The sequence below is a fragment of the Pelophylax lessonae genome, assembly GCF_965119305.1.
Source record: "Pelophylax lessonae genome assembly, chromosome: 5".
NCBI lineage: Eukaryota > Metazoa > Chordata > Amphibia > Anura > Ranidae > Pelophylax > Pelophylax lessonae.
Genome location: NC_138772.1, coordinates 372,363,417 through 372,617,675, shown reverse-complemented (window position 1 = coordinate 372,617,675; position 254,259 = coordinate 372,363,417). Strand labels below are relative to the sequence as shown.

Genomic DNA, 254,259 nt, shown 5'->3' with positions numbered 1-254,259 from the left:
AGGTCAACATTGGATCATTCAGAGATCCTCACTGAACTTCTGGAGAGAGTTTGCTGCACTGAAGGTAAAGGGGCTGAATAATTTTGCACGCCCAATTTTTAAGTTTTTTATTTGTTAACAAAGTTTTAAATATCCAATATATTTAGTTCTACTTCATGACTGTGTCCCACTTGTTGTTGATTCTTCACAAAAAATTAGTTTTATATCTTTATGTTTGAAGCCTGAAATGCGCCAAAAGGTCGCAAAGTTCAAGGGGGCCAAATACTTTCGCAAGCCACTGTATATACACATAAACACACACACACATATATATATATATATATATATATATATATATATATATACCCCTATACAGAAGTTCAGATGTCATGCCTGCCTCCAAACGCCTTCAAAAAACGCCCAAAAAACACCTGAAACAAAAACGCCCAGGTGTGAAAGGAGGGTAACACCATCCCTGCGCTACTGAAATTCTAAGAAAAATAATCTGTTTTTTTTTCTGGTTCTAGACATGCTACAGAGCTGAAACTTCACAGGTACACTTTTTAGACCCCCCAGACACTAAATCCAAAGAAATTTCATTTTTTTTTCCAATAATTGGCTCTCTATCAAAAACGACAATTTTTTGATTCCCGAAGCTCGGGTCCCATTGATTTCAATGGGGTTCTGGAATCCGAACCGAACTTTCGGGAAATTCGGGTGTTCTGGTCGAGCCAAACTTTTCAAAAGTTCGATCATCCCTACTGAACACACTGAAGTTAGAAGCCGATTGGTTACTATGCAAAGCTGCACCAGATTTTACATAGAAGTGTTTTTTGCAGGCTGAAAAAAAAAAAAAATGATTAAACTGTAACAACATCTTTCAAGCTCTGTGTGCTTAACCACTTGACATCCGGAAGATTTACCCCCCTTCCTGACCAGGCCATTTTTTGCAATACAGCACTGTGTTAAGGTCAATTGCGCAGTCACGCGACACTTTATCCAAATGAAATCTATGTATTTTTTTTCCCCACAGACCAAGCTTTCTTTTAGGCCCCTTTCACACTTGTGCAACTTGTCATGCAACTTTGGTCATCAGAGTTGCATGACATGTCGTTTGCCATGTTTTCCAATGATACCCATTCATATATGCGCAACTTAAAGTTGCAGCAACTTCAAAGTAGTTCCTGCACTACTTTGGCCCGATTTTAATGCGTTTTGAGGTCCAAAGACAAAGACATTGCTTAAAGTCCAGTCAAAATCGCAGTAAAATCACGCGGCTTTCAAGTCGCACAAGTGTGAAAGGGGCCTTAGTGGTATTTGATCACCTCTGTTTTTTATTTTTTGCGCTATAAACAAAAAAACACAGAGAATTTTGAAAAAAAAAAACTATATTTTTTTACTTTTTGCTATAAAACATATCCAATAAAAGAAATTTGAAAAATTGAATTTCTTTTTTAATTTAGACCAATATATATACTGCTACATATTTTTGGTAAACAAAATCCCAATAAGTGTATATTGATTAGTTTGTGCAAAAGTTATAGCGTCTACAAACTATGGGATATATATATTTTTTGTTACTAGTAATGGTGGCGATCAGGGACTTATAGCAGGACTGCGATATTGCGGTGGACAGTTTTGACACTGACACTTTTTGGGGACCAGTGACATTATTACAGTGATCAGTGCTTAAAAAAATAAATAAATAAATAAATGGTATTTTCGACTTCCCATATAATCCATTTCTCTGATGTTCATTGATGGACACAGCTCCTGTTATTCATAACTATTGGGTTATACTGCCCCCTACAGGAGTAGGACACTAGGCAGAAAAGAATTCTGGCAACTCATATGGGCAGTCCCAGGGGTTATACTTCCTCTCTCTGCTATAGCCACTCAGTTTTTTTATAAGCAGTGTCAGGAGAAAAATAACTCAACAGAGGGGTGGGTGCTATGTGCATCAATCAACATAAGAGAAAAAGATTTTACGATAGGTAAAAAAAAAAAACATTTTCTCTTTCGCTCATTGACGGACACAGCTCCTGGTATTCATAACCATTGAGACGTCCCAAAGCAGTGTTAACATGTGGGGTGAGAAAAACAAACAAACAAAAAAATTCCCAAGCTAAACATTAGCCAACCAGGCAACAGGAGCTCAACCAAAAAACTGTAGCCCTCCTGAAAAAAACAATACACCCTCAAAGAGGATCAGGTCCTCTTAAACAGCAGCCTGCAAAACCTTGTGGCCAAACGAAGCATCGCAGATGCCAACACATTCAGTTTATAAAACATTGTAAAAGTGTGCACCGACGACAAGGTGGCCGCATTGCAAACCTGCATCACTGACGCCTGATGACGAAAGGCCCAGGAGCCACTAAGTGCTCTAGTAGAGTGTGGAACCGGGACAATCACCCCTAGTAGGAACAGGTCTTGTACTGCCCCAACCAGGCCCTGTAAGCAGGGTGGGGACAGGCGCAAGTTGGAAGAAAAAAACCTTGCCGGGGGACAAGAGCGAAACTCGATTTTGTAGGCTGGACGGAATGACTTAGTGGACCCACTGGACCCATGGATACCAGGGAAGTCCACGGGTCCAGAAACCAGTGAAGACCACCCCCTACCCCCGATACAGGTGAGGGCATACCTTCATGCTGAAGGAGCCTTATCCAGGGGTCTGGAGAAGCCTGATCTTGGCTTACCAGACCAGGTTTGTTTATATCCTCCTGAAGAGGCCCTGAAAGGCTTCAAGCCCTTTTCGGTTGACCCTGAGGGACTCAAAAACTTATTATGAGCTGAGAAGGAATGCCCACGTCTACGACAAGGTTTCTTGCCCTTAGTAGCCTGTGAGTAGAAGTACTCCTCCCCCCCTGTGAGACATTTAATGATGTCATCCAGAGTAGCTGCAAACAGGCGATCTCCTTGGAAAGGAAGATCAGTCAAGGCCCTTTTTGAAGTCTGATCCGCAGACCAGCACTTGAGCCAAAAGAACACACGAAGGACCACTGCCAAAACAGAGAGGCGATCAATCAGGGGAGCCGCATCCAAAGAGGCATCACAGATAAACTGCAGGCCCTGGACCAGCTGGTTCTCCAGCTCGGCAAAGGCAGGGGGGAGCTGTTGCCCCTCCAGGTCACGGCATAAGAGTTTAGCCCACTCGGGCAGAGTTTGTGACACTAGGGTAATGGTGAATGCCAGCCTCATTCCCGGACGAGCCAGAGCGTACATATTGCGGGCCACAGCCTCCGCCTTCCGGTCAGCCGAGTCCTTAAAGGCCGGGCACTTCTCAACCGGAAGCATGGTTGCCTTGTTTAATCTGGAAACCGGAGGGTGCCCCACCGGTGGCACAGTCCACCTCTTAGAAGGGACTCCTCATAGGGGTAATGCCTAGTAAAGCGCTTAGGAACCCCACGGAACGCTTTGGTCATCCCCACTCTTTAACGACAAATCTGCCAAAATAGGCAGGGAAAGGAAACATCTTTGCCGCTCTGGATGGCTTGTGAGTGCCAAAGAGTACCAGCGCCTCCGTCGCAGCTTCAGCTGCGTCCTCAATTTTTATGGGCTCACGAACATATACAATCAGTGCATCCACAAGCGCCTTTTCGTGCGCGGTCGCAGACGTGGAGGAATCATCTTCACTATCAGAGGATTCCAGGCAGACCCAGCAAGGTGACCAACATCTGTGGCGACCGAATCAGATTCAGGATCTGATGAGACAGGGGAAGGCAGGGGGGGGGCTTTTTGCTAGCTCGTTGCCCACAAGCCACCTCCATCTGGGACACAAGGGACTCCGCCGTCAGTGCATGGATGGATGGTTGTGATCCAGAGGGACCCGCAGTTTTAGAGACGGATCAGGTGGGGAAATGTGCTCCAAAGAATCCATGAGTCACCAGGGGGACCCCACAATAGGTGTAAAGCACTGCTAAGGGACAACCCACACCGCTCCGGCAGCACCACCCAGTTGCTAGGCACAAGCACCAAGTAATCCTCAGCAGAGTGAGAGGACCCCACCAGACTTGCCACCTGCAGAAACAAGCGCCTGCAGCCCCCAGGATAATACGCTACACATGTGGCGATCAGGAAGTAAAATCATCAGCACCAGGGGATGAGGAGGGACTTCCACTGCCAAAATCGCCTACGGTCATGGCATTTTCAATGGCAAACCACAGTAAAATGGCCGCCGGATTACACTCATGGCCACTGTGTAGAGGAATACACAGGCTACAACAAAATGGCGGCACCACGAGGCATACAGGGACCCAGGCCTCAGGGACAGATCCAGGCAAGATGGGGGAGAGCCCCCACCAGGTGCAATCCCCCACACAGTCGATCATCTGGTCGCCGGCGGTGCACCCCCCGGCCCCCATCACTGGTAAGCGCCCTGCCCCCACCCCAGGAACAGTGGCCAGACCACCCAAACAGTCCCAGCATATGGGGAGGGGTGAAGGTAAGGTACTCGGCAAGGGGGAGTGCCTGCGGGAAGGAGAGGAACCCGGGAGTTTGACCGTCCCAAGGAGGGGCCCGCGTCCACCCAAAAACTCTCCAGGGGGAGAGGGGGACAGCTACTCACTATACCAGGAACCAGGCGGGCATCGTTCCAGACAGCACCCCTCTCCATCGAAATGGGGGGGGGCTGTTGGCAGGAGGAACGCTGCAACTCAGGCCAAGACCCGGTCATATGCAACCTCGCTCGCAAGGCGTTTAAACTCGCAGGCCAGCCCCCCGTCCAATGGGGCTTTGTCGCATCTGACCTAGCACTTAGCCAAGGTCTGCGTGCACTCACTGGCCAGACTGGGGTGATCACTGGATCTAGATTATCCAGCCTGTCACCCAGTCTGGCAGTTGATTGTAGATCTCACCGGAAAAATCCAGGAGAAAAAAATTCTATCTAAAAAGAAAAAAATTGCCAGGACCAAAGATCCCAGCAAGGAACTAGGTCCTTACTCCTGACTAGGCAGAAAAAAACTGAGTGGTTATAGCAGAGAAAGGGAGTATACCCCCCTGGGACTGCCCATGGGTGTAGCCAGAATTATTTTCTGCCTAGTGTCCTACTCCTGTAGGGGGCAGTATAACCCAATGGTTATCAATACCAGGAGCTGTGTCCGTCAATGAATGGAAGAGAAATATGCATTGTCCCTGTACTAATGACAAAAAACAAGTTTATACTGGGCGATCAAAGGCTTAAATGTGTGCCTAACTAGTGACTTTGTGTACTGCAGGAGGTGCTTTTACTGAGGTAAGGCATAAATCTGGTTTGTTTAAATAGGCTGACCGCCGTTCTGCCTATGTACTAAACAATTGGCGGGTGCTAGCAGACATCGAGTCCACTGTACCCGCCGCTCGGCCCCTGCTGTGTTTGATCACAGCGGCAGCGAACCACCGCCGACGCGCATGTGCGCGCACTAACCAGAAGAGCCAGATCACATATACAGATGTGATCGGGTGCACAGCTGCCACTCTGTAGCAGTAAAACTGATATAGGGCGGTCAGCAAGTGGTTAAACTGGAGAATCTGAGAAAAAAAGAAATGAGAAGACATCTGATTGCTGTTGGTTAAAGCATTTTCAAAATTCTCTTTACACTGTTTACTTAGACCCTGTGAAAAGCTGGATGTTTTTTGTCATCAATAGAGTCAATACAGTGTAACATTCCTGACCTTTGAAGCTAAGCATACTCTTAACATTTTCTAGACTGTCTAGATTTTCAGCTTTCCTACATTTGATAAAAAAAAAATATATATATATATATATATATATATATATATTTTTAATCAAACCAATCAAAATAAAGCCTTAAAAGTAAGAAACCGTTTAAACTGAAAGCCAATGCATTTATAAATGTACATCTACATCTAGATGAAAAATAACATTACATTTGTTGTGTCTTATTTTAAAACTTTATTATACATTTTTTCACTTTAAAATTGCTTTTACTATGCTGTCATATAGAAATCATTGAATTATAATCTTCTGGTACAAAGTAAAACTGCCGAGATGTGTGGTTAGCAATACCGATCATAAATGAGAAAATGATAAATGAGAAAATCATATTCAAAAAACAAAACACATTATACAAGAAAAAAATAACAAATCACAGCGCATATATACATGTTTGCATATTTGCATTTTGAATCCTATAGGTAAAAGCATTGATTAAAGCAGCTCCTTCACTACAAACTAAAACGGCATATATTTTGTTACTATGGTGATCACCATGGTATCTGTGAAGCTTACTCTGACTTTGCTTTTCCCAGGAGATTCTGCATGCAGACAGGCTCTGCAGTGTCACCATTTTAGATATTGTAGCAGTAACAGACTACTCGCAAGCAAAAAAAAAAAAAAAAAGTGTATTGTTAAACCGACAAAAATCATCAATCTTGGCAAACCGCTCCTTTGTATAAAACTCTACAACAAATAAGAACAGTTTGCATACATACATATATCAAGAGAGTGGTCACCATTTTTTACAGCTTTGTTTAGACCAATTTTACATTAGATTATAATAATAAAAAAAAAGAAAAACAGTGGGGTTGAAAATTTGATAAATATAATAGCACTGTTTATCCATGCTACAGCCTCTATGCATACAGTCTTTTAATAACAACCAAAAAAGTAGACTAGAAGTGTATCAAATCTGAACATAGAACAAAAAGCTGAATATACATTTAAAATGCGTATTAACAGTCTACCTTAAAATGGAGTTTTAATTCCATTCAATCGTTTTTGTGATCTAGACACCCCCTGCCAGGCTGCACATCTAGATACCATATTCCCTGAGACCTCATTGTAGACTACTCAACAGCTGAGCATTACATCCTCATTAAAGACCTGGACCCATTTGTGAGTGGACCACGAAGGAGCACAGAGGTTATCACTCTTTATGACAGATGAGCAAAAATGTGCAAAGTAGCAGAGCTCCGATTGCCTTATCTACTGCCATTCTTTAACCCAGTCTGATTGTTGCTGTGACGGGGGATTATAGGACGCTTGTATCAATTATGATTTAGGAACTTTTACAAGCTATACATACTATTAGGTAATTACATTTTTTAATTAATCTGTAAATGTATTACCTTAACCTTTTTTCAAGATCTTAGGCCAGCCATACATGGAGCAAATATCTTTCCTTCAATTTAATTCCCCCATCAACACAGACGGGGGATCCCTCCTGCTGGGCCGATGTCTTCTCCCGGCGGAGAGGTGGGGGAAGCCAGTAATTATCGCTAGAGGCTATAGGAGGCGCTAGTGATAATCTCAAGAGAATCGGACAGGCTGATTGTACCAAAGTTGAACGATCAATCAACTTGGTACATTCAGCCTGCCCATTTACGGCATAAATCTTGGTCCGTCCCTGCTGAACTGGCTGTGATTCGAAACGTGTACGGCCAGCCTAACCAGAGCCAAGATGCATTATTCTTTTGCCGGGGCCCATTCACACATTCTAGCTTGTAATCAACCAAAATTACCAGCACTGAAGCGGCAGCAGACTTTATAAACATACACTAATAAAGTAATAATGTACGTTCCTAATTAAAGCCTAAAGGGACACTCATTGTCATGAGAAATTGATGGGGCTGCCATTATTGAATGATAGTTCTCTGGCTGCTATTCTAAAATTTTCCAATCAATGTTGTTTGATTTACTGACTCAAAACAAGTATAGAGATGAATAATTCTGACATGCATTACAGCATGCTTGTTCCATGATGGTGACCGAACCATACTGCAGTTGGGACACAGTCAGGCGTCTAGCATTTTCAAATGGAGGCACTTTAAATTGAGCCTGGGCTTTGTCTATGCACAGGTGTGTATAGTCACCTTTCCTTCATTCCCACACCAATCTATTTTTTGCTTGGAATATTCTTCTAGACTTCTAAATACAGTGGGCCATGTGACAGCTTTGGTACTTGGTAATTGGTCACTCAGGCACCAGCACTATTACATGGGGTGGCCAGAGTCCCCGGCCCTTAGTAAGCTTGAAGGGGCTTCTTCTCCTCAACCCTGACAGCAGGAGGAGAAGGATGGTAAATAAAGGATGTTGCCGGAGTTGGTTTTAATGTCAACCTGGTGCTTTGCAAAGCACAAGTTTACTTTCAATTTATTTTTATTTTTTAAGAAATACCACAGTGTAAGACAAGACAGTAAAATACATTCAATAAATAATACATCACCTATCGTGCTCATTTAGCCTGCAGAGGCTTTTAAAGAAAACATTGAGGGGAAAAAGGTATGGTGAAAGCACATGGCCTGCACCACTCTTCGAAACATAAATAAATAGAGCAGATGCTGCTCCTAATTAACAAAGAGAAACAAGCCTCTTTGTTAATAAGGGGTGATCAGTTCTCTGTTCTGGTGCGAAAGATACAGCACAGAGGACAGAGGGCTGGAGCTGCATACTCTATTCTATAGGCAGTCCTAACAAACCACCACCCTAGCCCCCCCCCCCTCCCCTCCACTGCACTGCACTGCCGTTTGGCTCAGAGCAGGAGAGTTGTTAGCCCTGCAGACTCCGTCAGTGTAGTGTGATCACTGCATGGACAGAATCTGCTGACAACTCACATCCTATATTCAAAGGTCACACCAGATGGGAATCTGTGGCAGTTTTTTATATAGGAAATTGCCACATTCCCTCCATTAATTAGGAGCAGACTAGCGCTAATTTCCTTTTCCATTCTGAAATAGAAACTGCCACAGGTGGCACAGACAGACCTGAAACAAGTCTATCTGCTTAGTTAAAGTGGCGCATACAACTTCTGCCAGTTTCCAGCACCAGCTTAGTTAATTCCCTGGATTGTGTTAAATGAAGAACCTTTATATTTTACATTGAATTCCCTCTATGAAAACAGGAGCTGACACGTCCCAAAAACTTCACTGTGCAAGGCTGAGAGAAGAAAGAAATAGGATTTGCAAAGTTAATTCTTTTGCTGTCCTACATTACAATATTACATTGACAATAAAGTCGATTTTACCAGTAAGGTAGAATTTATGACGTAAACATTTACATATGGCAATTATGCCATGCATAAGTGTTGTACAGGTCTTCTATTTTAAAATGTAAGAATACAAATGTTAAAAAACAGAAAGAGCAAGGTAAAAATACAAATTAAAGGCTAACCCAAAGTTTAGGAAAAGTTATTAGGATAAATAATGCCTTAAAAAAAAAAAAAAAAAAAAAAAACCTAGAAAAATAACATTGTACAATTTTTACTGCGAGACTCTAGAAACAGTTCAGTCCTCAATATCAAGGTGAAACATATGCTTTACACCAGAGCGAGAAAATAAGAGTTCACGGTTACATTCTATGCATAGTATACTACTTTTCTTATGAAATAAAATGACATCAAGCCTCATTACCCTGCACCCCCCACAAATCCATCATATACTGTACCATAACTGGAGCTATATTAGATGAACACAAGCAGATTAGGTATCAAAGTAAATCCCAACTTTCTCCACCTAGTCTTCCAACTCACTTGCACAACACATATGATCCTGCAGCCAGCCTATAGCCATAGCTTCTTCACTTTCCAAGACATAATTATCCATCTACTGCACTGGCGGAAAATAAAAGCTTATAACTTGGCAAAAAGCTGGTTTCTAAAAGCAGGAAATCATAAACAGCAGGCTAAAGGCTATGTGGTAATACAGCACAAAGCCTGCTGATGATGTGGTATGAGGGTGCAGTCTGTTAGGTTTACCTTTTCATTTTTTGGGAAACGTTAAACTTACACTTTAGGTCTGTTTGGTAAAATTTTAAAATAATGGATTACAGCAGATTTTACAAGAGGGGCTTTCCACTGAAAAGGCTCATTTAGAGCAGAGTCAGGACCAAGAGGTGAGTGGAGAGGTTTTTCATGTTGTGACAGAGCAAATTAAAAAAAAAAAAAATCCTCTAAGCTCTTTCTAATGCTAAGTATACCCGGAGTGTTGTGTTTGGCTCAAATTGGCAGTCTAACACACGAGGTACACTTGATGGTTATAATAGTAAGTGTTTCTTTTGTACGATCTTAAAAGTAGAACTGTGGGCAAAACTTTTTTTTTTTTTGGATAGCGTAAGAGAGGGTTATGACTCCTGTCAGTATTTTTGTTGCCATTTGTGTCCCATTGGAGAGATTGACCTTCACTTCCTGTCCAATAGCCAAACAGGAAATCCTTGCAAATTAAGGGAATCTCTTGGGGCCCCCCTGGTCACCAAAACTTGAGACCACATTGGAAGATTTCCCTTCTATTACTTTTCTTGGAACAATTCAAAATCTGGGATTTTCTTTTACGTTCAATGATAATGGTAAACAGGACAAATCGAGAAAGGTGAATCTCCCAAACTGGGACACAGCAATAACTACTGACAGGTGTTCTAATCCAGTGAACCAAATACAATCAGCGCAATTAGTAACTACCCAAAACCAAAGAATGCTCAAAGTGATTCTTAAATACCTAAATAAAAAAATAAATAGCATGTGTTGCTTGCTAAGACACTCAATGGTGATTCCACCCCACCAGTACAAATATAGGTATTCTCAACATTATAGGTGTTCTAATACCTCTGCAGTCTATCCAGAAAAAAAAAATTGCCTTCAGTTATACTATAATATAGGTTGTGAATATGGGTCTGAGCAAACCCCTTCATTCGCAACTATAGAGCACTGGCTTAACATTTCCAAAATGGCTGACGTGCTTTTAAAAGGACTGACCAGAGTGGAATGTCTGTTCTAATATAGATGGTTTAGTTGTTGAAAACATAGTATTAATAGCGAGGACCTAAGGAGTACCTTTGCTTAAGTAAGCTGCAACTTTAACATCAGTGAAACAGCGCAAAAGCAAGTTACAAACTACTTTCTTAAAGTGGTTTAGCAATGCACATCAACCTCATTGTTAAAATACATCCATTAGGTACTTTGAATACATTATACACATTTAAAAAAAATATTGCTAAAGCTGAATTCTAAAGCTTGCATACAAAATGGACTCTATTATTAAAAATTCAGTTACGTTCCAGTGGTATGAATAATACACACTTGAGAATTTAGGCCAATTAATAATTACCCCTTGGATGGATACTAGTTAGGACATTACATTAAGAAAAACAGAGGCTCTTTTTTATTTGATTTCTACTTTCAAAAGCTTTTATTAAATTCTAGAATGTCTGATAGATCGTCCCGATGTTCTAAAAATGTAAACTGAATGCATGCCAAGGATCAGTGAAGCAGAGTCCTCTTTTTTTTTTTCCTTAATAAAGCTGTGTCAGTGGTTGAATTTAATAAATAAGTTTGTTTTGGATTCCTAGTTAATCCAATTTTCATAAAAGTTAATCTTTCTTCTTCTCCATAATATCCTTTTCTTCTTGATCTTCATCCGTCACCTCCGAAGAGTGCTCTCTTATTCTGTCCTCGTCTTGTTCCTCATCGCTACCCTCGTCTGTATTACTTGGATCAATCACATCCTTTCTGGTCATTTCCTCAGTACCGTCATCGGTGTCGGCTGTGCAGATTCCATAACACATAATGCTGATGACACCCAGTGGCAGACCAAAGAGGAAGCATCCAAGAAGAGGTGAACTCTTGAACACAGACTGTTTAGAAAAGAATATTCATAGATACATTTAAAATACAATCAAAAACAAGTAAAACTACAGGTACAAGAAATATATTATTAAAATTAACAACATTTATATGGTAATAGACATTACGCAGTGCCTGCAGATCCAACCACTTCACCCAGGAGCCCCAGAACTTTTGTATAGAGTGCATGGGGTCTGCTAAAAGTGAAATACAGGCACTGCATCCCACAATACAATTAGGGCACATTCACAAAAGGCACTGGTACTGAACAATAAGATAAATTCAGGGTATGTTGATGTTTGTTTTCAGAAAAGTTATGCTTTGCACAGGAATACTTGAGTCTCCTGGGGTATACATGACCTACAGGCAGGGGGTGCCTTCTATCACTATACCAGGATAACTGTCTTACCTCTAAGTCTCAGTTCACACTAGCGAGGCTTCAAAGTTGCCTGACTTTGTAGCCAAGCCACACAGCGAATCTTCATCGTGGCTTGCAAATTTCTTCTTTAACAGAAGTTAATGCAAGTCACGCTGAAGTCGCCCCCCCCCCCCCCCCCCCCAAGTAGTGTAGGAACCTTTTTCTAAGTCGGAGCAACTTGAGTTGCTCTGATTAGAAAAATGCCATTGCACTGAATGAGGAGTGACTTGTCAAGGGACTAAGTCATCTGACATGTCGTCCAAGTGTGAACTGAGCTGAGCATAACACAGGTCCAGTTTGCCTACAAGCTGGTGCCTGGTTTATTTGAGCCTTTTCACCCCAAGACTTGAATGGCTATCTCCTTTAAGTGGAACTTTAAGCAAAAAAAAAAAAAAAAAGTTGGGAAAAGGCAGGATTTTTAATGCAGAAATAAGAGACATACTATGTCAGTTCTGCATTACAGTTTCCTACCTGCCTGTCTGCCACTGCATGCACAGCAAAGTGCACAATTTTGGCAATAATGAGCTGATTGAACCCCCACGTATGCATGAGAGTGACATCCCTTTGGCCCAGGCAATTAAAATTACTGGAGTTCGGTCCCCGGAAACGAGCCGGGTGACAGCAGCCAGCAGGGAGCTCCAGCATACGGAGTGCTGGAGTGAAGGCAAGTATAGTTCCACTTGAAATAACCCAACCTAATATACATTTAAAAACAGGTTGATTATTCCTAGCAATCAGGAGCTTAATTTATTTAGTCTGTGTATGCTCCATCTTGGTTACAAATCTAAATCCAATTAATATTATAAATGTAGCAAAATGAGTACAGGAAAATCAGATGGATAAATCTTAAATCCTTTTCTGCCTGCCCTGGCGTCCCTTTAAAAAGGTTCTTAACGCCCAGGGGAGGGAAGGATCAGCAGCCATGTGACCACTGTGATTGGCTCTCACAGAGGGTCATCTGATCAGGAGCCAGTCCTGCCAGGTACCAATGATTAGCGGGGACTGAGAGCTGTCTTTGACAGCTTGGTCTCTGTGCTAGGAGCGCACTCTCAGCACAAAAACAACAGTTGCCCATTGATGAATATGTGCGCCATGTGGCTGTTCAAGCCCACCCTTTAGCAACTGCACATATGTGTGATGTGGGTGGTAACAGGTAAAAGAGGTTGTACACCCGTGCATTTTTTTTTTTTTTTCACCCTGCAAGAGAAAGCCATAACGAGCTAGTATGCATCGCATACTAGCTCATTATGCAATACTTACCTTAGAACGAGCCCCCGCCGTGCCGCTCACTCACCTCTATGACGAGCGACATGTCCAGTCGCCCGTCTTCCAGGATCGCGGCATCCGGCCATCTGATTGGCCGGAGCACCGGTGACGTCACTCCTGCGCACGAGAGCCAACAGTCACGGCACGGGACTCTGAAGGAACGGCACGAGCTGCATGTAAGGTAAATATCTCCTAAACGGTACATGTTTAGGAGATATTTACAGTACCTATAGGTAAGCCTTATCATAGGCTTACCTATAGGTACAAGTTGTAGAGGAGGGTTTACTTCCTCTTTAAGGGCAATTAAATTAGTACAGACTTAATCAAATGTTCCTTTGGACCTTTTGCTGCCAGAAAGAAATTCCTGGTTTGTGAGCTGCCTTGTTAACACCACCATTTATCAGCCATTTCACATTGTCAAAGAACGTTGTTGAGGCTGATAAAATGGGATTTTTGTACTTACCGTAAAATGCATTTCTCTGAGTTCATTGACGGACACAACGCTCCTTAGATCATAACTACTATGCTATATTGCCCCTCCAGAAGTAGGACTAAGCAAAACAAAAAACACCTGGCTATGCCCATGGACCAACCTTTAGCTTGGTATATAACCCCTCTCTGCTCTAGGTAATCAGCGTGGTAGCAAGCAGTATTAGAAGTTTCAGAACTCCATAGAGGAGGGTTGGGTGCTGTGTCCGTCAATGAACACAGAGAAAATGGGATTTTTTACTTACCGTAAAATGTATTTCTCTGATGTTCATTGACAGACACAGCTCCTCATCTTCTTGACAACGTGGGTTATACTGCTCCCTACAGGAGTAGGACATTAGGCAGAAAAAAACTTGACTACGCCTATGGGGCAGTCCCAGGGGGTATACACCCACCCTCTGCTATAGGTACTTAGTTTTGTTACAAGCAGTGTCAGAAGAAAAAACCCAAACTCCATAGAGTGGGTGCTGTGTCCGTCAATGAACATCAGAGAAATGGATTTTAGGGTAAAATGTTGTTTATTGACGGACACAGCTCCTCATCTTCTTGACTACGTGGTACACCCCAAAGCAGTATCAAACATGAGGGGTGGGAACATCAAGAAAAAAATACTTCCTATTAGCTGGATCTGAGAAGGCCAGGGACTCTTTAACCGGAATTACAGTGGCTTTGGAACCCGGGGAGTCCACTACAGGAGAAACTGTCCATTTTTTAAGGAGGGAATCCTCATTAGGGCACCACATTGCAAAACCCTTATGGATCGCAAAAGTGGCACCCCCACAGTTTTGTGACAATATTGTCAAAGAAAGCAGGAGAGGGGAACACATTTGCCGCCTTGGAAGACGTGTGGGTGCCAAAGGTGACCCGCGCCTCCAATGCTGCGTTAGTCGCATCCTTCATCTTTAAGGTTTCCTGCACTGATACAATCAGCGCATCCACTAGCGCCTTTTCATGGCTAGAGGAGCAGAGGAATCATCCTCACTATCTGAGCCAGCAGGATGCATGAATGCAGTCTAGAAGGGTAACTCCCATCCGCAGAGGCTGAATCAGATTCAGGATCTGATTAGACAGAGGAAGCAGGTGAAGCCGTGTGACGCTTTTTGCTAGCCCGTTTTTCAAGGACCAAATCTACCTTTGACACCAAGGACTCCAGGACCGCCATCAGTACAGTCAGTTGTTGGGACCCAGAGGGCCCAGCAGCCTCTGAGAGGGAATCAGGTGGTGAAATATGCTCCAGGGACTCCAGGGAAACCCACACAAAAAAAAAATGAATCACACTGCAAGGTGGTGGCACCACAAGGCCCAGCACAGGGCACTACCGCTGCTACAGCAGAGAAAAGGAGAGAGAACCCCACAAAAAAAAAAAAACTCACCACCACTGATCAGGTACTTGCAGCACCAAACTAACTGCACACCATGCGGCAATCAGGAAGAGAAATATCCAGGGATCAGCACTAGGTGCTGAGGAGGGGCTCCCACCACTGATCACCGCCCATCCGGCTTCAAAAACATGGCCCCTGCTATTTTTAATGAGAAACCGCAAGAAAATGGCAGCCGAGGCTACACAAACATAGCCGCCGAACTGTAGCATAAAAAGCTACAAGAAAATGGTGGCCCTGTGCGGGACCGCACGGCTCCCGGGGGGTGGCGGGGCCCTAGTAGCCCGAAAAATAATCCCAACAGGAAGGGGGACCATGACAGGTGCCCCACCAGGCCCAGCCCCCTCCCAAAGTTTTATCATCTGGTCCCCGGCGGCGCGCTCCCCACCCAACCCCATTGCCAGCTCAACACCCCAGACTGACCTAAAACAGTATGTCAATCCCATGGGGGGAGGGGGGCAGATGGGGGGTTGACCAAGGCCTGCAGAAGACCACCCAGAAGGGGGGACACTGTCTGGGAAGGAGCGGAGCCCGGGGGTCTGACCATCCCAGGGAGGGGCCCACGTCCACCCCAAAACTCCCCCAGGGGTAGAGAGGGGACAGCTACTTACCACACCAGGAAAAGGGTGGGCACCGCTCCGGACAAACCACCACTCCATCGTATTGTGGGTGCTGTCGATCAGGAAGAATACTGCGACTCAGGCCAAAGCCAGGTATACCCCCTGGGACTGCCCTATAGGCGTAGTCAAGTTATTTTCTGCCCAGTGTCCTACTCCTGTAGGGGGCAGTATAACCCACGTAGTCAAGAAGATGAGGAGCTGTGTCCGTCAATGATCGAAAGAGCAATGGATTTTACGGTAAGTACAAAAATCCCATTTTCTCTTTCGTTTATCGGCGGACACAGCGCTCCTTAGATCATAACTACTGGGACATCCAAAAGCAGTGCCAAAAGGAAAATGAGGGGTGGGAAGAATAACCCAAAGCTAAACAGAAGACCCCTAACCAGGACACAGGAGCCATAACTGGGTCACAGAGGGGCTCCATGTGAAAAATAAGAATTTAAAGAAAAACACCCCTCAAAAGAGAACAGCCTCTTTTAAACAGCAGCCTGCACAACTTTACAGCTAAAAGAAGCATCTGCAGATGCCAAAGTATCTACTTTGCAGAATTTTGTAAAGGTATTTACCGACGATCAAGTAGCCACCTTGCGATATTGATGCTTGATGACGGAAGGCCCAAGAAGTACTCAGCGCCAGAGTAGAATGAGTTGTGACAGGGAAAGGTGGAACCTAACCTTTAAAAGAATAGGCCTCCGTTACCGTCTGTCTGATCTATTTGGAGATGGTAGCTGAAGAAGCGGCCAGCCTTTTCCATGGTCCCTCCAAAAGGACAAAGGACAAAAAGTGAGTCTGACCTCCGATAGGACCCCGTAGCTGCCAGATACACCTGAATCGCACAAACCACATCCAAGGTATGAGCCAGCTTGGGACACAAGGAAGGCAACACAATGTCCTCATTCAAATGGAAGTCAAGACAACTTTGGGCAGGAATGATGTATAGGGACGAAGAATCACTTTATCCCTATGGACCACTAAATAGGGACTATGACAGGATAATGCTGCAAACTCCGATACCCTGCAAGCTGAGGTAATAGCCACCAAGAATGCTACCTTCTGGGATAACGTAGGCAAGGGAATCTCCTGAATATTCTCAAATTGAGGTTTCTGGAGAACTGAAAGCACTAAATTTCAATCCCATGGCGGCAAAAGAGATCGTACAGGTGGAGCCACATGTCGAACCCTCTGATTGAAGTTACAAACTAAAGAGTGTGTGGCTAGAGGTCACTGAAAGAAGATTGCCAAGGGGGACACCTGGCCCTTGATGGTACTCAAGCCTAACTTCTGATCAACATTCAGTTGAAGAAAGGTTAAGATCCGAGCCACAGAAAAGGATTGAGGATGAGCGCCAACAGACTCACACCAAGAAATGCTTTCCATGTACGATGGTATATCTTGCTGGAAGATGACTTTTTTTTCTAGACTGTGGCAGGAAGGTACCCCCCCCCCGTTGAGACCCTTAATGATGTCATCCAGGGTAGCAGCAAACAGGCGATCGCCTTGAAAGGGCAGGTCAATGAGGGCTTTCTTAGAGGCTTGGTCTGCGGACTAATTCTTAAGCCACAGTACGTGCCTAATCAGCACCGCTGAAACCGAAAGTTTTGACAGCACAGGAGCTGTATCCAAAGCATTGACCAAATGGTCCGCTAAATCAACATACGCATCGGGGCCATGGAGCAAAAGCTTGGCCCATTCAGTTAGAGTCTGAGACACAAGGGCTGAGGCTAAGACTGGCCACAATGCAGAGCTAGCCATAGTAAACATGCTGCATGCCACAGCCTCCGCTTTCCTGTCAGCAGGGTCTTTAAAGGACGGGGGATTCCTTTACTGGGATCATTGTTGCTTTATTCAACCTAGAAAAATTAGGGTCCACCACTGGTGGACTAGTCCACTTTTTTAAAAGGGACTCCTCAAAAGGGTAAAGTACAGCAAAACGTTTGGGGACCACAAAGGGTAATTTTGGTTGTTCCCATTTCTTACAGGAAAACCTGTCAAAATAAGGTACATAAGGAAACACCCTTGGAGTGCAAGATTACTTAGGCTTACCAAACAACACAGCCACATCACTGGACGGGCCGCGTCCACGGCAGCATCCAGCTCAGAATCAAATGAGACAGACTGAGCAGGGGAGAAGGGGGACGCTTCCCTCCTGGGCCTTTGCCCACACACCACTTCCACTCGGGACCCTAAGGACTGCAGGACCGCCGTCAGTGTAACCATGGGAAGCTGGGGTTCCGAGGGACCTGCTACCTCCATGAGGGGGTCAGTGGGAGAGATGTGACCCTGAGGCTCCATAAGGAAAGGAAGACCTTGCAGTACAAAAACTATTTATTGGTATCACTAAATTCCTCCAAGGCTCAGGGTACCTATTAGCAAAAAGAGGGATAACAGGGACCCCCAAGGACTCTCCCTACTGACCGGAGGAACGCAGAGAATTTGATCCAGCAACATCATGGACGCCATCCCCCTTCATATGTCCCGGGCACAGAAGGAATAAGGGAAAATGGCTGCCGTGACATCATCGGGCTACAAAAACATGGCCGCTGGCCGGAGACCAGCCAAACCAAGGAAAATGGCCGCCATAACATCATCGGACTTCTCCAGCATGCCTGTCCGAAACTACAGATACCATAGCATGCTGAAAGGATCTTCCCTGCACCCTCTGCAATGCTGCGCCTTGTGCAAGGGGACCCCCCCCCCCGAAGGTACTCCACCCCATAGATAGGACAAACGTTAGGGGAGACTCCGCTGCACACTCTGCACGGGTCTCGGCACTGGGACCCCCCTGCACTACACCAACACTGCAACCAGTTAGGGTATGCACCTAGGGGGTCTCCTACACTGGAACCCCTCCAGACTACCAGGGCAGGACACACACCACCCCAGGACCCTTACAGAGCGGGGATAGCAGGGGAGACCCCCAGGGGTCTCCGCAGCATCCTTTGCCCTGGGACCCCCACCAGACTCCAGGTCCAGATAGGGGGGAAAGGGAGTGGGGGAAGCCCAGCTCACTGACAGATTTTAGGATGGGAGGAGGGAATCTGCAGGCATGTCCGACTGTCCCTGCAGGTTACCTGTGTCCACCCCAAAAAAACACCAAAAGGGGAGAATGGGAACTGTACTTACCCTTCCATGGTGTGGGTAACACTCCAGACAGAACTCCTTGCCACTGAAGTAGGGGAGCTGTCGGCTAAGGGACCGCTGTGACTAAGACCCTTGTTCGGTCGTATGCGACCCTGTGAGAGGCCAGCCTCTGTCCGTGAAACTATATCAGGGTCGACCTAACGCTTAGCTGCGATTTGTATGCGCTCGCTGGCTGTGTTGGAGGGACCACTGGATCTAGATTATCCAGCTAGACATCATTCTCACCTGAGACCTGAGGATCCCCAAAAAAAAAAAATCGGCTAATGTGTTAGAGGTGGAGGAGGATGAGTGTTCCTTTTAATTTTAAGTGAAGGTCCACATCAAGCATATAGAAAACAAAAATCATTCTAGTCAGTGGGGGAGAAGGATATAGTCAGTGTATCCAAAAGACTGGTTGCAGAAATTGATAAGCAGATTATCTTACAGACACTAATTTAAGGATCTTTGAAATCAAATGGCTGCTCCCTATACCTTTGGTTATACAGACTGTATTAAGGGGAAAAAAATCGGGAAAAAAAAAAAAAATCAGCCATGCAAAGCCGGACTAAGGAGCTGCATCGGTAGGTTTATGATCAGCACTGTATCCATTAGTGAGAATATTCTAATTCTTTTCCAGTAAGAAAAAGTATAAGTGCCACTAAAACATATGCGTTCAGCTTATTTTAGTCACAAAAAATGACACATAAGGGTTTTCTACACAGACAGGATATGTTGGACAATGCTGATTTAGCTTTATCTGTCATATTTCATTTTGCACTGGAAGGTCTACGAAGGACATTCAATTGCTTCCTACTTTAAAAAGAATCTGCTTCATCAGCATTCACATAAGGTAAGGAAAACATTACATTTTAATACAACCATATAGGTTTTACTTACTACAACAGTAGATCGAGCATCATACGCAACTCTCTTGATGCGTTGCAGTATTCCATCACCCCCTTGAGCCTTAAATATTCACAAAATAAAAGAAAGGGAAAAAAAAGTAAAAAGCTTTGTGTGGGTTTAAGGGAATAAACTTTACTAACTCAAAATGAAGGCTATGCATAACATTATGTTTGCGTACAAATAAAATAAACTTCTTCAGGAATGGGCCTTAAAGCATTGAAAAGGTCTGGAACAGCTGCTAAAACTTTGAAATTGCTATGTGCCAGTGGAATTTTTAGTGCTACCACCTGGATTAGCGATATACTTTACTGTTGGTTATTGCTTAGGGTACAAGCCAGCTCATATGTGGCATATATACAAAGTCTTTCCGAATTCAAAAATGCAAGCAATCCAACCAATGCTGCACCTTTGGTTAATGTCCTGGTGGCACAGCACAGAGAAAGATATTTTTGAGAGCTACAAAAATGTTAAAACCGTAGGGGGGCTACTATATGTGCAAAGGAATCCACAGACTGAAAGAGATGTACTCTCACACCAGAGGGATCTTTGACATCTCTCTGAACAGAGTGTAAATTAAATGGTATTAAATAGGGCTGCGGAATATAATTGAAAGATCAATGCATCGCGATTCGACCCTTCGCGATTCTGCATCGATGCGGGAACCCTGAATAATCGATTCCTGGCTCCTCCCCCCTCCCTCCCTCCACAGAAGTGTCATTGCTGGATTAATATGCAGCGGTGGCCTGGCTGCATCCGGCGCTGTTGCCCTCTCATTGGATGGTGTGTAGCCTCAGCACACCAACGGGCCGCCCCCACCACGCTCTCCCCCTTCCTCGGAATTTGTAGCTCTCACCTCCCCCATGGGCGGGTGTAGTCCTGCTCAAAGCCGACACAGACATGGCTGCAGCTATCATCACATCCCTCGGAAGAAACAGTCTGCTTCAGGAAATGAGCTGCGAGGGGAGGAGGAGGAGGGGTGCACTGCTAGGAGTCCTCGGAAGATGAGAGACCAGCCTGTCATGCTAAATGTAAGTGAGGAGTGAGTGAGTGCAGCATAGAAGTGGCCCATCCCCCACCTCTGCTGTACCTCCAGTCCGTGTACTACTGTGCCTATCACATTGGGGCTTTTTTCTGTCTAGTTCTTCCTAAGATTTCCCTATAAACTTTCCCACCTGGAAACATCCACTTATCTACAAGTAGTATACTTGTAGATAGAATGCCTTCCTTTTTTTTTTTTTTTCTTTCATTGATGTTGTTGACCTGCATTCTATCCAAGTTGCTACCAAAAGACTCAGCAATGATTTGTTAAAGTGATACTAAAGGGTATTAATATTTTTTTTTCTATAAAATAAAAAAGCTATCATACTTACCTGCTGGCCGTCTCTTGTACCATGTCTGCAGTCTCTGCCCCTCTTCTGTAGTGTATCTGTAGTCTGTGACCCTCTCCTGTAGTATGTCTGGAGTCTCTGACCCTCTCCTGTAGTGTATCTGCAGTCTCTGACCCTCTCCTGTAGTATGTCTGCAGTCTGTGACCCTCTCCTGCAGTGTGTCTGCAGTCTGCGACCCTCTCCTGTAGTGTATCTGCAGTCTCTGACCCTCTCCTGTAGTGTGTCTGCAGTCTCTGACCCTCTCCTGTAGTATGTCTGCAGTCTCTGACCCTCTCCCGTAGTGTGTTTGCAGTCTGTGACCCTCTCCTGTAGTGTGTCTGCAGTCTGTGACCCTCTCCTGTAGTGTGTCTGCAGTCTGTGACCCTCTCCTGTAGTGTGTCTGCAGTCTGTGACCCTCTCCTGTAGTGTGTCTGCAGTCTGTGACCCTCTCCTGTAGTGTGTCTGCAGTCTGTGACCCTCTCCTGTAGTGTGACATCTCTGACCCTCTCCTGTAGTGTGACAAGAGTGTCCTTTAAAAGCAAATGAAAATAAAAATGATTATTTAATGCTTGATGTTTTTTTTTTTTTTTTATAAAGTTTTGAAAACCGTTGGGCAGTGGGCTGGGCATGGGCAGTAATCGTGATGCATCGTGGAATCGAATCGTATCGAATCGCGACCCTAATAATCGTAATCGCATCGAATCGTGAGGTAAGTAAAGATGTGCAGCCCTAGTATTAAAATGGGATTAGATTAGATGGACTACACTTCCTTTGAATACAAATATAGGTCCTTGTGCGTTCTGACATCTGCGGACCCATTTTTCAGTCTTTATTAGATAATTTATGTACTGCTGGGCATATTGTTCATAACTTACATCTGCTGTGCCATCCAGAATGCTGTTAATGAACTGAATCATATCTTCCACGCTTTCAATTTTCTTGCTCGCCAGAAAATACTGCTGATTGGATGTGTTGAGTACAACAATAGTTGGGACCTGGACTTCACTAGAAAAGAGTTGGTCACATTTTGGTTAAAATAATTAATACGATTTACTTTCTTCATGAATAACAGAAACATTTGCTTTTTTTCACTGGAAGAACTCTGGTTCCTGTGTTTTTTCCCCAGCAATAAGCTACAAAATGTGCAGTTGCAACATAACATAAGTGTGACTTTGTTAAGACTTTGGCCTTGACCAATGTGATCATTTTGTTTGTGCTCCACAAAGTCATTAGATATGTAGAGAACAGAACATTTGTTTAGTTGAATTTCTTTATTTTCAAACAAATTCCAAATTTTCAGAACAATTCTAATTCTGTGCTGGTTGTTAAGTAGCAGGCCGGTGTTCCGTGAGAATTACCTACCCGTGAGAAAAACCTACCCCCGTCACTTCCGGTTCACGGCAGTCTGTGTAACGTGAGCAGTTACATTAAAACAGCTGTGCTGCACTATGAGTCATCTCCGCTCCTGTCCCGGTCACTTCCCTGCTCTCGGCTACTAAATATAAAAGCGGCAGCGGCTGTATGAAAAGATAAATCACGGAGCCGCCAGCCGCTTTTATATTTACTAGCCAAGATCAGGGAAGTGACCGGGACAGGAGCGGAGATGACTCATAGTGCAGCACAGCTATTTTATGTCACCGCCGCGTCGGTAGGTTTTTTTAACGGACACCGAGATCGTTTCAGACTAGTGCGCATGCGCACTAGTCTGATCCTCAGCTCTTCCATTAGGTATCCGGGGCTGTGAGCATGCGCACTGCTGCGCTGCTCAGCTGTTCCTGGCCGGAAGTGATGAGGGGTAGGTTTTTCTCACGGGGTAGGTAATTCTCACGTTACACCGGGAAGCCGGTCACCATGTCCTAAACAACCAATGACTCGTTAGCTGTCAACAGGGTTTCCCCACTGACAGTTTAATGTAGAAAAAAATTAATAAAAAAAATGGCAGCAATGAAAAATAAATGAAAACAATTGGCCTGGGGTCCCCTCTGCAATGCATGCCAGGTCCTTGCCCTCAACATGGGGGAGAGGGTGGAGGTGATTTGGGGCAGGTGGGGGCTCTGGTTGATGGGGACAAGGGCCTCTTCCCCACAACCATGGTCGGTGGTTGTGGGGGTCTGCGGGCAGGGGGCTTATCTGGATCCCGCCACCCCCGATCCCCATGTGAGTATAGGGTAGTACCCCTACCCACTCACCAAAAAAGTGAGTAAAAGCACAACACGAGTTTTTGACAAATCACTTAATAAAGAGATAAAAAAAAAAAGAAATGTCCCTCGATGTAGATCCATCGTCAATCACAACGTCCGCTAAACCCGAAAAAAGAGAAAAAAAAAAAAACCTCCAGCTCCGACAAAGGCTCCCCTGCTCCACGTTTGACAGCTCTTAAAAAGCCATGGGATGGGGCATCGCTGACCCAGCATGCTTCTTCGTTTCCAGACCTGCCTGGCTGCATGTGCGGATAAGGGTCTACTATGAATTTGGGGGGGGGGGGGGGCTTTACGCCGTGTTTTATTTTAGTATTTTTGGCATGGGGTTCCCCTTGAAATCTATTCAGGACTCCGAAGGGCCTGGTATGCATTGGAAAGGTCTCCACACCATTTTTATCATTGCCAGCATCTACGTCACACCCAAACAAATTGCCTCTGTATTATGCAGCTGATTGGTTATCATTAGGAAACATGGGGTGTGACTTGTCATGCGACTCTGGGGTCTAAAGTCGCATGACAAGTCGCCAAAGTGTCAATTGGGCCTTATTGTGACTATGTACCAGCTTGGTCACATCAGGGATATATGCAACAAGCACATATCCTAAATCAGTAATTAATATCAGGGAAATAGATTGATGACCTGAGCCAGAAAGGTCCATCTGATCAAGGGGTAGATCTAAGAAGATTATTAAACAACTAGGGTTATTTGAAAAGATGGAGCATATTTCATATTTTATTTCAAACAAACTGAAAACAAAAAGGCATAGAACCACATTTTGCACATCACTGGACAGAGAACGGTTCAAACTGTATGACTCCTTAGGTTGTATGCACTCAACATGAGCATAATGTGTTGCAAAACAAACATCAAAATGGTAGACCATTTCTTGCCACACATGAATCAACTGGTTGCTAGTTATAGAATTCACAGCGGGAATTAATCCTGCAGAATGACAGCACAAATTTGAAACTTCTGTTATGGTTGCTAGGATGCAACACCTGCAGTAACTGCTCCTTTAGATTGAGGAACTCCAATTTCAATGATTGCCCGTTTTGAGGATTTCTCAAGGTTTTCATTGGACATACAAGGATGACCAGTGCTTTTTCATTTGCATATGCAACCATATTCAACAAATATTTTATGCCACTGCTTATGGTGAAATTCATATTGCACTTGCACATTTGAATGATGGAGTCACACGACACAAACTGCAGCACACAAAATTACTTTTCCTGTGGCGTTGCTATTTTCCTATAAACAAAAAACAGCGCTGCTCTGTGGCATTAAATGGAACGTCTAGGAAGGCTTTTAAATTTTGAACCTTCCTTTATATCCAGTGTTGTGCGGAATGTGCTTCTGTCCCTTACAGTTTCCTTGAAATAAAAAGTTGAAATCTACTCCAAGTATTTCAAAATTGTATAAAGAAGATCATTATATATGATTACCTTCAGAAGTAAAATTTATAGAATACCCTGTACAAAATTTGTGATGGTGTTAGAACAGTTTAGGTACAGCAGTGCTTGGTTTACACTAGAAATCAACTAGGTAGGAGAGGAAAATAATACATATCAATTTATGTAAATACAACTCTTGTGCTTGCTTGCACTGGCAGCAATACTGAAGATGAGAAAAAATCATACACACTGTACATCTGTTATTTACATGAAAAATAAAGTACGAAGTGACTTACTCCATTAGCAGACCATTTATGTACTCGCTGCCATCCATGTGCCCAAACTGGAAATCTCTGAAAACACACACAAAAGTAAAAGGTATTATTAGTTCAACAAGACCGGTATCAAAATCTAAAAAGTACTAAAGGGAATATATAATATAGATGTACAGAAAAATGGGATTTTTGTCTTACCGTAAAAATCAATTTCTCTGATGTTCAGACTAACACAGCTCCTCATCTTCTGGGTTATACTGCTCCCTACAGGAGTAGGACACTAGGCAGAAAAGAACCCAACTCCATAGAGGGGTAGGTACTGTGTCCGTCAATGAACATCAGAGAAATGGATTTTACGGTAAGTCAAAAATCCCATTTTCTTATTCGTTCATTGACGGACACCGCACCTCGTCATCTTGACTACGTGGGACGTCCCAAAGCAGTGTCAAACATGAAGGGTGGGAACAACAAGAAAAAAATACTTCCCAAGGCTAAACCAGGTAACATGGAGCTCAACCATAAAACAAATGATGCTCACCTGAAAAAAAAAATTAAAACACCCTCAAAGAAGACAAAGTACTCTAAACAGCAGCCTGCAAAACCTTGCAGCCGAAGGAAGCATCCGCAGATGCCAACCCATCCACCTTATAAAACTTTGTGAACATGTGCATAGATGACCAGATAGCTGCCTTGCACACCTGCACCACTGACGCCAGATGACGGAAGGCCCAGGAGGCACTAAGCGCCCAAGTAGAGTGCGCCTTAACAGGGAAAGGAGGAACCTGACCCTTATTGGAATAAGCCAGAACCACAGTCTGTCTGATCCATCTGGAAATGGTCGCAGCAGAAGCAGCCAACGATTTGCGAGGTCCATCCGTGAGGACAAATCGTGATTCTGACTTTCTAAAAGACTTCGTAGCTGCCAGGTACACCCTTATTGCCCAAACCATATCCAGGGAATGCAAGGCAATTTCCTTAGGATGCTTAGGCCTGGGACCCAGGGAGGGCAACACAATGTCTTCATTGAAATGAACATCCGAGATTACCTTTGGAAGGAACGACGGACACCGACGAAGAGCCACCTTACCTATGTGAACCACAAGGTAAGGCGAACGCAACGACAGCGGCGCCAGCTCCGATACCCCAAACGCAGACGTAATAGCCACCTTCTAGGACAATGTAAGCAGGGGACCTCTCAAATGTTTTCAAAGAAAGGCTTCTGGAGAATGCACAACACCAAATTGAGGTCCCACAGCGGCAAAGAAGACCACGCTGGAGGAACCAAGTGTCTCACTCCCTGGAGAAAGGTAGGCACCAAGACGTTGAAAGAAAACTGCCAAAGCCGAAACCTGATGGTACTCAAGGCCAGGCGCTGCTCAACCACTTGTTGGAGGAAAGCCAAGATCCGAGTCACAGAAAAGGAGCAAGGGTGAACCCACTGTGACCCTAGAGGGGCTGGGAAGGAGGGGAACCTGGGGGTCCCACCGTCTCACGGAGGGGCCCACGTCCACCCCAAAACCCACAAGGGGGGAGGGGGGACACTACTTACCATACCATGGAACAGGGTGGGCACCACTCCAGGCAGACCACCGCACCACTGGAATGGGGGTGCTGCAGGCCGTGACCAGGTCATGTGCGTCCTCGTGAGACGTTTAACTCACTGGTCAGCCCCTGTCCAGTGGGGCTATGTCGCGGCTGACTTAGCAGGGAGCGGAGGCCTGCGCGGGCTTGCTGGCCAGACTGGGGAGACCATAAGTATCTAGAATATCCAGTCCATCGCCCAGTCCAGCAGTTGATTGTACTTCTCACAGGTACAGAAAATAATCAAAAGGAGGAAAAAAAATCAGTTTAAAAAGGGAAAAATGCTAGGACCATCAATGAACTACTTACTCCTGACTAGGCAGAAAAAAACTGAGTACCTATGGCAGGAAGTGGGATTATACCCCCTGGGACTGCCCCATGGGCGTGGTAAAACTTTTTTCTGCCTAGTGTCCTACTCCTGTTTGGGGCAGCATAGCCCAATGGTCAAGAAGATTCTGGAGCATGGTGTCCATTAATGAACAAAGAGAATTTATTTATTTTTTTTAATTTTCAGTTTTTTTGTTTATTTAGCAAAAAATAAAAACCCAGTGGTGATTAAATACCACCAAAAGAAGCTCCATTCACGTGAAAACAAATGTCATATGGGTACAGTGTATAGTGACCACGCAATTGTCATTCAAGGTGTCATTCAAAGCGCTGAAAATTGGTCTGGGCAGGAAGGGGGTAAAAGTGCCCAGTAGGCAAGAGGTGATCCAGATTAGGTTCAAATAAATAGAACCCCCTTAGAGAATATGAAGGTGAAGCATGTCTTATTTTACTTCAAAACACAGTATATATTGTCTGGGTTTTCTATGGACATATGTGGCGTCATCATGCCAAGATCGATAGAGCTCTCGAAGGCCCTTAGAGAGAGGTTTGTGGATGCCTATGAGTCTGCCAACGGGTTTAAAAAGATCACCAAACTCAAACTTTCCACTGTAAGGAAAATAATCTACAAGTAGCGTGGCTTTCAAACAATTGCAAATTTGTTCAGGACTGGCTGACACAACAAATTCAGCCCAAGAGCTGACCATCTGATACTTAAAGAGTCTCCAAGAACCCCAAAATCTAATTGCAGGATCTGTAGGTAACACTTGCAACAGTAGGTGTCAAAGTGATCAAACCAATTTAGCCTGCATGGGAATTCTGCCAGGAAACAGCCTTTGCTGTCCAAAAAGAACATAAGAGCAAGACTACAGCTTTCCATTATTTATATTTCATACTTCTAGAACAATTTTGATTTGATCTGATGAACTAAATATAAAATTGTTAGGCTACAGTGACAGCAGATGTGTCTGATGCAAACGGAAGACAGTATTTCAGGGGACAAAACCCATATTAAATGTGAAGCATGATTGTGAAAATATTATGGCTTGGGGCAGCTTTGCTACTACAGGACCTAAGCAGCTTGTAGTCTACAATCTAACTATGAATTCAGCATCATATCAAAGTGTGCTTGATAGAAATGTGAGACACCTGGCCCTTGATGGTACTCAAGGCCAATTTCTGATCAACGCCCTGTCTAAGAAAGGTTATGATCCGAACCACAGAATAGGATTGAGGATGAGCGCCAATCCACTCACACCAAGAAATATACGCTTTCCGCGTATGATGGTAGATCCCTGTTCATATGTCCCGGGCACAGGAAGTGGAAACTAAGGAGGAAGAGCATCCCCACTTCAGTTGTCTCCAGCATCTCCCAGACTAAGGGAAAATGGCCCCCATGACATCATCCAGCTACACAAACATGGCCCCCAACCGGAGACCAGCCAGACTAAGTGAAAATGACCACTATCAGCTACAAACATTGAAGCATGCTGCCAGGATCTTTTCTGCACCCTCTGCAAGGGGATCCCCCCCCTGAAGGTAGGACACAGGTTCAGGGGAGATTCTGCTGTGCACTCTGCACCTGTCTCTGCACTGGGGTCCCCCTGCACTATACCCACACTGCAAACAGCAGGGCATGCACCTAGGGGTCTCCTACACTGGGACCCCTCCAGACTATCAGGGCGGGACACACACTATCCCAGGACCCTTACAGTGTGGGGATAGCGGGGGAGACCCCAGGGGTCTCTGCTGCATTCTCTCCCCTGGAACCCCCATCAGACTCTAGGTCCAGACAGGGGTGAATGGGAAGCCCAGCTCAGTGAGGGATACTCGAGGTTACCCGCGTCCACCCAAAAGAAAACCACCAAAAGGGGAGAGGGGGGACTGTACTTACCCTTCTATGGTGCGCATAATGCTCCAGACAGAACTCCTCCCCACCGAAGTAGGGGAGCCTCTGTGAATCAGACCCAAGCCCGGTCATATGCGACCCTGCGAGACGTTTAACTCGTGGGCCAGCCTCTGTCCGTGAAGCTATGTTGCGGCCTAACTAGCACGTAGCTGCAGTCTGCATGCGCTCGCTGGCTGGGCTGGGGAAACCACTGGATCTAGATTATCCAGACCGTCGCCCAGCCCGGCAGTTGATTGTAGATCTCCCAGGAGAAAAACAAAAAGATGTAAGGAAGGAGAAGATTGCTAGGACCAGAGATCCCGGCTGGGAGCCTAGGTCCTTACTTAGTGCTTTGTCTAGTGCCCTTCCTGCACTTTTACTGTTTAATTCCTTTTATTTTTATTAATATTTTTTATTAATAATTAATTTAATAATTACATTTATTAATAATTTATTGATACTTTTTATTCACTTTTACTGATTTATTACTAAGAATTACAGGCCTACAATATAAAAACTGATTTTCATGCAAAACTATGTACCGCTTTGACATTCAAAAATACTGACATAATCAGACCGCCAGGGAGGTTAAAGTAAAAAAAAAGTTTGGATTTAGATACACTTTAAATTGTATTAAACATATATCTCAACTTACCGATGAAAAAGACCTCTGTAGCTTGTGGCTACCTCTTGAACAATAGACTTTAACCTAAAAGAAAAAAAATAGTTATATAAGTTCATCCAGCTGTTATAAAGTATAAAAGCATTGAGGACCAATTCACACCTCTCCAATGCGGTGCGGGAACGTGCACTTTTGTGAATTGAAGTACCATTCATTTTCAATGGTACTTCAGTACACTAACCTAACACAACTCCGATTCACATTGTCTGTTCTGGTGCGTAGGCAACCTATTCAATTTCAATGGGCTGACTCGCAATGCATGGTAACGTGCACAAAAAGGTGCATTAAAGCAATGCGTAGGGATCGGTTTGTATGACTCCATGACATTAAAATATCAGCTAACAAAAATAAGCAGAGAACAGAGCATTGGCAAAGGTATCTATAAAGATATGAAGGTGACTCTTTAGTCATACCATTAATAGAATGGAATACACTACTGTAAAAAAATTTGCAGAATTTTATCAAACAATTTTCATTTACAAGTCTTTATTTCCTCTTTCTTGGTTAGAAATATTTTAAGAATAACTAGCTATGAGTTGAATTCCTACTGATTGTACAAAAAGACTACTGAAAGCCCAAATATGAACACAAAAATCCTACTAAGTTTAATGCAGTAAAACCTTCCTACAAATCTGTTTAGATGCCAGGATTACCATAGCTACTACCGTACTTCTGGCCCACTAGGATGTAATCGCTGCAGGTCTCAAAGACCTCAGCACTGTGGTCATGTCTGCCCCCTATTCTCCTTGCTATTCACAAAATAAAGCCTGGGGCTGTATGTTTTGAGGATGTCCAGAGGAGCAGGAGATCAAGGCATGAATCCAGTGGCCTGAACGCTTACATTCAAAACAGCTCAGAAGTACAGTATTAACTCCAGTGTCTAAACAAGCAGATCTACAGGATGTAGAACAAAGTCTGCATGGCATGGGGTTGCTTTTGCGGCAAAAAAATGTCTCACTACTTTAAAGTGGATGTTAAAGCTTACATTTTTCTTTATTAAAATAACAAACGTGTTATATAAAAGTCTATATGCAGCGCTAAAAAAGGGTTTATGGCAGTCCATATAAAGAAAATGGAAGAAAAGGGAATGAAGATGAGACCCCCACACCGGCTTGAGTGTGAGTAGGAAACACACCACAGTGACACTCCAATCTCCTCACCAGAAGAAGAAGAAAAGCAGGCAACAACCGGGTTCCAAAAGGCAGGATTGAGATCGGGCTCAGGTAAGTATTTAGGAGGGGCTGCGGGGGGAGTTGCATGCAGGATTTTTACCTTACTACATAGAATGCAGTTAGGTAAAAAAACAAAACATTCTGCCTTTACAACCACAAATAGCCAGTTGTAACTTTCACCTCCTTTCTGAGAAGCTGTGTTCTGCTCACACTATATTGTCAAGTGTATTGGGACGCCTGCCTTTACATGCACATCTCAGTCTTGGTCTGTAGGTTTCAATATTGAGTTGGCCCATCCTTTGCAGCTATAACAGCTTCAAGTCTTTCTGGGAACACTGACCGCAAGGTTTAGAAGTGTGCCTTTGAGAATGTTTGACCATCCTTCCAGAAGCGCATTTGTGAGGTCAGACACTGATGTTGGCCAAGACGGCCTCTCTTGCAGTCTCTGCTCCAATTCATCCCAAAGGTGTTCTATCAGGTTAGAGTCAAGACTCTGTGCCAGCCAGTCAAGTTCCTCCACCCCAAACTCGCTCATCAATGTCTTTATGGACCTTGATATTGTGCACTGGTCCTAATCATTTAGTGATTGTGTTCTTGACCATTGGGACATCCCAAAGCAGTTTTAAACACGAAGGGTGGGAAAAGCAAAAAAATTCCCAAGCCTAAACAGTAGCCAACCAGGCAACAGGAGCTCAACCAAAACAACTGGAGCCCACCTGAAAAAAAACAATACACCCTCAAAGAGGACCAGGTCCTCTGAAAAGCAGCCTGCAAAACCTTGCGGCCAAAAAAAGCATCTGTGGATGCATTCACTTTAAAAAACGTTGTGAAAGTGTGCACCGACGGCATTCACTTTAAAAAACGTTGTGAAAGTGTGCACCGACGGCTAGGTGGCCGCCTTGCAAACCTGCGTCCCTGACGCCTGAATCACTGTCTGTCTGATCCATCTGGAAATGGTCGCAGTGGAAGCAGACAACCCTTTATCTGCAAGCACAAACAGTGAGCCTGACTTCCTGAAAGACTCTGTAGCTTCCAGTACACCCTAATTGCCCAACCACATCCAAGGCATGCATGGCAAATTCCTTCGGATGTTTAAGCCGGGGACATAGGGGAGGCATCACAATGTCTTCATTCAAATTAAAATCAGAGACAACCTTTGGAAGGAACGACAGGCAGGGGCGAAGAACCACCTTGTCTCTGTGAATCACCAGGTAAGGTGAAGGACAGGATAACGCCGCTAGTTTCGACACCCCGCACGCAGAGGGGATAGCCATCAAAAAGGCCACCTTCTGGGCCAGCGTAAGCAGTGGAATCTCCCAAAGATTCTCAAAGGGAGGCTTCCGGAGGGCTGAATGCACCAAATAGAGGTCCCAAGGCGGCAACGGAGGCTGCACTGGAGTGTGTGGCCAAAGGTCGTTGAAAGAAGACCATCAAAAGCCGACACCTGGCCCTTGATGGTACTCAAGGCCAATATCTGTTCAACCCCCGTTGGAAGGAAGGTCAAGATCCGAGCCACTGAGAAGGAGCGAGGATGAACCCCAAGAGACTCACACCACGCAATGTACGTCTTCCATGTACGATGGTAGATCTTCCTAGAAGTAGATTTCCTAGCTTTTAACAGTGTAGGAATCACCGACTCAGATAAACCTCTATCCTTCAGCACCTGGCGTTCAACAGCTAAGCTGTCAAGCCAGCGATTGTAAAGCAGGATGGAAGATCGGTCCTTGGGACAGCAGATTGTCCCTGAGAGATAGCTCCCAAGGAACGTCGGGGACCAGCCAGACCAGATCAGCGTACCAAGCCTGGCTAGGCCAGTCCGGAGCCACTAAGATGACCAGAATCCCTTCTACGTAGAAGTCTTGGCAGAAGCTTGAGAGGAGGGAAGGAGTAAATCAGATGATACTGACCGCAAAAGGCCACCAGCGCGTCTGTGGCATCCACGAGAGGATCCCGTGACCGAGCCACAAACCTTTACACCTCGCTCTGGAGCCGAGACATCAACAGATTGGCCTCGGGGATGCCCCACCAGAGACACAACTAATGAAACACCTCCAGACATTGATCTGTAGTCTGAACTCTTCCAGTGTCCAGATCCCCTGAGCAGAATGCTTGCTGAGGACTCCTCCCTAGCCAGACAGGCTGGCATTCGTGGTGACCACTGTCCAATACAAGGAGAGGAAGGCTTTTCCCAGCCGAAGCACCAGAGAATGAAGCCACCATATCAGGGACTCCTTTGTTTCCCGACTCAGCCGGATTGGATTGTAAAGAGACTGCGGAGTCTTGTCCCATTTGGGCAAAATCTCCCTTTGCAGGGACCTCATATGGAACTGTGCAAATGGAACCGCCTTAAAAAGGTAGTCATCATCAGGCCCAGCACCTGCATGCAAGTCCGAAGGGGTGACCATCTGCTGGACAGCAGGAGACCAACTGCAGCCTGCAATTTCGGGAGTTTGTCCAGAGGAAGGAGCACTCTGGCTAAGGCCGAGTCCAGAGTCAGGCCCAGAGAGTCCAGCTTTGTGGACAGGACCAGCGCAGACTTCTGAAAATTCAGAATTCTCCCACAGCGTTCATATTGCGATCTCCAGGTTTTCCACCAGTGCAGTAGGAGACTCCACTCGCAGAAGGAGATCGACCAAATAGCCCAGCACCGCGATCCCCCATTGGCGTAACAAAGCTAACACCAGGGCTAACACATTTTTGAAGACCCGAGGAGTGGAGACGAGACCAAAGGGTAACGCCACAAACTGATAATGCTCCTCTCCCACAGCAAAGTGGAGAAAGCGTTGGTGACTGGCACACATTGGAATGTGAAGGTAGGCATCCTTGATGTCGATAGAAACAAAGAAATCCCCCTGACGCAGGGATGCCACCACCGTGCAAATGGACTCCATTCGGAATTTTTGAACCCGCACAAAGCAGTTTAGCGCCTTGAGGTCCAGGATTGGACGCACTTTGCCTTCATTCCAGGGAACTGTTAACAGGTTTGAGTAAAAACCCTGAAAACGTTCAGAAGTCAGAACCCTGACAATCACCCCCTGAAGCAACAGGTCTTGTACCACCCCAAACAGATCCTGTAAGCGGGCCGGGGACAGGCGCAAGTTGGAAGCAAAAAACCTTGCTGGGGGACAAGAGCGAAACTCGATCTTGTAGCCGGAGCAAATGATTTTGTGGACCCTCTTGTCTTGTACCAGGGAAGTCCACGGGTCCAGAAACCAGCGAAGACATCCCCCACCCACGATACGGGTGAGGGCACACCTTCATGCTGAAGGAGCCTTGTCTGTGGGTTTGGAGAAGCCCGCTCTCATTTTGCCAGATCAGGTTCATTTGAATCCTCCAGAGGAGGACCTGAAAGGCTTTGAGCCCTTGTCAGTCGACCCTGAGGAACGAAAAAACTTCTTATGAGCCGAGAAGGAAGGCCCACGTCCACAATGAGGTTCCTTGCCCTTAGTAGCCTGCAGAAGAAAGGTATTTTTTCCCCCCTGTGAGACTTTTATGATGTCATCCAAGGTAGCTCCAAACAGGCGATCGCCTTGAAAGGGAAGATCAGTCAAGGCCTTTTTAGAAGTCTGGTCCGCAGACCAGCATTTGAGTCAAAAGACACACCGAAGGACCACTGCCGAAACAGAAACCCGCACCACTAGGGGAGCCGCATCCAAAGAGGCATCACATTAACTGCAGCCCCTGGACCAGCTGGTCCACAAAGCTCAGCCAAGGCAGGGGGGAGCTGTTCTTCCTCCAGGTCACAGCGTAAAAGCTTAGCCCACTCACTCAGAGTTTGCGACACCAGGGCAATGGTGAATACCGGCCTCAGTGCCAACCCAGTCAGAGTGTACATATTGTGGGCCACAGCCTCTGCCTTATTGTCAGCTGGATCCTTAAAGGCCAGGGACTCTCAAGCGGAATCACGGTTGCCTTGTTCAACCTGGAAACCGGAGGGTCCACCACCAGTGGACCAGTCCACTTCTTAATAAGGGACTCCTCATAGAGATAACACCTAGTAAGGCGCTTTGGTACCCCAAGGGGATGCTTTGGTTGTCCCCACTATTTAGTGAAAATTCTGTCAAAATAGGTGGGGAAAGGAGACACCTTTGCCGCTCTGGATGACTTGTAAGTGCCAAAGGGAACCTGCGCCTCTGTCGCAGCTGCCTCCTCCATCTTCAAGGTCTCACACACAGATACAATCAGTGCTTCCACTAGTGTCTTTTCGTGCGTGGTTGCAGACATGGAGGAATCACTCTCACCATATCAGATGATTCTGGTCGCATGGTTGCAGACCCAGCAGGGTGACCCAATCCAGATTCAGGATCTGATGAGACAGATGAGGCAGGGGAAGACGAGAGGCACTTTTTGCTAGCCTGTCGCCTAAAAACGCCACCTCCACCCAGGACACAAAGGATTAGGAGCGCCATCAGTGCATTGATGGATGGTTGGGACCCGGAGGGCACCGCAGCATTAGAGAGGGGATCAGGTGGGGAGATGTGCTCCAAAGACTCCATGAGTCACCAGGGGAACCCCACAAAACAGGTGTTTAAAACACTGCAAGGGACACCGCCACCAGGCTGGCAGCACCACCCAGTCGCCAGGCACAGAGCACCAATCGATCCTTAGCAGAGAGAAGGAGAGAAACCCACCAGATTCACCAACCAGCAGAAACAGGAACCTGCAGCCAACAGGATAATTTGAACTGTACCCATGGTGATCAGCAAGTAAAAGCATCCAGGAGTCAGCCCCAGGGAATGAGGAGGGGCTCCCACTGCCAAAATCGCCACCCTCAAGGCTCCACTGTCATGGCCGCTGCTATTTTCAATGACAAACCACCGCAAAATGGCTGCCGGACTACACAAACATGGCCACCGAGCATAGAAACACACAGGCTATAAACAAAATGGCGGCACCACGAGGCTGCCTGAGACCCTGGAGGGATCCCTAGGCCTCAGGAACAAACCCAAGCAGGACAGGGGGGCCATGGCAAGTACCCCCACTAGGTACAACGCCCACCCACAGCCGATCGACCGATCACTGGCGGCGCACCCCCCCAGCCCCCATCGCCAGTATAGCGCCCTGCCCCCACCCTAGGAGGTGGAGCAGACCACCCATACAGCCCCAGAATAAGTGGAGGGGAGCTAGGATGGGGGACAGATGAAAGGGGGATGCCTGACGGGAAAGTGGGGAGCCTGGGGGTCCGACTGTCCCAAGGAGGGGCCCATGTTCACCCCAAAACCCTCCAGGGGGAGAGAGGGATAGTTACCATACCAGGAACCCCTCTCCATCAAAATAAGTAATTAAGCTGGAAAAAGAGGATGTGGTATTCTTACTTGCCTGGCTACATTCATTGAACCATTGCTTACTCCATAATACAATTTCATGGTTTAGATCAAGAAAAGGAATAGAAAAAGAGGACATCCTAGACAAAAATTATATAAAATATTCTTACCGAGTATGCTCAACTGAATTGTTTTTATCATCAATTACAGCAACAGCCACAAGTTTTCCTAAAAGTATAAATGGAAATTATGAACAATTCCAATGCTTCAGATTACACACAATTCGAAGAATTTTGACATTTCTTTCTGTATTTTATCATCTTTGGACCATATGTACACAGGACGTTTTCTAAACTCTCCTAAAAGCCTTTTCTCCTGGCAGCTGCATTTTGGCAGAAATAACGATTGTTAAAGTGTGTAAAGCCTTTAGGCGTGTTTACAAATGTCAAGTGCTTGGGCGTTAGGATTTCATTGGCCAGAATAATAAGTTATTCTGCCCACTGAAATAAATAACGCTCAAGCGCTAAACGCGCCAAGGGTTTACACAAGTTTACAAGTGTCAAGCATTTTTTCTGCCAAAATGCTGCTGCTCCGGGAAGCACTGGCATGTTAGCTTATGTGTCCATGCAATGCGTGCATGGACACATAAGCTAACATGCAGGGGAGTTTAGAGGCTGGGAAAAAAAAAAAAAACATCCGACACCCCTAGAAGCAGCTGCAAAAACATCCAGTGTGCATGAGGCCTTACTGTTAGATAGCATCAAGTGTGAGCTCACAAAAAATAGAAAAAAAAAAGCAACAGTAGTATATATATTTCATTATGCGTCTTACAACCGGAATGACATTCATGAGCTCATCATGAAGACACAGAATGTTCACCATGATTCTCCGAACATCCTCCCAATACATAGAAGCATCCACCATTCCCCTGAGGCCCACTTGAGATTCCAAAGTGAAAAAACATTAGGGCTGATAACACACAGGAGACATTGCTGATAATGACACATCGTACTTGGCAATGACGCAGAAGATCTTTCAATTTTCCTTGTGGAATCAATCCCTCTCTAGCCCCAAATAATGCCACACCTTCTTCTCTAGCCACTTCCCACCAGGACGATGCCCATGGACCTCTTAAAGCGGAGTTCCAGCCATTTCACTCACCTGTCCAACGGTCCGGTGATGCGGCCGCCCGAAGCCTCGATCCTCTCCCTCGGCATCACTGCTGTGGGCACCCGGCTGTGACAGTTTGCTGCTTCACAGCCGGGTACCCACTGCGCATGCGCGAGTCGCGCTGCGCGTCTTGATTGGCCGGCAATCTTCTGGGACCTCTGACATGTCCCAGAAGATTGCAGGGAGGGAGGGGGAGAGGAGAACTTCCGCTCAGGGCGCCGCGGCGCTCCGAGCAGAAGTGGGAGCGGGTACCTGTCAAAACTAGGTACCCGCTCCCCCCCCCCAAAAAATGACATGCCAAATGTGGCATGTCAGGGGGTTAGAATACCTAAAGCGGAAGTTCCACTTTTGGGTGGAACTCCGCTTTAAGGTCCATGCCAGGATCATGCCTGCACCTACAGGCATTATCCCAGTATAGATCTTTTCAGCTGGCGATTCCCTGTAAGGCAGAAATTATTCTAGTGGCTAATTAGCGACTAGATCAGTTCATCAGTTCAGTCACGTCAAGATGGATCAGTTTTTCATCCATTTTTCATCCGTTATTCATTCGCTTTTTTTACACCCACCACCAATGGATCGTTTGTCCGTTTACATCTGTTTTTCGTCCAAACCGTTTTTTTAACGGAAGAAAAATGGGGCTTTCATCCATTCAAATAAACGGATATTGATGGAAGAGGATGAAAACAGATGTAAAAGTATGATCATCCATTTTTCCATAGGAATGCCTTGATGTCTGTTTTTTATCCATCAACGGATGGATGAAAAACTGACAAACGGCCCGTATGTGAGAAAGGGGCCTTAGCTTGCATCTCAGGCTTCAACTGCCTTTGGGGTCTGGGAGTGAGTGAACTACTATTAACTGCCACAGTTCAGCTGCTGAATGGAAATATGTAGTGGCAAATTACATTTACTTGCAAGCTTTAAAAACCAGCCTGTGAGTCCCCGTTCACATTAGGGCGCTCCGATTTAGGGGGCGACCTGTGAAGTCACGTGCAGCGCGACTTCGGCGCTACTTGCACGGACTTCACATAATGGAAGTCAATGCAAGTCGCCTCTAGGTCGCTCCCGAGTAGTACAGGACCCTTTTTCTAAGTCGGAGCGACTTGTGTCGCTCCTATTAGAACGGCTCCTGTACTACACAGTGGGAGCGACGGTGCACGACTTGTCAGGCTGACCAAGTCGCCTGACAAGTCGTACCAGTGTGAATGGACACTAAGGCAATTGCATAACAAACTGAAGCATAATTAAATCTAAAGCCAAAACATGAATAAAGGAAAGTTACAGACCTTTTATAGTTTTTCACAAGGAATATTTTATATCTTACTCATGCTACTCCTATATGGGATCTGCACATGAACCACTTGACTTCTAGTAGCTTTACCCCCCTTCATGACCAGACCACTTTTTGCGATACGGCACCGCATTACTTTAACTGACAATTGAGTGGTCATGCAACGCTGCACCCCCCCAAAAAAAAAAAAAAAGGGTCAATTAATGAAAATGCTGAAAAAACAATATTTTTTTACTTTCTGCTATAAAACATTCAATAAAAAAAAAAAACTGAAAAAAAAAAATCGTATTTCCTCATAAATGTAGGACAATATGTAATCTGCTACAGGCTTTTGGTAAAAAAACAAAAAAACAAAAACAAACAACCAATAGGCGTATATTGATTAGTTTATGCGGACGTTATAGCATTTACAAACTATGGGATTTATACTGGGATTTTTATTTATTTTTTTTATACTAGTAATGGCAGTGATCAGCGAGGACTAAGATATTGCAGAAAACAATCAGACACTAAGGGGGTTTATTTACTAAAGCTAGAGAGGGAAAAATTAGTCACAATTCTGCAGAGAAACCAATCAACTTCTAACCTCACCTTGTTTAATTAAGCTTTTGCAATAAAACCTGGAAGCTGATTTGTTTCTCTGCAGAATAATGACTCATTTTGCCCTCTGTAGCTTTAGTAAATAAACCCCTAACTCACACTTTGCGGGAACCAGTGACATTAAGGCCCCTTTCACACTTGTACGACTCCAAAGTTGCACCGACTTTGGAGTGCAACTTTGATGCAACTTTGGTGCAACTTTGGATAGGTGCAACATGGATACGACTTTGGCTTTGACCAGTTTTAATGGACAACTGTTGCACACAAGTTGCATAGTATAACAATTTGGTATGACTTTCATGCAACTTCTGAGGGTTAACATTGAAGTCCATGGCCCTGAAGTTGCATGAAAGTCAGACCAAAGTATTGCTTGAACTACTTTGAAGTTGCTGCAACTTTAAGTTGCGCATATATGAATGGTTATCACTGGAAAACATGGGGAACGACATGTCGTGCAACTCTGATGTCCAAAGTTGCATAACAAGTTGCACAAGTGTGAAAGGGGCCTAATACAGTCACTAAAAATATGCACTGTCACTGTACTAATGTCACTGGCTGGGAAGGGGTTAAACATCTAGGGCGATCAAAGGGTTAACTGTGTGCCTAGTTAGTGTTTGTGTTTACTACGTGTGCTGCTTGTACTAGGGAAAGAGATGGATTTAAGTCCCTGCTTTGCAGGAACACATAATCCATCCCTTCCCCCCATCAGAAATTAACCCTGCCTTGTTTACATCGGCACAACCCTGTTCGGAGTCTCTGCCCCAAGATCATCAGGTGCCGCACATCGAGTGCCCGGAACCCTTAGATTGGCTTCTGCTGTGAATAGTCATACCAGAAGCGGCACACGCGCGCCCCCTGCAGGCAGAAGTGCAGGATCACGTATATAGTAGTAAAACTGCTATAGGGCAGTCAGCAAGTGGTTAACATATGTCATGTTTTTCCCATTTTATCTGTTTAAAAATTTGATAATGATCTATTCAAGCACTGCCAACAGGAAATCCAAGTTAAAGAGTAACGCCACTTTCGTTGAGAGAAAATAAACAAAAAACATTCCCCTCTGGGTGATCAATGTACATTGCAAGGATTTTAACAAACTTTCCTGTTTTGTTATTATAAAAAAAAAAAAGCTGTTTGTCTGTGTCCATGTGCAAAGTGAATTTAATAAAAGTGATTTTATAATTATCAATCAGCTGCTGCACTTACAGGCCATTAAGAAGGAAAGTGTCAAAGTCTGCATCTCTTTAGACATGACTTCCCTTTGGGACTATCTCACCAAAAATGATAATTTTGTTGCAGGGGATGCCCAAAACCTGACTTGTATCTTGGTGCAGATTTCTAGACAAATTAGTGAGTCAATCACACAAGCAGGAAACTACATTTCTGGGGGGTGTTCTGTACACCATCTGTCCAGGTAGCCATATTGCATTGCATTTTACAGAAAATTACAGCGGCTGCAAATTGAAAAGGAAAGGTAATTTTTAAAAACATTCCATTACAATATGACTTATTATTACTTGTATTTGTTGTTTTTTTAGTTACCCTTTAATTATGATTTCCGGAATAAAGGCAGTTACAGTGCCTTGAAAAAGTATTCATACCTCTGGAAATTTTCCACATTTTGCCATGTTACAACCAAAAACGTAAATGTATTTTATTGACATTTTATGTGATAGACCAACAGAAAGTGGCACATAATTGTGAAGAGGAAAGAAAATGATAAATGGTTTTCCAAATATTTTACAAATAAATATCTGAAAAGTTTGGCGTGCATTTGTATTCAGCCCCCGAGTCAATACCTTGTAGAACCACCTTTCACTGCAATTACAGCTGCCAGTCTTTTTGGGTATATGTCTACCAGCTTTGCACATCTAGAGTGAAATTTTTGCCCATTCTTCTTTGCAAAATAGCTCAAGCTTTTGTCAGGTTGGATGGAGAGTGTCTGTGAACCGCAATTTTCAAGTCTTGCCACAGATTCTCAAGTCTCGGATAACGCATGAATATGCTTTTATCAAAACCATTCCATTGTAGCTCTGGCTTTGTATTTAGGGTAGTTGTCCTGCTGGAAGGTAAACCTCCGCCCCCAGTCTCAAGTCTTTGCAGACTCTTAAAAGGTTTTCTTGAAAAGGTCTATGATAAGGCTTACCTATAGGTACTGTAAATATCTCCTAAACATGTACGGTTTAGGAGATATCTACCTTTAATGCAGCCAGTGACGTCACTGGCGCATGCGCTCTGAAGGAACGGCTGATCGTGCCGTTCCTTCAGAGCCCCGTGCCGTGACCGTCGGCTCCTGCGCGCGTGCGCAGGAGTGACGTCACCGCGGCTCCGGCCAATCCGATGGCCGGATGCCGCGATCCCGGAAGACGGGCGACTGAACATGTCGCTCGTCATACAGGTAAGAGAGCGGCACGGCGGGGGCTCGTTCTAAGGTAAGTATTTCATAATGAGCTAGTATGCGATGCATACTAGCTCATTATGTCTTTCTCTTGCAGGTTGTAAAAGAAAAAAAATTTTTTTAAACAAGTTTACAACCTCTTTAAGATACCATGTGGGGATGGTGTGTTCGGGGTGATGGGCAGTGTTCGTTTTCCACCACACATAGCGTTTTGCTTTTAAGCCAAAAAGTTCAATTTTGGTTTCATCTGACTAGAGCACCTTCTTCTACATGTATGCTGTGTCCCCCACATGGCTTCTTGCAAACTGCAAACTGAATTTTCATGTCTTTCTTTCAACAATGGCTTTCTTCTTACCACTCTTACATAAAGGCCAGATTTGTGCACGGCTAATAGTTGTCATGTGGACAGATTCTCCCACCTGAGCTGTGGATCTCTGCAGCACCTCCAGAGTTACCATGGGCCTTTTGGCGGCTTCTCTGATTAATGCTCTCCTTGCCCAGCTTGTCAGTTTAGGTGGATGGCCATGTCTTGGTAGGTTTGCAGTTGTGTCATACTCTATCCATTTTCGGATGATGGATTGAACAGTGCTCTGAGATGTTCAAAGCTTAGGCTATATTTTTCTTTATAACCTAACCCTGCTTTAAACTTCTCCACAAACTTTATCCTTGATCTGTCTGGTGTGTTCCTTGGCCTTCATGATGCAGTTTGTTCACTAAAGTTCTCTAACAGCTGTATTTATACTGAGATTAAATTACACACAGTGGACTCTATTTACTAATGAGGTGACTTCTGAAGGCAATTGGTTCCACTAGATTTTAGTTAGGGGTATCAGAGTAAAGGGGGCTGAATACAAATGCACACCACACTTTTTAGATATTTGTAAAAAAATGTAAAACCATTTACCATTTTTCCTCCACTTCACAATTATGTGCCTCTTTGTGTTGGTCTATCACATAAAATCCCAATAAACCCCCATAATACATTTACGTTTTGGTTGTAACATGACAAAGGTGTACTTTTATGAACGGGTGAATTTTTTTCTCTGTTGGCTTCTCTACAGTTCTCCGGGGAAAATGATCACATCTGGCACCCATTTTATGAATCGGAGAACTTCAGTTCGCCCAGGGTGATCAGAGGAGAACGGTTTTCTCTGAGATCTGTGTAGAAGTCAATGGGGCGTCTGTAATCTCGTGAGACAAAGCGAGATTACAGTAGTATGAAAATCCCTGGCGCGCTTTAACAAGCAGTGATAAATTATCACTGCTGAGTACACTAGGTTAATAAATAATAGTCCCCTTACATAAATATATATATATATATATATATATATATATATACACACTGAATACACATATACATACATTGTATATATATATATACACATTAAATATATATCTACATGTATGTGTGTATATATATACACATGTATATATATATATATATATATACATAAATATGGCAGGGGGACATGATTACTGTGTTGGGGGGTCTGAACGAGGAAGAAGGAAGTCCATAATCTTCCTTTTTCCCCCTCAGTTCTCCCCCGATTCTGTCTTCACTCCTCGCTTCACAAGCTCCAGGCTGGTGAACCCTGGAGTGTGAATTCTGACCCAGATCGCCAGTGAAGTGCGGGGATCGCAGCTTCATAGCCTGGCTGTTTTTGGGTCTGTCAATGGCAGATTCCCGTGTGAAGAGATGATCAGCGGAGAACATGTTCTCCCCCGATCATTTCTGTTTCATAAACTGAGAATGATCGGAAATGAGCTGTGATCACTGGTCATCTCCGTTTCATAAAAGGACACCAAAATGTAGAAAATGTTGAGGGGTAGGAATACTATTTCAAGGGACTGTATAATAATAAATGCAGCTCCAGAAGATGCAGGAGAGCAGAGAGCTGAGCGTTACTGCCCCTAATATTTTATTACTAAACCATTAATGGCATTGACACATGAGCCGGCTATTTCCTTCCTATCTCAACAGAATTTCTGCTTATGTAGACACTTTGTGCAGTATTTTCCTTTCCAATAAAGCGCTGTGTACACACAAAAGTTGCTTTTACCATTTTGCAGCAAACATGACTGATTAGTAAATGAAATTGTCCTCAAAGGGAACCCTGACATTAGAAATAAAAATGGCCAACAACTCTACCTGAAAAAGAAGAGTGAAAATACTTACTTTTTCCCATTTCCCGAGACAACAAAAGGCCATTCAGTTCAATAAAAATCCTGCTCTACACTCTATTTGGAAACCAACACTCCCAGGACTGTCAACATCTTTGATCCCCTGAAGTGTTCAATAGTTTATCTTTCCTATTTCCTCATCATTACAGGATACAATCATGATAAAGAGGTCTGAGGTAGGAACAACTGAGCACTGGGGGTACCAAGGATATAGACCAGGGTTTCTCAACTAGGGTTCCTCCAGAGGTTGCCAGGGATTCCTTGAGCAATGAGCAATGTCTGCCCCTCAGATAAGTTCCCACTGACACCAATGGTCTTTTTTGCTATCTGTAAGGGGGTAATTCATCCCATTGATCACAAGTGTAAGTAGCATTCTTTACATTGACCATCACACTAATGTATCATGACTTGTAGATATAGTTATTTATAGCACAGGTTCCCTGAGATAGGAAAGTTATTTTAAGGGTTCCTTTGTGTTGAAAAGGTCGAGAAAGGCTGATATAGACATTGCTGAAAGTATTTGTTTTCCAGCAGATTTTCGGGGGAAGATTTCTACTGAAAAGAATGATTTTTTTTGGCAGCACAGGCAGCGGGAAATGTTAGTATTCCTTCTCTCTCTCTTCTATCATAGGTAGAGGGGCTTACAATTTTTATTTTTAATAACAGGGATTCTTTTAAGAAACCACAGCTCTTATCATACCTGTGTCTCCAAGCTCGTACAATGTAAATCCATCAACATGAAGATACCCTTCAAATCTCTCTCTGTTCACCCAGCTGGACAAATCGCCATCTTCATACTCTGAATAAAAATAAAACAAATAAATCACATTTTCATTTGCAACAAAGAAAACAATATATTGAGGCTTTAAATATTACAACGGCACAGGCTTGAATATAAAGAATGTATACTTCCACATCATTTAGCTTTGCTTACTTTGTCTAAACCTGATACTTCAGCTAGAGGGTTGAGGACATCAAACGCCTATCCTGTGTCTGACCCCACTCAGGGCTCATATTAAAAATGGGAGGCGGTGTGTGTTGTCAGACAGTTGATGGGCCAGAAACTTCAGATTTCCTACTTCTCGATTCTGAGAGCTTATTTTAGGACAACTGATTTCTGAACTTTCAGTAACCCTCTGTGCCAGGATATTGCAGAATATTTATTAAAATTGAATCTTAAAAAGATTTTAACTTTATTACATAAACTTTAAAAACTGGGCAAAACCCCCACAGCTGACCAGTAGCAGTTTTTGGTGGCTTTCTTAGACAGAAGTGCTTGGTCATAGACTTAAAGTGGTTGAGGGGCCTAAAACGCTTGACTGCTTTGGGTATGAGTGAGGAGAGCTCAGCTGGTTGGATGACCGATGACTCTTCTTGACGTGAAAGAGACACCTAAAACAAACAAGAGTTGCCTCTTACATCAAGGTTATGGGGGGAGAAAATTACTTCTTAAGTCTACGGTTTCTCCTTCACTGTCCAGTCTGCAGGCTTGGGACAGGTGAGGTAATCAGTGCACTTTTTCAAGCAGAAGTAAAGCCCTATTTCCAAAAAGTGCTGGCAGGCAGATTTCTTATTACAGAGGAGACTGTAAAGACAGCCATACAGGGATCAAAATCTTGCTGAACTGGCCAAATTTTGATCCATTCATGAGCACCCTGGCTGTACAGAAAAACATATTGTTCCATTTTCCCTGCTAGATAAGCACTGCAAGCTAAAGCCAGCAGCACTAATCAGTGTATTCTGATTGGGTGGGGGGAGTGTGTGGATAGGGTTATCGAGTCTGTTTTTTTGTTCAACCCGCTGGTTTAACAAAAAAAACACAGGACTCATCTATGGGCTGCTTAAGTCTCTTCCATCGTAGATACTCCTACCTGCTTAAAAGCCCTTTTTCTTTTTGTGTACACGGAGCTGTGCATGTGTAGCTCAATGTACAGTCTCTGCTCTACTATGTGCTGAGACAAAGCAATTCCCATGCGGATGTATGGGAATTACATCATCCATGCCCAGCTAATGCATAGGACAAAGACTCAACCTGGGAGGAAGACTGGGGGCCCAATTTCCTCACTGTTTTCCTGAAGTTCAGTTTTAAAGTACAGGTGGTATATGTAAACCCTCACCTTGCAAGACAACCTATTCAGTTTAGCCACTTCAACCCTTTTTTGACAAGGCCATTGGCCTGGTCATGCAACATTGTACGCAAATTACATTTATATCATTTTCTTCACACAAATAGAGCTTTCGTTTGGTAGTATTTGATCACAACTGGGGTTTTTGATTTTTTGCTATCTAAAAGAAAAAAAGACTGAAATTTAAAAAATAAATAAATAAAACCAAATTTTTGACTTTCTGTTATAAAACCTATCCAATAGTGATGAACCAAAATTGTAGCTGCCGGAAATTATCGGATGAAAATAAGGATTTTTGTACTTCTCATAAAATCCATTTCCCCGAAGTTCACTGACTGATACAGCTTTCTATATTCAGAACCATAGGGCTATACTGCCCCCTACAGGAGTAGGACACTAGACCGAAAAAAAAATAAAAAATTGGCTATACCTATGGGCAATCCTAAGTGGTATACATCCCCCTCTCTGCTATAGGCCTTCAGTTTAGTGACAAGCAATGTCAGAAGTATCAAAACTCCATAGAGGGATGGGTGCTGTGTCTGTCAATGAACTCAGAGAATTTGATTTTACAGTAAGAACAAAAATCATATTTTCTCTTTCGTTCATTGACGGACACAGCTCTCCATATTCAGAACTATAGGGACATACCCAAACAGTACCAAACATGAGGGGTGGGACAACAAAAAATCCCAAGGCTAAACACAATAGCCACCCAGGCAAACAGAAGCTCAACAAAAAAAAAAAAATGGAGCCCAACCTGAACAATACACCCTCAAACAAGGAACATACCCTCTAAACAGGAGCCTGCAAAACCTTTCGGCCAAAGGAAGCATCGATAGATGCCAACACATCCATTTTGTAGAATTTAGTGAGAGTGTGCGCCGACGACCAAGTGGCCGCCTTGCAAACCTGCTCCACTGATGCCTATTGACGGCAGGCCCAAGAAGCACTAAGTGCCTGAGCAAACTGCGCCGATACAGGGAAAGGAGGAACCTGACCCTTGATAGAATAGGCCCGAGTCCCTGTCTGTCTGATCCACTTGGAAATGGTAGCAGAAGAAGCGGACAGCCCTTTTCTCAGCCCGTCTGTGATCACAAAAAGTGAGTCTGACCTTGGAAAAGACTCCATGGCTGCCAAATACCACCTTATCTTTGTGGACCACCAAATAGGGAATACGACAAGATAACGCTGGCAGCTCTGACACCCTGCTAGCACAGGGGATAGCCACCAAAAAGCCACCTTCTGGGACAGTGTAGGCAGGGGAATTTCCTGAATATTTTCAAAGGGAGGCTTCTGGAGAACTGAAAGCACACAGTCAAATCCCATGGTGGTAGAGGAGACCGCACCGGTGGAGTCAGATGTCTAACCCCTTGAATAAAAGTACGCACCAAGGAGTGCGTGGCCAGGGGTGGCTAAAAGAACACAGCCAAGTCAACACCTGGCCCTTGATGGTACTCAAGGCCAATTTCTGCTCAACATTCCTTTGAAGAAAGTTCAAAATACGAACCACCGAAAAAGAACGAGGGTGAACACCAATTGACTTGCACCACAAAATGTACGTTTTCCATGTACGATGGTAAATCTTCCTATGGGTAGACTTCGTGGCCTTCAATAGTGTTGGAATCACCAAACCAGGCAGCCCTCTATCCTTCAGCACCTTGCTTTCAACAGCCAGGCCGTCAAAGCCAGCGACTATAAAGCAGGATAGACGATCGGCCCTTGGGACAGCAGATCCTCTCTGAGAGGCAGTCTCCAAGGGACGTCGGTGACCAATCGCACCAGGTCAGCGTACCAAGACTGGCGAGGCCAGTCCGGGGCCACTAGAATGACCTGAATCCCTTTAGCCTCGATCCTGCCCGAAAGCCGTGGCAGAAGCTTGAGAGGAGGGAAGGTGTAGATCAGACGATACTGGCCCCACAGCGCCACCAGAGCATCTGTGGCATCCGCCAGAGGAGCCGAGACACCAACTGATCTACCTCGGGGAGTTCCCCCCCCAGAGACACATCTGATGAAACACGTCTGGATGAAGGGACCACTCACCTTGGTCCAACGCCTGCCGGCTAAGATAGTCCACCTGCCAGTTTTCCACTCATGGAATGTGTACGGCGAGGGGTGCCAGAACTAAGCATTCTGCCCTCTGGAGGATTCCGGCTACTTCCAGGGCTGTCAACACACTCTTTGTTCCGCCCTGGTGATTGTAAAAAGCCACCACCGTGGCACTGTTTGGATCTGTATCGGGAGCCCCCAGAGTCCATCTATCCAGTGATACAGGCACAGCCTGATTGCCCGAAGTTCCAAGACATTGATCGTCAGTCTGGACTCCTTTAGCGTCCAACAACCCTGAATGGAGCTAGGTCAGCTAGGACACCTCACTACCCGGACAGACTGGCATCCGTGGTGACCACTGTCCAATACAAAGGGAGAAAGGATTTGCCCTGCCGAAGAGCGGGAGAGCAAAGTCACCAGATCAGGGACCCCCTGGTTTCCCGTCTCAGCTGAATCTAATTGTCCAGAGACCTCAGATACTTGTCCCATTTTACCAGGATCTCCCTTTGAAGGGACCTTGTATGGATCCGGCTCGAAGGTAGAAACCATCAGACCCAGCACCCACATACAAGTCCAGAGGGAGGACCACCTGCTGGACAGCAGTAGATGAATCACAGCATGCAACTTCTGAAGTTTGCCCAGAGGAAGGGACACTCTGGCTAGAGCTTAATCCAGAGTCAGACCCAGATAATCCACTTTCCTGGACGGAATCAGAGCAGACTTCTGGTAATTTAGAAGCCAACCACACTCCTTCAGGGTCTGTATAGTGATCTTCATGTACTCAAGGCATCAGAGGACACTGCTCGCAAGAGGTCGTCCAGGTAGCCCAGTACTGCAAATCCCCCGCTGACATAGCGATGCTAGAACCGGGGGAATGTTATATAGCAGAATGTAAAAAAAAATATTTTTTTTAAATAATTTTTTTTTTTTAAATAACGCAGTGCCGAATCGCAAAAAATGGCCTGGTTATTAGGGGGGAAAATCCTTCCGGTCCAGAGGTGGTTAACGTACGTGTGCAAAGTAGTTATCCATAGCAAAAAGCCTTTATTTTACTCAAGTGAAATCACTGTGACTAGTGAAATTTCCATTCATCACTACACCATTTATGAACATGTTATGAACATTTTAAGCATATCAATATTATATATACGAGGCAAGCAGCATTCTATTTGCCTTATTTTAGATGTGTTGTAAATTTTTAATAAATGGTCTCTTGAGCTGGAAAAGAGAATAACGTTTGATGCAACACAATAGAGCCGGGTTTACTTTCCTTCTTAGCTATACTCTCCCAGGTCTGGTGACTTTCACTTTCATTTTCTTTACCTAATGGGTGAATTCCAGGCAAATGACACTATTCCACCTACAAATACCACTGCACTAATCCTTCAGCGAATAGTCAGCTATTCGTTCTCCAACAGACTGAAACTCTCCAGAAGCAGAAACAGCTAATTAGAATGGCACTTGGAAATGGTCGGCCTGTTCTATTTCTAATTCTTTTGGCCCTATTTTTGATCATATTCTTCTTTATCTGGTAAGTACACTTTACCTGTATAAGCAGATTTGAATGTTAGAAGTTTGTAGTAAGTAAATTAGAATTGATACTACTTCTTATAAATAGGAGCTATATTCATGTTTAAGTCTCTGAACACAGCAACATGTATTCATCAGGGAGAAATTATCTATCTTTATTTATTTGCACGCAACAGATTTTGCATATTCGCAGTAATATCTACATGTCAAACAGTCAAGTAAAACAGCATTGACAACATAATTATTAGATCTCAATGTGTCCCTGTTTACATTTTAAGTGCAATTATTATTTCTAAATTAGATACTTTAAGATTCCACAATCTCAATGCCGTGTGCGGTGCGCAAATTCTGTACTGACGAACCTTGGCCCACTTATGTTGGCAAAGAAAATGTTTGATAGGCTGACATAGATTTACTTATTGCAGTTGACCCTGTGTTATGAAACTAGAGTAGAATCTTCTTAGCCTATATGATCATTTAAATGTATAGCATATTGGACCTTTTAGCCATTGAAATTTTTATAATTCACATGCATGTGTAGACCAGTTTTGACTCATTTACTGCATTTTGGAGCTTTGGCGGATCTTCAGGGGCACAGTGCTGAGCCCCCAGTTGGGCTTTAGCTATGGGGCTCTGTTATGGGATACTCCTATGCTTGGATGATCTATCACTTTAACTCCTAGGGTCTACAATCATCCCCAGAGAGAAATATGGAGCAAATATAAATTTTTCATAGGTGAGCCATAAGCACAATTATGACAGGTTCCTTTCTAAACAGAAAAGGATCCTGGAATAAAGTACCAATAAATGTGCTTTCATACAATACTCTATCATAAACCTAAACTGCAGGTTTATTTTTATTTTTTTACAATTAATCAGAATATTCAGGTCTGCTGTACGACATTACCCAGATGTGCTCAGTATAAGTAAGTCAGTTTGAAGGCATCCCACCCTTTACTCTGATTCTTCATTTAGTATATTCTATAGATAATAAACCAAGGGAGGATCAAGACTCCGTAGCAAAAATGGCAGAATAAAAACTTACAGAACCCATTAAAAATGAACAAAAAAAAAAAAAGGTGGTCGATTCAACTCACCGTCATGTAACGAAACTCAAAATTCCTGTTTTTTTTTTTTTTGTCAGATTAAGCAAAAACAATTAAAGTACAGTAACAGAAAAAAAAAAAAAAAAAAAAAAACTTTACTTGATCTAGCATCTCTGCTGAACAATTAAATATAGCTAGAAGTTACGGATTACTGCACACTAACTATCATCAAACATAATTCTCAACACCCTTGACTGGTTGCCAGCCAGATTAAGAATTCTATGAAAGGAACTGTGTTGAAATACATACTTTATAGTGAGAAAAAGAAGCCACTACTGATCTCCTTTTGAAAATGCTAGATTTCTGGTGGTCATTCGGGTCTCTCTGACCTCAATAGTCCCTGAGGCACTCTGCCTGAACCCTGAAGTATTCATGAGTTCTTGCTTACCTGCTGCATGCCAGTTCTATGTCAACGATTCAAAATCCTTTAAGATTATCTATGGTTCTAAAGGCTGAAGGTTTTTTTTACCTTTGTGCATTCAACGCATGAAGCTAAAAAACCTTCTGGGTGCAGCAGCCTCCCCAATCCCTCCTAATATTTACCTGAGCTCCCTCTTGTCAGCGATGTGCACAAGAGCATTGGCTCTCCTGCAGCTCTCCCTCCTTATTGGCTGGGACAGAAAATCATAGCCAGTAAACCAAAAAGGAGAAAGAAGGCGCAGGGCCGAGCCACCTCTAAATGGACACACAGAGCGGTGGCTCGGGAGCGTGCATGCTTGGATGCCCCCATTGCAAGTTGTTTGCTCTGGAGGCACCCGACTGGAGGGAGGGGCCAGGAGTACCGGCGGGAAACCCGAAAAGAGGAGGATCAGGGCTGCTTTGTGCAAAACTGCTGCACAGAGCAGGCAAGTAGGACATGTTTGTTATTTTTTTTTTTTATTTTGCATTTAATATCACTTAAAAGTATTAAATCTTGCAACAATATGGTTACATTGTCTTCTGCTGAAGCTTGTATGAGGCTTATGTTTTGATTACAATGTTGGCTACAGCAAATTCTAGGGATCTATTTATACTGGTGCAGTGCAGAAATACTTGCTGGTGCAATGCAGAGCCATGAATTCTTACTGGTGAACCAAATGCAAATGCACCTGCATTGCGTTATACTACAGTACACAGTAAACCGCTACTCTGTGTTGTGGTGTGCCACCTCACAAAAAAAGATGTGGGTTTTGGTAGCCCAAATAAAATGGCCTACCTTAATGAAACACACAGCATAACTCACATAAGTTACGCAATTCACCAGCATGAATGGACCCTAAAGCACCAAAAACACTATGTTAGTGTCATTATAACTGAGCAAAAGGTCATAGGATACAATGTTTACCTTTTAAACTAAAAACTTTTTTTTTTTTTTTTTTTTTTAACTGGTCACTTGCCAATTTGGAAAAAATAGACCTTTTTTTTTTAACATCATTTTACTTTTATATATATATATATATATATATATACACAGTAAAACCTTGGATTGCGAGCATAATTCGTTCCGGAAGCATGCTTGTAATCCAAAGCACTCTTATATCAAAGCGAATTTCCCCATAAGAAATAATGGAAACTCAGATGATTCGTTTCAAAACCTTTTATTTATATGTCCTTCAGTTTATAGTCCATATAAAAAGATTATAGCATTGCGATAGGTTGTGTAACCATAAAATGTCCATCCACAAATGGCTGCTTCCATAAGGGGATTGGAAGCAAAATCCAGCAGGAGCTACAGGGTATCAAAGAGAAGAGAGGCTCCTCTAAGTGTAGCAATATGGTTCCATTTAATGAAGGTACAACATTTAGCAACTCACATGGTTGATGAATAAAACAGGCACATCTAAGTATGCAGGCATCCGGGGTAAAGCTGTCCACATAGACTATCTTCTGCACCGCCTGCTGCCAGTCTGTAATCTTGACCGGGAAGACCACCCTGCAGTAAAGCGATCTGAAAGCGAGGGGCAGCATTGAAGGGATGATGTAGATGTCGGTGCGGAGGATGGTCTATGTGGACAGCTTTACACCGGATGCCTGCATCCTTAGATGTGCCTGTTCCAATCATCAACCACGTGAGTTGCTAAATGTTGTACCTTCATTAAATTTAACCATATTTCTACATTTAGAGGCGCCTCTCTTCTCTTTTATACTTAGCTGTGACTTGAGACTACTTGTATATCAAGACATCGCTTGTATATTAAGTCAAAATTTATTTGAAAATTTTGCTTGTCTTGCAAAGCACTCTTAAACCAAGTTACTCTCAAACCAAGGTTTTACTGTATATATATATATATATATATATATATATATATATATATATATATATATTTATACAAACAATATAGAAGGAACATAAAACAATTTTTTAGTACACAATAGAAAAACTTGTTTGTCATAAAAAAAATGGAAATGGATTTTACGGTAAGTCAAAAATCCAATTTTCTCTTTCGTTCATTGACGGACAGAGGTCTTGATCTTCTTAATCATTGGGACGTCCCAAACCAGTGTTAAACATCTGGGGTGGGAACAGTGAAAAGACCTTAAAGTCCTGGGAATCTCCAACCGGAATCATGGTTGCCTTGTTTAATCTGGAAATCAGAGGGTCTACCACCGGTGGAACAGTCCAGTTCTTAAGAAGGGACTCCTTATAGGGATATCACCTAGTAACTCGCTTAGGGACCCCAAGGGGATGCTTTGGTTGTCCCCACGCTTTAGTGACAATTCTGTCAAAATAAGAGGGGAAAGGGAACACCTTTGCACTCTGAATAGCTTTTGAGTGCCAAAGGAAACCTGCGCCTGCGTCACAGCCACAGCTGCGTTCTCTAAATTTAAGTCTCAAGCACAGATACAACCAGTGTGTCCACCAACGCCTTTTCATGTGCGGTTGCAGAAGTGGAGGAATCCTCCTCATTATCTGAGGATTCAGGGCGCGTGGTCACAGACCCAGCAGGATGACCCACGTCCACGGCGGCCAAATCAGAGTCAGGATCTGATGAGGCAGGGGAAGGTGGGGGGCCAGCCCGTCGCCCAAAAACCACCTCCACCAGGGACACAAAGGACTCCAGGACCGCCATCAGTGCATTGATGGATGGATGGGACCCTGAGGGCCCTGCAGCCTCAGAGAGGGGATCAGGTGGGGAGATGTGCTCCAAAGACTCCATGAGTCACCTGGGGGACCCCACAAAAAGGTGTAAAAACACTGCTAAGGGACAACCCCCACTGCTCTGGCAGCACCTCCCAGTTATCATAACAGAGCACTCAATCAATCTTCAGCAGAGAGGGTGAGAACCCCACCAGATTCACCAGCCAGCAGAAACCAGGCACCGCAGGACCAGAGATCCCAGCAAGGAACTAGGTCCTTACTCCTGACTAGGCAGAAGAAACGTATATCAGAGAAAGGGAGTATACCCCCTGGGACTGCCCATAGGTGAAGCCAGACTTTTTTTCTGCCTAGTGTCCTACTCCTGTAGGGGACAGTATAACCCAATGGTTAAGAAGATCAGGAGCTGTGCCAGTCAATGAACGAAAGAAAAAAAAAAAAAAGACAATGAGTCAGGTATTGTGAGTAGCGACAAAGTGTTTACAGTCAACAGGCTAATAGCTGACGTGTAAAATGATTAATGGATGATGACATAGATACATCACTATTCACAGAGCTGGAATTCCCCTTTTCCTGTGTTAAGGTTATTGTCAGCGATTACAGATGGTAAAAGGGCGTACTGCTGTACTTTATGTGAGCTTCAAGATGGCTAACAGGTCATCCTTAGCCAAAAAAAAAAAAAATAAGCCTCCAGTATTATAGGATATATTGTGGCTAAACTGATATACAAGACAGGTTTATTTAATACTTGCTGTAACATTTTACATTTTAGCTCACGGTTGACCTGCAAAGAAATGATGTATGTCCATATGAAAAACACCATGCGTCAATACCTAAAGATAGAAATCGAAAGCCCAAACGAGGATCTAATCGAGACCATCAAGACACTTGAATTTGTTTTGCCGCAAAACTACACACAACGTGAAACCACCATAAACAACAGAATAAAACTTTCCTATATTATATCTTTACCAGAAATAGGACCATTCGATTCAGATGTTATTAGAAAGATCTTCAATCAAATTTTATTAAATGTTTATGAAAAACTTGGATTGTCACCTTCACAACCCATGTCATTAAGTGACTCCTTTATTGTTGTTTTGCACAAAAAAATGTTTAGATGGTTTACCTAAGCCTAAATTAAATGGTTTTATCTGGAGAGGTCGCAGTCAGAGAAAACTGTTAAAGAGGATGAGATGGTTGTACTACTTGACTGCCTCCCATCTATCCTAGTACCAGTAACAGAAACGTGTGCATTTTTAAAGACGTTTCTAATGGAATGATGGGAAAGAGACACCCAGGGGTATACTTCTCCGATTCACCCCTCTTCTACTGGCTTGAATGACTGACAATGTCCATGCACATGAAATGGTTATGGACTCATCTGACATAAGGCAGTCTACAACTCAGAGGACACATCTGATCAAACAATCCTAGAAACTGTATAACGAGGCATAACATTAACGATTCATGACAACTGATCAAAGTACAAGTTTAAGGTTCTGTCCAAAAAGCAATTGTCTGGAGTTTGGATCCTCCAAATGCCTTCTCCTATCTAATGGTACATTTAAAACTGTAAATGGAAGCGGTGTCCTTCATTTGAAAACTTGAGACATTTAAAACTATATGCACCTTACTAGGGAGTACTTATAGAAAACTATACTATATATTTTCTGACTGTTTTATATTTGCAGAATAGCACCTCTGGAAAGGATCTACAGGTTAAAAAAATATGATATGATATTTTTCATATGGTATTACCAATGTTTTCAAATAGGAGATGAAAACCAATAGATGGTCGATTCACTCATGGTCATCCATACCATACAGAAATGGGAACAATTCATCAGAATGATTAAAGGTTCAATCTACAAAAGGGTACAGTATTTCATTTTAAGTAGAAGCAAAGGGCGGGTACTTAAACCGGGTAGTAAAAGGGCCATTAGAAACACGGAGTATCTCAGTGATAAATGATTAGGATCATACTTGTAATTATAGGATTATACTTGTAAAAGCTGCATATAATATGTTCCTAAGGCTCAGTTCACTCCTATGCCTTTTTGGTACGTTTTGCAGAACCGCACTACAGTCCATTTGACATGGTTTTCTATGAGACACGTTCACATCTATGCTTTTTTTTAGCCGCTGCGTTTTTGGAAAGGGACTTTTTAAAACACAAAACTGAGCTTTTTGGTTCCAAAGACTTCAATAGATAAGCTGCAGAAAAGCATGTAGTGCGTTTTTGCCATGATCTGTAATTTGAAATCCGCCCAACAACAGACAGGCAAAAAAAAGCATAAATACTGCAAGTTGCGGCAAAATCGCATGTACAAAAACGCAAAACGCACAGCAAAACGTACTGTAAAACTCACCAATCGAAAACTGCACAGATATGAAATCGAGCCAGACCAGGGATGTCAATGTTTTCTTTGGCCATATGTGGCCCTCTTACCTTACCTCTTCTTTGTGCACTACAGCTGTTCTGTTGCTGATGAAGGCAACACTTTCTTATATAATTTTTGCAACGGAATATTCAGGACACGTTTTATGGCAAATTTTTCAGGATAAACCTCTACATACAGGTTGCAGGGTGTCACAGTTCAAACCGCCCAAACCATAAGTGTTACATTAGGTAGATGTATATATTCAGAGAATATGCCTCGCGCCTAGGAGTGCCTAATATGATGTGTACTAATATAAATAACGGAGCAGCTGCTATAGATATGGTTGATTAAGTAAGAAAACCCCCCGGCTAAAAGGGATAATATAGCGCTTGCTGGTAAATGCAAATAGGAATAAAATATCAATCTAAAAGCATAAAGGTAAAATATATGCCCTTAAAGTCTCAAGCTGTGACACATTCACATTTTCCACCACAGCTACTGGTTTATCTGCAGCAGCGTTGCCAGGAGCAACAACACCCCTCTCCAAGGACCTCGGGAACTCGATCCATATACCTGGAGAATCCCGGTCTAGGGGGACCTGAGCCCAGCAGTCACCTTTTCCCTGACCTGGATGGTCATAAAGCACTACTGGTCTCTTTGTCATACGACATTTGAGACCCATCACATCTGGTGAGTTTACATCCTATTTCTCCTTTGAAAGTCACCTTTGTGATTGGATCTCCTGGATCATTGGAGGATTCAGCACCAAGCACTGGCACTTTTTCCTGGCACTTTCTTTGGACTTTTTATCACATAGTCACTTTTGAACTACTTTGGACTTCACCTGGCACTATTGTTATTTATTTTATTTATATTTATACATACTGTCATACTGTGCATTTTAAGGGCATATATTTTACCTTTATGCTTTTAGATTGATATTTTATTCCTACTTGCATTTACCAGCAAGCGCTATATTATCCCTTTTAGCCGGGGGGTTTTCTTAATTACTGTTACATGCATAGATGGTAGCCTTAGACCTAGAATTTCCATCCTCCAGGCCTTAGACAGTTAACCCCCACGTCCCCAGTAGTATTTGCACACCCTGTCCACAAATAAGTTTCCAGGACCAGTACAGACAGATTTGCACTAGTAAACACACCTCTCACTTCACATCCCAGGCACTGGCTATGTTTGGCACTTAATCCATCTCACAGAGGCTTCTTGTTGAGACAAAAATTCTTGTACTGAAATAATTCTTCAATGGTAGAGTAAAAAATACTGGCATTAGGAAAACCCAAATATTGGCTTGACAACAATGAACTATTGATAACATGAGGTAGCTTGTGTCTTTCAGCTTATACGGGCATACCTATTCTCTCCATCACTGTCTTTAATTTCTCCCATAGACCAAGCAGATCTTTCGGGGGGGGGGGGGGGAAGGGGGGCACACCGATCTCTCCCTCCTTCTAATGCTCCTTCTTTGGTCTTTTTGTTGTTAAGTCCTTGTACCCATCCTCCCTCTAGTAAGCTCCAAAGAAAGGGAACCAAACTCAGTCCCTTTCTCGAGGGGGAGAACACAAACCCTGGAACAGGACTTCTTCTCCTCTCTCTGTCTGCTACCCAGAAGCCCCCAAGCCAATGTCTCCACCCACTATATAGGAACTCCCAGATCCCCTTATCACATAGGAGGAGCAACCCCTAAGGGAAACTCAACCTGCCAACAAATGTAAGCTGGAATTTATAATAATATGTTAAAACTGAACTCTGGGCAACATTAAAAAAAATGTCCTTTTGTTAGCATCTTCATTCTAAAGTAATGCTGTAAAAAGCTTGTTACGTTTAGAGAGCTAGGACAAAGACAGGTACTTACCTTATTCCTTGCATCCCTTGGTTTCCCCTGCACTGGTTGACCGTTCCTGCAAATGCACTTGTCTTTGTGGGTTGTGTCGCTTCCAACTTTTCTACGTCATCACGTACAATGCAGAATTATTAGTCCTGCACTGTCCCTGAGAACATTGACAGTCCTCTCACATTTCAGAAATGGATTCGAACAGAGGGGAGTGCCTGCTGCCTAGGAAGTGAGGAATAAGGCGCTTCTCTGTTACACTCGCTAGACTCAATGAGTATTAGAGCCTTACTACACAAAGGAGATGAAGATGCTGAAAGGATATTTTTACATTTTTAGAAGTAGATTGGGATTCAGCTTTAATTACAAAAGACCGGTGGACCATCCATTGCTCTCCACGAAGGGGCGGATGTCAATGGACAGGTGTCCACTGATGCCAGTCGACATCCCATCCTGTCCCCTAAAAACAGACGGCTGGTGATCCATTCCCCATCTGTCTGGCGGAGCGGATAAGATGGGATGACAGTCAGATGAAAACAGACAGGTGGTCCATTTCAATCTGACAGCCCATAGAGGATAGCAGGCTGTATCTGTGTACACTCTGCATCAGTGGAGGGGACACGGTCCTGTCATCCACCTGCTCATCAGAGGTCAGCAGAAAGATCGCCTGCTGAGGGGGCTGGTACACTGGTCTGAACAAATCTGAACAGCTCTTTGCCATTAACATTGGAATGTTTAGTTCACCGATCAATTACAATCACTTTGTCATGCGCAGCCATTAAAGCAAACTGTTATGCTCAGCCATTAAATCAAAAAACAGCAAGTCACATGGCATAAAATAAGGATTGTTACAGCAAAAAACACAGGTTGCAGCCTAGCAAATCAAGTAATTTGTTTACATTACCTATATATATATATATATATATATATATATATATATATATATATATATATATATATATATATATAATATTTATTTACAAGTATTTATTTCAGTTTGTTATCAGTAAATATTTATTATATAATTTATTTGTTTTACTACTATAATATATTATGTACTATAATATATTTTCTATGTTTCCAATTGGTAAATTACTGTTGGAATGGTTGGTCACATCTCCATTTATTTAAGAAAATTTGTATTCTAGTATTCCATGTATTGTTATGGGCTTGCAAGCACCAAAAAGTCATGTTGGCAATAAAAGAATGAACAAATGATTTCCTGTGGTGTAGAATATGTTCCTCTTTATTTTATAATAAAAAGTGCTAATGTAAAATCTCCTGCTTTATCATGTGTTAACAAGAAAAGTTACAAAGCAAAAGGCTCCATAGAAACGTTACATATAGCCATGCCCAAATTAAAAGTAAAATTTAGCTTGAGATGTTAAAGTAAATCTGACAGCAGTAGACAGTACACAAACATAATACTTATGTAAGGTTGAAAAACATAAACCTATGCTTGTAATACCATGCCTCAAGGCCATATAGAAGCCTCAGATTTTTAATACACAAATACCATCTTTCTGAAAAGGAGAGTTAGTGTGTACCTCTTACATGCAGATGCACATATACAATCCTACAATGCAAGTGCCTCACAAAAAGTCAATGAGGCGAATGCACTGTGTTCTATTGCAGAGCGGAGCTGGCCAAAACTCCAACTTTCAGTTGTCCGTAATTGCATACTGAATTTCCTGCAATGTCCGTTGTTTGATCCCTGAAAGGCTAACTAGAGATGCACACCAAAAATATGCACAAAAAAAAAAGTACCAAATAGCATTCAGAACACAATTTAGTTTTAGTGGGATAAATTTTTTGAAGCTGGACCTTTGCAAAATATTCATAGGCAAACATTTTGCTAAGTTGGCCCCTCAGAAATAACTTAACCGCTTGCCGACCGCCGCACGACTATTTACTGCGGCGGTCAGCCCCTCACAGTCAAAGCGACGTAGTACTACATCGCTAGCCTGTGAGGGTCTAGGGAGCGAGCACGCGGCGCCGGAGGCGCGGTCACGGACCCCCCGCACGTGTGACCGACGGACCTGATGTCCGCCGGTCACTCGCGATCGTCCATTAGAGCGGGAGAAAGGCAGGCGGCTAATGTAAACAAGCCGCCTGTCATTCTCCCGTGTAAAAATAGTGATCATACGGTTCTACTATGTAGGACCGTTGATCACTGTTCCTACACCTCAAGCCACAGCCAATCACAGTTAGAATCACGCCCCTAGGGACACACATAGCCCCTCCCTCTCAAAAAGTTAACCCCTTCACTGCCAGTGTCATTTTACAGTAACAGTGCATATGTATAGCACTGGTTACTGTAGTAATGTCACTGGTAACCCCAAAAGTGTCAAAAATGTCAGTCAAGGGTCCGATCTGTCCGCCGCAATGTCGCAGTCCCGCAAAAAAAAAACAACAAAAATGACAAAAATCTTTCCCTTTGTTAGTAAACGCGATAACTTTTGCGTAAACCAATCAAAATACGCTTTTTGCAATTTTTTTTACCAAACATATGTAGCATAAAACAAATTGGCCGAAAATGTTGATTTTTACATTTTTTGGGGGGGAATTTCATATAAAAAAATTTGAAAAATATTGTTGTTTTTGCAAAATTTACGCTCTTTTTTTGTTTATAGCGCATGATCAAAAAATCGCACAGGTGATCAAATACCACCAAAAGAAAGCTCTGTTTGTGGGAAAAAAAAAGGACATCAAATTTGTTTAGGTACAGCGTCGCATGACCGCGAAATTGTCCGTTAAAGTCACGCAGTGCCGAATCGCAAAATAGGCCCTGGTCAGGAAGGGGGTAAAATCTTCCGGGGCTTAAGTGGTTAAGAGGTGAAGCCCTCAATTATATCTTCTCAATCCTGCCCTGAAATTTACAGGATATTTGAATATCTGAATATAGCAATCAGTGTGCGTTTTTAAGGAATATTTCAACAGTATCAAGTTTCCATTTAGGATGATCACAAGGAAACATTCGCAGTCTGCATCACTAAACTGCAAGAATCTGAAACACATGCCTAAAAGGACTGAGATTATGGAGTATTTTCTAAATTGTAACTAAGGAGGTGTAACAAAAAGAATAAAGTAGAACTATAGCCTTCAAATAATAAAAATATGTGCTACTGACCTTACAGTTTTCCCTCACTCTGCCTTTTAAGTCTGGCAAATATCTGTTGATGCTACCATGATGAGATGACAACACTGCTGGCTGCTACTGCATTCAATACAGCATTGTCACCCTAATGAAGGATGTGCCTGCTTGCATTACAGAGAAGAGATTGCATTGGGTGTTACTATCAGCATTGTCACTGCAAGCCTGTAGCTTGTCATGAAGTATTCCTGCCTCCTGCTTTTTAGATTGTCAGCACTGACTGTTAATATAGCCTTCTATTGTAAGCTGCAGTTTCTGGAATGGTGAACATGGGGGCACAAATGAAGGAGAAACTGGCACACTCAGGAGTGATAAAGATTACTTTGTACAAAATTGTGCTTTAGATCTTTCAATATTTTCTCATGCTGATTTTAATTAAACGCATTACACACTCTCAAACGCACAGTTGAACCCCTTGCTTGTTACAGTGGGGAAAACAATTATTTGATCCCCTGCAGATTTTGTAAGTTTTTCCACTTACAAAGAAATGAAGGGTCTATAGTTTTCATCATAGGTGTATTTTAAATGATAGAGACAAAATATCAACCAAAAATCCAGAAAAAAAAAACGTAATACAAATGTTCTAAATTGAGCTGCAGTTCAGTGAGTAAAATAAGGAAATGATCACTTACCAACCAACAATAATTCTGACTCCCACAGACTGGCTACAGTATGTGCTCATGTGGTACACAGATTAGTCCTGCCAATTTAAGAAGGTGCTCCTAACGACAACACGTTATGTGTATAAAAGACTCCTGTCCACAGAATCTCTTTCTTCCATTCAAACCCACCATCATGGGCATGACCAAAGAGCTGTCAAAGGACATCAGGGACAGGCTTGTAGACCTGCACAAGGCTGGAATGGTTACAAGACTATCAGTAAGAAGCTTGGTGAGAAGACAACCATTGGAGTGATTACTGGCAAATGGAAGAAATATAAAATATCTATCAATCACCCTCGGACTGGAGCTCCATGTAAGCTTTTGCCTCATGGAGTATGGATGATCATAAGAAAAGTGAGGGATCACCCCAGAACTACACGAGAGGAGCTTGTGAATGACCTCAAGGCAGTTGGGACTACAGTCACCAAACAAACCATTGGTAGCACAATACGCCACAATTGATTTAAATCCTGCAGCACCTGCAAGGTCCCCCTCCTCAAGAAAACACATGTAGAGGCCTGTTTGAAGTTTGCCAATGAACATCTAAATGATTCAGAGAAGGATTGGGAGAAAGTGCTGTGGTCAGATGAGACCAAAATTGAGTGTCATTAACTCAACTTGCCGTGTTTGGAGGAAGAAAAATGCTGACTATCACCCCAAGAATACCATCCCTACAGTCAAGCACAGATGTGGAAAAATTATGCTTTGGGGCTGTTTCACTGCTAAAGGTACAGGCCCACTGTGCCGCATTGAGGGGCCAATGGACAGGGCTATGTATTGTAAAACCTAGTATAAGAACCTTCTCCCCTCAGCCAGAACACTGAAGACGGGTCATGGATGGGTCTTCCAGCATGACAATGACCCAAAACATACTGCCCAGGCAAGAAAGGAGTTGCTCAAGAAGAAGCACATTGAGGTCATGAAATGGCTTAGCCACTCCAGACCTTAATCCTATAGAAAATGTATAGAGGGAGCTGAAACTTCAAGGTGCCAAGCGACAGCCAAGAAACCATAATGATAAAGAGAAGATCTGTAAAGAAGAGTGAAATAAAATCCCTTCTGAGATGTGTGCAAACCTGGTCACCATCTACAAGAAACATCTTACCTTTATGCTTGCCAACAAGGGTTTTTCCACCAAGTTCTAAGTCATGTTTCGCTTGGGGATCAAATACTTATTTTACTCACTGTACTCACTGAACTGCAACTCAATTTATAACAATTGTATTGCACCCCTGATCAGCAGATTGCAGGTGCCATGCAGGACTCCGGCAGACTAATCTTTGTATCGTTCTGCTCATACCTTGTACGGGAAGGGAGATACACACTGACAGTATAAGACAATGAACAACCAGAGCGCTCAACAGTGCCATGGTAGTTTGAGAACTACAAGCCGTCAGCCGCGAAGGCTGTCAGTACTTGTAGTTTTCTATTCACAGAACTCTTTGAATGAATGAAGCAAGCCAGGAGGGCGCCTAGAAAAGATGTCTGTTCTCTGTCACTTGGGAGGGGGGGCTGCAGCTGCTGGAACATCATAACATGTTCCACTCTAAATACAGGTGGAATATCTAGCATGTTCCAATAGGTGAATTTATCCTTTAAACCAGTGGTCCTCAACCCTGGTCCTCAGGGCCCACTAACAGGCCAGGTTTGCAAGATAACTGAAATACATTACAGGTGATATAATTTGCTGCTCAGTGATTGCAGTACTCTAGTCTGCATATCTCCAAGGTAATACTTAAAATTTGGCCTGTTAGTGGGCCCTGAGGACCGGAGTTGAGGACCAATGCTTTAAACTATGTATGTGCTGTCCTGATACCAGATATGCACACGCTTGTTCCAGGTAGTGGCCAACTAAGTAGTAAAACAAAGAAGGCCCAGGAGGTTTGCACAAGCTAGAAATGACAGCTGCCATATTTCTATCAGTTGGTTAGATTTAAGTTGCTGCATTTCATCCATTTGTATAGATGCAAGAAAAACTCACCGTCATAAACAAAGTAGGTTGAGTCTTTAAACACCAATATAGCAGGAACTTCATTCAGCTTGACATACTGCAAAGTAAAAATATTCAAAATAATACAACAGTACTTACAATACAAATGTACAGTACATACTAACAATATCAATAGACAATACTAACACAGTATCATAAAAAAAACTTGGCGATGGTCATTTTTAGAGACTGTTTCCATTGTGCACCAACATTGAACCAATAGCATTGCTAAAGGCTGGGTTCACACTGATCCAAATTGGATGCAGGCTTCCTCGCATCCAATTCGCATGACAGGAGAGCGTGACCGGCTTTCAATGAAAGGGCGGCCATGGTCCGAATTGCAGAAGAGTCCTGTGCGTCTTCTGGTCTGTTTTAAGTGCAAATTAGGCCAATAATTCAGACTCGATTCGCACCTGAAATGGTGACTAAACACGCAACTGACCCCCTGCTGTGAGCCGCGGCCACAGCATGTGTGAACTCAGCCCTACTCCTTTTTATTTCAAGCCACTGGGTTATATATTTGAGTTTTTATGGAGTGCTTTTGAGTCTGAAGAATAGTTTGTATTATTAATTTGCATTATGATATATTACTTTTTTCCTTTTTAAAATATATTACCCTATAGTCGAGGAATGGCTATGCATGCAACCATTTTAGTTTTATTAATTACCCTACATAGTGGACCAGTAGTTTCATAGCAACATTTTTTCAGTGACTGCCAATCTAACTACCGCCAACTCAGGAGACCACTACCTGGTACATATGGACATTAGGAATTCTGAACAATGTAATCAAGACAGACAAGTCACATGTAGCGGAGGTCATAGTGATCGGGACATAGTGATGAGCATAATTCTTAAACCACACACCACTCCTCAGATACCTCCTAGTTTTTTTAGCGAGTTTTACTCTCAGCAACATAATAACCCTAAATTACCACAAAGTTGTTTTATTCCTTGTAAAATAGCAAAAAGACAAGTTACACAGCACTGATTTACTTGTTATTATCTGCAGCCTCAGAACCAACTGCTGAATGCTGCACCCCTGGGGCAGTTGGTAGTGTTCTGGAACACCGAATGTGTATCTATCACCTTTCATTGATACTGGTTATGTAATGTATAAAACTATCCCTGTAGTGACATCTAGGGGCTGATTTACTAAAACTGCAGGAGTGCAAAATCTGGTGCAGCTGTGCATGGCAGCCAATCAGCTTTTAACTTCAACTTGTTCAATAAGGCTTTGACAAAAAAAAAAAAAAACTGGAAACGGATTGGTTTCTATGCAGAGCTGCACCAGATTTTGCACTCTCCCGTCTTCGTAATTCAACCTCATAATGTCAGTTACTGTAATCACAATTTGTTGTTTTCAAGCTTGTAAAGCAGTATAATCCAATATACCTGGAAGCTCCGAAAGAAGTCCATTAATAAAGAGGAATTGCATTGGGTGGCGCTCTATTTTGCCGCCACTTCCGCTCTTTGTAACGCACGCTGACACCGGTGGGGATGCAGCGGCGCTCCCTGATTGTTAGAATAAATGCAGTTTAAGTGCTGGATAAGCACAATAACAAGTGAGTGTATACTTTTCTTTGTATTGTTTTTAATAAATGGTATTAATGTGGTTCTAACAGGAAGACATTTTTACCTCAATATATTCTATGTATTAAGTTAAAAAAACTTCTGTCTTCAGCTCATCCCCACCTACCCCCATATTTACCTGAGCCCGATCTCGATCCAGTGCTGTGCAAGAGGGCAGCGGCTCTCTCCACTCGCTCTCCTCAGTAGCCATGGAGGCCGTTGGCTCCTGCTTCTGTCAATCACAGTATGTGTCTTAAGTGACTTGCTATGGGGTCACTTGGAAGGAGGGGGGGTGGAGCCAGGACCACCAGCGGGGGACCCTAGAAGGAGAGGATGGAGGCTGCTCTGTGCAAAATGATTGCATGGAGCAGGTAAGTAAAAATTATTTGTCATTTTAAAAAAATCCTTTTAAATCACTCTATGCTAGGAGAGCTTTCTTGTTTTTAGCATATCAATCTGCTTCTGTTGTTCCTGTGAAACTATCATTTATGTTCCTGTGATATTCTTCTGATGTTGCAGCCTCTGGAGCATCCATAAAGGAGCAATACGATCACATTCTGACCTTCTTATTAATTAAGTGGTCTGTGATATCTGGTGAGTGCTTACAATGCTGGAGTTACCTGGGAGTCACACGGAAAAGGAGCAAAAATAGTGGCACATGTGGAGCACAGAGTGTTAAAGAGTATACACAGATTAGTGTTGGAGGTGGTTTTGCATACTGCACTTTATGAGCACAATTTGAAGTGGTATTTCTTTGCACTTATATTGTAAAGATAGTAATTTGTGGCCACTGGAATTAAAGCAGAACTTCCCCCAAAAAAAAAAAAAAATCCACTCTTCCTCCTCCTTATTCACGTCATTTTTTATTTCTTTTGGGGGGTGGTACCTGGTTTTGTAATTGGATAGAAAATTGGCTAAAAGATAGAATTCAGAGAGTAGTGGTTAATAATTCTTACTCTGGATGGTCTAAAGTTATCAGTGGTGTACCCCAAGGTTTAGTGCTGGGACCCTTACTTTTTAATATCTTTATAAATGATATAGGGTCTGGGATTAAAAGTAGCATTTCAGTCTTTGCAGATGACACCAAGCTATGCAGTGGAATAACTTCTTTGCAGGATGTCTCCAACTTACAAGCCAACCTCAATGCACTGTTTCATTGGGCAACTATGTGGAAAATGAAGTTTAATGTTGATAAATATACAGTTATGCACTTCGGGGCCAAGAATATGCATGCATCATACATACTAGGGGGGAGTAGAACTGGGGGAATCCATAGCAGAGAAGGATCTGGGTTTTCTGGTAGATCATAAGCTTAATAATAGCATGCAATGCCAAGCTGCTGTTTCCAAAGCAAGCAAAGTCCTTTCTTGTATTAACAGAGGCATTGACTTCAGAGAGAGAGATATCATGTTGCCCCTGTACAAATCATTAGTAAGACCTCATCTGGAATATGCAGTTCAGTTTTGGGCACCAGTTCTTAAAAAGGATATCAGGGGAACTGGAGAAAGTGCAGAGAAGGGCAACCAAACTGATAAGAGGCATGGAGGACCTCAGCTATGAGAAAAGATTAGAGGAACTGAATTTATTCTCTCTTGAGAAGAGGAGATTAAGGGGGGATATGATCAACATGTATAAATACATAAGGGGTCCATATAGTGAACTTGGTGTTGAGTTGTTCACTTTAAGGTCAACACAGAGGACAAGGGGGAACTCTTTACGTCTAGAGGAAAACAGATTTAGTCTCCAAATACGGAAAGTTTTCTTCACTGTAAGAGCTGTGAAAATGTGGAATAAACTCCCTCCGGAGGTGATTTTGGCTAGCTCACTAGATTGCTTTAAAGAAGGCCTGGATTCTTTCCTAGGTGTACATAATATAAATGGGTACTAAAAATTTTTCAGGTAAAGTTGATTCAGGGAATATCCGATTGCCTCTCGGGGGATCAGGAAGGAATTTTTTTCCCCTGCTGGAGCAAACTGGATCATGCTTTGCTGGGGTTTATTTTTTTCTTCCTCTGGATCAACTGCAGGTATAGGATTGTGTATATGGGATTGTATGGTTGGGTTTTCAATACTGATTTTTTTTTTTTTTTTTGGTTGAACTTGTGTCTTTTTTTCAACCTAACTATGTAACTATGTTGGGTTTAACTGCAGTGTCTTATTGCCATTGGCTGCAAGCTCTGGTCAGATGCTGGTTTTCCATGCTAGTTTGACAGAAGCGAGACTGGCTTCTGTCAGACAGGGAGCTTTAACACATGGGCTGAAAGTCAAGCAGTTCCTGCCAAATCGTTTTCGGCCTGTGTGTACCCAGCTTTGAGGCTACATTCACACCTGAGCGTAGCGTTTTTTACCGCGATTTTACCGCGATTTTTGTGGCGTTTTTTACCGCGATTTTACCGCGATTTTTGTGCAGGCATTTTTAGATTGAATAGAGATCAATGGAAAACGCCTGTAATCTGCCCAAAAAGAAGCTCATGTACTTTTTTGAGCGTTGGGCGTTTTGTATACAGCGTCAAAACGCTCAGATGTGAACAGGGGCCATTGAAATGAATAGGATTTGTCTTGTTGGGCGTTTTGAGAGCTGATCCTAGAGCAGAAAAACGCCCCAAAACGCCTAGATGTGAACGGAGCCTAAAGTGATTGTAGAGTCTCGATTTTAAAAAAAAATAAATAAAAAATAACAAACATGTTATACTTACCTGCTCTGTTGCAGTGGATTTGCACAAAGCAGCCCAGATCCTCCTCTTCTCGGGTCCCTCTTTGCAGCTCCTGGCCCCTCCCTTCAGTCGAGTGCAGCTAGCTATAGGGGAACCCGAGCTGAGCTGCAATGCCGTCTGTCCATTCAGACATGGAGCTGTCGTTCAGCCCCACCTCCTCTCTCTCCCGACTGGTTGATTGACTTTGATAGCCGTGGGTGCCAATGGTGCCACTGCTGTGTTTCAGCCAATCAGGAGGTAGAGTCTCAGATGGCCGAGGGACTGGTGGACATCGCTGGACAGAGATATGGTTCAGGTAAGTATTAAGGGGTGCTGGGGAGGCTTCTACACACAGAAGGTTTTTTATCTTAATACATAGAATGCATTAAGATAAAAACCTTCTGACTTTACAACTCCTTTAGGCTGGACAGAATTTCAAACAAAAATTCATAAGAAAAGTCTCTTTAGAATTCTTAGAATATTCTAGAAAAAATTGTCAGTCGAAAGATTTAGTTTGCTTTTAAACAATTGATTTTGGAATAAATAGCCAAAACAGGAAGTGAGAGAAAATCCCTGCAAATAGGGGAATTTCTGGGGACCCCCCAGGTCACCGAAACTGGTGTTCCAATTGGAAGATTTGCCCTCTATCGCTTTTCTGGGGACAAACCAAATTTTGTGATTTTCTTTCACTTTTAATACTAATGGTAAACAGGATAAATAAAGAACGTGAATCTCCCTAACGGGGGCACAGACAGCAATAAGAAACTGGCAGGCATTCCAATCCCTCTCCATTCCAAAATCCAAAATAATAAAAAAAAAAAAGTTGCCTTTAGTTATACTTTAACTCTTAGTGAATTGAGCCCTATGTCTTAAAGTAAGTTTATAACTAAAGGCAAAATGTTTTTTTTTTTGTTGTTGTGGATAAAGTGGAGGGCGATTCGACTACCTGCCAGTTTTTATTGCGGTCTGTGCTCCCTTTAGGGAGATTTAATCTCTCTATTTATTCTATGTACTGGGACCAATTTTGTTTAATATCTTCATAAGTGATATTGCAAAAGGCCTCGATGGTAAGGTTTGTCTGATGACACAAAGATATGTAACAGGGTTGATGTTCCTGGAGGGAAACGCCAAATGGAAAAGGATTTAGGAAAACTAGAAGAATGGTCAGAACTCTGGCAACTGAAATTTAATGTGGATAAGTGCAAGATAATGCACCTGGGGCGTAAAAACCCAAGGGCAGAATATAGAATATTTGACACAGTCCTGACCTCAGTATCTGAGGAAAGGGATTTAGGAGTAATTATTTCAGAAGACTTAAAGGTGGGAAGACAATGTAATAGAGCAGCACAAAATGCCAGCAGAATGCTTGGATGTATAGGGAGAGGTATAAGCAGTAGAAAGAGAGAAGTGCTTATGCCGCTGTACAGAACACTGGTGAGACCTCACTTGGAGTATTGTGCGCAGTACTGGAGGCCATATCTCCAGAAGGATATAGATACTCTAGAGAGAGTTCAGAGAAGAGCTACTAAACTAGTACATGGATTGCAGGAAAAAAACTTACCAGGAAAGGTTAAAGGACCTTAACATGTATAGCTTGGAAGAAAGAAGAGACAGAGGGGATATGATAGAAACTTTTAAATACATAAAGGGAATCAACTCGGTAAAGGACGAGAGCATATTTAAAAGAAGAAAAACTACCACAAGAGGACACAGTTTTAAATTAGAGGGGCAAAGGTTTAAAAGTAATATGAGGAAGTATTACTTTACTGAGAGAGTAGTGGATGCATGGAATAACCTTCCTGCAGAAGTGGTAGCTGCAAATACAGTGAAGGAGTTTAAGCATGCATGGGATCGGCATAAGGCTATCCTTCATATAAGATAGGGCCAGGGACTATTCATAGGATTCAGATATATTGGGCAGACTAGATGGGCCAAATGGTTCTTATCTGCCGACACATTCTATGTTTCTATTTGTCCTGTTTACCATTATCATTAAAAGTGAAAATAAAAGAAAACCCTGATTTTGGGTTGTCCCCAGAAAAGTAAAAGAGGGGAAATCTTCCGATGGAGACACTAGTTCTGGTAACCTGGGGGTCCCAAAGGAATTTCCTTAATTTGCAGGGATTTCCTCTCACTTCCTGTTTGGCTATGGGACAGGAAGTGAATGGAAATCTCTGCAATGGTACACAGAAGGCAGAAAAAAAAAAATCTGACAGGAGTTATAAGCTTATAGTTTTGCCTATAGTTCTACTTTAAGCAATAGAAGCAGATTCTCAGTCGCCTCTGATGCTCTTGATAACACTGATAACATTCCTTCAGAGCAACTGCCTCTTAGGACTTTTGTGGCTACTTATGAAATAGAAGATCCCAATCACCAATGTTCAATTCACAAGAAGCTGCATCCTCTCAGGGTTGCAGAAAAAATCCCTGCAGAACTACTAAAGCAATTTGGAATTTGCTTCAAATATTGAGATACTACAGAACATCTCGCAAAAGATAGTAAAGCCATAATTAAATGTATAGAGTGTGACAGTCTTACTCATGACTATGCACTTCATTCACTTAAGCACAATTCTTCCCCAGTAGATCCTCTTCTTGCTGTGTCACATCATGGCAAGGAGAGCCAAAGAGAGACTATCTTACTGCCAATCTCAAGCGAGCTTGCAAACCTCCCTTCCCTTGAAGAGAAGACTGGTCCAGACTGTCAAGTCAAGGATATCAGGACTTGACTGGACAGCATTACCCGTTTATATATTGAGTCAGATATATTACTGTTTATACATTGAGTAGACTCCTGGAGAAGAGACACCTGAGAGGGGACATGATAGCAACTTATAAAAACCTCAATGGTAATCTCAGCATAGAAAAAAAAGCTATTTAGTCGCAAGGATTGCATGAGGACTCGAGGGCATACAATGCGATTAGAGGAGAAGCGTTTTAACCTCAGGTAACGCAGGGGGTTCTTTACTGTTAGGGCTACAAGATTGTGGAATTCTCTACCACAAGAGGTGGTTTCTGCGGGCTACTTTCAAAAGACTCTTGGACGTACATCTCAAGGATCAGAACATTCAGGGGTATGAGAGATGATTATGGCCACACACACCTACACAGGTTGAACTGGATGAACTATAGTCTTTATTCAACCCCAACTACTATGTAATTATGAGTGAGATGAGGCTTGACATTTTGCGACCTCCCTGATTTGAAGATGGGGGTTTCAAGTATCATCTTCATTCTTTATAGACATAAGGCCTCCTTCACACAGTCGGGTATAGCTGCAGCCACCAGTTTTCTGGAATGACTGGGTCATGTGATCAGCAGCAGCTGCTCAGCCCATATAACCTAAGAGCGGGCTGACAGCAGCCACTGCTGTTCGCATGTAGCTGCATACTGAGTGATTAAAGACAGATGTGCGAGCATGGACGCAGCCAGGTTCGGACATCTGACCACTCTTTGTGCAACTACATGCGAACAGCAGCAGCCGTTGAGAGCCCCTTATTCATTTAAATTGGCTGACATGGTCATTTCAGCAGCAAGAATACATTAAATCTTGCCACAGGAATCGGACGGCCGCAGCTACCCAGCCATGTGAAAGAGACCTATGTTTGCATTGCAGGTTTGCATATTTTCCTTTCTTGTTTTATTTTCCAGGTCTAAGGACAAGTTATTTGTAATGTTATGTTTAATAGTGAATTCTGATGATTTTAGATTTGCAGATCCATTATAACTGCATGTTTGCATTAGTTAGTTTATCCCTTAGCTAGACCCCTTCCTTCTTTATTATGGTCCTCAGTTAGTATCCAGCCTCCATAGTGGACACAGGTGTAGAAGATCACAGTCCGTTTATACTTAGGTCCCTTTCACATGGGCTTTCCGATCCGCCTGTCAGTTTTTCAGGCTGACCTGATCGGATGCTCCATGCACCCCTATGGAGCAGCAGATGTCAGCAGTGACATGTCTGTTGACACCCGCTGCTATCTGATCCAATCCTGTCTGGGAAATCCAGACAGATGGAAACCCTATTTTCCATCCGTCTGGAGGATCGGATCGGTTGAAAACAGACAGGCGGTCCTTTTTCATCCGATCTCCCATAGAGGAGAGTGAGGATCTGACAGATCTCTCTCTGCCAAGTAAGTGGAGACAGACCTGTCATCCGCCTACTCAGCGGAGATCGGTGGATGGATACCTACAGAGCAAAATGGAGTCTGCCGGGTGGAAAGCCCATGTGAAAGGATCCTTTGATATGAAAGCTGAACATCCATTTATTGCATTATACAAGTAAAACAACATTGGATTCTTATTGGAGAGCTGAGCTGTCTGTGGGGAGAGCTGAGCTGTCTGTGGGGAGAGCTGAGCTGTCTGTGGGGAGAGCTGAGCTGTCTGTGGGGAGAGCTGAGCTGTCTGTGGGGAGAGCTGAGATGTCTGTGGGGAGAGCTGAGATGTCTGTGGGGAGAGCTGAGATGTCTGTGGGGAGAGCTGAGATGTCTGTGGGGAGAGCTAAGATGTCTGTGGGGAGAGCTGAGCTGTCTGTGGGGAGAGCTGAGCTGTCTGTGGGGAGAGCTGAGCTGTCTGTGGGGAGAGCTGAGCTGTCTGTGGGGAGAGCTGAGCTGTCTGTGGGGAGAGCTGAATCAAAATGTGACCATACTGGCCACATGGACCAAAGTCTAATGAAAGTAAGTCAATGTATGAAGAAGTGCTTGAAATGCGACATCATTACATTTTATGAAGCTATATCAGTCACTCCTAGACCAACGATGATAATGAAAGTACTGGCCTGTGAGATGTCAAATCAGAGATGCAGAAACTTTGAGAACCTCAATAATAAAACCTTCATTTTTTATTATAATTATGATTATTATTATTTTTTTTTTTTTTTACACATCAAAAATTGACTATAAACTTCATAACTAGAAAAATACTCAATGCAAGTAGATATTTTATAAAGTGTTGGTAAAAGTAATAAATTAAAAATAAATAGGTGTTTTTCATGGGTGTTAGCACTATACAGGTGTTATTTACTGAGAAAAACAGTTGTACATAACATGAGGTCTATGCCTCTCAACATATTATAAAAACAGCATTATTACCTCAGGCAAGACATCTTCTGAAGCAGAAAAGAAGTATGTGTACACAATAAGTTCTGATGCAACTTCAATGAATTTTTCCTGTTAAAACAAATGATACATTTTATGGCAGGCACAGCTATATTTATTACTAGGTATTCACCAAAATGTATCAACCGTTTATCTGAATTTTTAATCTGCTAAACAGATTTGCAATTTTTCAGCTTGCCTTAACCACTTGACCTCCAGGCCTTTTCTGGCACTTTGTTTACATGTAACAAACAGTATTTTTTGCTAGAAAATTACGAACCCCCAAACGTATTGTTTTTTTTAAAAGCAGAGGCCCTAAAGAATAAATTGGCGAGTTTTGGAATGTTCTATGCCACTGGGTATTTTTGAATTTTAATGCAAAAAAAAAAAAAAAAACCAATACATAACCCAATATTTTTAATATAAAAGATGATGTTACGTCGAGCAAAAAATACCAAACATGTCACACTTTAAAATTGTGTATGCCCGTGCAACGGCGACAAGCCACGTACATTTTACAATTCATAGGCAACGCTTTAAAGGTTTTACAGGTTACCACTTTAGATGTACACAGGAGGTCTGGTGCTAGAATTACTGCCCCCGATCTGATGTTTGCTGTGATACCTTACGTGTGTGAGTGGGACGATCACTGTTTGCGTGTGTGTGGGACTGATGCATGTGTTCCCCTTTTAAAAAAAAAAAAAAAAATGTAGAGTTATTTATTTATTTTTACACTGTCACTTTTAATTTTTTGTAAACATCCCTTGCAACAGCAATAGGCACGTGACAGGTATTCTTTATTCTCTATAAGACCCCAAATCTCTCCTCTGCGCTTAACAGCATTTGATCACACCAAGATCAGCAAGATCAAATACTTAGAAAAAAAAAAATGGCGCCATTTACATTCGGGTAACCCTGAAGTGATGTGACGTCATCACTTCCGAGTTACTATACCATAGAGCCCAACAAAGCCGATCCAGTCTTTGCTGGGATCTATGATAAGCAAGCTGGTTGATTGGTACTCCTGGTGGAATAGGAGATCTCGATAAAGCTGCTGAAGCCAACTGCCGGCTTTAAAAAAACTGTACCGGGATGCAAGCATCTTCCGAGTATAAACACCAGAAGTACGGGTACGTCGCTGTTTGGCAAGTGGTTAATGTTTTTTATGCAGCAACATGTTGGAGACTAGTTAAAGTGTTATTTAACCAAAGACCTTGCATTTACTATATCTGGTCTCCCACAGTACAAAGAACATGGAAATGCAATTATTTTTGCAAATATAAACTGCTAAATACCTTTTCTCATCAGCAATACATTGCGGTCTTGTGATTTATCAGTGTCGAGCCGAGGACTGGTTTAAGCCTGTAGGAGAAGTTTTCATTCTCATCTGACTGTCCTATGAGACTGCAAGTCTCCTAACCCTCTGTCTGGACAGTGCTGATTGGCCCAGTGCTGATCACATGCACCCTCCCAAAAAAAAAAAAAAAAACTCTCTAGTAATACACTTCAAACTGAGCATGTGCAAAGTGCCCCCAAGGCTCTGTATCAGGAGATGGATTGGGGACTGTGGAAGGAGGTGAGGTTCAAACAGCCTCTTAGGTTCCACAGTGAGTATAACAAGCATGCTTTATTTTACTGTTGTGGGTTTAGTAACACTTTAAATAATAGTATTAGATTTAGTACTATGAGAAAGAATTTGAGTGGATTGAAAAACTAGCTATATTCAAGACAAATTAATTTAAAAAAATGCATTTTGTTTTGTTACCTGCAAAAATGGCAACGTTTTTGGTAACGTCCCTCATGCTCTGTGTCGTTCATGAAAATATGAACTGTAAACTAGCATAAGGTAACAATCCATGGTAGCACCAGCTAGGAAGAATTTAGGATAATAACCTAAAACATTTAAACCAACAATAGGCAAGGTAGGGAAAAACGTATAAATCGCTTTTAATTCTCATAGGCTAACAATCGTTATTCTTATTGCTGAGTGTAACAAAACCAGTGTAATAAAAACAGATGAAACACTACTGGGAAATTATATAGGAGAAGTTGAGGATTAAAAAATTATACATGGGCATAACGTTTTCAATTTATAAGACTGCAATACAATCTCATGAGTGTTTCGTTACAAGAAAAGCAAGTCTTTCCTCATTTTGCATACAGTATTTGTTTTTTGTTTCTTCTAAGGTAACCTACTTTCTTTGGTTTTTAGTACCATGGTTATATCACTAGAGTAGAGTTGCACGATTCTGGATAAAATGAGAATTACAATTTGTTTGCTTAAAATAAAGATTACGATTCTCAGCGTAACATAATCTTTCACATTATTAAAAAAAAAAAAATGGGTTAACTTTACTGTTTAATTATTTTTTTTATTCATTGAAGTGCATTTTTTCCAAAAATAAATAGCGTTTGAAAGACCTCTGGGCAAATACAGTGTGACATAAAATATTGTAATGACCACCACTTTATTCTCTAGGGTCTCTGCTAAAATTATATATATATATATATATATATATATATATATATATATATATATATATATATATATATATATATATATATATAAATAATGTTTGGGGGTTCTAAGTAATTTTCTAGCAAAAACTACAGATTTTTTTCTTGTAAGCAACAAATGTCAGAAAAAAAGGTTTAGTTTTTAAGTGGTTAAACGAACCTCATTTACAGACGGAAGTTTATCCCTTTGATCTAAAAGAACAAAATGATACAATGTTTCTCCTTACCTCTCAGCACTTAGCAATGCCGTGATAAACTTTGCCGTCTGTTTTTTTTTTTCTTTCACGGCTGTCAGCTGTGAATAGAGAACGGCTCTGCACTGAGTCGTGGAAATGAAGACCATGAGGGGGGGATGAATCGAGATTGCGATTTTTTTTTTTTTTTTTTTAACAACTACTTGTGCGGCACTACACTAGAGAATCATGAAAACCCATCATTTGGCACTGGCATTTTCAAAAGAAGGGTTATGATTCCTGGGTGTAGTGGTATTACCTGGGTTTTGATGAATAAGGAATAACTGATAAATACATCTAAAAATATGTAGTGAGTATTTCACTAGGTATGTACAGTATATTGATTTCCTGGGCTTGACCTCAAGGGAAGCTACAAAAAGGGATTAACATTTCTTCTACACATATAGTAACCTTTGTTTAACATAGAACAATGCATATATTGCATTCACACGGTACAGAACAAGCTATGCTAAGCAAAGATTGTTGGAAAAGCAGTGGGAAAAACCTTGTCATTATGGGTTCTGTGATTAGAAGGGAGTCTAATACCAAACACCTGCACCCCATATACTACTGCCTTTTTGCAATCCAGGGTTGTAATCTAAATTTCCACCAAGGACTTAAATGCTCTTAAAGCGGAGCTCCACCCTAGAGGGGAAGCTGTGCTTGTTTGCACCCTCCACTGACACATTTGGAACTTTTGAGGGGTGGGGGGGGGGGGGGCAGGTGCCCGATTTGGACAGGTACCCACTCCCTTTTCCAGGGAAGTTTGCCGCATCGATCTAAGAAGCTGTTCAGCCCCTCCTACAGTATTTGTAGCTGCTGACTTTTTTTGCCCAGACTGGAGCTCGTCTTTAAAGACGTTGTTCAAACATATAAAGATCCCACTGAAAACTACTGTGAGTTTTCTGGTATTTGAAAAGCAACAAAATCCTCAAACAGTGCCATGCTCCAAATATACAAGTAAATAGTGAAAATAAATAATCATATGAATAAAATAAGAAAAATCCAAATGAATGTATTAATACAGAAATAGTCTCAAATAGTGCAAATAAGACTGGATCAAAAATGAATGTTATGGGTATCGACACAGGGAGTCATTGCTTGTGACGTCACCACGCTCTTCACTATAAGGAAGTGGTTACCCCATTCCTGGAACCAGGGCTTTTCACTGATAAGCACGCTTACATTTTATCCTTTGTGAGTAATCACAAAAATATATAATATATATTATAATATGGTTTTACACTATGTGGCTTTTCTGGCCTTTTTCTTCCACATGACTCCATTGTGTGGATGTCTCACACACGAGGCTGCAGCGGGATCCAGTTGAGCATTCCATATCCTGAGTAGGAGACCAGCGTTACATACTCCATGCATTTGACTCTTTTTTTTATTATGAGTCAAATTTGCTCTGGTAAGCCTCGGACACACTACTAGTTTTTTTTTTTTTTTTTGTTTAACCCAGCGACAGACCTTTTTTCGATCATGACCCTTGACAGAAGTTCGGCCAACTTCTGTCGGAGCGGATGTCGTACACACAGGCCAAATGTAGGCTGATTTCTATTGAACCGGCTAATGTCATCCGACATTCGGTCCGCTTGACATGGGATTTAACCTCATCGTTGGTGGTGGAGCACAAGATGTCAATACCATTAACTACTATCAATACTGTGACACTTTTCATTTTGATCCAGTGTTATTTGCACTATTTGGGTTTATTACTGGTATTTTTTATACATTCATTTGGATTTTTGTTTCTTTTCTTAATATGATTATTTGGGGGTCTGGATGAGGAGATTTTTGTTCCCCCATGTAACATAGCTATACCTCTTCTGTATTTAGGCTTCTGTATTTCGCAAGGAAACCGATAGCTCAATTCTGGTTGTCCTCTCATATTCTGAATGGTAAACAGGTCAACCGCGTACTAATTCGAGAACGATTGACATACCAACATAGAAATTCCATTCGAAAGTTCACATCTATTTGGCAGGCCATTAGCTGATGGTATAGACCTCCGGATGGAGGAAAGCATTTTTTTTTGGTTCAGTTTTTCTATTTCAAACTTTGGGTTTTTCCCTTTCCGTGTACCAATGTGCCTCTGTACTCGTTACATGCAACTCTTTTCTCGCTGGTTTATTTTGTATTATTGAAATCCAGGCCATATGGTTGTTTTTCCTGTATGACTTACTGTACTTTATGTATATTGCCCATTGGCACAATAAACCTTTTTTGATTTAAATTAAAAAAAAAAAAAAATAAGATTATTTATTGTTCACTATTTACTTGTAGCTCGGCACTGTTTGAGGATTTTGATACTTTTCACCATTTATATCTTTGGTTGTGCCAGCAGCTTTGTAGTCTTAGCATGATTTCACGGTTTATGTATATTGCCCATTGGCACAACCTTTTTTGATTTAAAAAAAAAAAAAATAGGATTATTTATTGCTCACTATTTATTTATAGCGTGACACTGTTTGAGGATTTTCATGCTTTTCACCATTTATATCTTTGGTTGTGCCAGCAGCTTTGTAGTCTTAGCATGATTTCACGGTTTATGTTTTGTCTGGTATTTGGGAGGTCTAGCTACACCTACTTATGGGTAAAAGCACATAGACAATGCGAATGTAGAAAAATAAACAAAAAAAAAATAAAAAAAACACAACTATCCTTTCTCAATAAAGTTATTATGTAGAACGTCTAGTTACATAGTTACTAAATAGTTAGCCACTTAAAATTCATAGCAAACTCATTTTAAATTATGCATTTCTTCAAAGGTAGAGTCCCATACAATAACATTTTGTAAAATTTATAAAACTAAGAAGTTTAATCTTTTCACCTTTAGAGTAGATTCAACACCAACATATACAAACAGTACGCGGTGACGCTTCTGCACATGATCGAACATCTGCTGGCTAGGAAGCTGTCGTATAAGCGGCCTGAAATAAAAAGCAAACACCAAAGAGTAAAATATATTAAAAATTAAAAACTAAGCAGCCAGCTATTTTAAAATTTTAGACACAAAGGTTGCTCATGCTATTAAGAAATGTGACTCTTTCATCACCATTTCCCTTTATTAGAAAGAGTTCAGGCCTGGAGAATGAAGAGGTTTCCTTTTAGGCAGACTAAGAGCCATAGGATGGCACATATTTCGTGATGACTGGTGTATAGTGAGGAAAACGTGAGACAAGTCCAGAAGTTTAATTTTATTGGAAGTTACATTCAGTAACGACCAACACATTTTACATGGTCCCTTTTCATCAGGGATTAGACATAACTGGAAGATTTAAAGGATAAGTTAAACTTTTGCCAATAATAGGGTAAAAAAAATGTGCATTTATTGTACTCGTCGTAAGAGCCTGTAAAGCACTGCACCAGCAATCAGCAGCTCGCTAATGCTATGCAGGTCTCCTACAGATCTGTCCGTGTATCTCCTTTAGTGGAGTACACACTATAAGAAAATCAGGCAATCGAAAAATGTACAAAAATTCTTAGGACGAAAATGTTCGCCCGATTTTCTTATAGTGTGTACAAGCCTTTACTCATACCTTGTACAAGCAAACCGATACATACCGACAGGAAGAATCAAGCGCCGTGGTGGTTCATTGAGAACTACAAGCCAACAGTCACGAAGGCTGTCGGGACTTCGTAGTTTTCCATTCACTGTGAATGAGTGATGTGGCCAGGCGGGAATTTTTGTTTTTATTGTGACAGCTACCAGGGGGAGAAGATCCCCGCTAGCTGTCAAAGCGGGGACCTGCCCTTTCATAACATGTTACATCCTGAATATGGGTGTAACATGTAATGAAAGGTGAACTTATCTTTTAACCACTTGCCGACTGCTCAAAGTATATTTACTGCGGTAGTCAGCCCCTCACAGGCAGAGCGACGTAGTCGCCGGAGGCGCGCTCCCGCGCGGTCACGGACCCCCCCCCCGCGTGTGACCGGCGGACATCGTCGGTGGAGAGGGAGAAAGGCAGGTGGCTGATGTAAACAAGCCGCCTGTCATTCTCCCCGGGGTAGGAATCGTGATTATACGGTTCTACTATGTAGGACCGTTGATCACTGTTCCTACCCCTGAAGCCACAGCCAATCACAGTTAGAATCACGCCCCTAGGGACGCACACCACCCCTCCCTCTCAAAAAAAGTTAACCCCTTCACTGCCAGTGTATTTTTACAGTAACAGTGCATATGTATAGCACTGATTACAGTAGAAATGTCACTGGTAACCTCAAAAGTGTCAAAAATGTCAGTCAAGGGTCCGATCTGTCCGCCGCAATGTCGCAGTACCGCAAAAAAAAAAAAAAAAAAAAAACCGCAGATCGCCGCCATTACGTGTTAAAAAAACCAACAAAAATCTTTCCCTTTGTTAGTAAACGCGATAACTTTTGCGCAAACCAATCAAAATACGGTTTTTGCGATTTTTTTTTACCAAACATATGTAGCATAAAACAAATTGGCCGAAAATGTTAAAAAAATTTGATTTTTACATTTTTGGGGGGGGGGGGGGAATTTCATATAAAAAAAATGTGAAAAATATTGTTATTTTTGCAAAATTGTCGCTCTGTTTTTGTTTATAGCGCATGATCAAAAAAAAAAAAAAATCGCACAGGTGATCAAATACCGCCAAAAGAAAGCTCTGTTTGTGGGAAAAAAAGGACGTCAAATTTGTTTAGGTACAGCGTCGCACGACCGCGCAATTGTCCGTTAAAGTCACGCAGTGCCGAATCGCAAAATAGGCCCTGGTCGGAATGGGGGTAAAATCTTCCGGGGCTTAAGTGGTTAAATACATCCAATAAAAGTAGATAACCAAAACTAAAAAAAGGCTGGTCTTCTCTAACTTCTGAGAAAAACCAATTACCAGCTGCTTCCCTGTTTAATAACACTACCAATATTGAAACAAGTGCATAGGAGGTCAGATGGGTGGGTGCCTTTAATTTCAAAACAGATTTTAACCTAGAAATTGGGGACCTTGGTAACCATGTTCTTTTAGTAACAATGAAGACCTAGATTCAGGTGAGATGGCCTTTAAACAGTATAAGACACGTCAGTTGTGAATGATAAAATGCTTAGGGCTCACTTGCTTTGCCTTTAACACACATTGAAGCTCCTACCACTTCAACATGCTTTATTGATGGGTTTTTGATGCTTCTGTGATGCTTTTTGCCCTGTGTTGATTTTCTATTCATTTTAAAGGGGCAAGTAGAAGCCCAGCTCAGTAGTATTCCCACTCAGCAGATTCCCAGCTCATTATTACCACTGTTCAGCAGATCCAAAGCGCATTGGTACACTCATTCAGCAGATTCACAGCTTATTAGTACCCTCGTTCAGGAGATCCCCTGCTCAGTAGTACCCACAGCTCTGCTGATGCCCCACTTCGTAGTAACCACCAGCTTTGCTGATTCCCCACTCAGTAGTAACCCACAGCTCTGCTGATCTCCCACTCAGTAGTAACCCACAGCTCTGCTGATCTCCCCGCTCAGTAGTAACCCCCAGCTCTGTTAATCCCCCCTCTCAGTAGTAACCCCCAGCTCTGCTAATCCCCCGTTCAGTAGTAACCCCCAGCTCTGCTAATCCTCCCCTCAGTAGTAACCCCCAGCTCTGCTAATCCTCCGCTCAGTAGTAACCCACAGCTCAGCTGATCCCCCGCTCTGCTCAGTAGTAACCTCCAGTTCTGCTAATCCGCCGCTCAGTAACTGTGCACAGTCTGTGCAGTTATCTATTTGCAGTGCCTCTGACCCCTGCAGGAGTTCAGTCCTCCCAATTTGTAATATATATATTATTATTTATATTGTTTTTTGTCCATATATATATATATATATATATATATATATATATATATATATCTATCAATACAGTATATATCGGCATTTATCTTTGCACATTTTTGCACTTTTGAATATCACCATATTTTTATGTATACTAAGACACAGTGGTTTGGAGATATTTAGATTTGTGGAATATCACACAGTTGTTGGTTTTTAGTGAATTTTTTTTGATTTTCTCTTTGAGGATCACATACACCCAATAGGCAGCGTCTCCCTCTATATTTATTCATTTTACATATCTCACTTTGTGGGATATGTGAGGCAGGCAGCAGCCATTTTGTCTAAACCGTAGCGCGGAATCATAATTATTTATAATGCCACATTTTGAAGCAAGTGTAAATGAGCCACTTGTTTCGACTTCAACACACATTAAAGCGCCTACATGATTTTTGATGTGTTTTTAATGCTTCGGTGATGTTTCGGCAGTGCTTTTTAGAAGCTTGGCAAATGCCGTGTGTGTGTTAATATCTCATACCTGCAATTTCTCCAAAACAAAGCTAAGCTAAAGCTAAAAGAAGCCTCTCAAAAGCTTCAGGTGCTTCAAGCGAGCTTTGTCATAGATGTTTATGGAGGCTTTGAAGACGTTTTGAAACACCATTAAAGTGACATGGGGTAAATTTTTGGAAGTGAAGCGAAGCAAACGCAAGGTGTAAACAGGATTGCAAGCTTACCATTTTATTTAATGACAGGTGCTTTGACTGGCGTTCAGAGCGCATTTAGCAGCTGCTCTTTGATCTTGACTTTTATTTTCAAACACTTCATAGTATTGCTAAGGCAGAGTTCTTCCTGTTCCTAGACCCAGTGTCTTTCCACAAATTGAAATTCAATTTTTCATTGTATGCTCATTTTTCATTGCATGCTCACTGGGTGTAAAATAAACACCCTTTCCCTGTAGACTGACTACATTTTTTAAAATGAGAGGACAATGAGAGTTCTCACAAGGAAGAGGAGGCCAGTAAATATACTGTATGTATGGAAATGTATTTATAAGCCAAGACTCTAAGAACCTTTACCACTCAAGCGGATATATACTGATCGTGTAGCAGTATTAACTACAGCTTTAACATCTCTCACCCAATTTCCTTATGCTCATTATTATGTATCTTTATTAATGATGAGGCTGTCAAAATAAAGAATACAGGTGGAGTAGAGGTTTGAACATGTGAGAACAGGATTATCCAGTCGTGATCACACGATAACAGTTTTATTCATAACTTGAAATGTGCTTCAGGCAAGGTCTGCAGTATTAACATAAGCTTAACTTGAGAATGCTTAACCATACTGTACAGCTTTTTTTGGACAACATGTCCATGTATATTAGGCTACAATATAAGACCTCAAAGCATGCTGAAATCCTTATTTCTATTACTGGTGCCCATGTGAACGATAACAGGCTGACAGAACGTGTATTTTCTTGGAGCAAGGAACAAGATAACAAAAGAATAGGGAGGCAGATGTCATGTGTCATTGTACAAAGACTAACAATAAAAGTATAGACTCCATTCCCATGTCTTGGAGACTACTAGTTTTCGAGATTCCATCAACAACATAAGGGTGATTTTTAAACCCAGAGTTATTACCCAAAAAGAAACATGAGATTCTTGCCAACATTTTATACAAAAAAAGGCTGGTACAGATTAGTGCTCGCCAGTACACTCCTATATATCTGCTCACCTTGGTATAGACCTCTAAATTATAGGAGGTCTATACAAGCTCAATAAAGATAATCAGGCAGAGGGTGACATTATGTAAATGGGGAGAGTCATCTGGATTATATAAAGACTGGATCTGGGAGTGACTAGGTTTGGAGGGGTATGGTGCCATCTGCTCGATTATCTCTACTGATATTGTATAGACTTCCTATTATATAGAGATGTACACCAACCTGAGCAGCTATATAGGAGAGCATTGACTGGCAGGGATATATTTGGAGAAGGTGTTCATCTACACAGTGTGTTATCTCAGAAGAATGTTCACAGGATTGTATTTGTTTTCTTCACTTGTCCATTGAACTGGCATGCAAGTTTTTTATACACATGGGACTTTATTATTGCTGATGTTATATTCGCATATTTGTGTGTTGATGTTTCACACTTTCACTACTTGAATGTAACACAAAGATGTAAGTTTGACGATTTTTTGCAAGAAATTTATATGAGAAGTAATAAGGTTGAGATTAGATTGGTTTATAAGCTCTGTACAATTTATATATATATTCCGTGGGTATATTTTCTGTGGGTGATTCACAGCATTTGCTACCTTGATATAATTAGGAAACTGGCATTTTGCTGCGAGGTGACTATTAGTAAAATGTTTACCCCATTAGCAATGTCTGTACTTGCATTGCCAATCTCATTAGACAACTGCCTTCATGTGCATTTCCCAGTTTAAAGTGACAGGTACGTGCAAAGTTATGACCAACTAGGCCATTGCCCTTATTTAATGCAGGAGTAGGGAAGTGTTAACGATGCCTCCTTGATATCTACTAGACCCTAGGCTCTTGCCTAGGCCACTTTGTGCTCCAGTTCTGCTAATTAATTTTATACAGAGGAAGGGCTTTGCTTACCATGCACCATTTTAGAAAACCTACTTACCCAGCAACTCTGTTTGCAAATTCCACAATGTCCTCCTTTGTTCTCTGCCCTCTATAGTTGTATGCCATATCACCTTTTAATCTTAAAGAGAAATAAATGTTAAAATAAAGCAGTGCTTGTAGGAATAGAAAAATGTGTGCCAATATAAAGGAAAAAGTTACAAACCAGTACAGACCAGTCAGTACCAATGCTGACTAGAACTACCTTGTCCAAATACCATTATAAAAAAAACTGCATTATTTCTAGTAAAAGAAATAGAAAGCCTTAAAATGTGGAACATAATAAAAACAATAACTATTCACCTGCTCTCTTAAGACACCCCTCTGTGTTGCAGTGCAGGTCCTCTGTTAGGTGACTGATTCTCAGTGTCATTCACTCCACTTCTCCAGGAACCACATGGTGCATCATTATGCAAAGGCCAGTTATAAGTGGGAGCAGTGGACATTTGTCTGTACTATTGGAATACTGGTGAGGGGAAACACTGGCTATCTTTGTTGCCATTGTGCTACATGCTAGGTGTTCAGTGTGCTGTTAAGGAGGGGTGGGCTCTCTCCACATGGGAACAAGACAGGGCTGCCCCCTGTCAAAACTTTTGTTTGCGCTGGCTGTTGAGCCTATGGCTGCGCTCATTAGATCCAATGCGAAGATTCACAGGTTTTAATAAGGACAGGTACGAGAAAAAATAATGTTATACGCAGAGGATACCATGTTGGGCGATACTACAACCTCTCTTGAAGAAACAATGTCGGTAAAGTTTGGCACGTACTCGGGTTTGCACATAAACTGGTCAAAGTCCTCCCTGATGCCCCTGAATGGGGGCCTGGAGGTTACATTACAGGTTACAGCTAAAATACCCATTTCCTCTCAAATTAAATATCTCGGTATTCAGGTCACACCTCGACCTTTGGACTATATAACCCTAAATCTGACCCCCTGCTTTCCAAATTTAGGGATAGAGTTAAAATATGGGCAAAACTTAAAACATCTCTGGTTGGTCGGACTAACCTTATTAAGATGATCCTCATGCTACAACTGTTATACATACTCCACAACTCCCCGGTGGTTATCCCACTAAAAATGTTTTGTATCATTAACACCAGCCCTCAAATTTTTCACTCGCCTGCTCGCATTTTGCGAGTGAAAAATGATTGAATGCGAGCAAGGAGAGGAAGAAACAGAACACTGTCTGGACGTGCAGGGGTGGGCAGTATCCATATCTGTGATGAGGGGGGGGGGGGGCGCACTGGGAGCTTCTGCCTTCACCAGCCTGACAGGAGTGAATGTCATTCTCCCTCCTGTTATTGCAGCAGCACAATGCATGATTTCTGGACTCCTCTGTTCCAGCCACTTATCTCTCCTGCAGCCATTAATCACTTCTCTCCTTCCAAGCTCCCCTCCCCTGTTGGTTTGTTCTACTTGGCCAGGTTACTTTCACTTTGTCCGTCTCCTAGCGCTTGTCTTTATCTTCCCTGCACAATCGTAAATCAGCAGCAATTCTTGTACTCCTCTGTTCACATTAACCCTTCATATACTTCTATCTTTCAGCTGTCCTCTCCATAAATCTGTACTGTATGTCCTGCAGCCTCTGGTCCCAGCTCTGAGCATTCCAAGCAGCCATTTAGCTGACCCTGTCCTGTTCTAAAATACAGCCTTAGAACTTTCTCTACAGCCCTTCACTCTGTTCTTCATTAACATATATTATTACAACCCAGACCCCCCTATTCACTCTCTTATCCCTAATAACTGGTGAACTGTGGTTTGGCCAGTGTAATTGTATGTGCGTTTTACCTGGATTTTAGGTGCATTTCTATTGAATTTCTATTACAAAGTGCGTTTTCATGAAAGCGCTTTAAAGTCTTGCATGCTGCATCTTTGATGCGGCTTCAGAAAATGCACTGTTTAATAGAATTCAATAGAAGTGCACCTAAAATCCAGGTAAAAGGCACATACAACCACACTGTTGTTATTAATAATAATTTGTGCAACTTCTGCAGTCATGCAAAAACATTTAACAGTGTAATTTTATAAAATAATTTTTTAGGGCGCATTTAGGAGCGGGGCAGGGTAGGGGTTAGGTGGGGCAAGTAGTGGCGAGTAACCCTTAAGGCCTGGCTAGTAGCTCAGGACTTGAAATTTTGAGCCCTGATTAACACTATATTTATATTTAGCCTGTGGTTATCCAAAAACCCAAGGGTGAAGTTGGAACCATTTCAGAGATGCAGGAGGTTTGGCTCTTCCTGACCCCTGGCTTTATTACCTGGCCTCCCAAATGCAGCATATCACACACTCCATACACTCCTCCACTGATGAAAAAGGAACCGATCCCTCTGTTAAAGTAAATTACCCACACAGTAGGGGTGAAAAATGTGGCATGTGTTCTGGAGGGACTTAAGTTTTGCAAATCCAACAAACTATACCCCACTTATGCCATAATGCAAAAAACTTGGAATAAGGTTAGGCAGTTGCAACAGATAATGGGGTTTACTAGATTTAGTCCCATCTGGAACAATGAGTACTACCCGGAGTTGGATAAGATGGATGGTGGTGTGAGATGGTCCCCCTATGGGATCACTCACCTACACCATATTTTCACTAATGGTAGGCTGTGCTCCTTCCAGGAATTACAAGAGAGGTATAAACTCCCTACCTCAATGTTCTTCTTTTACATGCAGCTATCCCATGTGGTGAAAACGCAAAGTGGGCCCGTTTTGTGGGTACAATCGCCCGCTCCGATATTCAATTACATGTACGAAGTTGTTTCATACATAGGTTTCATCTCCCAGTGTTACTTAATGCTATTATAAAATTTCCTAAAGGAGCACCCCATGAGTGTGGTATCCAAATGGGAAGGGGGATCTAGGTTCTTTGGAGGAGGAGCAGGGGAAGGAAGGCTCTCCTGGCAGTCAAGCAGTGCTCCCTGAATGTGGCACAGCATCTGTCTCAGCTATATTTACTCCTATGGGTCCACTACACCCCAGTGAGGTTATTCCTCATGGGAAGAAGGGAATCCTACATGCTTCGGATGTAATGGAGACCGGGGAGACTTGATTCACCTTATGTGGCGCTGCCCAAAGCTGCATAGATATTGGAAAGAGGTCACTGCCACCATTGCCAATGTCTTTCAGGTACATATACCTGAAGATTCAAAAATCTGTGTGCTGGGAATTCTGAGTGACCTACAGATAGAGGATGCACTCAGGCAGGTCATAGCGAGGGCATTATTTCAAGCCCGGAAGGTAATACTTCGCCACTGGAACTCTGCAGACTCCCCTACCTCGAAGGAATGGTTAGTTCAAATACGGGATAACATTTTATTTGAGAGAAAAAAAAAAAAAAAAAGGTAGGGCTCCCTCCAGGCTCACCTGCCCTCTGTCTATCCATTATCATGCATGTGCTTCTACTATGGAGTCACTCAAAATCTGAGTTAGGACTGCAGATAAAACTGGGGTGCCATGAAGTGGTTCTGCAGCTTACGCATGCATTTGCAAATGTATGGAAACTAAACCCCTGTTTTTAACGCATACTGTTAGACAGGACAATTCACTTGGTTGATGGCTGGTCAGTTAGTTGAGCTTGAAATTTTCTTTGACATGCATTGCCCTTCCCTGTGCTCCTTGCTGCAAAGGCCAGTTATAGGTAGGAGAGGTGGTCATTTGTTTTTGCATCATTATGTTACCCTAAGCTCACAGTACATTGTTTCAGAGAATGATGCTGATGCCATCAAGTCAGTAACGCTCTCACCAAGCCCAGGGGATGTGGTGACAAGGAAAAAGGACTATGCACCAGAAGACAAATTCTACAACTGCTTCCTCCAAATAAATGTAGGGGTGGAGAGCTCCATGGAGTGGGTAGGGGAAGGGCTTGGGCTGGAAATTAACTTTAGGTGAGGAATGAAAAACTTTAAAAATTTGCATTTTAAAAAGGAAATCAAAGTTTGCACAACAGTCACTAAAGACCTTTTCCATAAAAAGATAAAAAGTAACATTCCTTGATGCCTGATAACAGCCAGTCAGCTACCTTAACTGGTTTTCAATCCTGAGCCATACAAATAACCATTTGATGCTTATTGGTTGCTGATCTTTATATCAGACAGTCCTCTAAGCAATCTTGCAGAGTAGCTGTTAAGCCAAAAACATATATAGAGTATCATGGCTAATTGAAATAACCAAACTGGCAAATTAATCCCATTTCTCATGGGCACATATGGATATCTGATCTCCAAGACTGGCAGAGGAATGTAAACAATGCAGCGGGCCTCAGAGTGAGATATACACAAGTATAGCGTTTTGGGGAGCGGTAAGCTACACCTGCTTTGCGGGGTGTGGGCAAAGGTTTGTGGGAAAGTTGATTTATAATTATTTAATGCAGGCAACAAGGTAAAAAAATGGATAGATATTAAAAACCAGCCCATTTTTGTCACAATTTTACAGTGTCGCAATTTGGAAGATTTGAATGAGGTTTCACTTTAAAAAGGAAAAATAAAATACTATTTTTTTTTAGAACAGTTCTTTCAGTTTATATAGGACTTACAGTTTTATTGTTGGAAATCCACGGACCCCGAATTCTGAAGCAATACCTGCAAAGAGTAAAAAGGATTGTTTCACTTTGAAATATCCATTCAAATGTAAATACAATACTATTTTTTGTAAACTGAAAGATAAGGTGATATAAAAGCATTCCTAATACCAACCTCTTAGGAGTATGGTTTGCATACCCAGGACTTGGAATAAGACCACAGGATCCCTTGGAACAGCCATTTAAGAAAGGTTCAACTATTATATATGGATTATAGATAAAAGGAGCAAGAAATCAAAACCACTTACCGTACTCACCCAGCGCTAAAATTCACTATGAGAACAAGAAATTGGTACATAAAACCATACAGGTAAAAGCTGCTGCTAATAAAAAGGATCTAGAATGGGGTGCAACAAATAAAGTTTACATAAACTGATCTGTGACACTAGTAGCGCTGAAAGATATAACATATCATAAATATTTAAAACATCATGGCGTCCATAAACAATATGGATTCCTTGGCTTGTTCCCATGGACCCCTTGTCACCTTGTCTTTGCCTCTCTGTTTAGGGGTTCTAGCCCCCCACAGCTCCCAGGGTAGACTGCATTGTTCCTCCTGGAGACCTCCGTTTTGAAATTGGGCTGATTAATACCTTGTCAAAATCATCTGCTCCTGACAAAGTGAATTAGAATTCACGAAACACGTTGAAAAATGTCAAATGTTGCTCCACTTAGTAGAACTGTGTGGAAACATCTCCCTGGTCAACCCGGTGGGAATAATATTCTATTTAAACAGATGATCTTTGGATGTGCAGTTTGATGTTGTGTAAAACACTGTGATTGTATGAAATCAGCTATATGTTTTTAATTTAAAAAAAAAAAATGTTTCAACCACTTTTGTACTAAAAAAATGTAAAATCAATCTTAATCTTATGATGTTGAAAGATCAAAAGATGTCAACCCTGTGGGAGTTACAGTATAATAGCAGCTCCCACAGCTCATAAGTCAGAGCTTTTTGCCAATGCATTACCGCAATGTTAATCCTTCTCATAGTTATATCAGGATTCCATAGACTAGACTAATCCCATAAGAAATACTTATCCTCACCTAACATCTGTCACTCTTACATCATGACATTTCTCCTCTTCTGTCTGAGACTCCTTAAAGTTTAAACAGCAGAATCTGAACTCTCATGAGCTACAAACTCAAAAAGGTCCACTTCGCTTTTCAGAGAATACAATCAATAAAAGAGAGAGTCAAAAGGGTCGAGAAAAAGAGAGTCAAAAGGGTCGGGAAAAAGAGAGTCAAAAGGGTCGGGAAAAAGAGTCAAGAGTCGCGAAAAAGAGTCAAAAGGGTCGAGAAAAAGTCAAAAGGGTCGAGAAAAAGAGAGTCAAAAGGGTCGGGAAAAAGAGAGTCAAAAGGGTCGGGAAAAAGAGTCAAAAGGGTCGAAAAAAAGAGAGGAGAGGAGAGAGAGAGAGAGAGAGAGGGGGGGAGAGAGAGGAGAGAGAGAGAGAGAGAGCGGAGAGAGAGAGGAGAGAGAGAGAGATCCAACTGCTTTTTGGAGGGTACAATAAAAAATTCTCAAAAAAAGGTCCACTGTGCTTTTTAGAGGGTACAATAAAAATAGAGAGAGAAAAGATGACTATTATTTGCAGAGGAGCAGAGAAGTCAACTTCTCATTAGATAAAATGTTACATTTATACCACAATAGCTACATAAACAATAATAATTACCTTATCAGACATAGTAGCATTTATTATTTATATCCCATCTACTGTATGACTATAACACAACCTTGCATTTTGAATGTTTCTAATGTTATTTCTTTAAAGACCATAATGTTGGAAGAAATATTTGCAGTACAAAAGTAAAAAAAAAAAAATCAGAAAAATACTAAGCCGCATGACCTGGTGGAGCTGGTAGCCCACATGATGGGAAATCATTTGCACAGGCAGAAATAAATTGCCGCCTCTACAGGGTGCCATGTTACAGTCTCGAGAACTGACTAAAAGGTGACGATTTCATTATGTAGGACAAATATACTCTTATTTATCGCAGCCTTAAGTGACCCTAGACAGCTATTTTTAAACCTTTGAAAGGAAAAGTCCTGCCAAGTTTAAGAACCTTATTTACTCAAGAAAGCCTCCTATGTGCACTCCTTCTTGGTTTAATTTTCTATCAGGGGGCCACTTTCCTAATTTTAGGGCTAAGCCCTTCCCTGCTACCCTGTCCAATCAGAGCACTTCTGTGGTCAATAAGAGTGCTGCAATTGTGGTCAATAAGAGTGCTGCAATTAGATAAGGGGTGGGAAGGTTAAGGAGCCCCAATATCAATATAAAGATTATAATCAGTATAATCAAAAGATGGAGACCATGCTTTTATTTGGTCCTAAATCAAGCCAATTTAAAGTGATTGTAAACCTCAGATATAACATTTGAACTAATCACATATATCTGTAGTGTTTACTTGTCTCTCTCCAAAGCTTTAAGTGTTGTTTCTCTCTGGCGCTTCGTTCCTCAGTTATCAGCATGAGTCACAGAGACATTTGACCGACACATGAAACTAATTTGTGTCGGGAGGTAGGGAAGAGCTTGCAATGGAGCTTGTCTATTCACAACACAGTTCTTCTGCTGTGTGGAGGGGGTGTGTTCCTTTCCTCCAATCAGCTCTCACACAGTGTAACTGCAGTCTCTCTGCCCCCTCCTCTGTGTTACTAAAAAGATAAATATTTTTTTTAACACAATCTGCCCTTTTTGAAGGGTCGTAGAGAAGAGAAGACTGCAGATAAACACATAAAACCTATGTAGAAGGATTTTTCTCATCTCTGTATATCTGAGGCTGCTCACTTCACTGGGTATATGAGGGGGCTTACAAACACTTTAAGGAACAATGAGAAACACATGAAAGGGGAATTTAAAATGCAGCATTCATGACTGTGTAATTATGTCCATATTTTGACACATAGTGGTGGATTTACTAAGGCTTTATTCACATTTGCTGGTGATGGGACTTGAGTAGTACTTTAATGCGACTTTCAGGGAATGCCTGGGCAATCTTCCTGTAATGTCGGATCCAAATCACATCAATATAGATGAGGATCTGACTTGGAGGGGACTTCCATTAAAGTCTATGGGCACAAGTTGGATAGAAGTTGACTTGAAGTAGTACAGGAACCTTTTCTAAATCAGAGCGACTTCAGTAGTGCTAATTAAGACAGCTCTCATTAACTAACGTGGTATTTCACAAGGCGGATCCAAAAATCGCGGCAGTGTCAACTGAGCCTAAAACTGGATATTGCAAAATCTGGGGCAGCTCTGCATAGAAACTAATCAAATTTTTTGCCAAAGGTCTTCAGTTTTAGTAAATCAAGCCAATAGTACAATTACACACACACTTTTTTTTTTTTTTTTTGCGCACAAAAATGGATATAAATACATGGTCATAAATGCTAGAATTTAAAGTCCCTTCCCTTTTCATGCGTTTCTCATTACTACCCTGGTAGGAATTTTGGTAGACCCACAGAATTTTTTTTTTCTTTTTTTTTGTGCCTCTTCCTTATTAAAGCGATTGTAAAAGTCTAATTTATTTTTTGTTTTTAAATAACAAACATGTTATACTTACCTGCTCTGTGCAGTTGGTTTTGCACAGAGCAGCCTGGATCCTCCTCTTCTCGAGTCCCTCCCTACTGTTGAGGGCCCCCACAGCAATCGGCTTGCTATGGAGCACCCGAGCCGAGTCATAGCCGCATGTCCATTCATACACAGAGCCGCGACCCTCCCCTCGCCCTCTCTCTTTTGAATGATTCTGATTGACAGCAGCGGGGGCCAATCATGTCTTGCTGCTGTCTCAGCCAATGAGGAGGGGAGTCTCAGGCAGCTTAGACACTCCTGCAACATCACTGGATAAAGACGGGCTCAGGTAAGTATTAGGGGGGCTGATGCTTACAGAAGGTTTTTGTATCTTAATGCATAGGGTGCATTAAGATACAAAAATCTTCTGCCTTTACCATCCCTTTAAGTAAAAGGCCAAATGCTTATGCACATGCAGGCATGCACTTTAATAGCATACCAGGAGCCCACAGGCTCATGGTCCTTTTTTATGGTGACAACACCACTTACGCTTGGCGATTAAAATAAAATCTGTGCAACTGTAACAAATGCAAAATAAACTTGCTTTTTGGGGTTTATGATGGAAGTGAAAATGTATACAAAAAAAAAAAACCTCCTGTTTTAAGTTAATATTCATCCTTTAAACATAGTGTAAAGGGCATGGTCCCGAAACGATATAAACGCTCTGTGTTGCGACACCTTCTGGATGCGGCGAAATCCTGCATTAGTTTATGCTGGAGGAGCTCGACCCCCCCCCCCCCCCCCCGACGGTTTCCCTCTGGTTGAGGAGGGTGAAATGGATTAATGATCTGGAGGATCTGGTACTCACTGCACGCGGTAGGAAAGAGCAATACACTAAAACGTGGGCTTGCTGGAATGAGTTCATACTTTCTGATGAAGGGCAGACCTTAAGTGAGCCTCCCCAGCTGTAGCAGTTCTGCTTGGCTTTGGGGTCACCCGTGCGGGATGAACTTCCATACATACCTCTCTTTTTGTCAACTCCCTTCCTCCGCTTTTTTCCCCCCTCCCACTTTTTCTTCCCGACTTACCTTTCTTACTGGCTTCCCTATCAAACCCACACTTGGTGCTCCTTCTACATCTACCCTCTTTACCTTCTATGTCCCTTCCCTTTCTTCCCGTTCTGTACTCTTTTACCCTCCCCCCCCCCCTTATGTTATTCCACTGACCGAATGGCCTTTGGCCAGACACGTGGTCCCTGCCTTGCTTTGGCGTTCCCGTATAATGGGTCAACCTTAATTGTCATATGCTCTGTTGCTCAGCAGGCCACCCTGATTTCGGTCATACTCTTAAAGCGTGATAAGCTTACATGCACTATGTTTTCTTTGTTTAACTTGATGTTGAGACTATGTCTCTTGCATTTGCTGGTGATCTTGTCGGTTACTCGGTTTTACTTTTTTTTTTTTATTTACCTGTGTTTTACTGCACTTTACACATTGTTTGTGTTTTCTAAAATAAAATAAAGAATTTGAAAAAAAAAAAAGATATTTTTAAAAAAAGCCATATGAAGTGAGATTTAAAACCTTTGTAGTAAAGACTCATCTTGTAACTGAAGTCCTTCGAATAGCAGAGTATTTCTGGTAAATATCTATAGGGTTAACCCGCTCTTAACAAACCAATAATATATGTAAATGCAGGGTGTGTGATTTGCAGGCTATGGGTAAACATAGGGATATGTCCTGGCAGACTGGTTTACATTTGAAGGGTTTGCCTTTACCAACTTTTTCAGTGTAAAATTTACAATATGTGCAGAAAAACAAAAGCAGATGGTGACATTTGCAGCAAGCTTAGAACTTTACAATGAATGGCAGTTTTCTATAGGGACAAACACAGAGATTACATAAAATATACAGATTACTTGGTAGACCGCTGCAAATTCTCATTACAGGAAACCTAAATCAAACTACGGCCCTCCAGCTGTTGCGGAACTACACGTCCCATGAGGCATTGTAAAACTCTGACATTCACAGACATAACTAGACATGATGGGAATTGTAGTTCCTGAACAACTGGAGGGTCATAGTTTGAGGATCCCTTGCTATACAGAGAGAAATATAGACACGGCTTTGTCAATTTCCATCTGAAAATGCTAGATGTCAGGTTGTCCCTGCCATCAATACACCATCAAGTGAACAATCATGCAGATATAGAAAGTCAGGATCTCTAATATCCATACTTCCTTCAGGGCAGGAAATGAAACAAGACTGTAGCCACTGGATGGGCAAGGCAGCCAGGAACCTGGCATTGTCAGAGATGAAAGAATAAACAATAGGAAACCTCCACAATTCCTTAATACATCTTTCCTTTAAAGAGAAACTGTCACTTAGGCCATTCAGCACAAATAGACCATGCATTTGCAAAGCCCCCACATCAGTAATACCCATTGTTCTACTTCTGCGTCCACCCCAAGGCCCCTTTCACACCTATGTGACCTAAAAGTAGTGCGATTTTACTGCAATTTTTATGCTGCGATTTTGACTGGGTTTGAGGCAATGCCTATGTCTATGGATCCCAAAGCGCATTAAAATAAGCCCAAAGTAGTGCAGGGACTACTTTGAAGTCGTTGCGACTTGAAGTCGCACAGATATGAACGATACTCATTGGAAAACATGAAGTACGACTTGTCAAGCGACTCTGCAGTCCCAAGTCGCAGGACAAGTTGCACAAGTGTGAAAGGAGCCTAAAGTGCAGAAGCAAGAGATTGTTTTACATTTTCCCAGAGTTTGGCCTTACATGGTTTGAGTGAGATAGTGAAAAAAACTGATTTGTAATATATCTTAGAAATCTCCAGCACGTGTTCTGAGGCCATCTGGGACAAAAAACACCAGTTTGTAGATCAAACACAATGATAATATTTCTTTAGTTAATACAGATGCTAAAATGTTGGTTTTTTTTTTTCAGAAATGTAAAAAAAAAAAATCCAAAAGTTGGCATTTTTTTATTTAAATTTGTATTGGTGTCTGCCTACAGTCTAGAGCAGGGATCCTCAAACTACAGCCCTCCAGCTGTTGCGGAACTACACATCCCATGAGGCATTGCAAAACTCTGACATGCCCAGACATGACTAGGCATGATGGGAATTGTAGTTACTGAACAACTGGAGGGCCATAGTTTGAAGACCCCTGGTCTAGAGAATAACTCTCTCTTTTGGTCCTGGTGAGGTCACCATTGGCACCAAGACAGAAAATGAAGGGGGGGGGGCACATAAAGGTTGGCTTTTTCATGCAAATAGCCAAAAAGACAATTAAAGTGGTTGTAAGCCCTGTGAGGCAGAAAATGCACAGGATTTAATGCGAGCATCCAGTGCTGTGATCGCTGGATGGTCAGAGTCCTGAACAAAGCCGGATTCGGCTTGGATCGGGTCTCTGATGAAGTAACCTGGGAAGCAATGTACGTCACGTCCGGTTTACTTGGCTGCCAATGGTGCGGATTTAAAAAAAAAAAATGTCAGTATTTAAAAATGCGGATTTTGGCGTTTTGAAGTGCAGTGGAGGGGTTTGGGGTCTTTTAAATCTCAGATCCCTCCATAAAGAGTACCTGTCACTGCCTATTACTGTCACAAGGGATGTTTACATTGCTTGTGATAGCAATAAAAGTGATCCGATTTTTTTTTTTTTTAAAGGAACAGTGAAAAAAATAAATAAATAAAACAATAGAAAAATAGAAAAAAAATGTTAAAGCGTCCCCAAAGTTAACACATATGTAAGTCGCCTCCGCAAATGTAAACGGTGTTCAAATCACACGTGAGGTATTACCGCATTTGTCAAAGCGAGCACAGTAATTCTAGAAATAGACCGCCTCTGTAACTCTAAACTGGTAGCTGGTAAAAAATTTGAAAGTGTTGCCTATGGAGATTTTTAAATGCCGTAGTTTGTCGCCATTCCACGAGTGTGTGCAATTTTAAACCATAACATGTTACGTATACAGTATGTTTACCCGGTGTGACATCATCTTTCACAATAAACATAAAAATTGGGCTAACTTTACTGTTTTTTTTTTTTTTAATTCAGTGAAGTGTATTTTTTCCCAAAAAATTACGTTTGAAAAACCGCTGCACAAATACCGTGTGACATAAAATATTGCAACGACCGCCATTTTATTCTTCAGAGTCTTTGCTAAATATATAAATACAATGGGGATCGAAAGTTTGGGCACCCCAGGTAAAAATTTGTATTAATGTGCATAAAGAAGTCAAGGAAAGATGGAAAAATCTCCAAAAGGCATCAAATTACAGATTAGACCTTCTTATAATATGTCAACAAAAGTTAGATTTTATTTTCATCATTGACACTTTGAAAATTACAGAAAACAAAAAAATGGCGTCTGCAAAAGTTTGGGCACCCTGCAGAATTTATAGCATGCACTGCCCCCTTTGCAAAGCTGAGGCCTGCCAGTGTCATGGATTGTTCTCAATCATCGTCTGGGAAGACCAGGTGATGTCAATCTCAAAGGTTTTAAATGCCCAGACTCATCTGACCTTGCCCCAACAATCAGCACCATGGGATCTTCTAAGCAGTTGTTTAGAAAACTGAAACTGAAAATAGTTGACGCTCACAAAGCTGGAGAAGGCTATAAGAAGATAGCAAAGCGTTTTCAGATGTCAATATCCTCTGTTCGGAATGTAATTAAGAAATGGCAGTCATCAGGAACAGGGGAAGTTAAAGCAAGATCTGGAAGACCAAGAAAAATATCAGACAGAACAGCTTGCAAGATTGCGAGATAAACAATTCAAAACCCACGTTTGACCGCACGATCCCTCCAGAAAGATCTGGCAGACACTGGAGTGTTGTGGTACACTATTCCACTATAAAGAGATACTTGTACAAATATGGTCTTCATGGAAGAGTCATCAGAAGAAAACCTCTTCTACGTCCTCACCACAAAAATCAGTGTTTGAACTTTGCAAATGAACATATAGACAAGCCTGATGCATTTTGGAAACAAGTTCTGTGGACCGATGAGGTTAAAATTGAACTTTTTGGCCGGAATGAGCAAAGGTACGTTTGGAGAAGAAGGGGCACAGAATTTAATGAAAAGAACCTCTGTCCAACTGTTAAGCATGGGGGTGGATCAATCATGCTTTGGGGTTGTATTGCAGCCAGTGGCACAGGGAAAATTTCAGCAAATTTTGGATGGTAACTTGATGCCATCTGTGAAAAAGCTGAAGTTAAAGAGAGGATGGCTTCTACAAATGGATAATGATCCTAAACACACCTCGAAATCCACGGGGGATTACATCAAGAGGCGTAAACTGAAGGTTTTGCCATGGCCTCCACAATCTCATGACCTCAACATAATGGAAAATCTATGGATAGACCTTAAAAGAGCAGTGCGTGACAGACAGCCCAGAAATCTCAAAAAAACTGGAAGACTTTTGTAAGGAAGAATGGGCAAAGATACCTCAAACAAGAATTGAAAGACTGTTGGCTGGCTACAAAAAGCGTTTACAAGCTGTGATACTTGCCAAAGGGGGCAGTACAAGATATTAACTCTGCAGGGTGCCCAAACTTTTGCAGACGCCATTTTTTTGTTTTCTGTTAGTTTGAAAGTGTCAATGATGGAAATAAAATCTAACTTTACAAATTTTTACCTGGGGTGCCCAAACTTTCGATCCCCACTGTGTATATATATATATATATATATATATATATATATATATATATATACACAGTGGGTACGGAAAGTATTCAGACCCCCTTAAATTTTTCACTCTTTGTTATATTGCAGCCATTTGCTAAAATCATTTAAGTTCATTCTTCTTCCTCATGAATGTACACATAGCACCCCATACTGACAGAAAAACACAGAATTGTTGACATTGTTGCAGATTTATTAAAAAAGAAAAACTGAAATATCACATGGTCCTAAGTATTCAGACCCTTTGCTCAGTATTTAGTAGAAGCCCCCTTTTGATCTAATACAGCCAGGAGTCTTTTTGGGAAAGATGCAACAAGTCTTTCACACCTGGATTTGGGGATCCTCTGCCATTCCTACATACATACATACATACACACACAATATATATATATATATATATATATATATATATAAATAAATAAAACTTGTAAACATCATGTGTCAATAGCAAACAAAGAATAAAAAATACAGCGTATACAATTGTGACACAAATCATACTGTAATTGAATGTTATTAAAATTACCTTTCCTTTTCAATCTGCAGCTGTTGTAATTTTCTGGAAATGCAATGCAATATGGCTACCTGGAGCTGTTCTGTACACAGAATGTATACTGAGCACACCCCAGAAACATCATTTCCTCCTTGTGTGAATTGCTCACTGGTTTTCCCAGAAGTCTGCCTAAGATATAAGTCAGATTTCTGGCATCTCCTGCAACAAAAAGGGATGCAGGCCCAGCTGCTTTCCTCATTAGTGCCGATTCACACATATGCGATGCGGGATCCCTGCAAATCCACTGCAGGTTCCTGCATCGCACTCCACTTGCAGTCAGTTCACACTGCCATATGGGAATCGTTGGGGGGTGTCAATACGAAGTTAACGACACCCCCAGATCAGTTCGCAAATGGCATGAATCAGATCTGTATGGCTGCATTCACCACACACAGACATCGCATGCGATTTGCAGAGCAGTGCGCTGTGAATCACATGCGATGTCTGACATGGTTGAAGTGTGAACCAACACTTAGAGCCCTGCAGGTGCTGCAGCTGACTGATAATTATGAAACGACTCCCATTAGATTCACTTTTCCACATGGACACAGACAAACACACAAGGATTTCTTCAGAATAACAATAAATAGGAATCTGCAACAAAGTTTGTTAAAATCCTTGCAATGTACAGAGATCACCCAGAGGGGAATGTTTTCTTTCTCAACAAACATGCAGTTACTCTTTAAATTCAGCACTTTGAACGGATGTAGAGAAGAGAAGACTGCAGATAAACAAGTAAAACCTATGTAGGAGGATTCGTTTCATCACGGTGTATCATCTGAGGCTGTTTACTTCACTGGGTATATAAGAGGGTTTATGACCACATTCAGGGCCATCAGATTTGTGTATCAGATTCGTTTTTATTTTTCAGCTACAGGAAAAACATAGATTACAGCTGCAGATTTTTAACTTCTGTGGTCTAATTAACCACTTAAGCCCCAGGAGATTTTACCCCCTTCCTGACCAGGGGGTATTTTGCGATTCGGCACTGTGTGACTTTAACGGACAATTGCGCGGTCGTACGACGCTGTACCTAAACAAATTTGACGTCCTTTTTTTCCCCACAAACAGAGCTTTCTTTTGGTGGTATTTGATCACCTGTGCGATTTTTTGATCATGCGCTATAAACAAAAAAAAAGAGCGTCAATTTTGCAAAAATAACAATATTTTTCACATTTTTTATATGAAATTCCCCCAAAAAAATGTAAAAATGAAAATGTTTTGGCCAATTTGTTTTACGCTACATATGTTTGGTAAAAAAAAAAAAAAAAAAAAAAAAAAAAAAATCGCAAAAAGCGTATTTTGATTGGTTTGCACAAAAGTTATCGCGTTTACTAACAAAGGGAAAGATTTTTGTTGTTTTTTTTTTTTTTAACGAGTAATGGCGGCGATCTGCGATTTTTTTTGCGGGACTGCGACATTGCGGCGGACAGATCGGACCCTTGACTGCCATTTTTGACACTTTTGGGGTTACCAGTGCTATACATATGCACTGTTACTGTAAAAATGACACTGGCAGGGAAGGGGTTAACTGTATTGGAGAGGGAGGGGTTAAGTGTGTCCTAGGGGCGTGTTTCTAACTGTGATTGGACATGGCTACTAGTGTAAAAACAGAGATCAACGGTCCTACATAGTAGAACCATCTGATCTCCATTTTTACACAGGGGAGAATGACAGGTGGCTTGTTTACATTAGCCGCCTGCCTTTATCCCTTCCCGGCGAACGATCGAGAGTGACCGGCGAACATCGGGTCTGCCGGTCACACGCACTGACTTGTTAGGGAACGAGCTGGGGCGGGCGCGCGCTCGCCCGCTATTGGCTCACAAGCGAGTGACAGGCTAGTGACGTACCGGTACGTCACTTTGCCTGGCCGGGGCTGACCGCCGCAGTATATGTACTTGCGGCGGTCGGCAAGTGGTTAAAAGATAAAATCTGATGCAGAGTCGGTTTTAGTTTTGGTCTTAAATGGGACTACAATATCATCTGTGCACCATGTTCTTAACCTGGTCCATGTACAATGCACCTACTTGAATGAACTGTGGCATCCATCTTTCCAACTCTGACTGGGGAACCGCTAGACCTCATCTCAATGCCAACTTCATTCCAGACAGGTTCAAGCTTCTTGCAGTGACCACACCAGGGAGCATAAAACTAAAAGAAAAAGAAAAAGGAATATGTCATAAACGAGCCATAGTATAGACAACATGACTCAAGTCTACCCATCCGTTCAGCCATCTCCTATTCTGTCCACCTTTAGGAGATCCCATCTCCACCTAAAAACGGTACTTTTACTTGTCTGCATCAAATCATCCCCCCATAGTTATGACCTTTTTTACCCCCCACCCCCCCCCCCCCCCCCGGCCGCACAAGCAGGGCCCTGCTAATCTTATTACATGCCGAACCGTGTGTTACTGTTATGTCCTGCCATATAGCCAATAAGGGATCTTGCAATGGATGTTACTAACATGCACTGCATTGATGCATTCACACAATTTCATACTTACTACCAGCAGGAATGAGTCCTTACATTTAAAGAGCACCTGTCATTTCAGATACATCATGGCCGCGCCCGTTAGCGGGCATGCACTCGCCTGCTGCCGCCACGTCCCTCAGCTTTTTGTGTCACTGCCGCATCACCAGCCGTCCTATTAAAGTAAATGGGACTGTCGGTGAGTCAACAGCCGGTCAGAGGAGAAGCCGCTGCGGCACAGAGATGACAGTTGCTCTTTACAAATTATGATTTAAATTGAGTGGATTTAAACTAAGCCTTTTTACTAGTGACTTAAATCGACTTGATTTAAATTAAATCCACAGGATACTTGGATTGAAATGCAGCTGGTTCAGCAGGAACTGCCAGAATTTTGATCCATGTATGGCCATTTTCGTTCAGAAGTTGATCTAGCGATGGACTTTTCCTGAACAGGATGGCCTTTATATTTTCGCTGCAGTGTGGATAAGAGTATTCCAATTGCAGCGGAGTCCCAATGCCAGAATACTGTACAATAGCACAGCTGGAGGATTTTTTTTTTATCCACCTCAAATCTGTAAATGGGGGGGAAATGGGGTACATTTTTTTTCTTCTTCATTAGCCGGCTGCATGGTTAACCACCTCAAGACTAAGCCTTTTCTGGCATTTTCTGTTTACAAGCTGAAATCAATTTTTTTTTTGCTCGAAAATTACTTATAACACCCAAACATTATATACGGTATTTCTTTTATCAGAAACCCTAGGTAATAAAATGCCCCTAAAAAGTGCCTAGGGTTCTGGGTCATGCCCCAGGGACTATGAATCAGGCAAAAAAACGTTCTTAAAAATTGTCGTTTTTGATAGAGAGCCAATTATTGAAAAAAAAAAAATGAGATTTCTTTGGATTTAGTGTCTGGGGGGGTCTAAAAAGTGTACCTGTGAAGTTTCAGCTCTGTAGCATATGTGTATTTTATATATATATATATATATATATATCCCTATCCCAGAATCTGCATAGTGGGGTCACCCTGACATGGCAAAGTTCGGTCACCCTGGCGTGGCAGAGTCAGGTCACCCTAAACTACACTACGGTCCCCCCGACATGGCAGAGTTCGGTCACCCTGACATGGCAGAGTCAGGTCACCCTAAACTACACTACGGTCCCCCCGACATGGCAGAGTTCGGTCACCCTGACATGGCAGAGTCAGGTCACCCTAAACTACACTACGGTCACCCTGACATGGCAAAGTCAGGTCACCCTAAACTACACTACGGTCACCCTGACACTTAAAACTATCCCTACAAAAACTAGATTATTGAATCTAACTATAGTGGTATATAGTACCCTAACTACACTGCATGTCCCTTTCCTCACACTAAAAAGAACAGCTCCATACAGCAGAAGAGAATTGCAAAATGACACTGGAGCTTTACAAGAAGCAGGAGAAACACAAATGCTTCCACTCTCTTCCACAGCCTCTGTATTACAGTGCTAGAGGTTTGGCGGGGCTATGTTATATACTGGGGGGCGTATTCACTCCTGATTGGCCTCTGGACCCCGTAGTCACTCCAATCACATTCCCAGCATCCTCCTGCCCCCTCAATTGGCTTTTACTGACGTTTCTGGGCCAATCATGGGCTTTTAAAGCCCAGTTCCTGTCCCATTGCATTTTGTGCGGTTCTGGTGGCCGAATTCCGAACTTTTACCGCAAAAAGTTCGGAATTCGGCTGAATTTCGAACACCCAATGTTCGGGTCGAACCGATGGTCGACCCGAACTGTTCGATCATCCCTAGTCAGAAGTGATTCATGCCGATATCAGAGGAATAAGGCAGCAAACAGAAATGACGATTAGTACTCTTAATAGTACACGCTATAGAGGGATGTGCTTTGTTCTTGAATATATTGGATATTTTTTAACTGTCAAAGTAGAAAATGTAAATTTTTTTGCAAAATTTTCGCTCTTTTTTTATTAATATCGCAAAAAATGAAAAGCGCAGAGCAGGGCCGGATTAAGAGCATCATGGGCTTGGTGCTGAGGATTTTGAAGGGCCTTAAGGGCCGTGCCTTGGCATGCACCCAGAGGAGGAAGGGTGCAGCCATGCATGCCTAATTCAACATGGGATGCTGTCTCTGAAGCCCATAAACACATCCATGCATTGGCAACTGTCCCTCCTTGTCCGGCCTTGGTGCTGTGTGGGGAGGTTCTGAGGGAGCTGCCTGGGGAAGCGAGCATAGAAGCCAGACTTCTGTGTTTACAAGTGACAGAAGAGCGGTAACAGTGAATATGGCCAACCCGGGGCCTATATAAAGGTAGGGGCCTGGAGCTGCAGCTCCAATAGCCCCTACGTTAATCTGGCCCTGAGGTGATCAAATACCACCAAAAGAAAGCTCTGTTTGTGGGGAAAAAAAAAAGGATGTAAATTTTGTTTGGGTACAGCGTTGCATGACCGCGCAATTGTCAGTTAAATTTGCGCAGTGCCAAGTTGCAAAAAGTGGCCTGGACGTAAAGCAGGAAAATCCTCCGGTGGTAAAGTGGTTAAGCTGCATCAAAATCAAAAATAAAAATGTATTACATGAATTACTTCTAGATTTGTTAGATAATAATAACATCAGCCTTTTTTTGTAAGAAAAATGCCATCAGCATTCCACCGTACTATTTTCCTGAGCCTATATTTCTGCTAACACAAGCACTTTTTTTGCTGTATCATAGCAGTAATCAAAGCAGGATCTATACGAGATAAGTGCGAACAACAGCTGGAATTCTCCAAAAAAACTGTTTAATCAATCTTACTTATAAAAATCCAGATAAATGTTTAAACAACAAATTGCAAAGAAATCTGCAGCTGAACAAATGACTTTCTTCTCAATCCCCTTGGTTTGTGCTCATTACGGGATTTAAGGCATATTGGCAATCGTACATTGTTTGTGTAAAACTTGGGGAATGAAATCTACAGAAATCAATAAAACACAATGTCCCCCTGCAAGAGTTCCGTTTTCATTTCAGCTATAGTTTACATGTACACAATCACTACTCCGCTGTATTCTAATTAATAGGGAAGATAGTGCTGCGCTATTCTGTAGTGATGGATAAATATAGATGCTAAAAAGTGCTGTAGTGCTGAATATTAGTGTAGGTAAATCACAAGTCTTCAGTAGGTATAGTAAAAATGAAAAACAAAGTGGCACAGTGCTAATAACTCCGAGTAATGACAGTGGCAAAGTGATGGATGAAAATATATAAAAGAACGGTATAAAGTGACAAGAGTGCAGAATATTGCCTCAAAAAGGTGTTTAAATATAATAAATAAATCTTAAGTCTTCAATAAATAAATAGGATAAAAAAAAAGGGGGTAGCAAATCAACAAGGTGCTATATCTCCAAATATATGTATGTGACAAGGTGATAAACTTCTAGTAATAAATAATAAAAAAAATCCTGGTTCAGTCAGTGGCCACTCCAAAATAGGCAAAAAAAAAAAAACAAAAGTGTGAATAAAGGTGACAGATGATCAATGTATTCTTATTGCCTTTCATATTACGGAGAAAGGACACACAGAAACAGATACTAGAACCAACTGGTGAAATCAAATGTGTTGTACTAATAGAAGATATGCTTGGAAAAGTGGAGAGTCCTTTATATCTTTTGTTGCTGCGGAGTAATATTTTTCTACTTTCAATCGATCAATGTTTCACTAAACCCAATATAAAAAACAACACCAAATTAAATCGGTTGCAACCCGCGTAACACATATGTGCCACAGCAAAAGGGAGGGATGTAATGCCCACAGGCCGCACATATGCATCACTGGGTGGCCAATGTTTCTGTGCTGAGTGAGCACTTACAGTACAGAGACTGAGCTGTCAAAGACAGCTCTCAGTCGGTCCCCACTAAAGACAGGTCCTGATCATGTGACCATTGTGACCTGGGCTGCTGTTAGAAATTACGGGGCCCCATACAGCCTACCTGACAAGCCCCCCCCCCCCCCCAGAAGTGTATTTTTGGACAGATTTATCAGACCTTTTCTTTGCAGCCTCAGTTGCAAAGATGAATTCATTGGGAGCGCTCTGAAGCTTCTTGCTTATTCACAAACTGAAGAATAGTAAACACAGTTTACTATGCTTCAGTGATCATTGGACAAAGGAGTGAACGGTGCCGTGCAGGAAAGGGCCATTAAATTATATATTTATCCGGCCAGCTAAGGCATCTAGCAGCATGGGTAGCAGCGTTGGAGTAACAGTATATTATATGCATTTGCAATGCCTTCACGTCATCTATCCTTGTGAGTAGCATTTGATCTACTTTTTCATTAAATATTACGGAGTTACGCTATGTGTCCCCGCTTCATTTGTATTTTTCCATGACACGGATGAGGTGAGTGGAGTACATTTGGAGGCCTGATTACGATCTGGAACCATATTGCAGCAGAATTGAGGTCCAATGAATTGAGATCTGTTTGAGATATACAGGCTCAGTGTTTTCAACAGTCTGGCGAGTGTCCATTTTGACAGGGAGAACGTCTTGATGGTGGAGGCTTATTGGGTGCTTATAGGAATCCTTCACACCCTTCCTCATATAAGTTTGATATCTTGCGTGGACTGTGACAACTTACTCTCAGCTGGGACTTTTTTCTCATGCATGCATGCGGTCATTAATTTATCACTATATGTGTTCCTTTGTTTTTATGCATACAGATGCGATGTGCATAATATAGCGCTGCTAGTGTTTTAGATTCTTTTATACCGTGAACTGAATCTATTGAACCTTGTATGTATTATTTCATTTTATAGCAGCTGCTTTGACTTTTAGGGTCTCTTTGAATTATTTATTGTATATACTAAGCGCTAGATGAGTAAGATTTTTGACCATCATAGGGTTTTGGTTTTCTTGCTCCTTATATATATAGCGCTGTATGTATATATATATTATATATATATATATACACATATATATACACACACACACACACACACACACACTTTTTATAGATGGGTGTTGGCTCTCTCATTGCTAGCTACTTTTTCTATTAGTGTGCGCGGTTTCTTCAATTTCCTACAGTATGAAAGAGGCCTTAGGGCACAGGAGCACCATACAGCACACATTTAGAAGTGATTCTTGGCCAAATCAATGGCAAAATAAAATACGCTTTGGTTGTAAGCAGATATTCACACAAGCATTATTTGTACGTAGGATCGTATGCACAGTACATATGCCCCTGTATACAGGTACTGCTCGGATGTGCATATATTCGCATTCAGCCAAAGCATATTTCAGCCTGTCCATGATTTTGACAGGCTCTTGACAATAGGCTATACACAGCATCTGTGACTCCTGAGCAGAGAGTTAGAGTAGAACTAAAAGGCAACATTTTTTAGTTTGTTATAGAGTGGAGAGGGATTAAAAAGCTTGTCAGTTTTTGTTGATGTCTGTGTCCCCATTAGGGAGATTCACCCTCTCTATTTGTCCTGTTTACTATTATTATTGAAAGTAAAAGTAAAAGAAAATCGCACATTTAGGATTGTCCCCAGAAAAGTAATAGAGGAGAAATCTTACAATATGGACACTAGTTCCGGTGACCTGGGGGTTCTCAAATAATTCCATTAATTTGCAGGTATTTGCTCTCACTTCCTGTTTGGCTCTGAGACAGGAAGTGAAGGGAAATCTCCTCAATGGGACACAGATGGGAAAAAACATGACAGGGGTTATAACCCTTCTTTGTGCTATGCAAAAAAAAAAAACGTTTTGCTTATAGTTCTACTTTAAGCCTTACATTGTATGGCCCTCTTGCGGCCGTGTGCAAATGCCGATAACCCCTCCAGTGCAACCCCCCGCTCCTTCTGGCGCTACCATTATGGTGCCTGTGCAGATATGCCAAAGAGCTCTCCTGGCACAACATTTTGATACAAATGTGCACACAGGATATTTTCCTTGGGGATGTTTTCAGACTTCCATGCTTTCTCCACTTTGTGTATGTGCGGGGAAACCCACAAGGGTACAGATGTGCTGCAGGGCTGTCTGGAGCAAAAGTCCTACAGCAAATCATCTGCGTAAGCACAGAATTTAGGAGAGGGTCCCACACATCATTCTTGCCTAGGTGCAGAAGTGCTACTTTGCAGTGCAATAGAGGTTTTAAAAAAAATATGCATACATACACACACAATTTAAAGACAGGGAGGGAAAAAGAGGCAGGACGTATATAGACATTAGGTTTAGGGTTAAAGCGGAGTTCCAGCCTCAAATACCTTTTTTAACTAAAAATACCCCTATAATACGAATCCATCGCCCTTTACAGAACCGCTATTCTCATACTTACAAGGAGTACAGTATTGGATTTTAGTCAAAATCGTACTTTTAAAAACGCTGTCTGGGGCGTGGCCATCTTGGATGTGGGCATCTGAAGCCGCAGTGTAATCTGCTGTGTCCTTCTTCCTGATTCCAGGAAGTGTTCTGGGAGTTCTTCCTGATTCCAGCCTCCTGGGAGTGATGACAAACAGATCCCAGGATGCAATGCAAAGGCGGAAGTGAGGTCGGTGGCCGTGGCCACAGAGCGGGAGAAGGAGGAAGTACAATCAAAAATACCCTGAAAATAAGGTAAGGGACCCCCAAAAAAAATTAAAAATGCCCAACTGTTGATCAGCATAGCGAGCACTCCAGGAATCACTAAAGTTGCAAAATAGGCCGGAAACGTCATTTTTTTTTTAGGAGTCAAATATAAAAACAGAAGTCTAGGAATGTTTTCTGTCTATGGTATGCCTTTTCAATATGTTCTAAATTCTGATCAGCAAGCCACAGAAAATAGCTTTCTAAACATTTTTCTTTTCATGTTTTTTTTTCATTCAACCTTTCATTGTCTAGCAAACCTGCAGACATCCAGACTTGCATACTACTGTAGAACAGTGCAGTTTTTAGGGCTTCAGGGTTGTAATGGCGGTACACAAGAACACAACCAATCGGTAGAGGAATATACTTACATCAACAAGCCAGATGTCATCTTGTCGGGTTTCTTTGAAACTAGGAAAACAAAATACAGAAAAATGCATAAGATATTATTAATAATAGACAGACGGGTTGTACAAGTAACTAGAATGGATATAAAACAGCCAGTCTTATAGTGCTTGGAAGGGTTTTTGACCTGCAAACAATCTACTACTATAGAAGACATCAAATGAAAATCATCAAATGTGCTATATAAATATGAACTACATTTCATTGCTATGCAGTTACTGTGCTGCAAATAAGCTGAATGTAAATAAAGGAAGGTTTACACTGGACCTGGCTATCAAAGCACAGGGAACATGAAGGCAGGAGGTATCAGATTATATCTGTAAAGTTGCCTGGTAACCATTAACATAATAAAAACGTTTAATGCGCCATTATCATTAAAAGCTTTTATGTTGTATACAATGGGAAAGTATTAAAAAAAACCTAAAAAAAATATTTTTTTTTTTTTTGCTGTTCGCATTCCACGTTGGGTAGATGCGAATTGCGAAGCCACATGAGTTCTATCAGTGGAGGATGCTTGGTGTCTTACCAAAGGAGGACGCAAGGTGGCTTCCTTGGGAAGCCATCTGCATCCTATCAGTGGTGGGTCCATCGTGCCCTAGCAAAGGAGGACGCAAGGTGGCTTCCCAAGGAAACCACCTGCATCCTATCAAGGTGGCTTCCCAAGGAATCGGTGGCAGATGCGACCTGTCCTAGCAAGGACCTGCGGGGGATCCATGTTGTCCTAGCAAAGGAGGGCGCAAGGTGGCTTCCTTCAGAAGTCACCAGCATTCTATCAGTGGGTGATTTGTGGTGTCCTAGCAAAGGGAGACACAAGGTGGCTTTCTTGGGAAGCCACCTGTGTCCTATTAGTGAATGATGCTATGTAGTCTAGCTATGGAGGGCACTAGGTGTCTTCTATGGGAAGCCACCTACGTTCTTCCTATCAGTGAATGATGCTAGGTGGAGAACGTTAGGAGTCTTCTATGGGAAGCCACGTGTGTCCTATCAGTGAAAGATGCTATATAGTCTAGCTATGGAAGGCACTAGGTGTCTTCTATGGGAAGTTACCTACGTTCTTCCTATCAGTGAAAGATGCTAGGTGTTCTGGCTAAGGAGGGCATTAGGCGTCTTCCTTGGGAAGCCACCTGAGTCCTATCAGTGAAGATGCTATGTGTTTTAGCTATGGAGGGCACTAGGTGTCTTCTATGGAAAGTCACCAACGTTCTTCCTATCAGTGAAAGATGCTAGGTGTTCTAGCTAAGGAGGGCACTAGTTGTCTTCCTTGGGAAGCCACCTAAGTCCTGCGTCCTATCAGTGAAAGATGCTAGGTGTTTTAACTATGGAGGACACTAGGGGGCTCCTTGGGAAGGCACTTGCATCTTATCAGTATACTAGGTGTAGCAAAGGAGGTCACTAGGCAGTTTCCTTGAGAGCCATTTACATGGTAATGCGGTATACATATAAACCATTACATGCATACAGAGCAGTTTTTATGTGAGATTTTGCGTGTAGCAACATCCTGCGCACCAGTTGCCATATTTTCAAAAAGCCATGTGTATGACTGAAAAGACCCGGGGGTGAACCTGCGCTTAGGAATGTGTGCTAAATTAAATATATAAAATTATATAAATAATGTGATATATAAGAATTTTGGTGCTAAAAATGACAAAAAACTATATTTAACTAAATTTGGTTAGGCTGCTGCTGATAAAAAGGAATAAATTCCTTCAAAGTGTCTGTGTGCAAAAGTGTCAGCGCTGCTCAAAAATTATTCTCCACTATACTGTGTTAATACAATAGTATTATTACCGTGCTGCATAAACCATAACTTAATAAATGATAGTACCATTAACATACATAAATAAATATAGTGACAATATCATTAAACATAAAACTCATGCAGTGACAATAAAGTGACAAGTGCTTGTGCAAAGCAATTATAGCTGGGTTCCTCCTCCTACTACTTCAAAGTCCTTTCATCAAACTGTCCGAATATAAATCACTAATATGCTGCAGGTCGAGCGTCTGACGTCACTTCCATTTCCAGTGGTTGGAGTGCAGGGGAGCCGCAGCGTCCACCACAGCAGGAAAGAGGCTTATCTTTATGGAGAAATTGTGATTGTAATGATGATTTGTTACTTGAATAAATACTTGTTTTAACCACTTACCCACCAGGCCTATTTTTGACACTTGATGTTTACAAGCTAAAATCATTTTTTTTTGCAAAAAAACTACTTAGAACCCCCAAACATTATATATATTTTTTTTAGCAGAGACCCTAGAGAATAAAATGCAGATTATTGTAATATTTTTTATCACACCGTATTTGCACAGCGGTCTTCCAAACGCAATTTTTTGGAAAAAATTCACATTTTTTTAATTAAAAAAATAAGAAACCCAATTTTTTTCCATAATGTGAAAGATAATGTTACGCCGAGTAAACAAATACCCAACATGTCATGCTTCAAAATTGTGCACACTCATGGAATGGTGACAAACTTTAAAAATCCCCATAGGCGACACTTTAAAAATTTCTACAGGTTGTCATCTTAGAGTTACAGAGGAGGTCTAGGGCTCAAATTATTGCTCTCGCTCCATTGATCGCGGCGATACCTCATGTGTGGTTTGAACACTGTTTACATATGTGAACGGGGTTTCCGTAAGCGTTCGCTTCTGTGCGCGAGCTAACGGGGACAGGGCGCTTTAATTTTTTTTTTTTTGTTACTATTTATTTTATTATTTTTTATTTTTACACCGTTTTAAAAAGAAAAAAAAATGTGATAATTTTTATTCATATTACAAGAAATGTAAACATTACTTGTAATAGAAAAAGGCACGACAGGAAAACTTTTTTGTGAGATCTGGGGTCAAAAAGTCCTCAGATCTCACAAGTACCCTTAGGCCTCTTTCACACGGGCGTTCTGTATGTTCGTACATCACCCCATCCGTTTGCGGGTGATATACGGACATAATGCATGTCAATGGGATTGCGGATGTCAGCGGATGATCATCCGCTGACATCCGATTTGTGTCCTTTCAGTTCTGTTCCGTTTTTTGGAATGGAATAGAACCCCATTTTTCTTCCGTTTAAAAAACGGAACAGATGCAAAATCGGTGTCAGCGGTGTCATCCGCAATCCCATAGACATACATTATGTCCGTATATCATCCGCAAACGAATGGGATGATATGCGGACATACGGACCGGATGACACAAGTGCACATCCGTGTCCGTAAAAAAAAAAAAAAAAGTGACTGAATGGACAACAAAAACGGAGCGCCCGTGTGAAAGAGGCCTAAAAGATGAAAAAAAAATGAATAAATAAATAAAATGAAAAATAAAAAAAAAAAAAGGGACATTTAAACCGGTTGCTAGGCAACGACGTTTGCCGTCGCTCCGGTCCTCCAAGACCATAGAGTCGAGTGAGGGCAAGCTTGCCCTCACTCGACATCCTGTCTGTGAGGATTCGGGACTGGATCGTTTTCCCCGCTGCCGGCGGGTTCGGTAAGCGGGGAAAAGTACCGGGACGCGGCGGGAGGGGGCCCTGGAAAGGTGATCCCGCGGCGAATCCGCCGCTGGGACCACCCTTTTTGGAAAGCAGACCTCCCGCCGTTTAAAAAAATACCACGCTATCTGCTGCCATAACACCGGTATTTAGGTTTAAGCGGCCAACGTTGGGCGGTTGGTAAGTTGTTAAACATATTACACTATGGACGTTTATTTTATTCATATGGCGGATGGTACTTGGTGGTGAGGAGGATAGAGCCCTGAAAGTAACATCATAGTGACCCCCATCCCTGAGAGGAGGTGCGTGCCTTGGTGGAGATCTATAAGGCTTATCTCTTACCGACTTCTGGTAAGCAGGGAGGAGAGAGGGGAGCACAGCTGTGAACTCACATTTGTTTTCCAGTTTGTTCAGTGGACACTGATCACTTCCTTGATTTATATTCGGACAGTTTGATGAAAGGACTTTGAAGTAGGAGGAGAAGGAACCCAGCTATAATTGCTTTGCACAAGCCCTTGTCACTTTATTGTCACTGCATGTTATGTATAAAGATATTTTTTCACATTAGAAAACTCATTTTTTTTAGGACGCACATTTTAATTCACCCGGTCATATAAAAGACAATCCCTATTATTTCTTTAATATACAAAAGAAGGGATAACTAATGACAGGAATAGAAGGCAGGATTCCTAGTGCTCTAAATTTACAACAATCAACTCCCACTGGTTTGAAACTCTATGCCATTATTGCAGCACAAACTCCCCGGAGCAATTCTCCCAGACCCGAGCTTTTCCCGCACCTGGCCCTGACATAACAAATCATCATTGTTTTCATTAGGACACCCAGTTTCGTCACTTTCCAAAGAAAGCTGCCATCACTGCAACAATGTCAATGGAAGCCCTACATAAACAGAGCACGTCTTTTCTGCTACCGCGTTTTGTTCTGACTCAGGACTTTACAGTATACCATCATAGCTTATTCTGCGTTCCACTGAGCCAATTATCTGATGGCTACTCAATGAACCGCACATTATAAATCCCCCAGAGACAGATTTCCCCGATACCAGGAGCTCACACTGGGCTATTCAGCACGCTCAGCTCGTCACAAATGTCAGCCCTGTTTAGCAATATACAAAACATTTATAGAAAGCAGATGCTTCCATTTTTCTTTTACCACTTCCAGTCCGGACCATTTCTGACATTTCTCTCATACATCATACAAATCTGCATTTTTTTTTTTTTTGGGTAGAAAATTACTTAGCATCCCCAAACTTTATACATATTTTTAGGCAGAGAGCCTGGAGAATAAAACGGTGGTTGTTGCAATTTTTTATGTCGTACGATATTTGCGCAGAAATTTATCAAACGCAAATTTTCAGGAAAAAAAACAAGTTAATTAGTTTTGGTGAGCACAAACACAAAATAATACCCAATGTTTTTTGTAAAGTATTACCCAGTTACGGACCGCCTGCCGCACTTATACTGTGGCAGGCGGCCCCTCCTGCGTGAACAGACGTAGGGGTACGTCGGTCGCAAGCCTGGTGCTGAGGGGCAAGCGTGCGCCACCGCCAATGCGCTCCTGTCCCCACCAGGCAGGGGGGATGTCGAAGCACGGGGCTGGTGGCCGCAATTGCCGCCGGCCATCCGCAATCGCTCCCCGCTGACAGAGAAGGACGGGCAGCTGTTGTAAACACAGCCGACCGATCTTCTCTCTGAAAAAATCAGAGCGCCTGTGATCCTTCTATATAGGGTGACAGGTCTCTATGGTCATTTCAAAAGCCCAACCCCACACAGTTAGTAAACACGCCCCTAGGCTTACATTTAACCCCTTGACCACCAACTAGGTTAACCCCTTCCCTGCCAATGTCATTATTACAGTAAAAGTGCATCTTTTTAGCACTGATTACTGTCTGCCGCAATGTCACAGTCCTGCTAAAAATCGCAGATCGCTGCCATTACTAGTAAAAAATAAATAAATATGACATAAATTAGTGATCGACCGATATCGCTTTTTTTAATGCCGATACCGATATTTTGGTCATCGGATATTGGTATTGGCCGATATCTGCCGATATTTTCGGACATGTAAAAGATTTATAATAATGACCATTACGGATGCCTCTGTGGTGCTGAGACATATTAGATAGATATGGAGTTATATTTTTGGTTTCCACTCTTTTGCAAATACACAATAGAAGGGTTTTTTTATGTTTTATCTATTTTATCTGTAAAATGTCTGGGGTTACTGTTGTTTCTCCCTTTTTGGTTGATTCTCGATCGTTCCCCGTGTGGATTTTTTGTTAGATTTATAACAATGTCTTTATTATATACTAATGTATACATTGGTTACCATGTATAATTTCTACTTCTGTATTTTTGATATGCTATTTGATCTTTTTCATCTCCTTAATAATTATATACATACAAATACATATATATATATATACAGTGGGTACGGAAAGTATTCAGACCCCCTTAAATTTTTCACTCTTTGTTATATTGCAGCCATTTGCTAAAATCATTTAAGTTCATTCTTCTTCCTCATGAATGTACGCATAGCACCCCATACTGACAGAAAAACACAGAATTGTTGACATTGTTGCAGATTTATTAAAAAAGAAAAACTGAAATATCACATGGTCCTAAGTATTCAGACCCTTTGCTCAGTATTTAGTAGAAGCCCCCTTTTGATCTAATACAGCCAGGAGTCTTTTTGGGAAAGATGCAACAAGTCTTTCACACCTGGATTTGGGGATCCTCTGCCCTTCCTCCTTGCAGATCCTCTCCAGTTCTGTCAGGTTGGATGGTAAACATTGGTGGACAGCCATTTTTAGGTCTCTCCAGAGATGCTCAATCGGGTTTAAGTCAGGGCTCTGGCTGGGCCATTCAAGAACAGTCACGGAGTTGTTGTGAAGCCACTCCTTTGATATTTTAGCTGTGTGCTTAGGGTCATTGTCTTGTTGGAAGGTAAACCTTCGGCCCAGTCTGAGGTCCAGAGCACTCTGGAGAAGGTTTTTGTCCAGGATATCCCTGTACTTGGCCGCATTCATCTTTCCTCGATTGCAACCAGTCGTCCTGTCCCTGCAGCTGAAAAACACCCCCACAGCATGATGCTGCCACCACCATGCTTCACTGTTGGGACTGTATTGGACAGGTGATAAGCAGTGCCTGGTTTTCTCCACACATACCGCTTAGAATTAAGGCCAAAAAGTTCTATTTTGGTCTCATCAGACCAGAGAATCTTATTTCTCACCATCTTGGAGTCCTTCAGGTGTTTTTTTAGCAAACTCCATGCGGGCTTTCATGTGTCTTACACTGAGGAGAGGCTTCCGTCGGGCCACTCTGCCATAAAGCCCCGACTGGTGGAGGGCTGCAGTGATGGTTGACTTTCTACAACTTTCTCCCATCTCCTGACTGCATCTCTGGAGCTCAGCCACAGTGATCTTTGGGTTCTTCTTTACCTCTCTCACCAAGGCTCTTCTCCCCCGATAGCTCAGTTTGGCCGGACGGCCAGCTCTAGGAAGGGTTCTGGTCGTCCCAAACGTCTTCCATTTGAGGATTATGGAGGCCACTGTGCTCTTAGGAACCTTAAGTGCAGCAGAAATCTTTTTGTAACCTTGGCCAGATCTGTGCCTTGCCACAATTCTGTCTCTGAGCTCTTCAGGCAGTTCCTTTGACCTCATGATTCTCATTTGCTCTGACATGCATTGTGATCTGGAAGGTCTTGTATAGACAGGTGTGTGGCTTTCCTAATCAAGTCCAATCAGTATAATCAAACACAGCTGGACTCAAATGAAGGTGTAGAACCATCTCAAGGATGATCAGAAGAAATGGAAAGCACCTGAGTTAAATATGAGTGTCACAGCAAAGGGTCTGAATACTTAGGACCATGTGATATTTCAGTTTTTCTTTTTTAATAAATCTGCAACAATGTCAACAATTCTGTGTTTTTCTGTCAGTATGGGGTGCTATGTGTACATTCATGAGGAAGAAGAATGAACTTAAATGATTTTAGCAAATGGCTGCAATATAACAAAGAGTAAAAAATTTAAGGGGGTCTGAATACTTTCCGTACCCACTGTATATATATATATTAGTATTCCCTGCTCGTGCGACTTTGATGATCTTTTCATCAATGGGTATATGGATCTTATTTATACAGAAGACCGGACATGGATATATTTTTGCGAGTCTTTACATTTTATTTGTATATTTATATGCCCACACCCTATTGGTGAATCCAATAAGGTCCTGTGCTTTGTATTTTGTACATTTAGATGTTGTTTTTAAAAGGATGAATGTTTGTTATTCAGCTACCTCTTTTGCATATAGGAACCTGTTGTGTTCAGCTGTTTTCTTCACTATTTAAGGCTCAAAAGTGGAACTTCCGCTTATCTGTCTCCTCCACATTTGGCGCCTTTCGGGGGGGGGGGGGGGGGGAGCAGGTATCCATTTTTGACTGGTACCCTGTCCCCACTTCCGTCCGACCTCGCCGTGGCGAGATACGTCAGAGGTTTGGCCCCCTCCTCCTCCCTCTGCTTCCAGGTCAGTAACTGAGCGCAGCACGCTTTGCGCATGCCCAGTAGGGACCCGGCCGTGAGGCCGCAAGGCTTCACTGCTAGGTTTCCTCACCAGCAATGGCGGCGGCAGCACCCGATAGAAACATCGGCTGCGGTGCCGACATGGCTGGACTCCAGGGCAGGCAAGTGCCGACATGGCTGGACTCCAGGGCAGGCAAGTGCCGACATGGCTGGACTCCAGGGCAGGCAAGTGCCGACATGGCTGGACTCCAGGGCAGGCAAGTGCCGACATGGCTGGACTCCAGGGCAGGCAAGTGCCGACATGGCTGGACTCCAGGGCAGGCAAGTGCCGACATGGCTGGACTCCAGGGCAGGCAAGTGCCGACATGGCTGGACTCCAGGACAGGCAAGTGCCGACATGGCTGGACTCCAGGGCAGGCAAGTGCCGACATGGCTGGACTCCAGGACAGGCAAGTGCCGACATCGCTGGACTCCAGGACAGGTAAGTGTCCTAATATTAATAGTCAGCAGCTACAGTATGTGTAGCTGCTGACTTTTAATTTTTGTAAGGGGGGGGCAGAACTCCCCTTTAAGTGACACACAGAGGGGTGCATTTTAGGTTCTGATTAAGCAAATTTAGTTTGTGAAATGCATCAACATATCCTGTTTTTGTTATTGGCAAGAACTATTGAGAATAAGGAATAAAGAAAAAGGTTTTATCCTTTATATGCTGGAGTGTGGTCAAAACTTCTTTTGTACTTGGATAGCTACTCAGACCATGGCCTGGACCTGCACCCGGTCATTAAAGGGTGGATTCATCGCACCTGGAGTGGTGTAACATTGCCTTCGGTCCCCCAAGACTTACCTGAGCCCTCTCTCCATCCAGTGATGTCCGGGAGTGCCTCAGCCGTTTGGGACTCTCTCTCCTGACTGGCTGAGACAAAGCAGTGACACCATTGGCAATCAAACTCAGCCAATCAGGAGAGGGGGTGGGGCCAAACAGCAGCTCCATGTCTGAATGTATACACATAGCTGCGGTTCAAGTGCCCCCATAACAAGCTGCTTGCTGTGACTCAACAGAAGGGAGGGACCAGGAGCTCCAGCCAGGGACCCGAGAAGAGGAGGATGGGGGCTGCCGTGTGCAAAACCAACTGCACAGAGGAGGTAGGAACTAGAGTAGGTTTGTTATTTTATTGGGGAAAAAAAAACAAAAAACGAAACTTTACAATCACTTTAACACTGGCTAGGCACACAGTTAACCCCTTCCCAGCCAGTGACATTAATAGAGTGACAGTGCATATTATTAGTCACTGTAGATGTCAGGGGCAGTTAGACAGTTCCCACAAAGTGTTAGTTAGTGCTGGAGGCAGTCGGACACTATCACAGTCCCACTATAGGTCCCTAATCACTGCCATTACTAGTATGAAAAAAATAAATAAATACCAATTCCAGTATATATCCCATAGTTTGTAGGCGCAATAACTTTCACTCAAACCAATCAAAATACACCTATTGGGATTTTTCTTTTACCAAAGACTGTATGTGTAGCAGAATACATTTCGGCCTAAATTTATGAAGAAATTTAATTTTTTTTTTAAATTTGTTTATTGGGTATGTTTTATAGCAGAAAGTAGAAAATATTTAAGTTTATTTATTTAAAGTCTTTTTTCATTTATATTGCAAAAAAAAAAAAAAAAAAAACACCAAGTGGTGATCAAATACCACCAATAAAAAGCTCTATTTGTGTGAAAAAAAAAAAAAATAGTTTGGGTACAGCATTGCATGACTGTGCAATTACCAGTTAAAGTAGCACAGTGCTGAATAGCAAAAAATGGCCTGCTCATGAAGGGGAGGGGGTGAAACCTTTCAGAGCTCAAGTGCTTAAAAGCAAACACTTACTATATTGCAGCTTACCAATTCTTACATGTGATGGCTGCATTAGTTTTCTATTTTAGACTTTCTTTCCTGTATGTTCACCTGGCGATCCTGCCAGTAATATGGACTATGCTGCACAGGGGGACACAGTGTAAGATGCCACAACGCCAACGCTGACGCGTTTCACCGACGAGCAGTCGGTTTCTTCAGAGCTAGTGGTGTAATCCAAGGTATCCGCCTTTATGTTAGACTTAATTGGCTGCAATAAATTAACCATATCGTCACCATTACGGCATTTAACCCATGTATGGGATATCTATGGATATTATCTCCCCAATGGATAGAAGATACCCATGTCTTTCAGTAAGGTGATTAAGTCAAGCATAAGGAGTGGTACCATAGGAAATGTCGGCGTTCATAATGATGAACAATAAAAAATACTGCATAATACCGATGAGCTGTGCGATAAATATAAAATCAATGATTAAAGGTTGTTAGTTTATATAATTGCCATCACCGTGGGAACTCGTATAAACAGGGGGGGGAGAAAAGAAATTTACCCATATCACATGAAATATAAATGATACCTTAGGTTAGACAGGCTGAGAAGAGATCACAGAGCTAATGGCCTATTATTGAACAGGTCTGTGTTTTACACTATATTAAGGGTGCACAAAGATGTATATTACGTAGTAGATATAAATGTTAGGCATCTACATGTAAGAAAGAGGAAATATAGAGAATTTGGCCGGGTGAAAACAGAACCGTGCCCCTCCCATCTCGGACATCTGGGGGGTGACCAGGGGGCTTTATTCATGCGTTAAGAAAAGGCTGGAGATTGAATTCAACATTTAAACCATGGGGTACCCGAGACCCCATCATGTATATCCACATCTTTTCTTTTTGAAGGAGGACATTGTCAAAGTCACCCCTTCTAGCTGGCAATTTAAGTGCGTATATCCCCCTAACTTTCAAGCCCTCTGGGTCAGCCCCGTGATGTTCCAAGAAATGGAGGGGCACGGTTCTGTTGTCCACTTTTTTCCTGATGTCGGAGATATGTTCCAGAATCCGCACTTTGAGCTGGCGTTTTGTCTTGCCGATGTAAGACTTCTTACAGGGGCAGATAAGTTCGTAAATCACGCGCTCTGTTTGGCAGTTAATGAAACTGTTTATGGTAAATTCCCTCCGCCCATCACAGCTTGAAAAAGTTTTACATTTCAAGACCGATTTGCAGATTGTGCATCTTCCGCATGGGAACATGCCTTTTAATCTAGGCAGTGAAGTGAGCCAATTGTCTTCTCTTCGTGAGCGTGTGAACTCTGAATGGCAAAGATTATCCCTAAGGCTCGGTGCCCGTTTGGCTGTAAGAAGGGGGCGTGGTCCAACAATACGTTCTATTGGAGGAGAAATCGTGAGGACTGGCCAGTGTTTATTTAACACTGTCCTGACCTGTTCCCATTGCGTGCCGAAAGGTGTAATGATACGGGGACAAGTTGTCTCTGTCGAAGTTTTTTTAGAGGTTGAAACGTCACCGTTGCCCAGGAGGGTTGTCCTTGGTCTCAGAGCCACTTTTTTGCGGGCTCGTTTAATGGTCTGGTGTGTGTAACCCCTTTCACGGAATCTCTTATGAAGCTGTCTGGCTTCCACCTGATAGTCCTCTGGTTCAGAGCAATTCCTTTTGTGACGGAGAAATTGACCCACTGGGATGCTCTGGACCCACCCTATGGATGCATCCGATAGCACAGTGAATGAACGTACTCCTAAGTAAATTGATGAGAATCAATAGCTCACTAGTGCTTAGTGAACCTCACAGCGTGTCCGTGCAGGTGTATGCATGGGGCACAAAGAAATCCTGCAGTCCTCTCAAAGGGAAGGAATAAGCTTCACTGCAAAAGAAGGGGACAGAGGGTAGGTCACCAGGAGTTGATGGAGGGGTGTGCTACTCGGCTGCTGGAGTCCAGTAGAGCTCCGGATCCGCTGCTGCATGTACCGATTAGGTGAAGATGTCCTCATACAGAAAACTGAGGTACAGCCAACATGGGGGAATGTTCCACTGGTATAACAGTAAAGGCAGCTTTACCTGCAGATGTTGTGGGGGTATGCGGTCCGGCTGTGCTCTAGATGGGATCCATGGAGGTATAGAGCTCCGTCCCAGTCCTGTTATACTGTGCAGACCGTTCCGCTGTCTTCTCCGGAGCGGCGTTCAACCCGGTTATCGGCTACCACGGCATAGAGGATCCAGTTGCTTCCTGGTATGAGTGAAAGACGTCACTTCCGGTAAGTACGGTCCGCCGGGTGCCTGGTGAGGGGAACAGCCGCTGACAGTAGCCAAGGAGATGGCGAGCAATATGGACTATGCTGCACAGGGGGACACAGTGTAAGATGCCACAACGCCAACGCTGACGCGTTTCACCGACGAGCAAAGAGCCAAAGAGGCAGACTTGATCTCCAAGAGAGAGGCAGATCACTTGACTATAAAGAGTTACAACATTCCAACTTTTTATATCATCCCCAAACTGCACAAATCCCTGAATAACCCCCCAGGTAGACCCATCGTCTCTGCGATAGGGGGACCACTTGAAAAGATGGGTCAATTTATTGATGTACTGATCAAGGAGATGGTAACTAGCCTACCCTCCTACGTACAGGACACCAGGGATGTCCTTCAAAAACTATCGCATACTCCTACCATGCATGACATTACCTTGGTTGGGATTGATGTAGAGAGCCTGTATACTTCTATCCCTCATAAGTGGGGTTTACAGGCAGTTACTCATTTCCTTGGTCAGCATCACTCACATTTGGGGGCGCACAATGAATTTGTCGTTGAGCTCCTGGAATTCTTACTCCAACACAATTATTTCCAATTTTTACAAAATTATTATCAACAAATCAGAGGGACATCCATGGGGGCACCGTGGGCCCCGGCCTACGCGTGTCTTCATTTGGGACTCTGGGAGGAGCAGGTGGTCTATCCATCCCCGATGTACCTCAGCCACTCACGTATGTGGCTGAGGTACATCGACGATGTCCTGCTCCTCTGGGGCGGTACCCAATATGAATTGGAGGAATTCATGCATGAGCTCAACGACAACGACCGCAATATTAAACTTACATTCAATGCCTCTCCTAGTCACCTCCCCTTCTTAGACTTGCTCATTTCTAATGAGAGTGGCAGGCTCAAAACAACTACATACCGCAAGGAGACCGCAGCCAATACACTCCTCGCGGCAAGTAGCCACCACCCTAGATCCCTGGTCCAGAGCATCCCAGTGGGTCAATTTCTCCGTCACAAAAGGAATTGCTCTGAACCAGAGGACTATCAGGTGGAAGCCAGACAGCTTCATAAGAGATTCCGTGAAAGGGGTTACACACACCAGACCATTAAACGAGCCCGCAAAAAAGTGGCTCTGAGACCAAGGACAACCCTCCTGGGCAACGGTGACGTTTCAACCTCTAAAAAAACTTCGACAGAGACAACTTGTCCCCGTATCATTACACCTTTCGGCACGCAATGGGAACAGGTCAGGACAGTGTTAAATAAACACTGGCCAGTCCTCACGATTTCTCCTCCAATAGAACGTATTGTTGGACCACGCCCCCTTCTTACAGCCAAACGGGCACCGAGCCTTAGGGATAATCTTTGCCATTCAGAGTTCACACGCTCACGAAGAGAAGACAATTGGCTCACTTCACTGCCTAGATTAAAAGGCATGTTCCCATGCGGAAGATGCACAATCTGCAAATCGGTCTTGAAATGTAAAACTTTTTCAAGCTGTGATGGGCGGAGGGAATTTACCATAAACAGTTTCATTAACTGCCAAACAGAGCGCGTGATTTACGAACTTATCTGCCCCTGTAAGAAGTCTTACATCGGCAAGACAAAACGCCAGCTCAAAGTGCGGATTCTGGAACATATCTCCGACATCAGGAAAAAAGTGGACAACAGAACCGTGCCCCTCCATTTCTTGGAACATCACGGGGCTGACCCGGAGGGCTTGAAAGTTAGGGGGATATACGCACTTAAATTGCCAGCTAGAAGGGGTGACTTTGACAATGTCCTCCTTCAAAAAGAAAAGATGTGGATATACATGATGGGGTCTCGGGTACCCCATGGTTTAAATGTTGAATTCAATCTCCAGCCTTTTCTTAACGCATGAATAAAGCCCCCTGGTCACCCCCCAGATGTCCGAGATGGGAGGGGCACGGTTCTGTTTTCACCCGGCCAAATTCTCTATATTTCCTCTTTCTTACATGTAGATGCCTAACATTTATATCTACTACGTAATATACATCTTTGTGCACCCTTAATATAGTGTAAAACACAGACCTGTTCAATAATAGGCCATTAGCTCTGTGATCTCTTCTCAGCCTGTCTAACCTAAGGTATCATTTATATTTCATGTGATATGGGTAAATTTCTTTTCTCCCCCCCCTGTTTATACGAGTTCCCACGGTGATGGCAATTATATAAACTAACAACCTTTAATCATTGATTTTATATTTATCGCACAGCTCATCGGTATTATGCAGTATTTTTTATTGTTCATCATTATGAACGCCGACATTTCCTATGGTACCACTCCTTATGCTTGACTTAATCACCTTACTGAAAGACATGGGTATCTTCTATCCATTGGGGAGATAATATCCATAGATATCCCATACATGGGTTAAATGCCGTAATGGTGACGATATGGTTAATTTATTGCAGCCAATTAAGTCTAACATAAAGGCGGATACCTTGGATTACACCACTAGCTCTGAAGAAACCGACTGCTCGTCGGTGAAACGCGTCAGCGTTGGCGTTGTGGCATCTTACACTGTGTCCCCCTGTGCAGCATAGTCCATATTGCCCGCCATCTCCTTGGCTACTGTCAGCGGCTGTTCCCCTCACCAGGCACCCGGCGGACCGTACTTACCGGAAGTGACGTCTTTCACTCATACCAGGAAGCAACTGGATCCTCTATGCCGTGGTAGCCGATAACCGGGTTGAACGCCGCTCCGGAGAAGACAGCGGAACGGTCTGCACAGTATAACAGGACTGGGACGGAGCTCTATACCTCCATGGATCCCATCTAGAGCACAGCCGGACCGCATACCCCCACAACATCTGCAGGTAAAGCTGCCTTTACTGTTATACCAGTGGAACATTCCCCCATGTTGGCTGTACCTCAGTTTTCTGTATGAGGACATCTTCACCTAATCGGTACATGCAGCAGCGGATCCGGAGCTCTACTGGACTCCAGCAGCCGAGTAGCACACCCCTCCATCAACTCCTGGTGACCTACCCTCTGTCCCCTTCTTTTGCAGTGAAGCTTATTCCTTCCCTTTGAGAGGACTGCAGGATTTCTTTGTGCCCCATGCATACACCTGCACGGACACGCTGTGAGGTTCACTAAGCACTAGTGAGCTATTGATTCTCATCAATTTACTTAGGAGTACGTTCATTCACTGTGCTATCGGATGCATCCATAGAGGTCTTTACATACCACCTGGCAAGTGTACCGACCACATGTTCGATACATGTCTGGTGGTATGTTAGGTCATACATGAGTTATTTGAACCATTATCTGATTGTTATTTTCCAATTCACCTTAGGTGTATCCACAACTCCAGATAATCCATTGTGGTTTATTTCTCATTTAACTATTGACATGCTCCAGTCCCATTCTCTACATGTGTTTCATGCCACTTTTTATTATATGTTTTTTAACAGTGTCTAAGTAGTGTGTTCCTCCATTGCCTTGTATTGAGTCCTATTCTCGTATTTTCACAGGCATAAGTGCCTTAATAAAATTTAACTTTTTACACTATATTTTTTGCTTGAGTACCCTTAGTTGGTTTTCTGTGGGAGTGCTCCATTTTGGGCCACCCCCACAATTTCTGTTTTTTCGAATCTGTATACTCATCCAACGGTTACTTTATGCTTTTTTCTCTAGCCTTCAAATTGTGTTATTATACACAATTGTGTAGCTAGATATAATATCTGCTTCGGCATCTCTGAGGCCCATAACGGATTACCATATACCCTATTTATTTTTGGATCCTGCCAGTAAGTCTGTAGTGTTTCAACAGAACAAGCTGTCCTGCAGGTGTAGCAGTTAGACGGTTGAGACAACCTATTTACCACTGACCGGGGTGCTTACAATGATCAGTTTTTTTTTTTTTAATTTATTTATTTATTTATTTATTATGTAAAACCTTTAGGCTCGGTTTCCACTAGTGCGACTTGCTATGCGACTTGACACATGTCAAGTCGCACAGCAAGTCAAAAGCCATTCGTTTCAATCTGGCCCGTTTTCACTGCCGCGACTTGAGTTGCGGCGACTTCAAAAGTAGTTTGTGCACTACTTTTGGGCCGACTTCAGTGCGACTTCCCTCTATAATGAGGGACAAGTCTCACTGAAAGCCGCAAACAACTTTCACTACGAAGTCGCGCTAGAAGTAGCACGACTTCGTAGCCTCGGTAGTGGAAACGGAGCCTTAGCCTGAAAGGAAAAACAAACAAACGATCTGCTTGCTGTAACTTCTTATAAAGTATAATGTACTTCTATATTAGCTGGAGTTTAAATTCAATTTGTTAGTGTATCTAAATCTGCTAGTACATTTACAACACTCCCCTCCCCCAGATTACCCATGCTGATGTCCAAAGGTGCTTTCTGTTCTCCTTCATCCAGTGTTGAGTCTCCCTGACGCTGGAGGTGCGTCACGCTGGCCGTAACCGATTAGAAAATCGTTGGGAATAAATGGTCGGATTTCTAAAGATTTTTTGAATCTGCATGCGATAACGCCATCATTGTATTGATATTTGTCGCCTAATTATTGATATATTACCAATCATACATAAGCGGTACATTTTACATCGATCGATCAGACACGATCCGGGGTTACATTTTAAAAACGCACATACGCTGTTGATTTTTTCAAACAGTTTTTGGTCGATTCCACTACTGTTTCGATCGTTTAGACTGACATGACAGTTCGTTTTTTTCCCATAAAACTTTGCATTTCGATAATTGAACAATCAAGCATATCAAACGCTTTTCCAAACAATTTCTAATTGTGTATGGCCAGATCACAAGGAGAAAACAGAGGGGAAAAAGCCTAAAAAAGAAAACGAATGCAGTCACCACATCTAATGATTGGTGAGTTGCAATATAGTACATAGATTACAGTTTTGGTTTGGGGGTTTAGGGCCAATTCACACTAGTGTGATGCCAAACACCACATGTGATTCGCACTGCATTGCTGTGTGTGTGATGCCAAACACCGCATGTGATTCGCACTGCATTGCTGTGTGATGCAATTTCAGCCATACAAACTGGTGCAGGACCCTTTTCTTGGTCGGCACTGGAATCAGATAACATGGGCGTTCACACCTATGCACTCCGATTCCTGCACCATTTCACTGTTCGCACTGCGATTCCATCTGGGGGGGGGGGTCATTAACTTTACATTGACACCCACAGTGGTTCGCAGATCTCAGTGTGCAATTCAGGAACGGGCACAGAATCTCAGGGTTTTCCGCATCGTACCAGTGTGAACCAGGCCCTTAACCTCTTGGCCCCGGCACCTCCTGGCCTTTTAAGGGTTTAGGATGTCGGGAGGTGGGGCTTCTGATCATGTGACCGCTGTGATTTGCTGTCACATGATCAGAAAGCTCCTGATTGCAAGTAGCGATTGGGAGCTTTCCGGTGACCACCCGGTAACGCGGTCTCGGCACTGCTGTAGGGGGGACATGATAGCAATTTTTAAATATCTCAATGGGGATCTCAGCTTAGAAAAAAAGCTGTTCAGTCGAAGGGATTGCATGAGGACTCGGGGGCATACAATGCGATTAGAGGAGAAGCGTTTTAACCTCAGGCAACGCAGGGGGTTCTTTACTGTTAGGGCTACAAGATTGTGGAATTCTCTACCACAAGAGGTGGTTTCTGCGGGAAGTATGGTGGCTGTCAAAAGACTATTGGACGTGCATCTCAAGGATCAGAACATTCAGGGGTATGTGAGATGATTACAGCCACACACACCTACACAGGATGAACTGGATGGACTATTGTCTTTATTCAACCTCACCTACTATGTATATGTATTTACACTAATGCATGCAAATATTTGGCGGCTCGTGCCAAGGCCCACCCACTGAGAGGCGGCATATTTGTGTGCAGCTGGCATCAAGGGGTTATTATTTGAGCAATGAAAATACATGACTATAGACAACTGCTTCCCTTTGTCCAGGATCACTCATTCATTCTCAATTCACATTTGCGCAATGCAGTAATGCACGCAAAATCGCACACGTTCCTGCAGCGGCGCGCACCAAAAAAAAGTGCATCCCTTTAGCAGACTTGCAGCCATATCACTCCAAAGAACCTTGCATGCCAAAATCAACGGAAACAAAACTCTGCGCGTGAACAGCGGCGGATGTTAGTATAAATGAGCTGGGGGGGGGGGGGCGCTTCTAATCGCACGCCCCACTCATTCCACCTGCAAGTATCCTTGTCGCAGCTCTCCGCCCGTGTGATCGCTGCGCTCAGGCGCGTTGTATAGCAATGCGGCAGGTTTGCAATTTTGCACAGCTGAACTCATCTCATCTCACGACACGCTGGCGTCCCCTCCACCATTGTAACCGTGCTTCATTGTACAGCGCAGTGCAAACTATATAAATTCTGTGTAATAAAATATATTAATGATGATGATGATTGCATCACACCTCCGCAATGTACTTCGGCACACATGTGTGAATGAGCCCCACAAGCCTGCTATTGTTTATAAATGGGGGACATAGGATCCAGTGTGTGCATCCTTCAGGAGAACAGTCATCAATCAGATCAATAAGATAAATGTATAAATGAAATCTTACGTCTCATCCAGATCCTCTACAAAAGCAGAAGTGGGGGCCAGCAGAGACAAGGAGACTGCAATAGAAGACAAGGCGGTAAGTGACAGTCCAGCACCGATGGCGGCACACACAGTACGATCAACACTGCCATGGATACACATTACCCCTGCCCAGCACCGATCGCCCGATGGACAGAGGCTGTCATCCTTACCTGTTGCTAAGAAGCAGAGGCCGGCAGCTGCCATGTTCGGAGGATGTGATACCGGAAGGAAACACAGAGGGGAGGACACTCCCTGTAAGGGAGGGGGAGGGGTGGGCGGCTTCTGTCATTGTATGCAGCTATAGTCCTGTGTCCTGACTCCTGACTATGAGCAGGAGAGCTCGATACTATACAAAGGAGATCGATCCCAATACTATACAAAGGAGATCCCAATACTATACAAAGGAGATCCCAGTACTATGCACGGGAGATCCCAATACTATACAAAGGAGATCCTAATACTATACAAAGGAGATCCCAATACTATACAAAGGAGATCCCAATACTATACACAGGAGATCCCAATACTATACACAGGAGATCCCAATACTATACAAAGGAGATCCCAATACTATACACAGGAGATCCCAGTACTATGCACGGGAGATCCCAATACTATACACAGGAGATTCCAATACTATACACAGGAGATCCCAATACTATGTACGGGAGATCCCAATACTATACACAGGAGATCCCAGTACTGTACACAGGAGATCCCAATACTATGCACGGGAGATCCCAATACTGTACACAGGAGATCCCAATACTATACACAGGAGATCCCAATACTATGCACGGGAGATCCCAATACTGTACACAGGAGATCCCAATACTATGCACGGGAGATCCCAATACTGTACACAGGAGATCCAAATACTATACACAGGAGATCCCAATACTATGCACGGGAGATCCCAATACTATACAAAGGAGATCGATCCCAATACTATACAAAGGAGATCCCAATACTATACAAAGGAGATCCCAGTACTATGCACGGGAGATCCCAATACTATACAAAGGAGATCCTAATACTATACAAAGGAGATCCCAATACTATACAAAGGAGATCCCAATACTATACACAGGAGATCCCAATACTATACACAGGAGATCCCAATACTATACAAAGGAGATCCCAATACTATACAAAGGAGATCCCAATACTATACACAGGAGATCCCAGTACTATGCACGGGAGATCCCAATACTATACACAGGAGATTCCAATACTATACACAGGAGATCCCAATACTATGTACGGGAGATCCCAATACTATACACAGGAGATCCCAGTACTGTACACAGGAGATCCCAATACTATGCACGGGAGATCCCAATACTGTACACAGGAGATCCCAATACTATACACAGGAGATCCCAATACTATGCACGGGAGATCCCAATACTGTACACAGGAGATCCCAATACTATGCACGGGAGATCCCAATACTGTACACAGGAGATCCAAATACTATACACAGGAGATCCCAATACTATGCACGGGAGATCCCAATACTATACACAGGAGATCCCCATGCTATACACAGGAGATCCCAATACTATGTACGGGAGATCACAATACTATACACAGGAGATCCCAATACTATACACAGGAGATCCCAATACTATGTACGGGAGATCACAATACTATACACAGGAGATCCCCATACTATACACAGGAGATCCCAATACTATACAGAGGAGATCCCAATACTATACACATGATACCCACAGGAGATCCCAATACTATACACAGGAGATCAAAATACTATACACAGGAGATCCTAATACTGTACACAGGAGATTCCAATACTATACACAGGAGATCCCTATACTATACACAGGAGATCCCAATACTATGCACGGGAGATCCCAATACTGTACACAGGAGATCCCAATACTATGCACGGGAGATCCCAATACTGTACACAGGAGATTCCAATACTATGCACGGGAGATCCCAATACTGTACACAGGAGATCCCAATACTATACACAGGAGATCCCCATACTATACACGGGAGATCCCAATACTATACACAGGAGATCCCCATACTATACACAGGAGATCCCAATACTATACACAGGAGATCCCAATACTATACACATGATACCCACAGGAGATCCCAATACTATACACAGGAGATCCCAATACTATACACGGGATATCCACAGGAGGTCCCAATACTATACACATGATACCCACAGGAGATCCCAATACTATACACAGGAGATCCCAACACTGTACACAGGAGATCCCAATACTGTACACAGGAGATCACAATACTATACATGGGAAATCCCAATACTGTACACAGGAGATCCCAATACTGTACACAGGAGATCCCAATACTATACACAGGAGATCCCAATACTGTACACAGGAGATCCCCATACTATCCACAGGAGATCCCAATACTATACACGGGATATCCACAGGAGGTCCCAATACTATACACATGATACCCACAGGAGAACCCAATACTATACACAGGAGATCCCAATACTATACACAGGAGATCCCAACACTGTACACAGGAGATCCCAATACTGTACACAGGAGATCCCAATACTATACATGGGAAATCCCAATACTGTACACAGGAGATCCCAATACTGTACACAGGAGATCCCCATACTATGCACAGGAGATCCCAATACTATGTACGGGAGATCCCAATACTATACACAGGAGATCCCCATGCTATACACAGGAGATCCCAATACTATGTACGGGAGATCCCAATACTATACAGAGGAGATCCCAATACTATACACATGATACCCACAGGAGATCCCAATACTATACACAGGAGATCCCCATACTATACACAGGAGATCCCAATACTATACAGAGGAGATCCCAATACTATACACAGGAGATCCCAATACTGTACACAGGAGATTCCAATACTATACACAGGAGATCCCAATGCTATACACAGGAGATCCCAATACTATGCACGGGAGATCCCAATACTGTACACAGGAGATCCCAATACTATGCACGGGAGATCCCAATACTGTACACAGGAGATCCCAATACTATACACGGGAGATCCCAATACTATGCACGGGAGATCCCAATACTGTACACAGGAGATCCCAATACTATACACAGGAGATCCCAATACTATGCACGGGAGATCCCAATACTGTACACAGGAGATCCCGATACTATACACAGGAAATCCCCATACTATACACAGGAGATCCCAATACTATGTACGGGAGATCCCAATACTATACACAGGAGATCCCCATACTATACACAGGAGATCCCAATACTATACAGAGGAGATCCCAAAACTATACACATGATACCCACAGTAGATCCCAATACTATACACAGGAGATCCCAATACTATGTACGGGAGATCCCAATACTATACAGAGGAGGTCCCAATACTATACACATGATACCCACAGGAGATCCCAATACTATACACAGGAGATCCCAATACTATACACAGGAGATCCCAATACTATACACAGGAGATCACAATACTATACATGGGAAATCCCAATACTGTACACAGGAGATCCCAATACTGTACACAGGAGATCCCTATACTATGTACGGGAGATCCCAGTACTATACACAGGAGATCCCAATACTATGCACGGGAGATCCCAATACTGTACACAGGAGATCCCAATACTATACACAGGAGATCCCAATACTATGCACGGGAGATCCCAATACTGTACACAGGAGATCCCGATACTATACACAGGAGATCCCCATACTATACACAGGAGATCCCAATACTATGTACGGGAGATCCCAATACTATACACAGGAGATCCCAATACTATACAGAGGAGATCCCAAAACTATACACATGATACCCACAGTAGATCCCAATACTATACACAGGAGATCCCAATACTATGTACGGGAGATCCCAATACTATACAGAGGAGGTCCCAATACTATACACATGATACCCACAGGAGATCCCAATACTATACACAGGAGATCCCAATACTATACACAGGAGATCACAATACTATACATGGGAAATCCCAATACTGTACACAGGAGATCCCAATACTGTACACAGGACACCCACAGGAGATCCCAATACTGTACACAGGAGATCCAACGCACACATATACTGTCCCTGACATCCATTGCAGGTCCTCAGTGCAGAGGATAGATACATCAGGGTGTAAGGGCTCATTCACACAAAAGGTGTATCATTCTGCAGCCATCACTATAGGAATCAATGGAACCGCACACATAGCTACATCTACACACACATAATTAGGACGCAGCTGCAGTTTTTTTGCACATAAACGCATAGGCGCACAGGCGTATTATCCCATACAGCCGTGTAAAGGACCATTTTTCCCGCACAGGTGTTCTGTGCATCCAGTCCCATGCATGTTTTCTGCTGCACAGACACAACCGCCGTTACCATATGACATCTGCGTGGATACCTGTCTCTGAACGTGTTTGGGTCTGTGCACACTCATGTTAGATTAGGAGCAGCTTCTGTGTCAGTGCAGCTTCTGCATCCCAATTCACATCAATAGGACAGGTAGCCCGGAATTCCTGCCCATCCCTGTGTGGGCAAACTGGGCCCTCCACAGGGGTAGAGTTTAGTACATTCCCTGTGAATGAGGCTTATCACTACAATCAGCCCCCTTATCATAGTAAGAAGTTTAAGCCCCCGTTCACATTGACTGCAGGTTTGAAATTGTGCGACTTCATCTGAAATCACACAATTTTAAAACCACAGCAGTGATACTTGGAAGACATCTGTGCGGCTTCATGCACAAATGTCTAGGCAATACCTATCCAAAATCCCCAAAAGTAGTGCAGGAACTTCTTTTTCAAATCAATGTGGTACCGCAAAGTCGGCGTCAAACCTATTTGAACAGTGCGATTGCCGGCAATAGCGTGTGTCTTGCATGCAATTTGACCTATCAAATCGCATAGCTCCTAACTGTTCCTGATTTCAAGGAACTGTCCCTGATTTGGAACAAAATCCCTCTGTCCTTCTCATTTGTCCTTCATACTAGTCTGATCTATATAGTTGTAAATAAAATGCACTTTTTATCTTTTAAAAAGTGTTTCCCAGTGCTAAATCTTTCATCCAATTTCTAAATTGCTGCATTTGTACATTTCAGAAGCCAGTAAATGTATAGGCATGGTAAAAAAAAAAAAAAGCACCTAATCATTTTCTTTTGTATAAGGGCTCTTTCACACTATCCGCTCCGTCAGGCGGACTCCGTTTATCTCAGCGGGGGATCGATCCGCCGACCCCCCACTGAGCAGGAGAATGACAGCTGTGTCTCTGTGCTGTGTGCGGAGCTGTCAGAGCCCCATACATCTCTATGGGGGAATGGGATGGGAACGGACCGTCGGTCCATTCTCATCCGATCCAATCTGCTGGACGGATGGAAAATAGGGTTTCCATCCGTCCAGATTTGACGGATCGGATCGGGTGTCAGTGGACATGACTCCACTGACATCCGATGCCCCATAGGGATGCATGGGGGGACCGTTCAGATCCGCCAAAAAAAACGACAGGCGGATCTGAACGGTCCGCCTGTGTGAAAGGTTCCTAATACTCCTTTAGGGGGGCATGGCAGGGGGTGTGCCCTATGCCTACATACTTTTGCTCATAGGTAGGAAATCGCATAACAAGTCACTCCAATGCGAACAAGGGCTAAGCCCCCAGTAACACTTAGGCAATTGTTGTTCAATTCTCAAAGAGCATCAACACTCACAGTGAAGAAACAAATCATTCGCCATCCATTCATGCCTGAGTGTTCTGTCACTTGTCACCTGTTGCGTGAAGCTCAAAAAACAACATGAGCTTCTTTGGGGCAGATTTGTGCATTTTTGGTTCCATGTAACACCTGAAAAATGCATGTTTGTGTGTGTTTTTAGGGGCTGTCATTTATAAAGAAGTCTTTAGGGCCAAAAATGTGCAATTCTGCTCCTGTACTACAAGTCTCACATACAAAGACACAAGAAAACAGCCTCAATCACGTGGCTATGGTCATGCTGAGGACAAATCAGTGCCATCTTAAGAGCATTAAAGGGCCCCGGGCAATGCAGTGCACTGGGGCCCCGCCTACACAATCACCCATGAGAATAAAAATGCAAATTATGGATAAGGCGATATTTATTGGTACAGCAGTGCAAGGCTAATGACAGCTTCCAAGCTCAGCGACTGGGTCCAGTGACTACACACTCGGATGGGAGTCTGACTCGACTGTCCTGTGTGCGCCTGTTCCCGTGGAGGCGGACAGGCATTCCTGCAGTTGTGGGCGCCCCCTCCATGGCCCAAGTGGCCTGACAACAGTGCAGGTCCTATAGTCGCTTGCCACCTGCTAGGTTCGGCAGCGGGATGCACACGGGAATTGGGACTAATGTTTGGCTGGGGCTTTGGGGACTCAAGCTGACCTTTACCCACTCATACATTATTTTATTCCTTCCCCCATCTTATCACACAATTTCATAAGAGATGTGTCTAAAAAATTTGGTGAATGGTATCAGAAAATTAACAAAACAGAAGATAAAATCAAATTACCTTTATTGGCCTTCAAAATAATCATTATCCTTCACAACACACTTTTGGCAACGTTCATAAAACTTCTGGAAACTGTCAGCAAATGCCTCTTTAGGAATCGATCACAGAACCATTGTCACACATGCATGGATTGCCACCACATCCTAAAAACATTATCTCAACCTTGGAATTTTGCAGGTGACTCTTTTTGGGTCACAGAGAAGGCAATGAACACCATTCCATCTAAAGTTGCTTGGATTCCGGATCAAATTGGTAGCACCAGGTCCCATCACTGTGACAACGGATCGCAGAAAGGATAGATCCCGGTCACACATGGTAATGAACTCTCCAGAGGTGTCTATCCATTTTGTTTTCTATTCTTCTGTCAGCTTTTGCGGCACAAACTGGGAACAGATCTTCCGCTTACTCATATCTTTGTGGACGAAGGTGCACACCTTGTCCTTGCTAATGCCCAATTCCTCTGCCTCAATCGTAGAGTCAGTCGCCGATCTCGTGCCAGCATTTGTCGCATTCGCTCAATCATGTCTGGGGTTCTGCTTGCCGATGGCCGACCTGAACGTGGCTTATCTTCAGTCATTTCTTTCCCGTCACGAAAGTGGATGAACCTATCACACATTTTCTGCTCGTAGCTTCCCTCCTGTACACTAAAACCAACATTTCATGCATCTCCATCGCCGTTTTCTCCAATTTGTAGCAGAACTTGAAGTTCACTCGTTGCTCCATTGCACTGTAAGTCTACCTCTCACACTGACTATGTTCGACTGCCCGCAGTGGGTTTACCCTGACAGTCACATGCACTCCATGCTAGGTGGCGCTCCTCGACTTGTCTCCGGATAGCCATGTGCATGCACATGCACATGCACACACACCTGGCCAATGTTGCCGTTGATATATTGGAAAATTCACTGAAGTTTTTAGACATACCTCGTATATATACTGTATGTTTATATACATTGTATATACAGTATCTCACAAAAGTGATTACACCCCTCACATTTTTGGAAATATTTTAATATATCTTTTTATGTGACAACACTGAAGAAGTGACTCTTAGCTACAATGTAAAGTAGTGAGTGTACAGCTTGTATAACAGTGTAAATTTGCTGTCCCCTCAAAATAACTCAACACACAGCCATTAATGTCTAAACCACTGGCAACAAAAGTGAGTACACCCCTAAGTGAAAATGTCAAAATTGGGCCAAATTAGCCATTTTCCCTACCCGGTGTCATGTGACTCGTTAGTGTTACAAGGTCTCAGGTGTGAATGGGAAGCAGGTGTGTTAAATTTGGTTTTATCGCTCTCACTCTCTCATACTGGTCACTGGAAGTTCAACATGGCACCTCATGGCAAAGATCTCTCTGAGGATCTGAAAAAAAGAATTGTTTCTCTACCTAAAGATGGCCTAGGTCATAAGAAGATCGCCAAGACCGTGAAACTGAGCTCCAGCTTGGTGGCCAAAACCATACAACGGTTTAACAGGACAGGTTCGACTCAGAACAGGCCTCGCCATGGTCGACCAAAGTAGTTGTGTGCATGTGCTCAGCGTCATATCCAGAGGTTGTCTTTGGGAAATAGACATATGAGTGCTGCCAGCATTTCTGCAGAGGTTGAAGGGGTGGGGGGGGTCAGCCTGTCAGTGCTAAGGCCATACGCCGCACACTGCATCAAATCGGTCTGCATGGCTGCACAAAAAAGCCCGTAAACAGTTTGCCGAAGACAAGCAGAATAAGGATATGGATTACTGGAACCATGTCCTGTGGTCTGATGAGACCAAGATAAACGTATTTGGTTCAAATGGTGTCAAGCATGTGTGGCAGCAACCAGATGAGGAGTACAAAGACAAGTGTGTCTTGCCTACAGTTAAGCATGGTGGTGGGAGTGTCATGGTCTGGAGCTGCATGAATGCTGCAGGCACTGGGGAGCTGCAGTTTATTGAGGGAACCATGAATGCCAACATGAACTGTGACATAATGAAGCAGAGCATGATCCTCTCCCTTCGGAAACTGGGTCGCTGGGCAGTATTCCAATATAATAAGGACCCCAAATACACCTCCAAGACAACTACTGCCTTGCTAAAAAAGCTGAGGGTAAAGATGATGGACTGGCCAAGCATGTCTCTAGACCTAAACCCTATTGGGCATTTTGGGGCATCCTTAAATGGAAGGTTGAGGAGCGCAAGGTCTCTAACATCCACCAGCTTCGTGATGTCGTCATGGAGAAGTGGAAGAGGACTCCTGTGGCAACCTGTGAAGCTCTGTTGAACTCCAGCAGTCAGGCAGTTCTGGAAAATAATGGTGGCCACACAAAATATTGACACTTTGGGCCCAAATTGGATGTTTTTACTTAGGGGTGTACTCACTTTTGTTGCCAGCGGTTTAGACATTAAAGGCTGTTTGTTGAGTTATTTTGAGGGGACAGCAAATTTACACTGTTATACAAGCTGTACACTCACTACTTTACATTGTAGCAAAGTGTAATTTCTTCAGTGTTGTCACATGAAAAGATATAAGGCTGTTCGGAGCGAGAAAGAAAAGCTCTGACAGTTCACGTGAGCACCGAGCAGTGCTTTAAATAAGGTATTTTTGACAATAAAGTTACAAAGTGACACTCACTAGACATTTTTTACAAAACGAATTACATATTTTTGGGAACAAAGCTGTAAAAATGATGACAGAAGGAGAGGGGGGAGAGAAGACAGGGGACACAGATAAGACATCCCCCTAAAATAAGCCCTAATGTTTTTTTGTAGCAGAAATTAATATAGGACCCAGTGTTATTTTCTGGGAAGCACGGTAATACTATAAAATGAGCACAATACTGTTCAGTGGTAAAGGAACTTATCGTATTAGTATGAGTTAAAGTAAATGGTGGTCTGCACATAAATAAACATACGGAAGGTGGGTTTAGACTGCTTACCAGTGGGGTTACTAAGCCCAAAGTAGCTTCGATCTAACTTCTGTACTACCAGACTGGAATTGACGCATAAATAACTGTGTGGTATCCCTTGAATGGTACCCTAAACTAAGCCCAAGCAAAAGTCTCTGTGTGGCAACAGTAAATGGGCAGTCTTTAGCTCTTCATCTGGCTAACGATGGGGCCTAGATTATACAGTTGGTGCACATGAGAACAGTCACAGTAAGGCCTGCAGGCAATAATGAGCTATAGAGTAGCTGTGTAGTCAGTTCCTAAGAACTCTGCCTCTCTCAAGTGGCAATAGATAATGGCCTCAAATCCCTCTCACCAGACCCAATGACTCAGCATGGAAAATCCCACTGCATCTAAAGAAATCCTCTGTCTCAGTTCTTTCAGGCCCTGAACCTTGGTTCACCCAGTGGTACTGCTGGCGTATGGAAGCAGTGCGATGCCTCCAATGATAGTGACACAGTCCCTTTCCCCGTGCTCTTCAAACCTCTCTCTCCGATCTTTCAATTGAAGTCCTGAAGCCCTGACTCTAGCTACAAGCCGATGTAATGTAAACTTCCTACTGCAAAAAAGACTACACAATTCATAGACAGCCTGGACAAATACTGCTCCTCTCTCTGCTCTGTTTTGGCCTCCTCTATGAGCTGAAGTCCAGTGAGTAATAGAGAACCACAATAATTCTTCCTGCCTAACCTTCAACTTCCATCTTCCACTGTGGCCAGCTTCGCAGTCCATTGGGCACTGCCGTCACTCCTGCACCCCTTGCTGAAGTGCAGCTTGGCTGTTCACTCTCAATACACAGCCAAATGCGGATAATGTCACAACTTACTCCATGCAGTTTAGTACTCAGTCACAATAGGATTTTTGTTTGCACATGATTGGATAATTAAAGTGAACACAGCTTCACCTCAGTCACTAAGCTAAGTGAACTTTCACACTGCAAAGTAAACAGACACTTTACAAAGTGAGCATGCTCTATTCCTTTATAAATTACACTAAAAAATATGGCTGTTTATACAGATTTTGCTACTGTTTCAAAAAAACCTGTTTAGGAGATTTTAGTTGCCTCTTGGCTTTTTTAGTTTAGCTAGAGTATAAGTGGAATCTCAGAGAAAGACCTGGTTGCTGGAAGCTGAAAGTGAAGCATGATTTCTAGAAGGGTATGCATAATAATTAGGAGCTTATCAATGAAAATTTACTAACTTTGGTTGCAGGTAGCGTGCTTATCCTTTAATCTTGTAAGATTAGAGAGACGAGTAAGTGCTACAGAACTGTAATTAATTATACCAGTTTATTACATTGCATGACTGTGCAACCAAGAAATACCTGTCAAACGCTGTACAATCTACCTTCCCTCCTGTGTAGTGTAGAGCGAACACGGACTGTATTATTCGTGTTCGTACCGAATAATTGGATTTTTGTTACCCGAACACGGACACGGACACTTTACTGTATATTCGGGTAAAAATCCGTGTTCGGTCGTTTTATTTCCGGGTTTTGCATGCTTTGGCGCGCTTTTCATGGCGGGCTTTCAACAGCCAATCAACAAGCGTTTAACTGGTGTGCCTAAGCCATCCCAGCCATGCCTGCAAAATGTATCAGTAGCTGTGATTGGCCGTCTGAAGCATGTGACCAAGTCTTTATAAGTTTGAGGCAGCGCCGCAGCGGCGTCATTCTGCTGCTTAGATCAGGGAGAGAGCACACATCAACGTGCTGGCTGCTGATTAGGGACAGACAGGCAGGAAAAAAACATTTGTATCCGGATAGAATTGAGGGACAGGTCGGAGTTTTTTAGGCAGGGCGAGTTGTAGGCATTTTAGGGAGAGGCTGCTGCTGATTTTTAGGGAAATTGTGTTCTACAAACTACAATCGATATTGCTGTGTGGGGTGGGGTCTGCACTTAGTCCTGATCTACGATCTCTTATCAATCCTGTTAGGGATAGAGTTTGCTGATTTTTAGGGAAAGTGTGTTCTACAAACTACAATCGATATTGCTGTGTGGGGTGGGGTCTGCACTCTGCACTCAGTCCCGATCTACGATCTCTTATCAATCCTGTTAGGGATAGAGTTTGCTGATTTTTAGGGAAAGTGTGTTCTACAAACTACAATCGATATTGCTGTGTGGTGTGGGATAGGAGATAGGCAGGTGTCAGTGATCCACATCCATTTTGCTGTGTGTGGGCTGCAGTGAACACAATCTTTTTGGGGTGCAGTGAACACAATCTTTTTGGGGTGCAGTGAACACAATCTTGGTGCAGTGAACACAATATTTTTGGGGTGCAGTGAACAAAATCCTTTTGGGGTGCAGTGAACACAATCTTTGTGGGGTGCAGTGAACACAATCTTTTTGGGGTGCAGTGAACAAAATCCTTTTGGGGTGCAGTGAACACAATCTTTGTGGGGTGCAGTGAACACAATATTTGTGGGGTGCAGTGAACAAAATCCTTTTGGGGTGCAGTGAACACAATCTTTGTGGGGTGCAGTGAACACAATCTTTGTGGGGTGCAGTGAACAAAATCCTTTTGGGGTGCAGTGAACACAATCTTTGTGGGGTGCAGTGAACACAATCTTTTTGGGGTGCAGTGAACAAAATCCTTTTGGGGTGCAGTGAACACAATCTTTGTGGGGTGCAGTGAACACAATCCTTTTGGGGTGCAGTGAACACAATCTTTGTGGGGTGCAGTGAACACAATCTTTTTGGGGTACAGTGAACACAATCTTTGTGGGGTACAGTGAACACAATCCTTTTGGGGTGCAGTGAACACAATCTTTGTGGGGTGCAGTGAACACAATCTTTGTGGGGTGCAGTGAACGAAATCCTTTTGGGGTGCAGTGAACACAATCTTTGTGGGGTGCAGTGAACACAATCTTTTTGTGGTGCAGTGAACAAAATCATTTTGGGGTGCAGTGAACACAATCTTTGTGGGGTACAGTGAACACAATCTCATACTTCTGAAGATTTGAGGGTGCTGCCTGTTCCATACTCCTCCTACTCCTCATCCATCCTTTTAGGGGTACAAACAATAGTAATTGGGGCCTAGTGTGGTTGTGTACGTGTGAGATACATACACTTTTTTTGATCATATTTCCTATTCCGCTATTCAATAAAAACCTTTGGGGATCAATTCAATTGCGGGATAGTCTGTGTCGGTACGTGTGAGATCAACCTTTCCAAGTTTTTGGGGTTCATCTCATACTTCTGAAGATTTGAGGGTGCTGCCTGTTCCATACTCCTCCTTCTCCTCATCCATCCTTTAAGGGGTACAAACAATAGTAATTGGGGCCTAGTGTGGTTGTGTACGTGTGAGATACATACACTTTTTTTGATCATATTTCCTATTCCGCTATTCAATAAAAACCTTTGGGGATCAATTAAATTGCGGGATAGTCTGTGTCGGTACGTGTGAGATCAACCTTTCCAAGTTTTTGGGGTTCATCTCATACTTCTGAAGATTTGAGGGTGCTGCCTGTTCCATACTCCTCCTACTCCTCATCCATCCTTTTAGGGGTACAAACAATAGTAATTGGGGCCTAGTGTGGTTGTGTACGTGTGAGATACATACACTTTTTTTGATCATATTTCCTATTCCGCTATTCAATAAAAACCTTTGGGGATCAATTAAATTGCGGGATAGTCTGTGTCGGTACGTGTGAGATCAACCTTTCCAAGTTTTTGGGGTTCATCTCATACTTCTGAAGATTTGAGGGTGCTGCCTGTTCCATACTCCTCCTACTCCTCATCCATCCTTTTAGGGGTACAAACAATAGTAATTGGGGCCTAGTGTGGTTGTGTACGTGTGAGATACATACACTTTTTTTGATCATATTTCCTATTCCGCTATTCAATAAAAACCTTTGGGGATCAATTAAATTGCGGGATAGTCTGTGTCGGTACGTGTGAGATCAACCTTTCCAAGTTTTTGGGGTTCATCTCATACTTCTGAAGATTTGAGGGTGCTGCCTGTTCCATACTCCTCCTTCTCCTGATCCATCCTTTAAGGGGTACAAACAATAGTAATTGGGGCCTAGTGTGGTTGTGTACGTGTGAGATACATACACTTTTTTTGATCATATTTCCTATTCCGCTATTCAATAAAAACCTTTGGGGATCAATTAAATTGCGGGATAGTCTGTGTCGGTACGTGTGAGATCAACCTTTCCAAGTTTTTGGGGTTCATCTCATACTTCTGAAGATTTGAGGGTGCTGCCTGTTCCATACTCCTCCTACTCCTCATCCATCCTTTTAGGGGTACAAACAATAGTAATTGGGGCCTAGTGTGGTTGTGTACGTGTGAGATACATACACTTTTTTTGATCATATTTCCTATTCCGCTATTCAATAAAAACCTTTGGGGATCAATTAAATTGCGGGATAGTCTGTGTCGGTACGTGTGAGATCCACCTTTCCAAGTTTTTGGGGTTCATCTCATACTTCTGAAGATTTGAGGGTGCTGCCTGTTCCATACTCCTCCTACTCCTCATCCATCCTTTTAGGGGTACAAACAATAGTAATTGGGGCCTAGTGTGGTTGTGTACGTGTGAGATACATACACTTTTTTTGATCATATTTCCTATTCCGCTATTCAATAAAAACCTTTGGGGATCAATTAAATTGCGGGATAGTCTGTGTCGGTACGTGTGAGATCAACCTTTCCAAGTTTTTGGGGTTCATCTCATACTTCTGAAGATTTGAGGGTGCTGCCTGTTCCATACTCCTCCTACTCCTCATCCATCCTTTTAGGGGTACAAACAATAGTAATTGGGGCCTAGTGTGGTTGTGTACGTGTGAGATACATACACTTTTTTTGATCATATTTCCTATTCCGCTATTCAATAAAAACCTTTGGGGATCAATTAAATTGCGGGATAGTCTGTGTCGGTACGCGTGAGATCCACCTTTCCAAGTTTTTGGGGTTCATCTCATACTTCTGAAGATTTGAGGGTGCTGCCTGTTCCATACTCCTCCTACTCCTCATCCTGCCTTTAGGGGTACAAACAGTAGTAATTGGGGCCTAGTGTGCTTCTGTACGTGTGAGATACATACACTTTTTTTGATCATATTTCCTATTCCGCTATTCAATAAAAACCTTTGGGGATCAATTAAATTGCGGGATAGTCTGTGTCGGTACGTGTGAGATGCACCTTTCCAATTTTTGGGGCGCATCTCATACTGCCGAGGTTTTGAGGGTGCTTCAGTCTGCCTCCTGCCTGCTCCTCCTACTCCTCTTCCTCATCCTGCCTTTAGGGTACAAAATATTGTAATCGGTGGGGCCTAGTCTGTGTTTGTACGTGTGAGATACACCGTATTATAATTTTTTTCCTATTCCGCTATTCAATAGACACCCTTTTGGAGTGTAAAAAATTAAATTACGGCATAGTCTGTATCGGTACGTGTGAGATACACCTTTTAAATTTGTTTGGCGCATCTCCTTCCCCCGCCAAGGATTGCAGGGCGCTTCAGTTTGCCTCCTGTTCCCAACTCCTCCTACTCCTCTTCCTCATCCTGCCTTTAGGGTACAAAAAATTGTAATCGGGGCCTAGTCTGTGTTTGTACGTGTGAGATACACCGTATTATAACATTTTTCCTATTCCGCTATTCAATATACACCCTTTTGGAGTGTAAAAAATTAAATTACGGCATAGTCTGTATCGGTACGTGTGAGATACACCTTTTAAATTAGTTTGGCGCATCTCCTTCCCAAGCCAAGGATTGCAGGGCGCTTCAGTTTGCCTCCTGTTCCCAACTCCTACTCCTCTTCCTCATCCTCCCTTTAGGGTAGAAAAAAATTTAATCGGGCCTAGTCTGTGTTTGTACGTGTGAGATACACAGTTTTTTATCCTATTCCGCTATTCAATATACACCCTTTTGGTGTAAAAAACATTAAATTGCGGCATAGTTTGCATATTTGACTGTGAGATACACCCGTGCGATACTGTTGTTGTTTTGTTCCGCTATTCAATAAACCCCTTTCTAGGGCAAGATCTTAAATTACAGAAATATGAGGAGACCGTCAAATAAGGGCCGTGGCCTGGGTCGTGGTGCTGCTGGTAGAGCTCCTGTTGCAAGGAGAGGACGTGGTCGATCTGTGCCAGCTACACGCACAAGTCAAACCCCTTCCTCAAGTGTGAGTAGGCGACAGAACCTGCATCAGTATTTGGTAGGGCATCATACGCCTCTAGAAGTGATGAGGCCAGAACACAGAGAGGCGATAGTAGATTGGTTTGCTGCTGACAGTGCCTCCAGTTTCTTCACATTGTCTCCCACCCAGTCTACTGCAGAAAGGTCAGAGTTGGCACCTGCAGCCGATTTCCAACCGTCTTTCACCTCACCCCCTTGCAAATCAGGCAAGCAGTCTGAGCCCCAAGCCATACAGCAGTCTCTTCTTCTTTTTGAGGACTCTGTCAGCAGGGTTTCCCAGGGCCATCCACCTAGCCCTGCCCCAGAAGTGGAAGAGATTGAGTGCAGCGATGCCCAACCACTTATTTCTCAAGATGAGTACATGCAAGGACCATCGCAGCACGTCTCCGATGATGACGAAACGCAGGTGCCAACTGCTGCGGCGTTCAGCATTGTGGAGACCGACAAGGAGGGCAGGGGTGAAGACTGGGTGGAAGATGATGTGGAGGACGATGAGGTCCTCGACCCCACATGGAATGAACGTCATGCAGGTGACCGGAGTAGTTTGGAGGAAGAGGCGGTGGTCGCACAGAGCCACCAGCACAGCAGAAGAGGGAGCAGGGTGCAGAAGCGGAGCGGCCCTGCCCTAGACACTACGCCTGCTACTGCCCAACGCAGCAAGGGAACGAGTGCACCAAAGTCAGCTCAAAGGAGTTCTCTAGCGTGGAAGTTCTTTAGAAAATGTGCTGATGACAGGACACGAGTGGTTTGCACCCTGTGCAATCAGAGCCTGAAGCGAGGCATAAACCTTCTCAACCTGAGCACAACCTGCATGATCAGGCATCTAAGTGCAAAGCACGAGCTGCAGTGGAGTAGACACCTTCAAAACCAAGAAACGTCTCTGGCTCATCCTGCTTCCTCTTCTGCTGCAGTCTCGGCCGCTCCAGCCACATCTGTAGTGATACCGGCACCTGCCACCCCGCAAACAGACGATCTGTCAGCAACACCACCGCCTGGGTCACCAACAACCATCTCCACAATGTCCCGTGGAAGCGTTCAGCTTTCCATCTCTCAAACACTTGAGAGGAAGAGGAAGTACCCCCCTACCCACCCGCAATCCCTGGCCCTGAATGCCAGCATTTCAAAATTATTGGCCTTTGAAATGCTGTCATTCCGTCTGGTGGAGACGCACAGTTTTAAAAACCTTATGTCGGTGGCTGTCCCACAGTACGTCGTGCCCAGCCGCCACTACTTTTCCAGGCAAGCCATCCCTTCCCTGCACAACCAAGTGGGGGAAAATATCAGGTGTGCACTGCGCAACGCCATCTGTGGCAAGGTCCACCTAAATACCGATACGTGGACAAGTAAGCACGGTCAGGGGCGTTATATCTCCCTAACGGCACACTGGGTAAATGCAGTGGCGGATGGGCCTGAGGCGGATAGCAATTTGGCGCATGTCCTTCCACCACAGAGGATTGCAGAGCGCTTCAGTTTGCCTCCTGTTCCTAACTCCTCCTACTCCGCTTCCTCATCCTCTACCGCCTCCTCATCCGGACAGCGTAACACCTTCACCACCAACTTCAGCATGGCCAGGGGTAAACGACAGCAGGCAGTTTTACAACTTGCCTGTTTGGGGGACAAACCACACACCGCGCAGGAGTTGTGGAGGAGCATGGAACAGCAGACAAATGAGTGGTTGCTGCCAGCGAGCCTCAAGCCCGGCCTGGTGGTGTGCGATAACGGGCGAAATCTCATAGCAGCTCTGGGCCTAGCCGGTTTGACGCACATCCCTTGCCTGGTGCATGTGCTGAATTTGGTGGTGCAGAGGTTCCTTAAAAACTACCCCGATATGTCAGAGCTGCTGCAGAAAGTGCGGGCCGTCTGTGCGCACTTTCGGCGTTCTCACCCTGCTGCTGCTCGCCTGTCAGCGCTGCAGCGTAACTTCGGCCTTCCCGCTCACCGCCTCATATGTGACGTGCCCACAATTTGGAACTCCACCTTGCACATGCTGCAAAGACTGTGCGAGCAGCAGCAGGCCATAGTGGAGTTTCAGCTGCAGCACGCACGCGTGAGTCGCTCTGCGGAACAGCACCACTTCACCACCAATAACTGGGCCTCCATGCGAGACCTGTGTGCCTTGTTGCGCTGTTTTGAGTACTCCACCAACATGGCCAGTGGCGATGACGCCGTTCTCAGCTTAACTATGCCACTTCTATGCCTCCTTGAAAAAACAATTCGGGCGATGATGGAAGAGGATGTGGCACAGGATGAGGAGGAGGAGGAGGAGGATGAAGAGGTAACATTTCCAAGGCTTTCAGGGCAGTCATTCGCAAGGGGCTCCGAGGGTGGGTTCCTGCACACACAAACGCCAGGGACACAATTGTCCAGCAGGGGCACAGTTCTGGAGGATGAGGAGGAGGAGGAGCTGGAGGAGGAGATGGAACCATGTTCACAGCAGGGTGGCACCCAGGCCAGCTCATGGCCATCACTGGTGCGTGGCTGGGGGGATACAGAGGACACGGACGATACACCTCCCACAGAGGACAGTCTTTCGTTGCCTCTGGGCAGCCTGGCACACATGAGCGATTACATGCTGCAGTGTCTCCACAACGACCGCCGAGTTGCCCACATTCTAACTTGTGCTGATTACTGGGTGGCCACGCTGCTGGATCCCCGTTACAAGGACAACGTACTGTCCTTAATTCACTCACTGGAGCGCGATCGCAAGATGCGCGAGTACAAGCGCACGCTGGTAGACGCGATGCTGCTGGCATTCCCATCTGACAGCGGGGCCACAGTGGAAGCACAAGGCAGAGGAGGAGGAGGTCGCCAACGCAACCAGGGCACCGCCAGCACCTCAGAAGGCAGGGATAGCATGGCCGAAATGTGGAAAAGCTTTGTCAGCACGCCACAACAAACAGCAGCACCAGCAGCTCAGATGGAACGTCTTAGCAGGAGGCAGCATTTTACCAACATGGTGGAGCAGTATGTGTGCACACGCCTACATGTAGTGAATGACGGGTCTGCCCCTTCAACTTCTGGGTCTCCAAATTGGGCACATGGCCTGAGCTTGCCCTTTACACCTTGGAGGTGCTGGCGTGCCCTGCAGCCAGTGTATTATCTGAACGGGTGTTTAGCATGGCTGGGGGCATTATAACAGACAAGCGCAGCCGCCTGTCCAGAGACAATGTGGACAAGCTCACATTCATTAAAATGAACCAGGCATGGATCCCACAGGACTTTTCCGTACCTTGTGCAGAATAGCAATGGATACCGACCTTACCCACCCATTGTTCCATTTTTGCTCTTTCTCACTCTTTTGGGGTGTACCCTCATTTAAAATTTGTGAAAAGAAGCAGTGTTGGCTACCTCGTCCTCCTCAGGGCAAGATTAACGTAGGGGCTATTGGAGCTGCAGCTCCAGGCCCCTACCTTTTATATAGGCCCTGGGTTGGCCATATTCACTGTTACCGCTCTTCTGTCACTTGTAAACACAGAAGTCTGGCTTCTATGCTCGCTTCCCCAGGCAGCACCCTCAGAACCTCCCCACACAGCGCGAAGGCCGGACAAGGAGGGACAGTTGCCGATGCATGGATGTGTTTATGGGCTTCAGAGACAGCATCCCATTTTGAATTAGGCATGCATGGCTGCACCCTTCCTCCTCTGGGTACATGCCAAGGCACGGCCCTTAAGGCCCTTCAAAATCCTCAGCACCAAGCCCATGATGCTCTTAATCCGGCCCTTGTCCTCCTCCACCGCCGCTTCCACCTACACCGCCCATAGGTGTGCGCAGCCTATTGCATTAGGGTGTGCACCCCAAAGTTTAAATACACATGCATGTGTTTGCCTACATGTACATGGCCCCGATACATTACTCTCCCTGCTGGCAAAGAGAAATAGAGCAGAGCAGGTCCGAGGGAGATCTTTCCCATCTCCTCACTGGCAAACAGAGTGATAATGCTATGTGCCCTAGGTGATTAGGGTGTGCCCAAGAACACCCGGCACACCCTGTGCGCACGCCTATGACACCGCCACATCCACCACCACCTCAACCTCCCTCCTACTCCATATGGGCCTCGTCCTTCAGAGATGAAGAACATTGTTTTATTTTTCTGGGTTTTTTTTGTTGTTTTAAGTTATTTCCCTATCCACATTTGTTTGCAGAGCACTTGCCATGCTCTTAATTACATTTTGCTGCCATTTGCAGCACTCTAGCCCTTTCCATTGGTGTTTTAGAGCCATTTTAGTGCCTGAAAGTTCGGGTCCCCATTGACTTCAATGGGGTTCGGTGTCCGGGAAAAGTTCGGCAAAAGTCTGGGACACGGACCCGGACTTTTTTTTAAAGTTCGGCCGAACCCGTCGAACACGGACATCCAGGTGTCCGCTCAACTCTACTCCTGAGCACTAGGGGCGTATTTGGTAATAGGAACTTTTTTTGTAAAACAATACAAAACAAATATGAATGGTAATACAGAAAATGCAGGCCATACGTGATATACAGTAATTAGATTAGGCACAGGTAAATGCAATATTGGTCATATAACCTGACAGTGATCAATATAGACAGACAGGAGTCAGAAAGATTTGTTTTTATAACCACAAAGCTCAATATCCTGTGGGGCTACCATCCAAGCGGGGTCTCAAGAGTAAGCAAATAAGGGATAATAAATGGTGACAGACCAAAGTATGAAAATGTATGAAGGGTAGAGTAGGAACATCATGGAAGGGAGAGATGAGATTTTTAGAAGACAAAAACAAAAATTCTCTGCATTCCACGCGGAATACTATATATTATAACCAGCTAGGACAGGCGATCATAAGCCATACACAGCACATTTAGGGCAGAGGAATTATTATTGATAGACCATCCTTACCAATCTCTCGGTAAAAAACTATGTCAGTATTTCATTATTAACAGGGGTAACAGGGATCAAAAACAGGTAAGGTGGATAGAGGTAGAAGGAAGACTGGGGGGGGGGGGGGGAGGCACGAGAAGACAGAGGGGAGGGGGTGGGGTGAAAGACAGGGGGAGGGAGGAGAGGATGGGGCAACCAACCCTATCCTGGTGCCTCTCCCTTGGATCATGAGGACCCATGGACCCACTCTCCTGCAAGTCAGAAATGGCCATCGAGATGAGGATGCAGTTAATTGAGTATATTGTGCAGACTCAGAAAAATGGTGCCAGCAGGTCCAGGTTTTTGTGTATTTAGAGGGCATCTCATGTGTGATACTGATGCAATCTTCCATTTCTGCCACCTTATTTACTTGGCAGAGCCACTCCAAAATCTTGGGAGGCTCTGCTAAGCACCAACAAGCAGGGACACACATTCTGGTTGTGTTCACTATAGAAGCTTAGTTTCTCCTAAAAGTTCCACGCTGGACCTATCCTAAATCTGCAGCTGAGCTGAATTCAGAGCCAAAAAGCTTGCATACACACCTGATGTTGAAAACATGGAAGAATCCAGCATCATACTGAAAATGCTGCTGGCAAGGAGTGCAGGGATGAAGATTTCACTTGAATATGTATGCAGCAATACAGCTATGCAATGGAATGCAATGCATAGGATGTCAAACAACACAAACCCTGCATCTACCAAAAAGTTGATGGTATCAGTTTCCATCCAGGGTGCATTTTCTCCAAAATTCTCAATAATGTTATTGGTGTGTAGACCTTAGTATAAATTCATTTAATATGTCCCTTTACTCTATTCTGTAATGTAATGCAATGCACTCCTAAAGAAAATCAATGGTCACAGCATACACTTTCATGTTAAAATGTCACAATTGTAATAACACTACAGAACCATAGTTATTTGTGACACTCCAATATAAGCTTATTTGAAAAATCTCTTTTTATGTTGTGAGTTCTGTCATCTCTTACCCCAACTTCCTGGATTCCTGGCATGCTTTCCAGGTTCTCCAATGCAGTTTACTTGTCATTTCTAAGGACTACGTGTCCAAAGGTACCTCACTGCCTGCAAGCAGTGATTGCTCTACTAATTCTGCTTCCTGCTGAAACTCCTCCTCTCGCCACCTCTGTAGTTCAGAAGGCAGGCTCTATGAAATGTGTGACACAGCAGTGCCTTCTCACAGGGCAAAGTGAATACCTGTCACAGAATTCAAGGAGGTAAAGGCGGTGGGAACTTTGCAAATTAGGTTTACAAACTTCCAGATCATTCAGAATAATAGTAGGCTAAAAATAGTTAAGTTCCAATGTGGAAATGAATATATATTTTTTTAAACTTTGACCAAAGATAGGTTTTAAATACAAATAATCGTCCCATTTTGTTTTGTAGATGTTAACCTTAGATCATTAAATTTTATGTTCATATTAAATCAGAGCGCAACAACACTGGCACATTGGCAGCTCTTGATTGAATGTGGAACCAGTTTGTTTAGTCTCTCCCAAAGGAGGAGTCCATGAAATAAATTTTAAAGTTTCTGTCACGTGATCCAGAAAATATTCAGTAAGTTAATTCCTATTTTTAGTTTGATATGCTTTCATTCCTCAGAGATTGTTTTATATGCTTTATGTATAATTTTTTTCTCCACATATGCTGACCACATTGATCTGTAAATGTAATAGTAGAAACCTATTGGCCTCACAACTTGGCTTTCTCGTGCATTAAAAACCCATTAAAAATGTGTATGCTGAAAAATGCAACAACACATGATAAAAGAATGCATTTTAAAGTTCAGTATCTCTTCAGTACTTTTTAGTAAGTCAACATTTCTGTATTAAAAATACTTTTTTTTTTATATTGGTCTTATGCAATATTCTAATTTTCGGAGATACTGAATTTTGGGTTTTCACTAGCTGTAAGCCATAATCATCAAAATAAAAGAAAGAAATGCTTGAAATACTGTATATCACTCGGTGTGTAAGCATCTATATAATATATATGAGTTTCACTTTTTGAATTGAATTACTAAAATAAATTAACTTTTTGATGATATTCTAATTTTATGAGATGCACCTGTACATACTGGACATTTTTTACCTTAATGCAGGAAATGCATTAAAGTGGATGTAAACCCTCACATATACCCAGTGAAGTGAACAGCCTCACAGAGATGAGACAAATCTCATTACATAAGTTTTACATGTATATCTGCTGTCTTCAGCTTGCTATATTCTTTAAAAAGTGCACATCGCGTTACAGATTTTCTCTCCCTGTTCAGCACTGGGAGTAGATTCTTGGCATACAGCCAAGACAGCTGATTGAAGAAAGGCACACCCCCCCCCCCTCTACATAGGCTGAGACTTGCAGAGCTGTGCTGTGACAGGACCAGCTCTCTGCTAAACTATTTATAGCAACCTCCTACAACACACAAGTTATTATGCTGATAACAGAGCAAGGAAACAGCAGAAAGGCACGGGACTTAGGGCTTTGGAGAGAGATAAGAAAACACTACATATATATGTGCTTAGGTCAAATTTCATAAATCAGGTTTACATCCACTTTAAGGTAAAAAAATGTTTGGGCTTTGGAACCACTTTAATATGACTTAGGACTCCATGGGCTTGGCTGGACTTCTGGAGCTTCTGTCTAGACCACGTGTCAAACATAGGCTTCGGGGAAAAAGGGGTTAAAAGTAAAGTGACTAAGAGGATGGAAAGAACTGGTCCTTGACATCTGTGCATGTGACAGTATGTGGTTGGGGCTGAACACCTTAGTGATACCCTGCAACCAGGGCCGTAGGTAAGGGAGGGGGGGGGGTTTGGGGTGTTCAAACCCCCCCCCCCCCCCAGCATCCTGCCAAAACTGAAAAGCGTCTCTGCCCTGCTGCCTCTCACGGCGCCAGCGCCGATACAACAGGCAGCACAGCAGTCGGTATGGTGAGCGGAGTGGATGCAGCAGGTCGAGACCGGTGTAAAATGAAAAGCATCTCTGCCCTGCTGCCTCTCATGGCGCCAGCGCCACTACAACAGGCAGCACAGCAGTCAGTATGGAGAGTGGAGTGGATGCAGCAGGTCGGGACCAATGTAAGGCACACTGGCACAGGCACTCACGGCACTCTGTTCCGGCCAGGCTGTGCTGGGTTCCCGGCTGACAGATCAATGGCACAGCAAGAGCAGGCGGTACCTGTAGCCCTGCCCACTGTGACCGACTGCCTCTACACTTTGTAATGCTCGCCTTGGACTTGTCATTGGAGGAGCGTGTAGCAGAGAACACACAAGGTAGCAGTGCTGCCGCTAAGAAGCTAAGCCTCCTTCTTTCCCTTTCAGCTTGCTGCCTGAGAGACTGACATCACATACCACTTACCGCTGCTGTGCTGCCATAGGGGTAAGTGAGACTGTGGCAAATGGCAAAGTGTTTCACTAAACACTGGGATAGTGGGTTACCATTTTACACTGCTAGTTTGGTACTGACAGTCCAGCCTGGCTCTATCAGCCATGTTGTGGTGCTGACTGCAGAGCTAGAGGGCTGAGGGTATACTAGGCACAACATGGCTGCCAGAGCCAGGCTGGACTGGTTGTTAGCCTCGGTGCCCTGGCCCTTTTTTGATTGTGTTATAAAGGCATTAATAAGCCCCGGTTCACACTAGGATGTGATGCAGAAAACCTGCAACATGTGTCCTGCACAAAGCTGCCTTTAACGTAGGGCAAAAGTGATAGCTGCCCTGAACTCAGCCCCAGACCTTGTTATGGGGCGCAAAGCAGCTGCCCTTTGAGCTTGCATTGCCTGTAAATAAGATGACAGACAAATGCTAATGGGGCAGAAATGGACTTGAGCTGTCTGGCAGGGTAGGCCTGGGAGGACGCGTGCCTGGCTCTCTCTAACCTCATCTTAAATCTCCCGGCTTGGTGCTCCGTCATCTCTCTCAAATACCAACCAACCACTGCCTGACATGTCCTCTTTATCCGCCTAACAAATGATCACTCCGCCCCCTAACAACCAGAGCTGTGATCAGTGGGGAGGAGAGGGAGGGACTGATCCTCCCTCTTCTGTACAGCCCATGCTGAAAGTCTGGGACCTGTCCTCATTGTCCATGTCACACAGTAAGTAAATGACGTGTGGTGTGGGGGCACTGACAGCACCTTTTATGGTGATCAGGAAGGATCATTGTGAGTGTTCAGCAGACAATGTACAGGGATAGGAGATCAGACAGTACATGGAGCAATGCAGTCTCTGACCATCTCCTGTACTACGTCTGCAGTCTCTGACCATCTCCTGTACTACTTCTACAGTCTCTGACAATCTCCTTTACTACGTCTGCAGTCTCTGACCATCTCCTGTAGTACGTCTGCAGTCTCTGACCATCTCCTGTACTAAGTCTGTGTAACGCTCCTGCGTTTTATGTATGATGTGGATTTTCAGCTGCAGAAATATTCCACTTCAGTAGTCATGTAGAGAAACGCTGAGACACCATTCCCAACTCTCAATGACTCATCATGTGTGGATGATCTCAATTCAGCAAGTAAATACACACACTCAATAAGATGTTTCCTAGAGTGACTTATGTATATAGTAACACAGTGATGATAGGCTGAAGAGACAGGTTGGGTAGAGATGGTAGATGACAGACACTTGAAAGGAAATGTTCTTGAAAGTAAGATAGTAGCAGATGGGATGCAGATAGGTTTAGCAATCATGTATGGTAGCAGATGACAGAGTAGCAGGTGGACATACAAGAGAGATCAACCCAGTGCAAGAACAGGTGGTAGTAAGCTCAAGAGCTAGCAATCTTAGATAATGCAGATGTAGTAATAGTCCTTAGTATGCAGAGCTAGATAGTGTAAGCTTTAGTATGAAAGTTATAGAGGTTTCCCCTGTGGGGTACTTATCACTAATAGCAATGTAGCAGAGGACAGGTTCAGCAAGAGCGGATGATCCGGTAGCGGGATACAGGGATCAGCGCAGCGTGGTTCCGACAGCGAGGTATGCTTGCAAGCATGAGAGCTTCAAGACAGGTTAGCATCAAGGCACAAAGCAGTTTGAATGAACACATGTGAGTGAGAGCCGGCGATCTAAATAGCCATCCAGTCCGGCGCTCAGTGATGACAGCATCAGTCTTAAAGGTGTATGCGCACCTTACCAAAAGAGAATGGTGGGGCGCATACACTTATGAAAGAGTAATTAGGGTACCCAAAGGTACCAGAACATTACAGTACCCCCCCTTAAGGCTGGCTCCTGAAGGCCTCTGGAGCTGGTTTGTCTGGGTACTTCGCATGAAAATTGCGGATTAATCTAGAGGCATGTATGTCAGAGGTGTTTAGCCAGGTGTCGTCTTGGGGCCCATAGTTCTTCCATCTAACCAAGTACTGAAGTCTTCCTCTGTGGATACGAGAATCCAGAATCTCTTTTATCTCATATTCTTCTCCACCTTCAACTTGTACAGGAGGAGGAGGTGGGATAGTAGGCCTTATTCCTTGGTCAGGAACATGGGGCTTCAGTAGCGACACATGGAAAATGGGATGTATTTTGAGGTCTATTGGCAATGTAAGCTGTACTGCAGCTTTTCCAATAAGTTTCTTGATTGGGAAAGGTCCCAAGAACAGAGGTCCAAGCTTTTTGCTAGGGATTTTCAGTCTTAAATTTTTTGTTGAGAGCCAAACGAGGTCCCCGATAGCGTACTGAGGAGAAGGTCTTCTGCGAAGATCATAGTACTTCTTTTGTTGACTATGAGCGTGTGCAATGGTAGTATTAAGCAAACCCAGAGAGTCCTTTATTTGGGTAAGATAGTCTGAAGCTACTGGGTTATTTGAAGGAAGGATGCGTGGTGGAAGAATAGAGGGATGAAACCCATAGTTCAAGTAGAACGGACTCTGCTTGGTCGTACTGTGGGTTGCGTTGTTGTAGGCAAATTCTGCCAGAGGGAGAAGATCCACCCAATCATCCTGTTGGTAAGAAGTGTAACAACGTAAATATTGCTCGATGCATTGGTTGACTCTTTCAGTCTGTCCGTTGGTCTGCGGATGGTAAGGAGAAGTGAGCTTCCGCTCGATCCGTAGTATGGAAATAAATTGTGATCCACGGTCAGACAGAAGAGTTTTTGGGATACCATGTAACTTAAAGACATGTTTCATCAGGAGTTCTGCCGTTTGTTTGGACGAAGGTAGTCTGCGAATAGCAATGAAATGTGCCATTTTTGTCAGATGGTCCACTGACACTAAGATGGTATTAAATCCTTTGGAAGGAGGCAATTCCACTATAAAGTCCAAGGACACAACTTCCCATGGAGTTTGGGGTATTGGTAGACTGCATAGTAGACCGGATGGTCTCGTAGTGTCAATTTTGGACCTGGCACAGACATTGCATGAAGAGACGAATTTTTGTATAGATGTTTTCATGTCAGGCCACCAGAATTGCCTGGTAATCAGATTAAGAGTCTTTGTCATACCCATATGTCCTGCCATAGGCACATCATGCGATAATTCCAAGATCTCGGTGCGTATGGTAGGTGGTATGTAAAGTTTGTCGTTGTAGTAGAGGAAGCCTTCTGCATCAGTATTTAGTTGTGGTGGGGGTGAATCCAAACTTATACCATGCAAAACCTCTTCCTTCAAGGAACGGACAACTCCAATAATGCGTTTGTGAGGTATTATAGGAACGGAAGGGATTTCAAAGCAGTTTTCTTCAGCTAGTCGTGACAGTGCATCCGCCTTTTTGTTCTTATCTGCAGGTGTGTAGGTCACTAGGAAGTTAAACCTTAGAAAGAATAGTGACCATCGTACCTGTCGGTGCGAGAGAGTTTTGTTAGTCTGAAGATATTGGAGATTTTTATGGTCCGTGTATATAAGTATTGGTAATTGGGTGCCTTCGAGTAGATGTCGCCAATTCTCCAGAGCCAATTTTATAGCAAGCAGTTCCTTTTCACCCACGGGGTAATTTATCTCTGGACTGCTTAGGGATTTAGAAAAAAAGGCGACTGGATGAAGTGGTGAAGTGTGAGTTGGTCGTTGGGAGAGTATTGCTCCTACTGCCATGTTTGACGCATCTACTTCCAGAATGTATTGGAGGGATGGGTCTGGATGGCATAGTATGGGAGCAGAAGTAAACCTTGTCTTTAACAGGTGAAAAGCTTTATTTGCTTCATCTGACCATTTGAATGGTTTTTTAATGCTAGTGAGCTGTGTGAGGGGTCTCACAATGGCAGAGAAGTTTCTAATGAACTTCCTGTAGAAATTCGAAAATCCAAGGAATCGCTGTAGCGCCTTGCGTGTGGTTGGTGTAGGCCAATCCTGAATGCAGGATATCTTACTCATGTCCATCTCGATTCCTGTTTTGGATATGATGTAGCCTAGAAACAGTACCTCTTCTTTATGGAACAAGCATTTTTTCAGTTTCACATAAAGGTTGTGTGCAAGCAATCTCGATAATACTAGTCTTACATGTCTTATGTGTTCAGACAGGGATCGTGAATATATAAGTATATCGTCCAGATATACCACAACACAGACATCTAGTAAGTCTCTGAAAATATCGTTTATAAATCGTTGAAAAACTGCAGGGGCGTTGCATAGCCCGAATGGCATTACAAGATATTCGAACAATCCGTATCTGGTTCTGAATGCAGTCTTCCACTCGTGTCCATCACGGATTCGAATGAGATTGTATGCTCCTTTCAGGTCCAATTTTGAAAAATAGGTAGCTCCACGCACCTGCTCAATGAGCTCAGGGATAAGCGGTAGAGGATAGCGATCTTTTATTGTAATAGCATTCAATTGCCTATAGTCGATGATAGGCCTGAGACTTGAGTCCTTATTGCGGACAAAAAAGAGTCCTGCTGCTGTGGAAGAAGTGGAAGGTCCAATAAAACCTTTTTCCAAATTCTCATCCAAATAGTCTTTGAGATGGGAAAGTTCATCCTGTGAAAGAGGATAAACATGACCGAACGGCAATTTGCTATTTGGGAGTAGATCAATGCTACAATCATAGTCTCGATGGGGAGGTAGTGCTTGAGCATTTTTCTCAAGAAAAACCTCAGAGAGATCCTGATAACATAGTGGTGCAATCTCATCTGTCACCACAGACAGGATCTTCCCAAAAGACGGGAGGTTACATGTACCCTCGCAATAGCAAGAGAGGAAGGTCAGGGTCCGTTCCTTCCAATCTATGGTTGGTTGATGTGTGTGCAACCAGGGAAGTCCCAAAACAATGGGAAAGTGGGGTGAAGGTATTAGATCAAAGGTAGTGGTCTCCATATGAGACCCGTTAGTAGTGACTAGGAGTGCCTGTGTCTGATCAGTGATCGGACCAGAGGATAAAGGAACACCGTTAATAAGACTCACTGAGACAGGTTTAAGTTTAGAAATAATAGGAACTTTATTTAAAGCAGCAAAACGTATGTCAATATAATTTCCACAAGATCCTGTGTCAATCGTGGCCTTAGTAGTAATCCTGTTCTGGTCCCACTGTAATGTTAAGCAAACAGAAAGGTAAGGGTTAGTGATTGAAGTTGTCAATCCCCCTAGGAGGACATGTGAACACTCACCCTTCTTTTTGTAGACTAGGGGACAGACGTTTATCTTGTGATCCGGGGATGCACAGTACAAGCAGAGATTACCAGATCGTCTTCTGGCTCTTTCCATAGTTGATAGAGGTGGGCGTATGGTTCCTACCTCCATAGGAACGGGGTCAACGGCCAAAATCCGAGAAGAACTGGATAATGGCATTCCCATTTTCTCAGCCTTTCTTTCTCGTAGTCTTCTATCTATGGTGATACTGAGTTGTATCAATGCATCCAGGGTTTTTGGCAGATCCGCTCGGGCGAGCTCGTCTTTAACGGCCTCTGATAGGCCAAGCCTAAATTGGGATTTCAGAGATGCATCATTCCATTCTGAATCAAGGGTCCATCTCTTGAATTCTGCGACAAAGTCTTCTACAGGTCTCCCACCTTGTTTCAAGGATCTTAATTGAAGATCGGCAGTACTCTGCCTATTGGGATCATCATATAGGCTAGTGAGTTCTGCTAGGAACAAGGCATAGGAGTTGAGAAGCTGGTCGCTTTTCTCAAAAAGAGAGTCTGCCCAGGCCCGAGGATCGCCTGTTAGGTAAGAAATAATAGTACAAACCTTAATGTGATCAATAAGGTAGGTACGGGGTTTTAGCAAGAAAAGTAACTCACATGCGTTTTTAAATTCGCAAAATTTTTTGCGATCGCCTGTAAATACCAAAGGAGGATTTATTTTGGGTTCAGGGGACTGAGCAGTGGTAAGTTGTGTCAGTCTAATTACCTGCTGCGACAGAGCCTGATTGTCTTCTTTTAATTCAGCAAGTGCGTGTATTAATGCAGGTACTTGCTGTTTTAATTGTGTCATCTGAGTGGTTATTTCTGCTGAATCCATTTGTGGTTCGTTCAATCTGTAACGCTCCTGCGTTTTATGTATGATGTGGATTTTCAGCTGCAGAAATATTCCACTTCAGTAGTCATGTAGAGAAACGCTGAGACACCATTCCCAACTCTCAATGACTCATCATGTGTGGATGATCTCAATTCAGCAAGTAAATACACACACTCAATAAGATGTTTCCTAGAGTGACTTATGTATATAGTAACACAGTGATGATAGGCTGAAGAGACAGGTTGGGTAGAGATGGTAGATGACAGACACTTGAAAGGAAATGTTCTTGAAAGTAAGATAGTAGCAGATGGGATGCAGATAGGTTTAGCAATCATGTATGGTAGCAGATGACAGAGTAGCAGGTGGACATACAAGAGAGATCAACCCAGTGCAAGAACAGGTGGTAGTAGGCTCAAGAGCTAGCAATCTTAGATAATGCAGATGTAGTAATAGTCCTTAGTATGCAGAGCTAGATAGTGTAAGCTTTAGTATAAAAGTTATAGAGGTTTCCCCTGTGGGGTACTTATCACTAATAGCAATGTAGCAGAGGAGAGGTTCGGCAAGAGCGGATGATCCGGTAGCGGGATACAGGGATCAGCGCAGCGTGGTTCCGACAGCGAGGTATGCTTGCAAGCATGAGAGCTTCAAGACAGGTTAGCATCAAGGCACAAAGTAGTTTGAACGAACACATGTGAGTGAGAGCCGGCGATCTAAATAGCCATCCAGTCCGGCGCTCAGTGATGACAGCATCAGTCTTAAAGGTGTATGCGCACCTTACCAAAAGAGAATGGTGGGGCGCATACACTTATGAAAGAGTAATTAGGGTACCCAAAGGTACCAGAACATTACAGTCTGCAGTCTCTGACCATCTCCTGTGCTATGTCTGCAGTCTCTGACCATCTCCTGTACTATGTCTGCAGTCTCTGACCATCTCCAGTGCTATGTCTGCAGTCTCTGACCATCTCCTGCACTATGTCTGCAGTTTCTGACCATCTCCTGTAATATGTCTGCAGTCTCTGACCATCTCCTGTACTACGTCTACAGTCTCAGACCATCTCCTGTACTACGTCTAAAGTCTCTGACCATCTCCTGTACTACATCTGCAGTCTCTGACCATCTCCTGTAGTATGTCTGCAGTCTCTGACCATCTCCTGTACTATGTCTGCAGTCTCTGACCATCTCCTGTACTATGTCTGCAGTCTCTGACCATCTCCTTTAGTATGTCTTCCTTCTCTGACCATCTCCTGTAGTATGTCTTCATTCTCTGACCATCTCCTGTAGTATGTCTTCATTCTCTGACCATCTCCTGTAGTATGTCTTCATTCTCTGACCATCTCCTGTAGTATGTCTTCATTCTCTGACCATCTCCTGTAGTATGTCTTCATTCTCTGACCATCTCCTGTAGTATGTCTGCAGTCTCTGACCATGTCCTGTAGTATGTCTGCAGTCTTTGACCATTTCTTGTAGTATGTCTGGCACTAAATCGGTGTTTTTCAACCTTTTTTCAGTCAAGGCACCCTTTAAAAATTATGGACAGTCTTGAGGCACCCCATTCCAAAATGTAAAAACCTGCAATGTGTGTCCTGCCCTTCTAATTGTATTAATTGCAGCAACATCCACACGTAGGACACCTAACATTAGAGGTATTTTATTCTTCCAAAGCAAATACACTTTTGCAAACTGGTACTGACTAGTATTCAAGTGTTTCTCTTCTCCCTCAGTTTTTCTCCATCACTCAGCCAATGTGACCCCAATGGCGATAGAGAGGGGCAGGGGAGGGCCAAACAAGGAAGCTATGCAGGCAACTGACATCCTCCTTATCAACTGATGATGCCATTGGTCGTTAGGACTCCAGCAGCTAGAAGGTTGTAAGGTTTCACAGTGAAAACCTGTGGCTTTGTGTAAATAAAAGGAAGGCTTTATCCATACGCCAGGCTTGCCCCCTCCCCCTTTCAGCACTTGGTACCTGAAGCTTAACCCCCCCCAGGACAAAAAATTATCTATGGCCCTGCCTGCAACCAAGTATGTATAGATGGAGTCCAGCTGTGTGTGTTGGCCTTGTGGAAATAAGCTAGGTACCCCTTACACTCAGGTAACGGAACATTGCTGTGAGGACCAGGTTGACAATGTTATCCAGTTTTGGAGGCAACATAACCCTCTAATGGGATCCAATAGCGGATGTCCGCAGAGATGGAACCTAACTGTTATTACTGGAGATAGACTTTCCTAAATGTAAGGGAAGGGCAGCGCCACTAAAATTAGGGAATAGCACAACGATTTACAGTACAATGACAGTTCTGTGCTTGCCAGTGACATGTTCTACTTTAACCTGTAATCAATTAACTACAGTATTTTAAGCAATTGTAAACCCTCACATATATCCAGTGAAGTGACTGGCCTCAGGTGATACACAGAGATGAAACAAATGATTCTACATAAGTTGTACCGGTTTATCTATAAGTCGTCCTGTTTCCCCTACATCTATTCAAAGGGCAGATATTACACAGGATCACAGGATATGTGTGTAGGGCCATGAAGTGTTAACCACTTGCCGACCAGTCACGTTGACTGTACTGCGGCAAAGTGGCTCGTTCCCGTCCAGCGACATAGACCTACGTCGCTGGACTCCTTGCCTTGTAGGTGGTGCGCGCGCGCTGCCGGAGGCTCGCTCCCGCTGTATTCAGTCACAGCGGGAGTCAGGCCAGAGGAGGAGCGGCGGTGATCACCGCCGCTCTTCCCCGATCGTCGGGGAATCGAGTCTGGAGATCCGCCCGCTTGTGTAAACAAAGTTGGCGGATCTCCTAAGAGACAGACAGCTATGCTGAACCCTGCAATCTGTCCCTGTGTCACTCAGTCACCTCCCCCCACACATTTTAGTAAGCACCAGGCATACATTAACCCCTACCTCTCCAATAAAATTAACCCCTTCCCCGCCAGTGTCATTTTTACAGTAACAGTGCATATGTATAGCACTGATTACTGTAGTAATGTCACTGGTACCCCCAAAAGTGTCAAAAATGTCAGTCAAGGGTCCGATCTGTCTGCCGCAATGTCGCAGTCCCGCAAAAAAAATCGCAGATTGCCTCCATTACTCGTGAAAAAAAACCCACCAAAAATGACAGAAATCTTTCCCTTAGTTAGTAAGCGCAATAACTTTTGCGCAAACCAATCAAAATAAGCTTATTGTGATTTTTTTTTTACCAAACATAAGTAGCAGAAAACAAATTGGCCAAAGATTTAAAAAAAATTTGATTTTTACATTTTTTTTGGAAGGGGTTTCATATAAAAAAAAAATGTGAAAAATATTGTTTTTTTTTTTTCTAAATTTACGCTCTTTTTTTGTTTATAGCGCAAAAAGTAAAAATCGCACAGGTGATCAAATACCACCAAAAGAAAGCTCTGTTTGTGGGGAAAAAAAGGACGTAAATTTTGTTTGGGTACGGCATCGCACGACCGCGCAATTGTCAGTTAAAGTCGCACAGTGCCGAATCGCAAAAAGTGGCCTGGACGTAAGACAGCAAAATCCTCCGGTGGTAAAGTGGTTAAAGGCCGTACACACTTGACGAAAATCGGACGAAATATCCTCCGATTTTTCTCTGTCTTCTCAGCGTTCATTACCGTTTTTAGTCGACAGTGCATAAATGTTCACAAAATTTCTCGTCCGATTTTTCTTTTTTTTGGCACATTTGTTCCTAGACTTCCGGGTTGTCAGCAACTTCAGATCACGCGCAGTCTTTCGTATCCGATTTTTCACGGACGTACTGCATACACATTAAACGAAAATCGGTCGTCTGGGGATGGACGAAAAAAATTTTGGTGTTTGTCCCTCCGTTTTTTTTCGTTGAAAATGTCAGCATCGGCTGCTGAAAGTTGTGTACACACTAGGCGAAAATCAGACGGTTTCACATCGGGCGGGAATTTTCAGCAGATTTTCTATTAGTGTGTACCCTGCTTAAGGCAGCCTCCAGCCTGTGAGTGTCATCAATCCACACTGAAGTTGAACTAGTGGTCTATTGTTATTGGCTTGTAGTACTTCCTAGTAGCTCCCAGAGAGTGATATGTTAGACCAGCTCAGGGATCTTCAAACTACGGCCCTCCAGATGTTGCAGAACTACACATCCCATGAGGCATTGTAAAACTCTGACATTCACAGACATAACTGGGCATGATGGGAATTGTAGTTCCTGAACAACTGGAGGGCCATAGTTTGAAGACTCCTGGACCAGCTAATAAGTGCTCCTCCTATCATTTTATACAGGAAACTACCATGGTGTTGTCTATCACCAGCAGAATTGTTTTGCCCCTCATCTTGTACTGGAAAGCTAGAAGCCCTTAGTGAGCAGCCCTCAGCTCCAGAAATGGGATCTCCATTCTTTTTCACTTCCAATATAATTACTATCCAATAAATAGAAAGGAGTGACTGGCAGTTTCACTGTGTTTACACACCATCAAGGACTCTGTCTCATGAATGCAGAGAAAATAATTCTGTCTGAAACGTCTCCTGATGCCACTGGTTAAGAAACCCTTTCTGGAAATGACGCCACATCTATTGCATCCACTTTACCGTTGGTGTGGATATTACTATTGTTTCTTCTTTTTCAAACATTGTGCTGTGGACAAGGATGTTGCCCCTAGGCTATGTTCAGACTTTCAAAGAATTCTAACACTGACAGTAACACGAACCAACATACCTATTGCATTAAAATGCGTTTTTTGATGTGTTAGACAAGTGTTCAAAGTACATTAGGCAACGCACCCCAGACACCCTTCAGGTGATTTTTTCCACTGAGTTTCACATCATGTATGCTATTTATCAGTTATGGCGACTTTGCGGATATTATTTTTATTTGTATTTTAATGTACAAATTAAGTTGTATTTTCTGGTATACAGTATTCACATTGTGTATGGGCACGTATAATATCCCCACTGTTCAGTCCTCCTAGGGTAGACTGAATGTCATCTATAGTTAATAATTTTTTGTTTGGCGAAGACCTCATGTACACTACAGCTGCTAAACTGAAGTTTAGGAGTGTGACGGAACCAACCCACAGTGTGCTTGAGTGCTTCTGTTAATATATCGCTTCCTCCAGTCTTGAACATAGATATCAGATATTATCGCCGTAATATAAAAAACTAGCCGAGAACTTAGCTTGTATAAGATCTGGAACTCTTTATTGGACAAACTCCCACAGAATGTATGCCCCATCAGGTCAGGTGAGCCTGATTACATTATCATATGCAGATTAAATTGTATACAGAAACATAATTAACCTGAGCTAATTAACTAGCCATCTGGACAGAAAAAGTAGGTGAATGGGAATCCACACCTAGGCATTGTTTAATGAACATGCTAATTAACTCAGCACCTAAAACAGCCTGGATGACCAGACTTGCCGGCAACAAGGCAAAAACAAAATACATTGCACATTATCCTAAGTATAAACACAGAACACCTTATTAAACCTATATGACCTATAATAGTCTATGAGGTAAAGCTCTTACAATGTTCAATCATTCTGATATAGTGGAATTAATGTGTCATAGATTTCTTCAGGGATATTGTGGATAGATATTACTGTCCCATTTGAAGTAATCCAAACCATATTCTCAATGTCCATTTTGTAGCTGTCAATCATTTTCTCCGTCACCCTGTGCCCCTTTTAAACACAGGGTGACTTGCACATAAGAGGGACCTGGGGAGCTGAGACAGGGATTTCCCAACCTCTCCAAGGCAAGCTGGATTTCAAGGGCCCCCCAACCAAAAGTGACTCACAAGGAGCAGTTGGCCTTTTTTTTTTTTTTTTTTTTTTAGCAGCCCCGGAACTCTCCTCTATGTTATCTTGTGTGTACATGTACACCAAGTCATTTATAGTAGTTTAGAGGCAGTTGAGATTACAGGAATTTTTTTGAAAGCAGAAAATTTGTGTTCAGGACTGTAGTTTACTGGCATTTCAAACGCTAAATTCTTGTAATCGTGGTAAACCGCGTTTATGCGCATTTGGGTTTATAAACACTTTTAAAGGGGAAAACATTTCTGATCATTTTTGAACATATAAAAAAAAAAAAAAAAAACACAAATTTCAGTAGAGTCCAGTAGCAATGAACTCTGGTCCTCTCTGGAGCCTCAGCAACAGCAGCATCAGGAGCATTTCCTCACACATGCTTATGATGGGATCCATAGTGAAAATACAAAAAATAAGACAGCTATCTACATGGACACTGCACTCTCTGCTGCTGCTGCTCTCTCTTCTCTCAAAGAATGACTGAAATAGTTAATCATTTTCTTGTTTTTCATGCATTGTGGGCATTTGGGAGGGTCTCCTAAGGTTATCTTTAACCACTTTAAGACCGGAAGGATTTGCCCCCTTAATGGCCAGGCCCTATTTTGCGATTCGGCACTGCCTTATTTCAACAGACAATTGCGCGGTCATGCAATGCTGTACTGTATTTTGATTGGTTTGCTCAAAAGTTATTGTGTTTACTAACTACGGGAAAGATTTATATCATTTTCATTGTTTTTTTCTTACTAGTAATGTCGGCGGTCTGCGTTTTTTTGCGGGACTGCGACATTGCGGTGGACAGATCGGACCCCTAACTGACATTTTTGACACTTTGGGGGGGACCAGTGACATTACTACAGTAATCAGTGGTAAAAATATGCACTGTTACTGTAATAATGGCACTGGCAGGGAAGGGGTTAACACTGTTGGTGATCAAGGGGTTAAATGTATGCCTCATGCTTACTGACGTGTGTGTGTGTGTGGGGGGGGGGGGGGGGTTCTGTGACAGACACAGAGATTGCAGGTTCAGCTATGCTGAATCCTGTGATCTCCTCCTGTCTGTCACTGAGAAGACCCACCTGCTTTGTTTACATAAGCAGGCGGGTCTTCTCACTGTTTCCACCACGATCAGGGGAGGGAGGCAGCAATCGCCACCTCTCCTCCCTGGCCCGACTCCTGCTGTGTCTAAACACAGCGGGAGCGGGGCTCCGGCGGTGCGCATCACATGAACTCCAGAGAGCCGCACTGCCGCAGTAGGATTACTGTGAGCAGTTTGCAAGTGGTTAAAAAATGCTTCTAAACTCAAATGCTCATAATTGCTGCTAAACTCACATAAACTCAGCATTTAAAAGCTGTGAAATTAATGTTTTTCACTGTCAGTTTCCAACGTTCAGAAGAGGTTTTCAGCTGCCCTGTGTAGATGTAAAGGGTACATGATGTACTGTAAAGGAAATTACCAGCTTTGAGGAGACCATTCTGACTGATCAAATTTGAGAACCTGAAGGAACCCTATGCGCCAGTTGAACCATCAGTTTCAGTTGTTGGGTAACATGTGCAGGAATTTACCCATCCACAGCCGTGGAAGGGCCTGCTAACCATTTGGCCCAGACCTTATTTTATTTCTTTGGACGCTCTCTATGGAGGTATGTATCCTTATAATAAGGTAACGCATTGTTAACTTGTAAACTTCCAGAAGGAAATGGAGGGAGGGGAGTGTTTTTTCCAAAAGCATTATAGCTTTTCTGACATGTAATAGCAGGAGGCTGAACATAGTCCTCTCCGCAACCCTAGGAATCAAGACCTCTAACATGCCCAACAGGAGGTAACAATGGGGGTGTTAGTCCGTGAGTTTATTACTGAGTATTTGTGTCCAATATATAGCTATTGCAGGGCAGGACCAAAATATATGGACAAAGTCCCCCCTGAGAATGATTGCTGTGCCAACACGCCGAGGAGTGGGCAGGGCCTATTTTGTGTAATCTGTAAGGTGTAAGATGGGCTCTGTGGACAATCTTGAACTGAATGAGACAATCCCTTAGAGAGATTAGCATTTTGAATGGAAAGTCCCATATATCCTAGACATTTTATGCTGTGATTACTATGGTACATATTGCTGTATTATATAGATAAAAAGCATTTTTAAAGGCAACAGCATGGATTCATATTCCATGCTTTATCTAATGCTTGGCTTGATGTAGGTGAACTGATGTTGGGCAGATGGCTGTGCAGAAGAAGATGGAGGACATTGGGCAGTATTAGGTGCATTTGATTGTCTCTCAGATTCTGAAGGCAATTAAAAGCACTTTTATGCCCTGTTTCAAGTTTTATGCATCTACCCTTGGAAGGTTTACAACTATGAAAATCAAAATGAAAATCTCAATTTTTGATGCCTTGCTGGAGGTTCTAAGAACCTCAGAGGATGCAAAGGGAGGTTTCAGGTGTCTCTAAAAAAGCATCTAATGGTCACGCTGCAGTAAGTAATTCAATGAATTTGCTATAAAAAAATAATAGGGAAATATTGGAAACGGGAAAAAAGCATAAGCTAAATTCAAGCTCAAGTGGCTAAGGAGGGGATTTATGCTTACTTCCTGTTAGGCCAAGATGCAAATTAAAATCTCTCTACAAACAAACAATTCCAAATTATATGCTTAGTGTATGGAGTGGAAACATCTGTGGTCCATGCCACTGTCCTAGACACATTGCTTTAGATACATTATATTCTGTCATACACAAGATTACCGTTTAAAACAGCATTCAGGAAAATCTAGAGCAGCCAGATTCTGGAGCACCTGTGCATTGCAACCAATCAGGTTCTGTCTTTTATTTTCATAGCTTAAAGTATAACTAAAGGCAAATCATTTGTTTTGCATAGAGTGGAGAGGGATTGGAATGCTTGTCAGGTTTTATTGCTGTCTGTTCCCCCTTTAACCACTTTACGACCGCTCACAGTAATATTACTGCGGCAAAGTGGCTCGTTATCGTCTGACGACGTAGTACTACGTCGTCAGACACTCCCCCTTCTGGGCGGCGCTTGCGCGCCGCCGGAGGCTCGCTCCCGCTGTTTTCATTCACAGCGGGAGTCGGGCCAGGGGAGGAGCAGCGGTGATCGCCGCTGCTCTTACCCGATCGTCGGGGATCGAGTCTGGAGATCCGCCCGCTGTGTGTAAACACAGCGGGCGGATCTCCATAGTGACAGGGAGTGACAGATCGGACTGTTCAGCATAGCTGGACATCCGATCTGTCCATGACTCACTCAGTCACCTCCCCCCCTACACGTCAGTAAGCACCAGGCATACATTAACCCCTCCCTCTCCAATAAAATTAACCCCTTCCCTGCCAGTGTCATTTTTACAGTAACAGTGCATATATATAGCACTGATTACTGCAGTAATGTCACTGGTACCCCCAAAAGTGTCAAAAATGTCAGTCAAGGTCCGATCTGTCCGCCGCAATGTCGCAGTCCCGCAAAAAAAATCGCAGATCGCCGCCATTACGCGTTAAAAAAAAAAACACCAAAAATGCGATTTTTTTTTACCAAACATAGGTAGCAGAAAACAAATTGGCCAAAAATTTAAAAAAAAATTGTTTTTTACATCTTTTTTGGGGGGAATTTCATATAAAAAAATGTTAAAAATATTGTTATTTTTTCAAAATAAACGCTCTTTTTTTGTTTATAGCGCAAAAAGTAAAAATCACACAGGTGTTCAAATACCACCAAAAGAAAGCTCTGTTTGTGGGAAAATAAGGACGTAAATTTCGTTTGGGTACGGCGTCGCACGACCGCGCAATTGTCAGTTGAAGTCACACAGCGCCGAATCGCAAAAAGTGGCCTGGACGGAAGACAGCAAAATCCTCCGGTGGTAAAGTGGTTAAGGAGATTCACCCTCTCTATTTGTCCTGTTTATCATTATCATTGAAAGTGAAGGTAACATAAAATTCCAAATTTTGGGTTGTCCCCAGAAAAGTAATAGAGTGGAAATCTTCCAGTGGTGACCTGGGAGTCCCTAAGAAATTCCCTTATTTGCAGGGATTTCCTCTCTCTTCCGGTTCTGGGATAGGTAGTGAAGGGAAATCTCTGCAATGGGACACAGATGGAGAAAACAAACCTGACAGTGGTTATAACCCTCCTTTACTCCATCCAATGGAAAGGAAAAAAATGTTCTACTTTAACTGAATGAGCTGAAGATAGAAACGGATTGGTTACTATGCACATCTTCTTCAGATTTTTTATCTTTAGTCTAGTTATGATAAATTCCCTGCGCTGTCTTTCCTGTATTTGAAAAAAGCATCTAGGAAAGTCATGAAAAGAGAGGTCTTGAACTTATAATGTACATGTAAGGTAAATTTTAAAGAAATATTGCTAGAGATGAAGTAGAAAGCACCACATCCCTTTGTTTAAAGTAGCTACAATGGAGGGGGGCAAAGTGGGACTTTAACGGTGCAAAATGATGGAGAAAAATCTGAATTCTCAAAAATTGTACATTTTATTACACATAGGAGGTGAGGACAAGACAGTACATCAATATAAAATGATAAAATCAAGAAAATGCACTCGAAAATATCAACTATATTTGAGTTGATATTTTCGAGTGCATTTTCTTGATTTTATCATTTTATATTGATGTACTGTCTTGTCCTCACCTCCTATGTGTAATAAAATGTACAATTTTTGAGAATTCAGATTTTTCTCCATCATTTTGCACCGTTAAAGTCCCACTTTGCCCCCCTCCATTGTAGCTACATGTACTGTATTTTCCCACAGGTTTTTGACAGCTGGATAAAACTTTTCTTCCCTCCACTTCCATTACCTTTTTGAGTAAGGCCATATTCCATTATATAGTTCTGACATCTGTGATGATATATGGAGCCTACTGAAGGGAAAAGTAATACTGGAGCCAGAAAAAGAGAGGTGGTTGGAAATCAGTATTGAATTCCAAAAGAACAGCATTACATTACATTGAAGCAGTAGATAGAAAACAATTATGCATTCAAACAGTAGCTCCAAGTACTCCAACTATAAAATGTGTTTCTCCATTGTCTTTATGGCCCTTGTCCAGGGAAGGGCTGGCAGCCTTAGGTCTGGGGGGCAAATCCAGTCAAGTGGCCCATTGAACCATCGAATCAGCTTACCATCCATGCCCACCTGGTTTTGGACTTGCAGCTGTATACAGTGTCTGGCCACTACATTAATCTAGCCCTGAGTGAGGCCTTTTTACCAGTTTTTACCACTTTTCAGAGTGGCTCGGGGGGCAATTGCCACCCTGCCCCCCTTGCCAGTCCTCCCCTGCCCTTGTTGATAGCAACTACCATTTTGTAGTAAATGATATTGACGTTTATGGAAGCTCTGCAAAACCACAAATGTTTCCCAATTTGCCAATGGGAAGGATATTAATTCAAAATGTAATATACCAGCTTCTTAGTTTTTAACAGAAAAAGGAGAGCCCCTGATATATTTACTAGTGGCCAATGAGGTATTTTCACCACCCACCCCACTAATGAAGCCTTTTGGAAAAAGAGGCCTGAATTTGAAGATCATTTAAAACCTCTTGCAGACTGCCCCACGTACATTTACTGCGGGGTAGCGGCTCCTTCTGCACTTTCGGGTTTGGGGCATGGACACGTGCCACCGGCGAACCCTCTCCCGCTGTGATTGGACACAGCGGGAGCCAATCAGCAGATCAGGTGAACTAGATGAGAGAAGCAAAACAGCAGTCTGCCCATGTAAACAAGGCAGATCGCTGTTCTGTCAGTAGGGAAGGTATTGATCTTATGTTTCTGCTAAAGAGAAATACGGATCTCTGCCTTCCCACAGTACAAGCAACACCCCCCCCCCCCCCACAGTTAGTAAACACTCCCTAGGCACACATTTAATCCTTTGATCACCCCTGATGTTAACCCCTTCCATGCAAGTGTCTTTAGTACAGTGACAGTGCATATTTTTAGCACTGATCACTGTAATAGTGTCACTGCTCCCCAAAAAACTGTCAAAAGTGTCACTTGATGTCTGATTTTTCTGCTGCAATATCGCAGTCCCGCTATAAGTCACTGATCACCGCCATTACTAGTAAAAAGAAAAATCCATAGACGCTATACTTTTGCGCAAACCAATCAATATATGCTTTTTGTGATTTTTTTTTTTTACCAAAAATATGTAGCAGAATACATATTGACCTAAACTGATGAATAATTTTGATTTTTTAAATTTTTTTTATTGGATGTTTTTTATAGCAGAAAGTAAATAATTTTTTTTTTTTTTTAATTTTCTGTCTTCTTTTGTTTATAATGCAAAAAATAAAAACCGTAGAGATTAAATAGTTACATAGTTAGTCAGGTTAAAAAAAGTCAATCTGGCTCAACCAATAAAAATCAGAAACCAGTAAAGAAAACCCAACCATACAATCCCATATACACAATCCTATACCCGTTGTTGATCCAGAGGAAGGGGAAAATAAACCCCAGCAAAGCGTGATCCAATTTGCTACAGCAGGGGAAAAAAATTCCTTTCTGATCCCCCGAGAGGCAATCGGATATTCCCTGGATCAACTTTACCTATAAATATTAGTACCCACTTATATTATGTACTCCTAGAAAAGCATCCAGGCCTTTTTTAAAGCAATCTAGTGAGCTAGCCAGAACCACCTCTGGAGGGAGTCTATTCCACATTTTCACAGCTCTTACGGTGAAGAAGCCCTTCTGTATTTGGAGACAAAATCTGTTTTCCTCTAGACATAAAGAGTGCCCCCTTGTCCTCTGTGTTGACCTTAAAGTGAACAACTCAACACCAAGTTCACTATATGGATCCCTGTCAGTTTTAGATCGGCCTGTCAGTTTTTTTGGCGGATCTGAACGGATGCCGCATGTATCTATATGGGGCATCGGATGTCAGCGGAGACATACAAGCGGCAGTAAAGCCCTGATGAAGCAGAATGGTTTTACCGCAAAGCATGTTGGCTTGTTCTCTCTGTTTATCTATTCTGTTTGGATGTCATCTTATGTAACTATGGTACGGGGATCCCCCCACCGGGACCCTGTTTTGGATTCGATCATGTCTATAATGTTATATGTTTATTAAAATACAATTTTGTACTTTTTTAAAGAACATTGTTGTACTTGTCTGATAGATTAATTTCGGGGTTACCGATTAAAGGCCCATTTCTTTGAGGGGTTATATACAGGGAGAAAGGGGAATTTACCATTTTTTTCCCTTCTCTCTGTTGTTTCCCCTCTTCCCTTTTATTGTTCATGCATCCAGGGCTGGGTTTCCCACAAATATATTTTGACTCATATTGTCATACCACAAAAAATTCCTTTACCACATTTATGTCATGCCGTATTTAACAGGCAGCCCTCAGGAAGTGACTCCTGCACAATCTTTGATCTCCTCCATCCATCTTTCTGCAATTGTAGACTCCTCCAGCTTTGATTTCTGCCCCTCGCTGAGAGTTTAAAAAATGCTTGTCAAATGTGCTGTAAACATTATAGGAGCGTTTACGGCTCGCTACAATACACTTGAATGGAGATGGTTGACAAGTATCATCTCTTCCCTGACTTCATATTTAGCATTGTTTTTGACACATGGCACTGCAAAATGATGCAAATGTTACACAGCTTTTAAATGTGTACAGCTACAGTATGTCCGCTGAGGCCTGCATTGGATTTAGGAAGTGCTTTACATGTTTACTCCTAATGCCTGTGAGAAAGGGGCCTAAGAGACCTCCATCCTGTGACTGAAGATGGCAGATGTCTTACATAAACTCCATTTAGAAGCTCCTTTATCCACGTTGACTACTAGGGATTTACCCTGGCTATCTATGGTTAAGTGATGGCTCAGGGTCAAACAGGAAATAGGAGGAAAAAGAAAAAGGAATGATGTGGCTGATAAGGTGTACAAATGGACTTATGAGGGTGGTGGGAGACTACCCATAGATATGCTGAGATGGGGCTGTCAGGAAACCTTTGTTTTTAATGCACATCATTGAAAGAGTTAAAGTGTATGTTACCCCAGTTAGTATTGAAAATATGTGTCTGTGTTTTAACCGGTTGCCGACCACACGCTTTTTACACGTTTTTACACCACCACCATTTATTGCGGCAGTGTAGCTCCCCCAGGCAAACCGACGTAGGGCTATGTCGGTTGCGAGAAAGGAGCTAGGGGGTGAGTGTGCGCCGCCGGCGGCGTGCTCCCGCCCCCAGGCAGCAGCGGGGAAGCCGATGCACGGGTCAGGCAGCTCCGATTGCCGCCTGACACCCGCGATCGTTCCCCGATGAGAGAGAAGGACGGTCGGCTGTTGTAAGCACAGCTGACCGTTCTTCTACCTGGAATGAATATAGAGCCCCAGTGATCCTTCTATAAAGGATCACAGGTCTCTATGGTCATTTCAGAAGCCACGCCCCCCCCACAGTTAGAATCACTCTCCTAGGCTCACATTTAACCCCTTGATCATCCATAATGTTAACCCCTTCCCTGCCAGTGTCATTGTTACAGTAACAGTGCATATTTATAGCACTGATTACTGTAGTAATGCCACTGGTACTCCCAAAAGTGTCAAAAATGTCAGTCAGGGGTCCGATCTGTCTGCCGCAATGTCGCAGTCCCACAAAAAAAATCGCAGATCTACGCCATTACTAGTTAAAAAAAAAAACAATAAAAATGACATAAATCCTTCCCGTAGTTAGTAAATGCAATAACTTTTGCGCAAACCAATCCAAACACGCTTATTGCTATTTTTTTTACCAAAAATATGTAGCAGAAAACAAATTGGCCTAAAATGCTAAACAATTTTGATTTTAAATTTTTTTTGAGAATGTTATATAGCAGAATATTAATAAAAATATTGTTTTTTTTTTTCAGAATTGTTGCAAAAAATAAAAATCGCACAGGTGATCAAATACCACCAAAAGAAAGCGCTTTTTGTGGGAAAAAAGGACATACATTTTATTTAGGTACAGTGTCGCATGACCGCGCAATTGTCCGTTAAAGTAACGCAGTGCCGAATCGCAAAATATGGCCTGGTCATTAAGTGGGAAAATCTTCGGTCCAGAAGTGGTTAATGCATGTCCTGGTAAATCAAGCCTTTTCTGTTTTTAGTTTTCCTTAGAAGGGTAAATACCTGGTGATCCAGCCAGGCAATTACAGTACAGTGTTTATAAATACTTTAAGACTTTGCTTTTGTACTGATGAACTGGTTCATGTGCTGGAGATTTTTTTTTCTTGTAATACATTGTAATACTGATGTAAAATAACAATTTAAAAAATATTCACATATTCTTATCCTTCCTTTGTCTCTATTTGATGACATTTTTTTTGGAGGAGAATATTGTCCACGGTTTGGAAAATAACTCCTGCAAAATATGAATTAGGGTGACCTCATGTGGTTACTTTTGAGAGTGCACCTAGAAAGTGTTAGCAGCAACAATATACAGTGTAAAAAAAATCCCAATAAGTGTATACTGATTGGTTTGCGCAAAAGTTACATAGTTAGTGAGGTTGAAAAAAGACACCGGTCCATTCAGTTCAACCTATGATGTGAGTGTGTGTGTTTGCAGTTAAAAGTACATCGTATACCCCTGTATATTGTGGTTGTTAAGGTGCCCATCTGATCGTTTTTTGAAACTATCGCTGCTCCCCGCTGATACCACTGCTTGTGTGCTTGTGGAAGAGAATTCCACATCCTTACCACTCTGACAGTAAAGAACCCTTTACGCAGTTTAAGGTTTAACTGCTTCTCTTCTAATTTGAGTGTCTTCGTTATCGTGTCTACAAACTATGGGATATTTTTATGGAATTTTTATTTATTTATTTATTTATTATTATTAGTATAAGATTTTATTTAGTTATTTAATTAATTAAATTAAATAATTTATGATTATTTTTAGTAATGGCAGCAATCAGCGATTTTTAGGAGGACTGCTACATTGCGTCAGACAAATCTGACACCTAACTGACACTTTTTTGGGGACCATTAACACCAATACAGTGATCAGTGCTAAAAATATGCACTGTTACTTACTGTACTAATGACACTGGCAAAGAAGAGGTTACAATCAGGTGCAATCAAAATGTTAAATGTGTCCCTAGGGGGTGCTTGCTAACTGTGTGGGGGATGGTCTGACTGGGGGAAGACAGAGATCCGTGTTCCTGTTTAGCAGGAACACAAGATCTCTATCTTCTCCCCTGACAGAACAACGATCTGCCTTGTTTACTTAGGCAGACCTCCGTTCTGTCTCTTTTGGGAAAGATTGGCGGGTCCCCGGCAGACATTGAGTCCACCGGATCCGCTGATTGGCTCCCACTGTGTCCAATCACAGCGGGAGTGGGTCGCTGGTGGAATGTGCGGTGGGCAGTTCAGTTTTTAGTGTGTATAAAGTAACCTTTGTAGAGGATCACCTATAGCGCTTGCTTAGTGATAAATCATAAGACAATCCTAGAGTATAGATGTTAAATGATAAGACAATCCTAAAGTATTAAAAATGATTACAAAATTATTAAAGTGCATGTAGTTGTGCAAAAAACCACGTGAACAAGTATAGGTGATATACAAAAACAAAATTGCCCATTCAAAGGATTCACACTAAAAAGTAAAATATACAAATTCTTATGAATATATAACGGAAAAAATCAAGTTCATAGGTAGTGCATAAGATATATAAATACTCTCATAAATTCTCCATACGGTTCATGTGCAAAAAGTGACTTCTTGTGGTAAAAGTTCAATTGTATTAAATACAGTGCACAGTGAAGGTGCTCAGTGATAGGTTTTCCAATCAATCCCTGGTGTTACTCCTTATTTTCCACCGTGGCTAGTAGTAAAATTTCTCACTCACCAGACCTAGTGAGTCTTATATGCCTTATGGCACTAAGACCACATGAGCATTAGTGACCCCCAGGGCCAGTATAGATTCCCTCCGAATGGATGCCTTCTCCAGTGGTGTTGCCTTATGAGGAGTTTATGTGTAATCCCCTATAGTAATTATAAATAGATGGATGTAAATATACATTTTTCAAGATATTGCGTATTGATTTCAAACACATAGATGAATATGATGCAGGGGCGTAACTACAGGGGTTGCAATTACAACCGGGCCCCATGCTCCAGGGGGACCTGTGTGGCTCCCCTGTACACCTGGATAGGAGTGGCGGCGGGGGCAGCATGTAGAGAAATCACTGTCCTCCTTTTTCCTCCTGTAGCTGTAGGAGGAAAATGGAGGAGGTTGGTTCCTCTGTAAGCTGCCTCTGCCACTCCTCCTATCCAGTTTACTTGTGTTCTGCTGTCTCTGGGCCCCTGTGTGCTCCCCTGGTCCCCCCCTCCTACTCTGCTGCCCCCTCCCCCCCACTATGCTCACTTCCCTCTCCTGCCGGCTGCTGCAGGGGATGTGTCACAATAAAGAACCAGGAAGGGGTCGGTAAATATGTAATTTATCAGTTCCTTCCTTTTCTGAATGGACAGAGTTATAGTCAGTGGCATTATAAAAAAAAATAAATAAAATAAAATGATAAAAAATAATACAATTAAAATACCAAAAAAACTACTGACACCAGTAGGTGAACTTCCAGGATCGCAAAGGTCACACTTGCTGGCATTCCACCACCGTGGGGAGGCCCCAAGATGGCAAGAAGGGGGCCCACTGCAGAACTTGTTAACCACTTAACCCCCGGAAGATTTTACCCCCTTCCTGACCAGGGGGTATTTTGCGATTCGGCACTGCGTGGCTTTAACGGACAATTGCGCGGTCGTGCGATGCTGTACCTAAACGAATTTGACATCCTTTTTTTCCCATAAACAGTTTTCTTTTGGTGGTATTTGATCACCTGTGCGATTTTTTTGATCATGCGCTATAAACAAAAAAAGAGCGACAATTTTGCAAAAATAACAATATTTTTCACATTTTCTTATTTGAAATTCCCAAAAAAAAATGTAAAAATCAAAAATTTGTTTTATGCTACGTATGTTTGGTAAAAAAAATTGCAAAAAGCGTATTTTGATTGGTTTGCGCAAAAGTTATCGCGTTTACTAACAAAGGGAAAGATCTTTGTCATTTTTGTTGTTTTTTTTTTTTTTAACGCATAATGGCGGCGATCTGCGTTTTTTTTTTTTTTGCGGGACTGCGACATTGGGGCGGACAGATCGGACCCTTGACTGACATTTTTGACACTTTTGGGGTTACCAGTGACATTACTACAGTAATCAGTGCAATGTTACATATGCAATGTTACTGCAAAATGACACTGGTAGTGAAGGGGTTAACTTTTTTTGAGAGGGAGGGGTGGTGTGTGTCCCTAGGGGCGTGATTCTAACTGTGATTGGCTGTGGCTTTTGCTGTAGGAACAGTGATCAAAGGTCCTACATAGTAGAACCGTATGATCACTGTTTCTACACAGGGGAGAATGACAGGCGGCTTGTTTACACTAGCCGCCTGCCTTTCTCTCTCTCCACGACGATCGCCGAGTGACCGGCGGACATCGGGTCCACCGGTCACACGCGCGGGGGGGGGGGGGGGGGTACGTGACCGTGTGGGAGCGGGAGCGCGCCTCTGGCGGTGCGCTCGCTCCCCAGAGCCTCACAGGCTAGTGACGTACCGGTATGTCACTTTGCCTGTGAGGGGCTGACCGCCGCAGTATATGTACTTGCGGCGGTCGGCAAGTGGTTAAAGGGTCCCCCTGTGGGACCGTAATAAAGGGCCCCAGGATCAATGGGAAGAGCCCCAGGCTTGAAGGGAAGGGCCCCAACCAGGGGTCTGAGGGGCCCTTCATGGTTTCTTGCACCGGGGCCCTAAAGGTTCTAGTTACGCCTCTGATATGATGGTAGAAGGTTAAGTTGTGTGAACCAGTCGGACCAGTAGTATTAATCCAATTTAACAAGTCCGTTTGAAATGCCAGCCTGCTATTTACATTGGAAAACAAACTGATATGCAGAATAATACCACTGTTTAATTAAGTTCCTGTTAGCCAGACATCCTGGGGCCAAGGCAATAGTGATAATACTGTAGGCCGTGTCACTCCCCTTGTCATCTCTTCAAAGACTTAGTCTTTAGATATGCGAGGAAGGTGACTCTCTGTTCAGGGATGGACAATTTGCCCAGCAGCTGACCTAGCATGATTAACCCCCCCCCCCAGAGAGGAGGGCTACCGAGAGGCTGGGTTATGCTAAAATATAGGGGATGTGGAAATTGTCCAATCCTGAATAAGATACGCCCAGAGGGAGGAGAAGGGTAAGATTGCTACACCAATCAGAATGGCTCTAAGCAAGGCGACATAGATCTATATTAGTGTAGGTGGGAAGGAGAGAAAGGTCTCTTGCATTCAGACTAGGATGAAACGCCTGGGGATGGTAACTATGGACTATATCTCCTGCACTTAAACCTCTTGTGTTTGAACATACGGCAGGCACCATGCCTGAAGTGGAAAGGTAACCTAACTCCATGCTTATACATACATTGTATTGTAAATACGGCTATTGTGGATAATTTGTAAATATCATATAAGCCAGGGGATTTGTACTAATAATGTGTTGTAAATACTGTTTAGTGTGTAATTTGTATATATATTATGTAACCCTTTCAATAAATGTGTATTGCGGATTGAACTACCTCTTTTGTGTAAAGATCTCTTAGGATCTAGATGTGTATAGGTGCATGCTACTACAATGATTGGGGTGTATGCACATTTACACATAATAAAAGGCAACAAGTGGTATCACTCCTCTGCTGCCCTCCTCCAGCCAGGAATGTATATAAAAAAGGGGAAGGTCCAGATATTGCAGTATCGTTTAAATAGATAATTTTATTGCACAGAATCCAAGAAAAAAAACATTTACAGGGTCCAAAATGCAGGAACGAGACAAATAGAGATAAAAACACCATCACATAAGCGAGCTATGGTGTGGAGAGCGGTATTTCCGGCTTGCGTTCCACCCAGCTCATGTAACGTCACAACGCCCACTAACGCGTTTTGTCATTGGCTAGATGTCTTCAGAGGTGGAGTCATACGTCTTACAAAGCACTTAAATACCAGAGTCACCGCTCTTCACTCTGCCCAAACACCCTGTGGCCGGAAGTCGGTACACTATCGTGTCCCCGCCATGTTATAGGACACTGCCGGAGCTCCTACTTCTGCCATACTTTACCGATGTTTTACGAAATTTAAAAAATTCCAAAATTCCATCCTATCTATATATAATATCTATATATATATTTTTATATATATACTGGCCTTCATACCTTGTTCATATGTCATAATAACAATATTGATTAATACATATGGCATTAACTATATTTGGCCGGATACATTAATTAATCGGATAAACTAATAAATAGTAATAAATAGGACACTGCTCAATAAACAAAATGTATATATATATTAAACAATTAGATCAAATAAAAACTAGTGAATAAAATACTAATCAAATTGTATGCATTAATTAAACAAAATAAAATAAATAAATTTAATTTATAAAACGGAGATTAAAATTATGAATATTATATTAGTGATCTGCATGTAGAAAATATTTTATAAATTCTTAAAATATTTTTTTAAAATTATACTATAGACAAAGAGTTATACTTAGTGATTTTAAATACTATTAATACCAGTTATAAATTATTTATTAATATGGACAGATATTTATAATAATTGTAATTTTAAATACTATTTATACCAGTCATAAGTTATTTATTATATCATATTTTAACTTGGGAGGACTCCAAGGCCCCACAAAATTCCTTTTTGGTCCAGGAATGTTGTAAGCCATTTTGGGGATTCTGGTACATTTTTTACTAGTTTGTCCCTGAGGTTAGGTCCTCTCCGGTACACAAACATGGGATGGGCTGGTAATATCTCTTTTCATTTTTCGTTCCTAAGTAATAGGTGCCAGTGTTTTTTCACAATTTCTTCGACTTCCTTATACCTCACATTATATTGAGTAACAACATTTTTGTTTCCCTAGGTTTCTCTTTTAAAAGGGAGTTTCTATCCATGTTCCTCACCTCTTCCCTTACTTTTTGTAGTGTATCCTGTTTGTAACTCTTTTCTTGGAATCTCTTCATAAGTATTTCAGTTTGTAGTTCAAAGTCTTGTTGTTTACTGCAGTTCCTCCTCAGACGCATAATTTGCCCCTTTGGTATTCCTTTAATCCAGTTGGGGTGATGGCCACTATGGGTAGGAATGTAACCATTCCTGTCTGTAGGTTTAAAGTGCATTCACTAAAAGTCCTGACATCAACCTGTTGGAACACCTTTGGGATGATTCAAAGCGGAGACCGTGAGCCAGGCCTTCACGTCCACATCAGTGCCTAAACTCACAAATGCACTTCTGGAAGAATGGACAAACATTCCCTAAGACACACTCCTAAACCTTGTAGACAATCTTCTTGGAAGAGTTTAAGCTGTTATAGCTGCAAAGGTTGGGCCAACTCAATACTGAACCCTACGGACAAAGACTGGAATGCCATTAAAGTCATGTGCGTGTAAAGGCAGGTGTCCCAATACTTTTGGCAATATAATGCATTTGCTTTTGGGTTTAATACTGATTTAAGAATCCCTAGCATTGTATAATGCCTTGACAATAGGTACAGGAACCCCCTCCGCCCCCACACACTAACCCTCCAAACCACATCAAATGGTCTTAAAGGGGCATTAAATACCAGAAGTGGATTACTTACAGAGTGCAGAGTTCAAGGGGGCAGGGGGGGCTAGAAACAGAATGCAGAGTTTGGGGGCTCACTATGTACATAATGCAGAATTAAGGGGTGCGCTACACAAAGAGTGCAAAGTTTAGCCCTCTTCCACAGCTGCTTACCTTGGCAACCCTCATCCATATCTCATTTCCACCCGTCTTCAGCTCTAACCTCTGCATGCGTCCTCTTCACTGCCCCATCTTATCCCCACCTCCTTAAAGCTCCGCTATCTTCCACGTGAATTATTTTTGTTGCTGTATTCAATCTAGTACCACCCCGCACACTGTTGTTGGATCTGCCTCTCTCACTTGCTTGGGGCTCAGCCAGTGAGGGTGTCAGTATCTACACTGCACCCCAGGCACCTGCATCTCCCTTGTCCCCATTCTACACCCAGTGGGAGCCACTCAGGAGATCAGATCTGTGGGTGCCGATGGGCACAGACCTCTGTGTTTACAAGTGATAGTGGTGAGCAGGGAGCAGAGGGCCTGAGCCAAAGGTAGTGGAACTGAGTTCCACCAAGTTCCAGCAGAAAAAAAGCCCTGTATCTATCTACCTATCTACCTATCTATCTATGTATCTATCTATCTATCTATATATCTATCTATCTATCTATCTATCTATCTATCTATCTATCTATCTATCTATCTATCTATCTATCTATCTATCTATCTATCTATCTATCTATCTATCTATCTATCTATCTATCTATCTATCTATCTATCATCACATGCCTCATGTATCATTCTTATGGATAGATGATTCTATGCCTCTAATATCACAGTTGCAGCTGGCTTACATTTCTAAGCCTCATACGGTCTGTAGTGTAGTGATCGGCTTTTTGTGCACTGGAAGAAAGCTAGTCAGCGCTTAGCAATAGTAAGAAGTAACAGCCCTGTTCATGTCAGTTGGGTTACACAGATCCAGGAATCGGCTTCAGCCCTGTCTTCTCTCATAAGCCACACCCCTCTGATGCGTTTTACCCCCATAGGGCTTAATTTTCCATGTACCTCGGCTTTTAGGAACTATCTTGATGAAATGCATCGGAGGGGTGTGCCTTAAGGGAGGAGATTGAGCTTAAGCTGGTTCTTGGATCTTTGTAACCCAGTTGCTATGAACAGTATGTGACCCCGCTTCTTACATTTGAAAAACAGAGACATCCTGCATTTTATCGCAGCGCACTGGACAGGATTAGAACATGGGTGTGTACAGTGACATGAATTGTGTCACTTTTGTACACTTAAAACACAAAAAAAAGGATAAAAAGGGAGTTGTGTGACTGAAACACGCACCAGATCTCCTGCCACCGCTGGTTCACTGCAGCCGGAAGGAACAGTTGCCGCACACTAAACCGCAGCTGTCCATTGTCGTCTGAACAGGCCCCAGATGTGAAAAATACTATAAATCCTTAAATAAATCCTTTCCTGGGCGAAGCAGGGAAGCTACCATTGCAGAGTTTCCAATTATGCACACTTGTTCCAGGTCAGTGAAGCCAGAGGGTCAGTATAATAGCCTGGCAACCAGCATTTTCAGGAGGTCAGTAATGACACTCCCCATATTCTTCTTAGACAATATTTACTTTCAAGCATAACTTGTTTTAGTTTTGGATAGAGTGGAGAGGGATTAGAATCCCTGTTAGGTTTTTATTGCTGTCTGTGTCCCTGTTAGGGAGAGTCATCCTCTCTATTTGTCCTGTTTACCATTATCATTGAAAGTAAAAAAAAAATCTAACATTTTGTCACTAGAAATGTAATAGAGAGGAAATCTTCCAATGTGGACACTAGTTCTGGTGATCTGGGGTTCCCAAGAAATTCCCTTAATTTGCAGGGATATCCTCACACTTCCTGTTTTGGCTATGGAACAGGAAGTGAAGGGAAATCTCTCCAATGGGACAGCAAAAATACAACTGACAGGGGTTATAACCTCCCCTCCCCCTAATGTTATAAAATATATTTAAAAAAATATAAGTTTTGCCTATATTTCCACTTTCAATTTGCCATGTTTTTAGTCTAAGCTTTTTTAAAGCTTTAAAACCACTGCTATAAATAAGGTGCAAACGTGCATTGCCACGCCTCAAAGTAATTTGTAGATGTGACTTTACAACTACTGGAGCAGCTGCAGAGAATAGTATTATTCAAGGCAGGAGGTGCGGGGAGGAGATCAGCTTCACAGTTCACACACAGACTACAGAAATGGGGAAGATGCAGACATGCTGACAGGAGAGCAGGATAACAGAGGCATACAAACTGACCACGGTATCATGGATAAGCAGCCATGATAAGCACAGTCAGTACACACAGTAGAACACAGGAACAGGCAGGATCAACCAGGTATTGTAGAACATGGAAAGGGCCAACTGACACTGCAAAAGCACTATGCTATATATACAATTCCTTAAATGGACAGGAGCTTTTTTTTTTAGGTTACAACCACTTGGATTACTTCTGTTTAACCTGGTTAATCCTGCTGGTTCATTTGTCCCTGGTAGTAAACTGACCAGGCTAAACATGGCAGCTGATCATGCTACATCCTCTGTCATTCTGCTGTTTGATACAGTAATGCTCTACACTTGTACAACGTGCCTGTATCTTCTTTGGTCAGTGTAAGACCATGACCCCCCCCACTCACCCCTTTGTCTTTGATTGATGGCCCATCCTCCTCTTTGTGAATCAGCACTGTATTTTGCACTGCATTTCTAAGGAAAGGGGGAGGTGATGTAATGCCACTGGGTATGGTTCTATAAAAAACAATTGCACAGAATAAAAAACATTCCACATTAAAATATGTGTTACAATTCTTACCCTAACATTTACAGTTTACAACTTTCAATGCTTCTGGCTCCTAGTCTGTCAGTGCTGCTTCCCTGAACATGCAGCCTTCACAGGAAAGATTTAGGCTTCATGCACACTAGAAAGCTAAAAACTGCTTTAGAAACGCTGGGTAAAAAATGCTTATGTTTTTGCGTTTTTTGCCGGCATTTAGCCTAGTGTGTAAGCTACGTTTAGTAGCTTCAGCTTTAAGGAGTAGGGCCGCCAGTGTCCTTAACAACCATTGATCACCAAAGCACCCCCCCCATGTTGAGGGCATGTGGCCTGGTATGGGTCAGGGGGGAGGGGGGCTGCCAGGCTGCATGCTCGGATAAGGGGCTGGTATGGATTGGGGGTGGGTCGTTTTGTTCACATTTTTGTATTATTCAGCTGCCAGCGGGGAATTCTGCTGGCAGCTAATGACTCATCTATTGTTAAGGACAGCTTCCTGGCCCGATCCTTAACAACCAGCTTATCACTGGTCGTTAAGGACTCCGGCCGCCCCTGCTTCAAAAAAAAAAAGGAACTCTCCTAAACACCGGACTCCGGTAAAAAAGAGAATATCATTACTGTACAGTACAGAACACAGGAATCAATTAATCAACCATAGGTTATATGCTGCTACTTTCAGGTGATTAGACACTGGCAAAGGCTTTATCCCATATAACACCACCTACTTCACGAGGCTGTATTTTTTCTTTGCTAGTTTTTTATTAGGTGATAAAATACCTTCTTCTCTTTAAGAATAATTTCCTACCAGTTTTTCATGAGATTAAATTACCTCATTTGACTGACACTTCTATCAAGATCTGATTACTTACTGGCTTCCTAGCTCATTAGCAGTTTCCAGATTGGTGACCCTCAAGCACACCTTGGGAACTGTACCCAGACCCCTAGGCCACACAGGGCTGGTCTGTAATGTTTGTAGGGTGCTATACAGGTTCAGAGCTGTGGTCCATTCCTGTGGCACCCAGACCCTTCAGACTTTTTAAAGGTATGCCTACCTAAATGTGTGAAGCCTTGACCCTGTTCTGTTTCCTTCTAGTGAAGGCTATTCTCTCTTCCTGTCCATTTATCCCTGTAAATCTTCTCTTACTGACAAGATTGGCTATTCTCCTTCACCATGCCCATAGGGTACGATAATAATGGGGGGTCTTCCTCAACTCCTGGGATAACTAGGGGATCCACAGAGTTTGTGGCTATAGGTCTTCAAGCACCTAACTTCTGTCACCAATACCTGATAAGTGCTGCTCTTCATACTCCTTAAAGGCTTTGCCTACACACTTTTGGGAGTGTTTTTTTTTTTTTTTCTGGCATGCAATTGTTCAACCACTTTCCAGACACCACCTTCAGCATGACTATTTTGTCCATGTCTGATTCATTTTTTTTTTTTTTCTTGAGACCTTATTATCGCAACCATTCATTGCCCCTTATAGGATTTTTTTAGTTTATGACTCTTGGGCTACCATTTCCTAATCTGATCTAATTTAGAAGGTTAATTGGACAATCTAGAGCCCCTACTATGCCATTTTGGCATGATATGTCCACTCTCGCCTGTTCTGAGCCTCAGTGCACCCTTTCCTAATCCTTCCATGGCTGCAGTCCACCAATTGCTTGTTCCAGGCTAAGGCGTCTAGTCTTCACTTCCTTTTTAGGTCTTGACCTTTGTGCAGGCCTACCTACTGCCAAATTGTATCATAAATGGCTGCAATCCCTATGTTTCCAGGTTTTCATGGATGGTTGTCCTTTGTCTCCACCTATGGTCCATATTTGCTTCAGCACTTGCCTACCTTGCTCAACCATCCTCTTTAGCCAAGAGATGTGCATCAGCCTGGGCAGGCAATTTCCTGATATCCTTACTACCCAAATATTCCCTACATTAGGTATTTCCATCCTTGCATTGGATGTTCCCCTCTACATTCCTTTTAAGGCAGATTTATTCCCTCTGCTCTGTAACTCTTGGTAGAATGGCTCCAACTAGGTCTGATATTGATCAGCATCCTGAATTCCATACTTGTCCCTAATTCTATACAGTACTGTATATACTTTGGTATTTTTGTTTTGTGCTGCCCTAGGCAAGACTAAAATTGGGTGCCCCCATCTTAAATTGTCCCACCCCTTCCTGTTTAAGATCCACCCCTTCATCTGTAAGATCCTCCTTGCATCAGGGTTCCCAGAGGTCTCCCTTACACTGCCAGTCCGCAGTCCCACTCGGCCTCAGTGTAAGGCACTACAAGTCCCAGAATAGAAGGCTGTCATACCTTAGTCCCCCACAGGGGGCACTGCAAGTCCCAGCACAGCAGGCTGCCATTCCTCACTGAGGCAGCCCACTATGCTGGGACTTGTAGTGCCCTATGTAGGGGGCTGAGGAAGGGAAGGCCACTATTCTGGGGCTTGTAGTGCCCTCTGTGGTGGACTGAGGATTCCTTAGCCCCCCCCCCCCCCCCCACAGTCTAGGACTCTACAAGTCCCAGAATAGCAGGCTGCCATATCTTAGTCCTGGCACACCAAATGCCTGCGTTGCCCTGCCATCAGTTCCTCAGACCCTCCACACACATTACCACAGAGGCAGCCTGCTCGCTCCCTGGCTGCGTTACACTGAGCCCTCCCCCACTCTGCCCTTACAGAAGGAAGGCGGAGACAAGAGGAAGAGGTACAGCCTCCTCCTCTGATGCAGGGTCTGTATGAGCACTTCATTTTGACAGGGTGGGCATCTGGTGGGATTTCCCCTTGTAAACCGCTGATTCTACTGCCCGTCCCCTCCTGGCACTGTCAGGCAGCTGCTTAAGCTGCCTTTGGTTTGTGCCAATCGTATTCATAGTGTCCCTTCTGCCTGGGGACAGCACTGCCCCCCTATAAAAAGTGTGCCCAAGGAAAACTTCTTGTTTGCCTCACAGAAGATACGCCTCTGCCTGACCCTACTTATGGTATTTCATTTAGAACCCTTTAGGTCCTGGTTGTCCACATCTCTCAAATGGTTGTGCTCCTTGTGCAAGCTGCAGAGGACTCTTTCTTGTCACCCACTGGGGCCCCTACAGGACCATCCAGTGTTCTCTTTACTTCCATGACATTTCTTGTTCTCCCTTGAAACCTTCTAAATTTCCCTGCCATGTCCTGCAAGCCAACATGACATCTCACCTTTTGTTACCTTTAGGGATTAGTGTCAGGCATCACATCTTTGGCTATGTGATATGCCCCCCACTCCTCCCTCTGCTTTCACCTGCCTGGGGAGTCATTTTTTCCATGGGACTTCTTCCCTTGAGAATGAGTCCCGTCCTCCCTGCCTGAGCCCATGTCCTGTTGATATTGAGTTCTAGGGCCCTTATAGTACCTAGAGACTGTGCACGTCCTTCAAGTGGAGTCACCCAAGCTTTGGTTGCCAAGTAGCTGTTGAGTCTCCACTGTGGCTCCAGCAGTGAGATACTTGCACCGTTAAGTTGTTTTGAACCTGCTGGCCTCCTTTTTTTTCTGTGAGTCTGTTGCTACTGTTTGGTTATATTACTGTCCACCCCTCGATTTTGCTTGGGGATGTCCCATGGTCTATGAATTGATTCTTGTGCCCTGCACTGTGCGATAAAGATAAGAAGATTTTTTACATACCTGTATATTCCATATCTTTGAATATATTACAGGACACAGGTCCCTCCCTTCTCTTCTCTTTGATCTCTTATTGCTTGCTAACAAAAGCAGAGCCCTATGGAAAAGGAGGTGTGATATGTGGGACACTAGGGGGTGAACCCAGCAAATCTTTTGCTGTGTCCAATCTCCTGAAAGTAGCGGCATATAACCCATGATCTATGAATCAATTCCAATGTCCTATACTGTACTGTACTTCAAAATAAAGAAATTACAGGTATGCCAAAATTTCTATTTTTACTAGCTCATGATTGGCAGGGATAAAGTACAGATTCACTGTTACCATGGTTTTGCTGCACGTCAAGTGGTTTTAAAATTAATAGTCCCTGTGAATTTATGTCAGAATTCACCTAGGCAAATTCTATATAAAACATAATGAACTGCCTAGCCCTTGAGTCAGCCTCTGAATATAAAAGGGGGCACAGAGCAGCCATAGGGTGATTGTATTAAAAGCTGTGTTAAGAAGAGATGACAAATTGCTAGTGAAAAATTAGGGTCAGTTAGAAAACAAGATTATTCTGGTTGCTAGCTGTTTAAGCTTTACTGTTTTTTTTTCCTTTTTTTTTTTTTTGCCTTTATGATATGTCTGTATGTATTGATGTATTTACTATCTTTATACGAATGTGTTTTTACATAAAAAATTCTCTCTATTTTAAATGTATTAATAAAGTTTTGATTATTTTATTTATATCTATGTGGTGTACTACTATTTAGTTACAGTACCTTTAAAAATCCCACCAGCCCTCTCCATTTTTTCCTTCTCCCATCTTTACCCTCCCTCTTATTCTATCCCTCTTGCTTTTCTTTTTCCTCTTTTTCTCTTCCTTTCCTACCCCCCCCCCCCCCTCATTTTTTCTCTTCATTTCTCTTTTTCTGATCTATGGAACATAGTCCCAGTGTCGGGTCCTAACACCCAGGACGTGCCTGGACTATTTTTCCTTTATAAAAGATATAATTGGGATGACGGTACTGATTCAAAATTGTTATAACAAACACTAATTTTCAAATGTACTGTGACATACTAAAGCAGGTGACATACTAAAGCAGCGCATGATCCCCTCCCTTCGGAGACAGGGCAGCAGTATTCCAATTTGATAACGATCCCAAACACAACTCCAAGACGACCACTGCCTTGCTAAAGAAGCTGAGGGTAAAAGTGATGGACTGGCCAAGCATGTCTCCAGACCTAAACCCTATTGAGCATCTGTGGGGCATCCTCAAATGGAAGGTGGAGGAGCGCAAGGTCTCTAACATCCACCAGCTCCGTGATGTCTTCATGGAGGAGTGGAAGAGGACTCCAGTGGCAACCAGCGAAGCTCTGGTGAGCTCCATGCCCGAGAGGGTTAAGGCAGTGCTGGAAAATAATGGTGGCCACACAAAATATTGACACTTTGGGCCCAATTTGGAAATTTTAACTTAGGGGTGTACTTATTTTTGTTGGCAGCGGTTCAGACATTAATGGATGTGTGTTGAGTTATTTTGAGGGGACAGCAAATTTACATTGTTATAAAGCTGTAAAGTCACTACTTTACATTGTAGCAAAGTGTAATTTCTTCAGTGTTGTCACATGAAAAGGTTTAATAAAAATATTTACAAAAATGTGAGGGATGTACTCACTTTTGTAAGATACTGTGTATATATATATATATATATATATATATATATATATATACTAGAATAATAATATACCTAGAAATAGGATAAACAAGGTATTTTACTGACATAAAGTTATATGAAGAGTGGAAGGGGAGGGAGGGGGGTATAAATATTTTATATTAAAGTAGTACTAAAGGCTGAGATGTTTTTTTATGGATATAATTATTTTTAATATAATGCACAATACTGGTAACCTTTTACTTTAAATGTAATTGCAATGCCTGAAATTACGTCCAGTCTATTAGCCTCCAACTCCTCTGGGTTTTGATTCTGATCCTCCCTGCACAGAGCTCTTAAAGTGAAAAAAAAGTAGCATTTTTTTTTTTTTTTTAGCCATTTAAGGACCAGAAAGTTTCACCCCATGAATGACCAGGCCATTTTTTGCAATTTGGCACTGCGTGATTTTAACTGGTAATCGTGAAGTCATTCAATGCTTTACCCAAAGAAATGTATGTCCTTTTTTTTCCAAAAATACAGTTGTAGTCAACAGTGATACTGGAACCCCCAGATGGTGAGGCAGGTCTGGCACAGTGGTACCTGTGTTAGGCAGCCGGTCAACAGACAGAGTGGAGACCAGAAGAGTAGAGAGGTCTGAGTCAAGGTGGGGTATTGGGTTTGGATATCAAGACAGACAAGTGATCAGGAAGGTAAACGACAGTTATGCACATGTGAGCAGAACAAGCCAAGGCCAAAGCTGGGAATTCGGCAGAAGACATGTTTAATAATAATGGCCGTTTGGTGAAAGTCCTGAATGAGGGTGTAAAAGGACATGTGCAAGTGAACATCCTTGCATCGGCATGCCAGTGCATTCCTAATGCATCCTTGCGCATTTACTGTGTGTGCTTATTTCTGTGCAGAAAAGTTTGGCCATGTAAGTACTGGCAAGGATGCCAGGTCTTTGTCTCAGTGTATACAAGCCTTTGTTTTGATCAGCATCCTGACACTGTGTTTATTAATGTCATTCAATGTATTGCAGGCCCCTCTCTGAATGCTGTGAGCATAGTTGAGCTCAGTATTGTTTTTTCTTTCATAGAGTAAGTTTGTTATTCTTATCCCACAGAGCACCTTGGCTGGACATTGGTGGATGAAGGTGAGGCACTGTTGACCAGTGTTGGTCATGTAACCTAAAAAAAGTAATTTGTTATAGTTACTATTTACTTCTCCGAAAAAGTAACTAGAGTTAGTGACTGAGTTACATCAGTAAAAAAGTGACTAATTACCAGGGAAAGTAACTATTGCGTTACTTTAAAAAAATAATCAAATATGTCAAATAACTTATATGCCCCTTGTATGAGTGGTATTTGCTTAGTGGTACCTGAGGGGTATTTGCTGAGAGTGGCACTGTGGTACCTGCGTGGTACACTGCTGGTGTATAAGGTGGGTGGGTAGGTGTATTTGGGGTTCAGTGGGTGTATAGGGTGGGTGGGTAGGTGTATATAGGGGTCAGTGGGTGTATAGGGTGGGTAGGTGGTGGTGGTGTCGGTGGCTGGTGGTGGTGTGGCACTATGTGGGGGCCTGAGTCCTGAGTCCTCCTGTCTTGACTGTCTGTGACTGAGTTTTGTTTTTTGTTTTGTTTTTTGGTACCTGTTGGGCTGCTGCTGCAGTGCTGCCTGGCTGGCTGCTGGTGGTGACTGGCTGCTGGTGGGGGTGGCGGCTGGCTGCTCATGGTGGTGGTGGCTGGCTGCTGGTGGTGGTGGTGGTTGGCTGCTTGTGGTGGTGGTGGCTGGTGGTGGTGGTGGCTGGCTGCTGGTGGTGGTGGTGTGTGGCCTGCCCAGGCACACTTGGGTCCGTCTGGCTCCGTCCTTCTCCTCCAGGCCTGTGCTGCTGCCTCTCTCTCTCATTGACTGAGGCCAGTGCTGCGGACAGCGCCGGCCGCGGTCATAGAGGAAAGGAGGAATTACACGACTGCCATCTAGTGGCGGTAGATGTAATTGCGGTAACGCGGCCAAAGTAATTTCAACGGCATTACCATATGGGGACGAGTAATCAGTTAGATTACTCGTTACCCTCTAAAGTAACTGCGTTAAGTAACGCTGTTTACTTAAACGCAGTTACTTCCATCACTGCTGTTGACCACACTAGCTCTGGATCCATAACACTCTCTTAAAATTGGAGAAAGTGCTACCTGTACTCTGTTCCCTGGGGGATAAGATGAATAGAATATATTTGTATCTTGATATGAATGAATAAAATATATTTATGATGAGACTTCTTCTATCAAAGTAACCCTCTAATCCGAGCCTTACACTAACCTAGCATATCTTATAATACTAAAGTAAGTCCTTGTTCTGTATACTCATCTTATCCTGTGCCAAATTCTCACAGTGTGGCTTCAAAATCTTCTGATCCAAAAATAAGCTGGTACAAGTGACTGATGCAGAATTATTATTTGCATGCTGACCTATGCAGAAGGTTTTTTTTAGCAACATTATTCAAAATGTATGTAGCACTGTCCCCTTGAGGGCTGCTGGATTTTCTCACCTTTTCGGTCCCTCTGGTTTACCGGTAGCAACTGCATGCAGAAACTTAACACTTTAGTTTCTGTCTCAGTCAATGATTAGTCTAGGGGTTGTTGTTTTTGTTGTTTTTATTTTATATGGGGATGGGAGAAGGGAAGAGTGGAATACTCCAGAACTTGAACTATTCACAATTCTGAGGACTTCTATCTGAGGATGCGGCTAGGCTGCAGTTTCACTTTGCCACTAGATGAATCTGAGGTAAAGTTCCTGAGTAGACACTTGCGTAGCACTTATCTTCAGGGTACTCTCCTAGCACTCACTTTCTATCCACCAGCTGACACCCTCCTCTACTACTCCACTCTGGGGTGGCCCCCTTCCTGGTCATGCCCTTAGACATGATCCTCTGTACTCACAATACTATTTTCTCCAGTGTCTCAACCTCTCTAGTCAGCTCTCCTGGACCTCTGGGTTCAGCTTCTTCCTTCTGGCTCACCAGGCCGACTGCCTGTGACCATACACCAACTACTGCAGAAGAGGAGGCAGCCACCACCCTCTTTCCGGGCCTCTGCACACCAGCCAAAGACCCTGAGCACATGTGCTCCTGGCTTTTATACCACACCCCACAATGCACTGAGACAGCAGTCTGTGCCTATCACTGGCACTGTATCAAAGCCTGTGTACCCATTGGTCAGGTTTTCTCCACTGTCCAACATGCCTCCCTATTGGACCAGTGTGATACACACCCCTAGACCAGATGAATCACACATTGAGCACATAGAGCAGACCTAACTCACAGATCCTGCTCCCTGTTAAGCACAGAGCATTATAGAATTTACCTGCTGCTCCTCTGATAGGCAGACAGAGCCAAAAACTATACTCACTCTCTAGCACCTACCTAGGAGGGTGCTACATGTATAAAACATGGTTTCTGCCAGCGAGGAGGATTTGGCTCAGTCCGGGGAGCTAAGGAAGATTTGTAAGGTGGATTTGTAATTTGTTTAGACTGTCATACAGGAATCTTTAGTTATAGTTTTTGTTCCAAGGTCTTGAAGTACAGTGTAAAGCCTAGTACACATGATACCAGAATATCAGCCGAATAGTCGTCTTTTTTCCGCATGCCAGTGTCATATTGTAAACTAATAGGTTACTAAAGTTATGAAAATTCTCATAAGACATTTTATTGTATTATATTGTAATGCAGTGTATAGAATTGTATTGTATTGTAATGTATTCTGTCATTTCTGAGGATGCATGGTCCTGGTCACAAGATTTTATTTCATACAAATACTATACTAATTACACAAAAATAGTTTGTTCTGTTATCATACAAGAAAAATGTTTGTGCTTGTCCCTTTCGATATTTTCACATGAACTTCTGTGATCTATTATAAAAAGCTGTGTACTAATGAACGGATTATCGATTGCTCCGAATGCTTTTTTTTCCGCCTTATTTGTTTCATCGTGTGTATGGGCCTTAAATGTTTGCTAGCAAAAATAATGGATCTTCACATAAAGTCCAAACTTTTTTTTATTGAAGATCACATCACATTTGTTTAATACAATATTTTGACTATAGGGAGACTCCCACACTACATTTTGTAATTATTTCATTCATTCATTCATTCAATAGAAACTATTTTTATCAGCAATTTTTACAAGGAAAAAAAATATTTACAAAGTAATCCACTAGGTGGTGCTTATGCACTGCAACGCATTTGCAAGGTATCTTTTAGCAAGTAAGTGTATGTGGAATTCTCTGGCTGATATGCAGACTTTATGTAGAACTATTATTCTGGGGAAAAAAATCAACTTAACCCTTCCCCTGCCATTTGCAGTAATTGTTACAGCAGAACAACACCATTTGTAGCACACTGCATCAGTAACCCTTGCTGTGTTTGCCTTTTTTTAAACTTTATGCTATATCAGTTTTATGAAGTTACAATAAAACTTTCTGTAGGCAAACATAACAGACACACATAAATGTAGCTCAGAGATTATTATTACATCATTACACATATTTGTTAAATTCAGGTTATTTATGTACCTGGATTTGAGCTGGTATCAGCCTCATGCAGTCCCAATATAGAAGAATTGGAGAGCATGCCTCATCTTGCATCCTTGCTGGCTGCCAGCAGAGTTACCTAGCGGGCCATGTGCATACTTGCTGCACCACATATCTGAGGTCAGATAGACCCTCCTGCTGAGTTTGTGGTCCAGCAACATGGAAACATTAGTTTTAACATGATAGTGGAAGTCAGAGATGGCACTATGAGTGAAGTAATAGGGTCTGGGAATGGGAACCTTCTACTGCAGTACAGGGCGGGCAACAAATTCCGTACAGGGAGTTGAAGTCAGCAATTTTGCCAAGGTGGCTTTGAACTGCTGGGCATGAGGGTTATGAGGGTGTATTTCTTACATTTCAGCAGCTGGATCAGAAAAACTTGCTTAGCCAATGCTACAGCTAGAGGTGGTAGGATGAGGTTGGATAGGATGAGTGGTGATCAAATACTCACAAAAGAAAGCGCCATTTGTGGGAAGAAAATTATAAAAAAAATTTTGTTTGGGTACAGTGTTGCATGATTGTCATTCAAAATGCGACAACACAGCAACAGAAATTGCACAGACACACACACATACACACACACAGAGTGTTTAATCCCTTAAAGCCGGCGTAACGTAAATGTGCGTCTTTCTGCTTCATGGGGTTGTACTGTTTTTTTTTAGAGCGTACAACCGATGCGGCTAAGCAGCTGCTTGGCCTGCATCACAAGCAGTGGAAGGTGACAGCCCCCCCTCCCGCCGCCTTCCACCACTCCAGCCGGTTCTCCTGTCCCACCTGGAGACCCGAGCGACCAGCCAGCACATCTGCTAGCTGGCCGGAGACCCGAACAAAGCTAGTGTTCTGCCGAAAACTCCAACTAGCCAAAATCTCCGACCACGTCACTTCCATTGACTCCCCTGCAGCAATAATTGGGAATTTTGACGTGTTGGTGTTTTCACACAACACCAGCAGCATATAAACTATGATACAGTAACAGTTGGCTGTTGACCAGTTGACAGAATAACAGGTAGGGAGGAATAAAGGTGTCGCTGCCTCGGAGGCAGCCATGCTGTTGGTTAGTAGCAGGCGGACTAAGAATGTCCACCCATTATATCGTGTACTGTAATGTACACACTGCCGGAGTTCTGTGAAAACTCCAACTTGTCAAAATATCCAATTATTGCTGCTGGAGAGTCACCAGAAGTGACGTGGTTTGAGATTTTGGCGATTTGGAGTTTTCGACTGAACACTGGAATTTGATTAGGTCTCGGATCTAGTAACCCAGAAGCAATGTCATGACATCACTCCCGGTTACTGGAACCTTAAAGGCGCCAGATTTTTTTAAAAAAATGACTGTTTTAAAAACAACCAAACTTGGCGTTTTGAATGCTTTTAAGTGCAAAGGAGGGCTTTGGGGTCTTATACACTTCAGATCCCTCCATAAAGAGCACCTGTCACTGCCTATTACTGTCACAAGGGATACTTACATTCATTGCAATAAAAGTGATAAAAAAATTAAAGGTACAATGTAAAAATTAAAAATACAATAAAATAAATAAGAAAAAAAAAATGTAAAGTGCCCCATCCCTCTGCTCGTGAGCAGAAGCAAAAACATACATAGGTCACGCCAGCAATTGTAAACAGAGTTCAAACCACACATGTGAGGTATCACTGCAATCGTTAGAGTGAGAGCAATAATTCTAACATTAGACCCCCTCTGTAAGTCTAAACAGGTAACCATTTTTAAAGCGTCGCCTATGGAGATTTTTAAGTACTGTTGTTTGTCGCCATTCCACGAGCGTGCACAATTTTAAAGCATGACATGTTAGGTATCTATTTACTCAGCGTGACATCGTCTTTCACATTATACAACAAAATTGGGCTAACCTTACTGTTTTTATTTTTTTATTCATGAAACTGTATTTTTCTTCCAAAAAAATTGCATTTGAAAGACCGCTGTGCAAATACAGTGTGACATAAAATATTGCAATGATCACCATTTTATTTTCTGGGGTCTCTGTTAAAAAAAAAAAAATTATAATGTTTGTGGGTTCTAAGTAATTATCTAGCAAAAAATACTGATTGTAACTTGTAAACTTGTACCTTTAAGTGTCAAAAAAGGGCTTAGGCATGAAGGGGTTAAAGGACTTTGAGATCAGTTAAATCACAGTGAATGCAGGTGAGTTTACACGTCACTTTTCTTAGCCACACAAATTGCATATCACTGCAAAGTGTCAATGACAATATACAGCACTGTATATAGTACTATGTAGTTGTAGTAGCACACAACACTGTCAACTATCCCCCCTGTAATCATAGGCGTGCGCACGGGGTGTGCCGGGTGTGCCCAGGCACACCCTAATCACCCTCGTGCCCGCCATGTCCGCCGCCCGCCGCTGAGTCTGCTCTGCGGGCTGCGGCTCTCCTCTGCCCCTGGGCTGACTCATTTGGCGCCGCTCAGCTCCAGACTGAATCTGAGCCAGCGCCGCCCACTGTGGAGGGGGAGACAGGCGTGCCGGAAAGGGACTGTCGGGTCTGGGGCTGGGGGAGGGACTGCCTGTGCAGCGGCCGCCCAGTGCAGTCAGCGCGGGAGAGAACCAGGCAGGACTCAGGAGGAGGCAGAGCAGAGAACGAGCAAGCCGGCCCCACGGCGAGTCAGACTCAGCAAGCAATCATCCATCACCCATCAGCATTCTGCAATAAGGAGGGGGAGAGAGGCCAGAGAGAGAGCCTGAAGTGAGTTGTGTGGAATTATTGTTATTATTTTTTTTTTTTACAGATCACTGGCACTGGTCACTTTGCATTGAAGGGGGCACACTGGTCACTCAGCATTGATGGGGGCAGCTGGTCACTCTGCATTAAAGGGGGCACCTTGGTCACTCTGCATTAAAGGGGGCACCTTGGTCACTCTGCATTAAAGGGGGCACACTAGTCACTCTGCAATAAAGGGGGCACACTAGTCACTCTGCATTGATGGGGACACGCTGGTCACTCCGCCTTGAAGGGGGCACGCTGGTCACTCCGCCTTGAAGGGGGCACGCTGGTCACTCTGCCTTGAAGGGGGCACGCTGGTCACTCTGCCTTGAAGGGGGCACGCTGGTCACTCTGCCTTGAAGGGGGCACGCTGGTCACTCCGCATTGAAGGGGGCACGCTGGTCACTCCGCATTGAAGGGGGCACGCTGGTCACTCCGCATTGAAGGGGGCACGCTGGTCACTCTGCCTTGAAGGGGGCACGCTGGTCACTGTGCATTGATGGGGGCACACTGGTCACTGTGCATTGATGGGGGCACACTGGTCACTGTGCATTGATAGGGGCATGCTGGTCACTCTGCATTGATGGGGGCACACTTTAATACCGCTTAAAATGTTTGTTTACATTTATTTATAAAAGTGTGTGTGTATATATATATATATATATATATATATATATATATATACATACATACATACATACATACATACATACATACACACACACATATATACACACGCACACATATATACACACGCACATGTGTTTGAGCTTTGGTTTGAGGTGCACACCCTAATGCCATAGGCTGCGCACGCCTATGCCTGTAATACTGTCAGCTGGCCCTGACACAAAATTATCACATACTGAGAAACATCAGCCTTTTATAGTGTATGGACAGTGATTTAGGAAAAAAATATGCATAGACAAGTCCAAGGTCTAGAACCTGGTCAGAGGAAAGGTGCATGACTTTGGTTAATAACAGCTGTTTGCAATGCATTAGAAGATGTTCAACCGAGCAATTCATGCCAAAGAGAGCAATTTGTCTCGTTATGAATCAAACTTTGGGCAAAATTTTCATTATTCTGAGATTTGGATGTATCCGAATTTCCAAATCACAATAGTAATGAATTTAAACAAATTCAAAATAAAAGATATCAAAATAAATTATTTGAATTTAAAAATGATGATTCCTACTTAGGCTGCTTTATAAAATACAAAAAGATAGAATAGAATGGAATAAAATATATAAGGAGAGAATCATGTAGAATAGAACAGAATAAAACAGAACAGAATAAAAAAAATAGAAAATAAAGGAATAGAATAGAATAAAACAGAATAAAAATAGAAAATAAATGAAGAGAATAAAACAGAATAGAATAGAATTAAATAGAAAACAAAAGAATAGAATGAAGCAGAATAGAATTTAATAGAATAGAATAAAGCAGAATAGACTAGAATAAAACATAATAGAATAGAAAATAAAAGAATATGATAGAATAATGCATAATAGAATAGAAAATAAAGGAATAGAAGAGGATAGAAAATAAAAGAATCCGATAAAATAGAGAAGAATACAATACAATACAAAAGATTCTACCCCTAAAACTAGTACGCTACCAAATAAATAATGAATATACATGTATGCAGTCTATAAAAAAAAATACATACAGTATATGCAGTATATACATAAAGTGGTAGAGGGTCACGAGATCTTGCACCATCTTGCTGATGAAAGTGAATTCAGGAATCTGTATATATTTATTTCGTTGATAGACTTTTGAACTTTTTTGCATTTCTCACATTTTATGTTTAAATGTCCTTATATTACCACTTATTGATTGATTCACTGTAGTTGATTGTACTGTAGTTGATTCACTGTAGTTGATATAGTTGCACTTTTTGATTATTTTTTATATACTGCATATATGTACAGTGGGTATAGAAAAGAATCACCCCTCTTTAACCTCTTGACGACCAGCCGCTGCACTTTTACTGTGGCAGGTTGGCTTTATTGCCCGAAACGACGTACCTGTACGTCGTTTCGTGTAATAGACAGTGGGAGCGCCACAGGGGGAGGCAATCAGCAGGTCCAGCGGATGCAATGTCCACTGGCCAATCGTGATAGGGACAGATTGGCGGTCTGGCTATGTAAACAAGGCAGACCGCTGTCCTGTCACAGATGAACACAGGGATCTTGTGTTCCTGCTATTCAGGAACACAGATCTCTATGTTCATCTAGTGAGTCCATCCCCCATACAGTTAGAAAACACCCCCTAGGGACACACATAACCCCTGTTAACCCCTTCCCTGCCAGTGTCATTGGTACAGTAATAGTGCATATTTTTAGCACTGATTACTGTAGTAATGTCACTGGTCCCCCCAAAAGTGTCAGAAATGTCAGTTAGGTGTCCGATCTGTCCGCTGCAATGTCGCAGTTCTGCTAAAAATTGCTGATCGCTGGCATTGCTAGTTAAAAAAAAATAAAAATGACATAAATCTTTCCCCTAGTTTGTAGACTCTATAGATTTTGCGCAAAACAATCAATATACACTTATTGGGATTTTTTTAAACAAAAATATGTGGCAGAATACATATTGGTCCAAATTGATGAAAAATTTAGATTTTTTACATTTGTTTCATTGGCTGTGTTTTATAGCAAAAAGTAAAAAATATAGTTTTTTTTTTTTCAGAATTGCCGCTATTTTGTTTATAGCGCAAAATATCAAATACCACCAAAAGAAAGCTCTATTTGTGGGAAAAAAAGTACATACATTATTTGTGTACAGCGTGACAGGACCGCGCAATTGTCATTGAAAGTAACGCAGTGCTGTATCGCAAAAAATGGCCTGATCATTAAGGGGAAAACCTTCCTGCCCTTAAGTGGTTAAAATAATCAAATTTTGTTGCTTTGCAGCCTGAAATGAAGACAGACACACATTTTTTTTTTATCCAGCTATATTTACCTTTGCAACTTATAACGTTCAAGTGAAAGATATAACACCAAAATGTCAGAAAGAACAAAAACAGAAAACTGTGAAATGACTTGAAGACTGCAGTCCACAAATGGTCACCATCAAATTTAACTGAACTTGAGCAGTTCTGCAAAGAAAAGTGGGCAAACATTGCAAAGTCTAGATGTGCAAAGTTAGTAGAGACATATCCCAACAAACTTTTCCAACTCTGTTTTTGATTTTTTTTTCTGGCATGTTGGTGTTATATCTTTCACTTGTATGTTATAAATTGCATTAGTAATTGCATTAGTTAATGCAGCTCTGGATATAGGGTATCAGATTGAGCGCAGAAGAACTTTTTTTCATTTAAATACAAAGGAATAGAATAGATTTGAATAGAATAGAATAGATCAAATATAGCCGTCTTCCAAAATTTAAATTCAAATTTCCAATTCAAATTTGAAATAGAATTAAAAATAAAAGGATAGAACAAAATAGAATGGAATAGAAAAGAATAGAATAGAATAAAAGAGCATAGAATAGAAAATAAAAGAATATAATAAAATAATAGAATAGAATAGAAAATAATGGAATAGAGTAGAATAAAAAAGAAAAAAACAGAATAGAAAAAAAGAGCATAGAATAGAACAAATATAGCTGTGTTCTGAATTTGGAATTTCAAAATTTGAATTGATTAAAAAAAAAAAGAATATATGAATGAATCCGAATATACAAACACATTTAAAAAATGAATCATTCTAAAATACTGAATATGATGAAACAAGGATTACCTTAACAATGAATCTGAAACAGAACAAAACAATTTTCTTTTTCCGTTGTGCACATCTCTAATGCCAAATGTCCCTAAAGTTTAGATTAATTTCAGAACATCCGAACAGCCAAGGTTCAGTCTGAACTTAAGTTTGAACAAAATGGACAACTCACCCTGAGTCAACAACAGCAAAAGGATTACTTTCAAGGTAATACATAAAAATTGTTTTTTTTTTATTAACAATTTACTGTTAATTTTCAGGTTTGTTATTAAACAATATGTTTATTGATAATTATTATCACCAAAGTAACTAAATACACCTACAGTATATATGCAAATGCAGGAAGGAAAATATGCAGATGTCACCTACGTGGTGGGACCTAGGGTTTTACATCATATTTTGAGAGTACAAAATGGACATAAATAAATTTAGGAATTTCTAGCCATCAGATTATGTAAATAGAGCATTCCTGGGTATTTTTTCCTCATATAACCCTTCTGACGTCACCGCCAACACATGTATTAAGCCTCTTTTAGGTCCAAGTTCCACCCATTCATCAGCATTTACTTTTGTAATTACTTATGGGGCTAAATAAAAATGTGCTGTCATCGCTTATCTGAAAACGCCAGTTACCTGGTTATTTTTGACATGCAAACTTTGCGATTCACAAACCTGGAACAATTGTGCAGCCACTCAGGTCAAAGTGAAGTCAGAATTTCTTATAAGCCTGCTTGTTCTAGGTTAGTGACATTGAAAATATGAAAGCCTTTGGATCAGCAAGCCTCTGGGTAACTAGGTAGCTCGTGTTTTTAGATGGAGGTCATCAATGGCAGTCCACACATTTCTCACTGCGTAGGTTTGCTATGAAGGAAGCTATTTATTTATAAGCAAGTAATGATATTGTTTGACAAAAATGAATATTTTATGATACCTCATTTTGTAGCGACGGTTGGGCTGAGGGATACTAGTAATATTTATTTATTACCTGTTGTGAATTTACAATCCAAATGTAGAGCACACTAGCCAGAAACAACCGTAGCAGAACATAACCCAGAGTTCACCCATAGTAGTATGTGACATTATATAGCAGCTTCATTATATTTAACCACTTCTGGACCGGAAGATTTTCCCCCTAATGACCAGGCCATTTTTTGCGATTCTGCACTGCGTCACTTTAACAGACAATTGCGCGGTTGTGCGACCCTGTACCCAAGTAAAAATAAAATTTCCTTTTTTTTCCACAAATAGAGCTTTCTTTTGGTGGTATTTGATCACCTGTGCGCATTTTATTTGCGCTATAAACAAAAAAATGCAACAATTCCGAAAACAAACCTATATTTTTCACTTTCTGCGATATAATATTCCCAAAAAACAAAAAAATGTAAAATCAAATATTTTCATCATTTTAAGCAAATTTGCATTCTGCTACATTTTTTTTTGGTAAAAAAAAAAATAAGCGTATTTTGATTGGTTTGCGCAAAAGTTATCGTTTCTACAAACTATGAAAAGAAGAAAACAAGGGCGCCAGGTCACAAAGGATGAATAAACAACAAATTACTTTATTGTAGCAACTTACATATATGCAATCCAGAGTCAGCCTGTGTAGTGTCAAGAGAAATTCCCCGCAGTGAAGCCTGGTGGTGTATGAGAAGCCGTGAAGCCTGGGCAGCGGTCCTGTACTCTGTGAAGACATGGTCCGGGCACTAAGCTGTGGCTGCGAGTGGCAAAGGTTTCCTGGATGGGCAGCCTCGCTGGTGTCCGTGACCGGAAGTGATCAAAACCGGAACCCGGAAGTGGCCGGAAATGACGTGATAGTGCCCTGTCAGTTCCTCCACAGAGTTGACAGGGATCAAACAGCTGGACAAAAACGTGGAAAAACACCCCTCCACTGACAGTGCACTTATATATAGAACCGTGACCTAAGCAAAAACAAAAGAAAACCAGCAGGGAAAGATTAAGAGGATCTTAATCTTTCCCTGCTGGTTTGCTTTTGTTTTTGTTTTTTCCATATTGAGGCCATTTTTAATTTTAACTTTTGACACTTTTGGGGGTACCAGTGACATTACTACAGTAATCAGTGCTATACATATGCACTGTTACTGTAAAAATGACACTGGCAGGGAAGAGGTTAACTTTATTAGAGAGCAAGGGGTTAAAGCGGAGTTTCACCCAAAAGTGGAACTTCCGCTTTAGGTATTCTACCCCCCTGACATGCCACATTTGGCATGTCATTTGTTTGGGGGGGGAGCGGGTACCTAGTTTTGACAGGTACCCGCTCCCACTTCCGCTTGGAGCGCCGCGGCGCCCTGAACGGAAGTTCTCCTCTCCCCCTCCCTCCCTGCAATCTTCTGGGACATGTCAAAGGTCCCAGAAGATTGCCGGCCAATCAAGACGCGCAGCGCGACTCGCGCATGCGCAGTGGGTACCCGGCTGTGAAGCCGCAAACTGTCACAGCCGGGTGCCCACAGCAGTGATGCCGGCGCCGAGGGAGAGGATCGAGGCTTCGGGCGGCAGCATCGCTGGACCGTTGGACAGGTGAGTGAAATGGCTCCGCTTTAAGTGTGTCCCTAGGGGCGTGCTTCTAACTGTAAAGGGGTGTGGCTTTTGATGTAACCACAGAGACATACGATCCTACATAGCAGGATCGTATGATCTCTGCTGTTACATCAGGGAGAATGACAGGCGGCTTTGTTTACATCAGCCGCCTGCCTTTCTCCCTCTCCAGCGGGAGGTGGCGAGTGACCGGCAGACATCGGAACCGCCGGTCACTCGCGCGGGGATGCCCGTGAACGAGCGGGGGCAGGAGCGCGCCTCCAGCGGCGTGCGCTTGCCCCCTATTGGCTCGCGGGCGAGTGACGTACCCATACGTCACTTTGCCTGCACGGGGCTGACCGCCGCAGTATATGTACTTGCGGTGGTTGGCAAGTGGTTAAGGACACGTGACTCAAAAACTGCTTCAAGAATCATTTCGAGCTTTCGGGCGCTTTTGAGGTGCTTTCTATTCTTTTCAATGGAGAGGGGCGTTTTTGAGGTGCTTTTTTTAGCACTTCAAACATGCTCCAAAAATGCTGCTTGCAGGATTTTTTTCACTGCCCCGCCAGAGCACCACCTCAGTGTGAAAGCATTATTGATTTTAATTAGAATAGGTTTTCGTGAGCTTTTCAGGTGTTTTTTTTTTTTTAGCACCAAAGTGCTTGAAAAGAGCAGCTCCTCAGTGTGAAAGGACTCTAAAGGTAAGTATGTATTCAGTAATATGAAAATGACCTGCCACGCAGTGACTATTAGAACCCTTTCACACTGAGGTGCTTCTAAACTGCCAGTAAAGCACTGAGCACTTTTTTTTGGCACTTCTGAAGAGCTTTTCAGGCGCCTTTAAAGAGCTAAAAAGACAACATAAATAAGTGAAGCGCAATAAATATTAAAGTATCAGCAAATGCATACAATATGAAGTATATCAAAGGAGCATGTAAGCCCAAAAGTCCCATATACAAAGGAGGCTACAGAGGACAAGTGAAAGGAAAGGATAAATCCAGGATCCACTTCAGGTGATACATCTTCACCTTTAAGCAAGCTACTGTGCTAACCTCAAAACTCGACCTCTGTTTTACCAGCAGGTCAAATAGGCATGTTTTTAAATACAATTCGGGTGAAAGGTACTGTAACTCTACAGCCAATGTCCCGCTTCCAGCATGTATAACAAAGGACCAGGAGCGACCTCAATCCACCAACTGAGGCTCCCCAAAGAGAGAATAAAAGTGATTCAGTGCAGCAGTAAAAGAAATGCCAGTGTCCAGTTGGCTAGGAGATGGCAGCGGGTGACGTCAGGACGGATAGCTCCTTCCCCTGTACACATTGTGTCCTACGGGACTTCGTCAGCGGGGTGGAGCTACAATCAACACCACCTCATAAATACTCCTCGTGGCCATGGTGACAGCTCCCAGCTGTTTGACTCATTACTAGGCAACTCCAGCATGAATGAATGAATGAATACCCTGTACCATGCCAGCAGCCTTCTGCATCTCTTTTTTTATGCCCGCAGCCTCTGATATCTCCTGTACCATGTCCGCAGCCCCTGAATCTCCTGTACCATGCCAGCAGCCTCTGCATCTTCTGTACCATGTCCACAACCTCTGATATCTCCTGTACCATGCCTGCAGCCTCTGACATCTCCTGTACCATGCCCACAGTCCCTGCATCTCCTTTACCATGCCCGCACAGCCTATGACATCTCCTGTACCATGTCCACAGCCTCTGCATCTCCTGTACCATGCCTGTACAGCCTATGAAATCTCCTGTACCATGCCCGCAGCCCCTGAATCTCTTTTTACCATACTTGCAGCCTCTGCATCTCCTGTTCCAAGCCTGCAGCCCCTGCATCTCCTGTACCATGTCCACAGCCTCTGACATGTCTTCCTGTACCATGTCCACGCAGCCTATGATCACCTCCTGTACCATGTCAGCACTTTCACTACTTTTAACTGGAATTTGCTCTTATATATAAAGCCCCATGTGCATTCATATCTGTCTTATCTAAATATAATACACTCTTCAAATGTGCTTTAAAATGCATAGTTTTCCCTTTTATGAACAAGAAACAAATTATGTTTTGCTGTTGGGCTGGTGTAACAATGCTATGGGGCTGGTATGAAATTATTTCCAGGGCTGAATTTTAATCCCAGCCCGGCCCTGCATAAAGGACACACTATCTGCTGCCTTCTCTGCTGCCATTAATGACCTTAAACAGGACATTCAGATTATTGCAGAATGAGTACAAGGAGGGGAAGATATTACATCACACCAGGAAGTGCACATCCAACAACTATATACTGTACAAGATGCCCACATCCTACACCTAAGAGACATGCACAGGCACTTAGAGAACCTAGATAACTGTGGCCGGATGAAACAACCTCCGAGTCCACGATATCCCTGAATCTGTTAAACAAGACCAAATCCAGCAGGTGGTCATTGCCATATTCATTGACCTTCTGGACAGACCTAGAACCGAAGTGATAGAAATGGAATGGATACACCGTGCACTACGTCCCAGAGGCAGGGATAATGATAGGCCAATAGATATCGTGTGCTGCCTCACCAGCTTTCGTCTTAAAGAAGACATCCTCAGAAAAGCTTGAAACTGAATGCACATCTCTCACAAAAGCGCAGATGTTAAAATCTTCCAAGACCTATCCAACATCACCCTGCAACATCGTAAAGAGCTCCACCCACTCCTGGATGTTCTGAGGGCCAAAGGCACACACTATAGGTGGAAATTCCCTTTCAGGCTACCTGCATCACAAGCTGGCAAAACAGCCATTTGGAGGTACCGGAAGACCTCCCATATTTCTGCAAGAGTCTAGGCACCCCGCTGATCGAGATTCCAGTTGGGTACAGCGAATTCCACCATCCCATACCTGCCAGAGGATGCCCGCAAGACAACTGGATGGAAACCCGAGCCTCCAGACACAGACGCCACAGATCCCCGAGATGTGGTTCCCACTCTCCGCAGGGCCTCAGACCACTTTGCGGTCCCGGTCCCACAGCTTTTCCTGCACCCCACCGACCCAGGTAAGACTCTTAAACTTCTGACGGGCTGACGGTACATCATTACAGTTAAACTACTCCCCTCTTACTCGGTTCAGAAACACAGTTCAGTATAGTTACTCGAGCAGTTATCTCCTGTTATTTGCTTCAGGCCCCTAATAGCTTTAGAGTAGTTACCATATTCTTACACAGAGAACATCTGAGTAAAGGGTACATGTACAAGGATACAATACATGCCTCTCCCTTACCAACACTGCCCAGACCCGAAATTAAGCAACTGCAACTACAATATGCTTTTCCTGCACCCCACCGACCCAGGTAAGACTCTTAAACTTCTGACCGGCTGACGGTACATCATTACAGTTAAACTACTCCCCTCTTACTCGGTTCAGAAACACAGTTCAGTATAGTTACTCGAGCAGTTATCTCCTGTTATTTGCTTCAGGCCCCTAATAGCTTTAGAGTAGTTACCATATTCTTACACAGAGAACATCTGAGTAAAGGGTACATGTACAAGGATACAATACATGCCTCTCCCTTACCAACACTGCCCAGACCCGAAATTAAGCAACTGCAACTACAATATGCAACATCAGCTTGTTCTGGACACAGCAAATGTACTCGCACCCTAGTGATTCCTGATAACCTAAACACTGTGATAGTAATGCTACCTGCCAGCTGACAAACTGTGTCGGATTCCCAGATATACAGCTTTAATTACAGCAGCCCTCATTTACTTAGCCAGGTTCTGGTACAGGACTCAATGTTTGTCCACTCCTGACATGGATCCAGAAACCCCCAGGCTTTGCTAGAGGCATCCTCTGATCCTGAAGGGGACCTAAATGTTCTTTTGTGTTTTTTTTATCTCCATGTTTGCAATATACCTCCCCTTGCCTTTCACGGTTTAACAAACATCTCTTTTTCAGAATCCAACACATGCCTCCGTGTAGAAGATCTTATATCTAAGATACAGTATATAGGTAATCCACTTGCTGTTACCCAATCTTTACCTGCAATATGTAGCATGAGAAAAGACATGACAAGTTTTTCACCTGATGTAAGATGTGGAGTTTAGAGATACGAGCAAGGGACATGGACTCTCTCTTCCCCTGACCTTAAACTTTACAGTCCTCTGAGACCAGCTTGCTATGATGTAAACGTCACATATATTATTAATTTATTGCTTTACAAGCGGTGTTTCTGAAATTATAGCAGTCCTGACAGCAAGAAGACCACATGGATGGGATAAACGGCTGCTAGACATACTTTAGAGCCCAGTGCATGTCCCTGGTTCCTATTCAGGATTCAATCAGAAAGGGTGCTTTTTTCTAATCTCAAATGTCTGATTTATGTTTATGTTTATTTTATATACTCCCCGCCACACCTTCTACCACATATTTGTTTTTGCTTTTGATAATATTAATGCTGTTTAAAGTCTCATGACAGACATTCGGAATTGTTCTCTCCATGTTTATACAGTAGTATTCCACTCACAGTACCTTTACTATTTCTGACCACTGGGATCCCAGTGCTGACCTCCTTACCCTCATAGATGTGAGGTCTACTCACTTTATCACCCAAAGATGATCCACACAGCCTTATAGATCCCTATCTACTCCCAACCCATCTCCCTTTGCACCTTGACTGGACTGCTCCCTATTTACGAGGTCTCTTCATTATAATAGCCATACCCAAATCTTAGTGCAGACTACACACCCACACAGCAGACTACAACAATCTGTAACACTTCAGTGATTTAAGGCACATTTTTCCAGATCTTCCATACACCCCGTCAAGACAGGTTAGCAGGTACCTAACTGTCTCTGGTTTTCCTTTCCCCACAGTTTGTCGCATCCCTACCCCTCTCTTCTATCCCCTGCTTCCTTTCCTCAACCCCCTTCTGTTGTTACCTCCTCCCACAAGTCGCCCATTGTCTCCGTCTTTTCAGCATATACGAGTCAATGTTTAAAAGGAAGCCTCATTGCTCAGCTTTTACCTACATTTACTAAATTGAAGCACTCTGACCCAAGATGACCCCTAAAACCCTAAAACTAATTTCAATTAACGCACAGGGACTAAATCTCTCCGAAAAATGCTCCCAAATTTTATTCTTGATGAAAAAAATGATAACTGCCATCATTATTATCCAGGGAACTCTCTTTCAGACAGATCAAATTCCTAAACTGACCAACCCACACTTTCTTGTGGTCTATCACGCAACCAATAGTATAGCTAAAACTAAGGGAGTATCCATCCTCTTCTCCAAAAACTCCCCTGTTACCATTACAGATGTTCTTACAGACCATGAGGGTAGATTCCTATTTGTGAAAGGCTCCATGCTCAATAGATCAGTCACACTGGCAAACTACTGCCCAAACAAGAAACAGGTCTCCTTCCTAGATTTGATGGTGAATGAGCTCTCCACTTTTCAATCTGGCATTCTGATATTAGGTGGAGACCTCATACTCCTATAACCTGTTATAGACCTGTCCCCAGGCTCCTCCTCACTATCATACAGAGCCCTAAGAATGGTACATCTTCTCCTTCAAGATTTCTTACTTCATGACACATGGCGTCCCCCTAACCCTAATGCTCGAGACTACACTTTTTTCTCTACTCCACAAAATCGCTACTTGAGATTTGATTATTTTCTTCTTTCTCAAGCAGGTCTACAATTACTTTTGAAAGCTACCATCGAACCCATGACCATATCCGACCACAATCCGGTTATATTGACTGTCACATTCCCAGGATATTCCCAACACACTAAACAGTTACATACTTCTAAACTCCAAGAGTGCTTACGCCAATACTTCAAGGAAAACACTGACCCCACCATATCCCCGGATCTCCATTTGGGAAGCACATAAATGTGTGATTAGAGGGGAAATAATTGCATTGACTGCAAAAACATTTTAAGGACAGAAAGGCCCACCTAGACGCTCTAACGGCACGTATCTGTACCCTTGAAGCTGTCCATGAAAAATCACAGGCAATGCATATATTAAATGACTTACTCACAGCCAGACAAAAACTTCCTAATGCCCTAAACCTGACCATCATACATAATTATCTGCTTACCAAAAGCTGTCCTATGAACACAGTAACAAAAGTGGCAGATTGCTGGCAAGAGCCCTGCAAGCCAAGAAAGCTGCCCATACAGTACATCACATACAATCTTCCAATGGGTAACTCCTAGCATCCACCGAAGAGATAGCTGGCCAATTTGTCAAATATTACTCGTCTTTATATAATATAAGCCCCCAGGAATTTGACCAGGCATCTAGAAAAGAGCTCATATCCAATTTTCTATCTAAATGTAGCCTTAAACCTATCCCTGATGAAGAATTACAAAAACTGGTCCAACCACTGACTATTAAAGAAATAACCCTTTCCCTGAAGCAACTAAAACCAGGTAAGAGCCCGGGTCCTGACGACCTCTCGGCATCTTATTTCAAAACATTTGCAGACACCCTCTCGGATCCCTTTCTATCCACTTTCCAATCCCTAGCTTCTAAACCAGCCAGTCTACATAATATTTTAGAAGCACATATCACAGTAATCCCAAAGGAGGGGAAAGACATATATCTTTACTGAATGTAGACCTTAAAATTTACGCAAAAATATTGGCCAATCAACTGTAGACCCTTATACCATCTCTCATTACCAATGATCAAGTAGGCTTTGTTCCAGGTAGGGAAGCTAGGGACAACACATTAAAGGCTTTAAACCTCCATTATTGGCTAACCAAAAACAAACACAAGGGGTTTTTCCTATCATTGGAATGCGGAGAAGGCATTTGACAGAGTGGCCTGGGACTACATGCGTGCGGTTCTGGAACACATGGGCATACGCGCAACATGGTAAATTACATCCTCGCACACTATTCCTCTACAACAGCCAAAGTGCGAGTGAATGGTCACCTGTCGGATGCCTTTTCCATATCAAATGGCACTAGGCAGGGCTGTCCCCTCTCGCCGCTTTTGTTTGTATTACTACTACTGCGACTACTGCAATGCATCCGGCTTAACCATAATGTCAAAGGTCTTCATGTCAAGAGTCGCACATATTAAATAGCGGCATTTGCAGATGACATACTCCTATTTCTTTCTGAGCCACAATCCACTTTACCTAGCCTACTGAACGACTTTGGACTATACAACACCTTCTCCAATTTTACAGATCAATTTTTCCAAAACTTTCGCCCTTAATATGATGGTACCAGCGCATGAAGTGTCTTTATGCAAAGTAAAACTTCCCTTTATATGGCAAATACAGTCAATCACTTACCTTGGGATACAACTCCCATAATCCCTTTCTGAGCTATATACACTAAACTACCTACTATTACTAAGAGACATCCAAAGAGAAATAGCATAATGGGCTCTTCTCATGGTTCGAAGGGGCGCCATTATCAAAATGAATATACTCTCGTGCCTTCTCTATCTATTGCAAACAGTGCCTATTCACTTACCTAAAGTTTTCTTTACAATGTATCACAGAATTTGCACTCGCTTTATCTGGGGTAAACGCCCTAGAATAAGCTAAAATATACTCATTTTCTAGACATCTACAAATGTTATTGGCTTGTCATTTAGCAAGGATTGTAGATTGGAACTCTTGTAGGAATGCCAAAGCATGGGTCCAGCTGGAACAGGCAAACTCTGCAATACCAAACTATTTGATTACTTGTTTACCCACTTAACACACACCAATGGAATGTAAGGATCACCTATTGATAAGTCCCTCTCTACATTGTTTTCGAACAGCTTGCACACTATGTGACTTCTCTTCCCACCCAGGTCCTCCCCCCCCCCCCCCTCCGGATTTTAATTCAGGGTTATCGCACCAGTTTCTAAAACACATTTTGCTTCATGACCAGGTCCTCGCAGAACACTTCTTTCACAAGGGATCCTTTATTTCCTATGAGACACTACAGACCAAGACACATGACTCCACCTTCCCCTTATGGACCTATGTCCAACTCAGACACTTTTTCAATCAACCGAGGTCTTCGAAGCTATATGCTCTAGATCCATGATTCAAAGACACACAATCTCTTTAACATATACCCTCCTGTTCTCTAAGAACACCCCAAAAACCACCAAAATATGTCAGAACTGGGAAAGACAACTGGAAATCAACCTTACAGATGATGAGTGGGATAAAGTACTAACTCATACACACAAGAAGTCGGTGAATGTCACCGTTCAATGGTACAGAACGCCTGCACGTATTCACAAATTCTCACCCCAGACCTTTCTCCTCTGCTGGAGGTGTGGTTCCCAAACCAGTACCTTGCTACATTTTTGGTGGTCCTGCTCAAAACTACAGAAATTCTGGACCACGATGCACAATAACATTGCCAAAATCACCACCTTCCAACTTAACTTCATTACAGCCCAATACCTGCTACATCGTACTTCTCTTTCCAAATCCACCTACTATAAATCATTAACTCTCTACTTAGTCAATGCAGCCAGGAAGTGCATCCCCTCCAGATGGGGTACTGCAACTCCCCCCACAATAGATGATTGGTTTTGCCGCATCAGACAAACTGCCAAAATGGAGGAACTGATCAGTATTGCCTGCGATAACCCATCCAAATTCAGCCACACATGGTCATGCTGGCGCCTTTTTCAAGATTCCCTAGCAAAAAAAGTACCATAAATAGATGCTCAAATGATCATTCACCAGCAACACTGTTCCGTGATTTACCATAGCCACACAGAAGACGGAACCAATGAGGACCTCTGTACGCTCCTCCTCCATATGGGACTCTAGGAGAAGCTCTCTCCAGTCTCAACTCCCTCATTTTCTCCCTCATGTTTTTACCCCTCTCCTTATCCCTTATCTCCCCCACTTCCTTTTCCCTAAAACTTCCACAGATACATACCTGTCGATCTTCAAACAGCAATATACCTCCTACCTTATGCTTCAGGCTTAGGTATTCACTTCTCTCTCCATACTCCCACAGTGTACTCTGACTCAGTCATGAAAACCCCTAAAAGCACTGATAGTTTGTTAACGCTTACTGAGAGTTCTTCCCTCTTTACCTCACTATTCCTCTATAAAACTTCAGGCCTTCTGTACATGACTAAAACCTACAGTTTAACTACAGTCAAAGAATCAGAAGTAATCCACTATTAAGCTCTGTCTCTACTCAAGTCTGGAAAATCTGTTTTACATTTCACATATGCTGTTGTTTTCTTTATTGTTGTTTTTGTTACCATTCTGTAAAACCGAATAAAATTCTTGAAACATAAAAAAAAATAACAAACATGTTATACTTACCTGTTTTGTGCAGTGATTTTGTACAGAACAGCCCAGATCCTCCTCTTCAGTGTTCCCGACCCTCCCCCTCCTGTTTAGTGCCCCACACAGCAAGCAGCTTGCTATGGGGGAACCCGATTTGAACGGCAGCTTCCTGTGTCCATTCAGACACTGAGCCGTGACTCAGCCCCGCCCCCTCTCTCTCCTTATTGGCTTACTGAATTTAATTGACAGCAGAATGAAGAGGGAGAGTCTCAGGCAGCCGAAACACTCCTGCAACATCGCTGGATCAAGATGTGCTCAGGAAGGTATTAGGGGGGCTAAGGGGGGCTGCTGCACACAGAAGGCTTTTTATCTTAATGCATGGAATGCATTAAGATAAAAAACCTTCTGACTTTACAAATGCTTTAAGGTTAGGGTAAAGCCATATGGAAAAGCAGAAGGTAGTACCTAAGTTTGCTGTTATAGTCATTTTATAGAAAGCCTACAAGTATGAAGTTTATTTATATCCTTCTTTTTGTTAAACTTCCTTCCTCTGACCTGCCTATAACATTATCTATCGCATATATGACACAGTAATTTGAGTCTTCATGGGTAGTGCAAACTCTGTTGACCCTGCTTTATTTCAGAGAAATATAGACAAGATTTTGAATACAGATTTTCATATTGATCCTACAGTGTATTACATGTGGAGCAAGAAATCATTTTGACATTGACAGCTTCACAGATGATGCATTAGATAATATAACCAGCCAGGATATGTTTTTTGTCTGTCAAATTTATCTTTATAAAAATAACCAATGGTAAAACCATCAGTATTCCTGGACACTTGTAACCTAAAAAAACATTATTATTCTATATTTCTGCTATCAGCATGAAAATATTTTTTTAAAATATATTTTTATGTCTGGTTGTAAAGCAACATGTTTATGTATTACTGCCTGAATGTATAGATTTAGAATACCAAAGAATGTGTATCCAAAAACCATGTAGCTTGTGTTTTGCCAAGCGTAGTTTATATTATTGTACAGAAAGAAAGATGTAGCTACTCTGAGCTAGATCAAATTTATCAGCTGTGTGTGATAGAAGGGAATTTTCATCCTAGTAAGAATCATTTCCCTAATGTATTGTCATTCTCCATATGTTGTATTAAGAAAAGGAATATTGAGAAGATTCCTAGGTAAATTAGTCATTCTGACATTTCTTGAATAGAGTAGGTAATGAAAACACATTTCTGTACCCTACAATTGCAAAACAGTGCAATAAATATGCTTTAGGATGGTGCTTTAGAATTTTGATATTCAATGCACAAAAATAAACAACTAAGACACTATTGGTGAACCTGTCTCTGTGATTAATTAAGCAATGTCATGGAAGTAAATTAAGTGATAAAAGCTCTTGAATGTCTTGTATTCTTCAAATATTTTAAGTTAAAAATACTCAAGGGCAGCAGCCTCACCAGATTTAAAATACAATTACTCTAATAATTACTCAAATCATTTGTCCTAATACTTTCAAGTTTTGAACGGTCTATTGTGATTTATTAATGTTGGCACTCTTTTACTTTTCTCTTTGTTAGCTTTATCAGAGTGAAATTATGCTAACTTAGAGGGAAGTATGCATCATTTTAAAGTATTTCCAATGTTTGCAAATATTTGCTTATTTTTTCATTTCTTATATTATTTTAATTAAATAAATCTAGACAAGTTATAACAAATGCTCAAATGTTTAAATAGTCGTTACAGCTGCAGAATGTTTGAAAAAAGGAAGGTGGAGTTGGACCAGAAGGCATGGAAGTATTGCCACGGTGGTAAACATCAAAGAAAGGTCCAACCTGCTTCTTTGTACATGAGCATGCTGCAGTCTATATCCATGTATTTTGAGAATAAAAGAGAAGTTGGGACATACAGATATGCCAACATAACAAATATATGTATAAATTCAAAATAGTAAAAGAGCTGGTAGGTAGTCCCCAGATCCAGATAAAATGCAACCAACAAAGCAAAAAATTCCAAAGAGTAAAACAGTATTATATTACAAATCATGACATCATAGACTCTATGCGTTTCGTGGACTGATTATGCCACTTCTTCAGGAGTAAATGTGTGATATGTATCTGTAAAAATATATGGGTATCAGAGAATGCAGCAATGATAATGGTTGGGAGCTGGAAAAGGGGGGGGGGGAGGGGAAACAGTGCCCCCAAAAAATCCCGAACTTACATGATAGCTCTAGTAGTACCGGCACTGGAGGTATAGACACAGCCCTGAGTGTCTCCCACGGGAGCTGAGGGAACACGGAGAAGGAAGGCAGGGAGAGATGCCACACAAATGGTGAGTATAGGTTCTTCAAGAAGAGTATTGGCAGTAGTAGCGACATATTGGTATCTATAGGAAGTAAGTAGAAATGTTGTATGATGCTATACATGTCAATAGGAATCTACTTGCTTCAAGTATAAAGGAGATAATAGAGTGAGCGGTGAAAATGAAATGAAAAAATGTGTCTGGTCAACGCCATAAGGAGTGTATACAATCTTAGTGGTGAAATAAAGAACCTCAAGTCAAGAAAATAAGGAAGAGGGGAAAAAAGAAAGAATGGTGAGACCCCAAAATAAACCTGTATGAGAAGCATCACCAAGAGGCAAGAGTCCCAAAAACCAAAAGGAAAGAAAACAATAAGGTAAAATACCAACGAAGTAGAACCTAGAACTCAGGCATAAGTGTGTCCAGTCATCACCAAACAGCCGCCAGTCACCATGATCCCAGCGTCACGTCGGTGTATTGACAAAGAGGCGCCTTGGGACCGGTAAAACCCGTAGCAGAACCGTCTCGCAGGCCGCCTATTATAGACTGAGATGGACAAACAGCCGTCGGCGCAATGGCGCCAAAATGACGCCATGCGTCGGCGCAGGGCGTGGCGCTGATGCGTGGCGCTGATGCGCAGTGGGACCGCCCACCAACCCCCTTGCGCCAAACGAGCGGGGAGGGAGAAGGAGGACACCCGCTGCGCATCGCAGCTCCCAGAGGAGACAACGAGCGGTCAGTCAAAACCAGCCAATGCAAATCAGAGGGCAGTGTAAATATGGTACTGAGATCATAGAATTGCCCAATGTATACTGTATGTGCACATAATAAGTAACTATATGAGAGGTGTAAACAACCCTCAACTAGTATAGGGGGAATATGTGACACAGCATGTACGGCTAAAACATGTAGACCATTACATGCAGTCAAAGTAACATCGTATAAAAATATATCAGCCAATCAGCCAAAGCAGATCTCCATCCCTGGTTTGTATAGCAAAAGAAGAGAGGGGGGAGGTGTGGGACTTTATGTGAGGTGAACGGGGGGATTGACCATGCACCTCCATCCCTGTTCAATGAGAATAAAAGAGAAGTTGGGACTTTAAATGAGATCCATGTATTTTGTACCTAATTTTTTCCATGGTATTGGTACTACCCACCTGATAAAATCATAATGCTCCCCATCAGGTCAGGGTCTGTTATTAGAGTGTTCTGTAAGAAAATTTGATTTTTAAATATGAATTTCCACAATAAAGGATAAACAAATTTTTTATGAGTAAGTAGTTGCTGCTTAATCCTCTTTATTAACTTTTTCTTTTTTGATGGTCTGTTCCATGAATTATTGTGTCTGTACCTAAGACTCGCCATAGACTGACAGAAGGTGTACCGTGTGCAAGACGTAGTTTGATATCTGCTTATCTTCACTTGCATCACAATTGTGGGATCCTCCACAATCCATTATGCAACTCAGCTGACGTATACATGTAGCACATAGGCCATGAAAGATTTGCTACCTTTCCTTTAAATAAAAAAAAAATAAAAAACTTCTCAAAACTATAAAAGCAGTTCCTGTGGTAATCAAACTCCAGTAATTTAAAACATAAAATTTGTGTCTTGCCAAAACTTTCTTTTTAGGTTTGGATACAGTAAAGTGCAGTTAGATAGTTTGTGAAAATTAATCTCACTTTCTGTATCAGAAACTTTCATCATGAGGTGGAAGGTTAGAACCCAGCTTGAAACATTTAAAAGATGGCTGTTCATCTATTAGTGATGATCCCGGCTGTAGTGGTTCCCAGCCTACAGCAGTGATTCCCGTGAGCATTCAGTGCGTGGAACACCTGATCCTAGAAAATCAATGCATACCCTGTTGTTAAATTGCACAAGAAACTAATCTTTTTGTGGGAATGGTGAATAAAATAATTCAAGAATGTTTGCATTTTTGAAAAATTTACACTCACTGGGTACCAAGACAGCTTACCGCTTTTGACCAGCACAGAAGAGTTGAAGTCTGTACTGCATTGGAGGAGCAATCACTAAGGGTGTCCTGTTCCTCCAGGACAACACACAAGCTCAAACTGCTCACTGCACTACATGAACATTACAGCAACCCGGCTGGGAGGTATTGCCAAATCCCCCTTACAGCCCAAACCTTGCTCCAAGTGATTTCAACCTGTTTGGACTCCTAAAAGAGTTCCTCTGAGGTCAGCATTTTAGCACTGATGACAAAGTGAAGCAGGCTGTCCTAGGAGGGTTTAGGAATCTTTCAATGCCCAAAGCTTTCCAGGCATTAGTTAAATGCTGGGATAAGTGTTTAAATTTAACAGGGGAGGATGTTAAAAAAAATGCAGTTTCCACTCCTTAAATTTGTTCTTTTCTTATATAAACTCAAAAGTCCTGGTTTGACTTGACCGCCTCTCATAATTTTTGCTGCCAGTGTCCCTAATTAGAGTTTTCTCTTCACTTACTGTCCACAATAGAGTTACCAGTACAATAATGAGGGGAAGTCTTATCACATTCCTGGAAGAAACTTAGTAAATGAGGGGGCTTCTCTTTCTGCTCTTGCCCAACACTCCTAAAGGTGGTGACAGAGAGTGTGAGGGCACAAAGGAGCATAAGTGCCGGGGTTGCAGGCATCACTGGATCTGTGTTGCTGCCAGATGTGTGAATCAGAGGAATGGGGATTATGGAGCAAAATCATGAAGTGCTAGAACTGAAATTAGGTTATCACGAGGGTGGATGTGGCCAGAGATTGGGGTACCAGGTGAGGAGACAGAGGCAGACTGAAGTCAGGAATGGGCAAACTGTGTTATCAAAATATGAAGCAAAAACAGAATCCAGAAAACAAGTTGAAGTCAGTAACAGCCAGGCAAACAAAGTACAAGGCAGTAAGCAGAGTCCAGAGGGTCCAGAGTCCGGGATCCAGAGTCCAGAGGGCAGGCTGAGGTCAGAATGAAGAGGTGGGTTGGAACACAAGCTGAGTCATTGGACATGGAAGGCAATGCCAGTAGGTCGGGTTGCAGGTAATCAGAAACAAGCTGAAGACCACTAAGCAAAATCTTTCTGCAGTGCTCCAGTTTATCTAGGAGTTCCAATGCCAGTGCCAAGCATGCATGCTAATGTTTGTGCCTACAGGCTAATGCACATCCAATGCAGACAGAAATAAATTAGGGTAGATATATACTTAAAATCAGCATTTTGCATCATGTGTGGGCACCAGCATTTACTTCACCCACTTTCATTAGGATAAATGACTTGAAACTGGAACACAGAGGTATTCTCTTTCTAACAACTCTGAATAAAGTGTTTGATCGTGGTAATAGCCCTCAGTAAACCTAACAGTACCACTTTAAACACTAGATAGCTTTACCACTGTCTAGTCATCGTAAGTGATGGTCATATTTGCCACAAGGCAATGACCTTATCTCTTCATTTATAAGAAACATCCAATTACACTGGAGCACACAAAATGATATTTTAGGACCAGCAGGCAATGGTTAAAAATGATCGAAAATTAAGTTTATCAGCAGCCTGGAAAGTGTCATGAAAAGTTTCATGCCCAGTCCTATTATTTCACTTGTTTTATTGGTAATTTAGTATGGCCATAGACTGTAGTTTTTCTTCTTGATAAAATTTGGCCCTCGGAAACTCCTTTATTTATACATTTTCAGCTGTAGAGGCAACATTCTGAAACAAACTTGAAATGAAATTGGAGAAATCTTTCAACCTGAAAATTACTCTCCAGAAAAAGACAGAAACAAACAGTGTTATGTTGGAAATCACCAAAATCTAACTGTTACATCTAACTTAAGACAATTTGAATGAAAAACAAGCAAAAATATCCATGCACGATGAATGTATGCAGTGATTTACCTAATCTAATAGCATACAGTTTGACACACTGTAAACAATGAGAACAGATGGGGAATCTTGTTCTGTACTTTCATATGGAAAAATAGGATAAGGCAAATTAATAATACTTGCACGATAAAACTAGTATATACCTTTCCTTATATCAAAGTCTAAAAGATCAACTGTTTTTTGTTGACCACAGGAACCAGTTAGTTTCTTTCTTCTATGAATTCACTTTTCTGAAAGGGAGACGTTGGTTAATTTCTGTGGATAACAAAAAATTGAACAAGTTGATAATTAATGACCTTTTTTTATGCACAACTGATCCATGATTACAAAGCTGTGGTATCTCCAGATCCAGGAACACCTACAATAGCTGTCATGAACCAATGGATAGAATTATTTATATTTGGTAAATAAAGATTGTTCAATTTGGGGATGTCAGGAATGTTTGAATGATCAGCTATATTGATCATTTAATTGATTAATGTATGACAGTGCCTCCAATACAAAGATAATTTACTAAAAATATTTAGGCTGAATAAATAATTATTCCTAAGATTTGTTTGCCCTATGCAGATATTTTGTGAATATAATAAAATTGGGTGAAAGTATGGATGGTGAACTATAAAAATATTTAAAGTTTTTTTTTTTTTTTTAACGGAAGTCACACCATAAATAACTGTGAATAATTTCCTGAGGTACGCTAGAGCATGGGTATATACTGTATTAAATAAAACAATTAATATCCCCTCATAGACAGGATAACCACTTATAGCTAAACCTTGCAGATAATAATCCGCGTTTGACAGATTACAATCATTATCATCCATCAGAAAGAATAAAGGCCTAAACCAGTCTGTGGGTTGCGTGAATAAAGCCAAAGAAAGGGGGAAAATGATGTAACTCTAGAGGTTATATTATCTTTAAAGGAATATTAAATTACAGCAAAGACTATAGCAAATGCCTGTTAATTAGGCAAACAAAAATTACAAAGAGAATAATACACTATAGGTACACTCAGGAGGTATAGAGAGGAACGCTGTGATTGAATTGCCTTACAATGGATGGCCAAGCTTAATGTGAAGTCTGTTTTTCCCAAAACGCTAATAGCTAAGACAGAGAAGTGTGTCCCCGGATGTCTGATGATGGATGAGATAATGTGATCTTGAATGTCTCGTTGGTCTTAAATTTATATAAAATGCATTCCTGAGCTTGCTATATATTATTTGAAAACAATAACCCTTAAAAATCCACCCAGATAGATGTATTTGGTGTTATTTACATATTTCTCACTGGTACATTATGCTACTGATCAACTATTTATTTTCACAAGCACTAGCTCAACTTTGCCACCAGGTGGCACTCTGAGACTAGAAATCTCTATATTGAGGTTTTCCAGGTTAAGACTAAATTTTTAAAATGTCTAATCTTTTTTAGTATAAATTAATTCTTATTATATAAAGATTTAACTATGTTTTTTACTTAGAAGACATATAACTATCCTTCTCTGAGGGTTCGAAGGTTTTTAATTTCTGGTATTTATTCTTTTGATGTAGCAGCATCTAAATGGGAATATAAAATAATAATTATACATGGTAAAATAACGTGTGCACTTTAAACTATTTCAATTTTAACTTTTTCATTTTACTTGGGTATGTCTAAATTATGAACTATTACAACAAGCCAAAAATATGATGATATAGATTAGATAAGATATCTTGTGTAGATATGTAAATTAACAAATGTTCTTAATGCTCTACTTTTCCATCCTTTTTCTAAAATATCCCAAAAATATTTTTTTTACTGCAATATATTTGGTTTCTTTTCCGGGGCAAAATTTTCCTCTAAAGCTTCTAGACTATTGACCTTCTGGTTAACCCCTAGGTGTCGAAGGTATGCAAATATGCAGCCTTTCGGGTGGGCCTTGGCACCGAGCCGCCTCATATTTGCATACTAATTGGTAGACACAGCTGTGCAGAGAACGCATGCCATTTGCACTCCAGGCACAGTTACTGGCGGCTAACAGAAAGCTTCCAATCGCTTCCTGCGATCGGGAGCTTTCCAATCATGTAATCGCCGGGACAGCTAATCACGGCAGTCACATGATCATAACCCCTGCCCACCTCCCAGCATCTGAAACCTCTTAAAGGACCAGGAGGCGCAGGCGCAAAGGGTTAAAGTTCTCACAGAGTTCTCCAACTTTGGGAACAATGGCCAGCTGTGTATGCAGAAACTTAATGAACAGAACTAGAAACATCTTCTGTTCAGCCTGTTGGATTTTCCCATTGCCCAAAGCAATAAAATCTTAGTTGTCCCACAGATACTGTGTAGAAGTTGTTTAACTTGTTTGGGGAGTCAACCTTTTCATTTTTAAGGGTTCCTAACTTTAACAGCTTCCTGCCCGCCATATAATATAATGACGACGGAGCAGGGCGGCTCTTGTTCTGGGATGTCATATGACGTCGGCCCATTCTGAGCATGCATGTGATCAGGAGCAGGCAGGGGAGTGATATTGGTGCCAGTGTGTTCCCAGGACACAGCTTGTCAACAATGGTGGCAAAGAGCCAATGACAGCTGCTCTTTACCACATGATTTACTATGTCCATTCACAGCCATTAACAAATGTAAACACAGACCGGTAACTGGATGTTACCGGCTCTTCTCTCCTCACACACCTTTTCAAGTGTAAGGAGAGAAGAGCCAGGGATCAGTAAGTTTCTGATCAGTGTACTGCCAGTGTACTGCACAAGCACAACACAAAGAGAACCTGTCACAGCACCCCCATCAGCAGTGTTACAGTCCTTATCAGTGCCCATTAACAGTGTTACGGTCACCCCCCAGTGCACCTATCACCCATCAATGCCCATAAAGTGCACCTGTTACCCATCAGCAGTGTACCTATTGCCCAACAGTGACCGTCAGCAGTGTACCTGTCGCACATCAGTGACCATCAGCAGTGCACCTAATGCACATTGCCTATCAGTACCACCACCGATCACCAGAATACCTGTCACGCAGCTGCCCATCACCAGCATACCCATCACACAGCCACCCTTTACCAGAGTACCCATCACACAGTCACCATCACCAGAGTTCCCATCCTACAGCCACCCATCACCAGAGTCCCCATCACACAGCCACCATCAGCAGTCTACCAGTCCAAGCCATGTCAAAAAGTTTACACCAGTGAGGAGGAGTTTCAGATCCTAAGCATGACTGATAAGAGCAGTGGGGAGTTCTCACAGTCATATTCTGATTCTGATGTGGCATTTGAACCCATCTAATGCAATGGATTGAATCGGAGGAAGAAAGAGTCCCTCCTAAAAGGATACGGATCTCTGAAAACCAGGTAGCCAACAGTGATAGACCCCAGGATGAAATGCTCAGGCGCACTCCAGCGCTGGAGTATCACTATTTACTACAATCTTTTGTGTACCAGACAAATATATTTGCCCAACACTATATTTTCTAGCAACCCAGTTCATCCTATGCCCGTCCATATGGAGACATCTGATAGTGGAGGAGTTCAAATGGTTTATGGGCCTCACGCTTAACATGGAGCTTACGAAAAAAAAAAATGAAGGACATGCCTACTGGTCCACCCACCCTATCCACTGCGTGCTGTTTTTTTCTTCTGTAATGCCCAGGTCCCACTATGAGATAATTATGCGCTTCCTTCACTTCAGTGACAATACCCAGTGCCCTCCCCGTGATCATCCTAACTATGATATATTATATAAAATTCGCACACTGAATAATTTTTTTTCCCAAACATTTGCTGAACTTTATGTCCCTGATCAAAATGTATTTGTCGATGAGTCCCTTGTACACTTCAGTGCCTGGCTAGGAATCAAGCAATAGATTCCAAGAAAAAGGGCTAGATATGGATTAACATTCTACAGCCTATGTGAAAGACTTACATGATATCTGCTTGCGTTCCGCATATATGAAGGGAGAGATTTCCAGCCCTATTTGGCAACAAGGAGGTCCTGTTTCTGGTATAATTAAGTTGCCATTTATCTTATTTAATTGTCCATTTACAATGCTTACATCACCTACACCAATTCCACAGAAAAAACCCACCCCCTTCCTAAAATTCATGGAAGAAATTGTCACATCCCTCATCTACCAGCATAGACCCCCCCCCCCCCAGAAAATCTTTGCTCTGATGCTTTTAGCCGACTTCATGAGCACCATTTCCCGTGGACAGCATTCCACCATCTGAAGCAGGCCAAAGACCCTAAAAAAGATGTTGCATATGCAGCAAAGGAGGAGTTACAGGAGATACCAGCTATCATTGTCCCCAGTGTCCCTCCCAGAAAATTGGCAAATCCAGAGTGCATCAAAAATAAAAAAAAATGTCAAATTGCAAATTTAATTATTTTAAAATGACAATGTAGTTAATAAAGTAAAAACAAGAGGGAACAGCAAAATCAAAAGAAATATGTGTTTGAATGTAAGCACCATTGTTTACAAACGCCTTCAGATATAAGTCTTTAAAAAATGAAAATTTGTGTATAGCAATATTAAGATATCCATATCATATGCATATCACATGATACAGTATAATTTATTTTGAATTAACACTACCCTAAACCCAACACTATTAATATACTGTAAATAAATAAGATATTTCCCATAACCTCCTATCACAAGAACAGAGACACAAAGCTAGAAAATGATTAAAATTTATGTGTTTATGTCTTACTTCTCTGGTTATACCTGTTGCCTTCATTTTTTTGTCTGGTTGTCACCTGGATGGAAAGTTAGGAAAAATCTACTACATAGAAACAGAAATATAAAAAAAAAAACAGATAAAGGATGTAACCATTCTAAATTAAAAAAAAAAAATACTTTAACTAATAAACACAAGACAGAGGTCACATCTTTTTAGGAATTTCTCGGAACCTTTTAACAACTTGATAATGACCACGTTATAGCCAAATGATGGCTACAGCACGGTCATCCAGTTCTGGAAGGGTGTCATATGACCTCCTCCTAAAACCACACTCTCAGTGCACCCTATGACCTCTGTTTCCTTGGGACACAGCTGATCCCAGATTGGGGTAAAGAGCCAATCACTGTGGCTCTTCACCAAGTGATAATCTGTGTCCAATCACAGCTGATCATGATGTAGACACGCTTGCTTATTATTAGGCATTGCTTTCTTCATGCTGTCACAGCACGGGGAGAGGAAAGAGCCGGTAACCGGATAATGTGAAAGGGGGCATCTGCACTTATAATCAGGGCACTGATTATCAGTGTCCTAATTATCAGTGCAGCCCCAACAGTACCCATCAGTACTGCCTATCAATGCCAATCAGTGCCCATCAGTAATGCCCATCCATGTTGCAAATCAGTGGCAGTTAGTGCTGGCAATCAATGCTGTCAATCAGTGCCCATCAGTGCTACCAATCAGTGCCCATCAGTGCCACCTCTCAGTGCCCCCTCATTAGTGCTGCCTATCAGTTCCCATCAGTACCGCCTATCAGTACTTATCAGTGCCGCATATCAGAGAAGCCTCATCAGTGCCTCCTCATCAGTGCCCATCAATGCCACCTCATCAGTGCCCATCAGTGCAGTCTCATCAGCGCACATTAGTGAAAGAGAAAAATTAACTGTTTGCAAATTTTTATAAGAGAAACTAAGAATTTTTTTTTTCAAAATTTTTGTTCTTTTTTTAATTATTTGGCAAAAATAAAAACCCAGTGGTGATTAAATACCACCAAAAGAAACCTCTATTTGTGTGAAAATAAATTTAATTTGGTTACAGTGTTGCACTACTGAGTAATTGTCATTCAAAATGTGACAGCACTGACGGCTAAAAAATTATCTGGACAGGAAGGGGGTAAAAGGGCCCAGTAGGCAAGTGGTTGATCACCTCTTTTATTAGTTATAATGTTTTTTAATGCAAAATGTTAATATGATTATTATTTACTGGTAGCCCCACATTTTTCATTAATGATATTTACATTTTGTAATAGGATTTGTACCGTATAGCCTCTAGTTAATCAGCCCAGTAGCCCAAAAAAAAGATAAAACCAAATACCTCAATCTGTGGTCATTTGATTCTCCTGTCCGGAGTCTTCCAACTTTTTCACTGCAGAGTTTGAAGTTCCTTTTTTGTGTGATCACATTGTGGCTTTGTGGTGTGTACATTTTCCAATGGGTTTAGTGGTAGGGCCATATGGACTCCAGTGGCAGGATAGTAATGCCACAACAGGGGGCAACATGACTGATCAATAGTGGGCCTTAACTGCAGCAGTGGATCAGTAGTCTAGACTCTCATAAGGAGCACAAAAGAGGACCATGTCGTGGTTAAATCAGGTAAGCAAAATGAAAACAATACAATTAAAAGACTACGTTTTAAAAATGTAAATAGGTTAGGTGAGGGTAGATGCCAGGCATGGTGTGTTTCTTATTTTCTCAAGTGATGTACATACAACATACTATTTTTTGAATGTAGGGGAGTTATAGGCTCATCTGTAATTGAAATGGCTGATCCATTTTTTTTTTTTGTAAGAAAAAAACAAGAATGTTGGCCTAGGGGGTAGGAAGTATATATATTGCCTCTGATTGTTTGTACCTTGAGAGGGATGCTAAAAACCTTTGTCTACAATGAGCTCTAAAATACAAGAATTTACCCCACAACTTTGGCAAACTGGCGACACCAGAAATCTCAAGAGACAGCCGTGCACTTGAACGTCTATGGCTTAAAATTGATTCCTGCAAGACTTCACCCTGTACAAATCTACCCTCCTAAACTACAATTCCTGACTCCTTGCTGCCAAACAAACCTACTATACACTCTTATTAGTATTCTGTCATCCAGTGCACCTCAGCTCTTCTCTACCTTCTTTCTTTACTATGTGCTCTACCACCTCCACCCACTAACTCACTCACTGCACAAAAGATATCCAGTAACTTCAAAAACAAGATTGATGTAATGTGTGAGGACATCTCCACTGTACAGATATCTTCCCCAATTAACATACCCTGTTTAACAGCACATTCAATATTGTCTGTGACAGACCCAGCTAGGACAGAGGCTTTTAGAGGGCATTGTAAGGTGGCCTCTTGCCTACTGACTATGGGCCCTGGCTTTTAAGGGAACACTACTCTTTGGGAGTGGTCTTGTTTGGATTCGAGTCCATATCTCCCCAAAACACACAGATTCTGGAAATATCGGCGCAAGATTTGTTTTAGGGCCTAGATGCCCCATTACCAACAATGACTGCTTTAGACTGTGAGCAGATGTTAAGAGCAGATGTTAAAATTTTGACAGTACCAGTCTCATTTAGTCTCTGTCCTTAACCCCCTTGTTTGCCTGGATTACCTGTTTCCTGAACTAGCCATTTTTATCCATGCTATGTGCTTATAAGTGATGGCATTATAGTGCAGTGGTGCGCCTACAAAGACTCAATTCTTGTAGCAGCGAGGATGCACACAATGTGTAATCGGTCTCCCGGGACTATTTCTGGGTAAAGTTGTCTGATGTGCCCGCTCATTCCCTGTGACACTCACATTGGAAATAGCACTGTTTTCACTGACCATACAGCACTTTGTTACCCAGATTTAAAGTGTGACTGCTGTACCTTGTTCCTTTTAAACAATCATTTTTATTGATTTTCACATGAGGAAGAAAAAGTTGTACAAACATTCAAGAGCATGAGCCATATAAACATGAATAACAGTAACATATCACGTTGAGATTAACTACGTATGGCAATGGAACAGGAGGGGGGGGGGGGAGGGAGAGAGGGGAGGGGGGGGGGGAAACTTTGCTCAGACTAGACAAGTAAATACAAGAAAATACAAGAAATACCAGAATTGTTCAAGCAAGCAAGCAAGCATTCCAGAACTAATGCCCAAGATTAAACCCTAGGTTGTACGGTAGAAGAAAAAATTCTGCAAAATGTGCTGCAAGATAGATATACTCCAAGAACCAACCGCTATGTGAAGGGGCCTAGAATGAAGGCAGGGGGTAGAGGGACCACGAGGCCGGGCACGCCCGGAGGGGTAAAGCAGCCCCCTCCCCGACATCCCAGTGGGAACATATTTGCCAGGGAAGAGGCCGAACCCCACCACGCCGCCAGGCATCAGGGCCACTATTGGTGATATTTCCAATAACGCCAAGATTCGGAAAAATTATGCAAGGAGATATCATTAGTAGCAAGGGCTTTTTCCAAGCGATAATTATCGTTCACTAGGGAGACCATGTCAGAGAAACCTGGAATCTCCAACGATTTCCACCTGCGCAGGATAAGCGTTCTCGCTGCTAGCAGAATATGTACAACCATCTGGCGGTAGATCAGCGGGTATGCGTCAATGCCTAGGTTTAACAGCGCAAGCTCCTTCCTAGGAGGGCTAAGAATACCCGTGCACTCTGCTATACAACAGAAAATCTTCTTCCAATAACTTGTGAGCGAAGGACATTCCCAGAGAATATGTACCAATGTTCCCGTTCCTCCACACTCATGCCAACAGTGGGCAGGGGTAGAAGGGAACAGCTTAGAGAGCCGAAAAGGTGTATAATACCACCGGTTCGTTATCTTAAGCATTAGTTCCCAGTGGGAGGTGCAATGTGAGTACCGATATGTGGACAGCTGAGCTCTAGACCATTGGGTCGGGGTAAAGGTAGTCGCCAGATCTTTCTCCCACCTAATCATTGACATAGACTTAGGGTTGTCTGAAAGTTGGAGGAGGCAGTCATAAAAAAGGGAGATGCCCTTGGTCGGGCATGGGTCTGCATGATAGTACACCCAGGATGTAGTGGGAATATGGGCAGTCGTTGGAGGGTGTTTGACTAGGAAACTATGTATGCGGTAGATCGTGAAAGTCAGCGCGGGAGGGATATCAAACTCCCGAACCAAGAAGGCCGGAGAACTTAATGCGCCATTGGTATAGAAGTGAGACAACGAAGTCAGTCCCAACGCAGTTAGACGGGTCAATTGCAGGGAAGGAAGGTGGGCAGCTAGGATGGAAACAGGGAGCGACATGGAGTTGTGCAAGTGGCTATCCGCCTGTTTCCCACCGGCGAGGGTTAGTCTGCGCCATGCCATGAGCGAAGACTGCACCGTGGGTGGCAATCGAGCCAACGACCAGGGGATCCATAAATCGCCGAGGAGGAACAGACGGAGATCTCTAGTGGAAATGAGATGACGTTCAAGTTGGACCCATGGGAGGGAGTGGGAGATAGAAAACCATGCCTGGATCTGAACCAATCTTGTGGACCATAGGTACAGGGCTAAATCCGGGAGTTTAACACCGCCCAGGGATTTGGGAAGGGACAGGGTGGAGGTAGCCACACGGGCTCTCTCCCCACCCCATATAAAAGCACGCATGTTGCTAGATAAAGCGTCTAACTGTTTTTTGGGAAATGTGAGGGGGAGCGCTCGAAAGAGATACAATATTTGAGGTAATATTGACATTTTGTAGGCGGCCATTCGGCCACCCCAGGAGAGTTCTGTTTTAGACATAGCTGCCATTTCTTTAGAGGTCTTCTTCAATAAGGCATCTACGTTGATAGGGAGGAGACCTTTGGTGGTGGGGGTGATGTGTATACCTAGGTAAGGGATGGAGACTTCGGTCCAGGGGTAAGGATAGTCTCTCTGAAGGCAGTCAGCGTCTCGTTTACTAACACCCATGTTTAGTATTAAGGATTTGGACGTGTTCACCTTGTGGTAGGAAACCGAGCTGAATTCAGAAAGAATTCTATGGACTGCTGGGAGGGACTGGCTCGGATCGGTAAGGGCAAGCACGACGTCATCTGCGAACAGATTTACCGTGTGGGAAACGGAACCCATCTGGAATCCCCGCACTTCGTTATCCGATCTAATGGCCTCCGCCAGGGGTTCGATCATCAAATTAAAGATCGTGGGTGAGAGGGGACAGCCCTGGCGGGTGCCATTTGTTATGGTAAAAGGGTTCGATGTTGTGCCAGCAGTAAGGACCTGGGCAGAGGGGCAGGAGTAAAGGGCAAGAATCGCAGCGAGTATGCTTCCGGAGAAGCCAAATTTTTCCAACGTAAATCGCATAAACAACCAGTTTACCCTGTCAAACGCCTTCTCTGCATCCAAAGTAAGGAGCAGAGAAGGCGTTTTTGACATCTCCGCCAAGTGGACTAGGTTTATGATCCGCCGCGTGGCATCCGACGTTTGCCTGCCCGGCATAAAACCCATCTGGTCGTTCCTTACAAGCAGGGGGAGGAAGGGCTGAAGTCTGGACGCCAAGATTTTGGCGTAGATTTTCAGGTCGCTATTCAATAGAGAAATGGGACGGTAGTTGGCTGGGAGACTAGCATCCTTGCCGGGTTTGGGAATTGTGGTGATATAGGCGCTCAACATCTCTTTAGGGAATTCAGCTTTGCAGGCAGCCTGATTAAATACCTCAACTAGGTGGGGACCCAGGGTGTCAACATGAAGCTTGTAGTATTCATTACAAAGACCATCCGGGCCCGGTGATTTCCCAGTGGGGAGTCGTTTTATGGCTTTGGAAATTTCAGTCATGGTAAAAGGGGACGATAGGGATTGGAGGTGGGCGTCAGTCAGGGACGGTAATTGTATTTTGTCTAAGAACTGTCGAATGAGAATTGGAGTCGGTTGAACTGTGTTGGGGTCTCGGTCTAGGTTGTAGAGGGACCCATAGAAATCTGCGAATTCGTTCGCAATATCCCGGGGATGGGTCAGTCTAGAGTGTTGGGAAAGGTGGGAAATCCTCGTAGATATTTGAGCTTAAGCACCCTCAAATGTCGGTCATAACGTTCCATGAGGTGGGACTTCAGAGAGTCCCGCGCTCGGGAAAGCTGTGAGGCTATGGCTTGTGTGGGAGAAGATTTATGTGTAGTCTCAAGGTCACGTATCTCAGTCAAGAGAGCCGTGAGTTTACGACTATAGGCCCTACGCATCCTGGCAGTCTGTTGAATGCACACACCGCGAATAACCGCCTTGTGCGCTCCCCAGAGCACCCAGGGATCCGACACAGAGGGGGCATTGAGTTTAAAATATTCAGAAAGCTGCTCTCTGATCACCTTACCAGCAGTTGGATCCTGGAGTACCTTAATATCACAACGCCAGACTGATGTCCGTTCCCTGGGCCCCGACTCCTCCAGGACTATTTCCACAGCCGCGTGGTCAGACCACGTGATGTTTCTGATAGCCGAGGAGGAGACTTTGCCCAGGAAAGGGAGATCAGCCCAGAACATGTCAATACGGGAGTACGAATTATGTCTTGAGGAATAAAACGAATAGTCCCTTTCTGAACCATGTTGGCAACGCCACACATCAAATAATTGTTCCGAGGCCAAAAAGGAGCCCAATGAAAGTTGTCGGCCTCGGGCGGGCACCGAGGTGTCGAGCCCTGGGTCGACCACTGAGTTCATGTCACCACAAACCACCAGATTACCATAGACGTCTCCGGAGACCTTTTTCATCAGCCTAGAGAGGAAGCGTTTTTGGTGTGTGTTGGGAGCATAGACTGCCACCAAAGTTAATGGCATTGCGTTGAAGTCACCCTGAAGGACGAGATATCTGCCATCAGGATCCTGGGTCAGCTTGCGCATCGTAAAGGCAATTGAGTCCCTCAGTGCAATCAGCACCCCTCGTTTCTTCTCAGTGGCGTTGGCAAAGAACAAAGTAGGAAAGTTCCTGTGTGAGAACTTGGGCTGGTGGTGGAGCTTGAAATGGGTCTCTTGGATGCATACCACGTCAGCACCACTGTTACACAACTCAGTCCACAGGGAGAACCGCTTAACTGGGTGGTTCAGACCATTCACATTTAACGATAAAAACTTGATGGTCATGGTATCATCAGAGAAACAGACCGGATCATCTGGACGAGAGTCGTGGGTAAAGCAAAACGTTCAATAGAAGCAAGTCCTACAGTCCGTCTGGAGCAACATAGGGAAAAGGGGAGGAGAGGCAGACAGGGTGGGGGAGCCTGACAAAGGATAAAAAAGAGTCCAGATGCAGGTAAGACCTGCAACGAAAAGAGAGGGGCCATTAGGTCAAACATGCCTAGGCCAGGGACTAACGTTGAGCTGGCATTGGGGGGTATTCACCTCCAGGTGAGGGGTGTTTGGAACTGGACCTTTTGCGGGACACAACGTGCCAGTCATCCGGGAGGGTCTGCGGCGACCGGGATCTGGAAGACCGTGACTGAGCGGCAGGCGGCTCCGGAATGATGCCCCAGCGATGCAGAAGGGCCATCCCTTCTTCAAGAGAAGCAATCGTCACAGTGTTGCCTTGGTGGGTGATTGATAGTTGAGCCGGGTGCTTCCATTTGTGCATAATTTGGTGGTTCCTCAGGGCTTTTGTTATGGTGGCAAGATTCCTACGCTTCTGGAGCGTATGTCTGGATAGGTCTGGCAGGATCTGCACCTGCGGAAAGTCCCCAGGGAGAGCTTGAAGCTGTCTAGAGGCCAGGAGTATTCTGTCCTTCGTCTGAAAAAAATGCACACGGAGCAGAACATCCCGAGGCAGATCTTGTGCAATGAAATGGGGCTTAGGGATCCTGTGAATCCTATCTATCTCCAATTCGGTCGCAGTTAGAGAGGGGACCAGTGCAGAGAAAAGATCAGTAGCCATTTTGCGCAAATTTTGAGGCTGGACAGATTCAGGGATACCCCTTAGTTTCAAATTGTTCCTCCGAGACCTGTCTTCCAGGTCAGCAAGTTTGTCCTTAATCCAATCAATGTCATCTGTATGGTCATTGTGAGCCGAGATGAGGGTATTGAGGGATAAAGAACATTTAGACATGGAGGCTTCGGCATTATCCATTCTCACCTCCAGCTGCTGCACATCTTGTCTTGTCCGGGTGAGGCTTTGCATGACATCTGTGTGCAGTGATGACCAGAGGGAATGGAGCATACCTTTAAGCAGTGTGGCAGAAATAGGATGATCACCCACTGGGAATGCGGCAAAAGGATCCGCAGGCAGTGTGCTCGATCCCCTGGGATCCACAGGAGGGGAGGCTGATTGATCCATCCCGCATGGCTGTCCGGGATCAGGGGGGGGAGAGCCCCAGCGGGGACGCTGTTTCGCCGGGCTCCTCGAGGATGGGGAGGGGGGAGTGGAGGCACCGGAGGAATTGCCGCTATCTGGATTAGCCACTTGCCTGAACTGCTGAACTCCGCCACCCTGGCTCCCTCCTCGGGCTGGTGCGTGCTGCGGGGGCCTGCCGGCGCCATCTTGCCGGAGTCCAGCAGAGCTGGATATAAGAAAGCCATCCAGCTTGCGCGATTGCGCGGTTCCCTTCTTGTTCCTCATCCCTCCCGGAGGTGAAGGGGAGATCGTGAGGGCTGGTAAGCTCACCGTGGAGGCTGTAATCGGTGGATGTCCCGGGTGGCCGAGCGGAGCCGAAGAACTAAGCGGCCATCTTCAGCGCCGGAAGCCACGCCCTCCTGCTGTACCTTGTTCCTAAGTTACTGGGCAGTCACACTTCTCCCAGCCAGGCTTATGGAACTATTATTGGCCACCATTTTTACCACACCTTTGGCTCATCTTTACTGTTTGCATTATTTATTTTCTAAGCACATAGACTGGTGGCAGGGTGGGGGGACGGGGAATTTCTTTGTCTCATATTACTGGATATACAGTTTACCCTGCCCTTTGTCATTATGCAAAGAAGGGGCGATTGTCCCAGAGTGTATATCTCTTTATGCCTGTGTTTTAATAAACAGTTTTTATGTTTTTTACAGCCCTACACTGTGTCCTGACTAGTGACTAAGTGGGCTGCGGGATCTTGTACCATTCTGTTATTGGGCAAGGGAAGCTTATACGATGGACATACTTTTCTTGGATCCTGGGATCCATCACATTGTCCTCTTTTGAACCAGCTACATCAGAAGAGGTTACTAAACTTCTCCCAGACGCTCACTTAACCACCTGTCTCCTGGATCTTGTATCCTCACAACTACTATGTTCCTCCTCTTCTCTCCTTTGCTTTTTCACTCAAATCTTCGATCTCTCCCTCTCTACCAGTGCTCTCCTCTCTAAAGCATGCACAGAGTTCCTACCTCACTGATGTAGCAGGTTTTCCAGGCATTGGGCCTGATATGGGTCTGCCATTGTTACCGGTAACAATTCCAACACATTTAAGTTGAATACCCCAGTGTGAGATTGGAGACAATGACCATTCCAGCATCTTTGGTTTGTGTTGTTTATTTTGTAATGGGGATGGTAGAAGGGAATGAGTGGAATACTCCTCTGGCTCAACTAGGTTTAACTGGGACTCCTTACAGAAAAATGCCTGTTAGCGCTGTCTTTGACGCCAGCTGAATGCCGACCAACGATTCCTGACATTTGACAAAACTGTTTTGCTGAACTGTGCTAGAACTTCGACTTTAACTCTCTGGTTAACTCAGAAGATCCAGGACTGTAATACACTTGACTCTTGACACTCTGTGTAGCTCAAAAGTCACTGACTGAGGTAGCTACATGTAACTGCTTGTGCTGCTGCAATTCTCAACACTGTACACTGCACACTGCACGCTGTACACTTAACTCTTCAGGGCCCAACCGCTGGTGCCCCCTTTGACACTTCAGGGTCCTCTCACTAGGCACCCCCTCTGACTCTTCAGAGTCCTCTTATTAGGCATCCCCTCTGACATTTTAGGGTCCTCTCACTAGGTACCCCCCTTTACCGCTAGCTAGCTTCTGGATCCCAGGGACCTTCACCGGAGTGGTCCCCTTTAAGCTGGGCAGACCCCTAGGGGGTAGTTCACAGTACTCACAAACTTGGGATGCTTTCCTGGAACTGAATCCCTCTTTCTCCGCTGGTCCTCGGCACACCGGATCCTCTCTGCAGCTCAGCTCAGCTCTCTCTCTGTACTCTCAGGCAAGCCACCCGAGACACCCGATCCTTCTGACAGGAGGAGAGACAGCCGCACTCTCCCTCCTGGGACTCTGCTTCCCACCAAAGATGCTGCGTCATGCGCTTCCCTCAAACTTTTACCCACTCCCAGAATGCTGTGCGACAGAATCTGCCTTTCTGGGGTAGCTACAAGCCTGGGTGTGCCATTGGCTGGGCTTCCTCCACTGCCCAATGAGAGCCCTCTCCTTGAGCACAGTTGGGAGACTCCCCAGTCTCAACAGCCACACCTGGGAACCATGACAACCTGACTGAAAACATTGCCCTGCAGTTAAGCAGACAAGGCCTACTATAATTTTACCTAGCACCTACCTTGTAGGGTGCTACAGTACATCGACAACAAACTTCTTGACCCCTTACTGGTTTTCGCCTGCAGCACTTCACTACTAACTGCTAAAACCAATGGCCACTAGTCAGTACTTCTATTACTAGACCTTTATTGTGGTATTTGATACAATTGAAAACTCACTCCTCCCCAATAAACTCCGCTCCACTCCTTGGCCTCTGAAACTCCTGGTTTTCCTTCTATCTATCACAGCATTACTTCAGTGTTACCTACAACTTTTATTCTCCTGTTCACTTTCTCTTTCTGTTGGGGTCCCCCAAGGCTCTGTCCTAGGACCCCCTCTCTTGGTCACGTGATAACCTCCCATAGCTTCCTTCTGTATGCTGATGACACACAAATCTATCTTTCTACTTCTCAACTCACTTTTTCAATCTTCTCTCACATTGCTAACTTACTAACTGACATTTCAGCATGTCACACCACTTCTTCAAACTGAATCTTTCTAAAACTAACCTCAAAATATTCCCCCTCACTTGTGCTCAACTCCCTGTCTTTTTCATCAAGATAAATACTACAAATATATCAGTCCCTCCCCTGATGCCAGAGTACTAGGTGTAATCCTGGACTCTGGCTTGTCCTTTTATTCCCAAATCCAATCACTGCCAAAAGCTTCCAGACTTCCCCTCTATAGTACCCCCTTTATAACCAATTAAAACACCAAGTTACTCATTCACTCCCTTGTTATTTCTTGCCTTGACAACTACCTTCTCATAAGCCTACCTTTACACAGGCTATCCCCCCCCTTCAGTCTATCATTAATGCTGCTGCCAGACTCATCCATCTTACCATCTGCTCATTGTCCACCACTCCTCTATGCCAATCCCTCCACTGGATTCCAATTGCCCAACAAATTACATTCAAAATACTAACAACAACATACAAAGTCATTTACAAGTCTGCCCCAAGCTACATCCTCAATCTTGTCTCAACATATTAACCAAACAGTCCTCTTTGCTCTCCCCAATACCTCCTGTTCTCTAGCTCCCTAGTCTTCTACTCCCATACTCCCCTTCAGAACTTCTTCATAGCATCTCCCATCCTCTGTAGCTCTCTACCTCATTCTGTCTGGCTATGTTCTACTCAGGCCACCTTTAGGCAATCCCTGAAAGCTCATCTCTTCAGGGAAGCCTATCCTGCCTCCACCTAACAATTGAAATTTTAATTTTTCCATAAGCTCATCCCTTACAGTTATTACCTTTTGTACCACTTGTCCCACTCAAATAGATTGTAGGCTCTTCTGAGCAGGGCTCTCCTAACCCTGTTGTATTGTATTGTATTGTGTTGTTACTATACTGTCTCCCTTTATAATGTAAAGAGCTGCCCAAACTGTTGGTTCTATATAAATACTGAATAATAAAAATAATAATAATAATAATTGTTTCAACCATTGTCTATTGAAACAAAAAAAAAAAAAACTATGCTGGGAATTCTGCAAAGTCCCAGGGTCTCATTACATGAATATTTAGAATTATATTGATTTGCTTGCGTAGTGACTTGTTAAGTATTTGTGTATAGCTTGAAAGGGACTATAATCTATTTGTTTTTCCCTCACATCTATTAGAAAAACAGAAAAGCTTATACTGTTGAAAAGAAAACTTGGAGAATCTAGCATGACAGCACAAGACATATTACGGTTCAGCAGAGCATCAACTGGTAAATGCTGTTATTCCGTGAATTATAACTTGGGGAATTCAGCTGATGTGGATAGACATTTCTTCCCAAGTTCAGTTCAATTTGCTGTCTTGTAGTTTCAGTAAAACAATTCACAGATACAATATCCTAAAACTCCTGACTGAAAAAAGCAAAGAGAGTCATATGGACCTATCCTTCACAATGCAGTGTAAGGTCAGAATGTCACTTCCTGTGTTAGTGCTGTGTGATTCTGCCCCTAGTAGTACAGTTAGTTGGATTCCCACCCTCCAGCTACACACATTGCTTATTGAGAGGTGTGCATGTCTCCTTTGTCAGACATTGCTCATTGGGTAGTCTCCCTAGTAGTGTCCATGTTCTCTCCGACAGAAATTGGCCACTGAACCCTGATCAACATAATCTGCAGCAACATGGGTCATATTTCTTTTAAAAAAGTAGAGTATATCGAGTGAAAAGGATAGGTACACACACATATATATATATATATATATATATATATATATATATATATATATATATATATAGTATCTCACAAATGTGAGTACAGCACTGAAGAAATTACACTTTGCTACAATGTAAAGCAGTGTAAATTTGCTGTCCCCTCCAAATAGCTCAACACACAGTCATTAATGTCTAAACCGCTGGAAACAAAAGTGTTTACCAAAATGTCCAAATTGGGCCCAAAGTGTCAATATTTTGTGTGGCCATCATTATTTTCCAGCACTACCTTAACCCTCTTGGGCATGAATCTCACCAGAGCTTCACAGGTTGTCACTGGAGTCCTCTTCCACTCCTCCATGATGACATTACGGAGCTGGTTCTCTCAATGAACTGTAGCTCCCCAGTGCCGGCAGCACTCATGTAGCCCCAGACCATGACGCTGCCACCACCATGCTTGACTGTAGGCAAGACTCACTTGTCTTTGTACTCCTCACCTGGTTGCTGCCACACACGCTTGACACCATCTGAGCCAAATAAGTTTTTCTTGGTCTCATCAAACCACAGGACATGGTTCCAGTAATCCATGTCTTTAGTCTGCTTGTCCTCTACAAACTGTTTGCAAGCTTTCTTGTGCATCATCTTTAGCAAAGGCTTCCTTCTGGGATGACAGCTATGCAGACCAATTTGATGCAGTGTTCAGTGTATGGTGTGAGCACTGGCAGGCTGACCCCCCACCCCTTCAACCTCTGCAGAAATGCTGGCAGCACTCATACGTCTATTTCTCAAAGACAACCTCTGGATATAACGCTGAGCATGTGCACTCAACTCCTTTGGTAGACCATGGCGAGGCCTGTTCTGAGTGGAACCTGTTCTGTTAAACCTCTCAGTTTCAGGGTCTTGGCAATCTTCTTATAGCCTAGGCCATCTTTATGTAGAGCAACAATTCTTTTTTTAGATCCTTAGAGAGTTATTTGCCATGAGGTGCCATGTTGAACTTCCAGTGACCAGCATGAGAGAGTGAGAGTGATAACACCAAGGTGAACAAACCTGCTCCCCATTCACACCTGAGACCTTGTAACACTATCAAGTCACAAGACACCCGAGAGGGAAAATGGCTTATTGGGCCCAGTTTGGACATTTTCACTTGGGGTGTACTCACTTTTGTTTCCAGCGGTTTAGACATTAATGGCTGTTTGTTGAGTTATTTTGAGGGGACAGCAAATTTACACTTTTATACAAGCTGTGCCCTCACTTCTTTACATTGTAGGAAAGTGTCATTTCTTCAGTGTTATCACATGAAAAAACATAATAAAATATTTACAAGAATGTGAGGGGTTTACTCACTAATGTGAGATACTGTATACAGTATAGTTTCCTGTCATGGTGAAAGTCACCCAGGATTCTCAACAAGGCAGGATGAGGGGCTCCAGGATGTTTGTTTAATTTGGAGGAAACTATTTTTTCAGTTTACTCCATAGTTGGTAAAATCCAGTTTGTGACCTGGAGCCTGGAGATTTCATAGCAATCCGGTTTGCAGGTAATCTCCAGTCCTGGGACCAGGAATTGGGAACAGCAAGCACACTGATTATGCAGGTGTGTATGTGTGTAGAGATTATGCAGATGTGTGTGTTACAGGTCTTTTAGTAGAGACAGGGCCAGTGTTCTGGGCTCCACCCTCCTGAGGAGTCCATGTGGTGTAAGGCATCACCCCCGAGTGTGCATGTCTGCATGGTGCTAGTTTAAAAGTCAAAGAACATATCTGCACGATGAAAGTTAAAACACATGTTTATAGTCTCCATTGGAGGTGTATGAGACAAGGTGATGTGAGAGAGCAATTGGGAGAAAGGAAAGGAGCATTGTCACCCCTTAACAATAAGTGGCTAAACAAGTACCTTAATGTCAGGATCACTGGGTATTATTTTAATGAAAGCTGCAGATTAAAAATGTTAAAGATTATATGAGATTTTAGGGGTCGTTCACAACAGCAGCTTAGCAACTTCCCTGAACACATGGCTACAGGTGTGCTTTGGGGGAAAAGGGCCAAAGCACCAATGCCAGTACATTGCGCTGTTTATTTTGTATCACACTGTTTACTTTTTCTATTTTGGGGGGGGGGGGGCACATTTTTTTGAAATGTCACAGTGTGACATTTCATTAGGTTCTATTGGCTGGAGCACAATGTGATGTGGTGGATTGCATTGCCCCATACTGTGCTGAAACAAATAACTGCATGCCATACTTTTTTCAGTCAACCCTCTGCTATACAGTGTGTCATGTCTTGCGCTGGGACCCCAATGCATCTGGTGTGCATTGGTTCTTTGTGATTGGTTACTTTTATTTTAACTGATGTCATCATACAATATCCCCCACTGTCTCCTGAATTGCAAAGCATTTTGGATCAATTCAGTACCATCTCTTTATACAAAATAAACCACGATAAATCTGTTATGTTTCCAATGGGACTAGATGAATCCTCTATATGCCACATCACTCAATCTTCTCCATTTCTATGGGCCCGGGATTCATCCCTACCATATTTAGGTTTCCGTCTGACCTCTCCAGGCAAAAATCTCCTGCTTCTCAACCTGACAGACCTTGTGGGAAAGCTCCAAAAAATATCATCCTTTTGTGTCATGGGCCGGCAGAATTGCTCTGGCCAAAATGTTTCTTCTCCCGCATATCTTATATACATTCCGAACTCTTCCGGTACCATTTCTTCCGGTGCATATTAAAACCCTTCAAGCAATCCTTGACTCCTTCATATGGAAAGGGAAAAGATCCAGAATAAAAAGGGACAACCTCTTGACTCCATCTAAATTAGGGGGTCTGGGAGGACCTAACTTAACCCTCTACACCAACGGCTCAATCGAATTGGAAGCAAATAGAAACCAAAGTGTTATCTACAGATCCCAAACTGCTTCTTGGTGCCTTGCTTTTGACGCCAATACCTAGACATTCTGCACTGGACACGATAACACCCTCCCTGCGGGTATGGACATCTATGTCAAAATCATTACAGCGAGTATACGTACCCTTGACAACTTGTTTGAGACAAAGACCTTACTGTCCTTTGCAAACCTACAATCCACCTATTGCAAGAGGAAAAAGAATGGGCGCTCTTGCTGTGGGGATGGGTCCTTTGTTCCAGACAAATGAAAAAGGAGTGGGTATTGAGAGGATAGAGGTCCTCTCGGAATGGTTGCAAAAACTAGGCTCACAAAGTTTACAGTGCATCAAAACATTTTATTAGGTGATATCAAAATAATTACAAACAAACAAGAATGAGAAAGCTGGTAGCCCAACATAGGTCATCCAATAAAAACAAGACCCTTGGGACCTGGAAGGGTCATCTTGCTGTGTTCAGCAATACCCTAACCATGCCTCACCCACCCTATAGAACCAAATTAGAGCAAATTGAGAGAGCTGGGAGTGATCTATCACCGAGGACCTAAGATCACCTCAACCAGACCCTCTACACAATTGTATGCATCTGCCAAATGTAGAACACTATCCTAGATATCAGCTGATTGATGTGTATTAAGATAACTGTATCTAATAATGCAGCATGTGCAGATAACAATTGGCATATAGCTCCTTCCGACCCTGGAAGGAATTAAATATGAAGAGTTAATGTCACAATATGCCAATGTGAGGTAGGGTGTAGTGACCCCTAATGAGAAACGAATCTGATTCCACACGTTGGCTTAAGCGTTGGAGCTCATATTGTGAAGTTCAACAGATATATGTGACAAAATCCAGCTTGGAGGTATCCAGAAATAAGGCACTATGCAACGGCCAAAATGCCATAAGATACTGACTGAAAAGAAATAAATATACAGAGAAGCAATGGTGGGGACAAAGGGATTTTTTTCCGTGTTGCTTGCAGGACACTAATACGGCTGTTTGGATACCTTTCTACTTACTATATGGAGAGGCTTGTGGCACCCGGGACCGGTAGACAGGGGGAGGTAATCCTAGTGATGTTATTACTGCTTCACTTAGTGGCGCCTTCTCTTTACTCTACAATCCACCTATGGTCTCTCTTCCAAGACATTCTACGTTTACCTTAGGATTAGGTCCTTCTTCCAAGTGATCCAGTGGAGTACATCAGATAAAATCTTACGTCCACTGCTTCACTTCTACAACTCACCCACAACTGGGCGCAAACTCAATAAGGGTACCTGCGCTTATGGTGTTATAAATTAATTCATAAATAATTAAATGATTATAATTTAATAAATGAGCTGCAGCTAGACAAGAAGGGGTACTTCTAAAGTGATAATAAATATATGTGTCAGCGCTACTCAAAATTATGTTATAAATTAATCAAATTCATATGTGCTTAATAACTGATATTAATAATAATTAATTATAATAAATGATATTACATATATTACATATAATATGGAATATAAATATTCAATGTGACCATTCAGTAATTATAAAGCGTACATGTGCAATATTACTTATTTATATAGCAAATAAACAAATAAATAAATAAATAAATAAAATATAAAAATTTATAAAATAAAATCTTCAACAAAAAGTATTTTCAATAAATGATTATGTGCCAAATTTCTCATTCAAAAGTGCTCTTGTGCTCATATGAGTGGGTCTTCGTCACATGAGTGCCAGGTGACTTCACACAGTGCTCCCCTCTTAGTCCCTCACTCACCAGCAAAGGCATTTCTGTTATATATAACCTATTTTCACAACTTTCCGACAGCTCTATCACAGCTCAGATTTCACTATGGTCTAAACATATGACCTCGACACCTTCAACAGACCAATGGTGCAAGGCGTTACTACTCCCCTTAAAACTCTCTCGCTGTCCCACTCACTGGGAATTGCTGCAAAAACTGTTTCACCACTGGTATTACACGCCAACCCGACTTGCGAAAATTTATCCCACGACTTCTCCTCTTTGCTGGAAGAAATGTGGACTCCCCAGCACATTGTTCCACATCTGGTGGGAATGCCCAACTATACAAACATACTGGACTATGGTCACCTGTTTTCTCAAGTCAATCATCCCCATCTCCGCACCATTATCATCACTGGATTTACTACTCGGACTGGCTTTACCATCCTGGCCCAAACTGTTTCAAACCGTAGCCACTCATATTCTCATTGCTGCATGATTGGCAATAGCTAGAAAATGGAAATCTGTGCATCCCCCAACTCTCCAAGAACTGATTATGATTTTAGACGGTCACTTTGCAATGGAATATCTTTTCTCCAAAGCCAACCTAACCACCAAAAAACTCTTGACAAACTGGGATCCCTGGATAAGGGATCCACGAAGTAAAGAAGCTGCCCTGATTTTATCTCTCAACTAATTTGTTAGGATCACAGTTTGATTGAGTTTACAAGTTTCTAAAGTTGATAGTTTCTAGATATGTCTTCACAGAGGGAGGGCCGTGGTGGAAATGAACCGCGTTACCCTCCGGACATAGTTTGTACCCAGTGGGGTGTCTGGGCCATGGGTGGCATGCTCAGATTCACTGCTGGGCTATGGATCCCTCTGCAGATTATGATAACTTGGTCTAGTATTGCAATGTTTGTCAATGTACTACACACAATTTTCTTCTTTCTATACTGTGTAATTTTCTGGAAATTCTCAATAAAACATGTTTGTAAGAAAAAAAAAAAATCCCCCACCGCCATGCCAAATAGTATCCCTGTATGTATTCTCTCATTCCAGCTAATGTCATAGTATATAATGTTTCCAACTTTTACAATGGCTAATAGAATTATATAATCTGCCACCATCTGTCACACAAACTACTCTATATACTTACAGTGTATAATTGGCTATCATCACGGAAGAAACTCTCCTACCTGCTGTTATAGTGACTAATGTCACTGTATATAATCTGTCCCCAATTATTACAATTACTTAGGTAATCATATATTACCTGTCACCAACTGTCATATGAAATTATGTCTCAAAACACTCACAACAACCTACTGTATGTCTCTTTATATTATACTTCTTCTGAATATCCTCATTTGACCAAAGAGCACGGCACACTATCCATCCAAGGGACACCCTTATCAGCACTGCATCTTCTAACTTTGTATAGATCTTTAAATTCAATGCTGTCAGAATTATTTTCTATACGTTTATGGCTCTCTCTTGAGGACAAGCTTCAAAATAATGGATTTTTCTGTAGTATTTTTTTTCTGCCACTAGATGTCTTCAGTCTAATGCCCCACATCATTCAACCAAAGTCCTCTGACCCCAGATCATCCTGTACCTTCCACATCCTGTGATTGTAAGCTCCAACAAGCAGGGCCCTCTGATTCCTACTGTATTAAAGTGTATTGTATTTGTACTGTCTACCCTCAAGTTGTAAAGCGCTGCATAAACTGTCAGCGCTATATAAATCCTATATCATAATAATAATAACAATATTGATTAGACAGTGAAAGGAGAATCAGCGCAGTGATGGGCTCATCTCTCTGTTACTTTACTCTCTCTTTATATCAGAATGCATCTTGTTAGCACATGAACTAATCAACTCTTTGTGCTGCTGTTTGCTCCCACACACCAGCACTGATGTACAGGGCCTGTAATATAATAGTAACAGAGCAAATTCCGGTACTTAGACCACATGCATTTAATGTACATGTAATAATGTGCATATTATTGATTGAAAAGTAGCATTAATTTATGTCTTTTATATGTGCCAAGAGTTCAGCTTTACATTTCTGTTTGCATTTTTTCTGTGATGGGAAATATCCTTGAAAGATTTGCCTATTTCTAAAGATGATTTTAGATGATATAAAAATAATGCATCAAAATCTTTAACGTTGCCAGTTATGAAGGCTTTCTTCCAAATTCAGTGAAAATTTAGGTCAATGGAATGAAGTTCTAGAAAAATGTCTGTTCTATTTCGTCAATTTCATAATGTTTACAGTTTTGTTATTTATTTATTTTTTTGCAAAAGTGATCTCTTTTTACAGTTTCTTTTTATGTCACTTTTACATCCCAACTTTGCATTTTGTACTTTTATATATTTATTACAACTGGGTTGTGAAAATTTGTGTGACTGGGACCCCATAACAAAATCATTAAAGAGGTTTCCCCCGCTTCTCAAATTTCTATCTCAAAGGCATCTCCCCTAATAAAAGAAAATACAAATATATTATGGCTGCAAATATGAATGGTGGGGTAACGTGGTTCCTAACCCCATCAGTTGGCATTTTTTTTTTTTTTTACAAACTTGCTGCTGTTGTACATGGGTGACACAGTCTTGCCTTGACAACCCATTGAAGGGCAATTGGTCTCTAAAACTGGCCTCTGTCATGTCAGTTAAAATGAGTGGTGAGACTCTATCCTGTTTCTAGATCCCTCCAGCTTCCTTAGGACTCCATTCAGCAGCAGCAAACCTAAACATCTCCAAGCCTCTTCAGGCAGGCAGACCTAAAGAAGATGCTTCATACACATATACCCTGACTAGTCCAGAGCCTGGGGGGAAGAGAGCTTGCATCAGCTCACCCCAAATATTTATACCCTTTCCCGTGATGCACCACTGGCAAGGAAACTTTTAGTGGTTGGCTGAAAAAAAAAAGGTTATGAATATTTATAATACAAAGCTGCTGTGTGGTCTTACAGTAATGCCAGGGGTGACAGTACCATCTACTGATAAAAGGGAGCACTGACAACCCAGGGAATCTGAACAAAGCTATATTAGCATTGGCTGACTGCAGCCATACAGACCAAATTTAGAGACACTCCTGCTCATGGCAGATTGGTTTTACTTATATAATCTAATACAACCAGCATACACATCGCTTGTGGGTTTGGCCATTTTTTTCTTGCTGGAAGATTCTATGTAATCTCATTATCTAAAACTGCAGAAGGTTATGCTTGAAAATATCCCACTCACTTGCTTTTCCATTTTTCAGGCTCAGTGTAAAGTCCATTAGGCCTGTCAGAAAATAGCAACTATGGACAATTAGAGATTGGAGCAGTTGACTGCACAAAATGAAAATAGAACCACACAACAGGTACCCTGTGTCTAAACAGGATTAAAATGCAAAAGTTACATGTATGACTAGAGTTTCCTTTTACATGTATGCATTTGCTTGTTGCTAAAGAATTAAAGCAGAACCCCAGATAAAAATGACAAGATAAAATATCTTTCCTTGTAGTACTTTTTTCTTCCACTAGATGTCCTTTGTCTGAGCGACAACATCATTCAATCAACTTCCTCTGAGTCCAGGTCAGCTTGGACCCGCTGTAGCCTGTACCTTGACAGTAGTGAAAGAAGAATTATCTCTGTGTCACTCTGCTTTCACTTTATATTAGCATGCTTCTTGTAAACACATGGACTGATTGACTCTTTGTGGTGCTACTTCCTCTCACACTCCAGCCCTGCTGTAAAGGGACTGCAAGATGCCAATACCAGTGCAAATTCAGGTACTTACACTGCGTGCATTTAAAAATACATGTGATGAAGTATTATTGATTGCAAATGTAGCACCCTACAGGTAGGTGCTAGGTAAAATGTATAGTGGGCCTTGTCTGCCTAACAGCAGGGCTGTGATTTATTTAGCTAGGGTGTCAGGGCTTCCAGATGTGCCTGCTGAGGGGAGAAGTATCCCCACTGGCTCCTGTGAGAGGCTTCTCATAGGGCAGTGTGGGAAGCCCAATCAGGGGACACATCCCAGCTTGTAACTACCCTAGAAGGCAGATTATGCTGCAAAGGATTCTGGGAGTGGGTATAAGTTTGGGGGGAAGTGCGTGGCACGGTGTCTTTGGCGGGAGCAGAGTCCCAGGAAGGAGAGTGCGGCTGTCTCTCCTCCTGCTTGAGGAAGGTGGATGTCTCAGGGTGTCGCTTGAGTGTCCAGAGCGTGTTGAGTTGAGCTGAGGGGGTCCGGTGTGCCGAGAGCCTGCGGAGAGAGAGAGGGGTGCAGTCCCAGGAAAGCCTACACAGGTCGTGAGTACTGAGGATTGCCCCTGGGGGTCTGCCTGAAGGTAGAAGGGACCACTCCAGAAGAGGTTCGGGGATTCAAGGTCAGCTAGCTGTAAAGAGGGTACCTAGGTTGAGGACCCTGAAGTTACAGAGGGGGTACATAGTCAGTGGACCCTGAAGAGTTCAAGGTCAAAGGGGGCACCTGCAGTTTGGGCCCTGAATTGTATAGAGCGTGCCAGTTAAAGTGACAGCTATACAGAGTTCTACTACATATTACCTCAAGCTGTGCCCGGCGGGGGGGAAGTATTTAGTGACTTTCACAGTACCACAGTGTCAGGAGTTCTACATTTCTCAGTCTTGGATCTTCTGTACTATAAGTCGAGGATTCAGCACTTCTTTTGTTCTACAGAGCGTTCTCAGTGTCAGTGAGCTTTGACTGGCGCCTGCTGGTGCCGGCTGGCGTCAAGGAAGGGCCAACGGGCATTTCAGAAGTAAAGTCCCAATTGTAATTAGTTAAGCCTTAAGGAGTATCCCACTCATTCCCTTCTCCCATCCCCTAATTCCAATAAAAACCACAAACAAAGATGCCGGAGTTGTAGCTGCTTCATTTGTCACACCTGGGAACTCAGCTCACATGGGCTGGAGAGGTTTCCGGTACTAATGGCAGACCCACATCAGGCCATAGGCCTGGAAACCTTGCCACACAAAGCTGCATTCATTTAACTTTTCTTTCCAACTTTTGTATCTGCTCAGAGTTCAGCTTTAGATTTCTGCCTGTCTTTTTTGTGATGGAAAATATCTTCCTTGAAAGTTTTGCTTAATTCTATAGCTGAAATAAAGCTTTATTTCAGATGAGATAAAAATATAAACAGTGGGGTAACATTATTCCTTACCCAATTAGGTAGCATATTTTTTTTTCACAAACTCATGAATATGTACTTAAAGAGTGGTTAATCAGCGATAAAAATGTCCTGCTCTCAGGGGTTTATTTGTTGGTTCTATCACATTTACTTATGCTCCACTAAATAAGGCATTGCATGTCTGAGCACTGCACACAAATAGCAATTGAGCAGTACAATCAATATCCACCTCCAGAATTGCTCTGTTTTGCATTTCTCCTATAACCTAAAAAAATCCTGCTTTGCTCAGATGCTTGCAGTAACTGAAATTCATCCTGAAGAAGAGTTCTGACAGAACCATTGTGGCCGATATACTCAAAGAGGGATATTTATGCTGGTCAGGGGAACCATATTTTTTGTCTCAATTAACCAATTATATTTTTTATTTTCCAAAGACTTAAAGCTTATGTAAACCCTCACCTTGTAAAACAACCTATTCAGTTTAAAACAGAAATGAAAGGCAGAACATTTGTTTATAGATATAAAAAAACATTTTAAACACTTTTTTTCCCTTTTTTTTTTTATAAGTGATCTGATCACATCATCTCTGCTCTCAGCTGCATAAGAGCTGGGGAAGGAGAACCAGCAGCCCACTAATCTCACCAGTGAATGGCTGTGCGGAGGCAGGGGGAGGGAGGGGGGTGTGTCAGCACAAGTCTGATCATTGAAGGAGAGCAGGCCCAGCACAGCTAAAGGTTGAGTGGAAAATTGGCGCAAGAAGAGGTCTCAGTAAGGGACTGGTCCTGGGGACCCGGGGGAGAGGGAACAACTGGGGGTAGGGGACCCCCAAAGTTCAGGGGGTAGCTGTCCACTCTAGCGGCTGCCGGCGGAAGAGACAGTAGTGATCTCTGGGGGGAAACAAGAGGGAAAACAGCGCAGCGCCTTCTAAGTGCAGCAAGACATTTATTGAAGTATGTGCAGCAGTAACACACTCACATTTTGTCGGTGAATGAGAGGCAGTTATTCAAGAAATGTTGATCATCAGGGGCATCACTGGAGCGGGTCCTGGTGGTGGAAGCAGTCGGTCCCGATGAGAGCGGCAGGGGGTTCCTCCGTATGTGCAGGGGTGGCCTCGGTGGTGTCCGCGGGCTCCCCGTCAGCTGGTGGAACGCTGGCACTCGTGGGTCCTGGGATCCTGACGTCACTCCGGGCGGTGATGCGGGATGCTACGGCGACGTGTTATCGGAGCATGCTCTCCTTCTTCAGGCCGCCCCTGCGCATACGGAGGAACCCCCCTGCCGCTCTCATCGGGACCGACTGCTTCCACCACCAGGACCCGCTCCAGTGATGCCCCTGATGATCAACATTTTTTGACTAACTGCCTCTCATTCACCAACAAAATGTGAGTGTGTTACTGCTGCACATACTTCAATAAATGTCTTGCTGCACTTAAAAGGCACTGCGCTGTTTTCCCTCTTGCAGCCACAGCTAAAGAACTGACCACGATGTGTTCTCCTGCTTAGTGTGGTTAGTTTTTATTAGGAAAGCAGAGTGTCTGGCAGGAATACCGGGGATTTCACACAAAGGAAGCAACACAAAGAGAACAGGATATACAAGTACAGCAGGCACATATCAGGAATAATAAATGTTGGGTTAACATATTCTTTAACTATTTCCAGACCACCCACCGTGTATTTACGTCGGTACTTTGATGTTAAATACCGGGGGGAATTTTTTTACACAGCTGGCGATCCGGAATCTGATGAAAGTGGTCTTAGCATTGGATTCACCGCAGGATCACTTTTATAGGCAGCGGGAGAGGTGCCCCCCTCCTGCTGCTTTACAGTCATTTTCCCCGCTTACCAGAGCCATCAGTAGCGACCTGATTCTGTGCACAGAAGGGCAGGAAGTCGAGTGAGGGAAAGATGGTCCCCACTCGACTCTTTGCCCCTGGAGGACTGGAGCAACATAAAATGTCATTTCTGCCCAACGGACTTAAAGGGCCAATTCTTTTTTTATTGGCAAGAGTAAAATTACATTTTTTTTTTGCTTTCAAGTGTAAATTAGAGATCTGAGGTCTTACTGACACCAGATCTCTCATTAAAGAGAAGCTGTCATGCTTATTTCTAATACAAGGGATTTTTTTTTTAAAGGGACAGTGTAAAAATTAAAAATAAAAAGGAAAATAAAGAAGAAAAAAAATTCAAAGCTCCCCATAACAAGGCAAGTGGGGAACTTAAGAACCCTAAACTTCAGAAGAGCAAACTTTCCCGAATTGTGCACAATGATGGAAAGGGTAAACTGGGACCAAACCCTGGGAACACTGACCACGGAGGAAAAATGGCAATGCTTTAGGAACATATTAAACAAATTCATCTCACAGTGCATTCCTATGGGAAATAAATTTAGAAGAGACAAAGCCAAACCTGGCTGGCTAGACCGTAATGTTAAAAAACATATTAGGGGAAACAAATGGCCTTCAAGAAATATAAATAAGAGGGCACAGTATCGGCTTTCAAGCAATACAAGGAGGCAAATAAGAAAAGTAAATACGAAATCAAAATGGTTAAAATCAACTTTGAGAGACAAATAGTGGAGGATAGTAAAAAGAACCCAAATAAATTCTTTAAATATATCAGCAGCAAAAAAACTAGGGCAGAGCATATTGCACACATAATTAACGATGATGGGAGGATGGTTACAGAGGACACTGAAAAAGCAACCGTGCTAAACGCTTTTTTCTCGTCAGTCTTTACACAGGAAAAGGAGGGGTACACTGACCATGACTATATGGTTAGTAGTAATACACAGGACTTGCCGCTATGGCTAACAGAGGGTGAAATCAGGGAAAGGCTGGATAAAATTAACACAAATAAATCACCAGGCCCGCATGGCGTACATCCGAGAGTACTCAAAGAACTTAGTAAGATTATATCTAGACCACTGTTCCTGATCTTTGCTGACAGTATTATGACAGGAAATGTACCAGGGTATTGGAGGAAAGCTAACGTGATACCGATATTCAAAAAAGGGCAGAGACATGTCCCGGGAAATTATAGGCCTGTCAGCCTGACATCGATAGTATGTAAACTTCTGGAGGGGATGATAAGGGACTATATCGTAGCATTTGCTAACGACAACAACATCATCAGCAGTAATCAGCACGGGTTTACAAATGGGCTTTCTTGTCAAACCAATCTCTTAGCATTCTACGAGGAGGTGAGCTGTGAGCTAGATAGGGGGAGACCAGTGGATGTGGTGTACCTGGATTTCCCTAAGGCGCTTGATACAGTTCCCCACAAGCGCTTAATTTATAAAATAAGGTCTGCAGGCATTGACCACAAGGTTTGCTCTTGGATACGGAACTGGCTAAAAGGGCATGTCCAAAGGGTGGTAATAAATAGCGCATACTCAGACTGGTCTGAGGTGGTAAGTGGGGTCCCCCAAGGCTCAGTCCTGGGACCAACGTTGTTCAATTTATTCATAAACAGCATTAAGGATGGGATCAGTAGTTCTATATCAATTTTTGCAGATGACACAAAATTGGGCAGAGCAATAACTGCACAGCATGAAGCAGATATCCTACAGAATGACCTGGACAAAATAACAGAGTGGGCAACGACATGGCAAATGAGGTTTAATGTGGAGAAGTGTAAGGTTTTGCACTTGGGGACTAGAAACATAAAAGCAAAATACACTTTAGGGGGGGGGGGACCTTTGGAGGAATCAAAAATGAAGAAAGATCTGGGAGTCTTGGTAGAGGATAGACTAGGCCATAGCATGCAATGTCAACCGGCAGCTGCCAATGCTGGCAGAATATTAGCATGCATAAAGGAAGGGATGTATTCCAGAGATAAAACTATAATCCTTCCACTTTATAAAACTCCGACCACATCTGGAGTATTCTGTCCAGTTCTGGTCGCCAGTACTCAGGAGGGATGTGTTGGAGCTGGAGAGAGTCCAGAGAAGGGCAACTAAACTAATTAGGGGATTGGAGGACCTTAATTATGAAGAGCGTAGGCAATCGCTTGATTTATTCTCCTTGGAGAAGAGACGCCTGAGAGGGGACATGATAGCAATTTATAAATATCTCAATGGTGATCCCAGCATAGAAAAAAAGCTATTCAGTCGAAAGGATTGCATGAGGACTCGAGGGCATACAATGCGATTAGAGGAGAAGCGTTTAAACCTTAGGCAACGTGGGGGGTTCTTTACTGTTAGGGCTACAAGATTGTGGAATTCTCTACCACAAGAGGGTGTTTCTGCGGGAAGTATGGTGGCTTTCAAAAGACTCTTAGACATACATCTCAAGGATCAGAACATTCAGGGATATGAGAGATGATTACGGCCACGCACACCTACACAGGTTGAACTGGATGGACTATTGTCTTTATTCAACCTCACCTACTATGTAACTATGTAACTATATGTAATCCCTCGGTGCTCACGCACAGAAGCGATCGTATACACAAGTCGTGCCCAAGTTGTAAGCGGTGTTACAACCACACGTGAGGTAATGCAGCAATCTTTAGAGAGAGAGCAATAATTCTAGCACAAGACCTCATCTGTAACTCTAAACTGGTAACCTGTAAACATTTTTAAAGCTTCGCATATGGACATTTTTAAGTACCATAGTCTGTCGCCATTCCATGAGCGTGTGCAATTTTGGAAAAGGACATGTTAGATTTTAATTTACTCAGTGTAACATCATCTTTCACATTATATACAAAAAAATGTGGCTAACTTTACTGTTTTCTTATTTTTTAATTCAAAAAAGTGTATTTGTTTCCCAAAAAAATTGCATTTGTAAGACCACTGCGCAAATACAGTGTGACATAAGGTATTGCAATGATCTCCATTTTATTCTCTAGGGTCTCTGCTAAAAAAAAAAAAAAAAACTATTGTTTGGGGTTTAAGTAATTTGCTAGCAAAAAATACTGATTTTAACTTGTAAACAACGAGTGTTAGAAATAGGCTTGGTCCTTAAAGTGGTAGTATCACGATTTTTTTAACTTTTAACTACAGGTAAGCCTATGATAAGGCTTACCTGTAGGTACAATTAATATCTCCTAAACCGGCACGGTTTAGGAGATATTTGCAGTGCATGCAGCCGCTCGCACGAGCTGCGCATGCGCTCTGAAGGTCCGGCGGACCTTCAGCTTCCCTTGCCGGCAGCTTGCCGGAAAATCGCTCCCGCGCGCATGCGCGGGAGTGACGTCATCGCGGCTCCGGCCAATCACAGCGCTGTAGCCGCCGAACCCGGAAGAGACGCCGTGGGATCATGTCAGCGCCCGCAGCGGTGTCCGGGGGTCCGTGACGGGGCTTCGTTCTAAGGTAAGTAATTCATAATGAGCTAGTATGCGATGCATACTAGCTCATTATGCCTTTGTCTTGCAGGGTTTGTTTTTTTTTTTTTTTCCTGGGTTTACAACCGCTTTAAGTGGTTAATTAGGTTTTGTAAGAGAGAACAAGTTCTTTGGGCCACAGTAAAACAACTCCTTTAGTAAATCACCCTCATTAAGAGGTATGGAGAGTGTGCATTTGTTTTTAAAGCTGGCATACATTAGCCACTGGCCGACCGACGCAAGTACATATACTGCGGCAGTCTGGCGCTCCTGGGCAAAGTCACATACCGGTACTTCACTCACCCACAACCCTATAGGGGGCGAACGCGCGCTGCCGGAGGCACGCTCCCACCCCCGCTCGTTCCCTGACATCGGTGGCTCCGATGTCTGCCGGTCACTTGCGATCTCCCGCTGAAGAGGGAGAAAGGCAGGTGGCTAATGTAAACACAGCCGCCTGTCATTCTCCCTGGTGTAACTGCAGAGACTATACGTTCCTGCTATGTAGGATCGTATGTCTCTGTGGTTACATCACAAGTCACGCCCCTTGACAGTTATAATAACGCCCCTAGGGACACACTTAACCCCTTGATCACTAATAAAGTTAACCCCTTCCCTGCCAGTGTCATTTTTACAGTAACAGTGAATATTTATAGTACCAGTGTAGTAATGTCACTGGTACCCCCAAAAGTGTCAAAAATGTCAGTCAGGGGTCCGATCTGTCCACCTCAATGTCGCAGTCCAGCAAAAAAAATCGCAGATCGCCGCCATTACTAGTTAAAAAAAAAAACAACAAAAATTACATAAATCTTTCCTGTAGTTAGTAAACGCAATAACTTTTGTGCAAACCAATCAAAATCCGCTTTTTTACCAAAAATATGTAGCAGAAAACAAATTGGCCTAAAATGTTGAAAAATTTGATTTTTAAATTTTTTTTGAGAATTTCATATAAAAAAATGAGAAAAATATTGTTATTTTTTCAAAATTGTTGCTCTTTTTTGTTTATAGTGCAAAAAGTAAAAATCGCACAGGTGATCAAATACCACCAAAAGAAAGCTCTGTTTGTGGGAAAAAAAGGACGTCAATTTCATTTAGGTACAGCATCGCATGACCGCGCAATTGTCCATTAAAATTATGCAGTGCTGAATCGCAAAATAGGCCCTGGTCTTTGAGCAGCCAAATCCTCCGGGGCTTAAGTGGTTAACTGATTTTTGTTTAAGCTCAACCAATTTTTTTATTTTTGCTTTGGAAAGACTAAGATAGCATTAGTATTCGAATTGTATTGCTTTCTGCGAACCTGTTGGGGAGATTTTACCTTATTTCCTGTCCCTGTGACAAAAAAAGCTATGAAATGAGGGGAGCTATTGTCACTAACACAGGAGACACAGTAATAATAACCTGACAGAGGTTCTGACCTTTCCCATTGTGTTGACAAAAAATGTTATGTTGCGGTCTGTTTTTTCCTCTACAGGAATTTGCATAACGTTCTGTCCCGTTGACCCCGGTGAAAACACAGACTAGCAATAAAATCCTTACAGTAGTTCTATTATTTCTTGACTATGTGCAAAATTTAATAAAACAAGTTTTGGCTGCAGTTGGGTTTTAACAATGCAGCAGATTTTAGCTAACAGAATTTTGGAAGTTGTGTAAAACATGCCCCAAGAGTAAAGCCCCGTACACACGTACCGAATGTCGGCCGAACGATCGGCCGTCTTTTGTCCGGTGCTGTCCTGTCAGCTGAAAAGTGCTAAAGACTGCACACGAATTTTGTCGGCCAACAACAGCCGACTGCAGAAGTGATGTCATGTGATGGTTAACTTTCCCTGTGTTTTTTCTTTTCTGAGCATGCCCAGTCTTGCTAATCTGCTGTTTGTCGGCCAAATTCTGTACTGACTGGCGAACAATCGGCCGTTCTGGTGACGGCCAACAAATACTTTAAAGTCTGCACGACAGATTCTATTCGGCCGAAAATGCGCTGTTGGCTGTCGGAAGCATCATACTAACAAGCCTACAATCGGCCGATCGGTCGGCGGCCGAATATTTACGGCCGACAATCGGTGCGTGTGTACGGGGCTTTAGTAGCAACAGCTGGGCCTATGTACTCTTCCGTCCTCCTTCCACCTTCCCCATCACCAAACATACAGTGCACCACCCCTTCCAGCAGCAGCCACATATACAGTGGAAGCAAGATAAACTAGGTCCTGCTTCTTGGACAAAGGTGCCCCTGATTATAACCCCTTCCCAGCCAGTGTCATTAGTATAGTGACAGTGCATATTTTAGCACTGATCACTGTATTAGTGTCACTGGTCCCCAGTATCCAACTTGTCCACCGCAATATCTCACTCCGGCTTTAAGTTGCTGATCACTGCCATTATTAGTAAAAAAAAAAAAAAAATATCCCATAGTTTGTAGTTGCTATAACTTTCTTACCAAAAATATGTAGCATAATACATATTGGCTTAAACTGATGACATTTTATTTTTTACATTTTTTTTATTGTATATGTTTTATAGCAGAAAGTAAAACATTTTTTTTTTTTATTCAATATTGTCAGTCTTTTTTTATGTTTATAGTGGAAAAAATAAAAACTACAGGAGGTGATAAAATACTTTGAAAAGAAAGCTCTATTTGTGGAAAAAAAGGACATACATTATTATTGGGTACAGCGTTGCATGACCGCGCAATTGTCAGTTAAAGTAATGCAGTGCCGTATCACAAAACATGGCCTGGTCATGAATAATTAATGGTCATGAATAATTAATCATGAATAATTAATGGTCATGAATAATTCATCATAAATAATTAATCATGGGTAAATCTTCTGGAGGTCAAGTGACTGTTTTTTGCTGCATTCCTACTATGCATTGCGATCACATGTAATAAAACTATAATTCTTAACTCACACACAGGTATACTGTATGTGCCTTTTGGTGCACTGCAATTCATTTTTGATGGTACCACATTGCACATATACAAGCCAAAAAGGACCTGCATTATAGCATACCACAATGTAAAAAATGGAAACACCAGTAGGGTGGCAGGCATCTGTATGGTGCTTCGCAGCAGCGATCATTTGCAAGCGAAGAAACTGATGTGTGGGGCCGGCAGCCGCGATCGTACCCCATGGAGACAGAATGGCGGTCTGCTGTTGTAAACACAGCAGACCGTTGTTCTGTCAGCAATCAACATAGGGCTCCTGTGTTCCTCCTATTTAGGAACACAGGTTCCTGTGTTGATTCCATAAGCCCATCCCCCCCACAGTTATAAAACACCCCCTAGGCATACATTTAACCCTTTGATCACCCCTGGTGTTAACCCCTTCCCTGCCAACGTCATTAGTACAGTGCATATTTTTAGCACTGATTACTGTAGTAATGTCACTGGTCCCCCCCAAAAGTGTCAAAAATGTCAGTTAGGTGTCCGATCTGTCCGCTGCAATGTCACAGTCCTGCTATAAATAGCTGATCGATGCCATTACTAGTAAAAAATAAATAAATACAATTAAATAAATCTTTCCCCTAGTTTGTAGACTCAATAACTTTTGCTCAAACCAATAAAATACGCTTATTGGGATTTTTTTTACCAAAAATATGTAGCAGAATACAAATTGGCCTACAATTATGAAAAAAATAGATTTTTACATTTTTATTATTGATAATGTTATATAGCAGAAATTTTTTTCAGAATTGTTGCTCTTTTTTGTTTATAGCGCAAAAAATAAAAAATAGCACAGGTGATCAAATACCACTAAAATAAATCTCTATTTGTGGGGAAAAAGAGGACATCAATTTTATTTGGGTACAGCGTCGCACGACCGCGCAATTGACAGTTAAATTAACGCAGTGCCGAATCACAAAAAATGGCCTGGTCATTAAGGTGGAAAATCTTCCGGTCCAGAAGTGGTTAATGTTCAGGAGTTAAGATTAGGGTTGGGTTTAGGGGGTAGGCTGGAGAATTAAATTTGGAATGTGGGTTCTGAATTAGTGGTAGGGCAGAGGTTAGGTTGAGATTTAACCACTTGCCGACCAGTCACGTTGACTGTACTGTGGCAAAGTGGCTCGATTCCATCCAGTGACGTAGACCTACGTCGCTGGACTCCTCCCCCTGTAGGCGGTGCTCACGCGGCGCCGGAGGCGCGCTCGCGCTGTTTTCAGTCACAGCGGGAGTCGGGCCAGGGGAGGAGCGGCTCTTCCCCGATCGTCGGGGAATCGAGTTTGGAGATCCGTCCACTTGTGTAAACAAAGTGGGCGGATCTCCTAAGTGACAGGCAGGGACAGATAGTATGGTTCAGCATAGCTGAACATGCGATCTGTCCCTGTGTCACTCAGTCACCTCCCCCCACACACGTTAGTAAGCACCAGGCATACATTAACCCTTCCCTCTCCAATAAAATTAACCCCTTCCCTGCCAGTGTCATTTTTACAGTAACAGTGCATATTTATAGCACTGATTACTGAAGTAATGTCACCGGTAACCCCAAAAATGTCAGTCAAGGGTCCGATCTGTCCGCCGCAATGTCGCAGTCCCGCAAAAAAAATCGCAGATCGCCGCCATTACTCGTTAAAAAAAAACCCACCAAAAATGACATAAAACTTTCCCTTAGTTAGTAAAAGCAATAACTTTTGCACAAACCAATGAAAATACGCTTATTGTGATTTTTTTTTTTACCAAACATAGGTAGCAGAAAACAAATTGGCCAAAAATGTAAAAAAATTTAGATTTTTACATTTTTTTGGGGGAATATTAAAAATATTGTAACTTTTTCAAAATAAATGCTATTTTTTTGTTCATAGCGCAAAAAGTAAAAATTGCACAGGTGATCAAATACCACCAAAAGAAAGCTCTGCTTGTGGGAAAAAAAGGACGTAAATTTCGTTTGGGTACGGCGTCGCACGACCGCGCAATTTTCAGTTAAAGTAACACAGCGCCAAATCGCAAAAAGTGGCCTGGACGTAAGACAGCAAAATCCTCCGGTGGTAAATGGTTAAGCTTAGAATAGTAGATATATTCTTAAAGGAATGATTGTTTCTGTTGAAAGATCACATGAGCTTCAAGCCCAAGTTCTTTATTCATAGCAGAGATTAAAATTTACACATGTACAATTTATTGCAGAATACTGTAAGTTGTGTACTTAAAACAAACGTGAACTTCTAATAGCTGGAAAGGTGTCTAGCTGCATCTGCTGTAAATATTTTAGCAATCCCTTCAAATCTAATTAACACATACGGTATACTTCTTCAACATATACTGTATGTAAGCATCAACCTCAAGCAAAGCTGCCTGATCTGCTCCAAACTCTCACTCCCAAGGAACGATTCCGTTTAAAAGAGATGTCCTTTAAATAAATCTGTATGCTCTCAAAACCTCCTCCATGTCTTAAGTTGCTTCCAGAACAGTCCTTGACTCCTTGCTACTGACAAACTTGAAAGGCTACTATACCAGTCCTTTTAACAAAGAACTTTGATAATATGAGTCTTTCTTTCTCTTTGAACTATGACTTGTTTTAAATGCATCTGCAATTCTTTTAAGTGTCCAAAAAGCCAGTGTTTTCATAAAACTATGTCTACTAAAGTATCCTTTCTTTGTACTGAAGACCTAAGTCATGCTTGCAAACCCTGCTGCTGGCAAAATGTGCCATTTACAGAATTTTCTAAGCGTCAGCTCACCTTCCCTGTAGACTGTACTAACGACAATAATTCAGGAATCCAAGTCTGGTAGAAGTAGTTTTAAAACTTAAAAGTTAAAAAATTATACCTAAAGAGCCAAAACTTTTTTTTTCGTTTCTAATAGATTGATGAGAGGTCAGGTTTTCATTACTGAAGAAAAATGTATATTTAATTATATATAAATAGTTAAAACCACAAATTATGTACAGAAAGAATTAATGAATACACCTACCCATATGGAAGAAAAATATATTTCCAATATATTTAGGTAACAATTTTTAGAAATATATTAAATATGGCCAAAATTGTAGCATTTCAAATATATTTCCAATATATTTAGGGAAAAATTTTAGAAATATATTGAATATGGCCAAAATTGTAGCTTTTCAAATATATTTTCAATATACTGTATTTTCTGGCGTATAAGACTACTTTTGAACCTCAAAAAAATCCCCCAAAAATGGGGGGTCGTCTTATACGCCAAGTATAATATCTCCAAGGTAACCTAAGTATAAGTATTACCGGTAGATCATGTAATAGGGGGGTCGTCTTATACACCCAGTCGTCTTATACGTCGGAAAATACGGTATGTGGGGGAAAAAAATGAATTTTTTTAAAAATATATTTTAAATATATTTTTCTTCCATGTGGGTATGCTTCCATTAAGGGGTTGATCATAAACACCCCTAACAATCCCCCTCCTCACATATAGCTTGATAATGTACGTAGATCAATCGGCAATAATACCATCATCGCTTTACATAGTTGTGTAGTCCATTATTCAAATAAGTGCAATGAATAGAGCATGCAGACCGGCCCATAGAAAAATACATAGTTATTTTGACGTTAAATACCAGTGTTATGGCAACAGCTAGCTGCCATAAACCCAGTATTTTTTTTTACTATGAGAAAATTCAAATACTCACGCTATGTGTCAATAAAAGGTTATTATTCCGCGCTACAGTCTAAACAATATGGCTGCGACCTACCTCAGATATCCCACAAAAGTGAGATATGTGAAAAGATACGTGTAGGGAGAGAGGTGGCCCTGCCTCTTTTCAATGTGCAATCCTCAAAGGGAAAGTTAAGCAAAATATGTACTATCTCTTTAAATATAGATTCTAAATATTTATAACTCCTCATGCGTGTAAACTACACTCAACTATAAAATAAAAAAAAAATGAATAAAGTGTGCGTGATATTGCACAAATCTAAATAACATTTAACCACTTCAATACAGGGCACTTTCACCTCCTTCCTGCCCAGGCCAATTTT

The 254,259-nt window shown here is 42.8% G+C and overlaps 1 protein-coding gene across 1 annotated transcript; it reads right to left on the bottom strand.

Annotated features, from left to right (window-relative positions):
- Positions 1-11,044: 11,044 nt before the first annotated feature.
- On the bottom strand, positions 11,045-126,767 carry TMX3 (thioredoxin related transmembrane protein 3). Its single transcript, XM_082258600.1, has 16 exons — positions 126,697-126,767; positions 126,507-126,561; positions 107,732-107,771; positions 100,322-100,445; positions 88,497-88,542; positions 83,967-84,047; positions 78,383-78,482; positions 72,791-72,868; positions 63,430-63,496; positions 44,216-44,314; positions 36,049-36,106; positions 29,416-29,469; positions 24,986-25,042; positions 21,969-22,098; positions 19,718-19,786; positions 11,045-11,539 (listed from the first exon to the last, which is right to left on the bottom strand). Exons 1-16 carry the CDS (start codon positions 126,728-126,730, stop codon positions 11,276-11,278), a joined length of 1,356 nt encoding a protein of 451 aa, XP_082114726.1. The 5' UTR covers positions 126,731-126,767; the 3' UTR covers positions 11,045-11,275.
- Positions 126,768-254,259: the final 127,492 nt, after the last annotated feature.

What these genes read in the sequence shown, in the direction of transcription:
- TMX3 (XM_082258600.1), bottom strand. Translation starts at nt 126,730, where the DNA reads ATGGCAGCTGCCGGCCTCTGCTTCTTAGCAACAG. An exon ending in GGATGCCACAGTTCATTCAA is followed by an intron (nt 88,543 to 100,321) that starts GTAGGTGCATTG and finishes TACTCTTTGCAG; the next exon opens with GTATTGCTTCAGAATTCGGG. An exon ending in TTTGCAAACAGAGTTGCTGG is followed by an intron (nt 78,483 to 83,966) that starts GTAAGTAGGTTT and finishes TTTTTATTTCAG; the next exon opens with GCCGCTTATACGACAGCTTC.